The sequence below is a fragment of the Strigops habroptila genome, chromosome 4 (assembly GCF_004027225.2).
Source record: "Strigops habroptila isolate Jane chromosome 4, bStrHab1.2.pri, whole genome shotgun sequence".
Taxonomy (NCBI): domain Eukaryota; kingdom Metazoa; phylum Chordata; class Aves; order Psittaciformes; family Psittacidae; genus Strigops; species Strigops habroptila.
The window spans coordinates 18833308-19121665 of record NC_046358.1 but is presented as its reverse complement, the minus strand read 5'-3'; the positions used below and the strand labels follow the sequence as shown (position 1 = coordinate 19121665).

The following is a 288358-nucleotide window of genomic DNA, read 5'->3' as shown; positions in this document are numbered from 1 at the left end:
TGTCTCTAAATTGGAGAGACATCAATTTGATAGATGGACCACTCGGTGGATAAAAATCTGGCTCGATGGCCGCACGCAAAGAGTTGTGGTAAATGGCTCGATGTCCAGTTGGAAACCTGTAACAAGTGGCGTCCCTCAGGGATCGGTGTTGGGACCGGTCCTGTTCAACATCTTTGTCGGTGACATGGACAGTGGGATTGAGTGCGCCCTCAGCAAGTTTGCCGACGACACCAAGCTGTGTGGTTCGGTTGATACGCTGGAGGGAAGGGATGCCATCCAGAGGGACCTTGACACGCTTGTGAGGTGGGCCAATGCCAACCTTATGAAGTTTAACCAAGCCAAGTGTAAGGTCCTACACCTGGGTTGGGGCAATCCCAGGCACTGCTACACGTTGGGCAGAGAAGAGATTCAGAGCAGCCGTGCAGAGAAGGACTTGGGGGTGTTGGTTGACGAGAAGCTTAACATGAGCCGGCAGTGTGCGCTTGCAGCCCAGAAAGCCAACCGTATCCTGGGCTGCATCAAAAGAAGCGTGACCAGCAGGTCAAAGGAGGTGATCCTGCCTCTCTACTCTACTCTCGTGAGACCTCACTTGGAGTACTGTGTACAGTTCTGGTGTCCTCAACATAAAAAGAACATGGAGCTGTTGGAGCAAGTCCAGAGGGGGCCATCAGGATGATGGGGGGGGCTGGAGCACCTCCCGTATGAAGACAGGCTGAGAGAGTTGGGGCTGTTCAGCCTGGAGAAGAGAAGGCTGCGTGGAGACCTCATAGCAGCCTTCCAATATCTGAAGGGGGTCTACAAGGATGCTGGGGAAGGACTCTTCCTTAGGGACTGTAGTGGTAGGACAAGGGGTAATGGCTTCAAACTTCAAGAGGGGAAGTTTAGATTAGATATAAGGAAGAAGTTCTTTACAGTGAGGGTGGTGAAGCACTGGAATGGGTTGCCCAGGGAGGTTGTGGATGCTCCATCCCTGGCGGTGTTCAAGGCCAGGTTGGACAAAGCCTTGGACCACATGGTTTAGGGCAAGGTGTCCCTGCCCATGTCAGGGGGGTTGGAACTAGATGATCTTAAGGTCCTTTCCAACCCTTACTATTCTGTGATTCTATGATTCTATGATTTGGATGTTTTAAGCTAAAGACAAAACAGGTTCTTTTCCTGTGGAATGTAGAGAGATGAAGACTGACCAAAGGTTCAGTAAATGGGTACACCCTAGGAGTAGGATTATTAGAATGTTTTTATAGTTATGTTTGTTTATCTAGCAGCCTTCCACTATCTGAAGGGGGCCTACAAGGATCCTGGGGAGGGACTCTTCATTAGGGACTGTAGTGACAGGACAAGAGGTAATCGGTCCAAACTTGAACAGGGGAAGTTTAGGTTAGATAAAAGGAAGAAGTTCTTTACAGTGAGGGTGGTGAGGCACTGGAACATGTTGCCCAAGGAAGGAAGTTGCGAATGCTCCATCTGTGGTGGTGTTCAAGGCCAGGTTGGACGGAGTCTTTGGTGACATGGTTTAGTGTGAGGTGTCCCTGCCCATGGCAGGGGGGTTGGAACTAGATGATCTTAAGGTCCTTTCCAACCTTAACTATTCTATGATTCTATGATTCTGTGATCCTATTCTATGAGAGAAACCTAGGGATTACAAACTATGTGGAATATTTTAGGATCACTTGTAAGGCGTCAAGCAAACACTCACAGTTTAGGAAGTAATTTAAACAACTTGTATCTAGATTAAATGTCTCATATTCCAGAACTTGGAAAGCATTTACAGTGTGCTTCTCCAATTACGATTTTATAAATTGTATAGTAGCCTAATCCACTTTTCACAATATGGGAAATTGGAAGAAACTAAAATGAGGTAAAAATCAAAATAAGTGCAAGTTGGAGTCAGGAGATACTTACCTATTACATGTAGGGCTAATACATGTATTTTTTTTTCTTCCCAAAAATTCAACTCAGGAAATAATAGGCAAGTCCAGTCTTACTGCATGCTCTCTCGTGGTAAAATAGTCTGTTTCCCCAAAGCTATGAATTGTGACCTCTGGGGAAAATTATTTTTGCTACCTTTGGATCACCTTCAAGCTGATATATTTTTGATTATATATATTAGTAGTGTATCCCAGCTCTGGAAGACGTTTAATCAAGGCAGTTTCACTAATGAGAGAGGAGTTTGGCATGACATTGCTCTGCTTTTGAGGTACTCACCCTGTGACATGACTGACCCTTAGCAAGTGTGTGCGTTCAAGGCAAAGAAGATGGTTGGGGCTGCTGGGGCTGCTCTTAGCATCCCTCTAGCATCCCAGGGGTGGGTTTAGTTTCCCTGAGGCATAGAAGTAGTCTACAAGCAGCCTTCAAATCAAAACCTATAATGGTGATACAAAACCTCAATTTTTTTGGCAAGCTCAGCTAACTGGCTTCAGACATTTACATGCTGGGAACCTAATATGCCATTTGTGCTTGCTCTTCTTTGGTTATTTTTGGCACAGAATGCAAGTAATGCCTAGTCAATGAACTCTTGGGATTATTCTGGATTTTGAATGTTAATTTTGCTGCAGTTTAATCCCATATGGAAGTAGAGATCCTGGCCCTGGTGAATTTAATAGCAAAACTTCCACTGACTTCAGCAAGGACGGAACTTGTAGAAGAGACCATGCCCTTCCACCAGAAATGGTTTCACAGAGCTAAGAATTTGAAGCCAGATAATAAAAATATCTAGAAAGGAGATTCAGAAAAAAAATCGCCGAAATAGTTTTGAAAATGATTTTCTAACACTAATAAAGAAAATGTAATAGACCATTTTATGTTCCTGTCCTTAGGCTATGCCTTATACCATGATCAATATAAAAGAAAATTATATTTCCTTGATTACTCATTCAAGCAGAAAATGAGTTCTGTTACCTGAAAATTTAGAAGTTTCCTGAGTAATTGGATAGCCTTTGTACATCTTCAATTTTTTGATGTTATTGGGTAGTTTATGTTATTTACTAAGATGTTTTAGCCTAATCATTTTTTGACAGGATAAAATATCACCATTACAGCGGGAACATTCTCCTGACAGAGGAAACAATTTAACAAATTAGATGCTGAATGCAATTTGCTGGTCAGCGATGCAGAATATACAATGTGCAAGAAATAGTTTAAATATCAACCAGAAATAACTATGTAAATTACACAAAAGCATCCTTCATTGTGCTGTCTTTCTCTTTCTTCCAAGACTGCCAAAGACAGAATTAATTTGAATGTCTCAAATACGTTGTATAGAAATCTGTCTGCTTCAGAATTACAGGCTCTTTTTTCAGTGCTGAACACACTTAAAAAAATCTGGTTTAAAATTTGGAGAAGAGTGGATTGACCATCAGTATTTACTCAATTTCTCCTGGTGCTTCTACCATAGTCATCAGCTTTTAGGGGTGGCTACCAAAGATAGGGTCATATCTTTCAAAGCATTCAGAGGAAAGGTCTGTGAGAGTCTCCTTGAGGCATACTAGCCCTGTTTGGTTTTGTAACTAGTGCATTACTCAGCAACAATAGCAATTCAGCAAGTGACAGAGAGAGACCTCCTGGCCCTTGCACCTGCTGAAGTTTCAGTAGTGAGCACAGAGGCAAAACAGAGATGGAATAGAGCACTCTTGTGTTTGCATCTAGCAACTGGCTGAATGCCATGATCTTCCAACAGATACTGTTTGCTTGAAGCAGAAAGTAGCATGGTAAAGATGCAACAGGACACAGACTACTGTTATTTCTAGATTTTATTTGTAGTCCCAGGAGATGGGACTGTCACTTAGTCAAAGACATACAGGTAGCTGCAGCTGCCCTTCAGTTCTATAATGAAACATGTACTGCAGGGTATAAGAGAGAAAAGTTTCCCTCCAGCCTCCTTCTTCTCTATAAAATTGCTTCAGTTGTCCTAAATGCTGTCACTGTTAAAACTTTAGAGCTCCTAGGATCTCTGTTTAGCCATTTTGAGCATATGTACTTTGAATAGTTAAAGGACCTAGTGTGTTCAAGTATAACTTGTCAAAAAAACCTAAGGAGAGCTTGTAAATATTGATCCTAGGTCAGCTTCGCTAATAGAGAATGCCCCTCTACTGTCATCCTACAAGAGATGTGATGAGATACTGAGGTGAGAGATAATGAAATGCAGATCCTTGAGTGCCTTTTGCTTTTTGCTGGGAAGATAAAATTTTTCCTTTGCTCTCATCCTGCATGGACCACTCTCGTGAGAACTGGTGGAAGCTTTCTTCTACTTGGTAGTGGGCTCTGCATTTGCATGGAATCATTCTTTGTCAGTGGAATAAGGAAGTGGGCTGGACTGTGCAGAAGCCAAAAGGTCTTTTCTAATATAAAACAAGCTCAGACTATATGGTAAATTCTAAATATGTGTGGACAATTAACGGTTGGGGGGGCTCTTCTAAGTGTGCTCAATGCTCATTAGATTGTAATGTTGCCAGAAACAGTTTTAAATCCATATACATAACTGGAGACTTTGGAATAAATCTGAGGATGCTGCAGGTATGGAAGGGGGAGACAGGAGAAGTAAAGACAGTTTTGTTCTCTAGTTCATACACAGAATCACCAAAAAAAAAAAAAGTAACCTGGTCGAGATCTGTGCCATTTATCCCTATATTTTTACCCCTAATCCATTTCTGATCTTTTACTTTTTTCTTTAGGCAGTGGACTCTGGTATTGTCTTCTGTGTAATTTCACTGTTAGCCCTAGACTGGATGCATTTTTATCTTGTTTCTTTTGACTGTGCCTTCATATATACACACTTCTGACTTTTTTCTCTAAATCTCTCAAAACAGACATACTAGCCAGATGTCTTTAGTTTGCATGTATGGTTTGATCTGTGTGGAATAATTGAATAGAGTCTTTATTTTATATGTTAAATTCGTTCAGGCATGGGCTTCTAATTCCTATCGTTACCTATTACTACATCTCTTCACAATGCTGCCCAGACAGAGACTGACAAAATAAAAGATTAATTGGTGAAATGTCTCTAACGTTCATGAATTTTTTGGCTATTCAAGATAAAATAGCTTTGAGAGATAAGTATGAATGCTGATTTTGCTCAACTACAGCCACTGTTGTTAGTCTCTAACACCCTATTTATTATTCATAACTGGTGCAGCAGAAGTAAATAAGTGCTGTCTGTGCTGTTTTCAGTGTTCACAATCCTGTGGATTCTGTGAATGTCTTTTGCTATCTTTCTTCCTGCCTCCTGGTTTCATGTGAGGATCTCTCAGAGCTCTGTCCTTCATCTTATAGAATGAGGAAACTGACAGAAAGAAATTAAGGTTAAAATGTCAGGTTTCTCTCAATTTTTGGTGCTGATTTTATGTGTCCAGGCCCTGATCCTTTCAAGTGCACTCTGCATTATTGGACTTTTAGATGGAAGCTGCCCTTTGAAAACTAACCATTGTTGCTTCTTGCTTTTCACATCCTTCAAGGCTGGGTAAAAATCTCCTGTAAGATGATGGGTGTGCTAGTCGCTTTCCATTCTGGCTGAAAGTGGGAACAATGACGTGCCTCTTTGTTTAGCAGTAATTGGAACATGGGAAGCTACTTCTGAGACCACTTTGAGTGCCAAGCACAAGCTGGAAAGTTTTGATCTGCTTGTGGGTGTGTGTTTAAAAGTAAGCAACGAAAGAGGCAACTAAAAAGAGAAGTGCTTCTAGTATGGGCTTGGGAAAAAAAAAATTGCTTGGAGCTTTTTGTGCAGAATGTTTCTGGAGAAGCAGAAAGAGCTTCTGATTGATTGCTGCCCTGATTAGAGAAGCAGTGGTTTATATGTGTTCTGCAAATAAATGGTCAAAGACAAAAGATTGAAGACCCCACATAGTACAAAAGCATCAGCTTAAGAACAGTAAACACTTAAAATTGTTTAATGAACACTTAGATTAAAAATGTTAGGGGTGTGGTAATGTGGAAGTCCTGGAACTGAGTTTACCAGGACAGTCGTCATTTAGGTGCTGTATATCTTCTGTATTTAACTTCCTAATGCTGCTCCAAGCCACATAGCCCTCTCCCTAAACTGTGCTCCAGGAGTGAATACAGGAGGAGTACTGGAAGATGCAGTTCCCTTGACTGTCTGGCCTCATAGCTTATAGAGTTAGCATGTTAATGTGTAAGAAACAGGTTCCTTCTAGAAAAAGGGATAAAACAGTTAAGACAAATGACTCCAAATACTGGATTTTATTCTGCCAATGTTTTATGTAGCACTAGGTGATTTTTTAAAAACTGAGTGGTCTGTTAGCTTATCTGCTGCTACTCTTTTTTCCCATGGCTATCCCCCTCTAGTAGAGAATGTAAGTCTGGTCCTTTCAGCTTTGAGAAACCAGGCAACAGACAGGAAAGAATTCAAGAGAGCAAGTGCGAAACCGCAGCCAGTCATCCATCTGATTATCCCTGTTGATCCCCTCGACTGGATAGCCAGACATCTTTGAGATTATAGATTGTTTGTTATGGGTTTTTTTCCTTAAGGTTTATTTTTTCAACAGTTCAAGCAAATAAGACTCTGCTACTTCCCTTTCCCCCAGTTGTGTTTTCTTTAGCAATGTGATAGGTGTAAAGAACATGTTCTATGCTAATACACTGGAAGCAGGTTTTCTTTAAACTTCTATTACATTTAAAGCCTATTTGTATTTACAATGTTGCCTAAATTCCTAGTGATTCTGAATGAAAAGCAAAACTGCTTAGTCTTGAAATATACTAGATCCTCTGTCCCTCAGGAGCTATCCTGGTTGAAAATCTAGAGCTGCTCTCCTGGGAAAATGCAGAAGTCATGTCCCCCCTGCAGGAATTTAACTCCTGTCAAAATGTTCTGTCTCTGTATCAGAGCACTTCGGCTCTCAAGTTTCCCAGTAAAGCAGTAGTGTACATAAAATGCTGTTGTTTCATGACTCCACTGAATATGATGTTTACGTTTTATTATAGCATTTATTATGGAGAGTTGTTTTTTGTTAGAATTCTTGTATTTCTTTGTTTCCTTGAGAAAGTTATGTTTGGTTTTGTGGTTTGATTTTTTTTTTAAATTTTGGTTTTGATTTTTTCCCACCACATAAGTTTGAATCTGGACCCCTTCTCTGTGCTATGAAGCAATGGGAATAGAAGGAGGAAGGAACTTCGTCTGGGAGGGTGGATGTTGGTCATGGATCAGCTATTTAGAAAGGAAAGGGTTGTGGTTTAAGAAGTGGGAGGAGGCTGGTGTAGAGTGAAACTGAAGTGAAGGGAGTGCAGGAATGTGCTGTGGAAGAACAACACACCAGCACAGTGTGTTCCAAGGGTCTTCCAAGCTCCAGAGAATAGAATTATAGAATCACAGAATCATAGAATGGTTTGGGTTGGAAGGGACCTTTAAATGTCACCTAAATGGATATCCTAATGTTGGTTTTGTGACACCTCGTGTTGGCTCCTGCTGGCCATTGTCCAGCTTTCTTGCTGGATTTTCTTTGTAGCTTTACTTCCCTGGGTGGCAGAGGAGTGTTTGCTTGGGGAGCAAGGGGAAGAGGGATACCTGATGGTTCCTAATGGGTTTGGGAAGGGGGCTGACTCCTCCACAGTTTGGGATGGTGAGGGAAGAGGGGTGCATACAGAATGTGTGGCCTGACTTCAGTCTATTTTGTCTAGTCAGTGCCTCAGCTGTAGCTAGAAGTCCTCCTTGCAGGAAGAAAAGCACTGATCTGATCTAATGGTTTGCAGTCAGGTGAAGGAGCAGTCTTTCCTCCTCCACTCCTGCTTGTGCAGCCCTGCCTTTCTCTTGGTTTGCCATTTGTCTGACCTCTTGAGGAGTAGATTCATCTTACTAGCCCAGCAGTGAGATGAAAAAAAAACCCAAAAAAAGGAGAAACTCCACTTCTCCCTCCTTCTCCTTCCCTCTCCTTTTGCTGGGATAGCTTTTCTGTAAAGTTCCCCAGCTGAAGTGACTTCTCCTGGGTCAGGTGAGCTGCAGAGCCAGTACAAGGCACAGGGAGGGAACACATGGACCTGAGAAGGCAAAGGAGAGACACTGCTGCTGGTGATGGCATTGAGGAGATGACCCAATCTGACCTCATCTGCTGCCATTGAAGACTGATTATTTTTTGAAGGGGAAGTTGAACTAAACTTGTTGCAAAATGAGGTCTGATCCACAGAACTGTGAATTAAAAAGATGTGTGAGATGAGTCACCTTTTTTTATATCTACTTCTTTGGGGTGACATTGAAAAGAGAAACAGGACTTTTCACCACTGTGATGTTTATGGTAGTTTGATTACTTTTTAAAGAGACTCCTTAAAGGGCAAGTTATTTTTAAGTGTCTGCATTGATCAAAGAATAAAGCTCAGTTGCTTCAGTTGTAAATACTTTGGGAATCTTTCAGCCACTTCAGATGGCTTTGTAACTCTCTTTTCTCTTGTTCTTCCACTGGCATTATCTTCTGCATCTTGAACTTTGCTTTGCTAGTTAGATTCAGGTTGTCTGCTGAGGAAAGAAATAATATTTCAGTTTGCTTGAGTGTTTTAGTTGTATTGTAAGAGACTCTGAAGTAAGGACAGCTGTTCTTGATGTCTGTTGAAAAGCTGTTGAAGAGCAGTGGGTGTGACCAATTACATTTCATCCCCATACCAAAGCCACTTCTTTAGTGATTGCTTTGAGCTAGCAGGCCTTCTCTGTCTTGCCCAACTATTCTTCCTCCTCCCATTGCCTACTTTCTCATAAAATCCTAGCAAAAAAAAAGAGTCAGCAATTATTTGCAAGCTTAGGTTGAGTAGATCTAATAAACAGGTGTATGACATGAGTCATGTCCTTCATAGCAGTACGTAATTGCATGGTTCATGTTTCATATCACCTGCCCGGTATATGTAAAGTAGTTAGCTCTCTCTGCTGATTTTGTTGTGGCTTTATGGAAAGTAGCCTTTTTAAAGGCTCCTACACTATAATGATTATATATATATAATTTTTTTCCTAAACTTGTCTAGTAGACTAAGTGTAACTAGACTAAATGAAAAGGAATTGCGAAGACCCTTCTCAAAAGATAGTTTTGGCTAGTGTTACTGCAGGGTGGGGGGTATATTCAAGGCAAAGAGGACCAAGGGAAGATACAGGAATAGGCTGCAAGACCATGAGCCATGGCTGGGAGCTGTATCCGGAATGACTTAAATGGGGGCAGAAAGGAGTTTGAGCTGTGGCAGTAGGGGAAATTGTTTGAACCCAGCAGACCAAATCTCCTTTTTAGTAAATATCCTATTTTGTATGTGTGATAGAGAGACTTGGTTTTTCATGTGTGATTTATATAAGTTTTGAATCCCTGTTGAGTATTTAGAAACCCAGCTTTCCTACATTTAAAAGCCAACCTATGTTGAACCAGTCTTGGATGAGGTAAATTGGAGGAAGAGAGAATTCTCTTTTGCGCGTAATCAAGAAACACAAATTCAACATGCTCAGCCAGTGACTTGCAGCCTTTGACCTCAGTTTGCTGCCAAAACTGCAACTAATTGAAAAGAGAATAAAATACTACAGCAATCTTGAATCCTAGTGTATGTTGCAATAATTTAATATTGAACGTTTAAAACTTCAGATCTTGGTTTTTTATTTCTCTCTCTGAAGGATGAACTTACAAGAAATTGTTTTCTTGTATTCCATCCTACTAGATGAGAGTCCTGGTTAAAAACGGAAAGATAGGGATTCCTTGAAATGCAAGCAAGAATGAATCCTTAGCAGTATAAACACCATATGTTTGTTGGTCTCTCCCTAGTGCAATGGCAGAACTGCTTATCACTGCAGCTGAGCTTCAAAAGAGTGGACCTTCAGAACCTGCAGGTGGCGTTGGGTAAGATCTAAATGTATCATAGCATCCAGACATGTCTGTACTCAGCTTTAAGCTAGGAGCCTCAAGGAGAAGGCTTAGTATGGTAGCAAAAAATTTTCCTTAAAGTTTAGTTCTTTTTATGGGTGTCTGAGATAGTGTGATCAAATTGTGTAGCTTTTTTTTTCCAGCTATCAGCAGGTGTCCTTAAGGAGATTGCCAGAGGAGTTTAATAATAGGCATGCAAGAACATGTAACCACTGATGAACACTGCCCAAAAAGATTCTCTCTGCAGTCCTGTTCTGGCCCTTTTTCTTCACTCCTCCTTCAGTATAACCCTTTTTCTATAACAACTTCAAAACTTGTGGGAGGTGGTGAAAAGGTTCTTTGTTAGATAAATCCTCAAGTTAAACTATTCTTCAGATCGCTTGTATGGCATGAGTTTGCTAGAAAGCCAAGTCGTGACTGTGAGACCTGGGGTGCTATATATATATAGCGGGAATGCTGAGAAGAAAACTTGGTGCTTTACTTGTGGAGTATACAGATGGTATGTACCATATAATTGGCATGGTGAATCTTTTGGTTCAAGGAACTGCTCAGCCTTGAATAATCTCAGGTGATAATTATAGAAGTAACTCTTTGTGTTAGGGACAAGATAAAATCTATCCATTCATCAATGATGGGCCTGGGTTGCCAAGTATTTGCCCATTTTAGTCACTACAACACCTTTGTCTAAAGGAATTGCTTTTTGAATATATTGGCACAAATGTATTCTCCTTCATGCACTTGTACATGCAGGGGAACATACTATCTTGAGCTACATCTAATTTGGACTTTTTTTGTCTTCCATCTTGTCTCAAGGCTCCTTGTAGCTGTTTCACATGTCTGCTGGGCAGGTGCTGCTGCGGTTACAAACTGCTGTAGTTCAGAGTCTAATCATCCCTTTCTATGCATGGAAACCGTTGTCTTGATGCTCACCCCCCAAAAAAATTTAGCATGAAAATACATTAATTAGAGGCCTTTTCATTTTAGATTGTTTTAGGAAATAATAATATGCATTATGTATATAAAAGAGAGAGAACTTGACTTTTTTTTCTTTGTCTACTGACAACCTATTCCTGATTGTTTATCTAGTTGCTTTTTATTCCATCTGGTTATCTAACACAAAATCCTTAATACAATCTTAATTTCCCTTGATTGAAGGCTTTTGCTTATATTACCCAAAGTAGCTGTGATTCCTAACTGAGAGAAGATCTGAATGAAGAGGAAAGGTACAATTCACAGGTAACTGCTTAATGCTGCTCCTAATGCTTATTTCATATCCGTAGTCCTTGTTCCCTTTTTCCCCTCTATATCTGCATTTTGTGGACACTTCTGCAGAGCTGCACATGTATTATTCTAATCTTAGTCAGGCCTGTCTGCCAGGTGGAGCATGTACATTAGTTCTTAGATATGCCTGTGGCAACACATCTTGAAGTTATTGAAGGCAGTCAAATACAGAACAGATTTTTTTCTGCAGAACCTGGTGTGCTGTAACGTGACTGATGGCAGGGACTGCTGTGGTTTCTGGTAGGTTTACCTAAAAAAAGGCAGGAGTCTATTTTACTAGTTGATTTCCTCTGGATTTCGTGGAGAGAAAACAGGCGTAAGGACCCCACTGATGTCCTCACAAATCCAACTTCTGCTCACGGCTATGGGTAGCGTCCCCTCTGTTCTTCCTGGTTCTGGAAGTTTTTGTCCATCCGTTTGTGGAAAATGAGGGGCCCTTTAGCATTAGAGTCTCTACTGTTGTCTTAAGAAAGGATCAGGAAGACAGTTGCTAAAAATAGAGGGAGCTTTGGCAAGGGTCAGGTATTTAGAGTAAAAGGACTTGCAGGACCAGGGCCTGGTACAGGTAGTTTCAGATCTATGCCAGGATGTGAGGGGAAAGCGGCTCTTATGTGTGTGAACAACTAAGATGCACTTCTGTAGTGTTTAGCAGTAAACCTTTACATCACTATCCTATTAGTACTGAGGATGGTAGGGAACATGACTTTGCCCTTAAACAGTGACTGAGGGTTAGCACAGGCATAAATAGGGTTGGATAGAGACAGATTCAACTCTGTATAAGAATTAATCATTAGACAGTGCTGGCACTAGGGATTTAAATCCTCTGTAGCTTGCAAAAGGCTTTATCTGTTAAACAAAAAGATTTTCAGATTAAAAGCAGCTGTGTTTGGACCTGCAAAATAGTAATGAGAGAAGGTGGAGAGGCTCAAGAAAGGTGAAGACACAAGGTAGAAAGGCAAATCTGATGCTGAGGAAAAATTGCATCAGTGTAAGGTAATTATGGGAATGGCTGACTTAGTGGATAGTAATACTACCTTGGTTTGGTCCTGGCTGCAGTTGCAGAGAAGCTGAAGACAGCGAAGGGGGCAGGACTGTTTCAGCTGCATGGGTTGATAACAGTCAAATCTCCTAATTCAGATGAGATTTCAGAACATTGCATAGACTTTGAGGTATTATGGGGTCTAAAATGTAGCAATGAATAACATGAGGCTTTATCCAAGAAAAATTTGCAAGCACGTCAGCTTCTCTAGAGTAAATTACCTTAATGCTGTGCAACTAATCAAGAATTTTGAAAGCAATCCCAATGTATAATTGAGAACTGAACCTTGCTGCAAGACTTCAATTTTATTTGTAATAAATGTTAGCTTGGTGTGCTTGTTTCGTCTGGGGTAGAGTTAATTTTCTTCACAGTAGCTAGTATTGGGCTCTGTTTTGGATTTGTGCTGGAAACAGTGGTGATAATACAGAAATGTTTTAGTTATCGCTGAGCAGAGTCAAGGCCTTTTCTGCTCCTCACCCCACCCCACCCCACCAGTGGGAAGGCTGAGGATTCACAAGAAGTAGGGAGGGGAAACAGCCAGGAGAGCTGACCGCAACTGTCCAAAGGGATATTCTGTACCATATGGTGTCATGCTCAGCATATAAAGCTGGAAGAAGAAGAAGGAAGGAGGAGATGTTCAGAGAGATGGCGTTTTGTCTTCCCAAGTAACGGTTATATGTGATGGAGCCCTGCTGTCTTGGAGATGGCTGAACACCCGCCTGCCAATGGGAAGTGTTGAATGAATTCCTTGTTTTGCTTTGCTTGCATGCACAGCTTTTGCTTACTTATGAAACTGTCTTTATCTCAACCCTTGAGTTTTCTCAATTCACTCTTCTGTTTCTCTCCCCAGTCCCACTGCAGGGGGATGTGAGCAAGCGGTCATGTGGGGCTTAGTTGCCAGCTGGGGTTAAACCAGAAGAGTCCTTTTTGGCACCCAATGTTGGGCTTGAAGGAGTCAAGATAATGATAGATTTGACTCGAATGTGCTAGATCAAATAAATAGCTGTTATTGGTGTTTAGCTATTATCCAGGGGCTTCTGTGCTTGCCATAGGGCTTGCTTGTCTAACTGTATATTAGAGTCTAGTGCTTGTTAGTGGCTGCTTTTTGCTTTGCTGCTTGCTGTCCTGCTTATCGTCTTACTCTGCAGTGCCTGGGAACGTTTTATTAACAGCAATGGCCATGCGCCTGGATGGGCAGATATCCAGGACATTGCTGCTGTTTCTGTGCTGCTCTACTGGTCAGGCTGGAACTCCAGTGTGAACTAGAATTGGAGGGACTGTGACCTGTGGATGAGTCCACTTGGCAGTAGGACAATCTGAAGCATCTGTGGCTGTGGAAAAGCCCATGTCAGAGCAGGTAGGTCTCAAAGCACTGTGGCTGTGATTATGTCTGTGCTGCAGCAGGTATACCTCTGCAGGGATTGTAGTCTAAGGATCAGTCCACGCTAGAGAAGGTACACCTTGAAACATTTAGGGCTGTGGATGAGTCCGTGCTGCAGCAGGTACATCTTGAAGCATCAGTAGCTATGCATGAAGTCATGCTGGAGTAGCTCAAAGCATGTAGCTGTGGATTAGCCCATGACAGAGCAGGTTCACCCCTGGAGGGGCTGCAGCCATAGGTAAGGCCATGTTGGAGCAGGTTTACTTTGAAGGGACTGTGGCTGTGGGTAAGGCCGTGCTGGCGCAGGTGTATCTCTGAAGGCGTTGTGGACAATGGATGAGGCCACACTGGAACAGGTGCGCTTCAAAGCAACTGTCACTATGGGTAAGTCTATGCTGCAGCAGGTACTGCAGGGACTTTGGCTTATAGGTAAGGTTTCACTTGGAGCAGGTACAACCTGAAGGGGCTGCAGTTTGCGGATAAGTGGAAACCTATGGTGTGGTCCAAAGGGACCAGGCATGGAGATTGCAATGGATATACTTTTAAATTGCTGTAACCTATGATTTGAGTTGCATGGTATAGGAATTACTATAGCAAAACCACCTGAACCAATGGCAGACAAGCCTTGCGAGAAGCAATGTAAGTGCAACAGTAACCCGATCTGAGCTGTCTTTGGTGCACAGTAGCTCCATGCAGCACGTCCTCTCTCCTGTCCTGAGTGACCACCATAAGAGATGGAGCCTGAAATCATGAACTAAATAAACTCAATGGACATTCTGTAGACATTGATGGACATTTTACAGACATTTCATAAGGGTGGTCCATAGACTAAAGGAATGATATCTGTATATCAAAGGATGGGCAGGGTGGTGGTGAGTAATGAGGATGTATTGGATAGTGTGGGACCCGAGTATTGCGTAAATGGTATGCAGTAAGGGGTGGACTATATGCTGGTTTTGGCAGGGGTAGAGTTAATTTTCTTCACAGTAGCTAGTATGGGGCTATGTTTTGGATTTGCACTGGAAATAGTATTGATAACACAGGTATATTTTAGTGATCGCTGAGCAGAGTCAAGGCCTTTTCTGCTCCTCACCCCACCCCACCCCACCAGTGGGAAGGCTGAGGATTCACAAGAAGTAGGGAGGGGAAACAGCCAGGAGAGCTGACCGCAACTGACCAAAGGGGTATTCCATACCATATGGTGTCATGCTCAGCATATAAAGCTGGAAGAAGAAGAAGATGGGGAGATGTTCAGAGAGATGGCATTTCGTCTTCCCAAGTAACGGTTATATGTGATGGAGCCCTGCTGTCTTGGAGATGGCTGAACACCCGCCTGCCAATGGGAAGTGTTGAATGAATTCCTCGTTTTGCTTTGCTTGCATGCACAGCTTTTGCTTACTTATGAAACTGTCTTTATCTCAACCCTTGAGTTTTCTCACTTTTACTCTTCTGTTTCTCTCCCCAGTCCCACTGCAGGGGGATGTGAGCAAGCGGTCGTGTGGGGCTTAGTTGCCAGCTGGGATTAAACCATGACACTTGGTAAAATAAAGACATTAACTTAATGGCTTGCAGTTAATTTGCTTTGTTTCAAGAAGAATGTAGTTACATTAAAAAAAAAAAAAAATCCCTACTGATTTGTGTTTATGCATCTGGTGTTTAAAAACAGTGCCAAAATAGTTTATTCATTGTGCTACCCAAAATGTCTAAAATGAGTACATTGCTGGTTCAGAGAAAATGCTAATTATGTTTCAGCTTTTTCTGTGACAAAGATATGAAAAGTTTGATTTAGCTTTTAAAATCTCAGTATTTGCTTCTAGTATTGCTGGTTAGTTAATCATTCATATTTCTGTTCTAAATATGAAAATGCTTGGCTTATAAAATGATTCAGTCATGTAAGAGCTTTAACTGCAGTGAACAACAAATTCAGAAGCATGTTATGTCAGAAAGGAGGAGGAGGAACTTCTGTTTAGGTCTTGCCTTCACAGGGAAAGGAAACACTGATAGTATCTGTGTAACCTTGCACTGATGAGCGGGCATCACGTTGCTCTGAAAAGATTCATATTTGAGATCTGATGACTAAGTGGTGGTGGGCACAGCTGCTTTAGAATCAGAGATGAAGGAAAGAAGGAAAACAAATCCAGAATTGCTATGTGAAAACCTTGCTGACATGTAATGCTGTCAGAACATTTATAAAGAGCAGAAACCCTATTCAGTGTCAATCAGGTACGTGCTCTGTTGAATGAAATCTTTGTTATTTTAAATGTTGCCAAAGCTCTGCAATTGATAGCCTCTGGATTTATGAACAATAACCTCTATAAGTAAAATGCCATAGTTAAATTTCAGAGAGTTATTGTTTTGGTTCCAGTGCAAATTTGTTCTTAGAGTCTGACAGTTTATGCAGATTAAATGGTATTTCAGCAGGCTTATGTTCTAAAAATTCTCTGAGGATTCAGAGAAAATTGTGGAAGTTTGCTATATTCTAGGACTTGTCTTAAGAATCTAATTAGAATAGGATTGCTGAATTAAATACAGGAAGAGTATTTTGTACGTACATTTAGGGGTTGGATTTTTTGAGGTTTTTGGAAAATTGCACAAATGAAAATGCTAATTAAAGATAAAAGCCACTGCTTAGCATCATAGTATTTTTTAGGACCTGATCCAAAACAAATTGGAATTATTGGAAGTCTCCTCATTGACTCGAGTGGACTTTGGATCAGGCTTTTACAATTCCAGGTCCCACACTGATAAATGTCTCAGGTTTTGGTCTTACAGTTGCTGTGTCTACCTAAGTGGTTTTGCACATTCAGGTTTACATTCTTTTAATGAGAACTTGAGTTTTGAAAAGTCTCTTCCTAATTAGACAAGAAGATACAAGCTGATTTCTTAAGTTTGCTTTTGGCAGTGCTGAAAGATATATTTAATGATAGGTAAAGATTGGACAGCATGTGTGTAAATCCTTATCAAACCCATCAGAACCTCTGTCTGAATGCTAGTTAAGACTTTTGGCTAGCAATGACAAGAATGATCCGGTATTTTTGTCTTGGCGGTATTATAAGTGAGGTTTTATTACAGAAAATAAATTTCAATCTGGAGAGAGGATGGGATAAGCAGCAAATTATGCAATTTAGACCTTGGAATGGCTGGTAAATGTGCTATTTCTTTTGTGGAAAGGGTTCAGCCTTGTCATATGGAGAATGATGCCCAGTTAACATTTATGTACAAAGAAAGTTTTGATACGGTTGTGAGCTGCATTAGAAACTGCCTTTGAACATTTAGTCATTTAGCATTTGATTCTGATATGCTGAGTATTACCAGCAATCTGTTTCCTCATCTGTATGTTTGAAATTCCTTGCTCATCTGTTGTCCCCCCAAGACGGGGAGAAATCTAAGACCAAAGTATGATGCCTTTACTGAAGCAACAAATGCATTTTGTATTCCTAATTTAAAGCTTTAGAACTTGTATTTGCTATTTCAGAACTATATCAAAATTCCTCTTTATGTTTGTGAATGAAGTTTAAACATAGAATCACCCCTCTATCACTGTCCTCCTTTTTGCATTTCTTTCTTAAATTCCCTATATCTTTTCAAACAAGGTGTAACTTCTATTTTGCAGACACAGTGACTGTAACACAGTGCTAGAGGAAGACAGCTGTAGTGTCTCCATTCTCAGACTGATAGCTTTGTGTGTGTGTGTGTGTGTGTGTGTGTGTGTGTGTGTGTGAACAGCTCAGCTTCCTTGGACTTTCACAGGAGAAATAACAATAAAAATCTAAGACCTGGAGGGATAGATTAAATCTGATACTTCATTACAGTTGATCTGTTAAGAGGTATGGTTTATGAGAATCAGTTACCAGAGCTTCAGGTATTGCTGGCAAAAGTTGAAATACAAAAATTTGTTTGTTGGTAACCTGATAAACTTAAAATATCACAGGAAGAAAACACCCATAGTTTCCATAGTTTTAGAGATGTTCTTAAAATGCTGCAATTGCAGAACTGCTTTCAATAACTCAGCCACTGAGAGTATCTATGATGATATTCTGGTAAAGAACAGATTAAAATATATTTTTTAAAACCACTATAAATCTGTGTTAGTATATGATATCTTTAAATACTCTTAATTTTAGTTCTGGTTCTTGAATATTGACTTAAAGGTATGAGTGGTAAAGAACTTACAGGGAAAAGGAATAGGGGCTGATCCAGGGGGCTGAATAGATTTTATATCCACTATGTTATTGTGCTCTTCTTCAGTTATCTGCAACATGCTTTTGCTGGCAGCAAGAAATATTCACATAGAAGAGTTTGCTGGTCCGTTCCTCCAAGGACAGGAAATACCAAGCTCAGAGAACAGAAATCCCGGAATAATTTCAGCATTTCATTTGCGTAAGACTAGGAGAACATTAAAGTTTAGTCTTAATTTATATATAAGATAAATGTCCACCTGTGTGAATCAACAACAGAATTCTGATTAACTCAGTTGAGACAGGATTTTACTCACAGTGAAAGGCATGTTTTCATGCCCAGGTTAATTATGAGATAAATCTAGAACAGCTTTCATTGTTTAAGGGACTAAAATGTATACTCAAACTTTTGTTACCTGTGAATGATGTTAAACATATCTGATCCGGGATTTCATGCAGTACTGTAACAATGTTTCATAGCTTGAAAAGCAAGATTAAGCAGTACTTTGGTTTCTGTGTTATTTCAGTGAATTAGTGGTGATGGGGGAAAAGTTATGGCATAATTACTAATTTTTTAAAGAAGCTAGAATAAAATAGCAGGGACAAAAATATGTAGTCTTGAATTTTCTATTAATGTGAAGATCCATTGCAAAATGAATACAAGTGAAATAGTATTTTACATAAATTCCAATAAGGAAACAAACTGACTTATAGCTAAAACCAGAAAAGCAGCTAAATCTGTACTGCATCTCATACATATTCATACATAGATTTCATTTCTAACTGATTGTAGAAAAAGTTGTTTATTCAGGCTTTATGACTAAAAGACAAAAGTTTGCTTTATGCAGTAAAAGGCATGGCAACCATGTATTAGGTAAGGCAGCTTCATATTTATGAAGTGTGTTGTTTGGATACTTAGTAGAGCAAGATGTGAACTGGACATTCCTTGCTGTCATAGTCAGACAAACGAAGCAAGTCTCTTGGTATCTCCCAAAGTGCAGTTCAACTCAACAGCTTCAGTGGCTGCCTCAGTGGCAATGATGGAAAAGGCATCTTGCATGTGGCATGTTTTTCTTGGACAGACACAATAGGTTGTCTTGAAAACAATGCTGACAAGTGCTGTTAGTTGAAGAGGCTTTGGGCTTGTTGCTTAGTAAGACCACTAGTGAAACAGACTCTTTTGCTATGTAAATTAATCCTACAACATAATAAATTGCATAGTAAAGAGGCTGTCTGGGGAGAAAAACAGTAATTTTATTTGGGGGGGAGATAATGGAGTATGGGATATGGCACATTGGTCTGACAGGAAAAAGTCTGCTGCTTTTTCTCCACTCTTCAGGACACCTAGATCTTACAAAAAAAAAAAAAAAAGATTCCCTGGCAGCATGTTTACAGGGAAGGTTTTCTTATGCCAAAGATAACTGTGGTTATCACTGTTGCTTCTCAACCTCATAAAGCAAGAGGTCATTTGAGGAGCCTGAGGCATGGCATGCTCAAAGGAACAGCCAATGCATCATGTCTGCTTAGCCAGGAGAAATTAAATCCTGCGTATGCTGACATACATGACAAACAGAAACTCCCACCCTGTGTTTTGAAGATATAGCAGGTCAGATCCTCGGGTGGTATGGCTTTTGCTGCAGAAATAAAAGAGTTCATGTTATTTTGGGTATATGTCCTGTTTGTCTACCCACCTATATAATCTTGTTGCCTATAGATTGCCATGGGGTCTAGGTTTTAGGGGCAGTTATGAGCTTACTTTATTGTCCACTGGCCAAAGGGCTCTTAATCTCATCACAGGTTTTTATACCTAGTGATGGACAGCTGCTGCCAGGAAAAATCTCTCAACTTTGCTTTCCTCAGAAAGCAAGACAAACGGTCTCTCTGCCTGAGACAATAGGAAATTTCAATTCCTGCTCTATTCCTATTACCCGATTTACTTGTTTTTCTTCACATATTGACCTTTTTCCTCCCTCTCTTTTCTCTCAGATTTCTGTCTGGCATGAGTGCATTGCTGCTGGCACTGCTCTGTATGTGCCTGCTGTATATCCTCACAGGCATGCATGGGGGAACTGCTGTGGGAACAGGGAATAAATGCAGTGGTATTTCCAGACTTCAATTTATTCATTTATAATACAGGAGATGCTGAATTGTTGTAAGAGTAAACAAAAAGAACTTGACTTGAGTCAAAGAATCTCAGCTCCTGTGCCAGCTCAAGTCTACACCATGCCAATAACTAAGAGACAGTTATTCAGTAACCCTCCAAACTGTGTGGAAGTCCACCTGGGCAAAATGAGGCTATTTGTCTATATACGTTTGTCCTTTTTGATGGTTGATGATTGAGTGGGGTACTCTGTTTCTCAGCAGAGTTATACAAATTAAAGGTGACCCTCAATGTGATTGGCAAATGGTATTCTTCAGGGATTGATATTGGGATCAGTGCTGTTTCATGTCTTTGTCAGTGGCATGGACAGTGGGACTGGGTGCAACCTCAGCAAGTCTGTGGATGACACCAAGCTGTGTGGTGTGGTTGATACTCTAGAGAGAAGGGATGTCATCCAGAGGAAGCATGACAGGCTTGAGAGGTGGGCCCACGTGAACCTCATGAGGTTCCAGAAGCACAAGTGCAAGGTTCTGCGCCTGGGCCGGGCCAATCCCAAGCACAGATAGAGGCTGGGTGGAGAATGGATTGAGAGGAGCCCTGACGAGGACGACTTGGGGCTGTTGGTTGACCAGGAGCTCAACATGACCTGTCAATGTGCACTAGTAGCCCAGAAAGCCAACTGTTGGCATCAAAAGGAGAATGGCCAGGAGGTTGAGAGAGGTGATTCTCCCCCCTACTCCACTCTCATGAGACCCCGTCTGGAGTTTTGTGTTCAGCTCTGGGGCCCTCAACGTAAGAGGGACATGGACCTGTTGGAGCGAGTCCAGAGGAGGGTCACAAAGATGATCAGAGGGCTGAAGAACCTCTCATATGAAGACAGGCTGAGAGAGCTGGAGTTGTTCAAGCTGGAGAAGGCTTCAGGGAGACCTTAGAGCAGCTTCCAGTACCTAAAGGGAGCCTATAAGAAATCCAGAGAGGGACATTTTACAACGGCCTGTAGAGATAAGACAAAGGGTAATGGCTTTAAACTGGAAAAGGATAGATTTAGGTTAGGTATTAGGAAGAATTTCTTCACTATAAGGGTGGTGAGACACTGGAACAGGTTGCCACGAGAAGCTGTGGCTGCCCCATCCCTGGAAGTGTTCAAGGCCTTGTTGGATAGGGCTTTGAGCAACCTGCTCTAGTGGGTAGAACTAGAGGATCTTTAAGGTCCCTTCCAACTCAAACCATTCTATGATGATTCTATGAATACAATCTTTGCTAATGACTAGAAAGTAATGGTGTGGAGGAAGGCTGGAAGGCTCCTATATGCATATTCTAGGGTACAGTCAGTAAGGGAGAAATAGTGGCTGAAGGTGATAATTCCTCCTGGATCCCTGCCCTTCCTTGCATCAGAGGGAGATGCTTTCTTTACTATTAAAAGTTTTTGTTGGAAAAGAAGGAATTCTATATACTGGCTTATTCCATGATACTTCTGTGGATTGAAGCATGATTGCAGAATCCTCAGATCCTTGTAATTGTTACTTGTGTAATAGTTGTAATAAATATTTATTTTCTAATGAAACATGCTAAGATTTTCACACTGAAATTCAAATATTCTTTTCGATCAAATACATATTGCATGTCCATGCTGTACTTTGAAATAATGACATGGAGAGTAAAGGAGCTGAAGTTTCTCAGCTTGTATTTGTATGCTTTATCTGGACAGTGACTTGCCATTTGTGGTATCTGAATCCCTAGTCTACGAAACGTAGCTAAAAATGCAAATCATAGGTTAAATCCATTCTCAGGTCTGATAGGTCTACAAATTGAAATGCTAAAAACCACTGCAATCTTAACTCTAGTTTGAACTCAGATCTAAAAATCTTTTCCAGTGCTATGCTTACCTTCTAGTGAACTAATCCCATTACAGTATATGCAAGACAGCTATTGTCATGTACCATGAAGTGTTAAATGCTGGTTGTCTTTCGACAGGACCCATGGCTCTTACCTTGTTGAACAAAGATGACAAGGTGGCCAGTGTTCAGGATCCTTTGATACGCTTCACTTTTTCCAGTACAGGTAAAATGGAATTTCCTCTGTTATGATTGTTTCCAGTAGTGAGAAGTCGGAAAGGGACATTTGGAGAGCAAGTATTCCAGTATCCTGCTCAAAGTGAGGTCAGGTTGCTCAGGGCCTTTTTCAGTCTAGTTGGGTTTTTTTAATATCTCCAAAGATGGAGTTTTCACAGCCTTTCTGAGTATCCTGTTCCTGTACTTAACTTTCACTGCGGAGAATTTTTTCATATATCCAACTGGAATTTCCCTTATGCTGACTTGTGACTGTAAGCTCTTGTCCTGGCTTGTGCACTTTTTCTGAAGAGTCTGGCTTTGTTGTCTTTCTATCTCCACTTGCAGTTAGACCCTCCTGCAGTTTGTACTCTGGTGGTACAAGCCAAGTTCCCTTGGTGCCTCTGCGTATGTCATGTATTGAGCCCTGATATATATTTATAAATATTTAAAATAACCAAGAAGTTGCCAGTGTCCTCAATAGGACTAAGAAAGGCCAATGAGAGTGCTCATTTTGCTTAAGTGTTTCGAAGTATTCTTGCCTGTGTGCTTTTAATCTGCAATATTTCATAGAATCATAGAATGGCTTGAAAGGGACCTTAAAGATCATCTAGTTCCACCCCCCTGCCACGGACAGGGACACCTTCCACTAAAGCAGGTTGCTCAAAGCCCCATCCAGCCTGGTCTTGAACACTACCAGGGATGGGGAATCCACAGCTTCTCTTGGCAACCTGTTCCAGTGTCTCACCACCCTCACAGTAAAGAATTTCTTCCTAATATCTGATCTACATCTACCCTCTTCCAATTTAAAGTCATTCCCCCTCATACCATGGCAGTCGCTCTTGTAAAAAGTCCCTCTCTGGATTTCTTGTAGGCTGCTTTAGATACTGGAATGTGGCTCCAAGGTCTCCCCAGAGCCTTCTCTTGATGCATTTTCTTCAGAGGAGGTCTTTTGACCTTTGGCCATTGAGAACAGGCTATTCATTTTGCTGGAATGAGTACAATATCTGAGGTCTGGACACATAGCTTTATTTTCGTTTTGCTTCCTTATCTGTCACCTATTTGTTGCATCTAGTCCTTCTTAGGTAATAATAAACTTGTTTAGTTATATGCCTTCTGTTGGCAGTATGTGGCACTGCTGTGTTTAATAAGTTTTTCACAGAATTTGAAGCACATGTGCCATGTTATGCATCAGGAATGACTTTCCTTTAATGATCAAATGAGAAAATGATTCAGTTCATTGTTGCAAAGAGTTGTGTAAAATGTAACTTAGCAGAATATTAATAGAATGCTCTGCAAGATGACTGAGGGGCTTAAGCTATAGGGCATTAGAGTGCATGGTAAAATGAAAGAAAGAATGATTGCACTTTAATCTAAGCCTAAGAGAGGAAAAGGTCATTTTAATTCTCTGTCGCAAAAAAGTCTTTACTCAAAATACAGGACTTGCCTAGAAAATTCAAAGCATGTTGTAGTGTACGTTGATGGAAGGGTGCCTGAGAACATCCATCATTCTCTTGCTTTTTTTTCAGTGTTGCATTTTTCTAGGAAAAGTTATCATATTTATATATTTCCAAGCAGGCTCTAAAACATGACAGCCTGTCCTCTCTACCTATTTTTTTCCCCTTTCCAAAATTAAAAAACCTAAATTAGTTATTTAATTCAAGGCTTTTAAAAAGATACTTGGTGTAGCTAATGTGCAATAACTAGCTTTTGAGTTTGTTCAAATAGGTCAGACAGCTTAATTATTTACCCATGTATCTGTTTGACTATGACATCTAAACCAGTTCTTGTGCCTGATCTGGTGTGTCTTGCATGGTGACTCTCAAGATGCATTGAGTTCAGTATGTAGAGCTAAAGACAAGAAAGTTTTTTGGTTTGTTTTGTTTTTGTAGAGAACGTTGGTAACATCACTGGGTTTTTTTTTTTTGATAGCGGTGTCAGCCTCTGGATACTAGAGCCAATGGAACTGTTTTTAACTATGCCAGATGTGAACCCTGCCCATGGTGTCTTAGATTTGTGAATGGTAAGTGTTACTCAAGGAAATGGACAGAATGGCTATTTACTTAATAATGGCATTTTGGTTGTTGAGTGTCCTGCTAAGCTAAACTGACTTAAGTGGGTTGAAACATTTGCAGACTCCCAGAAGACTGTAGTATAAAAATAACAGATACCTGTTTTGTTTCTATGTCTGTTACAGATCTAGTGCAGTGCTGATAGAGTAGATCTAAATAGTGTACTTTATAGTTGAATCTTGCTTTTAAAAAATCTTTCTTCAGAGAAGAAGAGGGTGTTGTGACAGGAGTTCACTTTGTGAAGAAGTTAATTTCTGTTTAATGAATGGTGCTTAAAATATGAGGACAGTATACCAGGATGGAACACATTTATTAGCCTGTTGCACTGCTTACTGTAATCCTTGGCTTAAATGTGGTCATGCTTTCTTCCGAGGTATTGGTGTTGGCGGAGTTTGTTTTCTCCAGCCTTAAATATTAAGATCTGGTTACCTCAATCTGCAGTCCTTCTTAAGGCGTAGAACTTCACAGTCCATCAGTCAATTTTTAGGACCTTCTGAGTAATAGTGGATAAATTCAGCCGTCTCACTTTATTTGTGAGGCTCTGGGTTTCCCATTCTAAATTGTCTGGGTATAAGGAAATGTGAACAACATGATCTCATGTAGATCCATGGTTTACTGTGGCTAAACTATTTCTTCTACCCAAGTTAATTATCTTAAGCTAATGCTGTTATTTTTTCACTATATTGCAGTCTGCTGAAGACCATGAGAACAGTTTTCTTTAATCTCCTGTAACCCAGAGTCCATTCTTTTGTAGATAACTCATGCATGATCAGCCTGATCAGCCTGTTTTTGAGGAAGGCTGTACTGACTTTTCATGCTCACCTGGTCTCCTCCCTCCAATACAAGCTCCACTCTTGCTTCTCGTAACTTCTGTGTATGTTTCTAAATACTTTGTGTCGTGTGTTGGAGACTAAATACGCAGTCCTGCTAAATGCGCAGTTATTCTGCATACCACACTAGTGGATTACCTCTGCAGAAAAATATGACTTCAATCTCAGCTGATTTCAGTTCATAGAATTGTGCAGTGCCAGCTCTGTGTTCTCTCTGCTTCTACAGCTTACATGCATGTATTTTGCAAATGTCTGAGAGGAAAATACACAACCAGTTGCCTGCCGCAAGAATTTTTGTAGTATCACAGGAATATCTCTAGCCAACTAGAACAGAGATGTTGTAATTCCCCTCAGGTCCTTCCCTCTGAAGGGCTTGGGGTTACCCTGCACCGTATGCCCTTTCAAGGGGGGCAGAGGGATGCAGTTCACACAGTCAGCTCTTGCTGGACACTCCAGATGCTCCTGCAGAGTGTCCACACACACTTGAATATGCACAGCCTCTGAGATTGCAAATGGTATACAGCTTTACCCATGCAGAAGCTTTAAATGCATTTTAAACTCGGTGTGCTCACTGGGCCCATTCATAGTAACCACTGAAAATAGTCTTAAGATCATTTCTTAGTTCCGTCATTTGCTGCTTAAAAATTACTTGGGCTACCCCACCATTATGGTGGAGTGAAAGCACCTTTGAGATTTTCAGTGCTTTTTGCAGTGAAAATTGAATGATGCATGGTTTCTTTTAGAGGAGATTGTGAAGCATCCGGCTGGAGCAAATGAAGCATGCAAATTGTATGAGGAGTGAGGTCAAATTCTCCTCCTTTGCATCGGAGTTCCAGTCCAACAACTGCTGGACATAAACAGCTGCTGAGATATCTCATTTTCCTGTTTCCCACATAGGAAAAAACAGCAGCTGGGTCTGAAGTGCCTCATATGATTTAAATGAGTTCCTGGTTATTTCTACAGATATGTTCAGTTTCATCAACAGAGTGCAAAGTAAGAAGGAAGGATGGACTGTAAACTATACATTTGATTCAAAAATACTATTTCTTATATTTTTTGTTAATGCTTCTACCCTCAGTCCTGGCCTTAGAGGAGAAAAATGTATCAATACCCCAAGATGGCATACTAGAAATGCCATCTAGCTGAAAAATTTTGGGACAGGGAGATTGCTGGTACTTTCAGCAAACCTGTGGTTTAATCTTCCTCATCTTGCTTTATGGTCATGTGAGGTGGAAAAAGGTAAGAGTATTTAGCACCAATACATTGGCCACTTCTGGAACAGAAAAGCTGTGGGTGACTTTTAAATTATCCTGTGACTTTTCTTGTTAAGATCTTACTACCATCTGTAAAAGTACACTACAATATCGGTTCTGGGGGCTGGAATTTGCTGTTTTGGAAACAGAATTATTTTGGATTGCAAGCTCTAGGAGGGCTGCATGTCTGTCTTCAAAGCTGAAATGAACTGCAGATGAAACCCTTACTGAAAAATAAAAAAATATTTTTAAATGCTACTGTAAAACTAACGCTTCCAGGACAGGGATTATGTATTAGGACGATGCTTTTTGTTGGCTTTTTTCTTTTCTTTCTTTTATTTTTTTTTTCTCCCTTAAATGATTTGGGTATACCTAAATCTGGCAAATCTTATTTGCTGTGGGCAAATTAAGGTGTCTGTTTTGATAGTTGATTCAGATGGGAGGAAGGATGGAGAGTAGTTGAGATGGAGATGGAGAGTGGCAGGAAATTATAAAACTTTCAGACCTCATGAAATCGCTCAAGTTCTGTTTTGTCAGCTTTGGAAATCTGCATTTTGTGATTTCTACATTTATAATGGCTCTGTTCAGAGGTGCCGTATCCAGGGACCCCTCAGTGATGAAGTTGCATTGCTTACTGATATCCATTACATGTCTTCCTCCTTTGTGGTGAGGAATGTGCAGTGGAGTTCTGGGTTTCGAAGGTAAAGAAGATATGTGTGTGTGTTTGTGTGTTTTCAAAATATCTGCTGTTGCATGTTTGTGTTAATAAAGGGAAGGCTGAAGTAGTACACTTATAGTGAGAGCAGGAGGTAGTGAGCTTTTATAAAGAGAATTGATTTCTTGGGGTACTCACCCCATAGTTGTGGACCACAGGGTAATTTTGCCTCTGACGTAGAGCAGTTTTACTCTGGTTGTAACGAGCTACTTGTGTTAAGATCCAAGTTGTCACCTGCATCTTTGTTTCACACTTCAAGTGATTAATTTTGTTTTGTTTTCATTTTAGAAGGGAGTCTGAACTCAACATGCATCTTAGCCTTTATTTTTAGGGAAGCTCTAGAAAACTTTCTTTTTCTTAAAGATAGTGAATTTGTACACATTGACTGTTTAAGCGCATTTGGTATGTAATCTGTTTTAACAGGATATTTTTATATTTTCTCATTTAATGATTCCTTTTTTTTTCCTTTTATAGAAAAGACTTAATAATACAGAATTTTCTTACTTTTTAATTCAAATCTTTATACCTTCCCACCTTAGGATGAATATTTAAACAACAGTCTTCAGTCTTGCTTCAAAATGTCCCTGTGTGCGTCTTCTCACAAGGATTTTTCTCAATTGCTGCCACTTCAGGATATTGGATGCAATAAAACAGAAATTAAAAACTCACCTACTAGTATCGTATCTCCAGTTCCCTACAGCTGTAATCAGTCCACGCTGACAGCAGAACACAGTCCAGTCTATATTCCCTCATCTTACACGGAAACCAGACATGAATATTCTGCAATGGCATTCTGCAGTCCTGCTGTGATGAATTACAACATTACCAGCAATTTTGGCGATTCAGAGACTGCATCTGTGAGGCAAACATCAAGCCCCAATGTGTTATGGTCTGCTCCCAGCCATCTCTCCCCTCTGACACTGCACTGTCAGTCATCACTTCTGTACGCAGAGCAGCCAAAGAGTCCATGGTGTGAAGCAAGACCGATGGAGCCTGTTCTACCTGTGACCAGGTCAGTACTACTCACTTCCTTAAAACTTTGCTGAAAAGTATTTACTATTTCTTTAGTTCTTTTAAGTCTTTTCTTTTTACATTTGACTTCTCTGTGCCAGTCTCTCTGAAAAACAAAACAAAATAAACCCTCCACCAAACACCAAATCAGACCTGGGTTTTTTGGGGTTTTTTATATGTAACTTCTGAAATTGGATTTTTTTTTTTCAATAGCTCCTTAGATAACTGCACACCAGACAAAAGTTCAAGACTGCTAGGTACTGATTTGTGTTATAAAAATGACTTTTGCTCTGGCAAATTAAGTCCTTTGAGTGAAAGAAGTAAAGATTCATTCTTTTTTCCTTTCCATACAATGTTGTTTGTATTCCATTTTATCTGGATTTTTTTACTGAATCTAATAGTTATGAAAGCTTTTCATGAGCTTAGAATTCAAGGGATATGTTTTCTTGATATTTTTTTTTTTTTTTTTTTTTTTTTTTTTTTTGTTTTAGTATTAACAGTCCACAGCAGCATGCACTGTGTTCAAAGTGGTGCTGCTACTGAAAAATTCTGACACTTTCTTGTTGCTCTTCTTAACTGGCTTTATAAAGGCATTGCGAACAGCAGATTCACAGCCTAAATTTTAAGCTGTAAAGAAATTGTATTTGCAAAAACATGTTCCCATTCTGCACATTTACTCATATTGCAAACCATAAGCAGTGTGTAGATCATCAGTAGATGAACTCTATGCATGGGCACAACAGCTATTGAATGGATAAAAAAGCTCAGGGTGTTGCAGGTGCTGTTCCTGTTTTAACAGCTGTGTGTTTATTCATAGGGCTCCTATTTAACTTCAGCAGTCATTGTCAGTATGAAAAATAGTGTGTTCTGGCAACAGTTTTAGTGCAATTGATAATAAAAGATTGGTGCTATTTATGAGACTACCCACGTTCCTTCTGCAGTGGGTGGGCCTTATGTTGTCTGCACAGGGCTAAGGCATGAGATGTACATCTACTTCTGACTTGTAGGCTGCACATATCTTAAGCCTGGTCACCTGACTATTCTCTGTTTGGAGTCAGCAGAGAGTAGCAGGTGGTTCTATAGTGCAACAATACTTTAAATGTAGGTATGTGGATTGGCAGAGGCCGTTATGGTAGCACTTCCATAAGAATTCCCCAAGCAGGTCTAATGTGAACAGGGCAAACATTCACGCTTTTCCTGTTTGGGTTAATATTTCAAAACTTTGACAGCCCTGGGAAGGCTGTGGTGGGTTAATGTTTGAAGCAGTCCAGATGATGGGACAGCAGCTGGAAAAACCCAGGATCAAGAGCACATCATCTGTTGCTCTACACTGTGCTCTCTGAATAGGCAGAAGGGAAGCCAAACCTGCCACACTGGAGCTTAAGTAAATAAGTTTTCTGCCAATTGTATAGATCCATATGGACTACTGCTCTTGTAGCTGATGATGACCTAACTAAGAGGAGAAATCAATGAAATCGAGAGTCTAAATTTATGGATGATCTATGGATGATCTTTCTTGTTTAGCAGCAAGTAACTACTGTGTTTCTTGGTAGCTGAACCTTCTCGGGGGTTCATTCGTCTCAGCATGATGCATTTTCATTTCCCACGTGTGTACAGAAGTTTTAAAAAAGAAAAAAAAAAAATAATTTGACATGGAAACACAAAAAGCAAGAGCTGTAATTCCCTTATTGTGAGTAACTGTTCAGAAATAAGGCTGTAAAGAAAAAAAAAAAAAGCTCTGTGTTTCCTTTTGCTTTATCCCTTGGTGAGATCTTAAATTAATGTCAAGAACACTATATTTATTACCATGGGAACAATGACTGTGACACTACAGATTCGTAGATTATACCTTAAAGGAAGAGTTCTTGGGATTGAAACTTAAAGGAATAGATCTGTGGAAAGGGAGAGACTAAGGCTGTAAAGTGTCATTTTAAAGAGTGTTGTAGTTTAAGAGAAGGGATTTTGTTTAAAAAATGAGTAAGAAAGCATTGCTACATATTTAGCTTTGTTACACAGTTCATTTTACATTTCAAAATAAAGCAAGAGTCTCACAGTGAGCGGAGAGTATTTTCCCTGGGTGTAAAATTCTGTTAACATTAGTTAAACTGATGTGATCTACTTTGCTAAAGCTGATCACTGTACATAATCCTTTGGATCTCCTTGTACATAAGCTTAAAATAAGGGAATGCTGAGAATTCAGGTTCCGTTTCTCACAAATAGGTGCATCATATGAATTCAAAAGGAATGTATTTAACTTTGTTAAATGCAAATGTTGTACAGTGTAGTGTTACTTTACACCAATAATTCAGCAAAAATGAATTGTATTCCTTATAAAAATAGACATGAAGAGAAAAGGAATGTGACAGTGTAATTATATTTTAGAGTAGTCTGAAATTTATTTCTGCCTTCATCCTCTAAACAAAAGGATTTTAATTAAAGAAATCAAAGGTTTATTTTCAAAGTGAAAAGATATATTACTTTCTAAAAAGCATTAGGAAACTTTAATGAATTTGCTGGAGTAATGTTTCTGGGACTTATTTTGTTCTTTTTTCCTATTATTTTTCTTGTCCTTCTGACTAATTGCATCTAGAGTGTGTAAGTAGAGGGTTTTGGGTACATAGGCTGGTAATACTTGCTTAATTATAATTATTTAGTAACTTTGTCTTGTTACCTATATTATATTTATATATTGCTTAAAATTTTGTCTGAAGCCGTAATTATTTGCATTATTCTCTTATGCTTTTTAAATTGTGTTCATTCTGTAGAACAGTTGAATGTATCTTGAGGTGTCTTTGAGGTGATGGATTGGTATCTCTTTTATGATGGAATACTTACAGAGATTAAGGAAAAATGTCTCTTAATTCTGAGATATCTATGTCCTGTTTTTCAGCATAATAATCAATGTTTGGACGTAGCAGAACTTGTGCTTTGGAGAGATAAATACTGACAATTGTGTGGTATTAACAATTCTAGAAGTTATAGTGGGGAGAGTCTCTAGAAAATGAGGAAGATAAATAATGAAAAGTATTCTTCAGCTGATTTTTACCTATCGTCTCACACACATTCTGGGAGAAGGGAAAAGCCTTCTTCAATCCTACAGCTTTGGCTTGTGTGAGATTGAATTATCTTCAGGCACTGAATGAGAAATTTATAATTTAGAAATTTTTTTTCTCAGTGGTTTTTTTTTTTCTTTCTCTCTTTCTTTTTGTAATATACAATAGTTTAAGTTTTTTAAAAAAACTGACAGACAACAAATGCCGTGAGCAAATCTAGCTACCTTCTGGGTCAAATCCTTGTCACCCTTTTCCATTTTTAATAAAATGTTGGATTTATGTTCCAGTTTGCCAGGTGTAGCACACACATCAAACACTTGCTGTGGCAAAGCTAGAGGTAATTAGGAAACATGATAGATACTGAATAACGTAAATGGTCTTGCTAATTCCTTCTCCTTTAGGGTAATGATCTTGCCACTGTTGATGACTAGTAGGAAATCACTAATCTGTTACTTTCAAAAAAATCTTAATTGTTTTTATGGAAACATAGCATCTCTACATAGAAACCATGATCATAAAATAGAGAGGAGTATTAGGAGGTGTAAAGTGATAAATCTTCAGCCATGTGGTTTTTCAGAAGCAGCCAGTGAACATCCCCCACTGCCCTGCATCCTTTGGTGCAGGAGATTTGTGGGCATCCAGGCAGCAATGGCCAGTTCTGAAGGACCTGGCAGCTTAGTCATCTCCAGAGCATACTGGAGTGCTCCAGTCCCAAGAGCACCTCCCAAGGAGGTGGTCTCTAACCATGTGTGGGGCTACCTGCTCCAGTTCGCTGTCGTGTGGATACACTGTCTGATTAGGGAGATTCTTAGGGTGAAGAACGTGTACCTTAAAGCTCTCATCTGTTTCCTAGTTCTATTGCCCCTAAAGACAACAGTAAGAAAATGATTGTGTTTGAACCTCCTGCTGTGCTGCTACAACTATCACAGATGAGCGGATTTGATGCCCATTTGGCCTGCAGGAGGAATTCACTCCAGATTGTTGCTCTGTGTGCAAGCTGTATGCCACAGCCTGTGGAAGCCCTCAACATAAAAAGGACATAGAGCTGTTGGAGCAAGTCCAGAGGAGGGCCACGAGGATGATAAGGGGGCTGGAGCACCTCCTATGTGAAGACAAGCTCAGAAAGTTGGGGCTGTTCAGCCTGGAGAAGAGAAGCTGCATGGTGACCTCATAGCAGCCTTCCAGAGTCTGAAGGGGGCCTACGAGGATGCTGGGGAGGGACTCTTCATTAAGGACTGTAGTGATAGGACAAGGGGTAACAGGTTCAAACTTAAACAGGGGAAGTTCAGGTTAGATATAAGGAAGAAGCTCTTTACTGTGAGGGTAGTGTGGCACCGGAATGGGTTGCCCAAGGAAGTTGTGAATGCTCCATCCCTGGCAGTGTTCAAGGCCAGGTTGGACGGAGTCTTGGGTGACATGGTTTAGTGCGAGGTGTCCCTGCCCATGGCAGGGGGGTTGGAACTAGATGATCTTAAGGTCCTTTCCAACCCTAACTATTCTATGATTCTACGAAGTCACGCAGCTTGCAGATGTGCCGGGTGACTGTAGTTAAACTTTTAGGCAGGGAAAGAAAAAGTGTTTTTAAAACACTTGTCATGACTGGAAGGTAAAAAGTTACACTCCTCAGTGAGATGTTGCAGTGTATGCTTTTTCTTTATTTTCATCCATTACATCTTGATGCTTTAACAATGGCAATAATCATTGCTCTCTACAGCATATCAATCAGTCACTGAGGTGCTCTCTAGATAATTTTGATTATTTTCTGACTCTTATGGTTGGATCATGATTTCCAAGTAGAGCTTAAAAACATACTTCGTTTACTAATGTGAAATGCCAAATTACTTTTCCTTCCAAATACAGGGAAACAGAAAGGAATAACAATGCTTTTTCCCACTTGCATTAGCAGCATATTAGGTGTGTGTGATACAGTCCCTTTATTCTAAGAGGAGTTCCCCCACACTGGTCTTCCCGGCATGGCAGAAGGGGAAATAACTTAGTGATTCAACAATCCATTAACAGGGGTCTGTGTGTAGTCAAAAACCAGGCTTGCTAAACATCTAAACACCTTTATGCCTTGCAATATCTGAATGAAGGAACATTTTTTTAAAAGCTTGCAGTAACTTAATGGAACAACAAATATCGTAACTTTTTTGTTTGGAATTTGCTCAGAGAACCACCTTTCTTCTTTTCCAAACTTTCTGCTAGGAAATTGAGCATATTCTTCTCAAATACTTGTAAACTTGGTGATATTTATTTGGCACGTGGGTGTGTTTGTCCTTATCTTCTGTCGTGAAACCAGCACAAAGTCTATGTTAGTTAAAGTCTCTTTGGTAGCATTTTCAGCATGTTTCTACTGTTCTGTTTAAACTTGCTCTTGTTAGTGAATAGGTTTCTTCTGCGTTGGCAATGTTCTTCAGAAGTCATAAACTGTGCTACCTGCTGTCTTATCCAAACTTATATTTCTTCTCCTCCCTAATTCTTCTGGAAGTTAGGATGAGGAAAATTCTAGAGTTTCTAACTTCTGCCTCTGTGTTTAAGTTCATACCTATAAATTGATTCTCAGCTTTTCTTTTGTCAAACTGCTGCTGAGCTTTTGCACATGACACTGTTTTCTCTGTCTTGGAATTGCCTAGACCATTTGCTGTTGGTTTTGATGATCCTTTTCCTTAAGGTCTTTTCCAACCTTAATAATTCTAGGATTCTGCAAAGGTAAGACTGCTAAAACCACCAAGAAAATGAGGCCCAGAGAAAAAGTGCAATGCATGTGCTTCCTATATAGAAAAACCTCTCCACTGATAATCTAAGTTCCTTTCTTCCGTTGTTTGTTGACAGGATCTTGTTGTCAGGAATTGGCTGTTATTTCATGTGTCTATCCTGTTCTAATTTTAATCCCCTTGCTAAGAATATTTCTATTAAGTTGTAACCATTTGCAGCACTTTAGGAATGCATATATATTACTAATTTGTGTGGAGCATTTTTTCTTTTAATGTATGAAAGTATTTTATTAATTGTGTTTCTCCATTCTTCTTGTATTCAGACTTCCTTTTACTTAGCATTAGGGTGATCAGTGTGGGTTGTCACCTTGAACAGAAAGCTTTATCTAACATTGTGAGTTCATCTTATAGACTGAGATTCACATCTCAAGATATTTGTCTCCAGCATCATTGAATGAACAAAGCCTCATTTAAAGGATGACATACTTGAAACTAGATGTGTGTGTATTGCTCCATCTATAATTTTGCCTTGCTAACAGTACAAAGCAATTGCTCCTCTGCTTGTGGTAGCATTTATCATGTCAGTCTGAGCTGCCTGATTTCACATTTTCCATGCAAAGCTTCCCAAAGGCAAAGTCCACTTGGTTTGCAAATTCATTTTTTCCCAGAGCTCATGTGAATAACACATCAGCAATCCAGTTTTATGCCTGTAGGTATTTTAAAACTTCGTAGTTTCTCAACATTGAAAGCTCTGAGAATCAGACTCTATGCTTCAAATAACTATAGCAGAAAAAGGCTTAGGCTGTGAAACACTGTCCTGTGTTCAGTAATAAGAAGACTCTATAGAGGGAGAACAGAAGACAGTGGAAAATAATTAAACTCTTTGCAATGTAGATTAATTCTTTCCTCTTTTGTAACAGATATTTTTCTTTTCTATCAGAGAAACATTAAAAAGAAAAACTAACGGCAATGACTGTACAAGCCCGATTGCAAATACTCCTGGCTCAAAAAGGGATGCCCACTTTTGTGCAGTCTGCAGTGATTATGCTTCAGGATACCACTATGGGGTTTGGTCATGTGAAGGCTGCAAAGCATTCTTTAAAAGAAGTATTCAAGGTAGGGCTATCAGCTTTTGATAACTTTGCTCAAATGTGTTGTTTCAGGGGCTGCAGTGGTTGATCTAGTAACGAATTGACCAAAAATCCTGGCGTATGGTGCTGCATGCTGAAAATAGAACAACACATGATTTAACTAACTTATCTTTTGGCTCTCATGTTATCAAGATCTGGAAACACTGTAAAGTGAGCGGTTGATTTCTTTAGAGAAGAGGTGGAATACACAGCATGGGAAGGTCCTGCAGCAAAGGCCTCAGTGGGATGGCTCCACCGACCTGTGAATCTGATTGCAGTTTGTGTCCCAAAGTAGATATAGTAATTGTGAATTTTTTATAATAGACACAGTTAGAGTAGGTAAATATCTGGAGTCTTTGCTAGACAGCAGCTATTCTTGACAAGAGTGTATTGCCTGGAGCTGTTGAGTCATAGCACATAATATCTACATGATATGTAGAATATAAAAATATGTGAAGCAAGTATTAGGTACTTGCTAAAAGTACCAAAAAAAAAAGATTTTTGTTATTTCTCAGCCCTCCATCCTGCAGAGCCTACACTGCAGTATTTCTCCACTGCCAGATCTCTCCAAGATTTCCACTTCAGTGTTTCAATCCTTAAATATTTGGTATTTAGTTCAAATTTGCTGAGTGACTGCAATATGAAGTAAATGTAGGACTCCATGTTTGTTATCACAGCCTATGGGCAGTGATTTATGCACTGTATTGCAGCTTTGGACCTCTTCATTTCTTGAACCATAGCTGTAGTTATCATGTTCTCTGGCCTCACTTGGGTTCTCTTGGTGGACACTTACTTGGATTGACACTGGAGACTACCTGCAGATACTGACAGAAAATCCTGTCATTTTTCAGTTTATTATGTTCCTTTCCTCTTCTGCACACAAAGCCTTTAGCAATCTTGAGATTTTTTATTTTTATTTTTTTTTTTGCTCAATATGGCAGAGTTGGCGTCACCATTAGAATCAGTTTTAATACAAAACTTGTTTGGCTTTTCAATTTATTGTGCAAGTTCTGCATGGATGAATAACAATTTCTATACACTAGGGCAAGTACTTTTGATTTCTAAAATAATTGAAGAGAACTTTGTCTCCCGTTTGTCACAAATGGAGACTGAATTTGATCTCAAAGTGTTTTCTGTCAGGAAAATTATTTGCTTGCTCTGGGTTGCTCACATGTGCTTTGGCCATGAACTACTTACCCATTGTGGCCTTTTGTACATCTTAATGTACCCTGTCAGGTAACATTTGCTTGTAATTCAAGTAAATGAAAGTAAGTTCTTGGCATAAAACACTAGCAAGCACTCAGTCGCAACTGTTGTTATGAAGGGTACTGCTTATAAAAACAAAAATCTTCTGGGCCTACTATAGACCAAAACATTGGGCCAATGTCTAATTAAAATTAAATGGTATGACTGAGCAATGGTGTGTGGTCTCCTCTGCTTGCCCAAGTTTGTACTGTAGTGTATTCATCCCACATCCCTGAACATTTGCCTGCAGGCTAAATTATCCCAAGGTCACAGGAGTTTTAGACCACTTTATACTCCTGTGTGCTTGGGTTATAGTGCAACAGAGAGCTTCCTCGTCCTTTCCCTGCATGTTGTGTGAAGAGTGATAAACAGTAATTTGGTTTTCAGTCATATCTGCCAGTAGGAAATGGGACAAACTGTAACCTGATCTCTTCTTTTTAAAATTGCTAATTCAAAAATTCGAGGTTAAAATTATTTTAATTTTGTAAGGAAATAGTCACAATGGTTCAGTTAAACAGTTACTCTTGGGGACATGAACTCTTGGACTTCCATCAAGTAAAAAAAAGCCTCTAGTAAACTATCTTTGCCTAATCTAGTCTTAAAGTTTGAAAAAATAACCACAAATTGAAGAGAAGTAAGAAATGTAAATGAGTGAATATTTTTTTCATCCTTTGCAGTATTTGGCAGGAAACTATTCAATTGTATTTACACCAAGAACATACTCAAGTCCAGTTTACAGTAATAAAGCTTTTGGACCAGGTTACTAATTAATGAAACACAATAATGTAAAGGAATTTGGGTAGGGGTGACGTGAGGTGGGGGAAAAGGAGAAAAGAACAGAAGAGGCTGTAGTGGAAACTGGTAAAAATAACAGAAACACTTGTCCAGATTATCTGTAAGTTATACCTTCTGCTTGTGCTTTTCTTTGTACTGTACAGTATAAGTCATTTTAAACTAGTCTTCTTTCTATCTTGAGCTGCTTTTTAAATTAACTTTGGTCCAGGGTCAATCCTCCAAAGGCTTCTTCATTCCTGGAACTCACCACGTCAGAGAGTTCAGTAAATAGAGCTGTAGTTTACCTAAATCTTTGCAGGACTAAAGCTGTGTGCACAGACTGCTGTTTTCAACTCTGCTGAGGAAAAAAAAATTTACTATCTACCACCTGTAAGAGTCCCAGTAAGAAGTTGGAGATTGGGAGCAAATTTCCACAAGAGTGTATGTCTCATTTTCATAAATGAGTTGGTATTAGAAGTTGCTTGGTTGTCTAACAGTCATCACTAAAAGCTGGTGTATGTGCCTTGTTACTTTTTGAGGCCACAGATTGTTGTTTTCAGTAAAAGATAAATATGTGTTTGTTCATCAGGTAAATTAGTAGAGCTTAGATAGGTGCGTATGAAGAAGTTGCGATGCTTAAAATCAAGAAGGTCCTGGTTTGCGAAGACAGAGAGACTGTTGGAGATGTTAATTTTTCTCCTTTTCCTCTTCTGCAGGACACAATGATTACATCTGCCCAGCCACCAATCAGTGCACGATAGATAAAAACAGGCGCAAAAGCTGCCAGGCGTGCCGGCTACGGAAATGTTATGAAGTGGGAATGATGAAATGTGGTGAGTTTTGCATGTCTGTGTGGATTGCTTGGTTTTGTTGGCTTTTTTTTTTTCCCTTTAGTCAATTCTGTATAGTGCTTTTCTTTCTTTCCTGTGCTCAATCCTCTGTGATTTGCAGGCGTGCATCTCATTCATCCCATTTAATGTAGATACCTATTTCTATTTCAAGGCTAAGCACTGTTTTAATCCTCCCACTGCTTTGATCTGAAGGCTGTTTGCAGAATATTATTTCTTTGATAAGGATAATTCTTTAGAATTCTAGCCTCCATTTATTGCTGGGCAATTAATGCCCATTTGTTCTTGTGGCAACATTGTCTTGTAGCTCGTCTTCTCTTTACTGTTAACACTCTGGTTGTGTTTATGATCTACATCACATCCCCTCATAACCTTTGATTTGTTATGCTACATAAACCAAGAAATCTCCTCCTCTTGCAAAATAGGAAAGTATCTGAAAGTCATCAGGGTAGCTTGTCCCTCAATCTGTTCCAGAAATAATCCATTTTTCACTTGGATGATCAGAATCATGGACAGTATTCCTGTGAACTCTCTTCACAGTAGTAGCATCAATATCTCTTACCATGGGAGCTGTTCCCTGCGTACAACCCAGGATCCTATTTGCCTTGTTCATGGTTGATTTCAGCTTCCCTATTAATTTCTAGTTGATAACTCCCAGCATAGAGGTACAATTTCAATTGTTCCTTGTATTATTTTTGTACTTATGAAGTACATTTAGTTTCTGTTGTTCAAGTCGTCTAGTTCTTGCTATATGAAGCTCCTTTCTTCTGCACTGATGATGCATCTCAAAATTATGGATGTTTTTCATTAATATGGTCTTAGTTATCTTTGCTGTCTGGCCTCCAGAAAGAAAAGCTTTACACTTGCAAATGAGACTCCTTTTGAAACCTTACTTTTTGAATGGTGTTACTGTCTTTTTTTGATCTCTGATATTTTATTCAAAGTTTTTTGAACAGGGCTTTCTATCAAGCCTCAGTTCTAGAGTAGGAGAGTTTTTGTAAAGATTGATTCCAATATGATATTATAAGGTGGTCCTCCCCAGTGCTTTCCTTAAACTAATACTTCCATTCTAATCATCCAGGAAGTCCTGGTTTGTGATTAGATCTCATAAGCACTATGGTATTACAAGTAATAAATAACAGTATGTACTTATGTCTTAGCCTGTGTTCATTTTAATCTTGTCACATGTTCATAAACATATTTTCTTACAATAATGAATATTGTAGGACATTAATGACTGTGCCAGACCAAAAATGACACTTTGAAACTATTAACAGGAATTATATTTTTAAAAAATTAGTTTTCTAAATAGTAGCACTGAAATTTGAGACTCTCGAGAATTTTATTTGAAAGTCTTAACAGTTCAATTTCAGAAAAATGAATAGGAAAAAAAGTCAGAATTTTCTGAGTTGTCTGATCAGTTAAGTGGCATCTCTGAGTAATGCTGATGCATGGACACATCGTGACAGCCATTTAAACTAGACAGATTTTAAGACTGTATTTCTTGCATAAAATGTAAATGCCATTTCCTGCAGACCAGAGTGATTATCTTTCAAATTTTCTCTTGTTAGAGCCATGTTTTAATGCCAATTTTTCATTGTAGAAAGCCATAAAAGAGTATGTTTTCTTTTTAATGGAGGTTTTTCCCCCATCTCTGCTCCTTTTCCAGGTCACTTAGTGAATGCATTGGTTCACATCTGCTAAAACCGTGAATAAGATAGAGTGGTTTGTAAGTGCGTTTTTGCTCAGTGAAGACTTGTTCTCCAGCAGAAGTGACAAAAGAACCTCAATTACTACTTTGTAATTTATGAAAGCTCTCCATAAAAATTCTGTACTATTTGCACCAAATCTTTAAATCCTTATTTTGCATCTTATCAATAGACACCTGGAGGAAAAAATGCATGTGAATAGCATACATTTCTGTGTGTAAATGTGATTAGGCAGTACATGCCATCTTTAAAAAAGGAGGAGACAGTAGGCAAGTATGGCTTTGGAGGTTCCTGGTCTGAAGTTCTCTTGGTTGTCATCACATTCATAAATGTTGAGAATCAACCCAACAAGCCACACATATTTCAGTGGAAGCTAGCTGGGGGTGCTTTGTATTAATGTGAATTTTCTTACAAAATATACCATCATTGCCAAAAGCACAATGAGGGGCTTGGACATTACAGCTGCAAATTTCACTGTAGGAAGTCTGTGTTGCCTGCTGTTCCAATCAAGAACGCTACTGCTAGGTTTTGGCACTAGGACTACCAGCAATGGTAGAAAAACAATTGGAAGGCACTGTCAGCAGGAACAAGGAAAACAGAAATACTGCAGTAAACTCTTCCCAGCAAACTCAAATAAACCAGATTGGGATAAAATTGATCTTCTCTTGGAGTTTTCTGGTGTTTACTTGAGCAGTTGAAATGGTCTATAGGCTGTTTGCCAAAGGCAGTAAAGAAGAAGGGAGTTACTTCATCATTTAGCTATAGCCACTCTGGGAGCAGGTGTACTTGTGCTTTTCTTTTTTGGTTCTTGAGGCTCAAATAGACCTTCTTCCACAAGGAGTTTTCAGTTTCCCTGTTGACATAGGCTTACCTTTTATTCCCCCACTCCACCCCACTCCTTTTCCCCCAAGTGCCAGCTCTCAACATATTGAAGATGTTCCAAAGGTAAAACTCCTTTCTGCCGCCTCGCTGCCCCAGGTGAGGAGGCTGAGGGGCCATATTAAGAAGTGATGGAGAGATACTGCCCTTGAATACTGGCATTATTCAACAAGTTTGCAGAAGGAAAAACAGAACTCTCTATGGGCTGATACGGTTCAGGAGTTGGCTCTTTTTTTGTCTTGTGTGTGGCTACTGTGTGCAGTTTCTGGAGAGCACTTTGAAATGCTGTAAATTACTTTTCACACAGAAAGTAAGTGGGGAAAAATATTTCATGGCATTCTCTGGACATAAGATGTATTAATTATATTTTAGCTATTATAGAAATTACTGTAATTTCAGCTCATATTCTCATGTGCATATGGCAGATGGCAGCTTCTTTGTCAGTAGGTCTGCTCTGTGAACACAGGCATATTCACCAGAAGATTTGCATTTGCTTTCAAGGGTGACCGGAGTGATAATGATTTACTAATGTATACTTGAGTGAGTTTTAAGCTCAAACACTTACAAAACTGATTATAATATATTCAATGGTTGAACCTGCAGTTGCTGCAGAACTGGTTAGTTACATTAGTAGTTACCAGGGACCAAAATCAATATTGAGAGCAATGTGCCATGCAACTGCCCACCATAACAGACAGCATTTGCCATTTTCAAAGAAATTGTAAAGGAGGAGTTGCTTTAAAAATAGCATGTTTCACTGCCAGTAATACGTGTTGTGGCTTGTTCATGAGTAAATGAACAAGCTCATTTTAATGACTTGTTTTCAGTGTGTCCTATTTCTTATATTCCTGTGATCTATACCCATGCGGTCTATGATGCTGTAGTTCGAGGTCTTGCCCTTGGCCCAGCACTCTCAGCTGAATATGGCTATTTTCTTGTGCAAATAATAGCTCTAAATAAGGAGAGTGCTGTAGGAAGGAGGAGGAATTTTATCATCTTGTGCACTTCTGCAATTGCCTGAATTACCTTTATATGAATGAATATTAGCTATTAAGTATAGTTAGAGAATTTGTGGTAAAGTCAGAAATAGTCCCTAATCTAGGAAGCTCTAAGTATTTTATTGCCATGACGTTAGACAGTTTGATCCACATCTCTGTGTCTAGTTAAGCCAAACATGAAGCTGGTCTATTATGATTTATAATATAAATATATAGTTTTATAAGCACTTAAACATACCTGTTGGATGCTAACAAACATACACGTAAGATTTCTGGGTCCTGCCTGAATTTTGGAAAGTACTGAAGTTCCTTTCTGTTGTTGAAATGTGTGTTAGTTGGACAGGCTGCTACTTTCTGATGTGTTAATTGAAAAGCAATTAGCAACCTTAAATATTGTTTTCATAGTTGTGTAATCTTACAATGTACTTTTTTTTTAGTACAAGCAGAATGAATTTTACTGTAAAAATAAGAATAAGTGGTATCTCTTAATTACTGACAAACTGTGGTTTATGCACTGCTCAGTGAATCAGCCTTCGCCTGCTTTAGCAATATACGGTGATTAAAAATTGCAAATAATAATTCAGAATCTGGTTTGGTTGGGTTTTCTTTCCCCTCCTTTTTTTCATCACCAACTATATTTTTTTACTAACAAGTTTTTTATGCAGAAATGTCATAACACTCCTGGTTTGGCTTTTCTGCACTGGAGATGTGATTAGAAAAACTTTTTACATTTTAAACAGAGCATTTTTTCTTTTTTTTTTGCTATTGGGATTGCTATTTCCCAGTAAAAACCTTCCACAAGTATTGAGACTTTTAATACTGTCAGTAAGTATCACAACTTGACTGAATTGTATTAAGATAGAGCATGGAGTGCAGCTGAGCAGATGAAAATTGTACAAGATTGTATTAGAACAGGATGCTGGACTACTATTTTTTACTAAAATTAAGAAAAAAAAAAAATTCTTTTTCTTTCTTTGATCTTTGTTAAAGTACCTGGTCACCTACCTGTGTTTTTATATTTTAGATAAGCTACAAAATGTTATTTAACAATCTTTACAACAGTGAATTAGAAAGGATAATTTGGGTCTTGCCACCAAAGGCCTGATATTTTCCATGCCACAGAGAAGTCAGGGTGACAGTATAGCAGAGCTAAGGACAGCTGATCAGAGGATGCGGAGCCCACAAGAGTGCACGTGGTTCATTTCAGTGCAAGGAACTGAAATAGGGTCAATTAGCTGGTCGCAAGTGCTTGCTTGACCACACATTGCTTCTGGCAGGTGTGTCCAAACTGCTGGAATTTCTTCCCTGTTGTGTCATCAGGCATTTCCTCCTCTCCCCAATTCCCTCTTAAACCAGTATTTTTTCTGACTTTATAATTTTAGATATGGTCCCTAGATAATTTTAGATTTTTCAGTTAGGGAGAGTTCTCCATGAAAACTACGCCTGTTGTGGAGCAGTTGGTATTTTTTGATAGCCCTAGAAAATTTCTCTTCTGCCCTGCCCTACGGCTTTTAGTTCCTCTGTGCTATTTTTCGTGTTCTGTCCTTCAAGATGCCCATTTTCAATGTTCTTTTGTTTTCTAAATAGTAGAAACAATGTGCAGGGGTTTTTCTTGGTTTAGTTCGATCTCTCCTGGTGGTTACTGTCTCTACAATACACATTCATATGGAAATCAGAGCTATGGATCTCTCTGTAGAGAGAGCAGCCTGATACCTAGGTATTTCCTTGTCTGTCTGGAGTTGTACTTTTGTTCCAGTTGCTTAGCTCACTGTCGACCTTTCCTTTTTGTTTTCCCTGATAAGGAAAATATTTACATACTTTCTGTGCATGACATGACTTCAGAACAGTCTGCAGCCCACTGTGCCATTTTAATGTTTTTGTGAAGCTGACAAAGAACTTTAAGATTTTCCTCTTGACCTTTCTGCATTAGTCCAAAATGAGGCTTAACACAGAGTTCTCTGAGGCTTAGCAAAATGTTCACTACATCATCCAAGCATCTTTGTAGAAATTAGTCTATGCCTTGCTGTCCTTTGACTCTCTCAGGAAGAAAAGTGCCCAGACAGATGGTTGAAGAAATTGCTCTGTGACTTGTGTAGTTCTCCAGGTAACCTTTTTTTGGTGTATCATCATGAAGTCTGATTTCATGAATATACCATATTGAGTTCTGATTGTCTTTGCTGATATGTTATCTTTCCATAACTACTGTTCACCTGCTCTGGCAACTTCTAGCTAGATGTCATTTGGCTAAGCATTTGGTTCTGCAAATCACTGATTGTTTCCCTTCAATCCATTATTTCTGCAAATATCCTGTCAGTACTCAACCCATTTTATCCTATCCATATTCCTTTTAAGGATGCAAAACCATCCTTGCCCCAAATTGTGCAGACTTCAAGCTGGACTTCCAGCTGATAATGCTTCCAGTTCCAAATGCCTTCTTCCGCTTGGATTCCTCCATGCCTGAGGACTGTTTTTTGAACCAGTATTGCCTACTTGTCTTCTTCAGTCTCTTGGATTTCCAGGTAGAGGGTGTTCTCTGATATTGAGAACTTCTGTAATGGTCATCCTGTTCTCTTTTACATCATAAGTGGTTTACTAAACAGGCAGCCAGGGAGGAGATACCAATGTGCAGCTGAGAGTTCCACATCCTTAAAGTCCATCCTTTTCCAGTCTTTGCAATGCCTTCAGGTTGTATCCAACTGGCCTTTGCATCTCACCCTTCTCATGGGTTGACTCAAATGGTGCTTGACAGCTGAAGACAAGCCAGGATTATGACCTGAAAAGCCTCTTCATCTAAGGAACTTCCACCACTGAGAGGCTGCATTCACCCAACATCTTATTTAGCAAGAAAAAGCCTTGCCAACAGCATCTGAAATTATTTTTTTTGTGCCCCCACTGCCTGTATTTTTAATTTGGCTTATGTTTAAACCTTTTTGCTAATTGAAACCCAGGGCCAGAATTGCATTGCCTGGATGAAATTTAGACAATACATGGCGGCTATGGATGAAGAAATTTAGGAGTCACTGAATCCAGTAGCTTGACAAGGGAAACTGCCACATACTCATGTCCCCAGGTAGCAAATCTGAAGGTGTACTGTTATTAGGCACATATACACACAATACCTGTATCCACAATCAGCTACACGGACCAGCAGAGACAGAAAATACAGCACTCATGCAAACAAGCAGTGGAAAATATATGCATTTACACAATATGAATCCTTTCAGTAGCTAGGTTTAGACACTCTGTCAAATAGTTGGCCAGCGGATCCTGGTATCTCCTCAGCTGATGGCTTCTGGGTCTAGAGCCTCACCCCAGTTGCTGGTATTCGGGCCATCCCTCCTACAAATGGCCACAGAAACACACATGTGCTATGGATCCCTCCAGTAACTGGCTTTAGAAAGTCAGTGTTATCCAGTAGCTGGCCCCTGGACCCTCTGTTCTTCCAGGTACAAACTCTCCTGTGTGCATGAGCACACTCACGCATGCAAAAACAGGTCTATGGCAGCTGGTCCAAACCTATCTCCCTACCAGAAGCTGATACCCAGATCCTCTGGTCTTTCTAGTAGGTGGCTTGGAGTACCTGGTCTCTCCAGGTAAACTGAAAAGCCTTTGCTGTTGACTTGTCTGCAGGGTGTTGTGCCCAGACTATAGGCTGATCATTCTTCTTTGATAGCCCTGAAAGTAGCCTAGGCAGTGTGTTTTTTGTCACTGATTATAGGCTCTTAGGATTCTTCCATCTTCATCATTCCTTTACTTCGTCTTCAAACACTTTATGAAGCCTTTAGTTACACACCCTGATGAAAAATGACCAGGGCATGAAGTCTTTAGGCAATACACCTATGAAAAGACTTCATAAATATAGTAATGTTAAGACAGTAGCAGTAGCAAAAAGTATGCTTTTGTCAAATATTTATTGTGGAACTGAAACCAAATGAAAGAACTTATTATGCTTTAAGACTCCATTAGTTCTATGCATGCAATAATAAATGCTGGACTAGTATAGATTTATGTTAGCACAGGCATTTTCATATCTATGAAAATTCAACTTTTGAGTATCATATGTCAGTGAAAGTGTTGATGAGCAGAACAAAAAATTAACTTCTGAAAGATTTAGGGGACAATTAAGCTGCAATATTAGACATGTTAAGTGCTGGAGGATTCCAGTCAAAGGATCTCTTCAGTAACTTAATATTGTTAAATATCATGGGTTTTAATATGGTACAATCTACGGTGCATTAGTTACTGCCAAGGATTATTTGTAGATCAGTAAACATAGTCCTTGTTATAGAATATACTGAAGGGGTGAGTGAAACAGAAACCATGGCTGAATGGTTTAGCAAATACCCATACCATGTTTTTGGAGACGCTTTTAGACTCTTTCCATGACATCTATGCAAGAACGGATAACAGTGGTCTTACCGATAACACTGACTAAGAATTGGAGAATGTCTGGTGTTGTCAGAATGAACAACAAATTAAGCCCAAGAGTTTAAAGGACTGCTCCTTGCAATAGAAATAGCATTCTGCATGTAGAACCCTCCAAACAGGGGGCTTGCTCTTTCTAGTTGTAGATATCTGAATTCGCTTTGGGGAAACTCTTGCTGGCTTAATGGGGTGTAGGGAAAAAACGGGTTGCATCTCAGTGAGTCTCTAGCTCAACAGCCAGCTAGCAGTGAAGCCCAGCTGTGCTTCTGGGTAACATATTTACTCTGTATCATGGCCCAGACTTTCAGAAGTCTTCTCCTCCTCCATTATACATCAAAACCAGAATTTAAAAACAGATTTTACAAACAGCTGTCTTTATTTGCATTTAAAGACATGATTTATCTCTCTTTTCATGTCAATGGGAATTTTCCCATGGATGTTTAAAGTAAGTTAACCGAAGATCAAAAGTAAATATTTTTAGAAGTTATTTTTTGTTCAGTAGAAGAAACAAAAGCCTCAGCTGAAGACAAAGGAAACGGTTAAGTCAATGCTGAATGCTCTAGAAATTCTGGAGCTTGATGCTCAGTATTAGAATATCCAGTATTAAAGGGTTTTCCCGCTTCTCCCCAAGCATTTGGATTTACATAATGCAACGCTAAGAGAAAAATACTGCAATGTAATCACGTGCCTCTCATGTCAGGCTCAAGAAGAGAACGTTGTGGATATCGGATCCTGCGTAGCCATCGTAATTCAGAAGATCATGTGCATTGCATTGGCAAAGCTAAGAAATACGGTGAGACGGCAACCCGCGTAAAAGAGATCCTGCTCAGCTCAGTCAGTCCAGAGCAATTTGTTTTGACACTACTTGAAGCGGAGCCTCCCAATGTGCTGGTGAGTCGTCCCAGCAAACCATTCACGGAGGCCTCCATGATGATGTCGCTGACAAAACTGGCAGATAAAGAGCTGGTTCACATGATTGGTTGGGCCAAAAAAATTCCTGGTAAGTATTTCAGTCCCATTTTTGTTTACTTAAGTCAATGCTTTTACCATCAATGTATCATTCTCTACCCTGAAATAACAGCACAGCACAGTAAATGTGAGTATGAAAGTCTTAAGATTTTTATCCTGTAAAATAATGAACAATTTATTGCTCTCAGTAATTCACTTGGATGTATTTTGATTTAGACAATGACCTAGCTCATAATTTGCTATCTGTTGTTAGTCAAATACTTGTTCATTTTGCTAAAAAGTGTAGTTGGCATTGCATGCGATTTCTAGCTCATCAACTATAAATACCTGATTAATCTGATTTAAAAGGTTCATTAAAAGAGGTATTAACTAGTTTGTTATAAAAAAGAATTTAAGGCCAATTTTTTCCTTGAATCCTGATAAAAGGTTTCTAATATAGTTGAAAACAAAAGTGTGTCCAAACAGTGAGTGTCTACAATCGCTTCATTTGACATAGTTACTACACAAGAATGTCAGATGGCAAAGTGGTGTGGAGTATCGATCTCAGAATTATCATGCGCTCTCCTTCAAAGCAAAAATCAGTAAGGATGCGTTTGGTTGTTGGCAACATAGAAAACGTACACTGAAGTTCAACTACATGCATTATTGCCTTGAGTGTCTCAAATGCCACTCCAGCATCATGGTAATGTACCGTTTCACTTCTTACAACCTAGAAGTGGTGAGCATTTGCAATTCCTTCTCCATTAAGCATCCATGATTGAAACAGAATAAAGAATAAAAGCCAAAATAAAAGCAGCCAGTACACCGAGATGGCAGTTCGCAAAGGTGTGCAGAAAAACTTGCTGGCTGGCATAGACTAAACCACAGACTGTAGCCCTTTAGCAAGAGCTAAGGTGACCAACTAACAATAGTGAGCTGAAAGAAGCACTGAATAATTGATAGATATATAGCAGCTTGGGGCTTAATCCTCGACTAAGGTAGAGTGCTCTGCTAGAAGTGGCTAATATATTCTGCAGTGTGTCTGGTAGTCCTAACCCCACGTCCATCAGGACTGAGGAGCCAACACACATCACGGCTCCTCACTTGGATTTTATGCTGACGGTAGTCAGAGCATGCCGGTGCTTGCCCTGGTCTTGTCATGCTTGTGCATTATAAACAGTACTTGCTACTGCTTAAATACACATACATAGGAAGACATGGCAGTAGCTGTTACATCTAGAGGTAAACTGAGTGTGTATATGTTACAGGAAACAAGGAATATTTCATATAATACTTTAACTAAGAATTTAGAATAAGGAAAGCCAATCCTATTTCAGATCTAGGAGTGGCTGAAGGTGCTACCAGCTCCAGCTGCTGAACCACATCTCCTAGGTGCAGATTAGTCTTCATTGCTTAGCCACTGTGTTGGAGTGTTCAGGTGTGATAGTTTTGGTTGTGCAAATTCCAGGTCAGCTGCTAAGCTTCTGGGGAGCTGATATTTGCACAGCATGAACATCTTAAGCCATGCTAGCCATTTGCAGAGCAATAGTGGTTTTGCCGTTAATGTGGAATGTTTTACACTGAAAGCCCAAATCCTTAAGTAATGTCTACTGCTATAATTTCTTGTCTAATCAGAAAAACTTGATTGAAAAGTACCATTTCAGTGGACTCTGTACAGTGATGTTAATCTGGTAGGAAGTGAATTGTGAAGGAAAACCAGGAAAATTCTTTGAAAATGACCTCGTTTTAAGGAATATTTGAATGGGGAAAAGAACCCAAACACCCTTTTCAATTTTCTGATTATTCTTAGTTTCTTTTTTTTAGACTATGTCAGCTTTTTTACAAAAAACAACCACAAACCAAAGCTTCAGCCAGTTGAGATTGATTTTTTGATTTGTTTTTAAAAAGTTCAGTTTCCAAACGAACCCAAATTTTGACATTGATCACTTTCAGTTTACTTTCAACATATGTCAGAAAATAAAAACTTTTCTTGGCAATAAGAGAGCTATATGAAGAAAGCCCATTGAAGCAATCAAAGCCCTTCAAAACAGTTCCAGGGAATGTTGGCGCTTCATCCTGTGTGTTTGGTTTGGGTTTATTTTTTTCTGATCACTCCTCTAACACAGAACAGAAACACCATTTTAGAACAATGCCAAAAATAGATGTGATTGTTTAATATGTTCCTAATTATAAGTAGTTCGCATAGTACATGGCAGTTAGAACATTTACTTCAATGGGGATTTATTTATTTTTTTACATTAAAATAACTGTGATGTCTAAAGCTCAGGACATAGAATTTCAGGTTTTGAAACTTCTTGCCTGAAGCTAATCATCTAGATCCATGCCTGGTTCCTGGAGGTAAGTTCTTAGGAAAAAAAATACAGATTCTTATCTAATGGCCCAGTGAGCAGTAATTTTAATTTCTATAAAGCTGAATGTTTGGTGTTGTGTGCTTGTGTTAGAAGCCCATTTTTACCTCTAAGTTATTAATGATATTATTTTGAGACTCACTGAAAGTAAAAGAAAATCTTTTTCCTTACAGATGCTTATGTTAACAGTAACCCTAAATAGGAAAGATAAATGTTGAGGGGTTGGGGTTTTTTTCATATTTAATATTTAATGAAATTCTTTTATCAAGTTTTACTCTGTGCCTGTATTTTTGTCTGTACTTTCAGTTTAATGGATTGTATTTTTGTTGTTGCTCAGTAAAACAAAATTTCATACATGGATTTTTTTTCCTTCTCAATTACACGTATTTTAATCCTAAATTGTCAGATGGCAGAACTTCTATAACTGCCTTTTACTTTGTTTCCCTTGTCTAAGATAGTTCAATGTGGTTCAAAGCCATACCTGTGTTGCAAATTGGTAGAATGTTGCCATAATATTGAAATTTGGATTCATTATGCAACCTAGTGTGCTGCTGGCCAGAGCAGTGTGCCTGTTGTTAGTCACTGTACATCCAGCACAAGAGTTTTCTAGTTTGTCCTCGTAATTTATAATGAAATGATTAGGTGTAGAGCACACAATTTAAAGGACATGTAGTACAGCCATAGAAAAGTAAGTAGTTTAATGATTTCTGCAGCAAGTGAACTATGACTTCTGACACTTGAATAGAAGCTGTGGTGGTTGTGTGCTGTCCTCTATCTTTAAAGCACAAGATTGTTAGGAAAAGGAAAGATATAGTCCTTCTAATAGTTGTGCTCAGTGGTCATAAACCATACTGCTAGTGCTGATAATGTGAGTTTAGCAGATGACATCCAGGATAAATCTGGATGTAAGTTTAAGTAAGTATCTGTAGATTGAACAGTAGGACTTGGTCTGACATCTCACTCAACTGAGATGATAGTTTTTAAACCAAATAACTGTTTGTTTGAGCTGGAGAAATCAGGGCACTCTTGTGTAAATGTTTATTTAAATAAACTTCTGAAATGTCTTGTGGCTGCTGTTTCCCAGGAAACTGCCACTTTTAGTTTATACAATTCACACATCCATGATTATTTTTCTAAAAGCACTTTTAAAATTTTGAGTGTGTGTCTGGCAGATAATCTGTTGTTGACTGTGGATTCTGTAGTAAATTATGTGACAGCGAAATCCAGGAGGGAAGGTACTGCTCACAGGCTCCTGTTTACCCTTCTTACACAATGAGGAGCAAGCCATTTTGAAAGGCAGCACTTTTTTTAATAAGAGTGTGTGCACATTACCCAGTTTATATCAACCCAAAGCTGTCACCAACTGTCTTCCAGCCTGGTAGTTTAATAAAATTAAAATACATGGAGCATTTGTATAAATTACTGACAGCAGATTCTTTGACAGTGCAAACGTACTGAGTATATTTTAAGACCTCAGATGTCTGGCAAGAACTACGGGGAACCTGTCTCCCATGGCCAGGCTGTAATGATTTTTCTGCATGCAGAGTAGTAGATGCCAGCTCATCTGAAAATGAAGCACCTTTGGATAGGATAGAGACCTATCTAAAGCAGCTCTGCTTTAAAAACTGGCCTCATCTTGGTTTTGACCACTGAACTGGTCTTCATCATATCTGTGTTTTACTCTTTGACTGAGCAGTCTGCATTCCCACTTGCATTTTGATAGTGTACACTTCTCACCTTTTGGTTCAGGGTGTGTAAATTTTATTTCTCTCTATATGGCTTCTATACATCTTTTTTCCCCAGTGGTTTTTGCAGGGGGAGGGAAAAGAAGAGCAATGACTGTCTCTCCCTTCTGGATCTACTGCAGCACAATCCAGTGCCTTGCTGTAAATTCTGGGGAGAAAAAAATGCTGGAACTGTTTTATGCACAATTGCGTTAATTCTGTTCTTACTGCTGGGATGCTATGTATGAAGGCAATGGGGACACTACTACCTTCACCAACCACCCTGACTCTTTTTATTCGGGTTTGTTTGTTGTTTTTTTCTTCTGGTTTATTGCAGTTTTGGAGAAGGAGACAGCAGGAAAGGGATCAGAAAGGGAGGGGGCCAACTTATGGCATTTGCAGAGGGGATGACAACACAGAGGCACCAAGGTCTGGGTTCTTTAACAGTTACCCAAGAAACCCAGAAACATGTCTGTCTTATGAGAGAAAAAAAACAAACCTGCAAAGAGCAACCATATGCATTCGGGGGAAAGAACAGATTAATTTCTTAGGAGTCTTCTGCAGTGCAATGCAGTAACCTCCGGCAAGTGTGAGTTTCCCAAGTGATTCTCTGAGGCCTTTCTGGATGCTGTGGGACTGTCATCTAAAGAACTGGCCCAGCATAAGGCTGGTCCTCTGCAGCCACTTGAGTTTCACCAGCTGTATGTGAGTAATTGCGCTGGAACATCACTCTGCGTTATTTCAAATGTTTTGTGGAAGATTTGAGAATGATATTAACAAATATTTATGTTCCTATTTGAGATGGCAGCATGGCGCTTCTGGTGTCAGTGCTCCTTTTTCTGGCTTTTTTCACAACCCATAATGCTTTCAATTTCTTTTTGTTTCTCATATACTGAGACTTCTTTATCAAAACAGAGAAATAAAGAGGTTGGTTTATGTTATTTTCATAATTTTAGGCTTCATTGATCTCAGCCTCTATGACCAAGTAAGACTTTTGGAGAGTTGCTGGATGGAAGTTTTAATGGTTGGTTTGATGTGGAGATCAATTGACCATCCTGGGAAACTGATTTTTGCACCAGACCTTGTATTAGACAGGTAAAAGCAATAAATTTCTTGAGAAGATGCTATTAATATTTTATCTAACAACATAATTTACTTGTATTTGTAACAACGTCTTGAGGTTCCACATCCTTACAGGGGCTTAAGGAATGCTGAGCATAAACAGTGTTGTTGAACTTGCAAATTCCTGAATTCCTGTAGCACATGACAGTGTGAAGCTCTTCCGTATTTTTCACACCTTTTGTTGGCTTTGTTCCTTATGGTCCAGGTCTCTAGATGCTGAAACTGTTGACACAGCAACACAACACACTATGTTGGCAACTTTTCCTCGCTTCCATCAAAAAATGTAGACTTAATGTCACGCCATATTTTAATTGAAGTAGCTTTTCTACCTATTTTTCTTCCTGCCACTGCTGCTGTTCTCAATAACACCACGTACCAGCAGGGAAGAATACAGATAAGTAAGGAGGTTTTTCTACAAGACCTTAGAAGGTTTTGAAGTTCTATAGTACTCCTGCATTGCTGTGCTTAAGTCTTCCTTGTATTAAGAACATTACGGAGAAAAAAAATATGCGTATTACATAGAGCATGAGAAGCATCCATTTGAATACTGTGTTGTAGAGCTTAATTGCTTTTTTAGTCCAGTACATGTAAAAAAAACCTAACCAAAAAACTGGAACAGTAAATACAGTGGCTCGAAATTTGCTGCTAATTAATTTTAAACCTATTGGAGTGGCTTAAGGTTGTTTGTTTGTTTCTTTCTTTTCTGAAAATGGGACCATTTCTAATATCCAAAATGGAGAAAGTTGCATTCAGTAAACACTTGCAAGCATAACAATAAACAATCACAAACCCACCAACACCGCCCGCCCCCCCCCCAATCTATTTATACTTAAACACCTTCGAGGAAAAAGGTGCTGGCGGATGGGGGTAGAGGTTGTTTTATTCTTTAAAAGTGTCCTATTATTCCAAGAAACTTCTTTTAGGGAGTCTTTTTTATTCAGCAAGTCCTCAGACCTCCCTCAGGTACAAATAGGTATTAACTCCTTGTGAAAGAAATCTGGAAAATGATTCAAGGTGGTACTGTGCCCTGCACTACAGTGTTTCAAACTGATTATCAGAATTATATCAGAATTATACTGGCTGTGAGGATAAAGCTTCTTACAGAAATATGGTCATACTTACCTGTGGTCCATCCTGCATGTGCTTTAAAGAGAAAATCAGTTTCTTAGAGGTGCTGACCTTTTATACTACTATAATTTTCAATTTAGATTTCATGATAGAACCTTTCAATTCTCCCAAAGATGAGATGGGTAGGCCTTTTTTATCTGGCTGAGTTGGAGTTTCTTCATTCTACTTTTTCAATAACATTTTGAATGTGTTTCCATAGGGACGAGGGGAAATGCGTAGAGGGAATTTTGGAGATCTTTGATATGCTTCTGGCCATGACCTCAAGGTTACGAGAGCTGAAACTGCAGCACAAGGAGTATCTGTGTGTCAAGGCAATGATTCTCCTCAATTCCAGTGAGTATATGGCTGGCTCTGACACTCACCAAACTACATTCTATTTCAAAGGTGGCTGTGCAATCAGCCTCTAAAAATGGCAGAATTATCAAATGAGATAAAGCTGCTGAAAGAGGACAATAGGAAAGGACGTTTGGATCAGTAAGGATGTTTGCTCAAGAAAATGCTGAGCTGTATCGTTTCCTGGGTTTATGGTCTATGTCCTGTTGTAAGAACAGCATGAAAGACCCAAAGTCTGAAAGATTCTTACAAGGTGGGGCTCAGGACTCAGAATGCAGGTATGTCCTTTTCAGCAAGAACCTTTACTCATATCTCTGTGGATCCTGGTGATATGTAAAGTTGCTGTGCAGCTTTATAAACCTGTCCTTAATTCTTAATTCTAGTAAAACTAGCTACTCAATTGAGTGATGATTAATTAGGCTTACGTGTTCCTATTTAATGGTAATTAATTGGTATAAATGATTGAAAGTACTCAACTGCGAGATTAATTTCAGGCTATGAGCTTTGCTTTGCAAAAGACTTGCTTTGCAGTGTTTTACCCAAGGCAAATGGGAGCGTGTTTGCCATTTTAAGGTAGTCTGCAGTAAAATAATTTTATTTCCCAGAATGTTTTGTGATCCATGTTGTCCAAAAAATCCAACAAGAAAATAACAGCTGTTACATGGACTGTTTTCAGCAAGAAGCTGCTGTGTAATTCTCAGTCCAGCTCCGAAGGGGAATGGTCCAGCAGTTATCCCACTTGTTTATAGATGGATACCGTTATTTTAACAGACAACAAAAGCTGTTCTTTTTTTCTTGAAGAAAAATCCTCACACCAACCAACCAAAAAACCCAACAAAAAGCTATGTTCATCAGCCACATTTCCTTCAAAGCCTCACCTCTCAAAAAGATCTCCCCTTTCACCTCTCCCTGCTTGCCTTTCTTGTCAAAATTAACCTTTTACTGCTAATTTTCAAGGTGTTCTGGAGCTCTGTCTTTCCATAAGTATCTCTGGGAGGACTGCTGCCCCCTGCCCCCCAAATCTCTTCTGCTCCATCGATGATGTTATTGTCTGTTTCCAGACCTCCTTAGTGGTGATTTCTTCTCTTCCCTCTACCCCCAATTCCCTTCTTTTTGATGACTTTTAAGGTTTCCCACTGTAGGCAAATGGTGTATTATGGCACCCTCAGTGAGCTGTAGGGGACCATGGCAGGCCCTCCCTAGGATATACTCAGACAAAAAAGGGTTTTTTTCAACAAGAAGAGATTAGAGCAAGCATAATGCTGTAACTAATAATAGTTACTAAACTACAAGGTACAGAGTGATTCAAAGGAAAAAAAATCTGGAGAATGGAGAGCATGTCCATTCTCTGGACTGAAGGGACATGAGAACATGTCAACATGTTGTCATGGGAGGATTTGGGAGAATTGCTCAGCTTGCAAAGGATGTGGCCCTCAAATTTTGGCAAAGGAATGTAAGTTGAAGCTTGATGTGGCACATGGAGCATCATTTGTATAGTCTTGAGGGAGGGTGTCGGGAAATGTATCTTCTCTAATCCTGGTGAAATAGCATATCAGAAAAAAGTCCACAGTCATAGCTTCTTTTTCTTCCTCATGTGTTTATTTCTCTCTCTGTTTAGGCATGTTTCCCTTGTCAGGAGAAGAACCTGAAAGCAACAGGAAACTGCATCACCTGCTTAATGTGGTCACAGATGCTTTGGTGTGGGTTATTGCAAAGAGCGGAATCCCCTCGCAGCAGCAGACCACTCGCCTGGCCAACCTGCTGATGCTCCTCTCTCACGTCAGACACGCAAGGTACATTTTACAGAATGTGTGCAGCATGTACGGTGTTGGTGCTTGTTTATTACAGCCACAAAGCGAGGCTCGAGCTCCAGAGCACTCCTGAGGGAATCCTGGTACTGCTCTTCATCTCTGTCCATTGTAAAGCTTTCCTTCCTAGCACAACTAAACAGCCACTATACTCAAGTGCTTGCTGGCACTCAGAAATGTTGTGTTGATATTAAAATGCCACTTTAACTGTATTACATTAAATTATTCATTATGGAGCTGCCTGAAATGTTTAACAATAATTACACAAATTCAGCTTTTCTAAAAGACCCACCCAGCCATCAGAACTCTTCTGTCCAAAATAAAGTCTTTTTCCAAACTGAGCTGCACGTTGGGCTTTGGTGGAGCAAAGTGTACCGTGAGTGCCATGTTTGCCCCAAGCCAAAGTTGTTGTCTTTTACTGAGAACCACAGCATTTTTGCCAAGTTACTTGTGCTACAGCAACGCCACGCTCCTGCTTTCTCCATCAGAAGCAGTTCCTCTGCTCCCTGCCAGTTCCGAGACCTCTAGAGCTGCTCATCTTTGCTTGCAGTACAGCAGACTCAAACACAAGGTCCTACAAACAAATGCTTTAATTTTCAGGCTGTTTGCAATTTTACATTATTACCCAAAGCCCAGCTATTCACAAAGCTGTCTTATGTCTTCACTTTGGACTGTGTGTCCAGGGAAGGCACCTGTTCTAGGACCAGGCTGGACTATGTAGAGGAGAGACGAGTGTGTCTGACTTTGTGTAGAGACACTGAAGAGGGACAGCCACCTCTGCAACAGGCTTCCTGGGAGAGTGGGTGGCAGCAGCAAGCACCTGACTGTGCGAAAGGCTAGTTTGTGAACTGGGGTGAGGTTGAGAGCTGGCCCTGCAGGAGCTACAGCATCAGCCAGAGCAAACCAGACTCAGGGCTCTGATGCTCTGCTATCACCTGGGTTGCCCACTGTGGAGTAACACCACATTACAGCATTGCAGGAGCTCTTGTTCTGACATGATGTGAATAAACATTCGGAATCTTTGCAAATTTTCTATATTTTCTTATTAAAACAAGAGGTTTTATGCTGTGCCTGCCTCAGCCAAAGTCTGGAGGCTACTTGTGACCTGTCTCCTTTACATTGCTTAGCAGTGATCAGTCAATTATACTTTGTTCTGGAAATAATTGATGCTCTCAGCCTTGATTACCAAATGATGCAGGCCTCAAGATCTGGGTATAGGAAGGCGGCTGCAATTTCTTCTTTACCATTAATGTATTTATAACTCTCGAATTGTAGCAGAACCTCATTTTTCTGGAAGCCTCATCCCCCCCCCCCCCAAGCCAATCTACTAGGTCAGCTATGTGCTGGCTGCCTGCTACTATTTCCACTGTGATAAAGTTGGTGTTGAGCAAGCTCACTTAGATTTCAACCCCAAAACTTTGAGTGCATCTGAAGTATATCCATGTGCAACTGCAGTGGCAATAGCCATCTCCTCTTAGTCCAAATCATGATGCAGCCACAGAGCATTCAAGCTAATAAGGTGTCATTATATCTTACTGCGTAACAAAAAAAAAAGATTATTTTAAAAGCCTGTAGCCATCTGCAAGATCTGACACTGGACATGCAGTGGGGAAACAAACTGCTTGAAGTTAGACAGGGTAATTCGGTCTTCCTACTCAGCCAGGCAGGAGCCAGGTAGTCATTAGAGCTGCACATTGTAAATTCTCCTTTTGTATAAAGCTGCAGTGTGTGGACCTCCCACATTCACAGCATCAAAGAGGTTTTCTGTTTGATTTTAATAGGGTGGGTACATCCAATCATTTTCTGAAGTCAGTTTGTGTGGTGTAAAACGAATCTTGGTTCTCTAAATAGTAAAGCACTCGGCCTTAAAGTATTGGGATGCTGTTACTGTTGATAGTGGTGAGTGGTCTCAGGGACTACAGCAGCTAAATCCTCTTAACCCCTAATTAAAAAAGGACTCTCTTGAAGCCACAGGCGTGTTTCCTTCTCTGCATTGTTGGACCCAGACCACTGACTTTCTGAACTCACTGAACTTTCTGTTCTCCTGCACAGTAACAAGGGAATGGAGCATCTCCTGAGCATGAAGTGTAAAAATGTGGTCCCAGTGTATGACTTGCTGCTGGAGATGTTGAATGCGCACACTCTCCGAGGGCAAAGGAAGTCCCCGGCCACGCATCCTGAATTTGGCCCGTTAGAACAAATGGAGACTGGAGACAGTCTGCGGAATGGGGCAGCCCAGTAATTCTGCTGAGACCTGGAGATGTGACGCTTTTTCAAAGCTATGGGAGAAAACAAAACTGCTGTGGTGGGACTACTGAAGTGCGACCTAGTGCGAGTCCTCATCTCTTCTAGATTTGCACATTGATATCTCGGGAAAGGCTTGTGGGATGCACACTTCTGTCCATATTTCTGACATTTTAATAGCTGCACTTTAACAGTGCCTTTTCGGAGACTCTTCAAAAGCACCTTATGAAATTAAGCCTCAGAACACTGCTGTGAGACAGGGAATTACTGCCTCTCCTTTTCAGAGGCAGGCAAACTGTGACAGAGAGATAAAGGGACTGGTTTAAGATGACAGAAGTCATCTGAGTCAGGGCTAGGAGTGAGCACCTAAGTTTCTGTCTCCCAGACCAAGGCTTTTATGTGATGACTAGATGATCTCCTCTTTCAGCATGAGACTGTATGAAATGTAGAGCAGCATTTTGGGATAGATCCGCTTACCTATGTGTGCTGGTCCCTGGGGAATTCTGCTTTGCAGCTGATCGAGATAAAGTGCCGAGATATGTACAGTGTAAAGGAGTTTCTTCTATTCTTAAATATGCAATGGCTGCAAGGGACTTCATTTGAAGGCCATTCAGAATAGTTTCTAAGGCCAGTTCAGAGCCTCTTCAGAAACGTTAAACCAAGCTTAAGTTTATATTTTGTGTGCCTGTTCTTAACACTCACATTATTATCTGCATATAATTCTTCAGTGCTTTAAAGAATGACCAAACTGCCTGGATATTTCAGTTAATGCTGACCTTTGAAATGTGCTTTGTCTGTGAGATTAACATGTTGTTTTATATATTTATTAATGATGTTAAATCTATTATAATAATTAGGTACGAGAGGTTGCTCTGTGAATATTAACTGTTCGCATTTGTATATGATCTGCTAATCAGGGCTTGTGAAATTGGCTAGAAACGAGCCATCTTCCTTCCCCTTTGGACTTGCTTGTGGATTTATGTCCTCTTGCAGCCATCTTGCAAGGGGGAGGCAGTGGACTAGAGCATGAGCTGGGACCTGGTTTTGCCTGCTGCCCTCAGGTTTGCTGCTTGCTTGTTCAGAAAGCACGAGGCACCTTATGCTGTGGGTTTCATATCTTGCATCGGACCCTTCAAAGAGCAGGGGCGGGACAGTTCTGGCACTTCCTTCGCTGTGCAAGTGTGAGGCCTTGTTTGAATTTCATTGAAGATGTGGGTTTAACCCCCTCTGTCTTGCTGATTTCTGCATGTGTTTAAGCTGAGAAAAAACCCAACAACATAGGAAATAGCCTGGCTGGCGGCCTCAGTGTAGAGCAGGATGGCATCATTCAGTCTCGCAACTGCCAACATTGCATTTTGATGTGAGCTAGGATCATGCTAAATGGATATTTTTAAATGTAATGCATGCATTTTCTGGGCATTTCAGGTATGGAGGAAATAAACTGGGGTTGGACCAAATGCCTATTTTGAGCCAATAAGTCTTTTGCGTTAGGGACTTTATCAGTATGCCATTTGCATACTTGGAATATTAATCGAACTTTTGATCTTGGTGTTTTTTTAAAGCCAAGGAGAGTATTTTTTATAGGAGGCACAAAAAGAGTTTTCAGTGAGTTGCACAAATCTGTTGTCTTGTTTTGATCTTGTACTATACCAGATGCTGCTGATGGTCTAAATTTTTACTGGCTACCTTTTTAGTGTTTTTAAGAAACTGTAATATAGCAGTGCCCTTTGAAATAAGTGTAATATTTACTACAAAAAAAAGGGAAAAAATGTGAGTAGAGGCTGGAATTTAGTGGTACTTTCATTTTGAGCGAGGCTTTGCTGTGAAACAGATGTGTTTTGGTGTTTCTTGGGCTTGATCACGTTCTGGCCTCTCTGCCTGATGTACTGTTTTTTCCTCTGAGCTTCATACCCTGCGCAATCTTTTTGTTTAATGCAGTTTTTCAAAGAAATGTTTAAGTAAGTGATTATATTTGTCTGGTTTTGCATTAGAAGTGCTGAATCTGTGTGCAATCCTGAAACAAACCTCTTAAAAAGAAAATGGGAAAGAGTGGGTGTAAATTGTAAAATTAACTTCTAAATGGAAATTTGCTCTGGATTGCCTCTATGAAAGGGCGATGCTGCAGATTTGTGCCTCGTCTTGTGATTAATATATGCCATTACTAGCACAGTGCAAATAGGAAACCGATGTTATTTTAACACATTCTTGTTGTCTCGGTGAATATAATTTTATTAAAAGTTGTTACTAGTGTTTTAAAATGGGCAAAAGCCAGTAGCTGTTGACTCTCTGGATTAAAGTAGCTGTGGTCATATTTGGACAAGGAGGAGGCGCATGTCTCTAAAACAGCACAGTTTATAATCAGGGAGCTGTGTGACAAAAGGACGGAACAAGAGTGCCTTTGGCTCTTGCGAGAGATGCTGGGTTGATCATGGGTCTGTATCCCACATGCCCACTCAGATGCTGTGTTCCTGCTGTGGAGCACATCCATGTCCCTGCCAAGCTTGAGCAGAGCTGCCACACTGTGTTTCAATTCAGATTTTGGGGAGGCTTTTCCAGTTTCAGCATGAATGAATTGAGGGCTGTGAGCAGGGGGGGAGGGCAGGGCTGGTTTATTGCTTTCCTGCACTGCGCTGCTGTACACCAGCCTCTGCTGGGAGCTGGCCGGAGGTGGCTGTTTCTACTTGAAGAAATGATGCTGCGGTTCTGGGATGTTCGTGAGCAAATGTGGTTCATGCAGGAGTGCCGGTTGCCATGGCTTTAAAGAAAAAAATTGAATAGGGAAACAAAACCAGCCCCAACTTTTCCTTACACTGTAAAAAGCTTGCTCAAGTTCCGCTCAAGTCTGGAGCTAGAACTGAAGAGTAAAACAAACCTGATCTTTTATAATAATAATTCATTCCTTATTGACTGAATGATAAATCTGTACAAGGGTCATTGTGATGAAAGGAGAGCATCCTTTTAAGTGCTGGAACTTTTTCTGTTCTTCCTGATGGCCTGTGAAGTATGGAAGACATTTTTCTGTATTTGCATTATTAGAGTGGTTTAAAAGAGCCTAAAAATGCTGTGAGGTCCCAGAAAGTTGCTTCTTGGCCCTATTCAAGCTGTCACCAGTGACCTGCTTCTTCTGAGGTAAGAATTTTTGTCTTGTTTGGACTTCATCGTAGAATCAAAAAATCATAGAATCTTAGAATGGTTGGGATGGGGCACCCAAAACTGCTGGGCAGCCTGTTCCAATGTCTCACCACCCTTGCAGTAAAGAACTTCTTCCTAATATCTCTCCCTTCCTTGCCCTTCCCTACCAAGGTAAGTGCCCATGGGAGACAAGATGCTCTTACCTGGAGAGCTAAGTTAAAAACAAAGTATGGATTTGCATGACTTCGTCTGAGGGGCTTTACGGTGAGCACAGCCCAAGGGCCTGTCACAGGAATTACTGCTTTATAAGGCTGAATAGTGAACGTACATAGATTCAGTAGATCTATCAGTATATTCTGTTCAGTTCTTTGCATGGTAGAGAAGCTTATAAACCCCCAATCAAGGAGAGTTACCACCATGGCAGCTGCTTTTAGTCTTAGCCCAGCTGTAGACCGCACCACTTCTTTCCATGGTGCATGGTCCTGTGATCCTTCCACACACTCAGAGTCAGAAGTCATGGGAACGCCTTTGTTATCACCACCACTTGTCTTGGAAGAAAGCGTTTGATATTATTTATGTATGTATGTCCTGCAAAATAGTTGTTCAGCAAAGCAGTTAAGGACATGGTCATCTGCTGTGCTGAGCCAGTGCCTAAACGAGAGCGCTCTGAATGGGAATATGAAAAGCAAATGAATTGCTAAAATCTGGAAAATAAGTATTATTAATTTTTCACAGTGTTTTACTACTGAAGTGTGGTAAGTTAAATGGCACACTGTTTCCTAGCTAAAGACTTCATTTTACTTATGATCTGGGTATTTTAAACTCTTTACATCTTTACACATAGGAGTCACCTCCACTCACGCATTGAGTGTCAGTGATTTCAATTTAACTGCATAACAAGATTGCTGTGCTATAGAAATGCCAACTTCTGCTGCTACTGCCTCAACTGACAAAACCTTCGCTCATCAATAACCATGTACTAAGGAGCTGGCATGGCCACGAACAGTGCTACTGCACGTTTCCTATGTCCATTTTCCTCAGAATTTTCTGTTCCGAGTCCTATTTTATATGTGATTTTAGTTTAAATGTTTCACCTTCACTGCACGTTTGTAATGGAAACAGGTTTATGACGGAAGCTGGTGCCTTTTCAAGTACTTTATGTATGTAATTCTAATGTGAAAAAACCCCACGATCCCATCCTTTCAGCTGTTCTTCAGTTCTGTGGACTTACTTATCGTACTTGTTTAGTGATGTGTGTTTCATTCAGTTGTAAATTATTGTGGCTGAATAAACAGGTATCATGAAACCTAAATACATGGCTTTTTGTTCACTTCTTTCCTGTAGCTGAGCTCAGCCTGGTTCCGTGGGTGGTGGGGGGATAGGGAGTAGGTATAGCTGACAACAGATTGAGGTCTCATCTCCCTGCCAAAGAAAGACGACTTAAATTAGTTTTGGCCTGGTTCCGCTCCTTCATAAAATGCATGTGCAAAAGCATGGACATGCGTGCTTGCTCTCACTATTGCTCTTGCCCTCTGTTTTTAATCTTTTTTTTTCCTTCCTTTCACTGAACACTAACAACCCAGTCCTGAAAGAGAGGACGTCACTAAGAAATTGGTGGGTATATATAGTGGCTTGTTTGAAGCAGACTTCAGCGTCAGCCTACAGTGCAGTGGTTATTATCAACTAGAAGTAAAACTATTTAAAACAGGTTTGGGGAAAAAATAAAAGGTTACTTTCCCAGAATTATTTTTTTTGGGTGACATTTCAAGATAATCTCATGAAATCTCCTCTTTTTATATATATTACATCAGCTCACAGATTTGCTGTAACTGTACATAATGAAAGGAAATTGCAGACTATGGAATTTTCTTTAGACCTTTTAACATTGTTCAGATTTTTTTCCCTGCATAGATTCTTTAATGGCAGAAGAACTGAATATCATGTCAGCAACTGACTTATTAGTTCTTGGTGGAAAGGTTTGCATGGGCATTTTGTGACAACCTCGCAATGAAATAATGGTTAGAGTTGGCTGACTTCTAGAGAGGCAGAAACTTAAATGAGCTTAAATGTCTCTGTGTGGTGAGGGGCGGAGAGGATCCATCATTTATCTCTGGATACAGCACTTCGTGAGTTGTAGCTGTCAGAGTTGTAGCTGGAGCACAAGTCTGGCTCCACATATACAGCTACATGGAGCAGCGTGCTAGCTTACAGACTGCGAAAACTGCAAGCTCTGGAAGCACTGCTGATCCGTGTGTCTTTAGCAAGATGGAGCCTGGGCACTGCTACTTGGAATCATAGGGTGGTTTGGGTTGGAAGGGAACTTCAAAGACCATCTGGCTCCCACCCCCCTGCCATGGGCAGGGACACCTTCCACTAACCAGGTTGCTCCAAGCCCCGTCCAACCTGGCCTTGAACACTGCCAGGGATGGGGCAGCCACAACAGGCTGGGCAACCTGTGCCAGTGCCTCACCACTCTCATAAGTGAAGAACCTCTTCCTAGTATCTAATCTTAACCTCCCCTCTGTCAGTTTAAAGCCATTCCCCTTGTCCTATGACTACATACCCTTGTAAAATGTCCCCCTACAGCTTGATTGTTGGCCCATTTAGGTCTCCTCAGAGCCTTCTGTTCTCCAGGCTGAACAAACCCAGTCTTCACAGGAGAGGTGCTTCAGTGCTGCGCTTGGGATTGAGGTTGAGACATAATCAGCATGGAGCTGGCATACCTTGACCCATACCTGAGCACACAAGGTTGATGTAAACTACTGTATGGTACTACTATAAGATGTGCCAAATTGTAAGCTTTGACTTTGCATGTTGCTAACTTTGCAAGCTTAACTATATCAGTTAAAAATATTAGTATAGTATCCTGGAAATAAGCCATGCTTTTTTGCAACCATAGGCAGGGAAGAAGCCATTAGTTTGCTACAGGGACTGTCTTTCTCTGAACATAAGAATGCAAAGCAACTTGCTTCATACATCCCCCTTCCAGAAGATGAGGAATAAGCAATCGCCAGTAGGGACAAGTGCAGAAAGGGTGGGAGAATTCTTACAGGCTAATGATAAATCCTTTTTTCTATAGGTAACCATTACAGAAATTGGCTAATTCCTGGGTAATTTTACTGTAACCAAAACTCTTACAATCAACTGAGCTCTCCTTGGCGTGCTCTCCTTACCTCTCTCCAGCACTGCCCTAATTCCTGGATTAGAAAATCAGTTCAGGACAGGGGCAAATAGTTCAGCATTTTGAACTACTAATAAGCATTAGCTGGTTCAACTTTGTATTCTTCCTTCAGGAAATGAGTCAGTTGCAAAGGAAAGGATCTGTGCCACTGAACACAGGCTCCACTCGCAATTTTTAATCTCTTGCTCTGACAAACGAGTGGTTATGCTGCTTCTGACACTTGCATTAGGATGCAGACTGAGTTGGCATACACAGAAGTGGACGAGTCAGCACTATTGGAACAGACGGCTGGTTGCCCCCCCACTAGACACACCAAGAGTCCCTCCAGACATTGGCAAAATTTTAATGACAGTACTCAAACTGTACAACCAAGAAGCAATGGCAATGCTGACTGTACACAGTGATTTCCTAGCCATTGCCAAGTGTCAGTTTCATTTTAAAGATGAAGCTTATAAAAATGCACAATTCTCTCCAAAGATACTGTACACTATTCAGCAGGTTAAAAACTGAAAAAATCTTTCATTAAAAAAGTCATTACATGATTTGTATACATCAGGGATAGTCTACATAATCATATTCATCTAGAAAATATGTGCATTATAAACCACTTCCATGCAATGCAACAATTTCTTATTTCAAAGGTAGTATAAAAAGACAACACAGCAGTCCTAGCGCCTAGAACACAATATGTAATACAAAACAAATGTGCATCCATTTATTGTTTTAGACAAATAAAATACGATAACAAAGATTCAAAACTATATTTTTGAATATTTTTTTGTGTTTCCAACAAGTGACTACAGTGCTAAAAGATACAGGTAACAAGAAGTGTGTGTAGTAATCATTTTAGCCAAAGTGCCTCTTCTACAGTTTTGATGATACTAAACCCCAAAGTTTGCTATGCTAACCTGAGACAGAGTGCTATCTTTAAGATTACTGTGATGTAGTTTCTGCATCTACTCAGTATTTTATCACCTTGCAAGTTTAAGACAATCTATCAAATAATCTTGCAAGTTTAAGACAACCTATAAAACAATCTTGCAAGTTTAAGACAACTTAACCTCTAAAATAATCTATCTATTGCGTTAAAGTATAAAGTGTGTTGCTTATAGTTTAAAAGTCCAAAAGAGTGTGTTTTGGTATAACTGAAGAGGCATGGGCTGCTTCCTAAATTGGTGGAGGCCCGTTAAGATACTGCAGCATCAGATGCAAAGAACGGGCAAAATTGTTTGCCCTTGTGCAGCTGTAGTCTTCCTCAGAAGATGGAATTATACAAACCACTAGTAAAAGCAGTAGAAGGAACAACTGAAGTGGAAACGCTGCTCGTAATACACGGTAAAAGAAGTAGGGAGTCTGAGGAGTTGCTTGAATAGGTTGTGGATGGCTTTCACCTCTGAAAAGGAGATAAAAAGTGGGGCAGTGGGGGGAAAAGGAAGAGAAAAAAGGGAAAAAAAAAAGGCACTTTAGAGTTTGGATTAAACAAGTTGTTTAACTTGGTCTCTAGGGTTCGCCCTACCCTTCTAAGATGTAGGGCTGCCCATCTACAGGAAAATACACTAACTGTATGTTGAAAGTGTGCAAGGCTGCTCAACAGGAAGCCAGCTGCTGGTTTGGGTTTATTGTCCTTACTGCTGAAGAAGAAACATTTATTTGCAATAGTTTAAATCATTGCATTTTTATCCTATTTTCAGATGCAAACTTAACTTTCCCTGGAGGCAAACCACTCTAAATACGTATTAAAGTATAAAGGAAAGCCATCATTCAGACTGGTTAGCCTCTTCTCTGTCTTGGCATTACTGAGATCTGTCCTTTGAATAGGCCCTTATGTACTGGGGGCGAAGTTCTACCTTTGTCCTTCATGGTCTGTTTGTAAGTGTTGTTGCTAAGTGGCTCTAAGCTGTGAGTTTCTTTTTCCAGCAATGCTGGTGAAATTAAAGGAGGTTTTACAACTGGAATAGTCCCCCATTCGGCACAAGAAGTATTTTCTCAAGAGTAAAGACAAGCCAAGGTTGCACATTGGTGCAGAGGTCTAGGAGCAGGAGTGCTAAAGGAAACCATTCACCAAGACGCAACCCAGAGCTGGTCAGTTAAGGAGACACTACAGGCAGGCAGAAATCACCTCTACCTGTACGTATGTCAACCTATGAGCAATACGTGCCCAGGCTTCTGCTGGCACTCAGCTCATCTCTTTCTCACTGTCCTTCAAGAGATCATAGAATCATAGGATGGTTTGGGTTGGAAGAGACCTTAAAGATCATGGGCAGGGTCACCTTCCACTGGAGCAAGTTGCTCAAAGCCCTGTCCAGCCTGACCTCGAACACTTCCAGGGATGGGGCAGGTGAATATAAAATAATACCTTCTGCTGCTGCTTCTTCTGTCATCTGAAGCTCTCCTTACGGTGATCTGTTGAAACAAATAGCTTTTAGTATCCAGGTTTCAGAAACTACAAAGAATTTCTCGAAGACAGTTACAAAATTTAAAGTCCTGTTGTAAATTCTGTAACAAGGTACATGCATCTAAAAGGTAAAATGATTACATTTCAGGAACTTTCAGGCTAAATGTCAAAATATGCAGTATGCTGACAGGGAAATATTAGAAAAAATACTTGCCTGTTTCACAGCAGGGTTGGATTTCTCTGTGACTTGATTATAGACCCCTGAGTCCAAGTCACCTGGAACTAGCAGCAATGCTCTGGCATCCTAAAAGGTAACCACGCATTCCTCTTTAAAATGCATGTTCAAAACTCATAACACGAGAAGTGCAAAGAGCCATCTTTCGTTGCCTCTCTGTGGGTGCACAGACTATTGCCTTTTTACATGTGCATAATCAGTGGTAAACGGATATTCCAGTTCTCCAGCATAAAGAAATGTTTTACTATACACAACCCAAAGGAATTGTAATGGAACAGATGCATATGGGTATTAACTTGAAAATATCTTTTATCTGACAGCTCTCAGGATAAGCAGCGTATTGCTATGAACTACAACTCCTATGTGTTTGTTACACACTCCTAGCTTGATACTTGGTATGGATCATAGGATAATTCAGGTTGGAAGGGACAACAGGAAGTTCATCCAGTCCAACCTCCTGCTCAAAGCTAGGTCACCTATAAGACCACACCAAAACCCTTATTCAAAGCTTTATCCTGTCTGCTCTTCAAATCCTTCAAGGATAGAGACTGCAAAACATCTCTGGGCAGTCTGCTTCTATACTGTACTAGCCTTGTGGTGCTGAAGCTTTTCCTATAGCCAGACTTCACTGTTCTTTTTTCAGCTTATGAAGGTGTAACTACTTTAGTTTAAAGTCAAGCTTTTATAAATACCTTTACTCTCAGTATGTTATTACTTTTCAGTAACAAAGATCTATGAACAAGTATTTAAACTTTGACTCACCAGATCTCCTTGTATGGTTTTTAAGTCACATGAAACTTGTTCAATAAGGTGTTTCAGTTTCCTTCCAATTACATGGACCTTCTCATCAGTTTCAACATCATCAACATTTGATTTAAGCAGCAGATAAGCAGTGAGTTCTTGACGTAAGTTTACTTTAAGCTGTTGTTCCAGCAGCTCTTTCTGCAGTTGCTTAGAACAAACAACAAACAGTACAACAGACTTTTACTCTCAACTTTAAGGATGTTCTCATGGAGAAACTCTAGAAGCCTTTAAAGAACAACTCAACCTGCCTGAGAATCCACAATACACAAGAATGACTATTACACCTACATATGAAATGAAGTTCTCTTGAAGAGACTGGTTGTAGCTGCTTGAACTAACAGAAATAATTCTAGTAGAAATAATTAATCCATAGGGAAGACATTAAATCCTTGAAATTGGAAGTCTTACACCAGAATAAAGACTGTCCACAAGGAACTTGATGCATATTATTATTATGATGCATAATTATGGAAAAAATGCCTCATATAGGCAATCTCTATGAAGAATTTTCCTAATATCCAGTCTAAACTTCTCAGCATTCATGCTGCCGACTGATCCCAAGAGCACAAAGACAATGATACAAAGCATGAGCATCTTGAAATCTCACTTCTCAGTATGCCATAACTTACCTTCAGTTTCTTGACCCTTTGTTCCAACACCTGCACGCTGACCTGAGTTGTTGCTTTTTGCAGCTTCTCCAGCTCCTCCTCCGTTTTATCAAGCCAAGAAGAGATGTTGCTAAGATCCGAGTTCAGCTGCTGCCACTGCTGCAATTTCTGTTTTATTTCAAGGTCACTTCTGAGGTCTTGAGCTTGGATGAGCTCCTGCCTATCAATAATGCCTACAAATGATAGAACGACAAACGTTTAAATCTTCAGTAAGGTGAAGAGTACATAAACCCAATGCAAGGATGCTAATGACTAAATTATTCTCCAATCTACTCAAGGCCAAATAATTGCTACCATGTACTACTGTTATCCAGACACAATTTTCTTGACATTCTGCAAGTCTGTAAGTTTCATATTACTGGTCAAGTTATACATGTAGTAATGCTACACATGATTTTAATCACATTAATTGAAGACGTTTTAATTCAAATCTAAGGAGACAGAATTCAATGAGCCAAGCCATGATTTGGTAGACACCAAAATTCATCATGGGACAAAGTATGATCCTTTAGGAGGATCCTAACAGCAGTTAGGACTTGGGTTTATGATTCATCAGTCCCATGCTAAAGGAGCTGCAGACGCCACCTGTGTGTTCACTAACACTATTTCTGGAAGCACATCTAAGCTCTTCTCAGCAGTTTTCCTGTTCATCCCATGTATGGGACTCTGGTCCATTTGTGACATAACCTAAGTAAGCTGGTGCATACAGCTGCAGTCTTCTTTGTATCACTTGATTCACTTTTGTGATTGCAGTACAGATGTGTTATTACAATCTCAAGAACCTGAAACCAGGAATGAGGTCCTGAAAGGTTAAGAGAACGAGGTTGTTGGCCTATTTGGAAGAAAGGACTGCAGTGAAGAAAGTGAAGAACAGAATACATTACCAGCATTGACAAAACATTTCTGTAAATGAGAGCTGTAGCATCTTGTCATATGGAGTACCAATAACTGAGAAAATTAACTACAGCAATCTCAATTTAGACAAAGACATGCACTACTTTGGTTTGAAATATGATTAAAAGTCTGTGAAGTATTCCGGATCACACAGAAGTGAAATTGTTCCCATTCATTTCAACCAACAAAGAGACAGAAGTATACTGTGAGTGATAAAAATCTCAAATCTGGCAGAAAATTTAAAAGCTTAGAACAGTAAACACAAGTTGGATGGCACCAGGTGAGAAGGCAGCTCAGCAAATTTTAGCAAAATACATCAATTCAGAGGATATTGGTTTACTTCTATTTTGTTCCCAAGGCAAATATGCTGCCTTTGTGCCATCTCTGCTTTGTCTTCCACAGTCACAGGACAAATACGCCAGCACCAAAGCCACTCCTAATGCTCTGTACCTGACTGCTTCTCTGCAGCTGCTATATTCACAAGCTCTTGGTCAAATTGGGGTTCTTCATCATTCATGTCAGGAGTCGTAATTTTCTCGTTGATGCTGCTGCTGCTTGCAGAGCTGAGCTGATTCACCTGGAATGACATTTTGGTGGGTGAGCCCTGCAGGTTAACAAGCTGTCAAAGGTCAAACTTAATTTCTGTTACTTTGGGGTGGCTGGGTGGTGCTGTCAGTTTTAGTACTGGGCTTCTGCATCTTTGCTAACAGTTTATACTGGCTCTCTGTGCCTTCTCAGTAAACAAACACATACCATAGTTATAGTAATTATTACAAGACTGAGCATGGCAAATTAATTGTTTTTGCACTATATGTACCAGACAGTGTACATTTGCTGACTGTCTTTGTTGGATACTGGGTCTTGGCATTATTGACTAAGACTGGATTACTGACGATAAAAGCAACCAGATACCAGTACCATCTTGTGCTTGGAAGAGTGCTTACAACTGGTCCAGATCCACTGAGCCCGGCAGCTGCTGGCAAAGCCACAGCAGGCATCCAGCCACCAAGGCGAAGGTACCAATGAACAATAGCCATTTTGGCATATTTTCTAGTGCCCAGGAGCAGATTAAATGGTGAGCTGCATTTTAGAAAAGTACCCTTGAAATCAGTCTGCCTAGAAAAGGGAGATAGATATGTCAGTAAGTATAAAGGGAAGGTATTCACTCAACACCCTCTCCTTGGGGGTGTGTGTGTTAGATTCTCCTAGATTTGTCTTATGACAATAGGGAAATAAGTTCCTCCAGACACTGACTTTTACGAGGAGCCTAGCATGATTATTCTGAATTGCTTTAAAGAAGCTTCCCTAGCGAGTAGATAGAGACTCTCACTGGTTACCTGAGCCACCAGAAATAATCTGCATAAAGTGAACATTCCCCCTATGACTAATCTTTTCCTTGGTGCCGGAGGAGGGAAGACGATTGAGTTACACAGGAACAACAGACTGTGTAGTATATGGTTAGTGCCCATAGAGCTTCCAACTCACATAGTCTGGCTTATAGCGAGTACTTGTCTCTGGATCAGACAACACATTTCCAACCACTTCCGCCTGTTTGTATTGGCGTTTCCTGTGGACTGGACTGTCTGGAGAACGCCAAGGATGAGCTTCTGAAACAGACTTTCCTGAAACAAATAAAACCAAACCCATACACCATGAGCACAAAATTCCATCTCCACAAGTAAGCTGTTGCTTTGTGTTGTTAGAAAGCGCTTTGAATAAAATGGCATCAACTTATGGCATAAAAATGACAGTTTTGCAGCTTTCCTTGCAAAGCATGCACATCTGCAAAACATGAACAGTGTTTTAAAAGTAATGAGATGAGAGCCATGCAGTTACGGGACATTCTGTTTCTTCTGGAAAATGCTTGAACACAGGTACGAGCATTCAAAAAAATAAAAGAAAAAGGCTGCACTGTGATTTTGGAAAGTTTGCATCCCAATAACACTATCACACATCTGCAACATGTGTCACTAGAGACAACTATAGACATGTCCTGATTTGGGGAATGTTTGGTCTGGATTTAAAAGACAGGACACACGCAGTTCTGTCATGCACAAACCACAAAAAAATACTTGCAGAGTCGGAACTATCGCCTTCAGTAATTATGCAATCAAAATTAGAAACAACCAAAAAAGTGATACTACCCAGAGCAAACCACCAAGAAAGTACCAAAAGACTTTGGATCAATACAAAGAAATGCACATTAACCACTTTGGCATTTACCAGGCAAAATCTAAATGGTATGTTCTTGACTGCTTTGTAATGTACATGTGAATACTGCAGCGTAAGAACACCATGAAAGGATGAGACATGGTGTCCACACAAGGCAGGAAGTCAGACATTATGTATGAGAGAGGTTGAGGAATATAGCGTGCAGCACAGGGAGATTGCCATGTTCAGACACATGCATTAGCAGGTGCCTACCAGAAGATGCTTTCAAAGTTTTTGTGGTCATTTTAAGATATGCCTCAGGATTTTCAGTGATTTCTACATCTGAAAAAAGAATAATGTCATTTTCCTCACTATTTAATATTTTCCAACTGTTAAGAACAACTGAAACAATGAAGGACAGAAAGGACAAAGAACAAAATAAGTTGGTACTATTTTCATCAAACAATCTTAAAAAATAAGGTTTCTAAAACCCTTGTGTTTCTGAAAAGATAAGCTTGGTTTAGACAATACCATTCCCTTCATCAAGACATCTAAGAGATAAGACTGCTCACATCTATTAACGGTACCTAAAAATGAACCAACAATGTGGGAGGAAGACCTCAATCCCCCTCCCTTCCCACACAGGGACATCCTGCAATCGTCCATGTCAAAACAAACAGCTGGCAATTGGTTCTTACCTGACAGAGCACTGTAGTATGTCGCTTCTTCTTCGTCTTCATGAGAGGAAGAACCTCCCACATCACCTGTATGATCCCACTCGAGTGGGATGGAGTCAACACTGACAGGGGTTTCACAGCCTGATCTTTCATGACCTTGAGTAGGGGGCATAAGGTGGCAAAGCGACTGTGTTGAATTGGGCCCTTCGCTGATGGCCTTCTTACACCAGGGATCATTCTGGATTTCTCTGGAATCTTCTGGATCTGTCTCATTTTCAGAGGTGTCTCTGTCATCATCCAATCCCTAAAAATAAATAACAATTATTGCATATTAATAAGATTTACAATAGATCTACATTGCTTAATGAGCTAACGATTGAGCCATACGCTACTAGTGGGGACTATTTCGTGGTCAGCTGCAGTAATCGAAGACCATGTGCCTAAAATTGAAGAGAAGCATCAGTTCTGCCTCCTTTCTTTTTTGCCAAAAAATCCTCACATCAGCAGCTACCTCCCCTCTTTCACGACGCTCAACCACCACCATAACATCTTTCTCTAGTTTGCAGAGAGAGGTACCCAGTTCTAAATAGGCAGCAATGAAATGATGCTCATGTGGGGATGAACAGCTGCTCATAGATGTTCATGTTACTTCCTCTACCTGGCTTTCCAATAGATGTTCTTTTTTTGCGAGCCAAAGCAAACTGAGAATGATCTAAATGTTCCCAGTGATAAGTAAAGAGCATGCTGTTCCCCATTCAAGGTTCTCCCAAGAAAGTGGGCAAATTCTGCCTCTGTCCTGGGTTCAGCTATAGCAGTCATTTTTCTCCTGCTTAGTAGCTGGTGCAGTGCTGTGTTTTTTTAACTTTCAGCCTGGGAACAACGCTGATAACACTGATGTTTTTAGTTGTTGCTAAGTAATGTTTATTCCAACCAAGGACTTTCTCAGTCTCATGCTTTGCCAGGGAGGAGGGGAAGCCGGGAGGAAGCAGAGACAGGACACCTGACCCAAACTAGCCAAAGGGGTATTCCATACCACAGCACGTCATGCCCAGTATATAAACCGGGGGGAGTTACCCGGAAGGCCCAGATCACTGCTCGGGTCGGGCTGGGTATCGGTCGGCGGGTGGTGAGCAATTGTATCCTCTCCCCTTGTTATTTCACTAATCGTTATTATCATTGGTGGTAGCAGTAGTGGTTTTGTGTTATACCTTAGTTGCGGGACTGCTCTTATCTCAACCCGTGGGAGTTGCATTCTTCCCATTCTCCTCCCCATCCCTCCGGGAGCGGGGGGAGGAAGAAGGGGGGGGGGGGGGGTGAGCGAGCGGCTGTGTGGTTCTGAGTTACCGGCTGGGCTCAAACCACGACAGCCTCACAAAGAAATCCACTGAGCTATTCTAAGCATACTGTTGAAATTAAAGAAAAAAACCGATACTAAAACCACCAAAAAAGCCCTCAAACCCCTACTATAAAAATGTTAACCCTGTAAACTACTTCCATGCAATTATCCAGATTCTGCAGATGGAGTTCCAACAGGAGAGATGTGAGGAGAAAAGACTGGTGACAAACATTTAACAAAGCTGGCACAACTACTGAAGAGGTCCTGACACCTTTGAACTCAAACCGCTTGGTTAAGCTGCTAGGGATAAGCAATGAGCATTGCAGTTTAAACATCAAAATCTTGCCCAAGCATCAAAACAACTGTTGCTTCTTACAGGATGCCTTGAAGTCAGTCTTTGATGGAACCGGGCAACTCGCCCAAACACTTCCTGACAGTATCGATGAAGTTCTTCCAATTCATTCTCAATCACGGTAGCATCCAAAGGCTCACTCTTCTGAATCAGCTGCTCCCCAAAAACGATTAGCTGATCAATCTTATTGGTGTTTAGTGTTATTTCCTGCTGGAAACCCTATTTGGAACACACAAGAAAAAGAATTATTTCTGCAACACACCTTTCTAGCCTAAGGTTTGTGTCCCCTTCTTGCTCATTGCAGTGAAAGAAAAGCAGCAATTGACATTGTTGTCTAATTTCATTTGGCGAATATACTTTTACTCAAGAGGTCCAGAGGTTTGTTTTATTAGCAGGATTACAGTTCCAAATGAAGTGGCATTTTCCACCCATGTGTACATCAATATAATTGCAGTGTCCTGGGCCTGCAGGGGATCACGATAGAGGAGCTCAGCTAATCAGTTTATTTTCCTCTGTTCTCTTTTTCTCAGTAACAAAGAAGTTAGTTTGCCTGGTTGGGCCTCCAGCCTACACAACAGTAAATCTACGTCCCAAAACGATTAACAGTGCAGGGAGAAAGAAGAAATGAGCACATGAACAGGTAGCAAAGAACTAGTATATTCTTTAGAATCACTGCACACGCCTGCTGTCTTATTTCTGTTGGAAGTCCCAGCTCCAAACAACGCACCCAGAGGAGAGATCCTACCTTAATGCCAATTCAAAAAAATTCTCACCAGAAAAAAACGCCTGAATTTAGGAATGTAGCTTTTACTGTTAACCTGCATGTGGTCCTTTCCCGGCCAGATATCACTGTCATTGACACTCCATGTTAGGAAAAAATGGCAGGATAGAACTGAGCTTGAACACTGAGTCTGAATTTAAATACTGTTTAATCTTGATTCACAGGGAAAGCCTTACAATTTAGTGGTGTCTTAATACAAATATAGTCCTACAGAGAACTGTCGGCTATTGTGAATTTCCAGAAAATAAGATGATTCTGTCAAGAGAGGGCAGCCCAATAGGATCAGATGGGCTGCTGATATTAAACAACTACTTTACAAGGATACGTACATTTAACTGGCGCATTTTGTCATCAAAATTACTTTCTGAGAAGTGCTCCACATTTGTCAGCTGGAGGTCCATTTCTGTGAGCCAAACAAGGATGCTTTCTCTCGTCCCCTCAAATTCATCTCTCCGATTGGTAAAGTGCTGAATAGGAAGAAGCAAGCCAGGGTTATAAGACTTCAGTTACTAAAAAAGGTAGTCATAGAAGCACTCTGAAAACAGTGTTTTGTTTCAAAATTGCTGTTCACTTTAAAGGCCTTCAGGGCACAAATGGCACCATGTATAAAAACTGTCCCTTTCCTGTAGTGATGCTGGAACAGTGTGTTATGTTAGTGCACTATTCGTATGAGAGAGACAGTAAAACTTTGGCCGTGCAAGATGTGTTTATAAAATTATATTCCTGCTTCCACACTATACCTTTTCCTACATTATTATACCAGTGTAACAGTTATTTAGACTCAGGTTTAACATCTAATTTGTTCTAAATTTAGAAGAAAGACAGACAAAGGAAGCAAGCCCCATCTTTAATTAAAGTGCTTAAAACTATGACATTAAAATTAGTAAAACAATGGAGAAGCTAGGTCACAGATGACCATGCCAGTGTAATCAATGCATCACTTGGCATGGAAGCCAGGAGGAGCTCTCCCTGCTGCCATCTGCCACAGAAGCTAATAGACATGCAGCTTGTGGTGCCTCATTTCTCCTCAGTGGATTTATTGTTCAGGAAAGGGATCATAGAACATCCCAAACTCTGACTGTACAGAGCAAACCTGTCAGCACTCTCACAGCCTCATTCACCGACTTTTAGGATCTAACAGTTTTCCCTGACAATTGCTTGCAGCACTGCTGTAATTACAAATCAGGGAGTGATAAGTTTTCCTCAGGGCACAGCATAGAATATATGCTCAGAGATCAGTTTAATTGGACAAGCAGGACACTTCACTGACGTGTCACAAGTACATTCTTATGTGTAATACAACATTCCTCTGTCAGGCAGAAAGCACAGCAGGACAGTGTGTTATAGTCTTCAACTACCAAGAACCCATCTACCAAGGACATGTTTATGCCATATACTTAGTGAGAGCTGCTTTTTTACACTGGTAATTCAAGACAAAAACCAATACAAGATAGTTGCTCCAGTATTTGTTTTGCCCTTGGGTAATTCCTACAGAAACTTGTAAGTGCTCCTCACTCTCTCACCCCACCATGCGATTACCTTGAGTCTCCTCAGAATAGCAGCAACTCGTTTCTGGAGATAATCCCAGCGCTGGTTGCCCTCGTGTACCATCTGCTTCAACTTGCTGGCTGAGTCTGTTCGGTTCTCACGGGCAAGGCGCCTGTACTGCTTATTGATCAGCTCCAACTGAGTGAGTCGTTCGTGAACTTGCCTCTGGAACGCCTGCAAGGTGAATCAAGGAAGTCAGTTCCCTTGCCAATAAGGGAAAGGATTGGATGATACTATTTATCATGAGAGATGATGATGCTCTCCCCTTAAAAACAGACTTTCTAACTGCAAAATTAAATCCAGAGAAGGACCTCTATGTTCAATAATCTGCTCAGACTCAGCTCATTAGGAAAAGAAAAGAAGAAAAAAGAAAAATCAACCCACAAACGTCTCCTGCCTACAAAAAGCAAATATTTAACTCAGAGCAGGATCTTGTCTGTTTATAGTATTTGATTCTCCACAATAAAGAAAAATAATCTGGAAACAAATAAATCAGCCAGACACCTAGCAGCCACACAGTGGCCAAATTATTTACGTTCTCTATGCCACCACTGGCCAACTGGTGTTTTTTCAGTGATTGAGACATTTCAAACAGACACTAAGCATTCAGCAGTCTGGACATTCAGCCTGCTGCTGACCATAAAGAAATTAAGTTAAAAAATTCACCTCAAATTTCTTCAGCTCCTCCTTTGCATGTGTGTACAAAACCTCTGAAGAATTAGGCCTAGCTGCTATCCATTCTGATGATACTAGCCAATCTTCAAAGCGAGAATAGTCATCCAGAAATCTCTGCCATAGGCGCCAGGTCTCCTCGATTCTAACAGGGAGATGCAAAAATTGAAAGGTTTTATCACAAGCCAACTATTAATTTAGGATTTTTTTATTTTTCAAAATTCAGCTTTTGGCAAAAGCTACAGTGTTTCTTAAAAACACTGCCACAGGCTTCTTCAGGAGGGGTAAGAAAAAGACTTACTTCATTCGCCTTTCCATAGACATGGCACATATGTTTCTCCACCGTCTGTCCAAACTCCTGGTAGTCTGCTGGATGGAGTCACACTCTGTCTCGTTAGCACACGCATCTGAATCATGTAGTAGGACTTCACAAATATTAAACACAGATTCCACCCCTGCGGTGTGTTGCTCTATGTCTCGTTGCAGATCCTGCCATTGGCAAAAGAATAGCTTGAGTAGAAGGAAATATGTATGGCTAGACTTCACATACACCCTTTCAAAATGCTGCAGAAGATGGGGAAAGAGCAATTTGTGTGTCATGAAAAGCTTATTTAGCTTTAGAAAACAGACTTGCAGGATGAGCTGCGCAGATGACAGGCTGACAGGTCAGAACAGAACTGCCATGCAAAAAGGAATTGTTCAGCTTTCATTTTTCAGTGAAAGTTTAATCTTCTCATTAACAGTCTGGACAACTTTAATGTGCATACAAAATCCAAACCTTACACATACCATAAACACAAAAAAGTAAACACATACTTACTAAATTTGACAGTGTAAGATGACAGTGTCTCCTATCAGCTTACTGCCCTGTAAGATTTGACAGAGAACTCGCAAAACGGTTGATGTACTTTAGTGACTATTTGATCACAGGCTGGTATCAATGAACATAGCACACGAGTAGCTGGTGTTATACCACTTTTCTTATTCCCTCTTGTAGAGCTCCTGTTTTGACAGACTGTTTTAAAGGGTCTGGCAAAGATCTTTTGCCCAACCTACACTACAGATTTCTTCTCCAGAGCCTGCATCTCCATCACAGTCTCCATCACAGTCTGATTCTGAACCTGTATCTACTCCTACCTATTCAATGTAATTCAATAACAGGAAAAGAAAGCCTTATCTAAGTATTTCTTATTGAAAAGACAGCTCTGTACAATGCTAACAACTGTAAATATTAATGAAATTACAATGTTCACTACACTTCCATTTTTTCAACCCTTTTCAGGGTTTCCTAATGAAGGATATGGAGACTGTTGCTTGGATAACACTTACTCAAGCCAACAGTCTCTGCTGCTTGAATAACACTAGAACAAAAATACAAAGGAACATTTTTTTCTGACAACAGTGAACAGGAACTCTCATTAAATGGTATTACCAATTTCAGTGGGCAGTTGAAGCCGAACTGGTGTTACTTTAGACTTACAAAACCAAAACAAAATAAAACAAACAAAAAAGCCCCAACACAGACACAGAAGGCCTTCCCAGAAGTCACCAAGCTGCAAGGAGCTGAGCATCACCCAGTAGCAGTCTTCAGTGGTCTTACGTGGGTACCTGAAAGAAGGGCTGAGCCATAAATGGTCAAAATTTGGCTTGTGGGATTTTGTGGTAATGTACAGCTTTAAGGAATGTGGAAGCCAAAATCTTTATACAGATGAGAGACTGCCAGAAGCAGACCCAACATAATTTTTTACAGCTTCCTAAGGATTTACAGCCATTTTTTGAGCAAGAGGTAGCAGTGTCTTTCTAACACAGGCTCCACCCTACTACTGGTACCAGAGAGACTCTACTGAATTCATCAAATTACACTGGATTTACAGCTGTATTAGTGAAAATGATAATTTGGACCACAGATTACAAATCCACTCTACTTGCACCACGATAATGTTGCTGACGCAATCTCACTACTTTTGGTCATGCCTGTGTTCATGGAATAACCCTAGGCAGAATCCTTGCCATTTTCCAAATGTTATTCGGAACACCAAAGGTGTTACTCCAAATGACCCGACTGTATTATGATGAGACAAACACAACAAACTAAGTAATGGGGCCAGGAACATACATTGCGCCCAAAAAGGTGCTTTTCCTTCAACTCTGCACAGCATTGCCCAGAGAGCTTAAACAGACTACATGCTACTGCTAGACATCTGCATTACCAGAACAGCTTTGAAATCTTAAAATTAATACTATTCACATTTTAATCTTCATCCTTTAATCGAACAAACATGCTATAAAACATCTCTGTGAATGCACAATGCTTTCGAATGTCATTATTCAAGACTGAACAGGTAAAGCTTTTCCAGTCATAGATGTCAAATAAAAGAAGCCTGTAGGGCATATTTCTCACCATCATTCCGCTCTTGCTGAAATAATTGTTCGGCTAAAACTGGGAAAGATCGTTTTACTTGTTGCATTCAGATAAAGCTTTCTCTATTGCAGAGCAAAATAGGCTTTTTTTTTGGTGGTTTTTTTTTTAGCTGTGGTCTTTTTAATCAGCATAGTCTTCTCATACTCAGTCTGCTAAAAGTTTACAGCAGGAGTCCAGGGGTGCTCAGAGGTGTGTTTGAAACAATCCAAACAACAAAGCAGTAAGTAGCTCTGAGCAGCAAATGATGGCTCTTAACTGAAGCTGAAGCTTGAATGCTCATAATGAAAACAGTTCAGACACAATTCCTTTGCGCCTAACATTCTTCTTAACCTGGCAGTTTATCACAGCCTTTGAGAATGCAAAAGGTTTGGATGCGGAGACAATATTTTCTTGTTCTTTATATGACCATTCACAACGTAGATGAAACCATTAGAGGCACTAGACCAAGGCTTCTGGTATGTGACCAACTCCTGCAGCAGAGCTGGTGGGAGTCATCTTGACTCCTGTTGCAGAGGAGCTGGCCCTTCCCATGATGTTTGGGACATGAATACATGAAGAACCATAACAACCACGGAACACAGCCCTCAGGTCTGGGTCACTCAGGGGTCTTTCCTTAGACACGAGAGCAGCAGCCAGAGAGAGAAGATGGGAATGATGGGAAGAACAGCCATAGGTGTTCTTAAAGGCAGACACCATAAAGCTTCCATACTTGACAGCTCTGATCTTGATCCTCAGTTTTAGGGCAAATATTCTTGTTTAACAGAAGGGCAAGATTATAGCTGTGGCCATTCTCAGCCTTCCCACAGAGGCACTTTGAACCAGAGCAGACTTACAGCACAGCCCTGAGAAAAGGCTGGCTCCACCAGCAAGTCTGTGCTTTGGAGAAGTTTCTTTTCTTTTCTTCCTGGCTGCTGAAGACAGACATTTACTCCAGGACTATCCAAAACATCTCACACTACCACTTGGCTGGATACCTGACACGTTCAGCTGTGCCCAACCGTTGCCATCTCCAGCACTTAAAACTAGGACAGATCCTGAAGATCTCCCTGGTAAGCCACTGTCTTGGACAAATACCTACGCACACTCAACCAACATCCAATGGTGCCAGGTTGCTTCACTCTTATGCCTCTGCAGGATTCATGCACCATCTCACCCAACCCTGAGGGGATCATCAGAGCCTGCCTACTGGATCAGGCCTCAGTCAAAGGTGTGTTTGCACAAGTCCACCCTCCAAACCTCAAACATCCTTCTCTGCCAAGCTTGCTTTGCTGTCTGCAAGTAGTGGAAGAGAACTGAGCTAGTGAGGGCAATATATCAATATCAAAACACAGCACTTAAATCTGTCACAGCTAGTTTGCAGGAGACCTGGCATTCACACCTTGTCAGGCTAAATAATCGTCATGTATTTTGTCCGCTGCCTGTGCCCTGCCTAGCCCTTATGAAACCTGCTATATTTAACTGAGCAAATGTAAAAATGCTTTTGTTTGTATTTTCCCTGTTTTCCTTGGGTGGAGACGGGGAGAAGTGGGGATAAGTCAACAAAATACTGAAATTACAGTTAGCAAATGAAAGTTTTCCATGTAACGCATATTGGCAGGAACATGCCGTAAAAAGCAAACAGTTAGAAGGCCTTGCTGAAGAAAAGAAACAGGTGATTTTAAACTGGGACCAATGTAATCAGCAGCATTTTGGCTCATTTACTCCGGCTGCTGCTATTTCCTACCTGCTGTTCTGCCAGTCTCTTCTGGATTTCTTGGTCATCACAGATGTCATAAATCACAGGCTTGGAAAGCTCAGACTCAATCTGGGCCAACCAGGTGCGAAGGTTACTCATGTTTTTGTCCAACAGCTGCATAAATTCAAATGTCTCCTTCAGTTTCTTCACCCTAAGCAGACCAGTAAGAACATTTTATTACAAAGATCTGCAGCAAGTGGAAATGATGTTAGCAGAAGGTGATGACAGGCATGGCTTTATGAAGCACTTACTGTTGCACCAATCTGTTGCCTGTAAATCAGGAGCCATGTTTTAGTCAAAACCTACCTAAATTGGCTCAGCAGGTCCCTGCTCTACAGCTGCAGGAAGCCCTTGTGTGAATTCTTTAATGAAACTATATGAGCAGAGTGAGTTTTCATATGCTAGTTAGCTCTTCAGTCAGTTCCTGGACATTTGTTTAAGTGGGAGTTTGTACCACAACATGCAGTTAAACTAAAATGGGTATCTGTGGTCTGATTTTCCGGCTGTGAGTTACGTTCAGTGTCTTCTTCAGCAACCAACAGACCCACCCTAATCAGCAAGGTACCACTCTGTCAATGAAGGCAGAATTTGCCCAAACCACAGGTCCAACACCTTGGCCAGTCCCTTAAGTTATCCAAGTAGCATGCTTGTACGTTTTGTACAACCCCATGTGTTGGAGGAGTATCTGTTAAACTACCTCACTGCTCTCAAATCTTTCCTTGAAATTCTCATTTATTGCAATTCCAAACAAAAATCACTAAAAAGCACAACACTGGGATGACACTTATCTCTTCTGACTTCAGACTGATATCAGAGCTTGCCATGTAGACTTTGGTAGTTAATGAAGAAAAAAAAAAAATCATAACCTAGATCATGCTTTCCATCAGACCAGTCTTAAACACCCAAATCACCAGATGAGATGAATGGTACCAAAAAGCATATACTTCTCTCCGTGAACTGCAATGGTCTACCCTGCAGTACTATAAACATGAACACTGCAGATGCTAAGTCAGGTGAAATCATTCCATGCCTGCCATAGGGAGAACCCACTTCTAAGCCAGCATTGCTTCACTGCGCTGTCCTCCTGGCTGCTTGCATCCTTCTGATGTGTAGCTCTGTCCCCGTGCCTTGAGAGGGATTTTTGGACCTTGCATGCCATATTTAAAATGCAGATTCCTGAATTAAACCCCCAGTTACTGCCTAGTCTAGCATCTACCCAGATGAGCCTCATTACCCAAGTGCAGTACAAAAAGTTAAAGTATACACTATGAAAAGGCCAAAACATTCTCCACTAATTAACCTCCTTGGCTGGGAACTATAATCTACCAATTGTGGACATACAGTATCAGTTGGCTCTGCCTCACACCCTTCCCCCTGACTGGAGGGGTTGAGGATGGCCCCTACCTGGGTCCCATACCCTTGGGTAGGGAGTATTCTAGAGGGTAGATTTTGTCTAGTTAAGCCCACCAGCACTTTTGGATCACTGACTAATACTGCGCTTGAGGTTTCTGGCCGTCTTCCCACTGCTCCAGTCCTGCCAGCCCATCTGTGCTAAGCACTTACAATCAAATGAGGGAAGCAGAGTAACGAGCACATATTTAATAAACTTAAAATGCTCAGTAATACTAAGGCCATAAATGATAGAATCAGAGAATATCTCCCTACTGAACACAAGTGCACATGTTCCTGCCTTTCACACTGCTACCTTCTGTGCTCTTCAAGATGCCTTCCTGAGCTTATCTGGTTTACCTTTAAAGCTTATTTCTATTCAAGTTAGTTTGAATCCTACTAACCCTAAAAGCTGTCATCATGTAATTAGAGAAACCCAAGCTGGATCAAACTATTTCTCATGAAGTCATCTGTTAGAAAAATGCATGCCAGGAGGTAAATTGCTGTTTTGTTAGATTTATTCCCAATTACCTTTACACAGATGTTGGTTTGGGGCGATGAACCCTAACATACTTGGCAACACCAGTGTTGTGCAGGCTAGGTCTGGAGCATCATAGGGGGATCTAATCCCGTCTAGTGCAGTGAGGGATTACACCAAGACAGCAGTGCCCTGACAGGATACGTGGATGCTGGTCCTGCCTTTCCTTGCAAAAAAAATTCATTTTCTGGCCCACCATCCTGTCTGAGGCCAAACTATTCTAGCAAGTTTTGGAGGAGAAGGGTCCAAACTGCCTGTAACCGAGTGGCTTTTGCAGTTGCCTGTTGCAGCATATGATACAATGACAGAAGAAATGCAGGACAGCTAAGCCATAACAAATACGTCACTTGCTAAGCTACAACTGATCTTATTAGCAACCTTAAGGTAATCAAAGAGGATACATACATCAGCTAGACACTTGATTTAAGGTAAAGCACTTAGGGAGGAGATGTGGGAATGATCCTGCTGGATTTCTTCAGTCCTATTGGTTACTGTGAAGTAAGGCCAGCAAATTTGGAGTCTCATATGGATTAGCAGCATGGGAAGCACCTTCCCCTACCTCTTGTCCTAAAAGGACGAGTAAGTACTTTCAGTTGTTTTACAAGTAGGGTGAGAAGAGCACAGTGCTACAGTAGGATTCCTGGCAAGTATTTAGCAACTCTGCACACTCCAAAACATAAAATTAGTCTTGTCTGGTTGATGCAACCCTGCAAGCCAGCCTGAAGAACTTGGCTGAAGTCCATGGTCCACCTTGTTCCTTGCAACCACAAAGCCATTGATACCAGCGTAAAGTGCAAAGCAGCTGCTTGTGCCCCTGTACACTTATAGTGCTTTCTACTGCTGCGGCTGACAGAGAGGAAGCCAGCAGAAAAGAAAAGCATTTAGCTACTCTTGCTTTCCTTAACAAGCTCTTTTCAGAGCTCTGCTCCCAAGTTCAACCCTGCATGCAGAATGCATCTGGCTCCCAAGCAAACAGCTACTACATAAATCTTCCTGCTCCTGGGTCTGCTTCTATTAAGTGGTACTCAATGAACATGTCATACTCTGGTAACTGTAACTGCATTTTCTTGTGCTATCATGGGCTGTCAGTAATTTACCCAGGAGAACAAATTCTTTCTCCACCCTATCTCTTGCTTCTGCCCCACCAGTCATTTTAGATCCAGATGGTTATGACGCTCAACAGGGCCTGTGACTCCCCAGGGTATGTGGCCCACCAAAGACAGGTGAGTCAGGAACCGTTCTCCCTGGAGAGATGGCATGATACAGGCTCTGTATTGAGCACTGAAGGGAAGAATCACTAGAAGAGCCAGGCCTGAGGAAGTGTCTGAGCCAAACATCTATGCTGTTGCATTGATAACTTTGCATGGCTTCAGGTCAGTCAGGAGGAAAGCTCCATCGCTACACTGTCCCTGGCTGTATCCAGTAGCAATGTATTCACTGCATATTCTATGACATTCCCGACTAGTGCTTTGGAAATCTCTCTGTTGTGACCTGCAAGAGATACACATGTTGGGACCATCTGATGCCACAGCTGACCTGCTGAGACAACAGCTTACTGTGCTTAGTATCTTCTCTGCTTCCCTGTACTCCCTTCCTCTGCCTGTATCCACCTCTTTGCCATCATGAAGTTGCATTACAGAAAAATTCAGGGGTTGCAAGACATCTTTCTTCAGTCTGCATATTGGATAACAGGTAGGTGAATGTAGCAAAGGAAGTCCAAAGGAAAACTAAGCAATATTAGATTATAAATAAATGTCTCTATGACTGACAGCACATTGAATAAATTAAAAAGCCACAGTTTTAGAACCCAAGTGGGAGTTTTGCACCAAAAGAATCCCCAAGAATATTATTTTGGCTTAGACATCCAAGTTACTGATATTACCACAACACCTCAGGCTTTATCTACTAGTGTTACTACAAAAAACAGTATCAAAGACAGCAACAATTGTGGTACTGCGAGCTTGTGTTTACTTTCTAGCAATTGCCATTACAGACACACTATTGTAATTTAGTAATTTCATCTGTTGCGTATTCTGGACAGAATATGCCATTTGTCAGTCATTTAACCATCCTTAATGTTCTAAATCACTAATCTCAAACTTAAGCTAAGCAGCCAGAGAAGAATAAAAACCTAACAGAAGTTCACACTAGTGCAGTATGTTGACAGGAAGGCAGCCATGTCTAGATGCTCACACTGGCTGATCTGCTGTTGCTGCAGTCAGCAGACAAAGAGCCCAAGGTAAAGGGTAGGGTTCTATACTGAAGCAACAGAAGTCACAGGGAACTGCAATTTGTCTGGCTACAGCTCAAAGAAAAACGTAAAATACACTAATTACGATCACAAAAGTCCCAACAACCACTCTCAGCTGCATTTCTGCGCACTGTAAGTATTCTTGCAAATTATCTGCTCTTTGCATGAAAGAAACCTCACGAACTCTTTTGAGATGCATCCTGAAAGATCATTTGTCCAGAAAGACAGGCCTCCTAGGAGCTCTGGGGGGGATGTGAACACTGCAAGCCTCCAAGCCTGGAGGAAAAAGCTCCCCCCCACATCCAGGTAACAAATCACCCAACACACACTGAATTAAGAGCAATAAAAGTTCAAGTGCAGCAGTTCAAGGAAACAGCTCCCCCCAGTTACCCAGAAGTGGAAGAGGCTGCCACCACTGTTGACTGAATTCTTCCTCTACAAAGTCTAATTCTCAAGTTACTTGGGCAAACAGACAAAATTGACTTTTTATCGAATAAAAGCCTACCCATCCACAGTTCACTTCCCAGTGAGAACTTACCACTCAACATGCCCTCAGAAGCAAAAAAAAAAAAAAAAAACCAAACAAAAAACCAACTGAAAAACTTCTACAAATATCACCACTAATCTAAAAAGTCCCAATGAACTCAAACATCTCTTGCACTTTGCAATGGGCCCAGCTTAAAAGATATTTTAATTCAAAACAGTGCTTGGATGCATGCATAAGATGCCTGGCATAAGCCAAAAAAACCTCAGTTTCTAAATGTCTTAATCTTTACACCAAAATAGAAATGGCAGAAAAAGAACAAAAATAGTAGATTATAACTAAAAGCTGGCTGCAAAAGTGAACAGAAGGACTAACTGACCTGCCTCGAGATTGGATTTGGGTCTTAATACCCTCGATGAAGTTGCCAGCATTGGGTTACAAGAGAAACACACTAAGCTGCTTCAGGCTGAATCACTGCACAGCCCCACAAATACACAGAATATTTTGTAGTAACTACTCAGGAAGTATCTAGGAGTAGAAGGCACTTCCAGGTTGACTGAAATGTATTCACATAAACATAAAGAATTGCAAAATGCCTGGCAATTGCATTGCATTAGTTGTCAAAATGCTGCATTAAAAGGTCCAAGGAAGCTCAAATAAGGTAAAAAGTAACATTCAAATTTTAGTGTCTGATAAAAAACATCCTGACATATATTCCAAACCCCTCTTCACAAGCACAAACGTCTTCAGAAGATACTACATACATTTCTTTTTAACTGAAGACAAGCTGAAATTGCCCTGCCAGCTGATAGGATTGTTTACAATCCTGTGAAGCAAATGAGATGCACAGACCAGGAAACCTTTGTTCAGTAAGCTGCCGGGTGAGCTTAACCATGTAAGGGACGAAAGACCCTATCTGGAGAGGTGATGTCAAAGGCAAATTTTAGGCCTTCGTATAAAATGCAAGGCTGCTTCTCTGTACGGCACGGGGCCCCAGTACAATGACAGGAAGCGCCGGTGTTTGTGGGCTGTGTTAGCACAGTGAACAGAGCAAACAGCGGGTGTGCCGGAGGAGGCTTTTCTCATGTTACCCTGCCAGGGAGCCCAAAAGGTTGTCGCAGCTCTCCACCGCCTTGGGTGCAAAGCCCCCAAACGCAGCAGATTTTAAGTGAGAGGCCCCTGAGCACTATTCCTCCTGCTAACGTGCCGCATCTCCCACTCATCCACTTGTCCAAGGCGAATCGCAGGGAGCCACTGGCGCGTCGGTGCCCTCCCCCCCGCCGCCAAGGCCGGACCCGCTGCGCCAGCGATGCCTGCTCCAAGTAACCCCACCGCGACCGCACCCGCAGCCGCCTACCAACATGGCACTTACGGTTCGCAAGAAAAAACCATTCCTCAGCTTGCAAATCCCAAGCTGCAAGGGGGACCGACCGTCTGTGCGACCACGGCAGGCATGGAAGAGGAAACCCCTCCTCCACAGATGCCCTATTTATTCATCGCTTTAGCATCGCGCATGGGGTGGGGGAAGCTCGCCCGTCATCCTCCTCCCCGACCCCCGAGCTGGGGAGACACTGGAGCTCTCCCCAGTTTTAACCCCTGCATTTTGGGTTGGTATTTTACCTGGCAAATGGCCGCATCCCTTCTCAGAACAAAACCACGAGAGCTTTATTCTGACACAAGAGAATTAGCACGGGAAGAAACGCAGCTAAGCGGCTGCCTGCAGCTGGCGACAAAAAGGTTGCACGCTGGAGGCTTCGGCACTGAAAAAGGTAGATGTGGTGCTCATTTCTTGTGCGAGAGAGGGACTGGAGCCTCAGACCCGGATGATTTGCAGCAGAGTCAATTTGAAGCAAACCCAAAAAACCACGAGAAAATGTACGTCCACGCACAGGCACCACGCACATAGATATATCCTTACTTCCCCTGCGCTCTGCTCTCATGCCTTTACAATTATATCCCAGGTATTTAAGTATGAATTAAATCTCCCACACACTAACCTGTCCTCTCTTTAACCTTCCAGTGTAGGCAAAGGCCTGCAGTGCAAGTAGCTTGTTATGTTGGAAGACAAAATAACCCCTAATCTTCATTTATGGCATCATTCGTGAAAAACACACTGTCATGATTTCTCTGCGTTATGACTGCCAGAGATCACGGGGTGGGAAACAAAGGCGGAAGTTGGAGAACCTTGGATTAAAAGTCACTCCCCACCCAGGCAGTATCAGGAAAAAAATAAAGAAGCTATGATAATCCCACCAAAAATGCAAAGATTTTTCAGTATTCAGGTAATTTTCCACAGACCTGTATTGGCTTGCCAATCGCTCACAATCAATACATGGCAGGATAAAAAGTGCTTGGGAAGACCCTGCACACCGTTGAGAGAGCTTCAGCCATTTGCACAGGTAAATCATGCCCAGTCACCTCGACAGTTTAATCTGATTATGGCTCTGGGAGGTTCAAAAACACATTCAAAATGGTACATCTCAGAAAAGGGAGAAATAACGCTTGCAGCTTGACAGGCAGACATTGGGAATGGTGACAGCACACAGGAGACAAGGACTGCCCTTGCACCACCAGCTCCCCCTGCTCCCGGCACACCTCAGCACACATTGCATAACCAAAATAAGTCCAACCATCCTGCCTAATAAGATAATGAATTCTGTCACAGGTTTTGCACCAAAGAGAAGCATAATCCCTACAGGACAGGGAGCCTGGAGAACACGGAAAGAAATCAAGCACTTTGCAAGTAAGACTTCAACTGTCTGGATAATTAATTTTTTTCTTCACCAAAATAAATACAAGAATGAGATTTTTACAGTGGTACTGACACAAACCAGCACAACTCTGCTGAGCACGGCTGTTAACGTTTACCTGGGGGTCTCCCTGCAGCATAGTCTGCTTCCCTTGTCATGCAATACTGATCTGCAGCAATTTAAAAAGACCTTTGAACTGACTGTGAGCTGCAACCGTGTAGGACAACACACCAACACGTGGTGCCTGGGGGTTTGCCCTGCCAAAGGGTAATAAGCAATGGGGTTGAAAATAAATAGAAAGACCAGCCAAGAGGTGCTGAGAACTTGCTTGCTCCCTGTGCCTACCAAGCCAGGGCTCACTGCCGCTGGAGTGGCAGCCCAGCCGCACTGCAGTGCAGGGAGGAAGGGTAGGCACAGAGCAGTGGCTGTATAAATAAAATCTCCATGGTGCCCCTGCACAGCTCAAAGTGGTGTCACTGGAGAGAACCTCAAGTCTGTACCATTCTACTGCAACCTGAAAAGTTTCAGGCTGTTTGGGAATTTTATCTGGGGTATGCAGGAAAACAGCTGAAAACACCATGAATCTCCCAAGTGGGAAGGAAGGGGCTGACTTTGGTTGTGGCAGTTTAAGATTCCTGGACACTGCAATGATGGCTGGCAGCTTCTGAACACTAGTTGCTGAGGAAGAATGTTTAAAAGAATGAGAAGGCACATCTGGCCTTGCTAGGTTCCCTGTATTTTCATGCTCACATTCATGGGTCATTTGAACCCATTCCTGCTACGTACACAAAAAATGTGCCTTTCTGTACAAGGCTGAAAACATGGACCAGACCCACCAAGTAAAGAAAACACACCACACAGTGCCCCAGCCAGAACAGCTGCAAAATGGCATCCCCCATCCACAGCTTAGCAGCAGTGAGAAAAGCTGCCGAATACCCTGAGGTACAGAAATGCAACATCTGTTACTGTAGAGATCATTCTGCAGACCCAGATCGGCTGGAGGAAGCCCCTGATGAAGCTTGTGGCTTTAATGAAGGCTCAAGCAAAATCCCAACACATTGCACTACCCCAGGCAGAGCACACGTCCTCCCGTTATCACGTGGGTGCTCCTCCAGCCTGCCAGCAGGCACTGTAAAACATCAGCAAACACTTCCCTGTGGGGCTGGGAAGCTGGTATCAGTGGAGAATGGGCCAGGGAAGTACACTGAGGAACACAGCCATGCACACCACAGTTCCTTGGCAATTCGTGGCTGGGGATGTAAATCCCACTCAAAGGGGTTTTGGCTGTCTACCACCCACGTGCAGCACGTACACTCCTTCTCCTACTGTTTCAGGCCTTCACCCAAGTCCAAAGCAAGCATGCAGTGGTTTCTTCTGACAGAGTGCTGCTATGAGGTTGGTGACAAGAGAACAAAAGAGGCTTGCTGTGTCCATTTTTACATGCAGCACAATGCTCCCTTTCTGCCTGTTAATATGTTTGTATTCCTGCTCTACCAACAGAGACTTCATAAGAACTTCCCCTGGTAAGAGTATCTTGCAAGCTGAACAGAAATTCATTTGTTCTCCTTCCCAGGCATGCTAATGTCTCTGATGGTTACTTTATCCCAATGAGAATTAACATTTTGAGACTTCCAAGTTTGCACCAAGCCACCCTCTGGCTGCAGCACATGCATCAAAGCTTCTGTCACCACACAAGCCAAGCATAGGCATATAATGGAAGTGTTAAGTCCTGCAAGTGCCACCATATGGGCAATTTGAACTTGTCACCATGAACTATGAGAATCACTTCAGGGACTAAATGGAGAGCTCACCTAATCTGTCCATCTGTCCCAGGACATTTATTGGTTTAAAAAGGTGAAATAAACTGTCAGGAGGAATGCTCTGTATTGATACATTGGCTCAAGAATGGTTTGGTTTCATGTTTGTTAATCACACAGCCATACGCTGCACTATAGAGAAGATAAAATGTTACTCAAGGTTTCAGGGTCAGTCATGGAGACATCAGAAACCACAGAACTGATATTGGCTATAAATCTCATTTAGACTCCATTATGGATACAGATTATTTTATACTCCTCCCACCTCCTCATTTCACAGCACATGGAGATGCTGTGAAAATAAGTTTCTGCAAGTAGCTTTTTCAGGAGCAAGACAAGATTGTCTCCCTGACACAGTCAAAATCAACCATTTCTCTCCAGGCAGCATTCTCCTACCTCAGTTGCCTTAGTTTCCTCAGCCCTCTGTCGGTCCTGCCCTGAAGCGTCTCCTCCATCCCTTTTATCTTCCCCAATAAACGAAGCAGTGCCCGGTATGCCGCTACAGCAGCAGTTGTACAGTGCTGAAATTTCTCTTCTGCCGGAGAGCAGTGGATGCACAGCCCCTGTACCATGTCCCACAGGCTCTGAGCTCCCTGGAGCCAACCCATTCTATCCACTGTATGAAACTGGTGACTGTGGATTTTTGAGATGGTGTGAGGATGTCTTGGACCATGACGGCTTCATGCAATGGGACCAACATGATATTCTGCCACCATCCCATTTTCATGTGCTTTTTCAACACAACTTAAATACAATATTTTAAGTTTTTGCAAAAGCAAACTATAAAAGAAGGAGACAGTTTGTCAGCATGGGACATTATAATCCATGCTCACAGCTCATCTTGCCTCCAGCCCAAGGCTTCTTTGCTCTGCCCTGCTCCCACAAGAGGCCCAACTAGTGGTACATCAGTGATCGGTAGAACTGCTGCCTCCTTCCCCACACCTGAACTTAAGAAAGGCTACCCAAAAGCACAGGAGGATCCTCCTCCTGAGTACCCCAAAGCATATCTGTGACTGAGGTGTAAATTTCAGTTAACTGAAGCCTAATTTAATTCCTTCAAGCTACCACTACAGCAGCGATCCCGAAACAAAAGGTTGGAAGGTTGTAAACAGGGCAAAATAAACTCTTAGTACCATACTCAGATTCTATTGTGAGTGTCCAGCCTTATGGTTAGTCATGACTGAGCGGCTGAGAACAGCTGATCTGCGAGCCAAGCCCAACCAAGATGGATTAGGTGAAGATGTGCTACACCCGTGCTGCAAAATGCTGAACCTCCATTAGCATTAAATCCAAAAGGACCAGCAGAGCCCAATGGGCTGCCTGATAACCTGGGACCACTGAGGGAGCTGCTTCAAACCACAATTTGTCAGGTCCTTTCAAGTTCATTACTCTCATCCTGAGCACAAAGTTGGTGGAAGTCACAAGTAGAAGCTGGCATGTTCCAGACCTTTTTGGGATTAAGAACACAGGAACAAGCATAAAGCATCACACCAACTCCCCAAGAGCTGCAATATGCATTTAGATATCCAATACTGGGAGCTATGCTGATGCTCTAGGCAAATCTGCATTAATGTACCTCAAAAGACCATCATACACTTGTCTGAAGGAAAGATTTAAGACATCCCAGGTAGACAAACAAGTGCTCTGTTGTCACAGGCTACTTGAGTAAGACTGACAGATCTCTCTTTAAATAGCCTATCAGTTCCTTAGCACATTTTCCTAAAGATTACTAGAAATATGCCATGTTTACCTCAGTTTTAAAATGGTGCATTTTAATCTGCATTTTAAAATCGCTACAATTCAAAACTAACACACAGCAGAACATAAATGATCATAAAAGTGCTTTAAAAGTGACATGCTACCCTACTATCAGAACAGAAAAAGTGCTGTTATAGAAGAGAAGCTTTCTTTCCTACACCATATCAAATATAGACACCTAGAGACAACTGTTGCAAGACTATCTGCAAAGTGTTAGATCTTAAGAAGGGAGCTTCAGTGCTTAATTATTCACAGCTCATGTGTCACTCTTAATTCAGATCTCATTTTTGATTAAGATCCAGCACATTCAGCAGTACATTGACACGGCACAACCACCCGCCTTATCTGTCCCAAATGTTAACTGAGGAAGAGAGCGTCTGAGGATTCAGAGAGGGTGGTTACAGGCAAAGCAAAACTTTGGGAGAGAAGTTTAGACCAATACTAACTTGATGTTAACTTTACTATTTCTGTTTTACTAATAAACCCAGGCAGGCCATGAGACCCAGAATCCTCCTCCCAAGCTGTGGTAAAACCCTAGACATAATAGTGAAATGGCATCGTCTCAGTAAAGCTACTACTAAAATCATGATGATGTTCTTAGCTCTGTCAATTATAATAATGATGTTAAATCCTTTAAAAAGATGTTATTGCCTAGACTATGCTGGTTTTTGTTTTAATTTCAACTGATAGCATTTTCCATTTCACAATCATGCAGAAAATCCTGAATTTAAAAAATAAACTCATGGCATGGTCTTCCAGTTGTTTTTAGGAAAGAGACTGAGTAAAGGAATAGCACTAATACTAAATGAAATTTCATGCACTTTTGAATGTAAAAAAGGAACATTATCATTATATAAATATGACTGACTACAGAGACAGGCCAGGAATCTATCTCAAATTTCTCTGTATTCAGACACAGGGTAAAATACAGGCTTGTCTTAAAACAGGAGATTCTCCTAAGTGCCAAAATGAACTCCTACCATACTGCCTTAAAATTAAGCTGCAATTCAACACATGCAACAATCACTTTGACTCTTCTTTTTACATAGTTACCATTAAAATTATATTACGTATGAGTTCTTACACTCTGCCCTCTAACCATTAGATAAATTAAGACATTTGGTGTCATAACACAGCAACAAGTTGTAACAAAAAAACATTAACTTCAGTGTAATTTGACTCTCAATAATAAATTTCAACAGAACTGAGAAGTCACGTCAGTCTGTTTCTGATGGTCAAGGGCACTGGCCTCTGACTGATATAAAACACTGAAAATAATTTTCTTACCGTGCTCCGATGACATCGAAAAGATGCTGCCAGCGATCATTGATTTTGTTGAGTTTATCGTTTATTTCCGCAATTCGGGTCTTGTTGCTAGCCTTTATTAGCTCATCGCCCATTTGTTTCAAATGAAGCTTATTTTCACTGAACAGGTTTATTTCTTCCATGTAATCCTGATAAAATACACATAAACATTGATTAATTCCTGGGCAAAACAAAGCGACAAAACCAAAACTATCAGTTTCTTTTCCCATGTGTGTGATTTGAGGTCAGGTTCGGCTTGGCATGGCTGAGGTTTCTACATTAGCATGTAGAACTCTTTCACTTAAAACAAACTAAAACAAAATCAAACCTCAATGGAAAAGCACTCTAGCAATGAAGCCACTATGAAAAAAATAAGCAGCTTAAAGACTTGCAAGTGCCAGGAGTAAGTACTCCAAAAAATAGCAGTTTAATGTTCTAATTTTGTCTCTGCTTTCTAATTTAACGTAATTTTTCAATCAAGCTACCTCAAAAGAACCCAAATTCAAGTCAAGGATGGCTTTATTTTGCTGGTATTCTTATCCAGAGGAGATCTGGGATTAGATATCGAGACATTTAAGCCATGGGTAGGAACACCACAACAAAATAATAGTCCTGCTTAAAATCAAGCTAATACAAAAATATTAGAAAGCAGTAACTGCACTGCCTACCAATGAGAAGGGGGAGGATTTAGGTTTTCTTTTTGGTTGTAGTAACTTCTTGTTCACCTGGCATAACACCTACCCCATCCTTCCATCTTTTCTTTGCTCTCTGACTACTAGTTTTGTAACTGCTGATAAGGGTGGAGGTGCTGAGAACAGTGAGAGGCTCCCAGGACACTGCTGATCCCCAGCAGGGAAAGCTCTGAGCAGTGCTGTATGTACATCTGGCACCCAACAACCCAGACCCCCACCACTGCACTCACATACATCACGCTCCATGCCTAAATGCAGTGAGGCGGCATTGCTGTTTTGCATTATGGTCTGATGCTCAGATGCTTCTGAACATCAAGGAGAAAGGAAGAGCTGATCCTAGAAAAGCTCATCTTCTCATAAAAGCCTGTACGTGCTGGTTTTATACCATTTATTGCTTTTGAGAGGCAAGGAAGAAATGAGAAATGGTGTCTCTATAACGAGCTATCAGACTGCAATTGAAGTGGCATTACTACTTACCTTCTGCAATTTGTCTATCATGTCTTCAATGCTAACATCCGCAGTCTGCAACACTTTGCTTTCCATTTGTACCAGCCAGGAGCACAGCTCCTTATTCTTTTCATTGAACACAATCCAGGCATTGAGCTTGTCCTCGATCTCCTGCTTACGCAGAGACACCTATGGATAAACACACACATCAACTGCTGGCAACATCTTTCTCAGGAAGGAAACTAGCAATTATGAGCCTTCTAATTTCTAGTCTGCATTTGATAATATTCCATTTCGCAAGAGCAGTTATCAGATATCTCTAGATTTCTTTTCAAAGCCAGCAAGCTGATTGTTAATACGCCTTATTTTGGATAGCAGGGCAAAAAGTTGACTAGCCAGATTCTCTCCCTCAAAAGAATTAAACTGAGTGACAGCTTTATAAATAATGAGCTGCTTATATAACAATTTAAATTTTACTCAGTGAAAACCTGAAAATGCCAAACAAAGAACTACTACACACTGTTTAGTACGGTCTTATATATAACACGAGAGAAATAACAGCTAGGTAAGTTCTTATTTTTCTGCAAGTGTAAGAGAAACTTTGCAATTACTGACTGCAATTATTTTGTCTCTATAAAACCTCCCTCTTTTCTTTCCATTTGCTCACCAGTTCTTGGAGAGCTTCCAAAAAAATCAGCATCAAAAATCTATCCTTTTTATTGAGAACTATGGATTTTTTTCCCCTCAAAATTACATTTGCCATGACGGATAAACAAATTGTCCAGAGAGAGAAATTAAGGTCTGATGCTGCCTGAACCACCAAAGCTAGTATCACTGCTCCAACATCTCAGAAAGAAGCAGGGTCACTCTTCTACTAGCTAATAGTACTTATTTCTAGCCTAGGGGTCTTAAATAATACATGTTTATTCATTTATCTGCTTTGATGGATTCCTGTACTAAGATACATGGGACAAAGAAAGTGACAAATGGTCTAAGTTCTACTAAAATAAAACAAGACAAACAACTAACCCTTCACCCTTGACAATAAATTCTGTTAAAGATTGAGGATAACATTTTGCTTGTCTTGGCCATAAATGGCCACTCTAAGCATCATCCAATGGCAGGAAACACTCCCTCTTCACATCTCATGTGCACCATATACAACCTGACTCCTCAAAATTCCATTAGTGATTCTGCTAGGCTTACCTCTAACACTATTTTGTACCTTAGAGTCAAGTTTAAGTGTGGAAGCAAGAACAGCTCCACGTAACACCAGGAGCAAAACAGGAGGCATCAAGTGATCTCCCAATATATTGCTTTTGTCCTTTAAATTTTGACTTTTTTTTTTTTTTTTTTAATGAGGGAATGGAGGATAAAAGTGATTTCTGAATCTTTAATGCTGATCTAAGCAAAGAGATGAGCCGAAAGCACTGCCTTGGGACACAGGGAAACCACCTCTAATGTTCTCAATGGGAAGAAGTCTCCTGGAGACCCCAGGGACCTCAGAAAGTCTCCCTAAGAAGGCCTCTGCTCTGGGATGCTCTCTCATTCCTTCAGCCTCAGAGGTATGAAGGGTAAATCCTTCATCCTTCCTCTACCATTTGCAGCATCTCATAGATTCAAAGAATAGTTAGGGTTGGAAAAGAACCTTAAGATCATCTAGTTCCAACCCCCAATCTCCCATGTGCAGAGACAAGTTAACTTGGTCAGTGGAATAAGACACTATGCATGTCAGCAAAACCATTGTTACAATCCTGAAACGATCCTGACTCCATTGCCTGATAAACATGGGCAAGGAAGGATTTTAAGAGCAAGAAGCACCTTTTAGCTGGCTAAGAAATACAGATTGAGAGTAAACCAGGAAAAATCCCCTAGACAAGCTTCTAGGAACATGACCCCTTCAAGCCAGTGCTTTGAGCACTTCTCCTTGGACCAGGTGCCCTGGTACCAGCTCCATTTTGTACCCATAGCATGATGCAGGAGCAATCTGAACATTCCCAAGGGAGGCTAAAATACTATCGAGGTCAGGTCCAACCTATACCCTTGTGTTCCTTAGGACAGAGTACTTGCTGATACAAATAGTTTAATCTTTGACCCACATGTACCTTGCAAGGGCAGCTATGTAAAAGCTTATCGCTTGAGTGCATCCGCCGCTCACTAAGTGTGCGTGTGTCCCTGCCCAGTCCGGCACAGGCATGTGGCTGCCCTGCTCCCGTGGCTGTGACAGATGCAGAGTGGCTCACTCTAAACGGCTTTCACCTCTCTGCATCTATACTGCAGATTTTTCTTCACACAGTACATCCTGACTCCTCTATTTTGTTAGCCAAAACAAAGCAGTCATGCTAGCAGCAGAACCCATTCAGTCTGCTTTCATACCCTCGTGTTTAGCACTGAGCATCGATGCAGGCTGAGCGGGGAGGCCCACCAGGGCTATGTAAACATTTCAGCATGTCCCCCCACTGCAGCATAGAAAAGATTCCTCCCATTACAGATTTCTGTGTGCCTAACACAGTCACATTAATGTCACCCTTTTCTTGTCTCCAAATCAGATGGAGTTCCCTCAGGATGTTGTTCCCTCAGGAAATTAAAATGGAAATTTTAAATAAAATCAGAACTCTAAATTACTACAGGAAATTACTACTTGGGTAGACTGTAGTGGGGTACATGCAAAAGATAAGGTTAATTTTCAGAGCTGCTCACCACAGTTGAAACAGCATCAGCAGTTGACCAAAAACCCAGTAAAGTTCTCTTACTTACAGGCTCAACCACAGTCTTCCATTAGGAAAATGGTTCAGGCATTTGGATTTTAAAAAAATGGCCTATATGTCTCAGGAGGGAGGAAGGTGTCTTTGGAATTATTTTCAGAGTTCAGAAACAGTTAACACAGAAAAAGCTGGTTATAGATAAAAGCAAAGCCCAGTTTAAGCTAAAGATATTAATTTCTTCTTTCTTATTGCAACACAAAACAAAAAACTAAACACTTAACCCAAATGACTATTTTCATCACACCAAAGTTTTTTAAATAAGCACAGCTGTTCATTACTCTGGCAATATTCCCACCAAGACTGCTCTACCTTTGGCCGATTAAGGGTTAGGCACAAAATGCTAACTCACGTCAATACTTCTTTACAAAGTGTAAAATCAAAGCGATTGACTTGTGAGTAAAAGAGGCAAGAGTTTGGCTTGCTGGCATGTAGAGCCATCCTGTGTAACTTAAGACCCCGAAGTATTTTACTTCTTCCAATCCTGTTAACAGGGCAAAGTAAACACGCATTCAAACTGCATAATAACCTAATGAATCAAGTTCATGTGATTTTGCTGGTAAATGTTCCCCAGCAATTTTACACGCAGCACTTAATTAAGTGTAATATAGCAACAAGCCACAAAGAATGCAAATGTTTCGCAGTATTGTACTGCTACAGAAAAGACAAGTCAGCTGTTAATGTGTTTAAACCCAAGGAGCCAGTATTTAAACACACTGAAGTTTCCTTTATCAGCTTTCCTGGCATTTTTTCTTTTAAACATCAGATTGCATGACCTACTCCTTCCTTTTCCTGCTACATGCCCTCAGGCAATTCCTGTCTTTCTCCCTCTCCCCTCCTCTCCCTCCCTCCCTTCGGCAGCCCAGAACAAAGCCACCTATTTCGGTAAAGAGCTGCATCAGAGCTCTCTGCAATCCAGGCACTCACTAGTCTACAGAGGGTTTGAAAAAAAAAAAAACCAACCCCAAAAAACCACAAAAAAAAAAAAAAAAAAAAAAAAAACACGACGAAATCTCAGCAGTCTAGGTCCTGGAAATAAGGGCAAACTTCAGCCCTGGCCAGCAGCACCAGGAGAAACCGCGTTCTCACCCGAGACTGCAGAAGTGAGCCCGCCCAAGAGAAATCCCGCCTGCGAAGCCGCTCCCCGTTTGCTGCCAGGCCCCGTGAACGTCCCGCTACAAGACCCCAGAGGAGGCGGAAGCCTTACCCGCAAGCAGAGCTCTCCCCACTGCCTGTGCAGATGTTCAACGTGCTCCTTGAGCACCGACACATCTTCGGTGAGGACACAGTCCGCCAGCTGCACCGTCCGGGCTTGCACCTCCTTCATGCTGTGGGCCCAGTCTGCCAGCGACTGCTCCAGCTCCTGCATGGACACGCACCCAGAACAAGCCTTGGCACTAAGCTCCTCTGGTTTCCAAACCTGCTCGTTAATCCTCTGCCTGGCCCGTGGGGGAGGAGAGGATGGGAATGTGCACAGCCCATGCAGGCTGTCCGGTGGGCTGAGGGCCGGGCTCCGAGCCCCCCGGAGCCCCGGGCAGAGCCGCTGCGATGTGCGGCAGCCTCCGCTGCATGATCCCTGCAGGTCCCCCTGCTCCAGGGCAGCGTTTGGGGTTTCACATCCCGGAAGGAATGTGCCCACTTCTTTGTTTTTATTATTTAGGCCAAGTTGCTTTTCGCCTGCGTTTTTTTTCCCCAATTTCAGCTTATTCATTTAAATAAAGTAAAATTGGTTCCCTTCTCTAATGAATGATTTAACAGGCACTTCTATCAGATTGTGGAGATTTTGAACTGCTCATTCACAGAAACACGCTCTCTTTTCTCGTTTATTCGCCGCCTCTCCTTTCCCTTTATAACAAGGTTATGCCCTTTCCTTCTCAGTGTTAAAAATTGTCACCTAAAAAGCAGAGACACCACTGCACATAGCTGGGAAACGCGATTCTCTACAAACCAGGTACTAGGTCCTATTTTGCAAGGCAGTTGCTGGGAAGTGTCACTGGCTCCTCTAACAAAAACCAGCTCTTACAGAAGATCCAATTTGTCTCATTTTAGAGGGCAAAAATGGCGAGTGTTTGTATCATGAGAAGTGTGCAGGGTCTAAGCCCTGTGAGCATTTTCAGAGGTTTTTTGAGCCTGTCACTTATCTAAATAATAAAAGAAATCTGATCTGCTTCCAACACCGGAGGGAAAAAAAAACCCAAACATGAGACTAAAATTTACCGGAGCTCACAACAAATTACTCCCTACGGATGTGCAAACATTCATTTATATATCTTGACAAGGGTTGAATCCTTGCATTAATCGAACTAACAATGGAATTCCATGGGACTTTGTATAAGCCTTGTATAAGGTCCAGGCTTATAGAGGAAAACAGCTTTATTCCACAGAAGAGTGAAATGCAGGGAGAGGAAAGAAGGTCTCCCCATGCTATTTTGGTCCTTTTTTTTCATTATACTGTGACACCCAAGAAGAGTAACTGCAGTGGCACTGTCTGACCCTGACGCCTCTGCAGCTGAAATTCTCTTACTAGAGTTAGAGGCAGGAGCTGTGTGCTGCCATCTCACAAATAATTCAGGGATACAGCAAGACTGCTGCTGTGGGAAAGGCTGCCAGAACTCACAAAGAAGATTTCAAACAGCTGATAATGAGTTCAAAGCCTTGGCTTGTTAATAAGCTTATTTGTTCCCACTACAGAGGTCAACAATTCACTTCATAAAAGGATGATGAAAGATTGACCAGTCCAGACAAAATGCCTCCTACCTCTTGGAAATACTTTCCTTGCCATTTAATTTTCATGGTGCACTATGGGCTGCCAGGGTTTCTGCCACTCCCTTACTTTTAATTTTCCTTCTCTTTAATTATTGTCAGATCCCACAGGTGTGCATGGTGTTCTCCAGACATACAAAGTCTCTGGCTTGAGGAGCTCCCTGTCCAAAATGGGCTGAAAACAAAAAGGGAGTTTCAGCCACTAGGACAGCAGCCAATTGAGCTGAGACCAGGAGGTTTTTTCCTTTTGTTTAAGGAACTGCTTATTTTATGAATTAAGACTGTGGAAAGGGAGCAGAAGCAGGAAAAATAAAATCCAAACACTACTATTCTTCTTGTAACATTCTTGGTCAGCTGTACTTTGCAAATTAGCAGCAATCAGGACAGTATAAAGGAGAGAAATGCAGTGTCACTGAAGAGGTGTAAGAGGGAAAACTGATTTTACAGGGATCGGGCGTCCTGCAAAGACTACATCTATTTAAATACAATAAGGCAGTTTGATACCTTCATGTGTTCCTTGGCTTTGTAGAGCTCTTCATGTTCAATAGGAAGTGGATCTTTTACTTTCTCCTTCAGCTCTTGCAGCCTGCTTTCTAATTCCTTGGTTTGCTTTTCACAGCAGTCCCAAATCTGCTCAAGGAGACCCAAGGAAGTTATAAAGGTGAAGATACTTCAGCATGACATACTGAACCACATGGATATGTTGCAAAATAGCCTCTTCAACCCACTTAAATGAACAGTCATGTGCTCTGGTTATTTGTATTTTCTTTTCAATACATACCACCCACAAGAATTTGACTCCTGGATTTACAGACCTTGAACCCTCTCTTGTATTTAAGGTTTGCATTACAGAGCATTTTTGCTTATCTTGTTTTGTCCAACCCAACAGGTGTTAAGCATGGTTTTTAATTTGGGGATTGTATCGATGACAGAATGTGTGTTGTTAGCAATGGAGGAAAATTCATTGCTCTAAGGAAATGGCTACCCTTCCTTTTAAAGGTGCAACAACAGGAGAATCAACTCCTTCTAAGCTGAATTTTAGCTCAGGCTTCACATCCCAAAGCAGGAGAGCGCTCCAGGCCACAGGGATCATGAGAATAATCAGAGCAGGTACATCCATTGTTGCAACAAATGGATGCCAACCTGTTTCCGTTGGAGAATCGGGGGACCAGCTTTAGCTTGCCGCAAGCCCTAATGGCATATGACAGGCAATTCCCTCAGAGCCCCTCTGCTGTAAGCAGCAGTTCAGCATTTGCCTTGTTGCTAGAGAGCTCAGCCCTGAGGACAGTGGGGCAGGGCAGCTCTTGAGACCCAACGCCAGAGGAGCAGGTGCAGTTCCTCCCTGGGGAGGGCATCATGTACCTGTATGGTGCTGCTGAGCTGCATTATCTTCTCCTGCAGCAAGGTTTGGGTGTTCCCCCAACTCTGCTGTAACTGGCTGAGCTCCTCCTGGAGAAGAGTGCTGGTCTCTGGATCGGAGACAGCGCGCAACTTCTCCCCGACATCGACGGTTAAGGAGTACATGGCTTGCCACCTCTGAAGAATCACTGCCTTAGCCTTTAAAAGAAAAAAACCCCAAACTTTCTAAGCACACTCCTGGCATTTCACTTGGGAACAAGGGAAGACTCACAAAGGGAGATTCAAGGCACTATTTGTTCACGTTCGTGAAACAGTAATAAATAGATCATTTCCTGTCTGCTTTTTTAATTTCAGAAAAAATAAGATTCTTTTTGATCTTCTGATTTATAAAACTCTACAATAGCTTTTCACAGACTGAATCTATAGAGTAAAATTGCAGCAATTACAAAAAGATGGACATTCAGTTGTATGAGTTATTCAGAATAAGAAACCAGTTCAAGTTCTGTTATTACTTCTAGCATCAACAACTAACACGATTTTTTCAGAGATAACAGGTCTGTTAATCATCACATATTCCAAATGAAGTAAGCCATCAATAATACTTTGCCTGAAACACAAATTGGTCTATAACACAAGCAGATATGATAATTGTTTCTTTCTGTAAAACAACAGCAGGAGGGAAGGGCAATTTGGAGTAGGAGGGAGAAGACTTCCTGGCTTTTCTCATGAAGGAAAAGCATGAACGCTAACTTGTAAAATCTACTGAAAATAATCTTCACACAGCAGGTAAAAATACAGATGAAATAAATATGGCAAGCACCAACTGGAATGCTGGTAATGTGCTAACCCATCAACATTAGGTGTGTGGGAATACAGTAAATCTCAGACTGTGCCAATAGCATTCAGTAATATATTTTTGAAGGGTTTTAGATTGCTTTAAGCAACCTTCAAGTTCACTGCTTGTTTTTACTTTCCTATAAAACAAAAAGGTGCATAATTAAATGGAAACCCAAAATATACAAAATTAACAAAGGAAAATGGGGGGGGGGGGGGGGTGTTTTGTTTTTTCACTGCATGTAAAATGCAGAACTCAAATGCGCTGAAGAACTGCTGCCCGTGTCTGTGATCCTGGAGTGGTGGCTCCAAGGACAGACCCCCTTCCAAGTGCTTTATTCTCTGCTCTTGGCTCCACCTGCCCATCCCTGCACACACAGGACCCATATAGGCTGTCTTGGCACGTGTGTGTCTGCTTCCTTCAGGCGAACTGCAAGGCCTGCATTCAGCAGCCACGTCAATAAGATCCACACAGACCTAGAGGGTACCTGCTTACCAGGGTTTCTGCCTTATTTTCTTGGCACCCTGCATTTCCATGTTCATATCAGTAATATTTTTAAAGCATACAAAGGTTACTAAATGACCAGGAAGTTTCCTAGTATAATGAGCCTTTCACAATGTCACTGTTTTCTCATCTATGCTCAGCTTCAAGACAAAGTGTCAGCAATTGTTTTTCCCCATAAAGCATGCAATTTTTTTTTTTACCTTACTGGGCAGAAGTTGTTTCAGTCTGAGAAAACCCCACAGGTTTTAGATTTATGAGAAATAAATACAGTACCTTGCAATCATAAATTAGAATTCTAAGCTGGTAAAGGCTATAGCAGTCCTGGCTCTTCACAGCTACAAGGAAGCCATTTGTATCATCAAGAAGTCTGCTGAGACTCTGCAGGGAGCTCTTGAAGAGCTGCCACTGGCTCATGCGTCCATCAATATCTATCTTCCTCTGCTGAACCATCCGGATGACATTCTGCCACTGTTCTTTCAGCAATGTGAGCTTGGAAATAAACTCTGTTCTGTAAATGACAAATGTTGAGTGTTAACATATTTTGATCTCAAGGCTGCATTTTACAATAATTGTGATGGATTTCCATTTGCAACATTGTATTCCAGTCATGATGCCCAACTATGCAAAAAGCTCTATGCAGCCCTAAGTTCACCCCTGCTCTCTGTATTTTGTCTTTTATGCAATCCAAAAAACTTTTTATATGATACAAGAAAGGATAATGCAAGTCATTCCTGCTGTTGTGGTATAGCAACATACATAGTACAGCAATCACAGAAACAATAAGCACTAAATGCTTCTCTGAAGAACAAGAAGGTCAATGCAAGTAAGACAAGGTCTCTGTGATTATACTGCAAAATTGTTCTCTGCTTTTACCAGGCTGTAAGTGGGAGTTCAACCATCACTGTATCCTACAGCAGCGGGACCTGACTGCAAAATGAAAAAGCTCTGTGATGTTACTGAACCCATTCAAGCAGTTTTTTGGCTTCTTCTACAAGACAGTTAGATCATAGAATCATAGAATGGTTTGGACTGGAAAGGACCTTAAGATCATCTAGTGCCAACCCCCCTGCCATGGGCAGGGATGCCTTGCATTAGACCATGTCGCCCAAGGCTCTGTCCAGCCTGGCCTTGAACACCACCAGGGATGGAGCATTTACCACTTTTTTGGGCAACCCATTCCAGTGCCTCACCACCCTCACTGTAAAGAACTTCTTCCTTATATCTAATCTAAACTTCCCCTGTTCAAGTTTGAACCCATCACCTCATGTCCTGTTGCTACAGTCCCTAATGAAGAGTCCCTCCCCAGCATCCTTGTAGGCCCCCTTCAGATACTGGAAGGCTGCTATGAGGTTTCCATGCAGCTTCTCTTCTCCAGGCTGAACAGCCCCAACTTTCTCAGCCTGTCTTTGTACGGGAGGTGCTCAAGGCCCCTTATCATCCTCGTGGCCCTCCTCTGGACTTGCTCCAACTGCTCCATGTCCTTCTCATTTTGAGGACACCAGAACTGTACACAATACTCCAAGTGGGGTCCCACGAGAGCAGAGGGGTCCCACGGGAGCAGAGGGGCAGGATCACCTCCTTCGACCTGCTGGTCACGCTTCTTTTGATGCAGCCCAGGATACAGATCCAGCAGGTCTAGCTGGAGTGATTAAGACAACCCCCATCTGTCAACTCTGCTTCTCTGCAGGAGGCCCTGACCCCCAGGTTAGCTCTTACACAAACACCTATGTTTGTGGGGCTAGCTTCCATGCAAAAATCCAGCAGCTTTGCTTAGTTTAGTCCTACTTCCCTAGCAGCTTTAAGCTAAACTACAGTTTTTGTACTGAAGAGGCCAAGGGGAGCACACACAATGTCCTGCCACATCTCTGGAAGCAGCAAGCTCTGACAGAGAGAGGTAATGTGTTCACAGCAGAAACGCCTAAGGCAGTTGAACCTCTGCTCACAATTATTACTTGCTGCTTCTCTACACTCTACACTGATTGAGAGAAAAGTATAAGATCATACTGATAAAAAACAGGTTTAGCTACCATATGTTTTGGATTGTGTGCTGGTGAGTCAATGCCCTATCATGTGTGCCAGGGGTAACATGGATGGTCTCAGACCTCTGCACTTTAAAAAGTAGAGGTCTAGAAAGAGAGAAAGGATCCTTCATATGCAGCATTCTCATTATGCTCTGTAAGAAGGCAGCTTCTCAACCACTGTAGTTTCAACTGCAGGGTAGCAGTAGACAAGGAAGCCTCCTGTTCAGGAGTAATTATTTTTGTTAGGCAGAACATCCAGTTACTATCCAAAATGCAGTCTGGCCAGGGCACCAGTATTTCTTTGTCTTTGCACCTCTTCACACTTCTGCAAAATGTGCCATGAAGTTATTTAAAGAGTGAACCCACTCAAGAATTTGGGTTTATGTCCTCATGAGAGCAAATATTCAATACCTCCAAGGAAGAGAGCATATTTACTAAATTACTGAGATCTTAGGGAGAAAAACTGATAGATTACCTTTTTGCTGCTTCTCCAGATTCCAAGGAGAGTAGAGCTTTTGCTATGATAGAATTAAATGTCTGCTGACTTATGGAAATCTCAGTTTGCAGCATCTGAAAATACCATAAAAACAAATTTTATCTATTCATTGAACAACTTTTGCTGTGAAAGCTGGTTCTGCTCCTCTAGAGTGACAGCTTTAATTTGATTTTAAATGCTGAAAGCTCTATTATTTTCAAGAGCTAGCATCAAATGCATCCTAAAAGATTCCACACTTTCTGGATAGCAGGAGGAATTTGCACATATGCAATAGCAGAACCCACCAGGAGCTGTATAAGTAATCTGGTGCCTAAAGTTTGCAGGACTCATTCAGGAGAAATGCAGTCTAGACAGAAATCCATAGAAAAGGCATAAAAAAAGCTATCTATAAGGGTGAATTTACTCTTTACCACAACAAGCATAAGTTTATTCTAGAAATCAATGACTGAATTGATTTGGAAAGTCTATGTAAAAGAGAAAATAACTTTCTGTAGACCCTAATGAGTATCACTAACATCACTTAACACCCCATAGAATTAGCCAGCGCACTTTGGGCAGTGTCAAGCTGTGGTCCACTGCGGCAGCACAAAGCTCACCCTAACTGTTCATGATGTTTACCATTTACCACTTTTTTTCCTGTGTTTTGGTTGTTTTCCCACCCTCCCACCACTACGACAAAGTCTATAGACAGACACTTTGCTTAGAATTGCATCCACATGCTACCGCTAGCATGCAGTGTACTTTCTCCTCTGAATGGATAGTGTCATGCACGTGTGAAACACTCTCTCTAACAACTAGCAAGTGTTTGAGAAAATGCCAGTGAAACAGATTTCCACCAAAATCTGACAACTGGTCAAAATGGAAATACGCTGTGAAAACATTTTGTTTTAAATGTGGTTCTTCCAGAACTGTTAAGGTTCCTGCCAGATTGCCAACAAACTGCCTAACTAGTTGCCACAGGCTTCAGTGCCCTGGGACAGGCAGACAGGCAACCAACCTCAGGATTGGAGAAACCTAGGACTTTCATGACACAACACTTGAGGATGCACTCCTAAAGGTCTAATTGCTGCAAAAAAAGGAGCCATCCATTTTGGAAAATGATTTTCACGTTTCAAAGTTTTCCTCTGAATAAGTACAAGGCCACATTTCAAGAATGAAATGCTCTGTAAAACTCTGCCCAGGTCTAATTTCAAAAGGTGTAGCATTTTTAGTGATTTCCCACCAAGAAGATGCTTCCATTTTTAGAGTTAGCTTTACCTCATACACTCTCTGTTGCTCTTGCAGTTCTTCAAACCGTACTGGAATATTTGTTTTTAAGGCCTCTTTCATTTTTTCTAGGAATTTCATCCAGTTTTCACATTTCTTAAAGAACTTCTTTTCATCATTTTGAGTTTCCATACTGTAAAACAAAAGAAATAATCAGAAACTGTTGTGTTGGTGGTTGTTTTTCTGGCTATGTTTGCATATGGGCTAACATGGCAGTTGGTAATAATAACATAGTAGGGTTTTGCTTGGCAGTTTGCTACCTTCTTCACCTATGAATATCCAGATTTTTGCTTCAAGTGACTTGGAATACAAATAGCTACTGAAAGGGCAAGAGTTCAGCTTGGAAAGCCACTGAGAAAGCTGAGAACGGATTGCAAGACTTCCCATGCTTTAATTTGGTTTTAATTATCCTCACAGAAATGGTCAGTGATTTTATGTTTGTGTTTCAGACCTGCAGTATTCCAGAGCAGCTGCTGTTTTCTGACTCCACTGCCGAATCAGGCTCTGCATTTTCTTTAGGGTGAAGTCACTGAGTGGCAACCTAATGCTTGCTTCATTCAAACTCTCTATGCTTGGAGAAAGTGCAGCAAGCTTCAGTGTGTGATTCTGGAAGTAAAAAAAGCCAAATTAATTGCGAAAAGTACTGCCTTTCGTGCATTTCAAAGAAATACAGAAGCCTAGTCTCTTCTGTAGGAAGCATCTGAATGTTATGTATCCAAAATGCTGACTCAACCCCCAAACCATTTCTGTCTAACTTCAGATACAGAAAACAAAAAAGTCGCAATTCCCTTATACAGGGTCCACTTTTCCAACAGTACTGAACAGATACTCAAGTGCTGGTACTCATATCTTGGGGCTCCCAACATAAGAAGGAATTGGACCTGTAAGAATGAGACCAGAAGAGGCCACAAAGATGATCAGAGGGCTGGAGCACCTCTCCCATGGAGACAGGCTGACAGAGTTGGGATTGTGCAGCCTGGAGAAGAAAAGGCTCTGAGGAGACCTTATAGCAGCCTTCCAGTAATTAAAGGGGCCTACAAGAAAGCTGGAGAGGTCTTTTTTACAAGGGCATGTAGCGACAGGACAAGGGGGAATGGCTTTAAATGGAAAGAGGAAAGACTTAGAGGAGATATTAGGAAGAAATTCTTTACTGTGAGGGTGGTGAGGCACTGCAACAGGTTGCTCAGAGAAGGTGTGGATTCCCCATCCCTGGAAGTGTCAAGGCCAGGTTGGAAGGGGCTTTAAGCAACCCGGTTTAGTGGAAGGTGTCCCTTGCCCATGGCAGGGGCATGGAACTAGATGAGCTTTAAGGTCCCTTCCAACCCAAATCAGTCTATGATTCTATGATTGATTCTATGATTTACTTTGACCCTACATTCAGGGCAACAGGTTAGCTCCACACCAAATCTAGGGAAAAGGATCTTCCATCAACCTCAAATCTATGTGATTTTCCTCCCCTCCATGCAGGCATTTGGCTTGCAATGCATATCTAGAGTTTTTATTAACTTAAATCATTGCTTTTTGTGTTTTGGATGAGATTACAGTTACTCTGATGGAAATGCTATAACTACAATACTTGGGACACTAAGAGTTTCTAGAAGTAGGCAAGAGCTGGTATCTGATGGACTCTAAAATCCCAAGTAGTATCTTTTTGTACGTGGCAATCCAAACATACCAGAAGCATCTCTGAGTTGTCTGTTTCTCCTGCTAGACAGAGACTATCAAAGGCATCTATGCAATTATTGACATTACTCTCCAGTGTTTCAAGGCGGTTGTTGAAATCCTCCAGTTGTAGAAGATTGAACTAGGGTAAATATTGCATATTTATATTAATTATTATTTAATACACATATTCAGTATACAAAAAGGTGCAATAAGCAGTACGGTCAGGAAACCAAAAAGATGTTAAATCCAAATTCCAATGTATTTATAACTCACTCACTGAACTTTTTCCTTTTTGCACTGGATAAGAGGAAAATTTAAGCCAAAGCAGAGCACAAGAAACCAAATCTCTAATCCTGAGAGATTCACATCTATCTGGAAGGAATAAGGGCAACTGCAATACCTTTTTGTAGCTGTGGGCTGTTTGATTTTTTATGAAATTGGAAAGCCAAAACTTAGCTTATCAGAGGGAAGAAACTTGTGAAAATGAGTTTCCTTTGAGCTACACACAGGGCCTGCTCCCATATGCCTACAGCCAAGGTTGTGTAGCTTACATGCACTCTGTCAGGGGAAATAACTAGGGTGGGAATTCAACTTTTTTATTCCCTAGGTTGGTTTCTTCGGATCAGGGAGAAAAGCACTGGGAAAGTTTTTTCTTTCTTGCAAAAATTAAGTAAGTTCCACATCTCTTAGAACACCAAAACAGCACATTTTTATAAGGAATGAATGGCAGCTGATTTAATATTCAAAAAAATACCTCAAATTCATTTAACTTTCTCTGCACCGTCTTTTCCAAATAGAATGGTCTCTGGAGTGGTTCCATCTTCTCCAACAGAATGGCTTGTACAGCTACTCCAGCCTGCTGTTTTATCCTACCAGCCATCAAAGAAATCTGGTCACGCCACACTGCTATGTTTAGAAGGTCCTGCTGTAAATTCTGATGAGAGAAGGGGAAAGAAAAAAAAGTCAGCAAATGAATCAGATCATCAGTCATGTGCCAATTTCATTTAGTATCTTTTGTTTCTGTAACTAAGCTCTTTTTGTTGATCTCCTTTGGGAGCCATATTTTGGCTATGGTGAAAGCTTCAGTCTTTTACTTGGAGGATAATTGGAATTGCATCCATTGACTCTAGTGTTGGAAAAGGTGCAGTTAAAGTTCAGTGGAACACCAATGACTTCAGGCAGTGGGATTCTATTGCTACAGAGGAGATCAGGGAGAGAAATCAGAATATTCTTCTCTAGAGAATGAATATACACTAGCAGATGGAGAAACTGGCCCATGCTGCAGATGGGAAATGCTATTATGTTACAAACATACCAGTACTTTGGATCCCTTAGTGATGGAGGACTATGGATTTGGTTTTATTTGTTCCCTTTACTACAGAAATGACGCTATAAATTTAAACCCTAAAGGCAGCACAAGAACAAAGACAGTCAAGTTATACTCGTTCAATGTACTCTAGTATTTTTGATTTTTTTAACCTGGACAACTGCAGTTTACTTTTAGCCATGAAACCCCCTGGAATTTGCCTCTGTATATTGTCTTTTCTGTGAGTATTGAACAAAGACTTGTGATTGATAGCAAAGAACAGACATGTTTCCCTAAAAAGCAAAATGGCTCTTGGTTCCCAACCCTTGTCTTTGGAATGGATCATGCTGTAAACTGTCACTTCAGTCATTTAGTACATAACCCATTTTGATTTCTTACTCTCTCTCTCTGCATTTATTTTTATTTATTGAGGTGACAGAGTTCCATAAACCCAGAATTTTTTCTTATATATTCTAGAGGAAAAGATTAGAGATATTAAAATACAGTTTTGTAATGCATATGCATTTTCAAATACTTGTAATCATATGCCATATCACCGATCTCTATTCTTCTAATTTGCCACTTAAAAAAACCCCCCACAATGAATTCTATGTATCTTACTCACACACACCAGGACAGGATCTACAGTGTTAATGGCACTCTAGTGGTTATGCCTTGCTTAGTAGGTGCAAAACTCTTCCCAAAAATTTCCAGAATATGTGATGCCTTTTTGCTGACATACTGATAAATCTATGTCACAGCCATTAATAGATCAGAAGAAAGTGAAAATGTTTTGGTCTAAACTTTGCTGCTGTCAGTCGTTTCTGACATAGGAAGAAACATATGAATTCTCTTTCTCATAATGTGAAGTTTCTTAATTGGCCACAAGCACAATGGGGTACTTTGGACTTCTTCCAGTGTGTGGCTAGAGGTGCATAAAGCATGATTAATCATTGCTCTGCCCTGAAATAGGATTATTATATTTCTTTATTGCAGTGTGAAGAAACAAAAAATGTCAGAACCTAATGACAGCTTTGCTGCCTGAGAGAGTGAACTGTACCCTCTGGTCTCAGCATGAGATCTCATTTGCCTGAAGTCAGAAGCATTTAGGATAATCTAATAAGCTTAGAAATCTGTGAATTTATCAGACCAGGCTAAAAAAAAAAAAGTACCAAACCCAAATAAAACCAATCTGGAGACTGTAGAAGACCTCAAAATGGTCCAATGTTCTGGAAAGTTTTTTTTCCCCAGTTCTAGTAGATATTATCTCTCCTTCCAACCAGTGCCCCATAAAGTAAGTAATTTTTGTTTAATGATTCCTTCCAACACAGGCCTGATTCTTTGTATAGAACAGAAAGGGGCAAAGATGGAAGACAACTGCTCCCTTCTCTCTCTTCTCATCCTGTGCTAACTCTCGTTTGGTTTAGTCTCAGGATCTGGTCAAAGTATTTAAAGGAGATACAAAGGTGCCTGTTACTGGAAAAGTCCCACAGATTTTTTTTTCCACTGCCTGGATTTGGGTGAGGAGAGGGAAGAAGGTATTCTTGCTCAAAAAAAAAATAATCCTGGTTTGTACCAGGCAGCAGAAACATATTCATCTACCCTTAAATCCTGTATCCTCTTCGTCAGGGTTTCTATCATGTTATCCTCAGGCATGTGAGCATCCAAGAGCTGAGTGCACTGCTCTCTGTGCTGTTGTAACTTGGCTGCTGCCTCCATGCATGAAGTATTGAAGGGTTCCAAAAGCTGCAGGGTCGCTTGTGCCGCCCGCAGTTGATCTGTGATGTCTTCATTTACTGAGTTCCACCTGCCAACATATCAAAGGATAAGAGCATTTCCGTAGTAGATTCTCCTCCAGAGTATGATTTGGTGTAGGATTCCTGTGGGAGTTCTTTTGCATTCATACCCATGTTATTGAAAGCCCACTAACACAGCACCATTTTGTGCTCTGTGATCCATCACAAAAAAGGTATCATTACACAGGTACCCTTACACAGGTGAGTTGTATTAATATAGATTTACAAATCAGACAGATGTTCAAGTTCAGCTTCAGCAACTTTTTTTTTTTAAATACTAAAAACTGAGAGTCTTTTTTGCATGCTTACCTAGTGTGTGCCTCTGTGTACTTCTGTTCAATAATCTCTGCAAAGGAGGGAGAGCACTTCTTCTTCAGGTTACTGGCAGCAGACTGGAGCTTGGCCAAACATTCTTCATTGTTCTCCGATTCATCTTGAAGCGACTGCAAAATGGATTAGGGTAACTAGTTGTGGAGATGAACGACCTAAGTATAGCTTCCCTTACAGATTCGTAGGGATAGGGTAGCAATAATGCCACATGGTTGCAGCACAGATCAAAATGTTTGTGAAAAATGTAATACTTGATCCTAAAAAGAGAGGTGAAATGGTCCAACTTAAAAAAAAAAAAATCATTCAGGAGGCCTATTTTAAACTGAGATAATTTATTTGCTCTTACAGAAACAGTTCATTAAACTCACAGCCTTGAACTAGTTAAATGAATCCACTAGAAACCAAAAATGTTTTTATTTTAAGCCACTCTTTCAGGGAAATTTCTACTGGCAATAAAGTTGGTTTGACGACCCCTGTCCATGGCTGCATGTTCTCCCTCCTGATACAGGCTATTACAGAACCCTGCCATGAATCGTATCTGTGAACTGATCCATATCAAAAATAAAGAGGGTGATGGAAGGAAGCATTTATATATCCTTTCAATACTTGTTAAAGGCAGTTAAGGAGATTTTAGCCATATCTGTAAAATGTTCAAACCTGGGCCCAGCCCACCTGTCTACTGTAAATGTCGCACTTAGGCTATGTAATAGCCAAGCAGAGCAGCAGGATGATCCAGAGCACTAATGCCTGGCATTTATGCCCAGCCTCACTCAGAGGCTGTCAGGAAACTCCAGCTCTTTGGAGTGCAACTGAACAGCTGACATTGCACTGGAGCAATCAGAAGTGCTAGGCTCAGGGACTGCCCTGCTCCAGGGCTGCTGCACCCACCCAACCCAAGCCACAGCTTTTGGGAAGGGGAATCCTGCATCCTGGACCTTGACTCCAGTGCTGTTTATACCTGGAAAGATGCTTTGATGCAAATAAAGCTTTAATGCAAAATGTGTCAGAGGTCACTGGCACAGTGGCTGGGACATAATACCCAAGGGTGATGTTCAAATCACGGATCTAGACACAGTCCCTTCACCAATTTTCTCCCAGGTCCCCTTCATTTCTGCACTAAGTCCCAGAGTTGATGCACAGGCATCTTCTTCCAGGTTATGCTACAGCCTTGTGGCAGGGCATTTCCCAGGGAAGCCGAAGTGAAGGAGTGCATTTCCTTTCAATGAGCAGAGAACCAACGTCTTTCACCTGAATGGTGAGTAACCTTTAGGCAAATGCGTACAAGCAAGAGCACATTAGGTTTTCCTTTGCCAGCTGTATTTTCAGCCAAACTTTCTGCTGTCCATGTGGATTAGAAATGGACTGAGTAGACATTAGTATGAGGGATGAAGCTGGAGTGCACATGTCCACATGGACTCTGTAGTGCAAAAGCACATGAGGAGCTGGTGCTTCACATGGGATACCTTCTAGCACACACAGAAGACTAAAAACTTCAAGGGATCTTTGCAATCCAGAATGGAGGCTCTGCTAGCAGACAGTCTAGCAGCTGACCTGTGTTCATTTCTTGAACCTCAGTACCTAACTTTCACTGAAGTTGAATTTATGCACTAAATAAAGTAAGAAGTCTAAAAATACTCCTCACTGTCTCTGGAGGTAAAAAAAAAAAAACCAACAAAATTCCACTGACTCTGATGGCACTATAATAAAAAAGAATTTGCTCAGATAAATTTTTTTATCTTTTTTTCAGTGGTCTTTGGGGTTTTTTTGCCTGTTTGTTTAAAGGCACAGGAAGAAAGTTATTTTTGGAAGTAAGACAACTTCAGTAGATTTACCTGAAGAGTTTTGACCTGGTTTTTCAAAGCTTCCAATGACACCTCAGAAGGTTTACACTGGTCTACACAGTACAAATATCTTGTCGTCATCAGGCTGACTTCTTCATAAGCTTCTTCATATACTCTCCACTGCTCCAGTATTGACTGCATTGAGGTCTTTAACTGTGCAACCTGCAAATGAGTCACTTTTGTTACTATTTCTTGGGTAGTCTTGACATATAAATTATCTTAAATTGACGCAAAATCTAAGATCAGTGCTCACTCCATGACAATCCAAAGAACTGGAGTATTTTCCTACTTGGTAAGGAATTGTGCAGGCTTCAAACCATGCATATTTGATGGAAATATAAATTTAACCAGGGTTCAAGGTAGCACTATTCTGTCAGCCAAAACTCCAGAACAACCCAAAAAGTAAAAGATACTGAAATAGTGAATTGCTTATTCCTTCCTGCCAAAATCAGCCTGACATGGGAAGAAGTTGAGAGCCTTAATATTCTTAGGAAGCAGATAGCTTGATCCAGAGATCAAGTTTCCTTTTAAAGAAAATTTGAACAGAAATTGCTTTGTATGGAAGAAGACAGTACTACAATACTCTGGAGAGGTATCATCTCTCTTATCCCATTGTGCTTTAATAATGCAGGCCCCTCTGAATAACAGTCTAGGAACTTCAGGATTCTCATATAAACCCATAGATATCATGTTTCTTTTCTATGTCTCTTCAATTACTGCAGTTGTTTATATGGGGGCAAGCATGGTTTCCATTTGCCACATAGTCCTAGACATTGCAAACACAAAACCACAGTTTCCTTTTTATCCTTCTCTATCTGGTAAGTATATAAGGTATATCATACGATCATAGGGTGGTTTGGGTTGGAAGGAACCTTAAAGATCACCTAGTTCCAACCCCCCTGCCATGGGCAGGGACACCTTCCACTAGGCCAGGTTGCTGAAAGTCCCGTTCAACCTGGCCTTCAACACTCCCAGGAATGGGGCAGCCACAGCTTCTCTGGGCAACCTGTTCCAGTACCTCACCACCCTCACAGTGAAGAAATTTTTCCTAATATCTCATTTAAATCTCCCCTCTGTCAGTTTAAAGCCATTCCCCCTTGTCCTGTCACTACATGACCTTGTAAAAAAGACCTCTCCAGCTTTCTTGTAGCCTCCCCTTTAGGTACTGGAAGGCTGCTATAAGGTCTTCCCTGAGTCTTCTCCAGGCTGAACAATCCCAACTCTCTCAGCCTGTCTTAGCCAGAGAGGTGCTCCAGCCCTCTGATCATCTTCATGGCCCTCCTCTGCGCTCATTCTTACAGGTCCATGTCCCTCTTGTGTTGGGGGCCCCAGAGCTGAACGCAGTACTCCAGGTGAGGTCTCATGAGGGCAGAGTAGATGGGGACAATCACCTCCCTTGACCTGCTGGCCCCGCTTCTTTTGATGCAGCCCAGCATACGGTTGGCTTTCTGGGCTGCAAGTGTACATTGCTGCATCATGTTGAGCTTCTGGTCAACCAACAGCCCCAAGTCCTTCTCCTCAGGGCTTCTCTCAATGCATTCTCCTCCCAGCCTCTTATTTGTGCTTGGGATTGGCCCGACCCAGGTGCAGGACCTTGCACTTGGCCTTGCTGAAGCTTTTCCTGGCTTAGATTAAATATTCATCTAGTTCAACATCTATTATCAGTCATGCCAGTACAGGATGCTTTTAAGAGCAAGAAAACCAGGCAAATGAACAAGCATAGGAAGTGGCAAAGCCAGATGCCATATTTCAGTTCTGACTATGCATCCACACAATGGAAGATGAAAACTTTTCTACACCATAGTTCACCCTAAATAGACTGCATAGATTGTTGTATCCTCGTATCCTAGTTCCAGGCACACACGTGTTGATGGATTAATCATCCCTTTTCTCATTTGAATCATGGTACAGGTGGGAGGAATCTTTACTTGTTTTTTGTAGCCTGCAGCTAATTACTGCCCACACAAGGAAGATGGGAAGACATTATGCTCATGAAATGTCTGGGCCACAGACTTACAGTCTTGAGATCAACCCATGGACAATACAATCAAGGTATTGCATCTCCTTAGACCTGTATTTGAAATCACAGCCTGGCTCTGCTGAGAGCAGTCATCCATGGGAAGAAAGCGGTATTCAGTGTTGCCCTGCACGTGCAGACATTCTCTACAGCAGATGGTTATTTATTATCACAAATTTGCATCTAAATAAATGTACTCATCATTATATCTTCTGTGCCTATCAAATCTAGATTAAAAAGATCAGTTCCAAGTATAAAGAGAATATAACTATAAATACAAACTGCTGGAGAGTCAATTTGCATGGGAAACCAATCTGCCAGGCTCTCCTTGAAACAACTGGAAACTACATAGGATTTGAAGATAGCAAAATCCACCCAGGTGTGTGGATGAGAGAGTAGCTGAGGGATGGAAAAGCTGCAGTGAGAACAGAGCTGGAGTAGGTACCTTCCACCAGTGTACTACAGGGGAGAAAGACCAGGGTATGAAAGAGAAGCAGATCAAGTAAGAGAAAACAGGTTTCTGTTTTCAACTTGACAGAAAAATAGCAGTGCTATTTTTTTTCTATTTTTTTTTTTTTTTAATTTTCTTAAACTGCAGATTATCTACTACTACTACTACTACTTTAAGATCAGACTTTCTCAACATTGGAAATACATTAATTTACATTACTGTAAAGACTTTAAGGGAAAATCTTAGGGAGGTTAAGAATAAGGAATACTTTGCATCTTTTTTGTACCAGCTCCTGCCATCCTATGAAGATGATTGATACCACTGGTGGCAAGAATATGTACTGGAGGAAAACTAAACTCAGACAAAGCTTTTACCTGGTTTACAAGTCTGTCCATTTCACACAGCTCAACTATCCTGAGAGACTAAGCTTCTGGGGGTTGTTCTGCACTACTAACTAAAGCCAAATACTGCCTGAGCTCATCAAGAATTAAGGGTTTAACTGTGAGTTGATTTCCTAGCTTCTAAATGAAAAAAGGAAAAAAAAAGGAAGAGTGGTACTTAGTTACTGGCTGGGTTTAAACCACAACAGTCCTTTTTTGCACCCAACGTGGGGCTCAGAGGGTTGAGATAATGATGGATTTGACCAGGGTGTGTCAAACCAAATCTGCTATAAGCATTCATTGCATTGGATTAATAGCCACTGTTCACAATGTTGATTTATTTGCTCTTGGAGTTGTTGCACTTGGTCTCAGAGTTGTGTTCTGTAACACCGTAATTGCAGCCTGTGTTCCCTGTTTCGGTGTTTATTGGCTTTGGTGCCTGGGCTAACATTCTTGTTTTGTTGTGCTTTATAATAGTGGCTTGTGATACAGTAAAATTGCTGGTCATGAAACTTACCTGGTATGTGTTCTCACCATTTCATCACCTCTATGTTTTGGGAGCCATCTAATGGGAACTATTAATAATTATACCTTTTGCCATTTCTCCTCGGAAAGCCAACCAATGGAGGATATCTCCCCATATCTCCCCCACCAGGCTATTTATAGCAGCATTTGAGAATTTTGAAAATTTTGACCATTCTTTCAGCATCTTGGGGTGCTGAAACCAGCCCGGCCCTATTGCTAGGAATCAGTATGTTGTCAAATACGGTTCATATCTTACTTAGGATTAAACAGCTACATGTGGCTATTCCAACCTGCATGAGAAGCACTGCGGCTTGAAGAAGAAGAAGGACTCAGGCTCCAGTGACAGTCACTGTGGCTATTCAAACTCCAGTGACAAGGATTTTGGCTACTTTAATCCTTACGATGCACATTACAGAGCTACTCAAACCCCAGTGACAAGCATTGGAGCCACTTCAACGTCCACAACAAGCACTGTAGCTACTCAAACTCTGATGACCAGTACCCCAGCTGCTCAAATTCCGGCAACAGCAATCACAGTTATTTATATCCACTTGACAAGCACTGCAGCCACTCAAACCCCAGCAGCAAGTATGGTGGCTATTCAATCTTCAGTGACAAGCACTGCAGCTGTTTTAGTTCCTGTGACCATACCTGTGACTACTCAAACCGCGACAACAAACATGACAATGACCCAGACCTCAGCAATGAGTAATACAACTGAACCAGAGAACCAACCCGGGTTTACTGGACTGTTTGGATCAGATGGCCTGGCACATCAGTCAGAAGGTGGCGAGAACATGTAGTGGAGGAAATCTGAATGCAAACAAATCTTTTACCTGGTTTACAAGCCTGTCCAGCATTTCACTCAGCTCAGCTAATGTGACAGGCTGAGCTGCTGTGGTTTGTTCTGCACTACTATTCAGACCCAAACACTGTTTGAGCTCAGCAAGAGTTTTGGATTTAGTTGTGAGTTGATCTTCTAGTTCCTAAATGAAAGGAGAAAAAAAAAAAGGGGGGGGGAAGAGAAATAAGATTGTTTGATGAGACCACAGAAAAACCTTCTGTGTGAAGAGCTTAGATAAACATTCCTTCTTTAAAACCCATTTTGTGTAATTCTTCAGCCACGCAACAAAACCACCATTTCAACTCTCATACAGAACAACTGCTGTACAGGAATTCAAAACGACAATGGCTGCTTTAGACAGTGTCCTGCAAGTAAAGCTAGAATCAGTCCATTTAGTATCAGCATGAGCACTGTACATCATACTCGGGAAGGAAATAATCAGGAGGCAATTCCTCAGCCACCATGCGCGCCTCTGTACCTCTCCTACATGATGCTAAAGTTTTTCTCTTGATGCAGCTGAGCTTTTTCTTGGGCAGGGTAGCATTCAGGTCTCCTCTGTTCCACCAGCTAGATGTAAGACAGGAACCGATTTTCAGTATGAGAGTCCCTGACATCCTAACTACTTCTAGACAGTTATCTTCAGCTTGTCCTCCCATGAGAGAAACCCCACTGAAATCAATGGAAATGCCTGGGAGAATAACTCCCCCCTCAGTACAATCAACAAGATTATAAACTAGTCTTGACATGCCAGGGAAAGCTCAGCAGTAAGTTCTTCACAATGTGAGTAAATATCTATACACACAATGGGCTGTAACATTTTCCTATAACACTATACTTAAAGCCATGATCATTCCCCTCTCCCCACCCTACTTACTATCCCCAAAACATTTTCAAATTTGGACCTCATTTTTATTGAGAAAATGAGTTTTAATGAAACATTTTAGCCACCTGCATCCTAGCAGTGTACCTTGCTGGAAGCAGGTTAGTATTTTAGTCCGGGATACCTTGTGCCTTTCTTCCATTCTGGCCCCTCAATACATTTCAGAGTACTTCAGAGACACAACTAACTCAGTGTGTAACAGAGCACTCTAGGCAATAAAAGCAGCCTACTACAAGAGAGAGACATGTAACCATGGCAATGAAAGAACAAATATTCCATGTTAAAAAATAGAGAGGGAACACTGTAGTCAATGAAGAGAGCAGACTGTCAGAGAAATAGGAGCCAATTATTAGCTGGCTGCACCTATGCTAATTTTGAGGGAGCTGATGCCTAGTAAAACACAACAAAACCAAAGGACAACCAGATTCCTGAGGCTGGTGCAGACAGACTACATTCTAGGGCAGGAGTAGAGGAAGTTGCTATTTTTCCCAAACGGGACTGCATAGTTTCCAAGATACTTCCACCAGAGAGTTCTTCAAACTAATGGGATGGGTAGCTTTTGCCATTGCTGTGCTGAACTGAGAACAACTTATTTTGGAGGCATCTCAGAATAAGATCTACAATATACCACAGAACTCCAAATACCATGGAAAACAGCAGATGCATCTTCAATTGGAAGAAAAAACCATAAAATAGCAATTCACATTAAAAGTGGATCTGGCTCTTTATCACCTGAACCTAACATGCTTTAATTAGAATTACACTGTAGTATTCTTCTAGAAAACACCAACTTCCTTTATATTTTTTCTGTTAAAATCTTTGCAGTTCTTAGTCTTGATTCAACAAAGTGCTAAATGTTTTTACAATATCACACATACAAGGCTTTACCTTGCAATCATCTAATGTGTTCTGTGCAGAGATCAGACTTGCTGGGGTTTGTAAAGACCTCAGTCGCTCACTCTGAGCTTCCAGCCAGTTGTGTAGATTCTGTGCTTTGTTCTCATTTTCAGTAATATCCTCCAAAACATCTTCCAGGTCTTGTACCTGAAAGTTATGGAACTATTTTAACTTACTTAAACCTAGAGGTGGGCAGAAACAGGGTTTCCCCTTCCAGAACAAAATTTGAGATGACAATATCTACATTGAAAGTACTATTTATAGAAAATATTTTGAAAGGGAAAGCTGAAAAGTTTTACTGGCTTTTTAGGATCTGACGTTTTCCCTAGGAAGAAAACAAGGCAGTGTGGGTTTTAGAACTGGCAGCCTGTGGACCTGACAAGGTGGGGGACCCTGGGCTATGTGGACACATTCATATGGAGTCTGAAAACCTCATTCTCCCTAAAACCCACCACCAAAGTTTACTAACAAGCAAGGGACCTCAAGTCTCCCATTTTCAATCTTAGCCCTGAGGATCTATTAAATCCTAGAATGCAGTTTCTTGAAAATGGTTAGAGAGGATAACTTCCCACTCCAACTGAAATTTCAAAATGGAAATTTTCAGTTGTGCAGGAACCAGTTTTTCCACTTGAGCATGTTTCTGAAAGGCTTTCCGAGTCACAAAAATTTGGGAATTTTCTGTTCGTTCAGCAGTCTTTGTATCTGGACTTAGGGAAGGCAGCTTCTCCCAAAGCCCTGTACATTCAGGAGAGAAAAAGAGATGAAAAAACAATGTGCTAGTAAAAGGATTCATTCCAGCAGCCTCATGGTTGCATTTTGGGATGCTAACCTTGCCCATGTCTTTTCCATATCACGAGTCACATTAGCTTTTCTGGGCACTGGGGCACACAGGCAGTTGCATCTAATTCTGGATGCATGGATTATTTGTAGCCTCACTACAATAAAATAATTCCGAGGCACTGCCTGAAACAGATTTTCTACAGAGAAAGAAGATGTACTGGTATAGTTAGTCTACATGTAGAATTTGTCTATAGCTGCTGTTCTTCAAAGCACTCCATTGGGAAAACATTAGTTACTTCAGAAGGAGGACACAGAGAGCAACCCATTTCCAGTGACCTAGCAGGGCTGGGAATCAATCCCTGCTGTGCCTTTTCCAGCACATACATCCCTATCTGAATATGGCTGTCAACACTTATTACTTAATAATTACTTTTTTGGCAAATCCAACTGCTACAACAGGAAAATGGGTGGTAGCTTATATATATCCCTATTTCTTATTTGCATCATATGGCATGTAGGGGGCTTGTTTGCTTTTCTGGTGCTGTGTTTGCTGGGTAGGGCCTGGCAGTTTGTACCAAGCAGTGTAGCACCTCTCCTTTCCACAAACCATCCAGTATTTTCTCCCTTTAAGTTTTAAATGCCCCAATTTTCACAGCTTTCCAAACTTTCAACAGATTTCACTAACAGGTTCCCCTGCAGACACTACCCTGAATTCTCCTTTTACATAGTTTTCTCAGCATAGATCTTCTTTGTTCACATGTCACTGACTTTATTGTCTTCATAGGAGGAATCTTTTTTTTTTCCACCTAATACTGTCAACTAGGGTAAACCCCAGGCTGTTATGAAGAGCAGGTTTTGTCTATTTTCCCTCCATTCAAGTTACAGGAGAGTTTACCCTCCCAGACTTTGTTGATATTTGAATGCCTGCCCACCACCTGATAGCTGATATGCTACAAGGCTACTCCATAGGCTGCCCATCGGACAGCAGCATGGACAGGCAGCAGAGATCACAGGGAGCCTTATTGTGTTCAACAGTGTTTTCAGACTCAGGGAGAAAGGCTGCTTGCAAAATACAGAGCACTGGCAGAGGCAAGATCAGAGCTGTGAGAAAGAGAGCAGGAAGAACTCAGTCAAACCTTTCTGTTCAGAGATGCCTGCACCCTGTGCCACTGCAAGTTCATTTCTCCAAGATACTCAGCAAATTCTGTCCTTTCATATCGCTTGCTTTCCACATCACAAGTGCTCATCTGCAAGAGCGACTGGTTAACAAAATCTACTGTCCACTGTTTAACGTTCATTTCCATCATGTATTCCTGGAGGGGGCAGGGGAGAGGAGGGTAAGAACAAAAACATAAAACAATTAGTTTGCCAGTTTTGTTCCGATCAGTTCCAAAGATGCTTCAAGGTATAGTTATGGGACATTCATGGCTTATTCTGAACCATGGCCTAAAATATTTTTCTGAAAGAGACTTGGCTGTAGGAATAACTCTTAATTTTTACCATTCTATATTTGTGTAGCTATTTCCATTCACTGAAACTTTTGCAGAAAATCTCTATCATTATGGGGTTAGCTCGCAATGTAAGAATTAGTGCTGAAGCAGGGGTACCAGACCAAGTACTTTATCCATTGGACAATACCATCACACTGCCATGGGCTCAGATTAGGCTAAGACCGAGGCCTTCCCACACTCCTGCGATTCACAGACAAGTGCAGACAAGGGCTTATGCTCCTTTATCAAAATATCTGGTATCAGAATATCTGGGAGGAGAGTGTCCTCCGCTATGAGTGTCCTTGCCCACAGAGATGAGTGAGAAACTACGTGCAAAGAGACAACATCATAAGGGAATGCCTTTTTATTTCAGAAGGTCTTACAAGAGGGGAGGAAAGGGCTCCTTACTGTATCTAGTAGTACCGAGAAAAAAAGCCACCAAGGAATACCACAGTAGAGGTACTGAAGCCATAGCTGCTTCCCTGTAGGAATTTGTGACCCTCATCCCAGCTTGCTTCTCAGCATATGCATGCCCACATTTCTGACAAATGCAGAAGACACACCTACAAACTGATCTCTAAATATCCAAGGGGTTAAAAACAGCACCTCACCTACATGTTCTAACTACCAAATCCAACTGATATAGACCAAAATGTTATATAATGCTATACTAATGCACTTTGAAAGAAATGCTTACACTGAGACTCGCCTTAGGTGCAGTACCAAAGTGCATGTGAGCTGCAGCTGATGAAACACAGTATTCAAAAACCCTGTTCTCTAGTTAAATGGATCATGGGTATGGAGCTCCATTACAAGGTATTCCTTGTTGAAAAGACAGACTAAAACACAGCACAAACACAGAGTCTATCGTCCTAAGGAAGCAAAGCTTTCCTAGTGAACACGTTTTATAATCTAAATGTCAGAGAAAACAAGTGAGACAGATGGGACAGCATGAGATTATAGCACAGCAGGCAGTAGCTGTACTGCAGGGCCGGCAGTGTTTTGTGTGCCATGGAAGCAAAAGGTTTTTATAAAGGAAGATGTTAAGGCACCTTTGAGACTGTTTAAGGAACCCTCCCAAGAGCAAGGTGAAGGATATGACTGTGCCTGTAGGCTGTTTTCATCCTTTCTACAGCTAAACACCTTGCAGATGGCCTGGACTTACAGCTTCCCATTTACCTTGTACTTCTGAAGGAGGCTTCTGACTTGGGCAGCACTCCATTGTGCATTTATTGGCTCCTTGTATTTCTGCTCAAATTCCACATCGTACAGCCAGCTCATTAGGTCAACAACAGCTTCCAGCGATGAACGTTTTTCCATCTGAAGCTAGGGTAGAGCATATAATGAATCCTCTACACTCTGCTTGTTAGAAAAATCAAGGAAGATGACACCCGTATTTTTAGAAAGGTTCAGGCACTATAATTGCAATTACTGAGATATGAACTTGAAAGTGAGCCCTGTGCTACAGAGGGATATATGACGTAAGAAAAGGTTGAGAATTCAGAAACTTGAAGTAAAATTCTTTCTAATTGTAACAGACTTCCACATCAAACTGTAAAGATGATAGATATGTACAGCCCAAGAAGAACACAGCAATAATTAAACTGCAGTACAATATTGGGGATATTCTGAAAGCAAGAAGACAGCTAATTAGGAAAGAAGTGCCTTATGGAGCAGCCAACTGAATCCCACAGCAACATTTTAGAATAATTATTTAGCTTGAACTGAGAGATGTCAGCAGTTCCTCCTCACCTGGTGAAGCTTTTCTTGGATGGCTGGGAGCTGTGTAATCAGTTCTCCCCATTCTTGCTCAATCTTTGCCAAAGATGACTTAATTGCTGCAGTATCACCTTGCTTCATGTGAAAGAGCTGGTTGGCAGTGCTCACCACAGATGACTTCAGGGAAGATTTTTCATCAATCTCCTTAGATAACGTCTGAGGTGCACAGGAGAATTTTAAGAGAGGGTAAATTTTTCTATATCTTCTTAAATAAAGAAGACAAACCAGTTTTTCAGTCACAGGATGAACTGCCTTAACAACCAGATTTTAGCAGGTATTTAAAGTTCAAAACCTAAACTCAACATGTTCTGTCAGCAGGCAAGGCCTTTTTCTGCCCACCTTGATATAATGTTGAATTCCACCTTTTGCTCCACAGGGACTGGGAATATCTTGATCCCCACTTCACACAGAGGTCCACGGAGCAACCCCAGTCCTCAAGTCTCTGTCCAGCTCACACCTACCAGTCCACCTTCATGAAGTTTGCACTCCCACTGCGCAAGCCTCTTTCTGTCAGGCTTCACACTGAGGCTGAACCTCCTGGCTAGTCATACAAGGGGAGCACAGCACCGGGGGGCAGGCAAAGACATGAAATGTAATTCAGCATGTTTCTCTTCTCTGATTTTGTCAGACCATCTTCACAGCCCTGCTGCCTAGTGAAGAACAGCCTTCAGTGTTCGCTAAGCCCACACTCCAGATTTGGTTGGTAAGTGGCCCATCAGCTTGGCTGAATTGCTGTATTTGGCATCAGGAGCAAGACAGAAATCATACGTTCCAGGTGCTTAAGGGATCCTGGCTGGGCTGTGATGTCTGTCTTGCAGTTGAGCTCATTACAAGGATTCTGTTCCAATTTATGCACTCTACCTGGCCTCCCAATCTGAAGGAAGGTCTTTGGTGGCTTCCCATCCTCATGGTTTCACACACAGATAATGGGGTGGCTTTGGGGCACAAAGCCATTCAATGCTATATTATGCGGGCAGCTTCTGGGTCATGGCAAATACAAAAACTGCTCAAAAGGTCATTTCCACTGGAAGACACAACGTCTTATCTAAACCTGACAAGAGAAATTACTTACAAACAAGCTCTTGATGTTATTCCTGATGGTGACAGGATATTGTGACACATTGAGAGACTCCTCCTTCAAAAAAATCATTCTCTGTTGAGCAGAATCCAGCCATTTCATCAATTCCTCTGAGTCTCTGTTGTAGCTACATGGAGAAAACAAAGCACACAAACATACATCTCTAAGCTGAGTCTAGGATACATTTCTCGCCCTCCAAGTTGTCGTCTCTGTTAGGAGGCATGTGCTATCTGGCACCTATGCTGCTACATAACCCTGCAGAAGCATGGCTACAGCATGGATCGATGTGCACAGGAGGTACATGGACTGTTCCTATCAGCTTTTTTCAGCTGGTCTGCTCTCCCTGAAAACATCTGCTTTCTGTATTCACCCAGCAGTTGCCAGGATAAGCTCACACGAGTGAAGAGAGCTTTGCTGGAAGTCAAAACCACCAGAGAAGATTGTGCACACTGTAAGATACCATACAGAATATGCAGGAGGGGTAAATACCAACAAACACTGCTATGCTCTGTCCACACTACAGATCCAGCTATCCTGAGCTCAGAGCACACAGACAGGGTGCAGGGTGAGCTGAGCTTGGTACATCAGTTGGTGGGCTGTAATGTACAGCCCCAAACTTTCTCCACCTGACTGCCAGGACTGCACTGCCAGTTGGCTTGGGGCATGTGAAAACATTGAGCACACTTGGGTCTTTGAAGAGCTTCAAAAGAAAAGTGTATCAGCCAGGTATTGAATGTTTGTAAGGTAGGATAGTGTATGTGCACAGACTGGTGCATTATGCCTTTCCATGAGAATCAAGGCTAGGTTGCATTTGTAGCAGGCCAAAATGCTTAGGGCAGCATGATCAGAGCTTCTGTTAACACTTCCAATGTAAAAACTGCAGCACGATGCAACTAACTCTTACCATTGCACTGACTTTGCAATGGCAGCAATTAAAACATTGATCCTACAAAGTAAGCAGGAAGTGAATGACTTGTCTACACCGTGAGACATCAGCTGTGTAATAAAGAGCCACTCTTCTGATCACCACTGCTTTCGTGTTTGGTTTTTTTTTGTCTTTTTTTCATTTTTAGGTCAAAAGAGCTATTATATTTATTAATTCACTGCCATATTTCAGAAAATTAATCAATAGAAGATCAGAAAGTAATTTCTAGCTGATACCTCTAACTGCTTTCTTATACCCACCTGACCAAGAGTTTGAGTAACGTTTGCAGTCGGTGTAGTTCATGGCCAACTTTTTTGGTTAAAGATAACCATTGCTCTTCCAGCTTCCTAATCTGGTAGCTTATTTCTGGACAGCTCACAGCAGTCAGCAATTTCTTCCCTTCTTTCACCATCTGGTACAGCCTGGCATGCTTTTCATTAACATTGTTTTTGATTTGCTATGAGAATATGGGAAGTTTACAAAAGAATAATATTTTAAAAACTGAAAACACAACTAGCAAAACACATAATTTGTTCTAACTTCTTAATCTCACATTTCCTCTATCATGAATTTTGTTTTCCAAACAGAAGGAACCTGTAGTTCATTACATGCAAAAGGGACACAGTTGGTTTTGTTTCCTCTGAATAGATCAAGACAGATCTCAGCACAATTTCATACATTAGCAGAATGACTGTCTTATGATTTGATGGGCTTTTTTGATACATGTAAACCTCAGGCAATGGACAAACACTCTCTATCAGATCTGGTTGCACTGTCCAAACATATGACTGTCCTCGGCAGAAAGTTATTGCCCTCCTGTTCTTAGAGGGCCTTCAGACTCTATCCTATTTTAAAAATGTTACCAGTCTTTTGAAGGAAGCTCTTGATGTAATTATTGAATAATGGTGGCAGGAAGGAATGAAGAATGAACAGTGAAGACATTAAGTAAAGAAGTGGTCTGGTTTGCTTAGACAGGTGAAAAAAAGCAAAGCATCATTTTAGCATCACTATGCTTCACTGCAAGGTCAAAATGAAAAAAGGAAAAAAGGAAGAAAAAACAGCCTAGGAAGCAGATCAGTCCCCAGAGAAAAGGCAGAAAGTAGCAATTGTGTGATATGCCTCCAGGCATAAGGGGCTTGTACAATCTTATTACTAGGGGTATTTCTCTCACAGGAACTTTATTCTGCTCTGTTGTTGAAACCGTGAAGTGCTGGCACTCCCTCCTATAAGCATCTTCTAAAGCTTTACTACTTTGTTTCTGATGTCTTTAAAGACAAATAAAGACTTGAGAGTGAAGACTTAGTTAAAAACTTAAGAAAACAAAGGAAACCAGGCAACTTCATGTCTCCTGCCTCAGTGTGACAGGCATCAAAAGCACCAGAGGACTACTAAGATTGTAAATATCTACTGTTTATTTATTTCAAAAGCTTTACTGTAGCTCAGAATTTTCTGGGAATGTCCAATGATCTCTTTCATGCAGTCAACTAGATTAAATCACAGTAGTCTTTTGCCTTTATAGTCTATGAATCTCAATATCAAACTGGACTTAATATAATCCAAAGGCTCATTAATTGAAAAGTTTCTAATAGAGTGGGTCATCTGAAGACTGAAGAAGGTCAAACCTGTGAGGTTTACAGTCTCTTCAGAGCACACTCTCAAGATATATCACGAAGTTTATTGAACACTATTTCTTCTTAATTTTATAGAACAACCATAAAGGCTGCTTTCATATCCTTATATGTTTAAAACATAGATAAAATGTTTCCAACTGTAATTGAAGTTCTAAATAAAGGTGTAGCTCTGCCATCAGAGATGCAGCTGGGAACAAAACTGGAATGGCAGGAGCCTATCTGCCATGCTATACAAATGGAATTTTATTCTCCTTTGTCAGACAGAAATCAAGACATTTCATTTTGAATTCTGGGGATTTTAGAAGGAGCTGATAAACCTGTAGACCTTCTGTTGTAACCAGCAGTTCAGATATTTGAAGCCACTAGGTTGATCCTCCTCTTCCATAGGTTTTACATCATGGCATGAAAACCCTTCCTGAATTACAGAGAAGTAGCATTGTGTTCACTCCAAGGCTCCCTGCTGTCCTTGGGATGCATGTAGCCAGCACACCGTGCTCTCCCAAATATTTGTATTTGAAGACCAAGTTCTAAAGTAGCTATAGTCACTGTTCCCACTTAAATGAACTTGTAGCCCCCAGCTGAAATTAGCAGCCTGATCCCCTGCTATATTTGAATGTAAGTTTTCAGCTTGCACCCACACACAGACAAGTACACAAAGGAAATGGTGCCCTGCAAACAGTCGTCTCCTCATATTCTAGCTAATCTTTTTGCCAGCTCTACAGATCCATGAAGAAAACAAGTCAGAGAGACAGACGCATAAATACCTCCAGAAGTGCAATCCTTTCCATCAATCTTTCTTCTGTTTCGTCAACCAAATTCACAGAAGGCAACGTAGAGGTAATTGCCTCCATCTCCTTATTCAAAACTAGGTATTCATCATTGAATTCTATCCATTCCTAAAAAAATACATTGTATCATGAACATAGCACATATCTATCTGCATTTTTGCTACACCAGACTGCTTTTTCTAGCATGAGCAGCTCTTGCTTTAATGAAACAGAACACAAAAAAAGGTGAAGAAAATGATTTTACCAGAGATGAATTAATTATTTAATTTTCCAATATTTTTAACATTTCTTATTTTAAAGTGATATAGTTACTTTTTTATTCTCTAGGGGTGTTTTAAGATCTATTTTAAGTTTTATTTTAAAGTGGTGCTGGTATTTTTGTGCCTTAAAGCACTCTTCTGTCAGTCCAGGCACTCAAAAATGACCGTAAGAAGTCATGAAGTCACACCCATGTCAGAGTAATGGGTTGAAATGTCCACTTTCAGAGGTTTTCAAGGAAAAAAGCGAGACACTCACAGAACAAGTAACAGACTTCTGCTGTCCAGTGGAGACAGGAAAGGACAACTACTAGACAAAGAAATCACTGGTGCAGAAAGGGTTTCCCTAGATGCAACTCTTTTTCTTCCCTCCAGCCTTTACTCTGGGTTTCTTTTGACTCATTACCTTTAACAGGCTCTCTAAGTGTATACCATACTGGCAGGCCGCCTGCTCCAGCAATGTGACTTCATTCACCATCTCTTTCCAAAATTCCTCTCTGTTTTGTAGGATGGGAGGACTCACTTTCTTTGAAAATGCTTGTATGAAAGCCATGTGGGTCATGAGGCTGTGGAAAAAGTCCTGAAAAAAACAAACAAGTTGAAACTTGCTTTTTAAGAGAGATCACACACCCACAGCGGGAGTATGAAGAAGACAGAGAAGACTCATTGAGAAGACCAGCCAGTTTTAGGGTCCCTCCTAGCTGGAGTCAAGAGCCTTCTACCCAAATTCTGCATCACCCCAAGATGTGCAGTTACTGATAATTTTACATATAGTCAGGAACTAGTGATGAGTTGCATACACTAATTTCACGTATACATTTCTAAAGGAAAAGATCTACATTTATACCTTCAGTTCATACGAAATACATAGATGTTGTAGGAAGATGATGGTAGGAAGAATTTAACTATAAGTAAATTCATAATTTAGCATGAGGTAGTTATCACTGGACAGCCATTATTCAGTTTGTTTCACCTGGATGCAAGATGACTCCAAGCACCAGGGATATTAGCAGTTCAAAGGCTTATGTAGTAGGAAGGCACAGTAATCCTTTGGGATAACTATAAGGTAACAGTTTGATTTTATATGGTTCAGCTGAGCTCCTGAGAAATGTCTGAACAAAATGCACAAAAAAGTTTTGAGGGTTTAAGATCACGCTCTTCAATTAAAATCATGTTCACTAAGGACTAATGACTAGTACAAGAATTTCACTTAAGGACCAGACCTCAGGCATAGGTTACGTGAACATCCTGCTAAGTCTTGATTACCAGGGGAAGGAAAATGGCTTTTGCAGTTTTGTTTTGCTTTTGTAAATCAGAGTATGTATATTTGTTCTGCAGATACATTCTTTGTTTTACTTTGTAAATAAATTCCTAACATTTTATTTTGGACAATTAAGGGTAATTTGTGAGTGACAAACACCATCCCTACCACTCTGGAGTAGTGATTTGCAGCACTTAGCATCCTGAAGCAATTCTTAAGGAAGTTTGAGCTACGTGGAGCAGTTAAATCATGTCACTGACATGACAGAGACATCTTCGAGTGACTAGCATTGGCTGGGGCTTCTTGCCGAGAAGCAGGATAGTGAGGATCCAGGTGCATTCTCAGCCATCTCCCATCAAACATGTAGCAGCTGGGTAGAGGGGACGCTGGGTTGCCAAGGGGAGGAGCTGAACTATCCTCCATTCAGGAAAGGAGCTGTTATGAGTAAGTTTCCTCCATCCAGTCATGGTGGCACAGAATGCTGAAAGCAAAAGAGCCCTCCCAATTGCTAGACAGCAACTTCAGGAACCTCACTATTTATTTATTACCAGTAATTAGGAAGACATATGTTTTCCTCACACACCAATATGTTCTGAAGTAAGCCATAGTAGTATTAAACTGACAAAACTGAAGTCCTGACCTTGATTTATCACTGAAACTGCAGTTGTAATAACAACCTCTCTTTCATATTTTAGTGTGTCCTATTTTAATCTATGGAAAAACTTTGCTTTGCTTTTGCATGTACTCCAGTCCCTCCCCTATGCTATAGGCTAGTTATTTTTCTCCATAACACTGGAGAGAAATGAGTCACAGAAAATAGCGCTCCTGCTATGCTGATCTCACCAGTGTTGTGATAAACATCTTATACCTTATGATCTTCCAAGTGAGACTGTAGAGCTGCTCTGCTTTTGATTAGCTGCTTTGGATCTTGTGCAATCTTCTCCTGTCCGACAGCTACCAGCTCTGCAAATCCATGCAATAAGTCCTCATACTGGCTTCTACTGATGGAAGTAGAGTTCAGCTCCTCATACTTTCTTTTTAGGATCCCCCACATGTCGTCCAAAACATCCTACAATGTAAATACAGTTTAGTGATTCATGAAGGACAAAAGTGAATTTTACAAACCTGCACATACATTCCCAGAATGCAAAATAATCATCAGCCTTTTGGTGCTAAAAATATATTGCTTAGAAGAATTAAACCTTGTTGAGTAAGCAGAAACTGTACTGTGCTCTTACCTCTAATTTATGAACTTCCTGGATTAAGGTGACAGGTAACTGAAGTCTTTCTCCATGTCCTCTCAGTTTTGCTACTTGGTTTTCAAAGTCTTGCAGCTCCAAAGCACAGGCATCAGTTTTCTGAATTAAGGAAAAAATAAGCTATTAGGAAGAGTTCTGGTTCCATTAAACTCTCCATTATCACTAGTAGCGCAGCAGATCCCGGGGCTGGATCTCTGCTGTGCTAAGCACTTCATAAGTTCACATGGAGACACTGAGATCCAATGAGCTTACAAGCCAAATAGGTAAGATTGTTCATGACTCAGCTTACTGGGTTCTCATGGCACAGCCAGGAAGAGAATTCAGGTCTCGTGTCTCAGTCCAACATTCAACATGCACTTCAGTTTACTGATTCAAGAGCAGCCACTAAAAGGAATCATGGACTCAGAAAATACCATTTTGTCTTATGAAGTAGAATAACTCAAGGGTGGATTGAGTTAGGCTCTTTCTGAAGGAAGGGAAGCTATATACTTCTGGCATTCCTTTTCCAAGAGTGGTTACTTGACAGAATACATGTAAGGCAGCAGTCCCTGCTAGGGGATTCAGCAGTTCTGAATGTGGCTTTCAGCCTGGCAGAAAAATTGTTCCTATAAACCAGGTTATGGGCCTGTAGCAAAAAAGTTGCTTCACCAACAAGCAGATAGATAGCAGATGGCCATTCTGGGGAGGATATGTAGTCGGCATAGGGGTTCTCTGCTAATCCATATGAAGGTTGAAGAAAATAGCTTAACTGGTCAAATGCCATATGATAAAGTGCTCAGAAATGCTGAATGAGTAGATATAAATACTGTAGTCCTATTACCACAAAGGAAAACTAGTTTTGCACATAAAAAACCCCATAACATGTCAAGTGCTGTAACTTGTGTAGCTCTTTTCATCCCTGCCGGAAGGTGGAGTGTATTTGCTGTGAGAGGTTGTGGAGAGACTGGTTCCTCCACTCCAACTGCTACAAGGCCTGGAATTATGTCTGAGTACAGATTAGAGTGTAGTAACAGAAAACCAACCAAGCAAACAAACAAACAAAAGGGTGGCATTTCCCTTCCCCATTCTTAAAACCTAAGTGAGACTCTAGAAAACATGAAACTTAACAGATTGCAAAAAACGGGAAATAATAGCTAGTGCTGAGAGTTTTTCCTCTCCTTTACTTCGAATGACATTACCTGAAGCTGTTCAGAAATATTATGTCCATGTATTGCATTTAAGCACTGTTGCAAAGCAGCTTTTTTCTCAGTTAACTGATCATAAAGCAGCCTGGTTTCATTCTGCAAAAGGAATAAGTATCAGAGGTATATCACCTAACAGGAATATAGTAACCACCAGACAAAATTACACAACAAACAAGATTACTACCTCTTATAGCAAAAGCACTTTTTTCCTCTTAAAAAAAACCAACCCACAACAAAATAAAGCATGTGCATTATAATCTTAAAGCAGTATTTTAGAGAAGCAAATTCTGTAGTCTGTGTTATGTAAGAAAGCTGATTAGTCCATCAGTGATCCTCTATGACTGTAAAAATCTGTGAAGCTTATAAAGAAACAAATTCTTTTCTTCTGAAAATGTGCTCATAACTGGCGACTGATGGAGCTCCATGGATCTGCATAAGCAAACATTGCAAGACTAGTCCTGCTACTGTGTGGAAACAACATCCCATTGTTCATAGGAACTGTTTTAATATTCAGCAGTAAAGAGCTGGGCTGACTTGCAGATGATGAGCACACTGGAATTTTGCTGGACATTGGAAACTGTATTTCAAAGACTAGGCTTTTCTTTCCTTACTTCAGCCTAAATACCTGATCTGAATATTTCCCAGCAACAGCTAGTAGATTTAGCCCACCATGAGAATCTACAGAAAAGTTTCTTATTATCTGCTTTTCCAAAAATGGAAAAAAAAAAAAAAAAAAAAGGCAGATTTGCAGAACTATGGCTTCTGCTACTGTGGTGCAAAATCTAAAGGAACAGTAAATACAAAGGGTCAAATCACCCTCCAATATATAGCTGCCCAGTGCCAGACATGGCAGCAAAGGGGAAGAAGCCTGCCTCTCCTGAGTCCACGAAGCAGCAGACGGAATATACAAAATCCTTCTTGGTCTGATCCCTACACACAGAAACTTGCTTTAGCCTGTAGCTCAGTGTGCATGGGATCCCACATTACCTCCATCCTTTCTGCATGCAAATTTTCTACTGTGATCAAGGCCTCTGTGGTAGTCAGCATTGCAAACAGCACTGTATAAACAGCAAAATTAATTTGCTTCTTGAGAGGCCAAGACAAGTTTGTTTAGTACCAAAAAAAAAAAAGGAAAGCTCATTATAGGTTGCTCATCTGTAACCCAAATGCATTAACACTGACAAGTCTAACACATGGTGTGAAATAAGATGTGCATTTGGCAGTGGAGTACCTGGTAATTGCTATTATGATCCAGCCCAGCTTTCATTGAGTTGCTCCTTAGAGCAGTGGCAGCTTGAGTTTGTTCCAGCCGTGCCTGCAAGTTGTTAAAGCACTCAGAGAACACATCTGTGCTCCCACCAGCGTGGCTAACAGACTTTAGATCATCCTTTTTATCACTCAGATCAGCGTGAAGTTTTTGCAGCTCCACGGAAAGAGTCTAAAGGGTTGAAAGAAAAATAACAAGAGTGAAAAGGGTCTCTCTGTCCAAGGACTCTTGACTGTAAAAAGAAGCAGGTTTCAAGTTGATAATTGTTGTTAAAAGCAACAGGCCCAAATCTGTGCAACACCAAGTTTGATGGTGTTATTCCTGAACGACAGAGGGAAAATATCATGCCACATATATTCTGTTCTAAAAGAAATCTACTGGGGGTTCTCTTTCCCTGGATGCTTTAGGACAGTTACCTCGTAAAGAGCCTGCTGCACAGGTGCTTCTTCAGTGGAGAGAACTGAGGTGTTTAACATTTCCTCCATGTTATTCAAACACTGGCTGATTGCCAGAAGCAGTTCAAACAATTTTCTGTCCAAATAAGAAGAGACTTCCTCTGCAACATTATCCTGCGTAAAGGCAAGTCAGAAGTTTTCAGTACTTTCATCCAAGTCATGGCTAAGATTTATTCACTCATGTAAGGTTAGAGGTTCAGTCAGCTAATAACAAAATGGAATTAATGAAATACTGAGGAACAAACTTGGACAAGACAGTAATATGCATGTAATATTCAGAACTGTCAAGGCCAAAGCTGAGACAATGACCATTTATGTATTGGGAATGGCTGTGGTCTAACAAGTCTCTAATCTCATGAATGTCCTATCAGCACCAATATTGCAGATTTACTGAAATCATTCACAGGCTCCTTGCTTTATACAGTTCAAGGCATTCTACCTACACTAGCAAATCTTGGATTCAGGCAGCAGAAGTATCATAGCAGAAACTTGAAATGTTTCCTCTCAAAATCCTAAGCTGATTTCTGTATTAGAGTCCACACCTGGTGCAAAAGCTACACTACAGTGAGTGCCATTTGAAATAATACGGTTATTGGCTGTTTCCTAGTGCCTTGTGTCTAGAACCCCTTGTATTTTTTTCAGTGCTAGGACATGCCATTTTTACCTGTGTATGAACCACATTTGCTTCTTGGCTTAGGTCCCCCAGCTGGACAGTGTAAGTTTTCAGCTCTTCCACAGTGGGAGTTCCTGCACTAGTGAATATGCCTCGAGGTAACATGTTCATCTTTGCTGTAATCTAACATTTGGAAAAAGAATATTGCAATTAGGTGAAAAGCTCAAATGAAGACAGGGCTACAGGCAACTAGACAATACACCTCTCAGAAAGCATTAAAATGAAAGTTTCAAGGCATTATATAAAGCACCTAGATAGCAGGACTCCCTTCTTACTGGCGAAAATCGAGTGGGTAGGCTATGCCCTGGTGAGAGACTGATTGAAAAAGCAGCCTCTCATTCCCAGCTCTAAGGGCTACAAGTTGTAGTTTGTGCTAAGGCAGGCCTACTGCCTTCTGCAGTGGAAGTCTTGCCTGAAAAAGCTGACATTCATTCTTTTACATGACTGATATTCTTCCACATAATGCAGCAATTTTAGAGAACAGGAAATGCAGTCATCCTAATTTAACATGAACAAAACTGTTAATAACAGAAATTACAGCTTTGTCCAAGCAGTAAAATTCTGCAGTCTGTTCAGAATATATATACATGGTGCGTGCTCTTGTTGCAGTCCAAACTCTGCTTGTGGTGTGTGAGAAAGAGAGAACACAATGGTGAATGGCAAATAAATTTAAGCCAGAGATTTGTTTTGACCAAAATGTTTTCAACTTGCAAGAACTGAGACTTAACCCACATCCATGAAAATCATCTGGGAGCTTGTTGGATAACTCTTTTAGTTCTCTTGAAAGAATTAAGCAGATAACATCTTGTCTGAATGTTAACTACAGGGATTCACCAATGTGCTCCCACCCTATGCTTAGCAGTCACTACTTTAGAGACATTATTTACATTACTGTACAGTAAAATCAAAAGACAATCATGAAAACAGTATGCAGTAACAATTTTGTCTGGAGAATGTTTGCACAGATTTCAGTTATCTGATGAAGAGGCATGGTATGATGATGCAGGAAGATAGACTAATTGCTATCTTTATCACAACCAACTGCCTGCAGAAAGAGTGTTTTACTGAACTTAAACAGACCTGAGGTTCCACAAGCTGGCAGAGAGGAGATTTCATCTTTGATGACAGCTCTTGTTGTAAATACTGCCATTTATTACCAGTTTGGTCCTTTGGAGCTAAAATGGAATCAGCCAGTTTGCTCTCTGGATCATATTCTCCATTGCTGTATTGAGAAAACATTATTAGCATGGCAAATACTGAAACAGAATAAGCAAAATTAGATTTGTAAGACTTCTTATTGCTCCTGCCTCAAAACCAAAGTGAAACTAAGTGCATGGATGATCTTTAATCCAAACTTTGATACATTTCTTCTGGCTTTTCCCTTCCCTTGAAACACCTGACGGGCCTGCTGACAGCCTCCATCTCTCAGTTTCACATCACTGAATCTGGTAACTGGTTTTGGTATTTTGTACCTTGATTCTAATTTTGGAGTCATGCTGTCCTCAAACCGTGGCTGCATTTTTTCCACACACAACTCAATGAAGTCAAAGAGGCTTTTCTGTGCAGCTGCTTTTATTTCTGGATCCTGTGGACAGAAAATAGTGTGAACAATAAAATCATTTATGTGCACTGTATTAATATGAAATTCTGATTGTGCTTTTCCAATCGCATTTTATGTGAATTCATTTAGCAAAGAAAATAAGAATGTATCTATCAAAATAAAATGCAGTTTATATGTAAACATGAGATGACCAAACAAACCTCTTTCTGAAGATGTGTATTTTTATGCAGTATATTTCTGCCTGAGCTGAAGTTTTAAAAGCAAAACCCATCAGTCAGAAAAAAATTACACACATATGGAAATTTAAAGGCCATCAACTGCCATCTTTCTACAGAGAAAAAGGCAAGGGAAAATGGAGATTTGCTCAAATATGAGGCCGAGTTCTATTAGTAAAAAAAGAGTGTCAAGTGAAGAGTGAGAAATTTTAGCAGCTCATGCTGGATCATTTTCTCTAACTCTTTTCTAATAGCAAATTAGAAAAGGGCAAAAGCAAATTTTCAGTGAGCAAAACAGAAGTAGTTTACAGAGCACAGAATATGGTAGGATTTTTTTATTGTGTTAACAACCTTAAAGTCATCGTGACTTAGCCCATAGGAAAACATTCGCAAAGCTTTAGCTTTAGCAATGTCAGTATAATCGTTCAGACTTCATAATACATCAGTGCTTCAAAGATAGGAGATTAGAAGGATGGATGATGCCATCTGAATGCCTACAAGGCAAGTGTCAGGGTACCATCCAGCTTCACAGTATTACTAAACCTTCTGGACACAGGATTTTAGGAGTGAGGCCTTCCTCCATCCTGACAAACTCATCCAAACAAATCCTGGAGGTGACGGGTGGCTGAAACCAACCCTTGATAGATTTGATCCCACACTGAAAATTGCAGCAGGTAATAAATGCAGCTTTATTTATTTATCATAAATAAATGATAGCAATCCCCCCTCAGCCTCAGGGGATGTGGAACAGCCTGGCTTCTGGGTGGTAGAACTACCCGTCAAATGAGCGGCTGTTCAGCAAAGGCAAGCTATTTGAGTGTCAGATCTCAAGGGGCTCGTGGTCTATCCTCTCCCTTTTGTGAATATGTAAAGGGAGGTCTGTTGTGGGAAGGCTTCCGGACTTGACAAGGGAGCAGAACCTATAGATGCAGCTTGGGGAAATGGCAAGAGTGGAGCTGTCTCAGACTTAAACATACATAGAACCAGCAGTGCATGAAACACAGTTACTACTCTTGGAAGTTTTCAGTTCCATTTACTGAAAGTTTGATCTATTCTAACTTGCTGCTGAAGTCCTCACACTTCTCTCCCTGACAGTTACAAGGCTTGTTTTGCTTTTCCTGTTAGCAGATGAATTGATACTAACCCTTTATTCCTATTGTTTGGCCAAATTAAATGGATGTGCAATTTATGCTTATAAATCTGCTCACGCACCTGCATTTTCTATCTGTCTGTGCTCACAGAGATATTTCAACAGGAGCCTTTACCAGCACTAATTCTCTCCTGGGCCATGCAAGCTTCCATTTAGGCTGTGCTCCTCCAGCACTGGAGAGACTGTAGCTGCTTTTACACAAGCACATCAAGTGAGCTTCTCCAGCTCCCTGCACAACAGAGTGGGAACTACTTCTGAGCTGAGAGCTACTGTCTTATCCACTGGAAAACTCCGCAAAGAGTGCACAGCTGTGGCCCAGGAGAGCTGGCAGTCACTATTATTGCCATTTACAGATTCTTCAAAGAGAAAATTACTGGTTAAAGGCCTCTCTGCTGTGATGATGTTGTAGATAAATATCATAGCATTTTAAATGCATTTAAAAAAACAAACCAAAACAAAACAAAACCCAACCCCTTTCCTGTACTCCTTGCAAAATCTTGACTTGTCACTGAGAACTTAAAGCAGAAGAATGTTGTTCAGAGACTCATTAAAAATCCACTGCTTGCTGCAAACTACAAGTAATTATACAGCACCGTAAAGCAGAACAATAGCAAGTCTGATGTTTCTGATTGACTTTTCGCCCTTCCTTACTTCTAACTGTTCTTCAGCAACTACCACACACTCTTTGCTCTGCATAACATTCATATGCTTTACCTGTTCTTCATTGCATTTTTCTTGAAGCATCATCTGGAATTCTTCCAAACTGCACTTCACTTCCTTCAGCTTCAGGGAGAGAGCTTCCACCTCTTGTTCGTAGTCTGCACTAGCCCCAGAATCTTCCATTAAATTAAGGATCTTTAGTTCAATGTCTGCTATCACCACCTAGAAGGGACAGCAGTCAATTACTCATTCTTAGAAGTACAACACTCCTTTCCTGACAACATTCTGAAGTCAATGCTAACACTTCTGCAAAAAGAAACATGGTGGAAAAAAAAAAGACGTAGCTGCAAACCCCCTAGATTTTCTCTGAACAACTAAATAAATAAATTTTATACAGTTAGTCTTAAAACTGTTTCAACAACAGCCTCTGCAGGAATTTACATTAACTCAGATACAGAGTGATAGAAGAGGAGAGCAGAAATGATAGGCTCCATTTGGATGCAACCAAGAAGACAACACACCTCAGTGGGGAAGGAGGCAGTGCACAGACTGATCACATCACCCTTTGGGAGGAATGATGCTGAATTACCAAAAAATAGTAACGTTACTGTATGTCAGCCAGGCCATTGTAAACTATTGGGATCTAGTTTTTGATTCAAGCTGCTGTGAATCAAAGTGCATCTCTGCATTACTTTAAACTCACATTTTTCAGGTGAGTGTGGAGACAAGGTACTATGGCTCAACTGCAAAGTAATCAACTGCAGTAAATTAACTGCTTTACATCATACGTCCATATCTAGAGACTGTTTCTGCTTCATGCTATTTGTGTTTTTCTGGGTAGATCTTGACTAAGTTAGAAAAACCTCCCACTACTACCAAGTTCTTGTCTTAACACTGAGGCAAATTGTTAAAAGCTGACAGGAATTCAGCAGCACTTACAGCTGCTTCAAGCCTCTATGTTTTTACCAGCTGGAACTGCCCTGCCTATGTTGACATGAACCCTGAATGGGATCCAGACAAAGACAGTTACTGAGGTGCATTCAGGATCCTAGTTCCCGCAGAGTTCAGCACCTGAGCGCTTGGCTGAATAACAGCCTAAACCTAGAGGCACTTCTTGGCATGGTCTCAACTCCTTTTAAGAAAACGTACCACGTAACAACAACAACAAAACAGCTGGAAATGTCTCCTAGGAATTTAAAATGAGGACATTTTAGTATTGGCTTCTTTATAGTGAGTGAAGTTTGTTACTTTAGGTAGAGTCAGCGCTTGAAGCAAACTGGTACACCAGACTGGCACCACAGGGAACTTCAAAGTGGCATGCCTGCCACTTTCTTACAATCCGCATGCCAGAGAAAAAAGCTGCATGGCAGGACTCCCACCCAGCCCAGCCCCTCACGTCAGTCCTGCTTGCATCCACCTGTTTCCACCAGCGGGTACCATCTACTCCTATTCTTCTGCTGCCATCTGGGCCTGGCAAGAGGATGCCCTGGCGGTAGGTCCAAATACTGCCACAGCTCACAGAAGGCAGGGGACAAGCCCCTATTTTTCTACCTATGCTGGCAGCTGTTCTGCAATAAGCTCAAAAGGAGATTTTACCAGCTGGGAAGCATTCTTATACCAGTCTTTTAAATCAGTCTGAAAAACCAGAAAGTGCCACAGAAAAAAAACACCTTTTTTTTTCCTAGCTGATTTATCATGATTGAGACCAATGAAAAACTGCCTTTTAACAGAGGATTCAACTATACTAAGCCATATTTCTGAAAATAATCCAAAGACAAAAAAAAAAAGCTTTAAAAATACTCAAGAATTCTACCTAAATCCCCAGATGCATAAAGATCCCAAATCTAAAGATAGATATTTTAACGAAGCCCTTGGAAAGCTGCACCTGAAACTGAAGCCAAGCGGTTACATGTTTCCCGCACAGTGTAATGAAGGCGATTAAGTGGGGAAAGAAGCAACGAGCATTGCTTTTCTGCAGACACACACCCCAGGGAAGTGCAACTTGTATGGATAGCAGCAGTAAACTGTCTGCTCTGTCTTACCTGGTAATAGGCAAGCTGCATTTCCACGGCATGCTGCATTTTGGGAGTCTGGGGGTCTGACTTCAGGGACACTTTAGTTTTGTCTAGCCACTGCTCCACCTCGGCAACCTGGGCCTGGCACACCTGGAGGATCTTTTCTGGCTCCAACCTGCCGGGACCCACAGTTTTCCCTTGAGAGCCCCAGGTGGTGTCAGGGACAGGAGGCGGCTTGTCACTCTGAAGGAAAGCACATGGAAGAAACGTGGTTATCTATCTGCTTTATCCTTTCTTTCCCTTCCCCTTACCAGTGGGAAATGTTTAACTTTTGCAACCACAGAGCTCCGAAACAACTCTGCCACCATGTTCCCAGATTAAAAAAGAAAGAAAGAAAAAAAAAAAAAAAAGGAGGAAAAATTAAAAAAGAAAGAGGAACTCAGCAGCCAGACTATCCAGGATCTGGTGTAACAGGTTTCCAGGCAGCAATTTGCATTTGCACAGGTATACCTGAACAAGAGGAAGAGGGATGACTCACCATTAACCAACTCTCCCCTGAGGAGAGATGTTTTTCTGTAGGAGTTAGATGTAAAACCAGTGCAGTTTAAAAGCTGCAAAGCAAGCTGTCGGGCAATGCTTACAAGCTACTTGCACATGTTCTGTTCCAAGAGTCAACCAGTGCTTTATTTGGGCTTTAGGTCACGCAGAAAAATAATATGTATTAAGTATGTCTCGTGTAATTCTTTCTAACTTGCACTCCTTTAAAAAGCAATATTGCACACTCTGTAATAAGGAGAAATCTAGAGTGTGCGGAGACATCTGCAGTTGCTTGGAAGGCTGTACAGGTGTGTATATACCTCCACACATGCAAATACTGCTACTTGATAAGTAAATCAAGCAAAACACTGCAAGAATAAAATTACCTATACACTACCGTGGCCCTAAAGCACACATTCAGGCAACTGAGACAGTCATCGGTAGCGTACAAGCTTGATGCTAAAATGAGATGTGGCAGAAAAAGAGAGCGCAAAAAGGCATAGTTTCACTTATCAGTGTCTTAATCACTACTGTTCTTTGCCTCTGAGACAGCATGGGACAGTGCCATTAAACACAAAAAGGGTATTTGAGCTTACAGATCCCAGAACAGTCTAACTATGTCTCCTGAGGTATATGTGACTGAAGAAATAAAAAGGTACCAGCTTACTTCAACCTCCACCAGAAACTGCCAACTCTAGTTCTAGGCCTGTTTGTTCCAGTTCATTCATCTAAATAACAAAACAGTACACATGTATAATACTGTGCTGACATCCTTTCATCACACACATATGCGTACCTAAGCATTTAGTTTACACTTACGGCATGCTCTGCCCCTCCCCAGCTAGACAGTGTTACTGCAGTAAATTTGGTCCTCCCCCCTCCACAGAAATAGAAATTGAGATCTACAGTCAAATTAGTATGATGAAACGCGCTGGCATGGTCTGCATAGTTGTCTGTGCACACTTCATGGAGGCATCAGTGAACGGTTACCATGGCTCAACTGACAACAGAATCAGAATCTTCTCATCACCCTCTGACCGCGTGTCGTGGCTTTAAAACCACTCATATGGAAGAACATGTTTGGGTAATAATATTCCAAGGCCATACTAGGCAACCAAACTTCCTAGCAATGTCCTTAACCCAGGCCCCAGGGAAGCAGCAGACTTCCCTCAGGGTAGGATCTGTCCAGCGTACTGGACCCTCTGTTACCCTCAAGGGAGTCACCTACAACTACAACCCATCTTTTCTTCCTCGTCCAGTAATTCAAATGCTTTTCTGAATCCTAAATCATGTTTTAGGCTGCTATAACTGAATTTGGAAGCACATACATTTCCATGGAAGGGACAACATGCCAGAGGGAGGACATGGTATCATTTAGCTATCACTAAGATAGTAGGAATTACTTAATCTTAGCACACAGTTAAGCTCTAAATGGAGAACATAAATATAATCAACTTCATAAATCTCTACACATACATATATTTCTAGAGAAAACAAATAGATTTACCATTCATGAAAATGAATGCCTTCCTGACTCCAAATAGTAACTGATCTTGTAAGTAAATCATTAAAAAAAAAAAAAAAAGGAAAAAAAGAAAAAAAAAAAAAATCACCCTCTACAGGGATTTGCATAACATATGGAATTGTCACAGTATAGCAAAACACTGAAGTGGAAAAGTGGGATCTCACTAGAGCAGAGTAGACGGTTAGAGAACCACCCCCCTCAACCTGCTGGCCACCATCCTTTTGATGCAGCTCAGGATATGGTTGGCTTTCTGGGCTGTGAGCTGCCAGCCCATATCTATCTTTTCATCCACCAAGTCCTCCTCTGCAGGGCTACTCAATCCATTCATTCCCCAGCCTGTGTTGATACTGGGGGTTACTCTGACCCAGGTTCAGGACCTCGTGCCTGGCTTTGCTGAACCTTATCAGGTTCACATGGGCCCATTTTGCAAGCTTGTCCAGGTCCCTCTGCATAGTATCCCGTCCCTCAGACATGGGAACTGCACCACACAGCTTGGTGTCATCTGTAAACTTGCTGAGCGTACACTCAATCCCACTGTCTATGTCACTGACGAAGACATTAAACAGTACTGGTCGTAGTACAGACCCCTGAGGGACATCACTCGTCATGCTCTCCATCTGGACACTGAGCCTTCAAACTCACCATAGCATGACTGCCATCACCTGTGCCAGGGTCTTCAGTACTCTGCAAAGTTTGCATAGATGTTTCCTCACCATGTTTACTGTGCAATTCCATCATGTCATCAGCATCCTGTAGAAAGAGAGGCAACACTGGAAGTATTTGTATCATCAGCAGTGTGATGTGTAGTAGTGTAGATGTGGCACTTAGGCACATGGTTTAGTGGTGAACTTGGTAGTGTTAAGTTTACAGTTGGAGTCAAAGATCTTAAAAGTTTTTCCAACCTAAATGATTCTAAGATTATTGCTTTGTTGTGCAGAAACAAACAATTGCAGCTATCACAACATTATTGAGACACCATGAAAAACACCACCAAAATGACCAGATGCTGGTCTTCTCATGTACGAAGAGAACCTCTTCCACAAATCACCCCCCAGTAAAATGCACATTTTACAGCCTTTCCAGTAATTAGTGAAACAAATTGCTGCTACCAAATGTGCATTTCTGTCTTTGGAGGTTTTGACAGGCTAGAAGAAATTACTACACAATCACAGAATCACTTAAGTTGGAAAACTCAAGGTCATTGAGTCCAACCAATATGTGCAACAGGAGAAGAGATTTTAAATGGCAAGATTTAGCATGATATGGAAGATGAAGGATCTGAACAAGGCCATCATGTCCTGCATTTCTACAGTTCTCTTGCTTCGCAGACTTCAGCAATACCTAGGACTTATGCAGATCTTTTCTACAAAGATGAGACCTCGTCCCCATGGAGATAAACCTGAGTGCATTACCTGAACAAGGCCATCTGACAAGGTACCAGAAGACCAGGAGGTTGCACTGTCTTCCTTGTGCCTTTCATCATCCCTTTCTGAAGGCCAAAGGTTTGCATCTTTCTCTGTGGCTGTACTTCCCTTTGAAAGCAGAAACAGCTCAGCATTAGGAAGCTCAGATATTCCTTCAAGCAATGTAAATTACTGCAAACCTTTAGTAACACACTGGTCTATTTCTGCTTTGTTTATCTATCTTTATTGTGTTTCCCAAATCCCACCCCTTCCCTTGCTCTGTAGCTCTGCTGCAAAATGAATGGCAATTGGATGACACTGATAGTTTTCCCTAGAGACCATAGAATATCCGCATTTTTTTCACACTATCTAAAAAAGTAAAAAAACCCAAGAAACAATCTTTCTTGTGTCCCCTAAAACATCCTGTATGTAAAGAAAACTGCAGCTATAAAGGGGCAGAAACCTTGCAACTGGAGTGCTTGGATCAGAGTATTAAGACACCACCTCTATCCAAGCTGTTCAGACTTCTTCACACTGTCGAGCTGTGGATTTTCATCCTTGCCTAGCCTAAAGCAACCCCTCCAATACTCTATCACCTCTTGGACACATTTCCTTTTGATTCTTGTTGCAAGGGTGTAGCAAAAAGTCTAATTAATATCCATAGCAAGGACTTCAGAGAAATGGAGATTCTTCAAAACTTGATTGAGGCCACAGTCCCTTCCAGGAGATGTATATGAGAGTAGCTGGAAGTTACCAGCCTAGGCAGGCTGTGAACTGCTATGCGAGTGGGTATCGAGGCTACAAGCTCACCAGCACTTCTGCACATTCCTGATTTCATTCAAGTACATCTCGGTTTAGTCCCTAGGATGCAGGAAAAGCGTGCAGAAAGTTTCATGGATTGTTTGGTTTTTTTTTTTCCAAAAGCTATTAACTATATTATGGAACTTTACTCCCAGCTTTGCTCCTCTGCAGTTCCCATGGGCATTCAGACTTCCCAGATTCAGAGCGATCTGCTGAGCAGTGTCTACCATTCTCCCAGAAATCTCTCCTTCGCTTCTTTCCAATAGTCTGATCATGCCTTTTTCACTTCAGCTCAAAAATATAAATAGTTTTGGTTAAGTTTTAGCACTTCAGAGGCTGTCTAATTCTCTCTAAACCCCATTCCACATATAAACATTGGCATTTAGGCCCATATTTTGCCATGAACACTTCCATAAAAGGGGTATTACTGTATAAGCAATGCCACCAAAAGCAGGATCACACATCACACAATGAGGTGCTATGTAATATTGGTATTGTAATACTGGTAGGCTGGCTTGAGTGCAATTTCTTAGTATCTTAGAGTGATCAAAGGTATTTCAATTTGTTTTAAAGTGTTTTGGATTGACATATTTTTCATAATTCATCCTGTACCAAAATCTTGTGTCTTACATACACAGCTGTATGTGTAAGATACATACCAAACTCACCTTGCTGTGGAAAGAACAGTCTTCTGATTCTTCATCCAAGGAAGGTAGAAGAGACATCATTCCTCTTTTTTTCAACTACAAAAATACACACAAAGAGACAGACCAATTATTCATTACAAGAACAGTAAAAGCCTCTTCTGCCTGTAAACCAAAAGAAAGTTACCACTTGAGGTCCATTTCTAAAGAAGCACTGAACATCTGCCACCCTACATTAAAGTAATTGAAAACTGCAGGTACTAAGCACCTCTGGAAATTGGGACTTTTCTCTGTGCTATACTGTTTCAACATCACTGTTATAATATGAGCAAATTTCATTTTGCTCCATAAAAAGCAATTTACTGAAAATCCCAGAACAACTGATTATCAACAAAACTGCACATCGAGGATTTTGCTGTTGATTGCCTGATGCAAATCTCATGTTGGATCTGCTCATGCTAAAGAAATAATCAGAGGCACACTTCTCCCACCTCCTCCTATACACACATCATACTCAGTCCTTCTGGGACCATTCAGAAGCACAAAGGGGAGGAGAAGTAGTATTGTTTCACAGCTGCAGCGGTGCTCCTCTCTCACATGCCACTCCTCCTGGAGGAAGAAAGGTTATTTACCTGCCGCCTCAGCTCTCGGGTAAGTGATCACAACGTGGTGCTCCACTTACCCGCTGACCAGAAACATCAGTCCCGATCAAGTCACTTTGTGCTAATACAGAAGCTGTAGGTTCATCTTTTGATTCAGGCACTTCTTGCTGTAAGCGCTGGTGAAGCTCAGACATTGAATTCTTCATTCCGGTAAGGATATCTTCCTTTCTTTGGCACAGCTTTATGATTTCTTCTTTTACAGCTTCCATTTCTCCCTAAGGAGCAACAACATCCATAAGCATCCATTTTTCTTACTTAACCAAACAATAACGTAACAGATGATAACAGTGATTCATCTTACTGAAACTGGGGCTCTGTCCCTTTTTTCCTTTTTCAGGGCATTGGGACAGTTCCCCATTGTCACTACAGAAGATGTCTAGATACATGCAAAACAGCAGCAACAGACTGAACTCAGAACAGCACTTGCTGTCTGTAATGCAGAAGTTGGAAGTCTGGAAGTAAATATGAAAGACAGGATAACTAATTCTAACTAGGTCCTGCATAGCCATGGGGATATGAGTTTCCTTCAGGACAGAGGGAATGCAGCTGGGTTACATTACTCTGTGTGTCAGAGCAGGTGATGAACTACCTTCTTTGGAAACCTGACACAGAACACTTAGGATAGCCTTGATGAGGTCAAAGACAACAATAAAGCTAGCTCAATTAGCTGAGTTTTCTTTGTTGAAGCTGGCCTAAAAGAAGGAAACAAACTGGCTTTTAGTGACATGTTTCAGGCCAAAACTATCCCATGTCTTTCAATGTGATATTGAAAGCAATTATCCCCAGCAAAGTACAAGGGAAATATTTAATGTTCTGCAGGGATTGAACAATAATCCAAGTAACTGCACTTACAAAAGGGGAAACATCTACCTCTGTCTCCTCCCTGGAGAGCTAGACCTGCTCTAGCTGGTGTTCTGCCCTGGTGGTTTCTGCTAGGATCTTTCCTTATCACCCAGTCTCCAGGTGAGCAACAAATTGCAGAGTAAGACAGGGCAAGGAATAAAATGCCCTACTCCATTACTGAAAGTGCTAAAGCTCTTTGAAGCATTGTTAGTTGCTCAAAAAAACTGAAATGTGGCTAAATATCCCATTGCACACTGGGCTCAGTCCATCAGAGCAAGTTTTGATGCTATGCAAGTAATAATCTGTGACAGATGAAAGCAGTAAGACTACTGGTTCCATCTCAACTACAGCTTCTCCTGTTAATAATGCTAGTGTGGCTGCAGGACAGGGTAAGTAGAGGCAGAAACCCCAGCAAATTTTCAAAGGACATGGGAACTCTGCTCAGGCAAGGGTGTTTTTTCCTTTTGTATACTGAAACCCACAAGATAAAATCTTCCATAGGTAGAGGCAAGAAAAAGCCACTGGAATGAAGAAACAGCCATCCATGACAATTTGGCATATTTTTATAAATGAACAGTATTTCTATTTGATTCATTGCAGGAGAAGACTTTACAGCACACATTTACCAGATACTGTTTTGCAAACTTTACTAGCCAAAAACTTCCTCAGAAACAAACTCTTTATTAACACCACTTCTTTATCTGAAGCCCATCAATAAGATGGGCAATTCCATTGCCCACATCTATTCATGAAATTATTCAATTGTGAAAAGATTTTCCTCTAAAACAGGAGCTATTGAACAGAAAGTCCTACACTGAAAGACAAAAACAGGAACAGGGAAATGAGTCATGCCTCGTACTACCATCAAGCCTCCAACATCCAACCACCTAAAAGCAGAGCAGCTATGTACTTAGGAGCCTACCAAGTGATTATAGTTATTATGCAAGTTCAATGTATGTGTATTAACTTTATTGTGACTGACTGTGAAAAGCTGAATTTCAGAGGCACTTTATAAGCAGCTATTACACTTAATTAGTCATTTCCTGACTTTTGCAGTGCTGTCCTTAAAACACATCTTATTTTTGATTAAATAATCAATTCATCCAGTACAGGAAGCAGCTGACTGCAGGGAGACAAGCAACACGTTTATGAGTTAATGAAAACAGTGTGGCAGTGAGGACGAGGAGAAGAGTCTAAAGAACCGCCAAAAGTTCTGCTGCATGGCCAGTGATCAGAAATGGACTCAGTTCTCTGCTTATGCACTATCCCAAGCTGCTACCACAGCAACATTAGCTGGATGCTGAGCACAGGCAGGCTATGAGTGCTGCATATTGTTTAACAAAACAGCCGTCAGCTGTCATGAAAGCAGCATTCTAAGTTTTCGTTAGAAGTTGATATAGGTACAAATGACACATCAAAATTGATAAGTAGTAAATTATGAAAGATATACCCAACTAATATTAATTGTAATATCTCTTGGTATACGTCAACTTATATATGCATAGTCACACTATGGCATTCAATTGACTGCTTGACCATGCATGGTGGGAAGGGGAAGCACACTGATAGTGCTCTGCATCATCATGATAAGTGTTAGTCAGGACAAGTAACAGACATGCGAGAGTAAACAGTAAAACTCACTTCTGGACAATGAGTCTTCTGAGCCAGTGGTTGATCTTCTTGTGATATTTCAACTAAGTGGTTCTTTAGCAACTGTTTCAACTGTTCCATTTCTTGCTCACATTCTTCTGTTTTCTTTACAGCCTCCTGTGAAATTGTAATCCTCATAAATAATTGTGAATTCAGTAATAGAGAAACAAACTAGTCAGTAATGCAAGGACCTTGTACTGAAGAGTACTGAAGCCTCCTTTGCATCTGTAGTTACATGTAAAAGTATTTGTTCTGCTAATTTTGAACCACCCTATCTTCACTAAGTTTATTATTCACTTGCTAAACACAAACAAACTGCTCTATCCGTAAGTCGAAGTACAGTGGAGTATTCTACCTAGAACCACATCTTTGCTTAGAGAAGAGCTATGAATTTGGCTATAAAATGCAAATGAAGCATATTTAATCATATTCACTATAATTTAGAACAGGTTGAAAAAAAGGGGGAAATTACAGGGTGTCATATCAAGTTAGAAAGCCTACTTGGTTTTTATTGGTGCTCAGGTCTTTACTGCCAGCTAGTTCTGCACTGACCACAAATGAACTGTGCTGCACACCAAGCAGACACTGCGGCTTACAGGATAAGCCAACCACAGCATCTGACAATTTGAATACTTCCTATAAAAAGGATAAGTATTTCCACTTGGTGTGAGCTTCTGCTGCTTATATTCCTTACTGGAAAACATATACATTATAAACAGCCAAATTCACTTTTACTCATTTGAGAGTGACCGCAAAATCTCATTAACCCCCATGCTTTACTGCTTGTGCAGAAATGGGCTGTTTCCCCACACACACTGCTCATGTTTGTCAGCCACAGCCTGTTACAAATGTCTCAGGTAATTAAGAAATCGTTACATCTACAACTGGAATATTTTCTGAAAACATTTAACTTGCACAACACATCTGGCGTCTCTCTGTTTTTCTGACCTGTGAGCTGAGAACCGAAGAATATTTAAGGGCTGTTCCTCAGGTGTCTGCAAAAGGTAATGAAGAAAATGCAGCCTACTTGAACTTACTCTGCTGATAGAAGCATTTTTTTGAGCCTGACAGGTCAAAAAAACCTCTTTGCAAAGTGTGCACAGACTCTGCCTTTCAGAGCAGAGAGTCTCTCCTGCTATGAACAGTAACAGAAAAAAAGCCAAATTGGAGAGAAAGATATTTAATTGAGGCCTGTAGTCTTAATGCAATAGCATTAAGAATCAGAGGAGGAAAACACAGAATAGGTCTTTTCCTGCTCAGTTCTAATGAGAAACTAAAAGTCCTTCTAAAAGGGTGATTCTCTTACCATACTTTCACTTCCACACGAATAGGACTGTTTAGTAATAGGTAAAATGTGTACTACATCAAAATTTCCTTGATTAAAGAATATTCATATTTTGTATACAGACTCCAATGTCTCCTGTCATGGGCCAATATGCGAACATAGCCATTTGCCTGAAGATAGCTCATCTGTTCTCTGCCTTCCACTGAGGCAAAAAAAAAAACCAACTTATTTTATCCTTCTCTTAATATAACATAAATTATGCCATATATGTGGGACTGAATCTCTTCTTAGAAGTGTTGCCTCTCTTTTAAGTTATTTCCTGCTTAACATTTGCTCTTTACTTTTCATGTTGGGTAATACTAGAAGACGTACCCATGGCAAAGGTCCACCTGCCCACAGTGTATGAGCAGGCAGGCATTATTTTTGTCATGAAAGAGCTTTCTAAAAAGGAACTCAGTAAATCAGCATTTATGCAAATAGAGCCACTCTCTTGCACAGAAAACCAGTAGAAGCAGCTGCGGCTTCCAACTCCTCCTCCTGATGATGTTATGTGGGTACTTGACAGGCCATAATAAAAAACAGAGGGCAACATTCAATTCAGATCTAAGTCACCTAAAATCCTACCCCAAAGCTTTTACATTTTGTTACTGTTATACTTTTTCAGGTGCCACTTAATTATGCAAAAGTTAATAGTGCAATATCCTGTTGCATCACCAATAGCAAAACACGGGCAAATGCACCCAAGCACTAAAAGTTCAAAACTAATCCTCAGGAAAAAAAATTAGTATGTATGTATATTCGTACAGGAAGCTTGCCTCCCATTTGTTTTCCTCTCTATCAGGATACTTACTACCTTCTTATGCAGCATTCAAAATGCCATCCTTTAATAGCTTTATCCTTTGTTACGTCTTCACTGGTGCTAGACTTCTATTGTAGTACTGCTGCTTTCAACCCATTCAACAGGACTGGAAAATCTTTTTTGCACAGTTTGATATCCTAGCTGCCAAGAATTGCAATTTTTCCAATCTGTTCTCTCACAAAGAAATTTCACTCAGCTACAGATTGTTGGGTGCCTACAAGATAAAGGCAAATGCTGAGCAAAAAAGGTTACAGCTGTTTCAAAAAGGACATAGATCTAAGGCTTGACCTAATGCTTCACATAAACCAGTTAGAAATCTCATGGTAACTTTATAATTGCAAAGCACCCTGTTTCTGATAGTTCTGAAGTGTTTTGAAAATTCTTGAGTATTTAATCTGGTAACTCGCTGAAAAAGGTACAGTTTACCACATCCATTTTTCAGACGTAAGAAACTGTATGGACTAAAAAAACCCAAGACTGTAGGAATCATACGGATCTCACATAGTCATTGTTATTTTCTTTCCAAATTCCAAGCATGTATTAGTCATGTAGCATGTTTGAGTTTTTCTCTTGGTGTGCTGCTCTTCAATTCAGAAACTGAAAATCAAAGATAGACATTGATGTCTTAGCTGTCACTTGTGTGTGCCTGACCTCTGAAACAGCCAGTAAGAAGTTGGATGTTCTAAAGCACACTGCTTTATTGTAATAGGGTTGGAAAACCAAATCAGCAAAGATACTGTATTATTTTTCTAAGTGCTGTTATAATCCTGCTGAGAAATGGATGGGTCACATGAGAATTTTCATACCTCTGCTCACTTGGGAACATGCATAACTGAACTCCAGGTTGCCTCCAAGTATATCTACCCTGGGCAGTGGAATGTGATGCAGATATCCCTGAATTAAAACCTTCCTGAGCTGGTACAACCACATCACTCAGTGAAGTGCTGCAGAGATACTACTTCAGTTTTGGAGCCAGTATTGTTGTTTCGTAACCCCTACTGCCCATGAATTAACACTCACTGACCCATCAGCACTGCCTTCTCTTACAGGCATGTGTCACACCAATGCTGTTACATCACTTCTGTTTCCAAACCTGCCAACAGCATCTCCAACCCCCTTGTCACATGTTCACTTATGTAGACACATCCTTGCACGGGACCTTCTGAGGGCAGGAGTTGGCCGGCCTCAAACCCAAGCGACAGTGGTAGAAAACAGTCGCTTTCCTGGCTCACTGATTTGGGAAGATCATCTTTAGTAAAAGAGTTTCTGCTGTCATCAGTTTCTGTTCAATGCCTATCAACAAAAATTTTCGTGTTCGGGTAGGTCTAAGGACTTGAACGTTGCAGGTGTGAGCACCTGCATGTAACGCTGGACTTCAATCATCAGTTGTGCAAACCAGGATCATAAGACACTTGCGCCTTCATTTTCTTCTACAATGTGCTAAACCACATGCTGTCAGTTGTGACTGAATTGGAAAACTGAATTTCAGCACTATTCAGAGTGTCTTGTCGTAGTATCAAATTACAAAAAGACCCCAAACCATTACAGAGTCATGGAAGATGTACTATATATAGCTGTGTCATGGTTTGAGCCCAGCCAGTAACTCAGAACCATGCAGCCACTCGCTCACTCCCCATCTTTTCCCCCCCTGCTCCCGGAGGGATGGGGAGGAGAATCAAGAGAATGTAACTCCCACAGGTTGAGATAAGAGCAGTCCCGTAACTAAGGTATAACACAAAACCACTACTGCTACCACCAATGATAATAATGATTAGTGAAATAACAAGGGGAGAGGATACCATTGCTCACCACCTGCTGACCGATACCCAGCCCGACCCGAGCAGCGATCTGGGCCTTCCGGGTAACTCCCCCCAGTTTATATACAGGGCATGATGTGCTGTCTAGTGATTAAAATTACTACAAAATAAAGGTGGTTTAGGTGACAGTAAAGAAAAAAAAAAAAAAAAAATCAGTTACCTCCAGAAGAACATTTTGTTCCTTAGTAATTTTTTCTAATTTCTTCAATTCTCTCAAGAGCTGTCTTGCTCTCTGAAAGACTGAGAAAGGTTGCATTTTCACCCCTGGTAGCCGTAGTGCTTCTTCATAGGACTGTATATGTACAATGGTCTTCTGCATGGGACCAACATGGTCAAGTATAACCTATCAGGATACAGGATAGATGATGGACATGATACTGAGTTGGAAAAATCAGCACTGAAAATTCATACCACTGTCATGGTGTGCAAAAGTTCTCTCTGGTGAGTTTCCCTTTTAAGAAGGAAGAATATTTTGGTCTTGGAACAAACAAGTGAAAATCTATAGTGAGATTGTCTAAAGCAAGACAAAGATATAACTAGCATTTACAATTTTGCCTTTTCCGCATATACATTCATACAGTTTGCATAGTGACAAATAAAGGGTCACATTCAGATTAATTACTACTTACTAAGCATGTCATTTCAATGTAAAATGAGGAAGTAGATGAACATTATTTCATTATTTTCCAGAAGAAATATTAGTTTATTTTTTCCATATGATGTAGCCATTACAAAATCATTCTCTGGATAACAAAGCTAAGAGCGGTATGATGACATTTTTATCTCTACCCTGATATTGAATCCATGCTTTTTGCATTTCAGTTACCTAACAATGTGGACTGCATGTGGTATAAAAGAAAAGACACTGTAATGCTTTGCTTTGCTTCACTCTAGCAGAGAAAGGAAAACCATCTGGCCAAGGTATCTTTGCAGTGAAGTCTCTGCTTGATGAAATGGTTATGACATAAGTCACTCCAGCCTGCACTTCCAGAAATGTCTACTAAATTTTGCCTCAAGTTTTTGAAAAATAGGGTCTGATTTAGAGTGATATGAGTGTCCCTGAAAGTCAGGCCATAAACTTTCTGAAAATGGAGACACTCAAATATGGCAGGTATGTCTGACAACGTGTGCTGAAGTTACATTCTCGAGTTCATTACAGGCATGTTCTCAATAGCACTTTAATTTAAAATGTTTTCGTTCAAACCATGACTTAGCTTCTTGAAGGGATCTCCCAACAGTCTCACCTTGGGGTTTACACTGAGCAGTTGTCTTGGACCATGCAAACTGTATTCCTTTCAAATGAAGCTAAAGCAGAAGAGCACGCTACAGGATCAGTCCAAAGTAAGCCCCCAAGACATACACAGCACAGATATCAGGTCCTCTGCACCAACTGTTTTGCCCTACCAATGTGCTCCTCTTGGACTGCACTACTTGCTGCTGTAGAAATATGTAGCTGAAATCATGACTGTAAAAACACATTCAATCTTTGACCAAAGAGTTAGAATTTGTGTGATACTAACATTTCGAAGTCATATACTAAAAACTGGTAAACTGCAGTCACAAAACAGCCTTATGCTTATGAAAGCATATTTATGCTAATTTACGCATAAATTTATAGGGGAAAAAGTCCATATAAGAGTTTTCACAGACCTGTCCATGTTTAAGTTGGTCTTTAGGAGAAAATTCTAACAGATCTTCAGATGACAGGCTTGTCTTCATTTTGACAATGTCCTTCTCGAACACTTTTATGTGAGATTCGATGGCATCCAATTCCTAGATTTTGGGAAAAAAGAGAGTATTTGTAGATAATACAAGTACCAAGCCAGCTTGCATTTCTGCCTTTCACTTACATTTAAAAAGAAATACTGAAAAACAAGTGCAGCATATACAGGATATGTTAACGGATGCTATCAAACAAAAGGCTAGTTATTATAAATTACGTATCATCATTAACTTCTGCAGGAATTAAGTATCTAAAGTCACCTGGTCTGTTTTAAACCCTGAACACAGAGTTGAAATATCCTTGAAAAGTCGCATTACAAATTACCAGTAGTGACAAGGTACTTTTGCAGTGGTGACAGTTATCAGCACAGGAAATGTCTAAATACACGCTTGCAGCTTCCTATTGGAAGAGTCTTATGTCACATGGAAAATGGATCCACATAAAGTCCAGCTGCTGTGAACTCTCATGGAGTCAGAGTCACAGAATAGATTAGGTTGGAAGGGACCTCAGGAGGTCTCTGGTGCCCATCAGAGCACCTTGTTTGGGGCCTGATCCTTTTGATAGTTGTGTATCTCCTGGGCTGGGGACTTGACCCTCCCCTTTGGGCCCCTGATCTAGTTTTTGACCAATCTCACTGAAACAAAACCAAAAACAATTAAAAAAAAAAAAAAAAAAGATTCCTTTTTAATACATGGATGGAATTTTCTCTGTTATCATTTGGGTCTGTTACTGCTCATCTTTACTCTGCAGACCCTAAGAAAAGTCTGGCTCAATCCTGTCTATAGTTTCCCATTATGTAGCAGTAGACAGCAGCCATACCCACCCCCTAGCTGTCTCTTCTCCAGACTGAACTGACCAAGGTTTCCCAGCCTTTCCTCCTACACGCCGTGCTACAGCCCCCCAACCACCTTGAGAGCCTTCCTGGACTCACTTCAGGTATGTCTGTGTCTTTCACTGGGAAACCTAAAACTGGGCACAGTACCCACATATGATCTCTCAGGCAGCCCAGGACACTGTTGGTCTTGTTGCAAGGCCATGCTGCTATGCCACGATCAGTTTGCTGTCCATCAGGACCACCAACCCTTTGGCAAAGCTGCTTTCCAGCTGGTTGGCCCCCAGCCTGTGTTTGAATATGTCCCTTCCTGGGTGCAGGACTTGGCATTAGTCTCTGTTGAACTTCACCAACTTCTCTAGCCATGGTATGAGTCCAGGTGCCTCTGAACAGGAGCCCTGCCCCATGGCAAAATAAGTCCTTCTAATTTGACAGTCAACAAGCCCTGCATTTCTTGTCCTAAACAAGGAGTTTCATTAATATTTCTGAACTTTGCAGCTTAATTAGATACCAAACACCTTCTGATGGTTTGTTTCCAAACAATTAAATTTCCTCACTTGTACTAAAACCAGCACACCTTTTTACCTGTGCAGGTAATATAACCTGTATTTCATAACATATGAAGCACTGATAAAAGGCACTTCTAGAACACTTAAACTTACGTCAGCCACATGCTGGATCTGTGGAAGAATCTCTACTATCTCGTGCTGCAAAGTTGCTACTTGCTCATCTATTTCATTTAGCTGTTGCATTATACTGTCTGTTTCAAAGATTGGTGTTAGCTCTTCCAGCTCCAAGTAAACACTGTGTAGAAGATTTTGCTTTTGCTCCGAGTCTTCCAAAGCCATCTGGAGACAAAATAAGAGCTTAGTTTGATTCATCGATGGTGAACATGAAAGTTTCTCAGAGGTTAGGACCAGAATGAATCAGTTTTCATTTCCTATATGTCATTGACCACCGCATATATTCCCAAAAGCTTAGTTCAGACCGAAACACTTCACTCCTAAGGGAACTGAACTGCTGCATCCTGCAGGCAGAAAACTGAGAGACTGATGCCATGATTTTAAGGGAATTAGTTAGATAAAATAAGTCTACATGAGCATGACAAAAGGTAAAAAGAGGAAGATTAACTCAGAGAGATGACCCACTACAAAAAAAAGTATGACATCCTGGAGAAGACTCCTCTCCAGCTCCTTTGCAATGGTCAGGCTGATCCCAAGTACAAGACCAAGACATGTCAGCCAGACACCTGAAAAGGGTTTTCTGCACACCAGCCTGCAGACAGCAGATGTAACAAAATGCTCCAGAAAGTATCTGGCCAGTTGTGCATGATGGGAAGATTCTTCCCATCTGCAGCTAACTGGATGAGCTTTTGGATTAATTACAGTGAACGTCTTCCAGAAGAACAAGTGAGGGTTGCAAGAAACACATGTGATCCACTTGTCTCTGTGGCATATGAAGGAAAAGACTGAATGCATATCTCCATTCTAATGCAAGCCTTGGGTGCATTTTCAAATCCACTAGTTTCCCAGCTCAGAACACAAAATACTCCGATTCACAAACGCAGGGGACAATAAGCTTTTGTCACAACGCTCACAGATTTTAGAAATCACAATCTCCTGATTGTGGCTACATGCTCTGTAACATATCAATCCAGAGCAGTCAGCTACTTCTTGTAAGGAATTCTTACTAGCTTTAATACAAAAATCTGTGTTCAGAGCACCAACATCTCCTGGTATAAGCCAAGGAGTGGTTGTATAAAAATTAAATTTCAAATGCGGAATTTCCAGAAATCCACTTGGCACTTGCCTAGCCCTGATCTTCCCTGTAATATCACAAACATTTGATTCATGAAATTACCAGTCAGAACTCCAAGATACAGAGAAAACAGCCTTCCAAACCACAGTTTACTTCAGTTTCCATCTAACACACAGACACTAAAACACCACTTTACCCTTTTTGGATTACATACACACTATACAGAAAGAACCGTATATATTCAGGCAGTCAAAACCAATTATAGTCACACAGTAGGGTAACAGAAGACAATCACACATTTCAGCACTTTCACAAGTTAGATACGTCCAACACCAAAAAGTATCAATCTATATTTCATGAGTGTCAACTATTTTTCACCTAAAGGCTTTACTGAAAATGGTAAATTATTTATGTCACTAAGACTTAAAAATGCAAAATTGTGTCTCTGCAGAGCAACCCGTTCTAACAAGACCATGTTTCTGCATTAACACTTACCTGAAGGTCATCAGTATGTTTGCGTAAGCTTTTTGCAGAGTCATTTTGAGCATCTGCTCTTAGCAAGCAGTTGATGTTTTCTATCCAAACTTTCACATTCTTCAGGAGTTCATAGTATTCTTCCATCTTGTTGGTAGCCTAGAAAATGACAAAATTTTACACAGAAGCATAAGTGCACTTTTATTTGCGGTATAGGATAAATGCATCTATGGATGCAAGACTAAAAGAAAACAGGATGTGTTTTCATCAAGCTCGGTTTAATTAGTATGGTGAAATAAAGATCATAATTTTTCTGAAACAGTTTCATGATTTCAGGCTATTTCCTCTAATCAAAGCTCATTCTTGGAGGCATTGTTGCAATTTATATGGCAATGTTAATTTAATAGATAGCCCATTAGCAGAGTTATAGAGAACCATCTTATCACCCGCCCAGGGTCACGAATTCCCCATGTTAACCCCCATCAGCTCCGGTGCGTATCTGGTCTTTTGGGGTTGCAGCTGTAGGCGATGTTTGCGAGTCCAGAGACTGAGCTACAATAAGACAACGCACCTACAGCAAGCTTTTGATTCTTTTCATAGCCTTTGATGATATTTTATGAAAAGACGTTATTTGGGGTTTTTTTAAGATGCAGTTTTTTTCTTATACTTTTACATTTGCATCTACCTTGTTTAAAATGGCAGTTCTGCGCTCGGCAAGTTGCGAGACCTGTTGGTACTGCTGAAGGGGGGTCACTAAGATATCCATCAACTCCTGTGCATGGCAGGAATTCTGCTCTACTATATCATGCACTTCTGCATCCAGTTCATTGAGTTTGTAATGCCAAAGGTCCAGCATATCCCAGATTTGCTGCATGGGGAGAGAGGGGAAATGAAATATAAGGTTAGGCTCAAAGATAACAGCAGAGTTATTTGTTCTTCATGTGGGGCATGTAGAATTGTAAAGATTTCAGAACTGATATGATGAGAACAGAACATGCTGCATCTACTGGTGTGATTCACAGTTCAAAAAACCCATGTATTTTACTGTGAGAAAGAATTGGTAAATATTCACCAGCTAAATGCTTGCTTGTACCTCTCCTTTTACAGACATAAAATGAATGTAGGGCCATTTTATGCTCGTGCTAAATCAGGCTCTGATTTTGTCAACCAAAAATCTTTTAACACTCACAAATACTTTTTTCTTTTTTTTTCTTTTTTTTTTTTTTTTTTTTTGCAAGATTACCTTCTGAACTTCTTTGGCTTTTGCAATGTTTTCACTCTTCTGTTGTAACATCTTTTCAATAGCTTGAAGGCCATTGTTAATAGTTTCTGCTTTTCTCTTCAGCACATTCTGAGGAGAGCTCTGCAAGATTTCAAAGCTAACCTGTAAAGAAAACATGATAGGGGAGATTACAAAGATCTGCTTGTTTCTGTGCACCTCCTCACCAAAATTATTCAAATTCTTTTTCTGTTTCTCTCGACAAGCCACTTAAAACCTCAGGAATGGAATTACATTTGCAGGAAGAAGCGTTAATGTGAGCAGGTTCAACATTTACATGTTTTTCAGTAATTTCCTCTCACTTAAAAATAACTGTTCAAGAAATGCAATCCCTGAAGAAACAAACAATAAGACACTGCAACTCCTTGGGTGCTTCACATTAGCTGCCCCTGTTAAACTAATCTGTAACAGAGGCTAATCATGCTGCATTGTGGAAAGGGTCACATTTAGATTCATACTGTAAGAAACCTAGAATGACACCTTTATGTCTCATCTGACAGCTATTTCTTCCATGTAACAAATAAGGGAATATAGAAGTGCATCAAGGTATTATGAATTTCTGAATATAGAGATTTAGTAACAAAACAAAAGGCCCTCAGCCCCATAAAGTATGTGGAAATTAATTTTACTCTGCAGAACTCCACAGAAATGAAAAATCAGTCACTGGAGGGCCTAATTTTTTATGTAAAGAGAAAGACTTTCAAGTAAGCTGGAGTAATTGCCTGAGCGCAGAACTGACCGACAGAGTTACTAGGCAACAGGTTACTATGGACTAGGTGAAGAGCAGGGAGTGAGAAAGTTCTTGCTCTTGGCCCAGAGTTACATCTTTTCCTACTAAACCCCGCTAGCTGTTAGGGTCAGCCAAGCACCAGGAAATTGTTAAACTGCAGTAAATTTTTTGTGTGCTGCAGCCCTAGGATTTATGGGGCATACACACATAGAACAGCTTTATGCTGCGCTGATGCAAAGATGTCTAGTTTAGTAGTTATTCTGGTCTGACGCTCCCTATACATTATCCTTTTTCTGGTAAGAGGAATTAAGATCATTAATTAGTTGATAAATTATTTATCCATTTTATTTCTTAATTTTATTAAAATTACACCTTATTTGTAGATTCCAACATGTAGTGTCAGACCAATATAATAATACCCATAGTAAGGTATTGTATTGATGAAATTGAATTATCAGAATGAATATATTGCAAAAAGAACTACAGTGTTCCTCTCAAATACTCATGCTTATACAAAAAAAGCTGTGATGTCCAGGCTGTACTTAGTGTCTAAGACTCTTTAGAAGAAGGAACTCACCACTGTAATCACTAAACACTTGACCATTACTACTACCCTGGAGCATACGAAACATGAAAAAATACTGATGTTTGTAGTGCTAGTTTCCAAAATAGAAGAGAACCATGTAGGAGTGATACAACAGCTGGAAATGAGAAAGCAGACCAAGCACTGACTTCATATCTTTCCTCAGAAAAAATGCTGCATCTGTCAACACTCTGGTCATCAGCAGAGTAGAATTTTCATTTCAAGACTTCATACTGGGATAAATCTGGGATAAATTTATTATATTTTTTTTACACAAAATTCATGGCATCAATACTACAATTTATTTTCATCTTTAGGCTAGCAGGTTTAGAGGGAGGCAGAATACCATCAGAATATGAGAAGTTAATTCAATTTAACACATGCTGGTATTTCCTAGTATGTAACTAAACTGACCTCCAGTTCCACCAGGATTTATTTTGTTTCCTAAATGCATTTTGAAAATTTCCAAGACAGTTTGTATTGTTTTCTACTACCTAAACGTGAAAATAAAATGTTATCTAGTTTCCAGGATCAGTTCTTTCACTCTGACGTGTAATGTGTACATTGGGATAATCTTTTTCTCAGTAAATGAAACAGCAAATAACAAAAAAACCCAAACAAACAAACCCAAAGCATAAATACTGTTTTACTTCCCTTCCCCTTCTCTCTCCTACCCAGTTGTTGGTTCTGAAAAGTCTGGTTTCATTTTGAAATAGATACTACAAAGTTAACCAAATTAAAACTAATAAGCTGTAATGAATAAATCTCTAAATATTTAATGCAATATAAAATGAATGAATAATCTCATAGATACTAACAAGTAACTGGACTTCAAAACTGTTTTATTAAACTTTCAGATTTCATCAAATTAACTGAGATTTAGTCTTTAAAATAAGCATTAAACTTATTATTTCTGAAATAAGAGAACTAAAAGGTTTTTTTTCTGTTTAAAAGTAACACAAACAAATAACTAAAAATTATCATAATTATACCAGGCTAAAATTTGACCCCAAACTTATACTATGACCCCATTTACCTTTAATTTTGCTTCCAGTTAACTGCTTATACTCCCCATAAATAGAAAACACTTCCAAAAGCCAATGCAATGTTAGTTAGTTATTTAAATTCCCTGCCTGCTTTTAAAGGAATGCAACCATGTCCCGAGGGGTGGTATAAAGACCCACGCTGTGATACCCTACCACGTGTGCAGATTAGATAAAAAAAATAAAAAAAATCCATTTCCAAAGTCCTCTTTTAACTCAGGTTAGACAATATCTTCTCAGTTAAGCTATACGAGCTTCCCAATCAACTCTGACTACTAGTTCAGTTTAACAATCAGACTGGATAGAAGACAGCATCCATATCGTATCCAAGACGTTATTGCTAGTGGTTCTGCAATGCCCTTTTTTAATGGAAAAGAAAAATATTATACTCGCACTGCTTGCTGTAAGGTTATTCTGCAAAGGAGACAGTTAACATGAGGAATCTCTCTTCATGTATACACTTCCACAGAGAGGAAAATGCAAACGGAAATAATCAATGTTTCAAGTTGAAATTTATAGTTACAACTTTCATCAAACACTGCTGTACTTGTTTATACATTACAAAAACATAAATATGAAAATTACATCAACAATTACCTTCTCTTCTAGGTCTTGCAATACTTTCTTGCAGTCCTCCAACTGTGTTTCGATCTCTGCAGGAACTATTGTATGCAATTCAGAATATTTGATCCGGAGTTTCTCCATGAGGTCCTTTAGAGTTTGACCTTCTTTACCAATCACACTCTGAACCTCCTACAAAATTAAGAATAATTCAGCAGTTTTACCCAGTTTATACTGAGTGTGTATGCATGTGTATATATGTATGTATGTATATACATATACACACATACATATTGCATTTTATATTTCCTACCATGATTATGGTTTGGAAAAGTTGGAGGTTTTATATTCAAGCCTAATTTGACTACCTCTACAAGCAGATTAACTTTGAGAAATACTCACTCATTTAACCAAATGATGCTTTTCAATCTGTAAGAATTAATTAAACTTGATAGTACTCCAGGTCAAGCAACTGACGCACTGATGTTTATTGAGAAGTATAGTAATGTAATATTTGAAGTGCTCCTATGATTAAATGTTAACCTCTGTGCTCTCCCTTTTGCCAAAAGTGCATTTTCTCTTTGAAAGACGTTTAATAGCCAACGTTCATTCCTTCATTATTATAAACAACACAAAGGCCACAAAAAGCAACAGGTTTCAAGTTGAAGTGTCTGCTTTCAGGCAATTATGCAGAGCAGCACAGCAGGCTTCTTTCAAAACAGTAGTTTCCAGTTCTGCACAAAGAATGTAGGTTTTATGAGATAAAAGAAACTTGAACAACTGTTTCTAGGCCTGTGGCCTAGAAATAAAATCCGATCTAAGTCCTCTTGCAGAAAGAATGAAGAAAACTCATTTGTTTCGAAGGTTTTCTAGAATTTCAAGTTGAAAAGTTCTGTTTGTTTGTTTTGTGGTTCCTTTTCCCAGTGCTCAGCTGTTTGAGAAACTCAAATTTTAAGTCAAGTTATCAGGGAAAATGATCCAAAGCTCCTACCAGGCAATGAAAGACATTAAAATTAAATCCTTTGCTTTTTCAATCAGGGGTAACAGTAATCCATTAACTCCTAGTCTTCACTTGGGAATCTTTTCCCTAGCACAAATACAACGCACAGAAGAAATATGTAAGAGTCTGAGACTGATTTATTTCCTGTCATCCCAAGACAACTAGGTCTGATATTAGAAAACTCAAAACCATGAAACAGCCATGTGTCTCATTCTACCAAAGAGAAGGCTGCTGTTGTCAAATGACCCAATTAAGATTGTGCCGACATTTACGGGGGTTTATAGATTCCCTGACTTGATTTTGAAAGAATCAGTTATAACATTAGTTTCCAAAACAAAACATGTCTCTGCAAACTGGTTTCTGTATATAAATGCATGCTCACATTTCACAGACTATTTAGCTGGAAAGCAGATGCTTCTCAAAACTGTCCCAATCTTTCTCCTAGGGGACTAGGTGATATCACCTCCAATTTGCATATTCATCTATGTTGGTGAGTTAAAACTTCACCATCCGAATAACCTAGATTTGTCATCTGCAAGGGAAATATAGGCATTTCCATTCAAAAAATGCAATGGAGCCCCAAATAATGCTACAAATTTTATAGAAACTAGGTTTTCTTTGGAAAGAGGGATGAAATTGCAGTGCAGATTTTGGCTTACTAGTGTTTGCATTAGGAAAAATTAAGGAAATTTTCAATCCTTTCAGCTGAATCTTCTACTGCTACAAAGATATCATTTAACAGGATTGCTGCTAACATTTGCTTGTGCCAAATGACGTAAGGAACAGGAAAAAGGTCTAAACTCACTTTTGGGTGAGGTTTAGGTGCTCAGAGTAGCACAGTTTGGATGCGAGGGAAAAGACCAGCCATCAAGCACTCGCAGTGGTAACATTTCCTCTTGGATACAAAGAATTCAGTAAAAGAGTAAACCCAATTCTAAATTCTAATTCTAGATAATTTTAAATAGAAAATCAGCTTTTTCAGACAAATCAACAAGGCCTTACCACAGTGACGCTGGCTCATGGGTTTTCAGATGTAGTTAACATTTCTCTCTCATCCTAACCCCTATAATAATGCTCATATCTGCCACCACAGTCTTTGGCCTTTGCCAGCTTCAAGCATCCACCTTCTAAAGAAAATACATGGTGGGAACCTCCAACTAGTTTTTATACAAAACTCAGCAGAGAGCCCAAATTTGTAGTAGACCTTAGCAGGTTAGAATAAATAAATTATAAAGTTCTATTGTTGAAAGATAACTCAAATATAATTAAAAATATTTTTAATCAAGATTAAAAAATTGAGACAGTAATATAAACACAGTAAAACTAGTTTGAAATAAATATAATTAAAATAATAAATAAATAAACCCATATTCAGGAAGTATTAGGAATAATAGGATTTCATAAAGTCAAGAATTCAAAGAAGGATAACAAAAAAAATAGTTAAATGACAGACATGTATAGACTGGGTTGCTGCAGAGTGCTGGTTGCTGCTGGTGGAGACTGTAGTCTTGATCACAATTTGATTTCTAAGAAGCATTTACCAGGTTAACTCCTGATATGGGACATAAATCCAGAGCATCTGAAGTGGCCCTGGCTAGGTACGAGATGGGGAAGAGGTATAGGACATACACTAAGCAGTCCTTCCTAAAAGGCATGCATCTGGCTGTGGATCAATCTGCAATCTGTAAAGAGTTCTGTGCCTGCCAATTGGACCACATAGTTGGAGAGAGATGGAAACCAAGGACGCAGCAGGGACAGTCATGGTCTGCTGAGCCAGATTCATTCTCTTTAAGTCAAGGCCAGGTTGGACAGAGCCTTGGGCGACATGGTCTAGTGTGAGGTTCCCTGTCCATGGCAGGGGGGTTGGATTTCAAGGTCCTTTCCAACCCAAACCATTCTACGATTCTATGATAATGTGCATGCGCCTATGTATATACTTTGCCACTAATTTTATTTGGAGCAAATTCAAGCCCCAGCATAGAAGAGAACATATTCTGAATGTCCCCACACAGTAACAGAGCCTTCACCAACCTCCAATTGTCCTGACTTTCCAGAAGCACCTTGTAGTAACACAGCAGCATTCTGTAATGCATTTGTCACAGTACTTATTTCTTCAGTGAACTTGTTCCTCTGTTGAATCTCAGCTTGTACAGAATCCTTATGGTCCTGGGTCTTTTCATACAAACTATGAAAGATTTCCAGCAAGAATACATTGTTAGACTCTACACTAAGGAGGAGTAATAGGAGTAATCAAAGCGCATACTTAACAGATATTTTAAAAATATATATCCAGAACCATATTTCACTGTATTTTAGAATTATTTTCTGTAACAAATCTCTGAGTTTCTCTCCTTCATTATCTCATTTTCTTCAAAAATGAGACTCCAGATATTGCTAAGCAAAGCATGTTTGGTAGACCGAATCAAATAGCCTGCATATTTAAACTGCAAACAGCTCAGGTTCTCAGAGTCTGAAGATGCTGGAAGAGCAGAAGACATTCACAAACAGGCACAGAGAGGGCAAGTACAATCAAAGAAAACCTGAGGCAAATTTCAAACAGTAGTACTCAGTAAGGCAAAAGTTGCAGTGTTGCAAAAAGCAGGTGGTCTCATGTTCATAGGACTGGAAGACCTACAAATCTAATTCAAGTTCACAAGAGCTTGGAGCCTCCAAAATTGATAATCATCCCTTCTGATTCCTACTACATTTAAAGATAAATTGCAGCTCACGCACGGTATGGTCAGGCTCAGCTCTAACTAATACCTCCCAATGCCCATGCGGGAGACAGCAGATAGGTTAGATGGAGCATTAGTCTGACCCAGGAGGGAATTCACTATCTTTTTAAGTGCATTACAAATTTCATATATTCTTTAATACCCAATAAAACACTGTGCTTATAAGTAGTCCTATGTCATATCTTCAACAGAAATTTCACACTACTTACTTTTTACAGCGATCCTGCATTGCCTTTATCTCACATAAAGCAGGAAGGGCAGCTTCTGCCTCAGTATTTTCAGATGTATTCAGGATATTTCTTATTCGGTGAAGAAGTAATAGTAAGAGGAGCTGTTGCTGGTTGATGTTTTCCTCAAATGAGTTCACAAAATCGAGTAATTCTACCAGTTCCTCTCTGGTGGCCTTTTCTTTCTCTTTAAGACCTTCTGGCTGTTCTTCCTGGAGCTTATCGAGAATTATTGTTTCTCGTTCCAGCTAAGTAAACAGCATGTCAAAGCATGAGATAAAGTGCTTTTATTCTATCACCTGAAGTTACATTATTCACTTACTCATACGCATGACTAACTACTGGGAATTACATAGCCAGAGAGCTTAACTCTCTTAAGTGTGCCAAAACATTTGAGTTTGCTCTAACAAAGCACATAATCCCACACAGAGTAGTTCTGGGTCTAGAGAATTCGTGCTACAAATATGCCCATCATTTCTGTATCTAAGTTCAAGAAAGGCTGGGGATAAGTGGCTGATCAGTGGGAGAGAAATCATGTTCTACACTGGCCTCAGCCCCATCCCTACCACATTCTCCCAAATTTACAGTTTGTTGAGCAACTCACCTCTTCATTGATGAATTTCCATTCCTGCTTTAGTTCTTCACAGTTAATTTCCAGCCCTTTCGCCATCTCGAGCAAACCCAGCCAATTTTCCCACAGCACTGTCACGATCCTGCCCAGGGCCCTGTCACTTCTGCATAATCTCATCAGCTCTCCAGAGACCTGCCTCAGCTTCACAAGATCATCTTCAGCCGACTCAATGTTGGAGACTAAAATCTTATAGGAAAAATAAACCAGTAAATAAATAAAACGATGCAGTCAGAAGTGTTAATGAAGCATTCAGTAACATGATTAGGATCCTCCAATAAAATGGCAATCACTCCACTGAGCTGGTTAAATATGGTTGTAATAAGAAAATTCTGTTTGCTAACAATGTGGAGAAAGATGGGATAAATAAAACAAACAAAGCAAACAGAAGAACAGTCTGCCCAGGCAATTACGTTGTTCTTACTTCTTTGTCATTATTTGGAAGGGAAGAGAAATGAGCAGGAGTTACAGATATGTAAAATGACAAGCTTGTAATAAGATGAGTAGTAAAAGAGAAGACAGCGAAGAGGTTGCTTATTGCAGAGGCTTGGTGGGGAGGTAGCAAGTAAAATTTTCCAGGAAACTGGAAATTGTCCAGTTTCCATTTCTGAGGGAAAACAACAGCAGTGTTAGAAAACTGGTCAGTCCAGGTCCTGCAAAGAAGCAGTGAGGAATCAGAAGTGCAGCGCTACCATAGGCACCAATAACGTTTGATTTCTACAGCAGTAAGATGTACTCATTTGACATGGCCTATTATAATCCAGCCTTTTTATAGGTATATAAACGTATCATACGGATTTATATATACAGAAATACAGGACAAAGAACTTCACTTCTTTCTACTAGGATGGAACACTATCATATGGTGTTCATAACTGCATAACAGTTTTGCATGAGCTGTTCCAGTTCTTCAGAGCCTTTTTTACCTTGCTTTCTTCTAAGTGGTCCAAAGCTTCTTTATAAGACATCGGTGATTGAGACAAAGACTGTCCAAGCATCTTTTCCAGTTTGTCAAGATTATCACACACTTTATCTTTGGTTTTTGTGTAGCTTTCATATTTTTCTAAGTACCTGCAGGAAACAATTAATAGACCAATTAAAATTTCTTGTGGTTGCTCCCCTCTCCAAGCATAATGCCCACTCGAATTAAAAAGAAAATCTTCTGAGCTAGTAGTCCTTACTATTTTAGAAATTATCTTCAATTAGTATTTGTTCTTAGGGCACTGTGGCATTGTTATTAGGTCCAAGAGGCCTAAGTGCCCCAGAGGTAAAGAAAAGCAGGTATGTATATCCATATATCAGCCATGGAGCTACTCAAAAGAATTATCTAAGTCCCCATCCTCCTCAGGCATTCCCAAAAGTTAGTTCCCACACATCCACATATTCCACACAATCTATTTGTCCCTACAATGTGTGGGGACTGTACAATTCCAGTTTCTTATTTCTGTATCTTGCCATCTCTTTGCTATTAATAAAGCCTCTAAAGTCATTTAAATGACTTTGATTATAAATTCTTTGATTATAAAAGCAGATTTGAAGGTTATGCTCAAGAGAGCCAGAAGCACTGGATCATAAGCAAGCAATTTAAAAACCATAGAATGATTGAATGGTTTGGGTTGGAAGGGACCTTAAAGATCATCTAGTTCCAACCCGCCTGCCATGGGCAGGGACAGCTTCCGCTAAAGCAGGTTGCTCAAAGCCCTGTCCAACCTGACCTTGAACACTGGCAGGGATGGGGCAGCCACAGCTTCTCTGGACAACCTGTTCCAGGGGGGACAGAATCACCTCCATCAACCTTCTGGTCACATTCCTTTTGATGTAGCCCAGCATGCAGTTGGCTTTCTGGGCTGCACGTGCACATTGCTGGGTCGTGCTGAACTGCTTGTCAACCAACACCCCCAAGTCTTTCTTTTCAGGGCTGCTCTCAAACCATACTCTGCCCAGCCTGTATTTGCGCTTGGGATTGCCCTGACCCAGGTGCAGGACCTTTTACACTATCTCCCAGACTTTTTCAGTGTACATACCTGGAGGTACATCTGAAGGTATACACCTTCAGATCTCTTCCATACCTATATTTGAAGGAAGGAAACTATGGCCTGCATCTTGTTTGGTCTTTACTTTCTTAAGCCATCAGAATAGTCTATGGAAGACATGCATTAGGGCCCTTGGGCCCCCCTGAAGATTGTTTTAACCTGCACCAGCACTGAATTAGAGACTGTGGAAATATGCTTTCTTCTGACTGTGGTACCCTATGACCCTCAGTCATACCCCATAGACACTTTTTTGAATATGCTAAAAATGATTGCATTGTAAATTAGTAGCAATGTACTTATTGTCTAGTAATTTTCCTTCCAATACAATCACACCTTGGAACAAAAGAAATGCTTAAAGTTCTGCTAAATTACCTGTTCGTATCAGCGCAAAACCAACACTGCATTTATTATCGGTCAAATTTCTCATAATAAGAAACATTAAGGTCTCTAAAACCTACCTCTGCTCATCAGCTTCCTTTCTTTGAGCCTTCTTCCTTAATGCCGAACTCTTATTGATTAATTCTGTTAAAGCATTTTCCAGACATGTTTTGTCTTCTGGTTTCACTAGGTTTTTCAGCTTGGAGTACAGGTTTTCTATGTCAGCCTTTGCAGCGTTGAACTCTTCTGGTTCCCATTGTGGGGTCTGACAGATCGCCTCTGAGCCTCTGAGCTCTGGTGTGGCAGACTGGACTTGAGCTTCGTAGTCCTCAAGCAACCTGGCAGCCCTCTGTACAGCCTTGGTATAAAGCTCACCAGTCTTACATGCCTCCTCCAGAGCACTCTGAAAGCATTAAAAAGACACAGGAACAATCAAGAAAGACTACTGTGCTCCTCTGGATACCAGATGGTCTTCTCAGATTTTCATACCTAGCTGTCTTTGAGACCAATATTCCCCCTATTGGCCTGAGGAGGTGACTCTACTCCCTAGGCAGACATAGAGCAGTGCTGTAACTATGGGCTGATTGCCCTCAAACATAGGAACAGGTCAATACTAGAAAAGTCAAGAGAAGGATGGCAGAACACAAAAGCCACAAGATCCCTTATGGACATGGCAGTATACAATCTTACGGTCTGTTCAGACAAGGAAAGCTCACACATTGATGCTGTGTTTATTTACGGAGGGGATATCTCTGCTATGACATGCCGAACTGCTTCCTGCTAAAGCCTCTTCTGATATGTATTTATACACAGAATGATGTGTGACATGTGACTTTGCCAGCTCCTGGATTCCCACAGGGCAGAGAAATTTTGGCGCATTGTGCTTCCCGCACAATACCCAAGCAGCGAAGATGTAACACAGCAAAACAGGAAATCTGGCAGCGGGACCGTAAGTCCATCAGGGATGCTGAGTCCCCCACCCTGTTATTAGCTACTACCTTATATTTCCTTATTCGTATCCATTAATCTCTTGGGCAGCCAAGGCACAGGTCTTCTTGACCACGACATAATTCCAGAACCTCTATGCCACTCTTTTGGTTTCCAACATAAATTTATTCACTAACTCTTTCTCTTTGTATTAACACTTCTCTTCAGCTTAAGCAGTCCTTTTCAATCCATTAAGTCTACCTCCATCTTAATTATATCTCAGCTAGTTTTCTCATTTGCCCTCAGTTTACCAGCTTGAGCAAATTTAGTTTTATTAACTGCCCTCAACACTCCTCATCCCTCTAACAGCATCTGCTCTTGTTTGAGTGGACCTTTCCTGACAAAGGCATCAAGAATCAGGTCAACCCTCCAACAATCCTTTATCAATGCCTTATATACTTGTGTTGAAGCCTTGGATCCTGGTTGCCATTCCTTTACTCACTCTTCCCGAGGCCTGATCCCATCGGTTTTACCTGTGTTTTACTCTCCTTGATCATTCCCAACTTATAAGCTTTTTCTTTATAGTAGAAACAAGGAACTTCTGGGGTTTTTTTATCATTGTCACCACAAAATCAGTCCCAAGGATAATCCCAGGAAAATTGCACCCAGTCTCTCTTCAGCTCAATATTTCAACACAACCTTTTCCTTCCTCCCTTTTACTTTTCTTTTCTTATGCTAATCCCCACTGCTTGATTATAACCAAATTGAATAAAACTAATTTTTCTGTATCCTTAGTTTTTATCATGATTCCCATCATAGCTCCCAATGCAAAGAAGACCATGAACCAATTCAGTTATTAGAATGAAAGGAGGATATAAAACATAAAAAAGGAGGATATGAAAATATAAATGCTACAGTCACGAACGCATCATCTAATTATTGGGAAAAGACATATAGCCATATCTTACTTTTATTAAATATACTTACAACATGGGCAGCAATGTCTGTCTTCAGTTGTATTTCATGATCTTGCAGTGTCTCTAATTTTGTATCTATACCAGCAGCAAGAGATTTTTCTTCTTGTTTTTCCCTCTCTTTTTCCATTATACATTTAATAGCAGAAAACTTTGCTTGGATCATATCCTGAATTGCTTCCCATCTTATCTTTTCATACTGCATTGTTTTTATATCTACCAGAAGTGGCTGCTGGAGCTCTAATTGAATATGCTTTACGATGTGGAATAGATGTTCTGCTTCATTTTGGCTGTCTTCCTTGTTTACACACTGGAGACCAGAGACCAAGTTTTGAAGAAACTGATTCAATTCCTCAACATCTTTCTCCAGGCTCTTTATTTCTTTCCTCTTGGATTCTTTGAATGGTGTATCAAAGACCTCATTTTTGTTTATTTGATTTGCTGCCTCCTGGATTAAGCACAAGATTTGCTGAACTGTCTGAAACAGAATCTGGGCAGATATAAGATTCTCAGCAGGAGAAGAGCTAGAGCTATCATTTAGGATGTTAGCTTCTTTTCTTACAGTGGATATCACAGTCTGGATTTCATTTAGCAATGCTTGAATCTTATCATATTCCCTAACAACATTATCAAAATGTATTATCTTCCCTTTAATTTTGTTTTTAATTTTTAAAAAATTAGTTTGCAATTCATCCAGCTGCAGTGAGTCCCATTTTAAACCTACGCATTCAAAGATTTCTTTGTACTTCATTATTTGTGACAAATTGGATTGAAAAGCTATTACTTTTTCTTGAAGTGCTTTGCATTTATCCTTCACTTCCAGCTGGGCACCTAATAATTTATCTTCTTCCACGTTCATTTCCCCAGAATGTAGATCATTAAGATCTCGCTGCAGTAAAGTTACTCCTTCAGCAAACTCTTTGTAGACAACTATCTTTTTTTCTACTTCATGAAGTTTACTCTGAATTTGCCTCTGTGTCTTCCTTGCTCTGTTCTTCAGACTTCTTAACTGATCAATCAAAAACAGTTGTTCAGACAGGCTCAGTTCCCCAGCTGTGACCTGGCTCTCTTTACAGTGGGATGAGATAAGCCCTTCTATTTCCTGTACGTCCTTTAAAATCTCCTTTAAAATGGCTTGTTGATTGATTAATTCTGACCATGTGCTGCTTTGGTTCATGTCAGGCCTGGCAAGTATCTCAGCATTTCGAAGCTGACAGTGAACTTTTTCTACTTCTTCAATAAGTTTTTGCCTCTCCTCCAGCTGGAGCTCTAGGTGCTGTAATCTTTGAGCTGATTTTAAAACAAGAGCCTTGTACGAATTCTGCAATGTTTGTAAAAGGAAGGTCATATCAGAGCTCTCCTCTGGCTTTAAGCTGGGAATGATGTGCTGGAGCCCATAATCCAGTGATAAAATCACAGGCTCTCTGTTTAGAACTTCTGTGATCATAAGCTGACAACTTCTGATTTGTGATTTAACATCACTGGGAAAAAGTGCTGCTTTTTGATCAAGAGAGGACAGTGAATCTTTGACCCATGAAATATTTTCTTTCAGCTTCTTCATAATTTCATTTTTCATGAGAGCAGGACCAGTGATCTGAACATCCTCTTGAAGAGTTTGCTGCGCTGATAATGCTTCCAATTTGCTCTGCAGATCATGTATAGAGTTCTCCAAAGCTACCTTCTCTTGATCACTCCAAATTCTTTTCATCTGCAGTTCAATCCTTCTTTTCAATAGAGAAAGACCATGTTTAATGTCCTGTACCTCTGTAGTCCAAAGTACAGGGTAATTGGCTTTTCCTGCAGCCGAGGAATATAACTCTGCTTGTACATACTGTTCTTGTATCAGTCTCTGAATATCCCGTGCTTTATCCATAAGTAGGTTAAATTCATCGATTTCTGCTACAACTTGATCATGTTTCTTTTGCACTGTTTGTTCCATGTGTTGCCACCATTGCTCCAGTTGCCTCATTTGGCTTTCAGTTAACACTTTATCCATGCATGTTAAATGTTCAGACAAACTTTCTTGCTGAGTTTTCAACTGGTTTAAGACATCTCTTTCTTTTTTTAAGGACTCTATGCATGCCTTAATTTTCTCCAGAAGAACTGTGTTGTTCATAGGGCCCCTGCCAAAAATATGAGTAGTGTTTAAAAAAAAAAACAAACCACAAAATCAAACTCTTAAAACATGGAATAGACACATTTTTAAAGAAGAATTTCAGTGTTTAGAAAATTATTCACTCACTTTATTCACTTAATCATATGTATCTCTCAATGTTCTCTCACAAATTGCCTAACCACCGTTTCAGTATCATTATTTCTTGCTTATCTGTACAGCATTAGTTATTTCTAGATAACTCTGCAGGAAAGGTATATTCTAATTTATATTCTCTAAAATTCAGTATTTGTTAATACAGAATGTGTGATTTCCTAAAGGAATGTAGCCTTCCTTTAAAGTTACAATAAATAAGATTTTAAATATCAACAATAGTGTTTGTTCATCTCTAAGTGAATTAACATTTTATGGTAATTTCTGATTTATGATGAAGATAAAGCTTAGTTATAAGAAAAACTTCAAAACTTCCAATTCATTCAAGATTAATTTGGAGGAGTTTATCTACTCATCTTTTATTTCCAAGAGTATTTTGAAATTTCCACCTAAACTACATTTAGCAGCTAGATTTTTATTTTTGTCAATCTCTTTGCTGCAAATTAACAATTTTATAAGATTATTTTAAAGATTTTAAAATTACTGTGATACATTATTGTGAATGATAGGCTAATTCATGTTTTGAAGGCTAATTCATAAAAGATGCTAATTATTTTGTGTTCATTGGTTATCTCTGAACTGGTACCGTAGACTGACTTACTGCCACAGAATTCTTTCTATCAAATAAGGTTAATTTTCAGAGTAACGAGATATTTCACTCAGGAAAAATTAGAACTGACGAGTCCTTAAAGAAAAATTAATATTCCACATCTGCCATATTTTTTAAAAATTATTTTAATATGGCTTTTATACAGGTTTTTAGCACAGCAGCCATTTCTTTGTTTTGCCTAAAAAATAAAAAAAAGTAGATGTTGCTAAAGAATAGCAGAGAACCACCAAAAATGCTTCTGTTTAAGGTTCTTAAAATTTACAAACCAATGAGACTTCTCTTGCTACGTAACATTAATGAGATGGATAAAACACTGTGCTCTTGCTGAGCATTATTCAAGTACGGCACAAAGTTCAGTCTAGGACCACATTTGTTCTGCAACCTATCATCAGAAACCCTCAACTATACTTACAGTTTTATGTTGTCTTTTTCTGTTGACAGATTTTTCATCGAGGACTGTGCAGCAGAAAGATTTTTCTGGTATTCATTAATTAAACAGCACTGTTGTTGCTTCACTGCCTTAACAGCATCAAGTTCTTGAAGCAGCCTGTCCCAGCAGGGCACCGTAGAATCTGTGGTTTGCAGCCCTGCTCTGTTTGATCCTGTTGCATTGGGAAAAGCTTCTTGACTATGACACAAAGATTTTGCCTTCCATGTTTCCAGTTCAGTTTGCAAATTCTACAATCAAGCCCACCACAGAGAGGGGATTAAAAGAGGATCTTAAAACACTTCCAGCTTTCAACACAAAATACAGTTAAATACTGATATATCTACAAATATATGCTTGTTCATTCACATGCAAATGAACATGCATGCCTGTGCACATCATGGAAGCACATGTGCAATCATAAGTGTATCTACTACTGCACTCTAGAATAGCGGCACAAAATATGGTATTTACATGGACATACTTGCATTAAGGCACAGTGTTTGTAGATTACCTGGTGGACAAACTGACTAGTCATGCAGTCAAACTTCAGATAGGACAATATGAAACAATTTCATTTTGCCCAAGTGAATCATAATTCTGTAAGTGTATGGCTACATTAACAATGAGGAATGGCTTTGCAATTTCCATACCTCCAGCTCTTTTAGTTGTTCGTTTATAAGCACGATATCCAGTTCAGCCACTTCATTTTTCAGCTCATTGACCTTTTGTTCCTCTTCAAAATATTCAGTGTTTACTTGCACTTCAGGAAGTAGCTCCTTCTGGACAACCACTTCTGCATCTGTGTCCTACAACACAAAACAGGATTCTTATTTCTGAAGGTCCTAAACCAGAAAGTTTTCTGATTGCAACACTTGGCTTCACATGTTTAAGTCATGCCTAATTCCTGCGGTGGCTTCCCCCACAGCCTCCGTGGGTCAGCCAGGACCCAGAGGCTGGAACCTCCACCACAGCTCCCCACCTTTGTGGTCACCCCAGCTTACCAGCACTGCTCAGATAGCTATGTATGTAATTTCTGCCCATCATTTTAAATTTGAAACTCTGGTATCCCCACTTTCAAATAACATTCTCCCTGCACCCACCTTTGCTACTGATATATTCACACATCTATCCTGTCTTTTTCCCCTCTTCCTTATACATTCATAGGCCTTTAGCCTCTCCTCACACCTACATTCCTTCTGCTCAGCACCTGCCTTGACACACTGCTGCAGCCTTCACCAGGACCCTTTCTTCAACTATTCTTCACGGGGCAACTCATGCATGAAGCAGCTTAACTGCGACACGAAGCCATGGCTGCTACTACCACAAGTGCTATCTGACATCAGGGGTAAGACAAGAGTGTTAGGGAGCCATGTCTCAATTGGGGTGGGGAGGAAGGGAATGGGGGGCTCCTGAACCACATCCTGGCACATCAATACCCACAATGACAGAAGGACAAGTCACTTGGGATGTGCCAGGTTTAACAGCCCATCAGCTGAGCTGAGGTTGCCCAAGTGGATACTCTCAGCCAGCCCCAGTTCAGACGCAAAATGTAATCCTCTAAATCAGCTTCAGCTATGGCAGACAACAATACAAATGAAATGTCACAGGCTTATTGTCACATGGCAATACCTTAAAAATCTTTCTGTGCTTACCTTCTGCCTATACCTGGTGAAAACTGTGATGTGTTTCATGTACAGACTTAATGTGAGTGAATGCATACAAATATACAGATATGACTACAGTGTGAGCTTGTCCATAGTACCAACATATAAAACGAGCAACAATGACATATTCTTGTTTGATAAATTTACTGTATTGATACTCTAGATTATTTTACTAGGAAGCAGCCAGCTATCCCAGCAGCTGTATCCCTTGTAAGCTATTGCTACCTCTGTCTCCCTGTGGGTCATGAGCTATCCAAAATATACCTGCTTCCAATTGTGGGAAACAGGTAGCACATTGTAGACATTATCAGAAAAGAATAACTTTATTCATTTGAACTCTTTTGGTTATTTTCAGTCAAAACTGAAGTGGGCCACTCATAAAATGGTCCATCAGAGAACTTTTCCATTTCTCTGTGTAAACATCTGTAACAGCTGTATGAATTCACACATAAGATTTCATCTTAGGAGACTTTGGAGTGCCATTGAACTGAAGTAAGCTGAAAAACTCAGGTAAGCTATCACAGAGTGAGGAGTAAATCCACTTTACTAGACTGAAATATAAACACATCAAAACACACAGTAAAGTAAGTGTCCTGACACTAAGAAAAATCTCAGGACTGCTATGTAGACATTTTGCTTGTTTCATGATGTTCTCAACATATACTATGGCGCTGCCTCCCCACATACACATGATAGTGTCAATCTCCCCAAACACTAGTTTTAATGTTTCCCATAGGTTTTCAGTCCATCAGATGGTTGGAGAGGGATGAAAATATGAGAAGGTAAGAGCATGGGAGTTGTTAACCAGCTACTGTCCTTCAGGCACAAAGCCAGGGCTCCTCTGCTGACTCTTCGCAGTGCAGGCCCACGGGAAACTGCCAAAACATGACTGCCTTCAGGCTAGGGCATAGCCCTCAGTCTAAATCCTTTTTTTATCTAACATCTTCCTCAGGAAATCAGCAAAACCTACTTCTCCTTCTCTTTGCAAGCCCCAAGTTGATTCAATACACACACTTAAAGATCACATTTAGAAGTGAAAAATCAGTCAATTTAGAATAGAATACAATATTTTCAGTTGGAAGGTACCTATAGCCATCACCTAGTCCAACTGCCTGACCACTTCAGGGCTGACCAAAAGTTAAAGCGTGTTAATAAGGGCACTGTCCAAATGACTCTTAAAAACTGACAGGCATCAACCACCTCTCTAGGAAGCCAGTTCAGTTTTTGACCACCCTCTTGGTAAAGAAATGCTTCCTAATGTCCAGTCTAAACCTCTCCTGGTGCAGCTCTGAACCATTCCCATGCATGCCATCACGGATACCAGAGATCAGCACCGCCCTCTGCACTTCGCCTCCTCAGGAAGCTGTACAGAGTAATGAGGTCACCCCTCAGCCTCCTTTTCTCCAAACTAGACAAGCCCAAAGTCCATAGCTGCTCCTAATAGGACATTTCTTCCAGCCCTTTCACAAGCTTTGTTGGTCTCCTCTGGATGCATTCAAGGACCTTCACATCCTTCTCAAATCTGGGGCCCAGGACTGCACACAGTATTCAAGGTCAGGCCACACCAATGCTAAATACAGCAGGATAATCACCTCTTTTGACTGGCTGTGTTTAATTCATCCCACGATGCAGTTTGCCCTGGCACTGCAGGGCACACTACATATTCATATTTAGCTTGGTGTCAAACAGCATCCCCAGATCCCATTCAACAGCCAGCTGAACATAAGCCAGCAGTGTGCACAGGTGGCCAATGAGGCCAACAGCATCCTGGCTTGTATCATTAATAGCGTGGTCAGCAGGACTAAGGAAGTGACTTTCTCCCTGTACTCAGCACTGGTGAGGCCATGCCTGGAATACTATGTTCAGTTTTGGGACCCTGGCTACAAGAAAGACATTGAGGTGCTGGAGTGTGTCCAAAGAAGGGCAATGAAGCTGATGAAGGGTCTAGAGCACAAGTCTTACGAGGAGTGGCTGAGGGAACTGAGGCTGTTTATCCTGGAAGAAAGGAGACTCAAGGGAGACCTTCTTGCTCTCTACAACTACATGAAAGGAGGTTGTAGCAAGGTGAGTGTTAGTTTCTTCTCCCAAGTAACAAGCAATAAGAATGGCCTCAAGCTGTGCCAGGGGGGTTTAGATTGGATATTTGGAAAAATGTCTCAATCAAATGGATTGTCAAATATTGGAACAGACTGCCCAGGGAAGTGGTGGAGTGACCATCCCTAGAGGTGCTTAAAAGACGTGTAGATGCAGCACTTAGAACATGGTTTAATGGTGGGCTTGGCAGTGTTAGGTTAACAGTTGGACTCGATGGACTTAAAGGTCTTTCCCAACCTAAATGATTCAATGATGATTCCATTGTTCTTTAAATGCTTTTCAATAGTACCCATTATGATGATCTCCACAATTTTTCCAGGAACTGAGGGTTAGACTAACAGGTCTGTAGTTTCCTGGGTCTTCCCTCACCCTGTTCTTGTAAATCCGAATAACACTGGCTAGCTTCCAGTCAGCGGGGCTCCCCAGACTCCCAAGACCTTTGGGAGATTTTGTTGGGGTTTCCAGTTAGAGGAGATGTGCAAGTCCCAGGCAAGACCAAACAATGGACAGGCCAGCAGTGGACCTGCCTATAGATTTAACTGTGAAGATTACATCTGGCCTTATTTTCAATTTAAGAATGTGGTGACCATGGATCAGAAGTCATGTGACACTTCGGATGCAACACCCTTACTCTTCAAGAATAACAGACTTAATAATGTCATTTAGTAATGTACCTTGTTATCCATTCAGCTTGAATTCATTCTCCTTTCTCTCTTTATTTCATTTATTTTCTTATGCTGGATCACACTTGGATTTCATTTTTCTGATCTACCCTCCTTATGATGGCAAAACTATCACAGCTAACTACAATAACATGGAAATAAGTTGCATTGACTAATAGTTTAAGTAAAAACTCTAAATATCATAAAGATTGTTTATGATGGCTCTGAAAACCAGTATTTCTCTTTTTGAACAGATCCACTGAAAAATATGATGTGGCTAAAGTTTGCAAAGTACCATGGACATAAAGCAGAACTACACACAATGGTCTCGATTTTGATGTGACAATAATTCCTCTTCTTTTATAACAGAACTTCAGCTGAAGCTCATGTGGAAACAAAAAAGGCAATGACTGACAAATTTAGCTTGAAATAACAGAATGTGGGTTACCTCATGTGCAAAAACTGAGGGGTTAGGTTCCAGACCATCTTTCTCAGCCGCAGGAGATTCTGAGACTCGACTTTTCTGGCACACCCTTTGTTGAACCTGCTCCATGTCTTCTGTATATGATTGATTCTTGACATCACTACGTTTCTCCTTTTTTGTGAGAAATGAAAAAAAACCCAAACAACTAAATATTCAAGCAGTGCTCGAGATGACAAAGTTACAAAGCCCATAATTGCAGGTAGATGAGGAAAACCACAGTTACATCTCAATTTATAGCGGGCAGGGTTATGGAAAAGGAAACCATTTAGAAGAAGCAGTGCTATAATTTTGCTACAAATTTTTAGAAAAGTTGCAGATGTAACTCCTCTGACCTATGTAACTGCTCTGACCTATGCAGATTATTCCCAGCATAGACCTTGAACTGTGTACTCCTGGTTGCAGTCTTGAATGCATTTTTTAGAAGGTTTAGCTTTTTCCTGAAGCTCCAATCTCGTACCGTAGACAGTCTGTGGTTAAGACACCCAGCTGATTACCAGGCAGGATATTCCCATGGGCAGCCTGGGGATTTGCTGTATGTACATGCTAAGGTATTTGCTGACTGTAAGTTCTGCCTGAGTTTGTTTATCATCTGGAGACAGATAAAATAAAACAGCCACCCACACAAAATAAAGAATGGCAAATCCTTACAGTATGAGCATGGGGGAGAGCACAGCATCAGAGGCCTGTCCGTGCTGCACAGATATTTGAGCTAGTGGCTACAATTCAGATGTACTGAAAGTAGCCCAGAACAACCAGAATAAATAAATTTACCCTAACTCTCAGCCAGCTCATGAGTGCATACTGCGCTCCATCTCATCACAACTACACTGCTTATACCCCTCTTAGGCTTTTTATCTCCAGCATGAACTTAGCCTCTTCCCACTCATTATGGTTCCAACTCCTAAACGCTGCTCTAGTCTATCAAAATTCCCCTTGTATCAGCATGCATAGAACAGGACACAGCAAATGCAGCCTCATACATGCAGAATACGTAAATGAGAAATCTACATAAATGAGACTCAAGCAAAATAACAGTATTCAAGCAAAATGGTAAGATGACTTCACAATACATCCAGGTGGCTCAGAATGCAATATCCTCAGCAAGCCACTAATGAAAAAAAAAAATAAATCCCTCCATCCTAATTTTAAATGTACAGGAAAGGGTTCAGAGAGTTATTGCATTCTAAGTAAACAGCACAACAGACAAAAATAGCCTGATGTAACTTGAAGTTTTTACTATTTATTAGAGATATCATCCCCACTACATATACCCTCAGATTCAGTCACTGTTGTGTAATCTCCTGCCCAGTTACCTCTGCTGCATGGGTTGCCTTTCTTGTTTCATCACCTTCAATATCAACATCATCCTGATGTCTTTCCAGTTCTGCTTCACCACCCTGAACTGCATTGTCCAGAACTTCCTCTTGGACCCTATCATGTTTGTCCATTCTTGGGCTCTCTTTATCAGCATCCCCCTGATTTGAAAAATACAAAATGTTCACAACTAGTAAAAGTCAAAGTCCAAAAATCCAAGTTTACGAAGGAATGACACACTCCACAAGCTGTCTATCTTCAGTTAACTCAATGAATGAAGGAAAAAGCTGAGGTAACCCAAACCCAGAGTCTCTTAGCAACACCTGCTCAGATCAGTTAGCCATATCAGGACCTTAATCACTATGAAGAGTTTCAGGAGAAACTGAACTGGAGTAAGTGCTCACATAATTTTTAATACTGTCATAGAAGTTTCTATTTAGACACATTTGGCAACTTTTAACTATTGATCTTGCTCTTTCTCCAGAAATGCCAGTACAGATGGTTTCCACTCTCATATTTTGATGGTCATCTCTCCCTACTGCTGTTACCACTCAATTGCCAGGTCAAGGAGAGAGTTCTCCAAATTGTTCCCTCAGCTTTGTGCATGTGAAGTTATTTACAGTCTGAATGTCTTTATGTCCCCTAAAGATCAGCAGTTCCAGGTTAGTGACCTCTCACTACCTCTCATTTGTCACCACGCAGTTGACAAAACCTGTTGAAATCACAGGTATGTTGCAGGTTTTGCATCATGAAGAAAGTGGGTCCAAGCCCTGGGGGCTTATAGAGATCATCACATTGATCACTCGCACGCTTCTTATGTGCAAGGCTGAAGGGATAATTTGGAGAAGATAATTTATTATTCCTTTCATCAGATAAATAAATTAAGTCTCTGTAAGACTACAAATTTTAAGGAATTACATATGCATTTCTAGTGAACAGACAGACACACACGGATATATATACACTGACATGTATTGGAACATATTGGTCAGGCACCTGAATAGTCTGCCCCAATTTATCGTTGCTTTGATGAACGCCCTGCAAAAGGCTGTCTGACAATACGCTGTTTTCCTCCAAAAGTGGATCATTTTGCTTCTCTTTCCCAGGCATATTTCCATTTACATCTTGACCCTAAGAGAAATGATATCAAGGAAAACCTGCTTGTGTGATTGTAAATATTGTATTTTACCATTAAATCTCTGAATGGCAAAAAATATCTAGGAAAACAAACAGGACAAATATTGTGCTGCAGTTGTAAACAAGCCTTACTGGTTTAAAAGAAGTTCTCAGAGTTCTTCAGCAGAAGTGTATCTGCAATTTTCTCACCTATACACCTTCTCCCTCTGTGTCCTGACCAAGGATACCTGCTCTAACTAAGTGCAAGAGAAAGCTGTACTACACTTTTGAATAGACATTACTGGCTTGTTACAGACTTCTTATGACAAGTTAAGGGAGTTCTTCTCCACATCTTTGATTTTTATACACATGTATTTACAGAAGGCTTAATTTCAATGAAATAAAGGGTGCATCTAAGAGACAGATGCCTCTTTAACCCGTCTTCTACTGTCATTACTGTCAACAAATACACTCACATCATGCATTTCCAAAGGCTCCTTTAACTCCAGTGCTGTGGGGGTCTCTTCTGCAGCAACAGGAGTATCAGAAGTGATCTGTATCTCCCTCTTCAACATTGTATCTGCTGTATCTTTCATTTGTATTTCAGCACCAAACTCATCTTTTAACTCAAGGGCTCCACTGAAAATATTTTCTTTCTTTTGCTTGACATTTTCAAGTCTCTCTTCCAGACTTCTGTGTTCACTCTGAAGTATTTCAATCTCATCCTTAATAAACTTCTGTCCTGGTGAAGAGGTGTTTTGTTTAATGGTTTCTGCTAAAACCAGAATCTTCTTTAACGTGTCTTCGCATTGACTAAGAGGTCCTTGTTGTTCCTTTAAACACAAAGAAACATTTTATTGGAAAGTATCCTCACTCAATATACTTAATGTTAAGATCTAAAGTCAATCATTAAAATCATAAACATTTGTTGTGAACAACAAACTGTGCTGAAAAGTACATCTAGACTTAGCCATTTTTATGAGCAGAGAACACCTGAAGCTATAAGCATCAAGACAATGATAAAATAATCAGACAGTATGCTGTGAGGTGCACGGTGATCTTTCCAAGTTCTGAGCAAATAATCCCCACCCTCTCTTACTCCTTTTTCCTTGTTAGAGGTACAGCAAATACTAGACAATGAGGAATTGCAGTGATCCATATCTGAGCTATTGTTTCAGCTTTCAGTAGCTCTCTATGCTCACAGCTACAAGACCATTATCCAATCTGCCAAAGCGCAAACAAAGCGCAAGCAAACGCTCATGTGTGAAGGACACTTAAAATGTTCACCAACATCTTCCTAAGCTTTCTGCTTTGGCTAATTTAAAAACACCTACTAACACCAAATTTAATCTCTTTCCTAGTTATGCCCAGAGAGAAAAGAAAAAAACCCCATAAAAATCAAAAAACAACAACAAAAAACCCCAAACCAAACAACCAAACTGAAGAAGTCTGTGTGCTTGAGCTAGGACAATTCTACCTTCAGTTCAGCTGACAATAAAAGTCCACTCAGTCCATTAAGACTGGGTTTAGGCCTACGATTATCTTGATAAAATGAATATAACATATACTTTATATTTTGGAAAGATTTCTTACTTCTTTTTGGTTTGACACATTAGCAGTTCATGTTAATAAATGTGATCGTCTGTACGAGCCCCTAGGACACGGACTCACTTTCTCCATGATGCATAATGTGCAGCATACCTGTGATTTCAACTGGGTTTGCTCAGCTGATGGTTGCTCTATTGCTGGACCTTCACAATCAGCAAGCTTCTCAGAGAGAGTTTTCAGCTCAGTGCTCAGGCCTGATACCATATCCTGAAACTGCTGGTGCTCTTGAACATGACTTTCCAATGTCTGCACTATGGTCTAGAAACCAAGGAATTTCTAGGATTAGTCCACCATTAGCTTGAACAAATATAATTCATCCACAGACTATTACAGCTTTCCCAGGAGCTCTGCAGCACAAAAAACTTGCTTCCCACAAAATACCTAGCTAACTACAGGTGCACAAAAAAATACCTGGCCCTCTTCCCAGCACATCATGGCCTCCCCCAAGAACAAAATGTTCATTAGTACCAGGAAGCAGAAGAGTTTGCACTCCATAAGAACATACCTCTAAAAGTGATGTCTGCTATTCAAAACCTGATGAAAGATTAGATGCAGAGTGCCACACAGGGTGCAAATGCAATTTGCACTAAACTGGATGGAACCAATAACAAGCAAGATGCAGGAAAAGCCATTCATCCTTCCAAAAGGAAAAAAACCCAACCAACCTACTGTGGCTTGAAGTTTATAGGAACAAATGCTTCACATTACAGCTATCTGAATTTGTTTATACAGGTACAAAATGTTCTTCATACTTACCATGGTTTCATTTGTTTAAATTTATGTCTCTGCGAAGCACAAGTAGTGAAAAATATGAGCTTCTGGTGCTCTTTTCCCCACTGTGGGAGAGGTGGGGGAATTCCCTGTCCTACAGAGGAACTTCCAATTCCCAGTTTTACCTATAAACTTGCTACCTGAATGGCACTACAGGCAAACAGTGGGAACTGCAATCAACAGGCATACCAATAATCCTGTAAGGAAAGAGAGTGAGGTTCCAACCTGTAGCTGGCTAAGCAGATTTTCATGTTGTTGCTTTAATTCCAACCATTCCAACTCTGTGAAGCAGGGATCCCCAGCGTGACCCTGTAGGTGATCTTCTTGGCTTTTTAATTCATTAAATAGGGAAGTCAAGTCTTCTGCTTTCTGCAGGAGGCTGGCATAGTTTGCCAGCTGAACTTGCTTCTCCTGCAAACCAGGCTGAAGGTCAAAACCTATCTCTTGTTGCTGTTTCTCCAGTTTGGTTAAAGCCAGTCTCAGATCTTTTTTGTTTTGCTCATATTGTTCCCTGTTGAACTGAAGCTGATCTGGAGGGCTAAGAAAAAATACTGTGTTTAATAGTATTAAAAAATTTGTATTAATTTCCTAGAAAATGTCAAACTGTGAACAAGTCAACCATTAGAATGAACTTAAGCATAATGAACACTTTTTTTTTCAGGTTTTAAATTACTAAAGTTACTGAACTGGACTTAAATGCAGGTGAAGTGACCAACCTGCTTAAAGCTTAACCTAGCACCTAATTTGTAGCATCTGAGACACGATGCTCATGCTTTGTATTTTTCCACTTTTCCTTACAGCAGCAGTTCTGTTTAAAAGCTACAATATGGCTATGAATCCATTTTCTCTGACACCTTCTTGTGACAGTCTCCTGAAAGGGAATGTTCTGTAGAAGATACACATTGCATTAGTTGAGAACCAGGGTGGAAGAGTGTTTTAGAGATACAGATAACAAAACCAGCATACGGAATATGGGTCATGTTAACACAATCCAGTGCCTACTTTCCTGATCTTGACATTGGATTGCAGACTGTGTGCTTTATAAGCATGCATGCTGGCCTGCTGCAGGTGAACAAGTTGCATTTGTCCACAGGAAATATGCAACTATGAGCAGTGAGACAAAAGTAACATTTGTATGTTCACATTTAGTGATGAAGCTCAGATATTTTCCAGATGGAACTTAAATGCCAACATTTGAAAATACAATCCCACACAAACAAATCCAAATAAATAGTGTCTGGTTACAATTCCGTAAAGTACATGAGCATAAGTGAGGACAAAAGCAAAGCTTAAGTGTGTCATTTTTTGCCACTTTTGTATTTTTTTTTGCAAATGAGAAATAAAGTGTTAGCCTCACATATGTTAAGTACTCTTGCTTCAGGTTCCCTATTCCAGCTTCACACTGCTGCCATTACCATGTCACACCTGTTATTCACAGATCTGATCCTGCAAGGCCCTGAACATCTCTTCAGACGTACTGAACACCCCATCTCCTGCCTCCAACATTTTGCGAAGAGGGTGCTCTGCATTCTGCTGTATTGGATCCAATACAGCCAATGCTCTACCTTTCTGAATGCCGCTTGTATTGCTTGTCCTGAGCGCTCAGTAATAAGAGAAGGCAACTGAATATTCTCAAAAATACTTGGTTCAGTAATTCATTCCCTGGACATTTTTTAAAAAGTATATAGCAGTTCCCAGTGATTTTAGTTAAAGCTGGTTCAAGGAGGTTACAGCAAACAAATACCTTGAAAGTGTCTGTATGTGCAAGTTTATGTTTATACAACACACCTGAAATCATCTGGTATGTTTTAAAGGATCAGTCTGGCTCTCAAACACAGTTGCCATAGTGCCAGCAACACTAAAGTGCCTTTGCTAACTTAATACCAGCTGCTACAGCCAAGAAAGCCTCTCAGAGAGCCAGAATAAAACAGGCTTTAAAAACAATTTAGAAATCCCAGCCTCTTGGATTTACCCCAAACTCTCTTCCGAAACAGTAAAAATCTGTGGAAAAGTAGATCCCATGTCTGCTGGGGACCACGCTGGGGGTACAGAGCAGGCAAGGGCCACCGCAGTGGTTAAATCAGTGCACCCTCACTGCACACTCTAATGAAACAATGAGCATTGGGTGCAAATTTGAGTTTTTTAAAATTTTCCTACAGGAGTGGCTGAGCTACTTCAGTATCGAAAGGGAATGTGATGATAGATCCCATCAGCTGTCCTGCCACATCCCTTACACCTCCTGGCTACACCCCCCACTCGACCTTTCAATCCAAACTGCCCCTCCACAACACTGCAGAAAGACAAGTATTTCTGTAGGTATCTTGTTCTGCCCCCAAAGAACACAAATTCAATGTAATTGGTACGGGAAGACAAGAAGAAAGTCCGTACAGAATTGCCTCTTGGCAAATTCCACATTACCTTCTATATTCAGTGGCTAGCTGACAGGTGCTTTCCCACTTGTTCTGGAGCTCAGAAACAGTCTGCTGAACCATTGGCTTCTTATTTTTTTCATTTCTTATTAAAGTTTCTCCTAGAGCTACCATGGTCTGTATTTTGGCCTCTCCTGCATCTTTGAGAGCTGTGATTTCCTGTATTAAACAAGAAGCAGAAGCAGTACATCCACAACTATTTTTGGTTACAAAAGAGAAGGTACTACCAAGGATTTGTTCATACTTTGTACACTGCTGTTCAAGACAAAAGAATTCTCCTTCCAATATATTACATAATTGATACATAAATGGACAGATCACCTAGTTTTAGAATGTCTGGGATAATAGAGCTGATTTATTAATTATTCTCTACATAAAAAAAAAACCCAAAACCAACCCACAGTTTTATGCTGACAAATAAAAAACAAATGCTCCAAATCTTAGAGAAAGAAAGAGATTTGTCACAATACCACCGATTCCACAGAATGAAACATGTAAAACGCAGCATCCTTATCCTAAGTAGTCAGAGAGGGGAGACACCAAAGGGGCCTGAGAAACCCACCCAGGCAGTGGAGCAGCACAGCACAATGGCACTGAAGCACACCTGAGAAGCCACGATAGATGTCCCAGCCACATTACTGACCTCCCTCTCCACCTCTGGAGTAGGCTATGATGGGAAGGCACACAACCTTGATGCTGCTCCACCCAGACATGCAACAGAGAATCTCATCTTATATAAGTAATAAACTACACAAAACCAAATCAATCAACTCACCAAACACACTTTTCTGCCCTCACACAAGTCGCAAACCCACAGGCAACCAGCAGAGACAGTATCTTTGACGAAGTATTGACTCATAAAACATTCCCCTGATACTAGCATGAACTATGAAGTGGAAAAGGAATACATTTTACCAGATACCTTTATCTGATTAATCCTTTCGTCTGATGGCAACTCGCTTTCCTGTGAACTCAGCTTATTAACAGCCTCCTCGAGCTTTTTGATCCAGCAAGAAACATCCTGGGCAAGTTCTTCAAAGTTTTGTCCTTCCACATGAAGTCTCTCAGAATTCCCTGCCATTTCACTTACATGTGTTATCAGTGTCTGGTATCTACTAATAAGATCACTGGCTTCTGAAACAGTTTCATATGCTGTTAGCCCAGCCTCCCTCAAGGAATTTACAAGCTGAGCCATGGAGTCAAATGGTTTTCTGAAAAAAACCAAAAAATTAATAAACATCTATTTGTTTTAACAATTTCTTCTTTAGAAGACAGTTCTTAGATAGAGACCAAAGAAAACAATACCTCTGCATTAACAGTGTTTTATAAAAGTTTTCGAATTTTGTCTCATCGTTTTTGACCTCTTTCAGTTTTTCTTCCTGAGCAGTGAGCCATCCTTCCAAGACTTTACTACTTTCTTCAAGGCTAAAGAGAATATAAATACAGACATAGGTCAAAACGAGAGGCATTACATGACTAAACCCTGCTGACAGCAGTGTTTTCCTGATAAAGTAACCTAATGTGCCTCATCACGCAAAGTTTTAAGCACAAGCTTAATTTGAAGTATTTCAGTTCATGTCGCCGAGACTATCCGTAAGCACAGAGTCCCATATAACACTGAGTCTACTATGAAGAGAAAAAACACATGAAGCGTACAACAAAACACTCCTTACCCTTTATTAAAATCCATCTTTAATAAAAAGCAGGGTTATTTGCCATTCACTATGGCTGTTTAATAATGCATCATTTTACATCCCTTGTGATTAAAATGTCAGAAACTACATTAGTTCCCTACCTACTGAGCTGCTGGAGAGAAGCACCAAGTTCCTTTGCCCGTTTCTGACACTTGGAGATCAGTCTTTGTAGTTCTGCTTCTTGATCTCTCACACGGCTGTTAAGGTGGTTAATGCTTGCTTTGGGCAAGTAATGCTTCACTTTATTCAATAAAGTTTTAACCTCTTGGATATCTCTGTCTTTACCTTCAGATGTTAGGAAGTGCTGAATAAGAGCACAAACACAAGATGCATTTGTCAAATTTTCTGTTATATAATAGATATTTATGTTACAAGAGTTCTTCAATTCCTGTTATCTCCACAATATTTTCTACAGCAATTCCAGTTCCTGAAAAGGAATATATGTTAATTCACAGTTTGCTGATGATTCCACTTGTAAATGGAAAAGTTGCTGTTCGCAAAACAAAGAGAAAGCAAGGCAAATGACTTGGGTTTTCCTCTCTACAGCACAAATATACACAGAAGAAATAGGCGAGCAGCATTCAAATCTAGCACTGACATCACTATGTCATCTTCTGTTGCTTAACTGTGACTGCTGCTCACAGATGTTGTGACTTTCCCACCTCTTTTCTGTTGATTCTGTCTCACTTAGAGTGAAAATCTGGCTACAACAAAGTGAATACAAATTTTTCACATTTGAGTTTAATAGGGGTTAGAATTTAATTTTACACTCCACCTATTTGTTTGCACACTGAAGTACTTGGTCCATTGACTTTCACTAACTACTGTCCTGTCTCTCACTTGCCCAGCTATGTCTGAACATGAACACTGATACTCCGTTTGAAAGTTCATTTTCATTCTACTTACTGATGTAATGCTTTAAGTTACAAGAAATATGATTTCAGCCTCAAGTTACAAAAGTACTGTAGATGAACTCACTCCTGTGAGATGAACTCAGTCTCCTGTGTAAAAAAGTAAAACTTAGAGTACAGTCAGCTTTAGAAATTTGAACATTTTAATACTTTACCTTTAGCCTCTGCAGTCTTTCTTCCAGTTTGGGTTTTGTTTCTGAGGGGTCAAAGCAGTCCTTCAAAGACAGCTGAGTGCTGCTGAACCAGTCATTAAAATTCTTGCACTGACCTGAAAAAAAGATACATTCCAATTTTCTTCATTAACTGTATTGTGTAAAAGAAAATCCCATTTAACATGAAGATTTCAGACAATATGTAATTGCATTTGTCAGTGCTACTGTCAAAGGTTGCTTTTCACACCAGGAAACGTGATAGAAAATGCTGTAGTTCATACTTTTTTTTTACCCAACATTAATTGACAATAAACATACCTGTTCATTTGGGAAGGACAGTCTGCTTCCCCGGGTTTGCCTACTGGCAACTCTTATCATTTCCATACAAATAAATATCACTCAAAAACTATCTGAAGATGAGACTACCTTTGGGTCTAATTCTATACCTGCACAACCCTGTGTCTGTATAAAACAAAAAGCAACTAATAATGCTATTCATTCTCATAACTGAGATTAAATAAAAAATTACTGGAAAAATGAAAACATTTTGATTTTTGTATTTTTTAATGTAATGTTCTGACATTTTTTCCTGAATTATGATTTATATTTCCTCTATCTACTCTTTTACATGTAAAAACAAGAAACAAAACACTTTGATTCAGATTGAGTGGTTTTTTGGAATCAAAAGCCATTTTTATCCAAACCTTTATCTTGTTCAGAACCCTGAAGCTGCTTGAGATATTGAAACAGTTTCAGACACTGAACCAAAAATAAATTAATTGTATAACCTTTACGAGATTATGATGGTCAATATAAACCTATAAACCTATGTTAATGTGAAATGTGTTTGCTTACGGTTCAGAACACCAATAAAGTGATCTTGAAACACATGTTTCTTCTTATTAAATAAATCAGTGACACATTTAAGCTGCTTATTTAATTCATCCACATCAGGACAATCTGTCTCTTCTTGGAGTAATGTCACATAGTGTTCCTGTTGCAGAATTTTCTGGTGTATCTCCTGAATTTAAAAAAAAAAAAAGGATAACTGTTACAAAGAAAATGTTGAAGTGCAAGCAGAAGTTCCCTGTACAGAGCTGCTGTTGTACAAACTATAGAGTTCTGCAAAAGGGTTTATTAGTCCTGCCTATGTGCCAAAATAATTTCTTAAAGCATATTGAATTAATAAGGCAATCAAATAGGTAGACACAAGCACTAAACTCTCCTTGAGCAGTGCGTATGCATCTGTATGCATACATAATCGCACATATATTCACTCTTGCATATTTTGGCATCACACAAAATAAGTATGTGAAGTTCACAGTACTATAGTGTGTTCCAGAGAATGTAATACCTAGACGCTATAATGCCTTAGCTGCCATAGTTATTATTCCCCCTAAATGCCTTACTCTGTATGTCAAGTCCCCGTGGGTTGAAAAACAACTTAGAGGGAGCTGAGAGAATTAATTTAAAAAATATCTTTCTTCCAATGCCTGCAGTTTCACTGCCCCAAACACTAGCAGTCTGACACCCAGAATGTGCATAATCCACTCCTCAACAGGAGGCTTAAATCTTGCCAGCCTTCAACCTCCAAGCAGGAAGCAGCTTTATTCCTCTCTTCCAATGAAAAGTTGGCTCAAATTGCCCACTGGGAGCTTCCCTTGCACAAAGGCAACCTCTGTGTGTTACCCAGTCTTGGAAAAAATATAACCTAGTATCCCCACTCCTGCTTCAACATGTATATATAGTGAAGTGGATGGTACACTGTTGTCGTGCCCGTCACTAACTATTTGCAGTAGCTGCAAGGGTTAACTAACTACATCTCATAACACCCAGTGAAAACAGTCTTTCTTTCGCGCTTCTCGCAGCTTAAGGAAAGCTTAAGGAAATATTCAAGCCAGGCTCTTCACTTGAGTTATTCTAGCACTTTGCAACATACATAGGAGAAATACTTATGAAGTCTCGCCCAGGAGAGAAATTATGAAAAGAATTATAAAAGATGCATAATTTGTGGCACGCTACCTCTAACTTAGTAAAGATCTCTAAGGTGTCAGAAGGAGATAAAGCTTTTAAAAGTGATTCAGTCATTCCTATCTGTGTCTTGGCCAAATCAAGGTCTCCTTTTAGTTCTGCTGTATTCACGCTGAGTTCGCTGGTCCCCCGCTTCGTTGACAAGAGCTCTTTTATTAGCTCCATTTTTTGCACAACAGATGATCTGATAACCTTGAAATTGGAAATAAAACATAGTTAAACTATAGCTGATTGATTTCCTAGAATATCACTGAACTCCATGATAGAAATAAAAAGCAATGAAATTATCTTAAATACAGATGTTTCAATCACAGTTTGTTCCAGTTTTTTTCCCTCCGACTCCACAAATTCAAAAATAATAGTATTTAAGCCCTGCTTTTCTGAGCATGGCTGATTTCATCTTTATTAGTGATGCATTTACTGGTGCTGCTTTACTAACAAATTTATTTGTCAGTCTACTCTCAGCTGGTTGAAGGCCTGACCTGCACTTTGGCTACCATGAAAAAGAGGGTGCCAGCTCGCTCTGTAACACACCTCCCTGCAGTGATCCCACCAGGGCAAATTCCCCATGCCAATCCAAAAAACCAGGCAAGGAGAGCAGAAAGGTAAGGAGCTCTGGCTCAGATCAGTCACAAGGAACAATAGGTCCTTAACCTTGTCCTTAAGGCTTGTGCAGATTTGCGAGACAGCAACTCAAGGGCATCTGGTGCTCTCAAGGAGCAGTGTGCACAGTATAATGCTGCTGAGTCCTTTCCTAAGCTCCTCAGATCACTTTACCCAGTGAATTTCCTCTGAGTTCACTGCCTGCTGAGGATAAACACACAAATAGGCAAATCGGGTCAAGCTCAAGGTGCATCTGACAGACATGGGGATCAGATGTTTAGGCAACTGGTACAGGGTCAAGGTAGGCTAACATGGTCTCAAGCAGTGGAGGATAATTTATTCTTTGCTGTGTGAAGTTAACACAAAAAGATGTTGATTTCCCTGTGATATCCCAAAGGAAAACATCACAGGAAAAACACCACTCTATGCAAATAGCTACACGCTACTAAGCTATCTTAAGCCATATCCAGGTAAAGGTACAGTTTAGAACAGGCAGTCAGCATGCTGAGTCGCTGGGATCCCCAAAGGGTGATGAGGCCCACTGTTCCTGGCCAATAGCTAAAAGCCAGATATCACTCATATTGGCCTCTTTCAGCAGGTCTGCAAAACAGTTGGGTCAGGTCTAAGTCTCTAAAAGGCACAAGACTGAAAGAGGCCTTTGTGTTTAAAACTACAGGTTTGGTTCTAACAGCTGTAGAAAGACAACAAATGAAAAGTCGCTGCTAATAGCCGACAAAATGCTTCCAATTCTCTTTGGCTTGATTTAAGTCAAACCAAGAAATGACTGTGGCAAAGATGATACTAGAAGCAGGGCTTTAGTAATGAGTACTGGTGTATTAGCTGTAAAAGTTTCTCCATACCTGTAGCTCCAGTGGAGGTTCATTACTATTCAAAAGTTCCTCTATTTCAGCCACTGTGTTGTCAAATTTCTGCAGTTTCTCCTCTTGGGCTTGTAAGCATGCCTAAAGGTGGAAAAACACATCGGTAACTGTGTTTCCCCCAAATTAAATTTCCATCTTTCTCTTAGAAAATTACATTGCTGATATTCTGATTCTGCACTGTGGCATATAGAGCTCCCACAACCGGTGCATATCCTGATTTTCATTTTAACAATTCAGACTTTTTCTTGTATTAGAGTCAGAAAAACTCTTTCTCAGGCAAAGCAGTTGCTAATGCAAATCTAGCATAAACTTAACAATCTTTATTTTATAATTATATTTATTATTATTTATTTATTATAGAATAACTTACTCTATATTAACCAAAATACATTTGCGAGAAAATAATCTTTAATTTCATGTTTATTTCTTGCTGCTACTATTAAAGAGGGATATTCTCAGATGTTATAGTCAAGAATTGGCATCCTGATGATACACTTTGGTAAGGACTTGATAAAATACAAGCCATGCTGTAAGCACTTTTTTAACATAGATCCTTTGTATATGAAAAGACCTCTACTCATTTGATCTTGGATCTTGGAACAAGCCAGTAATGTGGAAGTAAAATACCAGGTTCAACTTATGAAACAGGATAGCCACATTGTCTCATATTCCCAAACTGATATTTCAGAGTCTCTCAGGACAAAGTACTCCTTCGCAGTTTCTCTTCAAGCAATCGTCAAATCTGTTCATGTGCTGCAGCCCTTAAAAGAGTTCCCATTTGCATACTTGCTACAGGAGAAAGCAGGACTTATCTCACATTATTTATACTTAAATTATCTTTAAGTATACAGTCAAATAATTCATTACTCTTTTCTTTGGTGGCAGGCTTCTTGAAAGCCCATGCACCAGTGCTCTGGTGGGTCGTCACAAGGGACCCTGGGTTTCAACCCTACATAACATGATACCTACTGCAACAGTTGTTTTTTTTAATTAACATTAATGTAGACATGGTTCAGGATCAACAACAGAAGAAATAATAGTAAATGGACAAGCGAACCCGAGGCCCTCCGCACTTCAAATCATTCTACAAAAAACCCAGTGCAGAGTTCGGTTTTCTCTCCTCCATTCTGCTTTTATAGTAGCTCATAGGAAACACGGTTTCTCTCTCCCTTGCCCTCTTGTCTCCTCTCTTTTGAGAACTATCCTCTCGCAGATGAGCAGCGGAGGAACCTTAGCGCAGCCACCTCTAGCACAGCCCTTCCTAAGCACCAGCAGAGGCACGCCGGGGGCATGGTCACATCATGCCGGGCTTAAGCAGTTTCCAGGTAACAAAATGGCTCTTAGGTGCAGTTGCCAGCTGGTGTGTTTTTATTGGAGCCATCAAGGTCCTGAACTACCCCAGGTAAATTCCAACAATACAGTGGTAAAGGCAATAACAATGTGACAAAATATCAACCTCTGCACAGTATTTATACTACTGGTTCATTGCGAAGATCTCTATATACAAAGAACATCTTGGCTTTTTACTGCTCTGCAAATTAAAACAAATGAGCTGTGCTCTGTGCTAACAGTAGCAGTAATGCCACAAATAAGTGTAATTAAAACCAGGGCATTTGTAGTGTGTAAACACTGAGAAAAAAACACATGCATATTTTCACACAAGCATATATGGGATATATTTATGTCTCAACCCTATGCAAGCAGGAAAATATTTTTGTTTAGTAGATACTGGCATATAGCTAGTATATGCCAACAAAGTGGCATAGCTGGTCAGTTATTGATCTAAAGTCAGAAATATAACTATTTACCCCTGTATGTGAGGCTTTTCAATGGCACAGAGCTTGTGCATATGTTTTCACACCCAACTGCACCCTGATACCAAGAGTTAAAGCTACTATCTGTGCAAAAGGGGCATGGACAGCCCAGGCTCTGCTGGTGCAGCCCCTGGAGACCTTTATCGGTCAGCCACTACTAAGGCTGCACTATGTTTGCTGGGGAGCGCACCGGAACAAAGATTGCAGGAGCAAATAAGCCACCTCTGCAACCTCTTCCTGATCCACGCATTGCCCGATCATTTCTGAGGCTCCAGTATCTTCACTAATAGGCAATTTCTCGCTAGAAAACTAATCACTAGCCTATACACAAGTTCTTCTCTTTTCTCTCTAGGCACTAGGAAAATTTGCACCATTGTACTCTAGACTACAAGCTTCCCAGGCCGCCTTTGCTGTATGTACAGCACAAAGGAATGAGGGGCTTTTGTAGTCTAAAGCAGCATTTGCAGTGTTGCATTAATTTCAAACTATTTAGTATACATATACTCTGTTTATTAGTTTCCAAGACTTGTAGCCCAATATATTATACAGTGTCTTGAGCGAAACTACCCATGCATATACAATTGCAAATGTTACAACTTCCTCTGCTTTTGCAGTGCTGATATTTCTATGTGATGTGCATGTTTACAGTCCGAAGTCCATATCAATGCAGTGTTAAGAGTAAAAAATTTCCATTCAACTTACCTTCAGCTGCGTAAGGTTCTCTTCAGTCAGACATCGGCCTTCTGCGTTCTTAAGTTCTGCATGTGCCCAAGCGTCGATTGTGCCAGATAAACTAAGAAGTTTGTCCCACAAAGCCTGTGCTCTTCCCAAATTATCACAGTAGTTTTCAGTTTTTTCATTGATCTACCATGAGATTTATATACAGAAAACACACGCGGATTTCAAAATGAGAGTTCTATTCTAAAAGCAAAATCAGCATAATAAAATCAGAGCGAAATGAAACCACCCACAAAAACAACAAGTGCAGCAAGGGAAAAAAATCTCGTGCCTTCACAGTGAACTGGTCATGGAGAAGATATTTAAATCCCTGCCACACATGTCACCAAACATACCAATCACAACAGCAGCTTGCCAGTTTTAGGGCAGGTTTAGGAAGGAGCCTTGCTTATTAATGTTTATCTACTCTCAGTAAATACCATCTAATCTCAGTATTGATGCACTGCTTAGATTGACAGTGGCAGATATTTCTCACCAAAAGCACCGCCACTGTAATTCTCCAGATTGTCTCCAAAGTCTAAATCCACAGAAGTTGTTATGGAAGCTTACAGATTCATGCAGAAACCACAAATTTTGCCTTTCTGCATTTCCTAGAATTATTTATTGTCAAGGAGCACCCATGATATAAACTACCTGAAAAACGAGAAACATTACGCCAATAGCCGCTCTACAAGGTTTGCTCTGGTAAACACTTGGATTTATCTCTTAAGAATCTTTGCCCTTAATTTATTACAAATATTACACACGCGTCAGAATCAATTACTATAATGCATAACAGATAAGACCACCCTGATAATTTACTTTTTACATACATCCAGCCATCTGTCCACAATAACGTTAGCCTCATTCTCGAACGGAGGCTCCTCAAAGCTTCTCATTTTATTGAGCTGGAATTGAAGATTTTTGCAGATCTGATTTATTTTGTCTACATCTTCAGCGTGATCATTAAATTCCTCTTTTGCCTCTTCAGTCTGTGAAAAATGCCAAATGGATACTTATGAGCGCGTTTACTTATGGCTGTTTATTCAGCAAAACATTTTTAAATGATGTGCTGTTCTTTTTAGTTTAGAGAAACAACAGCCTTACACAAAATAATCTATTTTATATATCAGGAATTTCATATATGATGAGACTAAGAGTGTACCCCGTGTTCTTATATCCCTGTCATGCTGATAGGAACATTTCTCTGTTAGAAATCCGTATTATTCTGTTATTGGTTACAAAACAGCAAAGTGGGAACTGTGGATAATATATTTCTAAGACAGCCAAAACCATGATTTGCTTTAAAATTTGCAATTGCAAGATCCAATGGGACTGTACATCCATACACAGAACCTCAGTTACAGAAATAAACGATGCACAATGTAATAATCATCTGAGACACTATTACAACTAATAAAAAATATGACCTGGCATTCTGATCCCTAGGTTTTTAACTGCTTTTTTAAAAAAGCTTAAATCCTACTTAAATATAGCACTGTCAAATATGCCATTGCCAGAAACTGAAATGTCCCTTTTTCCTACTTTCTATTTAAACACTAGAATGCTTCTTTGTGCTTAATTGTAATGTCAGTGTTTACAAACAACATGGAAGCTCGTTGGAAAAGAAACACTGACCTCTAGTGTTCGGCAATTTGATATTCAAAGCTCTCCTTATTTCCCGGAGACAAGCATTATAGCCACTGTGACAAGCGGAGCAGCACTCACAAATCAGAACAAGATACAGGACCTTCTCTGCTGCTATTTTATGTAATTATAAATAACAAATGATCAGTCCTCAAGGACATGCCTGTACTGTGCCACAGCTATTGCAGACCACAGTTCTGAGAGTGGCAATTGCAAAACTGAGGGTGAGGATGAAGGACTACCAGAGAGAGGGGTCTCCATACAAGCAGGGACGAGGGTATGCAGGCAGTGAGCAAGCAATATGCAGGCAATATTCCCTGCAGCAGGAGCCTGAGTGATACAAGATGCCAGAAGTCTCACTGGTGAAACCAAGAAAAGACTCTGTCTCAGCTAAACAGAGGGTGGCACACACAGACACCACCCCATAGCTTGAAGGAAGAATCCTCTTACATTCCTTCTTAAATTTAACCATCCCAGGTACTGCCTGAGAGCAAAAGTTCATATGGGTGATGCTTCATCAGAAAGCCTAAAAATGGGATCTGAACAGCCATTTATATAACCCAGCCAGGAAATGTGAAACCTGTGTAGTAAAATGGACACAATGGACATGCTGCTGTTCACTAATCCATTAGCCATGGACAACTATGTCCAGTGATTGTATTAATTTAGCTAAGAAGAACGTAGCTGGCTGCCCAATTTTTGCCTGAAAAAGTGGTAAACTTTAAATTGAGGGGGTGTCCAGCAACACCTGCTCATTCAGTCGCCTCAACTAACGTAAAAGTTACTGCAAATGTTTAACTGCTATCAAAGACAGCATGGAGCAAATGCTGATTACAGAGGCCAAGGCTCTTATACAGAAGGTCTGCCTTCCAAGTACGTTTTGTGACATAGGACAAGTGAGAGGAGAAATACCGAGCTATGTTGTTATGGCTTCTAACCACAACACGGTTTAGCCACCAAAGTTTGGGTGATGGCAGAGAAGCATGCTACAAATGTAAGCAGCTCAAGGAAACACTGTAAAATCACTCAAAGCCATTTTGGCCTCCAGAAGTCCACATCCTAAGGCAGCACCATGCTAGCAAGCTCCAGGCTGTCTCTGGTGGCAATGACACACAGTGAGGCACACAAGCTCCAGCCTGGGAAGCAAGATAGATCCGTCATGGCCCAGTCTCTGAGCAGATGTGCCATGCTGACAGTCTTACAGCTCCTGTTCCTGATCCAGCTTGCTTGAAGACTTTTGCACAGCACTGGATGGTGCAGACAAACCCCACTGCCCTGCCTGTGACCCAGCAACATGAGCAAGGAGACGATACAGATCTAAATTCTTGCTTTTAAGCTACAGTGATGGCAGAGAAACAAACAGCCCCAAGGAGTTGCATTACCTATTATTTTTGCTTTCAGTGGTACAACATTTTAAAATATCTTCTTAGTAACAAATCAATTCACTCTTTTTGTATAGTTACAAACTGCCCACTTTGAGGTGTTTAACTTGGTAGAAAATAAATATTCTAAAGGGTATGGGTGAACATGGCTGATTTCAACATGTAGTTTTGGTAGGACAGGATTTCATCTTATTTCATACTAGATCATAGTTTTCCCATGTTGCTGAGGTTTTGTGTTTGTTTTGGGTTCTTGGTTTGTATGTTTGTTTGGTTTTTTAATCCCTCCCCTTTAACAAGACCTTGATTCACTAAGCGAAACATCGACTAAGACATCAACTTAAAACAAAACCAGGGTATGGGCTCTAAATCTATTTTGGAAGCCGAAGTGGAAGAAAGGTCTTAACATACCCCCTGAAGGCTGAGTGTACAAGGGCAACCCTACATATCAAGGCTCCCAGGAAAGGCTTTTCTTTCCTTTTCAGTAAGTTCTTGTAACTCACCTTTGTTATTAGTCTGTTCAAATTCTCCCTCCCCATGTAAGAAGTTTGCTGGGAAAGCAGAGTCTCCTGTTTCTGGATGATGCTGGTCAGACTAGTTTTACAGCTTTGATATTGCTTCAGGAGCTCCAGAGCCCTTGCACACTGCTCCTGGCTATTAAAAAGAGATGTATTATTTAAAGCCTAAGCATAAAACAGCAGCCTCAACCTCTTGTCGGTTTCCTTCTATATTCAAACATGCGGGGAGTTTGACTACTATACTTGGAAAAGAGAAAAGGGGGATAAATTGTACCAGTCATAAACCCTGCAATACTGTGTGATACCTGGTGTGGTATTTGGACAGGTTTTGCAATCAGAAATTCCCTTCACCATTGGATGCTTCTGATTTACATTTAATTGTGATGTGAACTGAGCAGTTGTTTGAATGATACTCTCCACCTGAAAGGTGAGCTCAGTCACCAGTAAACTGGAACACAACGTGCAGCATATACCACAACAGCTTGGGTGTTGGACAGTGGGAAATGCCACCTCAGCCCAGCCTTCAGTGGGATATGAAAACAGATTATTCCCACTGACACCTGTGCAAGCCATGAGGATTAGCAGAACTGTGCCAGTCCATGCAAAGCCTCCAGGCACCTTTAAAAACCATAAAAGAAGGACAGATGCCCTGGGTGATCAATCATAGCCTTTCCTAGTCCTCACTCTCACAGACATACCAAACCAAGCTCCTTTAGTCTTTTCCTGCATAAGAGACTGTTTTTCCAGCTGTCTTCTTTCATTTGCTTCAGTTTGACTTTTTTTTTTTTAATGTGCTGGCATGAAATTCACAGCAAATACAGAAGACACATCATTCCCTGCAGCAGCCAGGTTTTTATTTTGGGTACCAATTAAGTCCAACATATCACTGCATACCTGCTAAATGATGGGACTGTGATGTCTTAAAAATATGTAAATTCAGGAGCACTGGCTGCAAACTTCTATGTACAATTCTTTGCTTTACGACAGTTTATAGCATCTTAACAGTAACACTTGCTACTGTATCAGTATTTCATTTACTTTATGGTCTAAGGCTTTTTTGTTGTTTCATTTTACAAGCAAACTTCTTATTTATACCATACTACTTTAAAATGTAGCCTTTCTCCTTACCATTCAGCAAGCAAGAGTTTTGTATCCTCCCATAATCTCTCTGTAACTCTGCACTTTTCATTTGCTTCCTCTGCTTTTTCCTCTTTGATCTGTAGGAGCTTATTAGCAATTTCTTGTATAGGTTTCATTTCAACAGCAGCACAATCCAATTCTTTTTCCAATTCTGTTAATGATTTTACCCTACATTAGGAAAAAAATGAAATATAGCTTTATATTAAAGTAAGTCTCTGATTTTTCCCCAATGTAATTATTGAGTTCCTAAGAAATCACCCTGAGCTGCACACACTATATTAAATGATATCATAGAAAGTCTAATTTGATCTTCAGTTTCTGTAATTTGACATGGTCCTTCAGATGAGTTATGCTGACCCAAGCCCTTTGAGAAAGTAATCAAAAATCCTAGAGGCCAATAGGGTCTGTACGAACGTAGTGAATTCTTTTGTATTAAAAGGTAAGTGCATTCTGGCTATCTTAAAATATGCTCTAAGAAAGGAAGCTATGCCATAGTGTGGGATTTCACAACTTAAAAATGGTCACATCTTATAAGCTCCTCTCCCCTCCCTTTTTTCCTTTCCAGTAAGTTGTTTATTCATCCTCTGCAAGGCTGCACAAAGCTCCTCTGAAAACAGATAACATGATCTGAGACATACATATCATGTTATTGGCTTTCTCAGGTTGTGATAAAGTAACAGAAGGCTTCTACACTGCGGAGTTTTGGACCACATGCATTAGTGCTCAGCAAGAAGACCCATCTCCCTGTTTGACAGTTTTCTCACTGAAAATTAAGATCGTAACAATCAACCTTCTCCTATTTTTTCTTCATTAATGCTGCTTCAAACAAACACATACATAGGAGTTTGAAAGAAAAGAAAACATGAAGAAGGCTTCCTTATTTAGACTGTGGCAGAACAAATAAAACCTAAGTTCACTGCTTCTTTCAATGCTCCACAGATGCTTCACAGCACATTCAGATTTCAGTGAAGGTGCCACAGGCCCTCTGACTTCACTGAAATTATGAAAGTGAAAGAGCTTTAAAAACAAATTCACCTTTGTTGAATAGCTGGAACTGTTGGATCCTTCAAGCCTATTTTGTTAATTCTGTCACGTAGATCCTGAATGCTTTTAAGGAGTTCACTGCTTTTTGCGGAAAAAATCTTGTATAAGTCTTTTTCGTCTGTAAGCTTCTGCTCACTTGAGGGATCATAAGTCACATTTAGCTCTTCAGATAAAATCAGAACAAGGTTTTCACAGCAAGTCTTTCTCCCACATTCAGAATCTTCCAAACAGATATCAACTGTTTTCAAGCGTTCATCCAAACATTTAGCTTCTTCTGCCATACAAGAAACTTCTTGTGCAGCCTCTCTCAATGCTTTTCCATGTATTTCAGGCTGACCTGGGGGATCTGTGAGGCATTTGATGGAAGACTTAATCTTCCTCAATGAGGCCATGAAAGCTTCCAGATCTTTCAAGACTGTCTCACGGATCTGCATTTTATGGCTCATTTCTTCAAGCTGGTTTTGATAGTAAATCATAATTTTACTTGCAGCTTGCAGATCTATTGGATTAAATTCATCTCTTGCTGAACTATCAAGGTGTTCCAATTGTTTGCACACTTCAATCTGATTTAATATGGATCTCTGTAGCTCCTAAAATTGAGAGAATGACCAACAGTGTTAGCAAGTGAAGGAAAACCTGTATCCTGCATTCAAGCTGAACTTACGACTGAAAACCAAATTATACCAGCAATAAAAGAAGCACTAAACTTATATTATTAGGGCAGTTATTATTTTATTTATTATTTATTCATATTATTCTATTCAGGGTGGTTAAGGAAGAAAACCCCTTTTTTCCTAATCTGCACTTTGGTGGATGGAAGGAAGAAACAGCAAAATCACCACACACAGGGAATTTGGTCAGCATGAGAGAAACCCCAAGCCTCTTTCCAGCAATCAGACAAAAAGGAAAGAAAGATGATGAGAGTCCTGGGTCTGAAACCAGCAGGCTCTTGCAGTGGGAGATCACTCAGAGCACAGGCAGGCACATAGATGTTTGTTACTCTGCCATCTTTTAAGTTCTTTGTGCTATACTTTTGGAGGAGACTTACATGCAGTTAAAAATCTCTTGGTGAAGTCTGTATTCTACCTGGTTACAGCCCTCAGGTGAACAGCAGTGTGTCAGTGTTACGAAACTCCAAAAGTGCCAAGAGCTGGGAAAAGATTCAGGGTCCTTCCAGCCAAAAAGAGTAATCTCAGACAGAGAGTGCACATGCTCTCTGCCCTACAGCTTGAGACATCTAAACAATACTTTGCTTGAGAGCCAAAGGCAGACAAATGCAAACTTCCAGTCCTGCACAGCTAGAGCACCTCACATATGAAGTAAGGCTGAGAAAATTGGAAACAGACAGCTGGAAAAACAGTCTCTTATGCAGAAAAAGACTAAAGGAGTTTGGTTTGATAAGTCTGAGAGTGAGGACTGTGAAAACAAAGACAAAGGCTGTTCAGCCAGGAAAAGAGACAGCTGTGTGGAGACCCCATAGCAGCATTCCAGTATCTGAAGGGGGCCTACAAGGATGCCGGACAGGGATTCTTCATCAGGGACTGTAGTGATAGGACAAGAGGTAATGGGTTTAGACTGAAACAGAGGAAGTTCAGGTCAGATACAAGGAAGAAGTTCTTACTGTGAGGGTGGTGAGGCACTGGAACAGCTTGCCCAAAGAAGTGGTAAATGCTCCACCCCGGCAGCGTTCAAGACCAGGCTGGACAGAGCCTTGGGCAACATGCTCTAGTGTGAGGTGTCCCTGCCCATGGAAGGGGGTTTATAACTAGATGATCTTAAGGTCCTTTCTAACCCTAACCATTCTATGATTCTATGAATATTAACCCTGCCTAATAGACAAAGCAGAACCTAAGTGTAAGATATTGATAGCAGGTGAACAAGACACTGCATACATGCAGAGCTTCCAAAATCATCCTGAGGTGTGCTCAGGCACCTCAGCAGATATGACACTGGCAGCTTAGCTTGGCTCACAGATTAACACCACATTATGTAAATAACTCAAATAAGTGATACAAAAGCCAGGAGGGAAGACTGTAAATCTGGATCAAAGGAAAGTCCTAACCTAAGATGAAATGTTCATGACCATGCTTTTTACAGTAGAGCCTACTGAGGGTCCCTGTCTGGCTCTACAGGAACAATGACATTTAAAGCGAAGAGAGTAAAATGCTGTTACAGTCTTTAGAAGATTTGGGAAGCTTTGTGAGTGGTCCCAAACTCCTGAGTGAAAATCCCATGAAGTCTTCTAGTTACTAGATGCATTAAAAAAATATTCTGGCTAAGGTGTGGTGTCTGCATTTTCTCTTACCTTTAATTCCCTATAAGCAAGATCACTATTCATCAGACTAAACTGCTGGATGTCCTTTTTTTTCAGCCGCTGATCTAATTCACATAGAAGAATGGATTCATTTTCTATTGGCAAAACAATTTCCAGTGCAGTCCTTAATGAGTTTGTTCTACAAGAAAGGTAACAAAACATGAACTGTGAAAACAAGCAAGAAAAGACACTCCACATTTTACAGAACAAAAAGCCATGAAGATAATGTAATTGACTAACAGATCTGATCCTCCTCCTCCTGAGGTCAAAGGAGTTTTTCTATTGATTTATAAGAAAAGCAGCATGAATCCCAGTGAATTTAACCAAAAGGTTGAAGGAACTAACAGCAAACATGGGACTACTGCACAGTCATGTTACGAAGATCTGGCGCTGTGCTTCTTGGCGAGATTCGCACTATCTGCAGCGTGTGTATGAAGCAAGGATAATCAAGAAAAGCTTAATCTTATGAATTACTTTTTTTAAAGGTTAAAAATGTGCAGGCGTTATCTGTAATGCACACTATTCCCCTCACAATACACACATTAGTTACAATGAAGTGTTCCTTAGCTCATATCATGAAATGTTATTCTATACCTGGTACTTATAATATCCTGAAGCTCTTTCCATTCTCCTTTCAGTTTGCCTCTTCTCTCAGAGATAGCAGCCTGCTGTGCTTCAACCACAAGATTTTCCAAGGTAGATGAGATGTTTTCCAATTGTGTCCAACCAGAATTGGTTTCATTCTCTATCACCTGGAAGATATGCAGTGCTAACTGCGTTAATATGATATCGTATTTCTCAATGGACTGGACAGTTCATAAAATTACAGTCACAAGAGTCTACAGAAAAAGTGAAAACATCACCCAAAAGTAATATCTATTGCTTTCTTTTTCTTCAAGACTCCATTCTTAGCTACATGCAAATCTCCATCAACTTTTTATGATGAAAATTCCCAGGTCAGATATATATCTTAGCTACATTTTAGAGAAGGTTCAAGAAATATGGCTCAACCATTTTTACTACAAGAATGAATGGAAAATAGCTCAACTTAGCTCTGTTCAAAAGAATGAAAAACCAACGTAGAACTGAACCAAGTTCTCAGATGCTAGATAAGCTTTGTATTATTTTCAAACAAAGACTTGAAAAAATGCAGTAATAAATTCTTCAATATCAATTATGGGCCTTTTATCATCCTCTTAAGCTTCTCACAAACCTCATCAAGTTGTAAGTCCTGGAACAGTTTCATTCTGCACATAAACCACTGCCTTTGGATGGTTCAACTATGACTGCTCCAGCCCTGACCATGGTCCATCACTTACCACTCCTGCTGACAAAAAAGCTGCTTTCCATAGATATTTTTAACACTAGACCTATTTCAGCCTGCAGATCACGAACCAAGAGACACCAATTTCTTCTTCCAGCAACACTTGCAAAACTCCAGTGCTAAGCAGGAATGAAGTTCTCCTGAAAGCTAAACCTTTGATTTCCCCTCTACTTCTAATAAACCTGGTTGTAAAGATGCTCCTTTTCCCTTGGCAATACACATAGCAGAGAGGTGAGAAAACAGCAATTTAGGCACCAAGTATATTTGTGAAATATGAATACTTACCTGTAGTTCCATCAGCTTATTCTGAAGACATGTAGTGCCTTTTATTTCATCAGTAAAGCCAGATGCTACTTTATCTCTGCTGATTCGTAAAAGTTCCTCCATGTTCCTTATCTGTGTATTATAGCTAAAGAAAGAAGCAATCACTTGCAGAAACAATATTACTTGTAATTTAATGGAACATGGCAGGGTATGGGACTTGCTGACCAACAGATTATCATATAAAATAAGCACAGTCTATTGCAAACGCATATTTTTACCTAAGTCCCAAATGAATGGGCATAAATGAGAAGCGTATAAAACAGCTGAGAAATCACTCATCTGGCTAATTTTCAAGTATGAATGCCTGCCTGCACACTCTACATTCAGTTTTATGAATGTAAAAATGAGAGTTCTTTAAAATTTTGCAATATTTGAAGTTACTAGTAAGGCAGGTACAGATTTTTCTGGCCCAAGAAAAGAGCGGAAGAAGTTTTATAATTTTAAGTGTTCTTGCTAGAAAATCCTAATGTTTGAAACATTTAGCTACTACAGTGCTTTCTTATCAATTACAGAGCAATATTAAGTAAACTATAGTAGAACAAGAACAGAGTTCTGCATAGCAAAAGCGTACCCTATGTTCAGTACGTTCATTTAATTTATGAATGTCTAGCATAGTATCATCTTTTAATATACATGCATTTTATCCTTTAAAAATTACCTCTCTAATAAAGCTGGTATGGGCAAATCACCGTCTTCCTCAAATTTCTTTACACAGCTTTCTCCATTGTGATGTTTCACATCTGGTTCCAAAACTGTATCTGCAACAGGTCCTGAGGACTAAGTAAAAATAAAAAGCTGACAGTGACCTCTGCGTCATGTGTCAATAGTGAAGACCAACAAACATAAAAGACTAATTACTCATGTGTCCCACAGGAGATGAGAGATACCATTCATGAATACTAGTTGTTTTTAAATTCTATCATGAACCAAAAGAGCAAATTTTTGAAGACTTGCAGCCAGGTCATTCATTCCTTCCACAGATAGTGGGTCCCTGGCAAGCACAATTCACTTGTGCAAGTTTTTGCTGCAGTTCCATGGACATCCTTGGGCAACCACAATGCACTGTCTTCTGCAGCTTTTGTCAGGCTGCTTATACCAAATGCTTTTGCATGTCTCTTGCCTGTATTCCAGCATATTCTCTACTACTCAGTTTGAAGCTGGCTGATGTTATACAATTCATACTTTTGATTATTCAGAACAGATTTCATCATTTTATCAGGGACAATATTAGCAGCCTTACAAGAGACGTTCCTTCTTAACAGCCAATTCCTACATATCTTCAAACTTCATGTAAATGCAGTGGGTCCCTTCCTATAAATGACCATTCAGGAGGCTGTCTGATGAGCTGCCTTCAGCCTTACTTGCATTAATGTTTACCCTAAATGAGACATCTTCTGTGGCATCCAAATGGCAACGTGCAGCATATTCTCTCTCTGAAGTTATTTCTAAGAATATACATGTGTTCTGTTTCTCCCTATATTTTTCTAAAGCAAATATCTCCAATTCCTCACTATTTTTTCTTTCTCTGTGCTCTGAAACTCAGTCAGATTACTGGGACACTAGGCGGGATTTGCACTTGAACATAGCTTCACACATGATTCTTGCACCTGAAAACCACTCTTTAGAAAAATAAAATGCAAAGTTGGAGAAATCTCCTCGGATGCCTAGTGCTGTTCCTTGCATGTTATTTTTCAGTATTTACTAGTCTGCATTCCTGAGCACAATGGGTTTTTGACATCACACCAGAGGCCTGAAGTCCTACCACAATAACAATAGGAAGAGAAATAATCGGTTTTTCCTTTTGGCAATGATCTCCCCTAGACAGAGCACCGTTTTCTACAGTAACCACAGACTTCTTACCTCCTGTACTGAAACGATATCTATTTGTTGGGAAGAACCGGGCTTTTCTCCATTCTCAGAAGCAATAATGGAGCTCCTATGGTTTAAAAGAAATTTCAGCTGAAGAGCAAAACATGAAATACAAAGGGAAAAAGAAATGCTGGCTAATGATTAAAAAACAGTGCCTCTGTGATGAAAGGTAATCAAACATCGTACTTCCTAGTTTATGAAGCTTAATACTAAATGTTTAAATGTACAGTTGCCCACAGCAATGTACTTGGCCGTACATTTACAGTATCATAAAATCTATCCATACATCTGACTTCCATGAAGCTACAACACATTAGGCACTGAGTCACCCACCCCTTCTTAGATGAGTGTCCTTGTCCAGCTCGAGACAGCAGAGCTGTGTGAGTATCTGCCACAAGTTGTTCAATCTTTTCTAGCTTTTGTTCACAGTCTGCAGTCAGCATCCGTATCCCTGGGACAGTTTCTTCTGATAGTCTTCCCAATATTTTAAGGTCTTCTAATGACTTGCTAAGTTCCCTTAGGCTGCCTTCGTGTGAAAAAAAGGCCTAAACAAAGAAAAACAATAGAACAACCTCATGTTAAATCATGCAGATATGTTATTATTCTCATACATTTTTTTCTACTTCCATTGTCTTCTCGGATGAGTGCACTGAAAATGTAAGCTGTCAAACCAGGAAAGAAACATTTGTTTTCCCTCGATTCTTTTTCAAATAGAGCCAGGAAAGACATTAGGATTTCTGGCAACATGTTCCCCACCTGCATTCACAAGACTATACTGACTCTTGCTGGATTTTGAAATTCATTATGTTACTACAATTTTAGCTACTTTAGAGGTCCCAAATCCTCTTCACGCTGACATGTCCCATTAACAACAGAAGAAGTAGAATTGGAAAACCTATTTTAAATATTTCCCATCAATATTTATACTTCCCATGGTGAAATCAAGATATACTAAAAATCTAATAAAATATGAGCAGAAGAAGGCACCTGAAAACACCTACTTCTCTTTACTCTTGCATACATAATATTTGCTGATCATGAACCCATGAGAAGCAAAGACTAAAACTCCACCAAAATCAGTAAAGACCAGAATTTCATCAACAGAGCAATTTCTTACCATTATAAGTGGTAAGCTGGCCAGATCAATGCATCTCAAAAAGCGAGATGAAGGAAAATACTAGAAGCAACGAAGTGTGAAACCCATTGCTTATGCAATATGTAAGATTCACCGTAACTCACTCTGGCAAGAGAAACATGAACTTCTTATGTCTAATTCTGTGGTTCATTTATATACAGCACAAACACAGTAGTAAAGGGCAGCTATTGCACTGTGAGAAGATACTCTCACCTGAAGGCACCTAACACCATCTATGCAACTGTAACAAATCAAGGGAGTGGCAGAACACGTAATCATTCTTATCTTTATACTCTGCACAGGTAAATCTGTTTCAATGTTTCAAGGCTGTCACGAAAATAAAGAATGGAAAAAAGATACCATCCATGCAACAATTCTGAAAGTGTGCAAGGAGGCTAACATCTGCAGTCAAAATAGGTAAAGCAATAATTTGGGTGACCTCATTGTTATGTGTTTACATAACAGGCAGCACAAAGGCCATGTTCTACAAACACATGCTGCAATAACGTACCTAAAAAGGAGCAATGGCAGACAAAGCATTCACAAAGAAAGGTAGGTGAGCAGAAAGGCAGTGTGTCAGGTACCTCATGTTCCCTGATGAGCCCTTTGGTTTTATCCATGCTGAGGAGTTTCTTCTCTTTGCCCAATTGCTTATTGATTTTTTTTAAAGTTGCATTAAATTTCTTTTTTTCCCTTTCTACTATGAGCTGGAGACAGGATGTCATTTCATGATGAACTGCCTGCAAGATTGAAACACATTGTCCTTGTGAGGTGGTGAGACACTATTACTAAGTAAATAAAAACCACAGAACACATTGTGACAAAAGAATTGTTTTTCAAAGGTGCCAGGCCTAATGAGAACAGACAGTGGATCCTCCTTCCTATATTACCTCACCTCCCATCTCTCACGAACATCTTTACTCTTTTCTTCCACCGCCAGCTTTTCATGATCAGATGAAAGATTTTTCAGTTGTTCAGCTGCTTCCAAAAATTTGTCAAGAACTTCATTGTCCAGAGCATTAAAAAACTCCTGCAAGAAAACAAACAAAACTGAATGTAGCTTATCTACCTAATAAAAGTACACCAGTAGTATACAAAAAAAAAGCATGTATACATTGCGTGGATGGGCTGTGGTGGCCCTTGCATGGGTGGGTACAAGAGCATTCTGCAGACAGTATCAGTGTATGCTTTTTGGAGGAAAGCACGTGTTTGTCTTGTAACTCCTCTCTTAAAGGAAAATTTGGTACCAAAAAAAGATTAAGTTCCCTGAACTCTGCCTCATTTCTAGGGAATATATGTGGCCACGTCCTTGGCCTGTCAGAGAGAGGGTGAGAGGCCTGCATCAGTGCGATAGGGCCCTAGAGACAGTTGGGAGCGAGGCTCTGCGCTGCTCCCGCCACATGACTGCCCAGGCCTCACTGAGCAAGATGAGGCAACACAAATTTGGGGACTTCCATTTTTGATATCTCACTAAGGACCTCCCTTTAAGAGATCCAGATTTTGAGACTGGACACTTTCTTTACTAGTTTGACACTGGGATAAGGAGGAGATTCAGTATTTATAATAACACTTTAAAAACCTGTCCAGGAATTCAAGCATGGTATTCTTGATGGGAATCATTAATCAAGCAATAAAAACAGCTGTAGTTCAGAAAATAAGGAGTTCTGATGAGGTGATGGAGTAATTTAAGACAAGGTCCTGAATAAACTGCCGTACACACTTACATTTCTATATTCATAGAATCACAGAATCATTGGGGTTTGGGTTGGAAGGGACCTTAAGATCATCTTGTTCCAACCCCCCTGCCATGGGCAGGGACATCTTTCTCTAGTCCAGGTTGCTCCAAGCCCCGTCCAACCGGCCTTGAACACTGCCAGGGATGGGGCAGCCCAAGTTTCTCTGGGCAACCTGTTCCAATGTCTCACCACCCTCACAGTAAAGAATTTCTTCCTTATATCTAATCTCTATCTACCCTCTTTCAGCTTAAAGCCATTACCCCTTGTCTTATCACTATGTGCTCTTGTGTAAAGTCCCTCTCCAAACTGTCTGCTAAGATAATACATGCTAATAGTGTTAAATCAAAAAGCTGAGAAAAGCATTAATAACTATAAAAAAAAAGCGAATATTTTTCTCACTGTGGTACCTTAGACTTTTAGAGACTAGACAGCACTAAGAAATACTCAAATCCAGCTATCTAGAAAAACAAACCCACCTCATATCTTGAAATAGATTCTTCAGGACTGGACTTTTGACTGACAAGCTGCACAGCCTTTGAAATGGAGGCCTCTAGTTCTTTCTGGGATTCTTCAAAATTGAGCAAAGCCTCCTTCTCTGCAGCTCTCTTCTCAGATTTGGACAAGATGTTGTTCATGTCACCCATGACAGCCTTGGAAGAAAGAGAGTTTTCAGAACATGCCTGAGTGTCAGTAATTACATAAAGTTATTGCTTCATAACATCACTCAAGTTTTTCTGGTTGAGATACTGATCTTTGAGATGTTCTTGGTTTTGCCCCAGCAAGAGTCTGGAGACTGATTCCAACAGTATAAAGCCTTTTCTATTTTACATGACTGACAAGGAGTCTTCATAATCACATAATGCTAAAATTAGAGACAAGATGTCTGTGTGTATAAAGTACAGTAACAATAAAAAAAGTAGTACGTCTATTTTGTCTTTGGCTTCTTTAATTCGTGCCTGCAGTCCAGCGGCGTAAGAATGCTGTTGGAACAACTGACTTGAAACATTTTGCGTCAGGGATTGCAGTATCTCTTCTGCTGCCACAACTTGTTCTTGGCATGAGGTTTCCCTTGCAGCCAAGCTCTGGTTGAATGAAAAACATTAGAAGTCTCTACGGCATTTATGTCTTTTTGTTTAAAGGAACTGAATGAAAAAGCCAATCTTGATCATGGATGATCAATACCTGTTCTAAGAAAAATCTTACATTCCAGCTGTGGTCAGTGTATAGCACTGCAAACTCTGTGTAGAGAAAGACATTTGCTGCCATCCACAGGGGATTCTGTTTGCTGAAACAGTCTGTCAATGTGATACCTCTCATGTCTTTGCCTCAGAGCCAATTACAAGTATTTTTTAAACATGCGCTCCCATCCAAATAGCTTTCCAAATGAACGTACAAACCACACATTTGGATATGCATTGTCTGATCCTGAAGTCATCCAAAAGTAAGCACCTATTAAGGCTGTGATTTTCTTGTGGTATTTAGTACTAAAAAGCAGGAAGCAGCTGAGCATTTTGCATGCAAAAGTCGTGTGCAGTATTTGAATATTTATCATGAAATGTCGTTTGGAGAGCTGTTTTGATCTATGAATATTCAACACGTTTTCCTGTTTGAAGTTGTCAGTTAGCATTCTTCTAATGATAATCAGTGCTTTATTCTAGATTCCGACCTATTGTACTGCAGGTAATAAGCGACATGATCTCTTCTGCTCGCAGACATGGAGATACACCACCAGTCATGTTTTTGGAGGCTGTATTTAGTTACTTCATTGTTATTTAACAAACTAGTGTCACACTGCAAAATGAGGCTTATTTTATAAACATATGCCCATAATTATAAAAATATTAATAGATTCTTTTTGTAGGCTCGCACTCATAATTCTGCCAACTAAATACAGTGCAAGAAGGCACAAACCAAAAGTAAACTAACAGTAATTCCAGTTCACAGTTACTGTAAGTGGATTTAATGTACTAAAGAAGATTTCTGCTTAATTTTAGCACTTAGAGCAGCTCCAGCGAAACCTCCCTTCTGGCGGTCATCTTCCTACCGTTAGATTATACTGGCCCTGCTGCAGAAATAACAAAAGGCAACATAAGAGAGTGCTCCAGCTTCTCTAGTGCAAAGCTTGGCATCCTTCTTCAGTCTCACCTTCACTGGCAGGTGAAGAAAACAAATCTGACGTTGTACTGAAGCTAACGAGTTACATGTACATATTGCCACCTGCCATCTGCTGGGGGTGGGGTTGGGTAGTAATCTCTGGCAGACAAATATAGGTAATAATAGAGACTAGTGGAAGTAATAAGAAATTCATCAGTGCTCATTGTGGACGTGTAGAGCAACTGTCTATATGCTGAGATACACAAATTACCCTGCATGCTCCTGAAAAATGAAACTTCAAGTATTCCAGTTTTTGACAGGAAAGCCTTCAACACAGCCAAAGTTGCCCCAGACGCCCTCCCTGCACTGGAAGGTAGGTGCTAGAAAGGACCGTATGACGAGGGGAAATTCTCAGTTTGGCACCTTGCAACGTTTTAGACTGCTGCAAATGTTGTACTGGGCAGGGAGTAATTAATATCACTCAAGAGCAAGCTGCTGATCAGTAGCACCAATGGCACTTCATTGGCACCTGCTTGTCATCTGGACACACTGATGTTGGAAGACTCATTTATAGCTCAACTGGGAGTGATCCTGGGAAATAATATCAAAGCACTAGCATTGCCTTGACTTTTTACCAGTGTTACAGCACAAAATCCACATTCATTTCTGCTTCGCTGGTGATGGCTCATTTTACCCCAGCCACGAATTCCATGCTGAAAGATGAGAATTTGATGAACAAGTATTGTAAGCAGTATTTTTCCATTTTCACCTGCAAATGTTGCTCCGTTTCAGGTTCCACAGGTCCTTCATGACTGATCTCGCTAAGCAGGTGCCCACTCTCTGCTGTCCAGCTGTCCAGCCCACCGGGGAGCTCTTCAATTTTCTCCAAGCTCTCTGGAAGTTCTCTGGTCTTTTCAGCAGCATCTGTGCTCTCTTCACCAAGCTATAAACAAAGAGCAGGGTAAGATGTTCAATCCCATCACCAGTTCATGTGTCTCTCCACTACCTTCCTGCAACACGCAGTCACCACTTAGGTTACTTCCCAGCTTTTGCACCCAACAGTGATCAAAGGAGAAATAAATGCATAAGGCATGCGAGGCTCAGTTTTTCAACCCAGAGGGCAGGTGGAACAGCACAACCTGTTCCCCTCCCCTACAAGCAAGCAGCCACAGCCACACTAGCATGGAGAATGACTCCTGGGCTGCAGCATCCCCCAGCTGGTGCTGGTCTAATCAAGACCAGGGAGTGTGCTAACAGTTTAATGGTACCAGCAGTCACAGGCCAGAGCTCAAGCATTTGCCCTTGCCTTTTTGTATTAAAAAAAAAAAAAAAGTAGTATATATATCATAGTCATAATGTCTAAAGCAATGCCAGAAAAATAACTCCTGACGTCCTCAAGGCCTTGTAAGGGTGCAAGAGGCCTCTTTATCTCTGCTTCATGAATGTATTTCCTAAAAGCATCTCTTACTAAGGGTTTTTCTAGGAAACGTTGGATTTCCCCCGCCCTAGGGAATATGTTTCCTTTGATCTTCTTGCATTCTCACTAAGCTCATCTACAAAGATATTGTAATCATTTGCCACCGTTTAATGTCACAGCAGTTCCTTTAATAAATGTCAGTGAAAGGCTCAGCTTAGAAAATTAAGAGCTTCAGTATTCCCAGGCAGAATGAAAATGTCATTCTTGTGAAAGCATTCTAGGAAATGTAATATATGTAACATGAAGCATGTTGTATAGGAATTTACAGCAGCCTAAAAACCTGTCAAGTGAGCTAGTGTAAAGTGGCACAACCCTAGAAACATCTATGCAGCAATAATTTCTTCTACTAGCTGAGGCACAGATTATAAAATTTAGCAAAGGCTCACAAGCTCTTAACAAATTGATTACTTCCATCTCTAAAACTGAATAAAGAGCTTTATTCTACAATAAGATTTCCTTTTATAAGTGGTTTAAAATTTTCTATTTAAAAAGTAGAACATTTTCCAATGTGTTATAAAGAGCATTCAACTGAGTCACAAAGACTTAAGAAGGGAATGCCCTTGTGTATTCTCTGTTCCTCCTGTTTTAAACCTGGCAATACTGAGTTGACTGAAAGATTTATTCATCTCTGATTAGCAAGCTGATAAGTCCAGAAAACAGGACTTTGAAGGCTACATGGCAAAAGAGTCATATGAAACTAGTAACTTACAAACTGTGTTCTCTTGATGAACTTAGCCCATCTCCTGTTCAATTTCTTCAACTCTTTGGCAATATTCGATCCAACTTGGTCTTTGCTGACTTCAATGAGATAGTTACCAGCTTCATTTAAGGAACCATGTACCAAATTCCACTTTGCCAGGATCTCAGCAGGGATCTAGACAGAGGCATTGAAATAATTTAAAGCAGAACCCTGTCAAAAGCTTTTTTCCAACATGAGGAACAGAAAAGCAATAACAACCACCACTGTCATACATAATGCTTTCCTTCCACGAGGCTTCCAAGTATCTCTGTCACTACATTACCTCTTTTGGATGCTCATTTCGTTTTTCTTCCAGCCACGTCTTTAGTAAATGGATGTTTTCTGTATAATTACTCCAGGAAGACAGGACTTTCTGTAGGGTGGTATTTACATTGGAAATATAGTCTCTGCACACAGAAATCTTTGACTCCACTGTCTTAAACAGTTTGTTAATTTCTTGAGGATTTCCAGCTAGGACATCAAACAGGGAATAGCGTTACACGTTTGGAAACAGAGAGGTTAATTACATAGAAGCAGTATTTTACACAAAACATAAGAGGGAAGTAAAACTGGTGACAGCATATCAGGTCAAAATAAGAGGTCTTCATATCAGTTTATGTGCACAAACTTACCTAAGTCAGGACCGGTTATGTTTTTGTTTTTCAAATCTTCACAGATGTGAGTAGCAGTTTCTAGTTGTGTTTCAAGTCTCTTTTCTTCAATGAAATTCTGCCCAAAGTGAAAAGTAATTGGCATGGGTAACACTAACCTACATAAAACTAGGTACAAAATGCAGCTTGGGATATATATTTTTTTAAATATAAGCCTAAAACCTGCTCTTAAAAGTGAATTGAGCAAAGCCCATTCAGCAACTCATTTGCACCCTGTAGTCTGAAACAGACCTAGCGTTTTTTTCTGCACATGCAGAGAGTAACTTAAATGAGAATATCAATTCCTCAATGCCATTGTCTGAGTCACAGCTTTGCATGAGTCAGGGTTGCTTATTTCAAAAAGTTACAGCCCTAGGGCAATACTGAGAAATGGCATCTAGAAGAAGCCAGGCAGAATTTAGTCACCTACGTCAGAAAAGTGATGAAAGGTGGGTTTCCCTGCATGCACAGAAATATTGACATGCCTAGTTCCTGCCACAGATCAAGTCAGGTCCAAACTGGGGATGGAAAGAGTGAAAGAGGAAGAAATGGGAGCAGAGGAGGAGATTTCTGCTTTGAACATTCAACCCACGGAAGGAGGGTTGATCCTCAGCCCCACTCTGAGCGGCATCTCACCCCAGAGCTCCTCACTTCTACAAACACCCTATCTAGCAGGCTACAGAACAACCTCTGCTGTGACTGTGACAAACCTGGGCCACCACACCACCACTCAGCCAGGACTGCACATCATGGGACCAGAAGCAGAGCAGCAACAAGCCTTAAAATCTTTGGGAAAGCTCTATATTCTATCATCTCAAGAAAGACCACAACCGTAGAAATAATATGAACCATGAACCAGAACCATAGAAGTAACATGATTAAGTATTTATGAAACCAACTGAAATAAGAAACTCAACACAGATTTAACTCTGTACTCCCATCCCACCACAGGGAAGGTTAATACTGCTCAGAAAAACTGATATTTATACAACCTCTTGCTGTATCCTTCCACAGTTCTAAGGCTGGTGAAATTCCCACTAATTTAACTAGTGATGTGCCACTCTGAAAAGTCTCTGAGAAACTCTTAAAATGGAATTCACAAGGAGTCCCATTAACTAGAAATGGAGCAAAATTGATGGCTTTAGCATTTTCACATCTCTGCCTCTATTCTTTATGCAGTACGCTCTGTCGGTATTTGGGGAAGGGTAATCCACCACATCCTATAAGCTTACACGTGGCATCATTTTAATAACTTGCGCCCTGAAGCTGAGCTAAGCACAAAATGAAACAAGACAATTCATATTCACTATGAAGCATAAGGAGGTAAGGAAGCTGGAAAAAGGAAAAGGCAACAGCAAAAGGCAGTATTAGCCAGCATCGTGAGTGATAGTTGGCTTTGAAGATAGAAACTACAGAACTACCCCAGAGAGGTTTGTATTGATTTGAGCTAGGGAAGGGCTGCTACTGCTGGTTCTATAGTCTAGAAAGAAAGAAATCTTCACAATAAAGAATAAAAAAGGGACAGAGAGAAAAGTACAGTCACAGCTTGCTCTATTTCTCCAAACTGAAGAAAGAACTCTTATGTAGAGTAAAAAGGGAAGATGCTGAGGGTGGGAAGAAAACTTCTGTGGAAGTCTACCTGTCCTTCTTTACATAAATCCCAGATTTCACAAGTTTGCCATTCTTCTATCAACTACTGTAGTATCTTCAGATGAGGACAGACACAATATTGACTCAAAGAGAGGTGGGGAAGAATTATTGTCAGGGTGTGATATATATATTTTAAACTTACATTCCAACTTTCCAGCAGTGATTCCACAGACTCTTTTGTCCCATATTTCATGTCCCAGATATTTAGCTTTAACATAATCTCATTGGCAATAGCTGAGCACAGTCTATAGTGGTATTCAAGAAAGGTGTTGAAGTTTGTGAAACGAATATTGCTGAATCTGCAAACAGTGAAATGTTCTAAACGTTGATTCAAAATCATTTGATATAGAAAGCATTAATGGATAAGGTTTTTAGCTTAAAAACTGAGAATTACATATATGTAAACACTATTTTGATATGGCAGGAGCAAAATTTTAAGATAACAACAGTTCATTTTTTTTAAGTAGCAACAATTTTGAGTCAATATTGACTGCTTAAGTTATGAACAACCTTAAATATCCAGAAAAGGAGCATCTGCCATCTGTATGTCAAAGTGTCTCAGATTACGGACACAGATTCACCGGCCATTTTGTAAAACATCCTCCAACAGATACATGGGGTTGCACAACCTCAGTGATTTTAAAAGGTGGAAACTAGAAATTTCAAAATCTCTGCCCCCAGAGAAATTTTTACATTCAAAATATTCATGTTTTCTACCCCTAGTGGATGTTTCCTATCCACACTAGAAAAAGGCACTTGAAAAGGTCCCATTGATGAGCTCCACTCTGTACACATAATTAGACATTCATTGGACCAATAAGTGAATAAGTGAGTAAGTGCCTGCTCCACTTAACAGTCAATCTGTGCTTAGGGGGAAAATGCTCTTTTTCTGCAAGGCATGGATAAATTAATTATATGCTTTTTTCAGAATAGCAGAGCAAGTCAATAGCAAAGCTAGAATATGACATAGTCAAAGTAGAGGGAATTTGAAGATCACAACCTTCTTTTCATTTCCTCTAACTTTTCAGGCAGGACTAGTGGGGTATTCTTCTCATCTTCATTCTTAAATGATTGAAGGGCGTCCCAGTGAGAATCAAAACAATCCATTAAGCCCTGGGGAGAAAAAGACATGGTAAGCCATTCATGTTAATTCTAGAGTATTTTATCTGGGAATCAGCAAGTCACCTGCCATTAGGGTGAGAGCTATTAAGAACTAGCCAGCACAAGACAATATTCCAGTGTCTTTACTCATAAAAGTACAACGCAAGTATTTATCTCATCACCTCGTCAAGTGCACATTTGGTGCAGTACTGCCTGATTTCTCTTAGCACTGTGCATCTAGTTAAGGAACGTGAATCAACACTACCCATCCTCTCAGTTTTTCTGCACTTTCATAAGGGCAGGCAGTGATAGGACAAAGGGGGATGGCTTTAAGCTGATAGAGGGTAAATTTAGGTTAAAGGAAGAAATCCTTTACTGTGAGGTTGCTGAGATACTGGAAGAGGTTGCCGAGAGAAGCTGTGGATGCCCAAATAAACCTATTATGTCATCCCTATTGCTTAATACTTTATCTGACTGCTCAATAAATGTCCATCTAACACCATGCTGATGGCATATCACATTAATCTTCTGATGGCCGGTTTCACATGGTTGGGAAATATTTCACAGGCATGTGTCTGAGCACCAAATTCCCTATGTAAAAATCAAACATAAAATGCATTGCACAGAATATAAGCATATTCGTAAGTGGTATACAAAGAAGTATGCTACAAGTTCATTTCTATGTAATACAACCTGCCACAAAACACGTTAATGGAAATGGCTACATCCTGGGGCAGCCCTCAACCCCAAAAGTAGTGCACAGGTTTTAAATCCTTGATTTTGTAACCTTAATACTATTACAGTCAGACAGTTATGAATATTGGTAGGTAATTTCATTGATCTTCAGAGAAAGTAAAGTTTCCATTATAAGGAACCACCTTGGCAACAAGATCTCTACATGAGACATACTAAAACACCGGGGGGGGCAGAATTCTCAGCAGAATGTCTTCCCATCAGGAAAAGTGGGTTTGACAGGAATTAAGTATCTTGGGTTTCTTCTTAAGGAACTTAATGATTTTATCTACATGTTCAATGGGAAAGAAGAAACCCCTAAAACAATGATATCTCTATCTCATTCTTAGAAATGCCAGAACTACTTAGGCTGAACAACAAAAATCATAGATAAAATGGCTAAAGTCTGGCGAACCTGTTACCAGTTGAAAAGCATCAGGAACTCACTGGCAATAGTACAAAGAAGAGATGTTATCAAGCCACTCACAAGAACCTCTATTTCCCATTCTTTCAAATTCTCTTTAAAGACATGTCACAAAAGCATCCAACTTCCCCCCGCTCATAAGAAAACCAAGTACAGCACTGTGATGATCAACAAGGCATCAACGCATCTACTCTCTCCTCATTTTTCAAACTCAAAAGGACATTTAAACTATTATCAGTGTAATGATTTCAAGATCAGAATAAATCACCTGCATGGTTATCAAAATACCTCCTATTGCTTTGAGTGGAATTACAGAGTGATTCAGCAAATACTTAACTTTCAACACACAAACTTCGTGAATTCGCTGGAATGTAACCCTGAGCCCAAGTGCTTTCCTGAACAGGTATGCATTAAGCATAGATTTAAAGATAAGGATGCAATTACCCTGCGTTACTACCTAACAAACAAATGAGTTGCAGGAACCACATAAAAAAGAATACCATAGTTTACTCATTCAGACAGTAGTAAAATTTAATTTCACCCCAGTGAAGTCAAAAACCTTCCTTATAGACTTATGCAGTTATTTCATTACATTCATCATTGTTCAAAGGTATGCTCAGAAGAGCTTTTAATCTTCAGAAGATAAACATATACACACCACTTCCTAAAATGTCAAACAGCAATTCCATAACAAGTGCTTTGCTAGGTCAGACTCCAGCAGAATGTTCCGTTGTGATCAGCATACCTTAAATATTATGATGATTTCTCTGAAGACAAACATTGCTTTAAATGGGTCCTGTAAATCAGGCAAATCTTCTGCCTCCAGATGTTCTACTTCCTGAAGCCAAGCCTCAATGCTATCCAGAGGGGAGGGCAACATCTGGTCTAGCTTCACTTTCCATTCATTAATCTTAAAAAGAAAACCAAATGATTAAATTTCTCACTATTATTGTCTTTCCCATCCCTAAGATACTGATATAAACTCCATAAGCTGATGCTCAAAACATTCCAGGGAAAAAAAACCCCAGCAAAACAAACCAAATAAACACCTGTCACCATTGAGAAAAGGGAACTTCCAATGAAGTCAGCTGCTAACCCGCTATGTTCACCTGAGACCCAGGTTTGCTCTCCAGCCTGTATTCTCTGTAAATACTACAGTAAATTTGGCAGTTGCTGTCCTTGGCTGGTGACCATCTCAAGGCCTAGCAACAGGGAAATATACAGTAAACTACAGAACAGAGGCAAAACAGGGGTGCACTGGACAGCCTTCATCATGGGCCTGACAGGGGAACATCATTTCATAAAGAGCAATTACCAGCAAGGCCCACTACATCCCCACTCATGGCAGAGGAAGATGACACAGTCAAACTCACTGCAAAGCACTGACCAACCAGGTTTCACTGTATCACTATCCATGCCATGGGAAAGAATATATGAACACAATTGTGCCAGCTGCATCATTATTTGAGCCATAATTTTGTCCCAAAAGAACCTTTAAAGCATAAATAGGCCAAAAACTTTGATCAGAAGAGTGCTCAAAGATAATCAGGTGCATGCCATTTTTTGCAGAGGTTTCACAGTCCTGAGGCTCAGGACTCAGAAGGGTAATACAAAGTCACCTTCTGCCTCCTCTCAGGCACTGTACACCACTCAGTTTGTCTGGACTTCAGGTTCAGGGTCAAAACCTCTTTTACCAATCCAAATAAAGAATCATCTTCCCATTTCTCCCTGTGCAAGTTTCCTGGGGTAGACTTAGGCTTCTTAATCAAACACGCTCATGCTGGTAACAAGGGAGCTAAAAATGCCTCTGACCTGAGAGATCAGTTTATCCCACTCTTTTATTATCTGCTGTTGGCCTTCACTCAGCTCAGCTTCACTTCTTTTTGATGACAACACAGGCAGAAAGGGTTTTTTTCCTTGGTTAAATGCTTCGATAAATGATATCATTTCCTAGGGATAAAAAGAAAGATTAATTCGTGGAAGAAGACTTCAGATAGAAGCTCATGGAGCCAAGTACTGCCTTTGAACAGGTTGGTATGACTTCCATTAACTTCAAAGAGTGTGAAGCATGGGAAGGCAAGATGGAAGGAAGAGGTATACTTGTCTCCAGGCAGTATTTGTGTCTGAAATTATAGGTGCCATTCACCAGCAAAATCTGTATTTAATATAATGTCAGTGCAGCCAAGACATGGTTCTCCCCTCCCACCAAGAGAAGGGGAAAATTCCTCCCCTCACTGTCCCCCATGGGCCATTTTATTATGAACTCTGGCTACAATATAAACTAAAGGAAATTTTACTTCAGCACAATCTACAGCAAACATTTCAACTACTACCCTACAACTACTACTACTGTCAGCTGGGTAAAATCTACTGTTATTATTATCACAGAAATTGTGAGGGTAACCCTATAAAGGGCCTATGTGTTGAATTTTGTCCAAGTCCTCAACTATGTCAATTAATTAAAACACACTAATTTACTCTCTCAAAAAAAACCCCTTTCTCTGTTCAGAAACCAAGCAGCATATATCTTTTTCCTAACCATAAGAATTTTATCCTACCCTTCCCTCAATCGTATGAGGGCACTTATCAAATGCGTTGTCAGATTTCCAGCTCTTGTTTCAAAGGTTATTTTATGCTTCAGTTTAGGCAATGAAGATGAAAAAACACTAAAAATGTTCCCAGAAACATACCTTCTTTGCACAGAAGCAGTTAAATATGAAATGAAACTTACTTTGTACTTCTGATAATATGTTTCATTCTCTGTGTCGATCAGCAACTTTGCTAACTTCTTCTCCTGTGCATCCAACCAGCTCATGGCCTCTCTTACTATTTCCTGATAATTAGAGCAGAAAATTTCATTTTCCCGTTTTGAAAGCCTTGTTTTTAATTTACATTGCGCCATAAAACAGCACATATTGAGCATACGATAAACTCTCTTCAAAGCTATTTAAAAACAAACAGTAATTCCTAGGACTCTAATGAATTTGGGGTCAGCCATTATTATAGAGCAAGGCCAAAGTTTTAAACCTGGCACCTTGACATATAAAGGCATCTGAAAAGAGACTGATTGCAGTCCTGCTGAAAGGAGGTTATCGGTGTGGAGATATGTGAATAACTAATTGATACATAAACTCTTACAGGAGAATATAGAGAACAGAAAACTTGTTTTTTTACCAGTGTGATCTGTGAGTGACAACTTCTGTCCACTTTACATGCCAGCTGTTAAATTTGAAGCTGGTTGTTTTGCACATTTGCAAATCTGCCTGCCTCTACTCTAGAGGTAGACAGACTAGACTTCAGAGCACACATGAAAACAACCAGGCTTGAAAATGTCCTTTGTAACAGCTAAACGAAAAAACAAGACAACCTGCACAGCAATTCCACCTGTATCATCAAAAATCTATCACAGTGAGTCTTGACTACCACAAAGGAGCATCAGAAGATTCAAGCCAATTCAGCCCTGTCAATAGCTGAATCAGAGGATGTACTACCAAACTATTACTCAGCTAGGTTAGAAACTGGGCAAAGAAAGTACTGATATTCTTGACATCCATGATGCACGTTCATTTAAAAACGCCTCAGTGACAAACTACACGACATACCTGCATGTCTTCTTCAGACTCAGGCAAATTCCTGAAGTATTGCAAAAACTGAGCCACATAAGTCATGATGGATTTTTCATCTGGATTCATAATGTCAACATCTACAAGAGCCAATACACCATTTACATAATCATGCAGCCTTCTAGGCCTGATCACATAATTACATGCTATACTGCAGTTATAAAAACACATTACCATAAATATGTTTATTTTGCAGCATCTCAGTTAACATACCATTGACAGAAATTAATATGTAATGAACATTTTTTTCCTTGGGAATATTTTAATATAGCATGATTAACAATTGAAAAAGTTTCTCCCACGAACAAGAAAGTTTCATATCCTTTCTTATGCATAATGTTCCTGCATTTACTGCCAATTCAAAAATCCTACAAACCTTAAGTGCAGTTCGTGTTGCAATATAAAGAACCTCAGGTTTGAACACTACAGTAAAGATCAATGTTCCATTTCAAACAAAGCCGTCGGGTTTTTTTTCCTGTATTATAAGTCAACACATATAGGATTATATTTATCTCACTCTTGATTACAATGATTAAAAAAAGGCAAACCATTTACCTTCAGGTTCAAGAAGCCGTGGAATATTCAGCTCCAGTTCTGCAATTCTGAAAGCCTCTTTCAGGTTTTCTTTATTGCTTCTAGCTTTTGCCTTCTCCAAATCAACTAGACCTGGTCGTAAGGTTTGGATAATGGCTAAAAAAGGGAGCCCGCTTCGCCAGCTTGACTTGAAATTGGTCACATTGATAGAGCCGTGCCTATTCCCAGAATGATTAGAAACAAAATGTTATAGCCTGTTTCCTCAGACATGCTACATACAAATATAGAAATAGAACATAAATTCAATAAAATGGAATATGAACCAAATCCAAGGAGTTATTGAGAACTGCTGCAGATGCTTCATCAGACAACAATAGAGCCAGTACTACCAATTGCTATAATTCTATATTTTTATACTGTTTTTGCAAAGTGACTCAATTTTTTTATCTTATATTGCATTCTGAAGATGAACTCTTGCTGATCCAATATCCTTTCTGAACACCACGTTGGAGTATCTATGTATTCTATGGGATGGAAAAACAACTAGAAAAGCACTGAGGAACATGTAGGTATTTGTCTGTGAAGGCACTGAGAACTGGAATCACCTCTGGCATTTTAGAAAATACAGACCTTAAAATTGATCTACTACTGCAAAAAAAGTATTTTTTCCCTTATTTAGCTTAGTGTGTTTAAAACGTCTTTTATTAAGTGGTGCCTGGACAGTGCTCTGAGGTGTCCAGCTCTGCAAACCACAGTGAATTCTGGGACAACTTTCCAGAAACAGCCTGCGTATTACGAGTATGTTATGGAATGGAAAAGATGTGGGGTTTCAGGTGATCAAATTTAGTTACAAAACAACGGGCCAGGACTTACAATATTTTTTCCTTTACCAAAAACTACAGGATTCACTGATAACAAAATCATTCAATGTAATTGCAGTTCAGAAAGGATGCTACAAGATAGACAGCAATATTGCTGAAAAACAAGCAAAAGAAAGAGGAAGATTAAATTGACAGAGAGATGTTTTTTACTTGTCAATCAATCTTGTCCTGATAAAAAACCAGCTAAAAGGGAAACTTCAGTGCCTGAAAACATTCAACCAGCAGAAAGGGGTAGATATGCTGAAGAACGCCTTTATTTACCACTAAGAACATGAAATATTAGTAGGATATTACTAGAACATAAAGCAACCAAAAAGCTGAAGGGCTGACATTGTTGTAAAACATGTTTGAAATGTCCTGGAGTGACACAGGAGCCCTTGAAGAAAATGTAAAGCCTACCCTTGTAAGAAATACCTGCAACTGCTCCAGATTGAGTGCTGTGAATATTCCCACTGAAATCAATAGAGCTTTATGCTACCTGTACATCAAGCCTAAGGAAATACCTTGTTAGAATCGAGGACTAGGACCTCTAGGACTAAGGTCCTTCTTGGGGATCATGCAGTGTTTTGACAAAGAAACACAAGATGTAGGAAACCCAGAGATCCTATATTTTCCATTAAAAAAGAATAAAAGGAATTGAAACTCTGTGAACCAGTGCCAACCATGAGGATTAAAACTAGTAAACATTCCACTAGACTTACTACATAGAAGCTCCTAAAAGGGAAAAGCCAAACAACTCAATTTACATTGTGGTATTTTATTAGTAGGATTAGCTTCACATTATGATATTTAAAGGGCTCATGTCAAAACATTTAGGGCCTGATTGATGTTAAAAGTACTGGCAACAACATCTGAAATCTAAAAGATTTCCTGCTAAGCTGTCACAAATATGTTTAAAAAATGGGGAAATATCACCACATTTAGAGAAAAACAGTAACTACAACGTGTAACATAGTATTTATAAGTCTTGGATGAAACTTACAGTGAACACTGTTCTTTTGCCCATGACAAAAGAGTCTCTGTAGCAGACACCTTCCCCTGTTCCTTAATTTTAGCACTTTTAGCTGATCGGCTTGCATTTGGAGAGGAGTCAACAGCACTTGAACAACCAAGTGAAGGCTGATTGTAAGTACGAGCAAGTGTCCTGGCAAGTTCTTCAATCTATCAGAGATGATGGGAGAGTTAATCAGGCTTCAGTGAAAAATTACCACGACAACTATGGCAGAAAATCACAGAGACTTAGAAAGGACTCCATCGCAGCTGTAAAAGTAGCACTCTGCCCTCAAAGATCAGATCGGGTTTTTTTATCTGTTCGACCTAAATTAATTCACGCTGTATTACCATCTTCATGTGATTGTTTGGCAGGAAATATTCATCCAAAGACTTCCATGTGGGTACCAGCAATGGACCTCTCAACTCAATGCGCTTTTCTACTCCTCCTAGCAGTGAAAGCAGCCTGTGGCAGCTGTGTTTTGTGCTGTCAACAGTATCACATATTAGGCAGGCTCAGAGTTCGCCTGCTCACTTCGAGTGCAGGAAAGATCTCAACAGACCTCAGAGATCTGCATTTGCTTAGAGAAGCTTGGTTTCAGTAATAAGATAATGCACAGTCTATGTGCAGTACGACAATCTTCAACACCGAAGTACCATTACCAAGAAAAATGTGGGCTACAATAATGTTAAAATAACTTTGTTTCTTAGTGCTCTCCTGAGCCCGTCACCAGTTCACACCCAGCACACCCATGTTAATTCACTGCTGTGCTCCTGCTAGAAGATAGTTTGGCTCCATCATTCTCTACAGTCCTACAATATGATTAAAGCAAGGCCATGTGCTTTCAGACATCACCATAAACTCATGCTATGCAAGATGCAAGCTCAGTATCTTATATAAGAAACATCACCGTGACAGCCTCCGTGTTATTTCAGGCACTGGCACTTGCACTGTGCCTGCCAAAACAATCCTGCATGTAAACATTCAGCCTCCAGCTGGTACATCTTTGACCTGGATGTGGAAGAGTGACCACAATGTGAAACTCATCAATCCACATAAAATAAAAGACATCTATATTTGCATTATCTGGTTCCTCTAGTCTCTGTTTCTTGCAATTCCCCCCAGCAAAGTTCCTATGAGGAAGGGTTTGAATGCAGGGTGATATTCAGCCTACAGACCATTATAGGCCTTAGACAGGCAAAGTTTGGCCTATTTTTAATCTGGTTACTTTAAAAAAAAAAACCTCAGTATCTTTTCTCCTTATCATTTGCAGCTAGATACGATTCATCAATCAGGCTGTAATGCCATCATTGCATTGGTGAAGCAGCTAACAGACACACGAAAGACATACTGCTGCATCTCCTCACTGAGCCGTCACTTCCAGATGTCAGAATATAATCTTCTGCTTTGTACTAATCCATCTCTCAACCACGTTAAGTCAATAAATTTTTGTGTTTCTCCCCTCTACTAAAACTCTCTTACATCGCTGAAATACTTACATGAAAATGAAATATAATTGTCCAAATTAGGCCAAGCACAATGGAAGGTTTTCCTTCAATAATGTCAGCAACATGAATATTTATGAGCTTAAGCTACAGGAAAAAAAAGGGTCATTGTTAATAACGAAAATGTTCTACCAGCTAAACTGGCTTTAGTTGTGAATTTGGAAGTTAATACTCACTGATCTGCTCTTTAAAAATGTCAAAGCATTTTCTATGTTACTTCTGCATTGGAAGATATTAAATCCTTTTTCCCGTGGCTGTAAAGCAAACAGAACAGGTTACATCCTTAGTTGTAAGAACTCATTTTATTTTATATTTTGATACAGGAAGTCCTGCAAAGATTCACAAATTACTTTGGATCAACTTATTTCAGTGTGTTTCAGTGTCAGCTGTATAAGTTACTCGCAAAAAGCATTATGATTCCAGAGGGATCATTCATATGGTTACAATTAAGCATATCCAGAAATCTTTGCTGGATTCGATGAAGGATTGAGGTAATAGTTTTATTACTGTGTCTTACCAGATGTTGACCTGAAAGCACTTCCAACAGATCCAAAAGCAAATGTCCTTGCTGTATGTCTGTGTAGAGGTCTGAGATAACATAAGGAGGTGTATGCTGCAAAATAAATTTCCACGCTTGTCACACCATCTTTTGTCATTTTGAATTCAACATGCTACAGAACATCACAGATTACTCTGCCGTAAAAGAAATGTTTACCATCCTTTATTTTTTCAATACACTGAAATATAAATCCTGCATCTAATCAGCCATATCCTGCTTCTAATAACCCATTATTATGTTTGTCTCTTATTCTCCCTTGCCTTGCCTCTGTATTTTATAAAGGTTATTTTAGGCCTCATTTTCAAGTATTTATACTTTTCTAGGAGGTATGTGGCAAAAGACCCCAAAACTCTGACAAAGGGAAAGGTGCAAGGTCCCGCACCTGGGTCAGGACAATCCCAAGCACAAATACAGAATCTCATTAAACCCTGAAACATATGCCACAATCCATCACAAGTATGTTTTACCACAGCAGCAAGAAAAATACTGTTCTCTTCTTACAAAACACCTTACAAATGCCCTTGGACAATCACCAAAACAATGCTGTTGCACCTATAAAACAAATGCTTTCCAGGGGCTAATTTTTCCAGGCAGTACCTAAAAATCTTATATTAATTTTGTTTATTCCTAAAAGTTTTAATCTCCAAGCAGCACACCTGAAGCAAAAAGGCAAAAGGCATGTCTTTCCTAAAGAATCCCTTTATTACCTTTGCCAGTATTGAATTTATCCAGCTGGTGAAGGTTTTCTTCTGTGTAAACTCTCGCTGCACTGAGGAGGGGGGGGGAAGAAAAAAAATGGTTAACGGAAAAAATTACCTGTTTTTATTTCTCTTTCTCAAAAAGATACATGGCATCCATCTCAAATCTAAGATCCATTCTTCCAGATATTAAGTGATATTTAATATCAGTTTTTTTCAACTCTTATTTTTGAGCTGATATTTTCTTGCTTGCAGAGATGCTACTGCAAGCACCTCTACAACCAGCAAGCATACTTCTACTGAATGCAGCAAAGAGCAACTAACGAAGGTTTTCTCAAAAGCTCAGGAAATGCAAACAGTGGTGTAAACACGTCATTCTACAGATCAATACATCTAGAATAACTCTGTCTATTCCTAAGTGTTTCTCGAAAGACGCAAGGGTATCATCAGTACAAGATCCATCTTAAAATTTGGGAAAAGCCATTAATGGGGTTGGGTGAAGAGACCAATATATAGGCTGGGGTTAGGTGATAAATGCAGATCGGTAGGTGAAGCCACAGAATGGGATGTCTTGGCTAACCACAGGGCTGGAGAGAGTTATTAGGCTGTCATCAGAGAATATACCCTCTATATCCTTTTCAGTGCTGGGCCCTCCCTAGGGTATACAGACCATTAATCTGACCAGAAAGGGGCACACAGGGTCTTAGAATAGAAGGGAAGAAGAAGGAAGCTCTTGAACTCATGCCCCAATTAAAAAAAAAAAGTGAAATGGGACTCAAAGTGTGATCTGGTCATGCAGAGATCCAGCTCTTCACCCAGGTCCTTCAGGCTGGAACGCAGGGATGAACTACCAGCAGTTGTGAAGGAAGATAGGAAGTTGGTTAAGCCCATGTTTCAAAAATCAGAATATTTAAACTGCTTCTTGCACCAGAGTAGAGTTAAAGAGAGGAAAAAGCCTTTCTCCATGGTCTGTGGGTAGCAGAGATGAAGAAAAGTCTGGTTCCCCCAAAAGATGAAGCAGAGTGTGAGCAGCAGAAGCAGACGAGACCAGCTCTCCATTCCCGTCCATGGTCATGGCCTGTGGAACACAGCCCATGTTCCCTCCCTAAAAACCCACCCCATTCCCAAGACACACCACCACCAAAACCACACATTCCTGCTGAACGCCTGTAAACAGGCCTGAGGTAACAGCAGGAGGTGTCAGCCCTGAGGTTACACCCCTCCATGCAAGGCTACAGGCAGCTGCCCCAGGGGTCAGCCTGCGATGCTCCTGTCTCTCACTGCAGGCAGTGAAGAAGCAAACCCTGAGAGACAGGAGAGGTAAAAAGCAGAGAGCAAGAGCAAGCTCCTCTCCCCTCTGTGCCAGGCAGCAAGAGGGGCGGCATGAGGCAGCCTGCAGTGCAGGATGAGGCTCTGGGTAATGGCAGACACAGAGGCTCTGAGCTCCTGCATACAAGGAGGCAGATGGGCCATGGGATGCCAGCCCTGCCAGCAGGATACAGGAGGACGGTGCGCGTCCTGCACCATGGCCCCAGTGCAGCTCCCTGAGGAGCTGCAGGTGGTCGGGCAGTGTGCATGGCCCAGGCCTGGAGAAAGGTGGTGGGCAAGGCAGCTGCGGCAGTACTCACTGCCCACCTCCCAGCTGAGGTTGATCCTCCCACTGCAGGGGAGGCGCAGCTGGAGACTGACAAGGCCATCAGTTTGCAAGAAGAAACAAATCTGGGAGATAGAATGGGAGCAACCATCTCTTCTGCCTCTGAAAGCATGCTCTTGCACAAAAGATTAATTTGAAGGCAAGTTTGACATCATAACGCAAGTGCAATGCCACTCAGCAATAGACATGGATGTTTTTGTAGGCCGGCCATGATGAAAGATACCAAAAATAGCAAGCCCTTGGGGAAAAAACAAAAATCCTGACTGCTCTGCCCATGAAAGTGAAAATGCCACTCAGAGGAAAATGGGCCACGGTTTATAACTCTGGGAATTTGGCAACCACAAACCCCAGTTCTGGGTGGCTTTTCACCATCCAAGATGGCCTGAAGGACCTGCGACACAGAGCTTCATTAGCTCGTCAAGCACCGCAAGCTGTGTAAGGATAACACAAACTCCTGCTCCCAAACCCACCATCCAACTCACAGACCTCCTGCTTCACCAGGCAGGTGAGCGGCAGGAAAAACATTCACGCATTACACTGCATGAAGGGCTGGTTTGCATCCTATAGCTAACACATCTTTCAACAGTCCTCCTCTAATCTCCACTACTGTGATCCTATCGGAGCTGAAACAGTCAATTTCCCCGACTTGCTGAATTGTTTTGTGCTTGTTTTTAAGTATCACAGAGACTGTGATGAATTGAAAGATAAGGGCAGTGCTGAAGCCATGAACAAAAATGCAACCTCAAAATTCTGTTTTGTTTGGAAAACAGAAAATAAGTGCAACATGACACACAGACCAACCAGCATTTCAGTGCTCACAAGGAGGACATAAATAGCACGGAGATAGTGGCTTCATGTTAGCACAGGGCCCAACCACACCCTTTGGTTGAATACGCATGCGGGAGCCATTCCAATTACCTAATGGGTGATTATTGAGTAGCTGTGCTCAATTTTATCAGGCAGGCAAGGCTGGTATTGCTGGCACTTGAAAGGGATGGAAAACAAATATTGACTGCTTTGCCTGAAGCCAGTGATTCTTCCAGCTGTAGCTCTTGCTAAACACACACTACTGCTACTGATTTAGAGAACTTGTTCTTTGGGTCAGCTACAGAAAGAGGGTTAGGATAAGGATGTTCAGTCTTGTTTTGGTGAAATCTCTCCCTACTAACTTGCTACATTATGCAATATGGACCAGATACTCAAGTGTTGATTCACATTGGCAGCTCTCGGGCAAATGTCTCACCTGGTGAAAGTACAAGGTGGTTATTTCACTGCACGCACCTAAGCACACCTTAAACCCTCCCCAAGCTACAACCGCTGCCTAGTGCAACCCACCAGGCTGCTTTCCAAGCATCTGCTGCCTCAGCTGCAGTGTGGCTTATTTTCCTACCCAAATAAATAATAGTAATAAAATCTCCTCCTGAATTAATAACAAAACTCCATGCTTGCCAATATTTCCCCAGACTGTAGAGCAGCACTCGCTGTTTCTACCCAGACCACACAACCCACAGCTTGGTACAGAGGTGCTTCTGTCACCATGGTAGGCAGTCGTATTGCAATTTTCAGGCTGAGTGTGTTTTCCCTTCCAGCTCCCATCTGACTCTACTGCTCAGAGGCGCTAATGATTTAATCAAGCTCTCAAATTCTTATCTCTACCACGTGGTTAATTAATACAGATTTTTATTTTTATGAGGATGAATGGATTCTTTGTTACGCCTTTTTACAGGACTCTAAGTGACCTTGGTTTTCTCTTGCCCTAGTTTTCAAAATGTCACTGACCCAGAATAAAAAAAAAACCACTATCAAAAAACCTCTGACAATTTCATTCACTTTGGGCCAGAAGTCACCAAGTCAAAAAGTGGACCTAGAGAACAAGGCAAGAACCCGCTAAACCACCCAAAATCTATCACATTTCACCCTGTGTTTTAAAGCTAATCTTCAGAACAACTCTTTAGAGAGGAATAACACATAGAAGAAGTATGTTACATAGGCTAGCCAAAAATCAACACACACTGCTGGACACTGACTGTTTTATCCAGTAATGAGCTATCAGCAAGTGCTACAAACCACACTAATCATTAAGGCCTGCAGCATGGAGGGTCGGCAGGAACCACGGCAGTGCTGAGCTCTCCCAGGAGGAGGGCAGCAGCACTGCCAATCACGGTTTTACTCTCAGCCTTCCTTTAACCACGATACAGAAAAGCCAGACTTAAAAATTAATCTCCTCTTCTCTGTTGCTTTTCATGCCTCCCTTTCTGAGGTGGGAGGTGGCAGCCCCAGGGAAAGCACCATCTCCTCCCTCAGCAGGGAGTTGGGGGAATCAAACTACAGCAGAACAGATGTGGCTTGTCTGTCCACACTCATCAAGCAACGTCACCAAATGGCAAAGAAGTTTTCTTCTATTGCAAGGACTGGTGCATCACTGCCAGTGAACCATTTACAACTGCGAGGCTTTTTTCTTTCAAACAAATTTTAAAAAATTAAATCGTTATTTGAAATTAATGAGCACAAGTCTATCTGTCATCTTCTCATCTCTGTGTCGCCAGAAGGAATAACCTCTTGTGTATGATATTTTTGTATCTTCCTTTCACCATTCAGGTCAGCTCAGGCTACATCTACAGTAGCAAGCAGTGGAGCTCAACAGGAACAGATCAGCAGATCAAAAGAGCTGGTGTTCAGGACGTAGAGCACTCACCCACATGTGCGGGGAAGAAAGGTTGTGCTGGACTAGCTCTAGCCTGAATGTCCACAGATAGCCATGGAGTGCTCCATCCTTGGAGCATTTATTTCAGTTTCATCCCAAATTACCATTTCCACACCCCCTGACGGCTCAACAAAATGAAGCAAAGCATGGTCAGGAGGGATAACTGGGAGAACTCCTTCAAGACAGTACTGCTGATATGAGCTAAACCACCGAGCAGCTCCATGTCGTGATAGGAACTATCAGAAGAACTGTTAAGTACTTGCCAACCCAGGGAGACAGAGAGTGAGCAGTTCACCCCTGAGCCCTTTATATAATCCATTCCATTCCACCCAGTAATAGAGTTTCATTCTCTGCAGACAGGAAAGCAGGAAAAACGGTTACTTCCAGCATTTCTGTTCAGCAAAATGGTGTTAAGCAATTAAAAAAAAAAAAACCCACAGTATTTTTTTTTTTTTTAAGATTAAGAAGGTTGTCCAAAGGAAGGTTATGAAAATACTTCTACAGGAATGGGCCTTTGCAAATCCAAATATTGGATAAATATTAACTAATTAACTGCTACCATGTCTGTGCGGCAAGTGGGAACTTTCCTTTCTACACTATTCCTTTCAAACTCCTTTTCCTTTTGAAAGCAAATTATCTAATTTACCACAAGTGCTGCTAGCTCAGGAAGTGTGTTCACACTGAGTTTTGCCCTCCAGCTTTCTTAAACACTTTTGCTCTTCTCATTGCTGGGATCCTGGAGCAGCTCTGCCCAGAATCACCACTGTCTTTACTGCCACAACAGCCCATGAAGTAGTACTGCAGTACTTGGGGGCACAGACAGGTTGCAGGTTAAATTCTTCAAGGTACTAAGTCACACCATTTAGATATCAACAAACTTTTAAAGATAAGGGCTTAAGTGGCTTTTCTAACATTTTCAAGAAAATCCACAAGTGAAGCATGGGTTTGAATATAAGTGGCCTTCAGTGCTCTATATAGGTGTCTCTGAAGCCATCCACTCTTAGGCATTCTAATGCCAGTTTGTAACCAGTTATGCACCTGGTACTGCTTTTAACAAATTGAAATTTATCTAGTAGGGAACACATTTATACAACTATACAATCTATTTATTCTTTAGGCATGTGAAATAGACAAAAATATCCACGACTGATTCTTTTTTAAGCAGCATCATGTGTCAGTTGCTTCTCCAGTGCCATCAGAGCCACGAAGCTATGCAGTTACGGGAACTGCAGACCAGCTCCTCACTCGGACAGCAAGCAGCACAGATAGGGCATACATTTCTGTGCGGCTCCTATAGGAGCTTTTCTATTTGCAAAAGTTACCTTGAAAAACCATGATAAACACAATCAGAGGGCTGGAACACCTCTCCTATGGAGACAGGCTGAGAGAGTTGGGGTTGCTTACCCTGGAGAAGACTCTTGGGGAGAACTTAGAGCAGCTTCCAGTACCTAAAGAGGCCTACAAGGAAGCTGGAGAGGGACTTTTTAAAAGAGCATGTAGTTATAGAAAAAAGGGTAATGGCTTTAAGCTGAAAGAGGAGAGATTCAGATTAGACATTAGGAAAATGTCTAATGTGGGTGGTGAGGCACTGCACAGGTTGCCCAGAGAAGCTGTAGTTGCCCCATCCCTGGCAGTGCCCAAGGCCAGGTGGGTGAGGCTTTGAGCAACCTGGTCTAGCAAAGGTATCCCTGCCTATGGTAGGGGGGGTGGAACTAGATGATCTTTAGGGTCCCTTCCAACCCAAACTGTCCTATGATTCTATTATTCTGGTTGAAGAAAAAACAAAGTGTAGCTGTAATAACATTCTGGCTGTAATGGATGAGGCATGCAGCTAGAAACAAACAAAAAAGCTGGGTAAGAATTAGTTGTCTACCTGACCTTTGGATGAAATAAATGGATCTCTTGGAGATAAGTGCAATCTACTACAGGCTGCACAACAAAACCTATCCATGCATATCACCATATTTTCAGTCTCACTTGAAAAGAAATCATTCATAAAGGATTAGACATAACTGCATGAAAATAGCATGAATCATTTATACCATTAAAGACTTTTAAACAGTTTTAGCAGCCACATTCTTACATGATCATCCTTTGGGTTACAGTAATAACAGTCATAGGTACATGGATTAACAAGCAGAGCCAAAAAGTAGGACCCCTGCAGTTAATTAAACAGTGAAAGAGTAAGTACATGCCCCAAACTCCGAGAGCTAAAATACACTTTCCTGTGTCTGAATTAGTCCAGCAAGATAGAAAGAAAAAGGAAAATGGAGTTCTGCACAGGCTTGGTGGGAAGCACAACACATAGGGTCTGTTTGCTGTCCTAGGAAAGAAAGGGGAAGGATTTGTGCATGGGAGGAATAGTGGAGGTAGGATCCTCCCATAGCTATAGAGATTTACATCCCAAAAGCAAAAACTATTCCCACATTCTCCTTGCTGTAATCCTGCATTCCTGCTCATCAGCAAAGAGTAGTCAATCTCCAGCAGTTCTCAAAACACTGCCATGAAGCCCTTCTCTTACCAAAGGAGCTGACGTGCCTGCTTATTTCAGGTATCTGAAAACAATGCTGCATTTTGTTTGACCCAGGGTGGATGCTGCAATGTCACAGCTCCACACATAGAACACATCTGTACCATTTGTTGCATCTCTAATCATTACAAACATTGCTCATGTCACTTCTAAGGGATGTCTCCAAATGTTTTACAACAGTCAGATACATACAGCTTGGCCCCTGATTTGCAGTGTGTTCATTTCAGCATCATCTAGGAGCTGAAATTATTACAGCAGAGAAATATAATTTAGTCATTTCAATTTTAATAAGCAGGGCTCCTTTACTGAGGTATTGACTAAAACCCCCTACTGTTATTTGACACATAAACACCAATATGACTTTTCAGAAAATAGCATGAATATCATTTCAAAATAAAACCTTATTCTAAAATCACATGTAACTAATTCAGCACCTTACAGCAAGATAGTGTTTTCCAAACCCAATTCATGACAACAGCCACCTCAGTCTTTCTACTGAAAGCTGAGTTTGACTAGCACAACAAATGTTTGACAATATGTGCTTGGTGCAACAGGCAGACTAGCTTGTGTCTGCTAGGAGGTTTTGCTTGCTCTCCTGAAATGTAATACTGAAGCAAAATGGAAGAAAATTCACCATTAAAGACATTTGGCTGTAGACCACTGTTAACACTCACTCATCAAAACACTCTGCTTTGACAACAACATCAGTGCAAAGACGGATCGTAAAAGTGACTTGGCAGAATATTCTTTTGCACCATCTGTTTTAAACATATTTTTTCTCAACTAAGCACCATAGCAATTTCATTGCAAGTGAGCTAAAAGGAAATAGCTCTGTGGAAAAATGACTTAGTCCATCCGTCCTAGAATAACCAGGCTCTAAACACATCAAAGACAGGCTTACCAGCAGTGCTAGTCCTGCTGCCTGGACTAGCCTCCTTGATAGCCTCCATTAATGTTTTCATGTATACATTCAGAGGAAAGTCAGTCTTCCCAGGAAATTCTTATAGAAGGAAATTCAGCACGTGATTAGGGAAAACCCATCAAGCCTATCCAAGAGGCCAGCTCTGATGCAGTCACTATCACCTAACTAGTCCAGGTAGCTGTCATTAAATTGGAAGAATTAAAAATCACCCAGTGAATGGTTCCTTAACAAGTTATAACTCATTGCAAGCAAGGATGAAAGACTCTGACCTGCAAGAAATTTGTTTATAAGCCACAAAACTTTTCTACCTGTTTTGGCCACAAGCTATCTTTCTACACTTGCAGAGGATACAGCAGTAAGAACAGAAAACCAAATAAAATTGTACTGTAATTAATAGCCTCATTAAGACTACTTAATGCAACCAACTAATTGCCAGCAAATTGAAAGCAAGGAAACTAATGAAATGACACAACTGTTTCATGCTGGCAGTTCCTTCGAAAATAGTTTACAGTAACATGTATTCTGAGTAACAAAACATAAGAAGGATGACTGCATCTGTACCAAAAAAGGAACCAGATCTGAAAATACCCCAAGAAAGGACTACAAGAGCTGATATCTTTCATTTCACTGCTGAAGGATCTGTCATGAAACACAGAAACATCTGCAAAGAAGCACAGACAAACTACAATGATTGTATGCTAGTTTTTACAGGTTTCTCAAAATTCTCTTCAACTTATACACAGTCAGAGATTTTTGCCAAAAATCTACATTAAAAAGGCACAGAAAAATACAGCAACTTACCTTGCAGCGATTGATAGAGATCGTCTATTTCAGAGGAAGCCTGCTCCTCTGTTGAGGGAGATGACTGCTTTGATGCCATATCAAATTCTATGGAGAATCTTTAATCAATTTCCAAACTAAAATCATAGAAGGAAAAAAAAAAAGGAAAAAAGAAAATCAGTAAAGTTTTACATAAAAACTGATGATGCTCAAGTTTATAGTGCTGAGACATGCATTTTGCTTTGGGTTTTCTTCCCTTGGTAGGCTGTTTCCTTAGCTTATACAGAATAAAGCAACTGTTCCTACTGCATGAATCCAAGCTTTGGTCCTTGACTTTTCTAACAGTGGCCAGCAGTACTCCACAATGTAAACCATGGGCCCCAGTGTGTCTTGCCATGAAAACAAAAGCACTGGAATAGGAAAAATACAACACTGTTGCTTTCTTTGAGAAAGCCAGGGTGCCTTCTGCAGATTGGTTGCTGCCAAACCTCATTTTTCAAAATCTTTGTACTTTTCATGCCTTTGTTCCTGTCCAGATAATTACTGCGAAATGGAAACAATTTAGGCAGAATCTGCAAAGATGAAGGTGAAATGAAAAAGCAGCGGTTATCGTATGAGAATAATCAGAACTGCTTTCTCTGTCTGATACCTTTGTTACTCCTCAACCCCATGAAGAAGTTTCTTTTTCCAACTCCTCCATTTCTCAATCCCTGGATACCTCCCAAACTCTAATGCAGATTTAGTGAACAATATCTTTCTTCAAATACTAACACTGTTTCTGGTACTGCAGTAGGTATAATGTTCAATTTGCCACTGTAGTAAAACATGTATACTTAAATACAGACACGTTTTACTGAAGAATTATAAATTTAAACAAATTCAAAAAGAAATAAAACTGAAAATTAAATAAGGGCTAACCTTAAGCTTTGTAACCCAACTAACTGTAACCTTTTCATCAGAAGTACCAGGATTTACACATTATATATTAATAATTCATTCGCCAATTATATGTCAAAATAAAGGGCATGAATGGATGAGTAAGGAAACAGAACATTAAAGAACACCAAAGAAATTTTACATTCATTCCCTTGTTCATATGAATCATGAGTCAGCCTTTGTTTACCCCACTATATGCTATATTTCCTCACTCCCTTTCTCCCCCACTGCACAGAAAGGACAACATGCATTTAATGAGGACCTATTCAATATTTTGTTTTCCTCACCCTGAACCATGTGTGTCCTTGTGCTTTATCCAAGAACTGCTCTGATGACAGGATTATTAAGTTCCTTACATGATTTTCTATGGCATTTAGCACCCCAGCATCTGAACACTTCACAAACATCAATCAATTCATGTTTACAGCATCTACGTGAGATCAGGGGTTATTGCCCACATTTAGAACCACAGAACAGTTTGGGTTGGAAAGGACCTTTAAAGATTATGTACAAATGCCCTACCATGGGACATTGTTAAACCAACAACAAGCAAAGGCACAGAGAGAATAAAGGGAAAAAACAGTTGCTAATTTGACTCTAGTCTTCCAGAGAAATGGATATTAGTTCATTTTACTGAAGCACTGGTTCAGCTGCTGTGGTGAGTATGCAGCATTTCTGCAAGTCACCAACTTAAACAAGATTCAAGAAAGGGGAATTCTAGCTGGGACCTAGCAGAAAAAGGAGAACAAGGACTAATTCAATCTTTGGCAGGCACAAGAACAAGATGATATAAATAAGCCATGCCTTGAGTTTAGAATGAAAATCAGAAGATTTCTAAATAGCCAAAAAAGCCAACAGGATGCTGGATTGCATTAACAAGGACGTCACCAGCAGAGATAAAGAAGTCATTGTCTCACTTCACATTTGTCAGGTCACACCTAGAATACTGGGTTCAGTTTTGGTCCCTACTATACAGAAAAGATGTGGACAGGCTGGAGAGGGTTCAGAGAAGGACCACAAAGATGATAAAGGACTGGGAAGCCATGTGAGGAAAGGCTAGGAGAGCTGGGCTTGTGTAGCCTTGAGAAAAGAAGGCTCAGGGGAGACCTTATCACCATGTTCCAGTATTTAAAGGGTGGCTACAAAGAAGATGGTGACTCCCTTTTTACAAAGAGTCGCATGGAAAAGACAAGGGGTAATGGGCACAGGTTACTCCCAGGAAGATTCTGACTGGACACAAGATGAAAATTTTTCATAATGAGAACAATCATGAGAACAATCAGCCACTGGAATAATCTCCCCAGGGAAGTGGTGGATTCCCCAACATTGGACATTTTTAAGATTCAACTGGACAGGGTGCTGGGATATCTTGGTAGATTGCGCTTTTGCCAAGAAAGGTTGGACCAGATGATCCTTGAGGTCCCTTCCAACCTGCTGTTCTATGATAAATATTGGGTTCTAACAAAACCTTCCCATACAGGCAAGCTGCACAAAGGCTTTATGTGATTTTAAGATTGGAATTGTTCAGAAATAAACAACAAAGTGGTTGCGTGTATTAAAGGGACTCTTGGACTTCCAACCCTGGAGAACTTCCAGAAGTCCTCTATTCTCAAGTTAGAAGTACAGTTCACAAGTCAGACAACCAGATAACACCACACAGATGCCACTGATAAAAACTAGGGTTTAAGTGCCATGGCTAACATCTTGCAGGAACTGAGCAAGGGCAAGGGCTGACAAAGAATCCAGTTCTGCCAGCAGCACTGCCTATGCCCAAGGCGATGAAATCTTTCCTGGGAAACTCCTTCCCTTTCTCTCAAGAATAAGCAATACAAAACCAAAATCTAAATATGCAAAATGACAGATGGCCTTAAGACCTTTTTGGTATCACTGTATGTCTTTAATTTGATTTTGTGATTGCCACCTTGAAGGCTACTAAGTTAGCAGCAAGACCCAAATGGGAAGTATGTAAGCAAAATCCAAACCACATCATCAGATATGTTGCTTTTTGCTCCCAGGACACACGGAGTTGCCTTCATTCCACCTTGAATTTTCCAGTGGCCAACTTTAGGCCTTCAGAAATATTTAAGTAATAGTAAATCCTGGTGAACAGTGAATCCAAGGGTAACATCAATGAGCCTGCCTGAATTTGAACCTGAGGTTATAACTCAAATTGGGTGTCCATGTAAAACAAGAGGGTAGGACTACAAGCACACGCATAGACACCCACCATGGCCACATCAGCATAACCTGCAAGCAAGACATCCCCAAAACTATGTACATATGTATGTTCCTGTGGTTCTGGGGCATGCACTCAACATCAGTGACAACATATGCTCTTTTTAACACAAGTTTATTCTCTTTTTTTTTTTCATTTTATTTGAAACTAATCACTAATTAAGGATTTTCTTTTAAAGGCACAAAAGCAACACAAAATCCCCAGTGAACTGTTCAGCTTTAACACATCCAAATTTGAGATGGTCATCTTCACCTAACCTTCCCAATGCTAAAGTCATTGGGAGCACAGTCCAGAGAAAGGGAGCAGGATTTGGCATTAAAATTCCTCAATAATAACAGGAAAATATGCAAGAGGCGTGAACAGCACTGATGGAAGTTTCATAAACAAACAAAACGCATTTTTAACCTTTCTGTGGCTGTTCCTCCTCTGTCCCCATCCTTTGCCAGCTACACAACCACACAGTACATAGTGTCTGCTTTTATGTGCTCGTACTGCACTTCATGCGATGGGACCTCAACCTCAGTTCAGATCTCCATGCATGAAAGTAGCTTAAGTTAATAAAACTTTCAGGATTTTAAAGCAGAAAGTATGTTAAGCTTTAAATCATAATTAACTTTCATTAAGTTACTTAATTTAGTAATTAATTAACTTAAATTATGGCACATGATCATAGAACATGTATAAATGGAAAAAAAAAAAAAAAAAAAAAAAAACCCCATATGTTCCTATTTTCTTCTAAGGTCAAACTAAGGCCTCCTTCCCAACAGGATGTGGGGTTTTTAAATTACTTTTTTATTTACGTGCAGAAATCCACTCAAGGAATCCACAGTGCAGGTTATAAAAATGCATAGCTAGTACAAGGCAAGTTTATGATAAAGCTTTCATGTCCCTGAAACCCTCCTTTCACCACCCAACACAGCACATCCCCAACACTTTGTCCTGCCTCTAATTCCTGCCCTGTCCCAGCAGAAGACTCCACAGCTGCTTTGAAAGAGAGAGACACACACTTGGAGGACATATCATAAGGATTAGTATTCTTTAAAAAGTACAAGGTACAGATTGTCTGAGAAGGGATTATACAGGAACAATATGCTAGTCCCTTTGCTCTCCCTGCCCCTGAATTTCATTCAAATAAAGCATATGAAGTGTAACTATATCATAGAAATCTCTGAAGAGTCTAAAACAGTCAAGCTATTGGTAAGATTGCTTAGCAATGCTTTTCATAGGCAGTAGGAACAATCACTTTTTCTACTACATATTTAAGTTGATTATTTTGTTTCACAACAACTAAACGAACTGCACAGCTAAACCAGATCCTTCATTCCCATGAAATGCTGGACAAACAGGAAATATATACCCAAAGGGCTGAAAGTAAATCAAATGTTTTCGAATAACACCATGCCTTTTCAGCAGGATTAAAACAAAAAGTGAAGAGAATGATGTCCTTCCCTCTTTCTGGAGAATCTAGCATTAATGCAGGAAAGCATTAATTGCTTACACCCTAGGATAACCTGTGAAGTATCACAGAGCCAAAGAGAGAGTTCCAGGAACACAAGGACCTTCTTTCCAATGGATTTGCCTCCTGTTGACTAACTTATATGAACTGCACCAGAATTGTTGTCCAAGCTCATGTTTTCTTCAGCATGGGAGAAGTCACACAAGAAAGATGCAATATGAATGCCCTCATCAGGAGAAAAGCTTTCCATAGTATTCTCCAAAGGAGTAACTTCTTGACCACCTGGGCTGAACCTGCAGCTCAAATGGTTCAACCATCAACAAAAGCTTTTCTCTAGTGGGTATTGAGAGAATATTTCTCCCTTACCTCTCCAGCTGAAAATATAGGTAGGAATTAGATCAGTACAGCCATATAATGTAATATCAACTTCACTCTCTTGGAATCTCTCTTCCTTTCCCAAGTTCAGCTGAAATTAGCCAGCAGAGTGAAAATAATCTCCTGGGAATTGACATACAAACAGAAGCACATAGACAGAGAGAAACCTAAGAACAAGTAGCAGACTGCGAATCTCAAGGAACTAACTGGATAATATACCAAAGCTTTACATTCTATTATCATAAGAACAGATAACACTGACTTAAATACCATGTCTCCAGTGGGGTTTAAGTCCCAGTGAGACCTAAGAGATGCTCTTCTTAAGCAGGGTTTTTGTAAGGACATTCTTGTCTCACAAGAAAGGGAGAAAAAAGTTTCAGATGGATTTGGAGGATTCATTAGGAAGGATTGCATAGCCTTAACATTACAGTTTGGATTGAGGTGGTTTGCAAACCTTGTCTTTACGCCTAAGTATTGTCTTTACGTCCAAGTATTTAGCATAGTAACATTTCATCGTATGAAAAAATCAACATATGTAGCCATAGTAAAAATATAATATGTGCATTTCTCTAATTATTTAAGGTTACTTCTACAAAACAGCTGTGCAATCTAATTAGGAAGCAAGGTAAACTAGTTAGTGTGATTTCAACACTGTCCCAGGTAAGACCATCTTCAGCCTCTGACTTTTACCACTAACTGCTGTGTACCCCTACACTGTGCTGCAGCCTGCTGCACAAATGTACCCTCAGACCCCTTCCCGGGAGCCAATCCTGGAAAACCATATGGCATGAAATTAGCTCAGATATACGCTCCTTAAAGCTGAAAGCAGCAGATACCTTGTAAACAAGCCCAGCTAGAGGTAGCTGAGTATTATAACCCACTGATAGTAAACCCTTGCTTTGTTGGTTTTGCCTTTGTAGACACATGCCCCATATTTTCCCAATTATGTTGCTTTCCACTGGTGTTGCAATAGGGATTACAGACATCTTTGCATGGCATCTCCAACCACTTGCTTTTACTATTCCTCCTTTGAAGTGCCACTGATTATTTATGACCCACTCAGGGACTCAAAAGACTTTCCCTCCATAGAGGCCTCTACATGTAAAGTGAAGTCTGTTTCTAGCAACAGACTATTACTCACGTATTCAGTCAAGCCAAACTCATGAACAGAAATGGCAGATTTTTATCTTTGGTGAACTAGTCCAAAGGAAGTAGCTCCACAATGCAGACTGACTGAAGACCCTTTTCCTTTTTGGTTATTAACAAAGATCTCAGTTTGTTTTACATTCAGAAAGCAGTAATGTTCAGAAGTGCAGGTCTTGAATCCTACAAAGTGCTGCTGAGCTGCCTTCTTTTAGCAAACTGTTTTTCTCTAAGTCTGTCACAGTCTCCTTAAAGGCAAATCGTTGGGAACTAAATCACATCCCTTATATAAAGTTGGTTTGGGTTTTTGACTTTTTATAGTATTTTCTTTTCCCCTCACTTCTAATGTCTCACACCTCTCAAGTCAGAGAAGTTCACACAGCACTTATGTTTAATGGTTATGCTTTCTCCTCAACACTTCATTTAAAAGGGTTTCACCATTTTTTTACCAGTGTCGGGGTGGGGAGGAAGGAAAGCATGCATTTTCCAAGATCTCTGTACTAAAATGCTCTCTTTTCTTAAGGTGCTACTCCAGACTGAAGTTCATTCCTTACGCATTTAAAATGCTTGTCAACATTGCTTTTGTGGGTGACCTCAGACTGTATACATATCCACAGCTGTGATGGGATCACACTACAAACATACTGATCCCCTTCCCTTTAAAGCCAGATCCTCAGGTAGCAAAAATCAGGCCAGCACCATTGACAGATTTACCCCGACTTCCTGACTTGAGGAGCTGACAACTTCCCTCTGTCTGGCAGGAGAAAAGTATTTTTCATCATTCAGTAAACAATAATGGCACATTCTCTGCACTTTCCTGGAGGAAGAAAAGGGCTTCCATTAGGTTTCCATTGCTTTGAAGGTGATAGGGAAAAGAAGCTATAGCCTTCTGATCCTACATAATACCCTACAGTCAGATGGGTATCAGCCAATCTTTTAATGAGTATTAGAGCATGTGGTATTAGAGAGACTCTGCACTACCTGGGATAATATTGAAACAAGACTGGCCTTGGGTCTTCCTCAGCTATCAGTAGCTGGAGATGAAGGAATCGAAAAGGGAAAAGCTTGGAAAAGGCTGAACAGCTCTGCTCAGGAAGAATTAAGCCCCAAGAGCATTAGATCTGCCAGAGAACCAGAGATGGACACAAAGCTACACTTCATTGCCACAGAAATAGTCTTGCCTTGTATGAACTGACATACTGAAACTATATGCACAAGTAAGGACTCCTCCAAAGAATAATAGCTGCAAGACCAAGACATCTCTTATTAGTTTATTTATGACAACCAGCAGCAGTACACTTTTGTTATCCAGGGACTTCCCAGTGATCTATTTATAGTCTTTGAAAGCATGCCAGGACAAACATATGAGTATACAAAAGCCACAACACTTTTTAAGGCCAGCAAACGTTGCTGGTTTGTCTTTGATTTACACATCAGTAATACTTTCTGTTATAGAAGCACAATGGATCTTCTCATTGCATTAATCAATTTAAAAACATGATTAGGAAAGTGTCTTTCTCGACTTTTTTTGGGGGGGTGGTAACATATATGTCATCCTGGTACAATTACACAGTTTGAAAACTGCATTAAGCGCATGCTGTTGTTAACACACACACATATGAATGCTTTTATTAATAGAGCTAAGCCTTGTTCACACATCCACAAAAGCTGACCTGTGGAGATGCATGATGCATTTGCTTGCCCCCAGAATAAGAGCCTATCTCACATTTATCTATCCCCAAGTAGAAATACAGGGTCAAAGCATACTTACTAAAGTTGGAGAAAACATTCAGTTTTCAATTGGTTTCCAAGTTTTCCCACATCGTTAATAAAACCAAGAACTGCTCAGAATTCAGAATCACAGTCGTTAATGTAAAAAGGGGAGTGATGAGCCGGGAAGCTCAGAAAGCTGGTGCCATGCCTCTCAATCACCCCTGGGTACACTGCTATGCAGGAAGCAAAAAATACTATGGTGACTCAATGGCTCCATCAAAGTCAAGGGGTTGGATGACAATTAAGTCTCCAAAACACTCAGCCCGTAAGCACATCCCCACCCAAACCTACCTGTGCAATGCCCAGAAGCTTCCAGTGCTGTGCAAAAGCCATGTTGTTTATACGGCGTGTTGCTGCAAGGCCAGAAAGGAAAAGCTTTTCCAAAGCAGGGTGATTCACACGCCTCCCTGCCACCCAGCACACCAGCCACGCCGCAGCCCCAAGGCCGCTTCCCGCAGATAACGGGGCTGTGGGGAAGGGTTATCGTAAAAACAACATGAGAAACACAAGCTGGCTCAAGAGCTGTGCTGTACCTGGGAAACGCACCCAGAGCATAAACACAACCTCTTCCTACCCACTTGGTTAACGAGGAAAGCAGGCAACAGGATAACAATTGCTGTCGTTTCACTCCTATAAGCTCTTCTGCATTTTACATGGAAGACACCTCTACCTGAACCCCTTGCCTCGGCTACACGAGCTCAGGCGAGGCCAGCGGCCAGGCACAGCACTGAGCAGCCACACTCTGCCTGGCTTCCTTTCAGCAAGGGGAAAGGGTACAGTGTGGCCATAGCAGCCCTAGCGCTGCAGGGCGCAGACAGACCTCTGATCTTCAGGCGTGCAGTTCCCATCACAAAAGTGAAGGGCTCCCACAGCTCATCATTCCCCATCCTTGGCGCTTCCTGGCTCAGGGTCAGTTTTTACAATAAAGAAGGGAAGGGGGAGGGAACTGCCTGCAATCAGAGCAAGTTTAACCTTCACGCAGGGGACTGCCTGATCAAAATAAGCTGGACAACCCTGCCAGCTTTGAGCAAGCAAAAAGTATTGCCGGAAGTTCTTTCTTCTATTTACAAGTGTTTCTTTCTTTCCCCTGGATTGCAACTGAGATTCTTTGGTTCATGTTTTAATAGAGACTCACGGCCAGCTTCCCATTAACACTGGCGCCACTTTACATGGTGCAAAAGGTATTTAAAGTAGCAGTATGTAATAACTATACCTGCTTTGTATTAATGACATGATATTAATGAGAATCAGGCTCCCAGGAATATTCTTCCTTTGAAGGAGTTCAAATGTTTCCTTTCCACTGTCTTCCTAATTCCATTTTTCCCCAAATAAAGGAAACAGTCAGATGGTTAACAAACAGATTATTCTGTTGAGTGAAGCTCACCTAAGCAATAAAAGGCCTGGAGTTTCTCAATTAAATTGTAAGGCTGTTCTTGTTCACGAAGATCTTCCTGAAGAGCAGTACTCTGCTCTTCCGGGAAATTAAGAAAAGGGAAAGGTCGGAATAGTGGCAATCTAAATGTAAGAGTTCTCACTGACGCAAGGACTTGTTCTTACCAAGCAAAATCACTGGAAGCAGCAGTGCAGTGTTTGCACAACAGACCTCTGCACAGACCCATTGATGGTGCCAGGAAAGGGAAGGAAAGTGAAATGCAATGTGTATTTGGGAGCCAAAAGAGAAAAGGCATGTCTCATGCTAAACCTATCTGCTTTGGCAGTATTCCTGTAAAGATCACGAACTTGTTTTGATCACTAAATATAGCAGAGAAAAGGAATCTACTGCAAGTAGCTCTCTCCAGCAGTGCTTGCTGGTTTACACAGTCAGAAGAACACAAAAGAGAGATTTGTCAAGCAAATGGCAAATGAAGCTTGCCAAATTTGAAGGACAAATTCCAATTTAAATAATAGGTCCTAGCCTGGCAGCTGTGAATTCATCAACTTCTCTCTCAAGCATGTCCAACAGAGGCTACAGCAATGCAAACTACCACTCTTCCCCTAGGACACCTCCAGTCTGACATGGAGGGGCTGCCTCTCCAAAGTGCGAGTTTTTTATGCGCATGTAATTCTTCCAGCTGAAAATTCTCCCCAAAGTGCTAGCCAGGGTCTTATTTATTTGGTTTTATACCTTCTGTCCCATGTACTGTCAAGGTTTGTGGGCAAAGGAGCAAGTGCAGCCTGCACGTTCACATGCCTGTGCTGGTTCCACCCACATGAAGAGGGCCCTTCAGTGGTGGTGTCTCCCACTCTGACTGTGCAGGAACCTCTCCAGCAGAAGAAAGCTAGTGCTTCACTCAGGCAACTCAGCAAAGCCTCTGCACCGCTTGGCCAAGTAAAACACTTGTGTTTATTTCTTAAGACAAATACAGTGTGTTTCTCTCTGCTTTCAAAGAATTGCTGCCCCACACAAACTTAAATCTCTGATTTATAGCATAGCTTCAAGCCTGTAGAATAACTTTTTGTGTGCAGTGAAAAACAGGCCAAACACTGTTATTCTTACCAGCACTGTTGCCAGAGAGGACCTAACAGCCAGACTGCACATAGACAACCCAAGAGAAAGAGCTTGGTGCTACGCAATAACCTGCTAGAATAAATAATTTGCATGTTCTCACTATGCAAAATAATAGTAATAAAAAAAACCAAAAAACATTGGCAATTGCAAAGCCAAGGACTCCAAATCAGAAATAGCGCAGACTAAAGGATGCCTTACTTATTTCATACATTTCCCTTCTGCACATGCAGGACGACAGTCTCCCCATCAGTGTCTGAATCGCAGAGCTGTCCAGGCTGCTTTCTTTGAGAATCAGGATTTCTTACAGTGTAGACAAAAGAGGACGAATGCCTGTGAGCCCCATGCATCTCCCTTGCTGAAAGGCAGCAATATTACTAACACAGAAATTACTTATACACAAGTTCAGTCAAGCAACAGAGAATGTATGTTGCATAAGCAGAGCTGCTGTACCATTCTCTCCTGGGCCAGGCAGCGCAGCAATGCCACAGCCAAGCAGGTGAGTAAGCTGCAAGCCATGGCTGGCTGCCCGAGCCAACTCCAGCCCACCAAAGCATGGTTCTGTACTGTTTGCAGAGACACACCTCTCCAAGTTGCCATCCTGCACGAAACTCCAGCAAGGAGATGGCATGTGACTGCCAGCGCAAGTCCCTGGAACAGGATGTGCTTTGATTTCCTTACAATCACGCACTGGCTTTCGGTACAGTAAACTCCTGCACTGGCTTTTCAGAGAATCTTTGGAAGAAGAAACACATTCAGGGTCACCTCCAGGCTTTTCAAAGGTGAAGCCTTTACCTGCAAACGTTATCTGTAAAGCCATTCCAAGTCTACCTACAGAGTTAGTAAGGCACAACTGCTCTGCAGGAACAATGTTTGCTCATACCTACATTACAGAGGTATCTGCTTCCTCCCCCTTAGGAACTGCTGAGGTGCCCTGGGCATGTGACTGGGAAGAAAATTCAGATTCAGACTTTTCACTCCTCCAAAAGGAAGCTGGCTCTTCTCTTGCTTCCTTCTTACAACAAGCTCTGCTTTCTCCATCCCGGGGGTATTTCATCACCAACATCCCACCCAGTTCCGCATAAGAAACAACACTGCAAACAATCTATCAGACACCTTTTTTTCTCTCTAAAAAAAACCAAAGACCCCAAACCCCAAAACCAAAACAACCCTAAACCTGCCAGTCTGCAAACAGACTGTAACCGCTTGTTACAGTCCAAGTGGTTGATGAAGCAGGATGACAATACCAGGAAATACCTGGAATTGATCTTCAATGTTTATTTTTGGAGACTGGCTTTTCTCCCAGCTCTTATTTAATAGTTTGCTCTTTCCCTCCTCTCCCCAGCTGTTCTCCCTGGGATCAAATTGCAGTTTGTTTCACCTCTCAGAGTTCACCCACAGACCCCCTAAGCAGAACTTTAGGAATCGAATCCTGGCTCAGGTAACACATTCTTTCTATTTCACAGTTACCATGTTCTTTCTCAAGTATCAAAAAAGATAGGAGAATGCCCTGGTATTTGTCTGAAATCAGAAGTGCACAGGATGCATTTAACACTCAGTACCCGCCTGTACTTCGTAGCACTGCTGTACAAGCAAATTCCTTCAACAAATTCTCCCCCTAGACAGCTCATTTAGCAAAAGCAGTCTTTCTGCTGTAAACCAGTTCTCCACACAGGAGGAATTTCATCCTTACCCTGCTCGGTTTACCTGTGCAGATAAGTTAGGCTTTTTCCAGAAAAGCTAGTGATTTTTTTTCCAGGCCACTAAGTAACACAGCGGTGCCAGTAACGGTTCAGAGCAGACCAGGTCACAGCTCCCTGTGTGGCTCCAGAACTCCCGGAGTTTGCATTTAGATACGCATTGCAAGGTTTAGATATGTCTGTTTAAAGAGTTTCCACGTATCATCTGAACACCACTGAACAATCACACATGCTGTCTTAGGCTACTACAAGCCTATATATAGGCTATATATATGGGCTTGCATATATGTTCCTGAACTATGGATTTTTGGAAGGGAAAGGAGAATGAGTAACAAGCTATGTAATTTTGCAAAAAGTTTCGCAGAAAGGAAAAGAATACCTCCTGGGTTCTGTCCACCAGCAAGAGCCAGGCAGCCGGTCTCACCCCTGGGAGAGCAGCAGATTGCAAGGCAGCTGCGAGGAGCACGGGCAGAGGAAGGAACAGACCTCTGGGAGCCTGCAGTCATCCTCATGGCTTCCATCTCTGCCACTAACCTGATGTGCGACCTTGAAAAAGCCACTCCGCAAATCCCCTTCAGCCTCTTATTTATAGCAGAAGATTGTCTGGTGCTGTGGGTCCAGCCTGAAGCTTTTCCGAATCCAGTGACTGACCAGGGGAGGAAGAGGACAGCTTTGAACTGGACATTGCGGTCTGCAGTCCAGGCACACCACCTTACACTGTGCAACCTACAAGGACTCAGAGCCTGATAGAAATGAGGACTCTGGGAGCCCTCCTAGAATCTCTGCTGGGATATGAGACACTTTGGCTGAGATTCAGCTCTCCTGACGCTAAACAGCTACACAAGAGATGCCTCCGTGTGCATTCATTGTTTGAACTCTGCAGAAACAATGGAGAGAAACAGATACTTTTAGGGCAGTTCACCCAATGATTTTTAGATATCCAATTCAGGATGGATGAATCATGGCCCAAAAGTGTTTGCTCCTCTTTAGTGACTATGAAAGGAGTCTGGAGAACTGTCTCTCATGCAGATAATTATGATGTAGTTGGGCAAGACTAACTTCACCCTTTTAAGTTGGGGGAAAAGAAGTAAGCAAGGAAGCATCCCCCTCAGTTTACACTTAAGTGAGAAAGAATGTCTCCACTAGGGATACATTGTGCAAGCGCTCTGTGCTTCCCTCCCTCATAAACATCTTGTAACCACACAACATGAAACCACCTTCACTGAGAGGGCTCGGCTTTGCTAGAAGAGTTTCATTTAGCCATTGAACTTGAAGCTTTCACCAACTACTCCTGCAAGCAAAGCTCCATGTTGCTCACTACACAGGAGCCTCCAAGAAGCAGGACATGCTGCTTATAGAGCAGTTTCATTTCCCTCCCTGCATCGTTTTGGTGGTTATTATCAACACAAACCAACACAACACAAAACAGGTGTCACTAATGCAAATTGCACTGAACCCATTCCTGAAGTATCTTTACAACCGCTTCACGGCCAGTTGTACATAGGCTGTTTGCCACAGACTGAGAAGGCATGTTCAGCAGCGTATTCATTCTCCTCCCTGCCACACCCTTTCACTCCATCCTTCACCAGCTCCTTGTCATTCTCCCGGCAACCAACAGGCCAAAAGATTCAGAAAGCCAAACTTTTTCCTGTAAAACCCACATTTCTGTCTCCTCCCTATACTTACATGAAAGTAATTACAAGTGCTTTGTTTTCTGTCCTAATTGTCATTTCCTTTGATAGAACTAGCAGCCTGACTCTTAAAGCTCCAATAACTAATACCATTCTTTTCTCTTCTTCCCCATCCCTGGCCACAAACAGTATTGCTTGTATGAAAGTCAGCAATTCCTTAAAAACCTCTTGAGCCAATCTGTGCTGCTGTATCGTGTAGGGAGTTATCAGCGAGCTGCAGGAAAATTAGAAAGCAAACATGCCTCCCTACAAGAGACCAGAGTTAAGCCCAGAGTCAAAGCTCTGCCCCATTTCCCCTTCTGTGGGGAGATAACAGCCTGTTCTGCACCAGCCCTTTCCCCAGCACAGATTTCTGCTCCCTTCCTGTGTATGCAGCTGAGCTGAACAGCTTTTTCCCCACTCCCTCTTCTGTCCCCATCCTGGCCCTTTCGCATCTCCATAGAAGCAGCTTGCTTTGTCTCCTGTTACAAACATTGTGATTCAGGTGATCTGCAGAGGCTGTCTTCTTCGTATCCTCACAAACACTGGGACATGTGTGTGATCCATAAAGGTAGCAGGAAGCTGGCCAGTATTCAGAAACACTGTTAGCCTTCCCATTTCCACTCTGCAACCCCTTTGCAGACAAAATCTCCTGACATCAGGGGTCTCTCCCCTCTCAGCATTATCACAAGCCAAAATACATTCCTCCTTCACAGTGGCCGCTTGCTGCTGACACCCTTCATGCTTCACAGGACGCAAGTCAGTCCAGGCGGGATAAGGCAGTCAAACCCATGTCCTCTGGGGTAACATACACTGTATTTTTGATTCATAGTCCAGTAGTTGTAGGTGCTGCTGCAGGTATAATCTCCTGCTCCTCCTGGGGAAGCTGCATGTTGGCAGAGGAAGAAGCAGGGTGAACATAGCCTGTCCATTAGCATGGACATACCACTTCTACTCCCAGACATATATTTACACTCCAGACCAATTCATCCACATCAGCTGAAGTACAAAACTCTCCCAAACCAAATCCAAGTCTGGATCCCCTCCACAGAGCACAGCTGGGAAAAATCAGATCAACCTGATCTCCCAGTGGCTATATGGCCACCTGTGTCTCAATTACAGGAGTCTTCCACCCACACCAGCCAAGGATGAAATTCAGGCAAAGAAAGATTAGGTGAGAGGTGTATGGAATGTCACCTTGCCTTTAATCACATCTTATGGATCCAGCCCTGAAGCATTACTCATACAGCACTCCACACGTATAATCCCACCACCTAATCCGACTACTTGTTCAAACAGGCACGTTGCTAGGAGTGGGTCCTTGCCACCACTGTCTACATTTCCAGCATTCCTCCAAGACCACGTCCTCTCCCACATCTATAAGTCTCATGGCAGTTCAAAATAAACTGCACGAAAACTGGAGCAAGTGTGGTGGCACACGGGGCTCATTCCTTCAACATGAGAAACAACACAGCCCGCTGCAACCTGATGGGTGCTCTCCCACGCTGCCAGATCTTGTTGGGGAAACACTTCAGTTGTGGTAAGCAACAGATAAGCATCTCTGCACATACACAGAAACAGCATCTCAGCTGGTAGACTTTTAAAACCGGTATTTACTGTGCCCCAGGGAAGAAAAGGAATTGGGTAAATGGCCTGAAAGGCACAGCTTCGCGAGGAGGAGTTTGGATGTCTCTTCGCATCTCTCCATACAAACCCAGCTATTGAGAGTCCAGATCTAAAACAGAGCCACAGTTGCTAAGAAAACAGCACTGCAAACAGATGTCAGGAGATGATTCATAGAGTAAGGGCATATCCCTGTACTACAGATAAACCAACATGAATGAAGCTCTTTATATCTGATCTTCCAAGCTGTGCTTCTTCACGCCTTCCTTGGGCTTTTTGCTTCAGTTCATTTCTATATTCAGACAGCAAGGAAAGCGAGCAGAGCTGAACTCGTTGTTTAGAGAATTAATTACTGGTAAAGGGGGTTTACAAGGAGTACAAAGAACTCAGTAAAAGGCCTAAACTGTGGCCCATTTTTCCCCAAAACAAAGCGGTTTTCTCCTGAAACATGGAGCAACTTTGCCCAAAAACTTATCAGAAGAAATAAGCTAAACACCACAGTTAAAACTGCAAAGGAACAAACTGTAACAAATTTTTTCTTTTGTTACTTTCCGTTATACCATAAAACTTCAAATTAACAGCTAGGGAGATAAAGCATTTTCAACCTATTAGATCATTAGCCAGTAATGCATGCCGCTTCTTGAATTACTTCATTGTGTCTATGCTCAAAATCTGTGCCTGACGAATAAATAAAAAATAGCTAGCACACTGCAGGACTAGCTGAGTGCTACTGACACCAACAAAGTTCTTGTTTACTTTAATGAACTTTTAGTCATATTTAATTGGAGAAAAATAAACTCCTTTGCCCCTCTTAAACCATCATGCTCAATTCTTTGCATAGTATGATATCAACAGCACTTAAAATACAGTTTCCTGAAGTTGTTTGTAAAGAACTGTTTAAATAAAGGAACTTTGATATATGTTTTTATAGATAACTAGGGTAAAAAGGCATTCATTACCTTGCACTATGAAGAAAGGAAGAACAAACACCATTTATACTCTTCTGAACACGTTTGTACAGCACCCTGCACAAGGGGGGCCCAAACATCACCACAGCAGTACAAGGCGATACACTGACTGGGGTCACCACCGATGTTTCATCACCCCTCCAAGCTCCCATGTGTCACTGCCCATCCCTCTCGGCTTCAGCTTGTCCTCGCTGCCATCGCTTGCAGATGCCAGGGCACCTGCTCCCCTGCTGCCTCACACTCACTCCACACCACCTCGTTCCCTCCTGCTACGCTGTGCCTTCCTCTGCATCAGAAATCAATTATTTAGGCTGCCCTGATTTCACTGTGAAGTGGCTGCGTGTGTGTCTATGGGGCGAGGGATACCGCTATTGTGGGCAGCGCTAACAGCCGCCACCGTGCTCCTTCTCAGAGCTGTAAAGCCACCCCAGAAGCGGCTGAAGGCCATGACTCAGCTCACCAAGCGCCAGAGGCCACGTGTGTCCCTCCTGCGGGAACTGCGTTTTGAACAGAGGTGTAAACAAACGCGCCCGCCAAGCTACGGTTTTGTCAGCTTGGCCAACAGTCACCATGACTAGCCAAGATCCTGCACATGGCACTCACATCTTTGTCTGTCCTGTGGTGAGAGATCACCCTGAAAGCTGAGAGGGAGGAAAACATGGGAATGATGGAAAGAGGGGAAGAGAACGACATGAGGCACCCCGAAAGAGGGAAGCAGAGGTGTGAGGGGGACACAGTCGCTGACCTGACAAAGGCTGTGAGAAACTCAAACAAACTTGCTCCAAGTTTTTTCTCTGTACATTTTGAGTAACTTGAGCATGCACCTGCTCTACCTCCCAACTCCTCCAGCAGCTCTCAGGCAAAACAGAGAACAACCCTGTTTTGGGGGGACAGGCAGAGGAGTGAGCCTCGCTTTAGTCATGGAGGTGAAAAGAGGACAGCGAGCCTTCTCTTAAATCCTTGCACACATAGCACCTGACACAAAGTGAGCACCAAGTTACAGACCGAGAGCCTCACATGCAACATCCCATGGGCTGCAGTAACACAGATCCGTAATAACTGCTCTGAGAGGAAACAGGAGGCTGCCAGGAGCCCTTGGGAGATGGAAGGGAGGGAAGGCAGGAGGGAGGCAGGCTCATAAGGCGGGGAGGAGAAAGAAGCCCACATGCAGTGAGAACAGAGAGCATGAGCCCTCAGCAGGACATGTTTTATCCAGGGCAGAAGCAGCAGCAGTGATTTAGGACTCATAATACAGCGGCTGAAGAAACGCTTGTACCTCCTGTGGTTTTCGCAGGAAAGTAGTTACTCGTTTTACCGAAAACTTTGCCCGAACAAGTACCCACCATCAGTTTTCAAAAGCGTAACCCAAGAGACAGCGACTTTATAAGCGACGACCCACGGCACCTGCACAGGACGGGAGTTGCAGGGCAGTTCCGTTTACCCGTGCGCTCCCCGCCGCCCCGCAACGAGCCCACTCCGGCTTGCAGTGGGGGAAACTCTCCCGCAGGGCCGGACACCGCTCCGGGAGGCAGGGCCCGGCGGAGGCGGGAGTTCCCACAACACCCGCTCCCGCCGCCGGCCGAGCCAGCCGCGCTCCCCCTGCTCCGCCAAGAGAACTCGCGCCGCTGCCCCGCCGTTCTGTTTTCCCCTTTCCCCGGCAAAACGGCTGCGGGGGGAGTCGGGCCGGGGGGACAATACGGACCCGCTCTGAGAGCGAGGTCCCTCCGCGCCCCCCGTGCAGCGGCGTCCCGCGGGGCGCGGGCGGTGCCGAAGGTGAAGCCGGCACCGAGGGAACAAAGGCGGCGGCGGGGAACAAAGAGCGGCAGGTACCGGCGCGGCGGAGCAGCGGCGGGGAGCGGGGCCGGGCGGGCGGCGGCACCGGCGGGGCCGGGGCTGGGGCAGGCAGAGCCGCCGCTCCCCGCACAAAGGCGCGGGCGGGCCGCACCGCAACTTCCCGCGGGCGGGTCCGGGCGGGCAGACTCACCGCGGGCGCAGTCCCGGCATCGGCGGCGGGCGCGGGTGGCGGCGGCGAGGGCGGGCGGGCGGTTGGGAGGCGGAGGAGGAGGGACCGGCCGCTCCCCGCCCCGGCCGCTGCCAGCGAGCGATCGAGCACGCTCCCCGCCCGCGGGCGGGAAGGCGGCGCGGCCCAGCCCGGCCCGGCCGCGCTCCGCCTCCCCCCGCCGCCGCGGGAGGGCCCGGCCTGCCGGGGGGGGGGGGCTCCGCGGGGCGGGCTCCGACCCGCGCACCCGGATCCGCCCGGGGCAGGCGGGAGCTGCCGCGGCTTTGCCCCCTGCCCCGGGGCGGCAGTTCCCTGCCCGAACGCCCCAGTAACCCGCTGCCATGCGTGTTCCGTGGGATGCCCCAGCGAGAGGAAGAGGACAGTCCCCTGCTCCCCAGACACGCATGTCCTCGCTTGGATTTCATGCTGGGGGTTTCCCGGTGTTTTCCCTCCCAGCGCTAACCGGGACAGTGCTGCTGCTCCCACCCGCTGGGAACAGCCAGGCAGGGCCACACGGCTGTGTGTCCCCTCTGCTCTGGAGTAAGAAAACCCGTGTGTTGATAAGAACCGGTTTATGGGCTGGGAAGATCTGGGGTTACCGGTGATACAAAGGAATAAAATACTTTTGGGTTGTCACAGATCTGCAGCACCCCTAAATTAAATTTAGAAGATGTGGAATATAAGTGGGTAAAAATTGGAGACCTCTCTGGTTCTTGCACGCCGTTCATAGCTCTCCCCAGGCTCAGCTCCCCCTGGCTTACACACGGATCCCAGGCGTGAGCCACCTTCCCCTCTCTTCCAGATTCAGACTTCCCTCAGCTTTAGGGACAGCATCACCTGGACTTGCCCAGCCAGAACTCTGAATGGGTAAATGAGGACCAGGTATGTGAACATGGAGCAAACTGGGGGTTCTTTAGAACTTCAGAGGAAGGAATTCATTAGATTTGTTCCATTTGATACTGGATACCTTTTGGCTGTAAACTTAACAAAGTGAGAGGACATAAATACTGAGATTGAGATTTGCTTTACATACCCTGAGGTCGGCTGACTATACAAAGAAAATTGGAACTTTCCAAAAGCCACTTCCTGCCAGTGCTGATACATTGGATTTCTTCTCCACCTGTGCTGATAAAACATCAACCAACTTAAAAAAGTGGAAGTGAGGTCCTGTATTTGAAGGCTGCAAAGCCAAATATACCTACTTGCTCAAGCTTCTTTATACCCACAGATGTGTCTGAAGAAACTCTGCAGATTTGGAGCCCAGATTTTCTGTAAGGAAATTTTTCTTCTCCAGGCAAAAGTGACCCCTGCACCTTTTTGAGTGTTATTTCAGCTGGAGGCCGAGAATGTGAGGACTCAAAGAAGCATCTGTCAAAGCTGGTCACAACTGCCCTGAGCTGGAAAACACCTGCAGCAATTCATGCTGTCCTTGCAGCAAATTGACCTGTGAGTACTGTTTGTCTACTTTGTTTGTTTGTTTTATTGAGGATTAGTTAGTGTTTGTATAGTGACACAGTTGTTTTTGATACTCCATGGACACGGTTGAAGGCAAAGGGCTGCGTTCAAGCTGTGCTGTAGTTTCCTAACTTCTGTGTTATAGCTGCTTTAACACATGTCCTTGAAGTGGAACAAGCGTTTCTGACTGGTACACTACTTTTGACTGCCAGATTTGAGTCTTGTGTTTAAGAAAGGAAAGAAGAAGATGCAGTATCAAAACCAAGCTCTATTACTTTAAGAATTATTTCAACCCGCCTCTTGATCATATGAAACTCTTCCACATGCCATTAAATTCAGCAGAAGAAGTCTCATGGAGTCTTGACCTTTTCTGCCTTGAAGAACACCACCACACTATCACTCCATGCTCTTCTCACTGGCTTACCCCTGCCGTGAATCAGAGAGCTACACAGCACTGCAGGCACCTGCCAGGCTTTGTCAAACACAAGCACGGGTCCCAGCCCAAGGTGCTTATTTTCACTTAAATTTGGCATTTCATAACTAGCTTGTTAAGCACTTTGAAGATACGGCACTAAGTATTACTAACACTAAATGGTATTATTGGACAGGCATAATGTGAGCAATTAAATAGTAATGCTATTTAAAACAGGTGTGTGACATGAAAGTAGAATTAAGTCACATATGCCTACTTTATATCCAAATCTCCTGGCTCTTGATTACTCAGAACAGCCTGACACTCTGAAAATACGCTTTCATCTCTCTTTTTATACACAGCCTTCCAGCTAGGAGCTGCTAAAGCCCTGAGTGCAGACTAATGCTTTGACAGGTATATGGGTGCTGCCAGTGAAGCTAGCGACTGCCATGAGTCAGCCCTTGTGGAAGGTGAATAGCTGGAAGCTGTGTGAGCAGGGCTCTCGCCTACTGCCCACGAGTGTCCAGAACAAGCTGCCTGGATGGATGCACAGGGCACTGGGGAAAAGACCTGCAGAGCAGCACTGCAGGCTATAACCAGCAATGGTGAAGGTAACTGTGGTGGGGATGAGAAACTCTCACAATTCCCATGTGACTCCTCAACATTGTATGGTCAGTTAAGCAGTGTGTCTTGCCCCAACCTTCCCGCACCACCCTCAGCAGCAAACTCACAGACCTGGGTGTGTCTTGTACAAGGCATCCAAGTAGCTCACACTTGCAGGTCCCACGTGGGTGAACGGCATGAGTTTCACCGTAGGATATTCCTTCTATAATGCAGAGTTTGCACTATTAGATTCCAGAACTGGAGGGAGATCAAATGCCCCAAGCCCACTGGATAGCATTAACTCTGAAAGACAGGGATGGCTGTGTAAGCCAAGTTTGTTTGGATACTTCAAGTCATGTTTGTTCTCTAGTCTGCCAGAACAAACCTTTGGCCTAGTGACTCTCCTCTTTCCCCTGTGTGCAACGCCCTGTGCCATGCTGGCACAGGGGAGCTGGGAGCCAGACGAAAAATTAGCCCGGAAGAAGAATACTTGTTTTCAGCTTGGATTGCTCCCAGGATTTGATTGCGGTATGGACACACAAAGAGGTATGTCAGCATGACTGAGGGGCAGCAGGATCCAGCACAGGGACAGGAACGCACAGCACAAGTTGGAGCTGGGAACAGGACGATACAGCAAGAGAACAAGGCATCAGTACTGTGCCAGAAACATCAGCCTCCATGTCCAGCTGCTCTCTGCTCACCCCATCTCTCGCAGGAGAGAGAAAAATTGGGAAAGAGGAGGGAGGGATGAGAGTAGGAACTCACCTTTGGACTCTCCTGCCTTCCACCCTGCTGGCACAGCAACACCAGGGAAATAAGGCTGTGGTTTTGCAGACATCATTTTTGGTAGTAGCGCTTTGATGGAGCTGTTGGGTTATGCTCCTTCCAATGTGCTGGGGCAGCTCTTTGTGCCATTGTGTCATGAAACAGACCAGGAGACTTCTTTAAAAAAGCAGCACGCTCCCCATCTCAGTTATTTTCATTCTGGCTCAGTTCCCAGGCACAATTCACCTCATCGCCACTGTGCAACTGGAGGAAGAGTGTTGGAGTAGGAAAGTGTAGCCAGCACCAGGTGAACAGAGGTCTGCCTAAATCCGCAGTGCCCCTCAAAAAATGCCCATGGCCCAAAGCCTCAGGGAGAGTTTCTCTTCAGCAATCACAGGCAACTTGTTTATCAGAATTGGAGACATCAAAAAAGAATAAAGAAAGGTTGAATCCATGTAGGCATATGCAGCATTTGCATACTATTTTCCTCTGCAAAACATAAAAGGAAATCTGACTGTAATCATGTTAGAAATGCTCCCTCTTCCCCTCCCATTTAACCTAAACATTATGTATGACACTGTCCCCGCGCATAAGATGGCAATCCAGAAGATCACTTAGGCATAGATGCTGCTTTTTACACCTGATTGTTCCTGCTGAAGTCAGTGGAAAAATGTAGATGGTTAAAGCTGTATGTGCTTAAATGCTTTTCTCAGGTCACAGGCTAATTTAAGGACAGAAGCACAGCTCCGAAAGAGAAAAACAGGTTAATAACACTGAAGTCACAGCAAATCTGTAGTAAATCTCCTGGAATACATTCATAATTAGTAAATCTACGCTTCTCAAAATAAATATCCTCACCTTTTCTTCAGTTCCCTTTTCTCCCTGAAGACTTTTACACTAACAAATCAGTGCCTGAATCTTACAGCAGCATCCAGGAGCCTGTACCATACACTTACATCTTCCTATACAGCATTGCAAGAGTGAGGTGTTTCAAGGGGGTAGCTGTCTTAATGTTGAACTGACAGTTTGATGTGAACTCCGAAATTTTTCAGAGCAGAGGCACTGCCTCTGGTTAGTCTCCTGAAGATAGGCACCTGCAATCTGAATTGATCAGGGCTCATTTTGCTCCATTTATAATGCTGGCACTGTGCATGAAAAAAGGTTTCCAGTCTATGTTTTCCCACCTTCCAAAGTGCACCAGTTTCTTAGTTAGAGGCAAGGTGGGTTTGTTACACGAAGAGTTTCCACCCTGAAAATCAAAATTCACAGCTTAGCTCCCCCAGCCCTTAAAATCAACTGAGTGGAGTCTCTTGGATCATAGGTTTTTACTGAGGAACCTCTGACCTGTTCAAGTCCTGTGTCAGGTACTTAAGTGCGTTTTTGGATCCCACTTGAAGCCTTACAGTCCTGATGGGCTTACTGGGCTTAGCAGACTGTTTTAGGAGTCTGTTAGGCTTTTGATAAGATTGGGTCACAGCCTTATGGACCTTTACACCTTAGCCAGATCTCAACACCAAACTCAGGCAAAGGTTTTGGGCTCAGAATCCTCTTGTCTTAAACCCAGAAGTTTAACCACTTTTTTCACTTACATTAGTCAGTCTAATAAAAAATATTACCTCTTCTATCCTTAGACCGTCGCTGCTGCAGCACTTGTACTGCACTGTATTCATAAGAGCACTGTGACGAGACTGCAGTCAAGACCACACAGGTCCTATCCGCTTATCTCCATGCTCCAAGGTTGACTGGTACCTTCCAAGCAGTTTATCCCACTGTATCCCACCATCAGTTTAACATCTCAGTTTTGCCTTTATTTTTCAGAAGCTGAGTGAGAGAAACCTGCCAAGAAACACTGTATTCAGGTGACCATAGCAGAAGCTGGAAAAACAGGGCGTTGTGGTCAAATGCCAGGTCTGGTTTCAGGAACGTGCCATACATACAAGGAAATAACAGCCACTGGCAAGCCGATTCTTTGCAAAATAGCTCCAATGGGCCATCTGCAAGCTCTGGGTGCTTGTAAAGCAAAACTGGGCACCAGAAGGCACCCAAGGTCTTATGCATTGTTTTATTTGATGGCCTCCTATCACTCCTGAAGCCCTTTTTTTGAGGCTCAGCCAAGACCTGCAGTAGTTTCACTTTGAGTAGAGGCTATTTGAATCTCTTGCCAAGCTTTTTCCCTTCCTTGCCACCTCCAGGAAAAGGCCCTTTCTCCATAGTTGGAGGTCTTGATAGTCCTAGGACAGACGTGGGCTGAGGACTACAGAAACAACATCAGCATGTGCCTCCTGCTCATACTATGCAGGGCACTCTTCTCACACCTCCATCAGGGTAAGGCACTCTTCAGCAGCTCTCAGGCAGCAGGAGTTTGATTTGCCTCTGCTTCCGCTGCAATACATACGTGTCTTGGGTGGCTACAGCCCATTTTTAACGATGATTAAATGGAGAACAAAAAAGCTCTTGAGGGTAGGAAGTGGGGCTAAGGCTTCTTTGGAAGTGGGATTTACTAATCCCAATCACCACCTTTAAAAATTAGTGCCCTTGGACCCCAGCCAGCCCTCAGCTCTGTCAACATCTTTGCTGCCAACTTTACTAACAGTCACACAAATGTAAATCTAGTGTGAGAAGAGGATTAAGCCCATTCTGGTTTTGTGGCCTATGAAATGTCTACTGCTCTGCTGCCACTGGGCAGTGATTCATAACACAGAAAGGGGAATTCAGGCTGCATCTTCAAAATTGTAAAGGAAAAAGGTAATTCCAGAAACTTTACCAGCCGATGAAGTGTATGCATACAACATTTCTTCTAAGTCAGAAGCTAGAAGCCTGTATCTTGCCAGATGCTGATTGAAGTACATGATTTTTTTCCTGCAAAATAAGATTAGCAACAGCAATTTTCCATGCATTCAAGTTCAGGATTTTGTCCGCAAGGCTCAGGAGAACATGAGCCTGCCTGGATACTGCCCTACTCTGTTCTGCTCTTACTTGGGATGAGACCTGTGCAGGGGCCTATGTAAGAATCCCACTAAACTGATTATTTCTTCCCTGCTGACTCAGTTGGCCAGGCTTTGCAAGAAGGACCGAGGGAATCAGGTTTATGGTTTCTAAAAATCTCAGTTTGATGTAGGTTCCTGACTCCCTTAGGCTGATATTTTCATACAAAAGGCTAGAAAAGGGTTTTTTACTATATAATTTATGATTGGATTTCAGCTCTTGGGCTGGGAATACATTTTGATTCCAGGTTTCTATATTCTTAGAGCAGGACTCAGCTCTCACAGCAGGACTGCAATACCACTGTATAATTGTTACGATTACTAACAGTGTAACTCCACTGAGCTGTCAGCAGAAAGACAGCCAAGCTGAATACATATTTCAATTAAAGATGCAGAATTATGCATATTTATGCACAAGCCTGGAAAGCAGACAGGATTTGAAATGTACTTCAGGGCAAGAGATACAATTAACTTTTCATTACCTTTATTATTTTCCAATTTATAATGGTCTCTAGCTCCAAAGTCTCAGTCCTTGCTTGTGTGATGTTGTTGTTGTCTTCAGTGTAAGATTTTCTGGGCAACTGTGACTTTTTTGGTCACAGGGATAGCTAGGGACTATGATGAGATATTGCACTGACCCTAGAAGGCACAACTGATAGCGTTTGCCAACGTGGGAATCCATTTCCCTAGCAGACACTTGCATACTCTCTATAACAGAAAATACCTTGCAGATCAGAAAGAAAAGTGGTGGCGCATGGAAGACAGACTGCAGTGACCTCTTGTTTTGGTGTTTACTGCTGTTTGTTTTGGCATTGCAGATATATTTGGTAGACTGTCATCTGTTATAATTTGTGTGGGGACAGCTCCCATATTGTTCGCTGTCCTGCAACGCCCGGAGTCCTAAAATTGCTCTTTCATTTACACACTGGTCTATTTTAAAAGCAGCATTAGGTGACACGTCTTCTCCCTTAAAAACAGCATGAGGATCCTGAGCTACCAAACACTTGTGCAGCTGCACAGCAGGATTTTAGCCAAGTCTTCTTATCCTGAGCAAACGATTTGGTATTTATTTGTGAATAGTTTTCCTGAAACCAAGGGAAATGCATGCTAAATAAGATGCTGTTGTGTTTTCTGACTGTGTGACAGACTGCCCCTTGAAGTGTGGCCCCAGCTCCCTGGCAGTATCCCTCTTCCTGCAACAGGCCCAGCTATTTTTGGCCATCAAGGCACCAGTGCCAGGCACTGGGGGACCTTCTGCTCTGCAGCAGTGTATGTACCACCATGCCATCACATGCAGGCAGCTACCAGCCACTTGTTAGTACCAGTCACAGGTTTGCTTGCTCATCCACTGCCTGGGGCTGACTGCAGAGCACCTTGCTTGCAATTGGCAGGGGAAAAAACAAACACTATTTTGCACTTAGCCCAAACATGGAGCTGTGGGCTGTCAGCAGTCACCACACACCTCAAAGAAAAGGAAGGAAAACGACCACAAAAAGAGCCTGTGCCAGCACAAAGCTGGGGTTAAATCACTGAGATCAGCACAGCGCTGCTGTCGTCCCAGTCCTGCAAGGCCCCACAGGTTGGACCCCACGGCTCCCATTCTCCCCACACCTCTCCGCAGCCTTGCAACCTGCCATCCCACCCTAGGGATGCTGCTCCCCACAGCCAACCTGTCAGGGTAAGCTCACCCATCGGGCTGGGGACAAGCCCAGCTCAGAGGCAGATCACACCTCCTGCAGCCAGCTTTGGGCTCCCTCGTCCTCGGAGGGCAGTGATAACCCCTTGTCTCTGTCATTCAGGGTTACTCCTCTCATTATCACTCCTAAATTGCGCCTGACATGGGCTTGTCCTGCAGCAAGTCCCAGATCTCTTACTCAGATACAAACTACCAAGACTGGGTGTTGGTGTGCAGCGGGGAGCTGAGCTGCCCCCTCCAGCTTTGGGCTGCTGGACATCTGCTGTACAGTGAATGCCTGGCCCTTATTCTGCAGAAATAAAATAAATACTCTTTCCAAATTTTAATTTCTGAATAATATCCACGGATATATAGGCCAGTGCAATATATTATCATGTATGATATACTGCTTGCACTGGAAAAAGCAAGGTCAAAGGAGCACACCTTGCAGGCATGTCAGAAATTTTGTGATGATTGCAGTTCTTCTGGGAGTTGTTATTATTAGGGTTTGCAGTGCATAAAATTCAAGACTCTCCTGTGGCAAAGTGGCGTATCACTGCCACTGGTAGAAAAAGGGTAAAAGGAGCCTGTGCGCAGCCCTGGAGGTGTCAGAGCCAATAGACTCATTATGGGTGCCCATGCAGGAGCTTGTTCCTAATGGAGGCAGACAGAGGTTGGACCTGTTCCAGCCTAAGCTGGTCAAACTGATGCTTAAGCCTCCTCAGGGTTTGGTGGACACGGAGCAAGATGGTCCCAGTGAGCATCCAGAGGAAGACAGGAGCAGAGGAGTCCCTGGCAGAGCAGAAGCTCACGCAGATGAGAAGGAGCAGGTTAAAGAGGGAGGAAACCAGGGTGTGAAGAGTGACGAAGTCCTGGCAGGGCCAGAGCTCGGGTGAAGGGCGGCTGACAGAAGACCTCGCTGCTGCTCCAAGTGGCATTTCTGTCCTTCCCTACCACCTCTAGCCGGATGGTTTTCACATCTCCTCCGCATTGGGACTGGTGCATGTGGAAGCCATAAAAAAAATCCCAGCTTAAATGAGCTGATGCAGTTGCAGAACAGTCTGGAAAAAAGGCATGTAGTTGGTTTTCAGTTGGCTGGTTGGAGCCAGTGCAAGGCTGACAGATCAGAGAAGTGGGGAGCAGGTAGGGCACGGTCTGCAGCTTCTGGCAGCTCTGCCCACATGGGTGAGCATTTTGTTTCATCTGATCTAAGTGGGGCAGTCACAGTAGGGTGATCCCATCCTGTGCTGCCCCAGCTGTGACCTCTCCTTCCATCCTACACCAGATTTAGTGATGAGAGACTGCCAAGGTGAGTCAGCTCAACTAGCAGATCCAACAGAAAACTACCAGGAAGCCTTTCTTTACTGAGAGAAACACTGAACAGGCTTCCTAGAGAGGCAGCCAATGCCCCAAGCCTGTCAGTGTTTAAGAGGGCATTTGGACAATGCCCTTAATAACATGCTTTAACTTTTGGCCAGCAGTCAGGCAGTTGGACTAGGTGATGGCTGTAGGTGTCTTTCAGCTGAAATATTCTATTCTACCCTTTCATGGAGGTACTTTTTGGGATGCTTCTGATCAATCAGAAGAGCATACTGAACAAGTTCATCCCATGGTCATGTCATCACTAGCTGCAATGCAAAGGTAGTAATCTTAAGCATGGGGTTTTGTGTTGTGGCTGAGCCCATTTACTTACTCACAGCCCCATTGTGGATAGTTGGGTCCCTATTCCCATCCCCATGGCACTTGTGGCTGGGCAGGACTGCAGCATTGGCACTGGAACCCACTGACCACACAGCAATCTTACCCTTCAGGGAGCTGAAGCAACCAACAGCTCATTGCAGAAATTAAAAATAGCTTCTGTCTGGGCTGGTTGCACACTGTGACTCACTGTGCCAGTAAGCACCAGAGCGAGGGATCAGGGGAACTGGATTTGACAGCAGTTTGATGCACTGAGCCGTACCCTAAAGCCACCCCTCCAGTGTGATCTTGAAGCAGACTTAGACTACAGCAAGACCTGCAGTGCGAGCCGACAGGCAGACACTGATGCTCACACACAGATGTGCAATGAACTGTCCTCCCACGTGGCAGCACTCACTTCTGTAGCAAGGTGCAGTGCAGGGCTCCAGATATTTCATCAACCTGGAGCAAAAGCCAGGTGAAGGTCATTCCAGGCAATACAAAACAAGCTGCAGGTAGATGTGCACAAGCAGACTATTTCTGTAAAAGAACACATGTTTTAGGACAAAGCTCAACTCTTGGTAGTGCAAGCAAAGGTAGGCTGGATGTGGGAGAGCATGTACTTGCTGGAGCAATGGAACAACTCATCCGCAAGTGCCAGACGGGCCCCCAAGAAAGCCGTGTGTGACAGAGAGATTCTGTTATTCCATTGCCACCATGGTCTAAACCAAAATGTAAATCTCTCTCAAGTCCAAAGTATTACCCCATGCTGTTTTAATAACAAAGTTCACTGCAAAATTTGGCTCCGTGCTCCTTATTCACTTCAGGCAAGTCCAGAAGTGAAATGGGAATGGGGTAAGAGGCCAGAGCTGAAATACAAACAGAAGTTGCTCATAGCTCATATTTGGTTCATGCCATCAAACTTTCATTTTCAGTGCTACTGATCCTTCATTTTCATGACAACTTCAAAGATCCATAATAATGATAATTTAATGAAAAAACTGAATCTAGAGATGTAGCTGCAAAAGGGTAATTGCCTACTGTGCATTGTATTTAGAAGAGACAATTAACAGTATATTCCAGGGACGGATTGAAAAGATGAATTTTAACAATGACAGAGTTCAACAATCAGGAAATCTTAATTTTAAGAATCTATCTGGTATTTTTATTTTCTTTTCACATTGGGTCTCCATGATTATTTCAATTTTTAAAGAAAGCTTGGTTTCCACAACTGTTAGAATTAATTAGATGTGACTAACCAGGAGGGTACCTGAAGGTTTTACTTATTCAAGTGAGTACGTATTTGATATGTATTTATTCAGATTCCTAATTATCTTTTTAATAAAAGTATTAGAAATGGTGAGTGATGCTTTTTGTTAACAAGATTAGGTTAGACTGGATAGAGGTCAGATTGCAATTAAAAATGAGTAAACAAATGCTTAAAAATGTATTTTTACTATACAAGATATCCTACCTGTCCTGAATATATACAAGACACAGAACTTACACTTTTTAAAAAATTAAAACTGATTTATTAAATAACGGATATTTTTTGTAATTGGATTTGGATTCTTTTTTTTCTGGATTTCAAGGTTCCAGAAGTGCTAGCTCTCATCCTCAGCTGTCTTCTTATGTAAAAGGAAGAAAACAAGTTTTCCTGCTTTTTCAGTTGTCAATTTCTTGAGCTATCCTTAACCAGGTAACTGAATACATTTAAAATTATAAATACTCTTTCTGCTCCTGCAGAGCAGGCTCTTGCTGAAGCCAGGACCCTGCCCCGTGCCAGCGCTGGCTGCTGGACCCTCAGACCAGAGCAACTTGTCAGGAGATGGGCACTGCAATCTACAGGGGCTTTACGGCTGTGTGGAACTGGGGCTGCTGCGGGTCATATTTAATTACAAACAGCCTTATTTCCAAAAGGGTAAAGAAAATTAAACTCCAATGATCTCAGAGGGTTTTTGGAGAGCGGCACCAGGCACAGGGGAAGCAGGGGGGCTCCGGGTGAAACGTATTGATATGACAAATCTTGCTAATGGAGTCAAAAGCATTTTGGTACGAAACTCCCACAGAAAGTATTTCATCCCAGTGCCAGCTGGGAGGGGATTCTCTCCTCAGTGTGGTGAAGGCCTGTCTAAATGAGGGACCTTTATTAAACGCTTTTAATCAAACCCCATGTGATTTGCAGAAGCAACGATGACACCTAGCGGGGAAGCGCATTATTTACGCTAAGGGGAAAATCGAGTTAATGCTGCGAGCAGCAGGTAATGAGTATTTGGGAGGGATTTTTCCAAGGAGGACTTAGCACCACTGTGCTAAGTGGTTGGAAAGACATTAACAACAAACATTGAAAGCCTGTCCCAATTATATGTAAATGCTACGTGACCCCGAGTTTCTGGGGGAGAGCTGATACCCAGCACTGAGAGCAGCCCTGTTGTTTTTTTCTCTATTTTAAGCACCATGGAATCAAATCTTCTTGTTTGAGCCTTAAAACTGACGGGTTAAAGCAGCAGAAGGAAGGGATCTCACTGTCGAGCTTAACTCTATGTTTTGCCTATTTTATACTACAGAGATTAATGTTGCATGTTTAAGTAAACACCAAATAGAGACACACACAACGTATTGCTCCTCTGCAATCATATCTGACATTAGCTGCGAAAAACTGAGAAATGAGAATTTTTATGCCTGTAGTCCATGCCTCTCTGTGCTTTTAAAGGGCAGTTTGCCAACAAGTTGGATCAGAAGAGAAGTTAAAGGAGGAAGCGTTTCCCTAGAAACTTGAAAAGGCAAAAGCCCGTTTTATAGTCCTGATAAGAAGAAAGATATCAAAGAGAATGATAAGCCTCCCATGGCTTAGAAACAAACGTGAGACTAAGATGGTAAAGCCCATGGCAGGCTACCAGGAAAACCTGCCACCACCAGAGCCAGCAAGGAGAGGCTGAAAAACCAGGAGAGAACTGTGCATTTAAGGTTTATTTTGCTTTGTCAACTCAAAGTGCATGAGGTCTACCCATAAATATCCTGTTTGAAAAAGCTATTGCATGTCAGGGCATAGTCTTCAGACTGTGTGGGTTAAACTTCCTGCAAGATCCAGCCTGCCTACAGGACAACACTGAGGCAGACGCAGCTTCCACAGACTTCCCCAAGAGAGGGGCAGTGAAGCAGTGTTGGCAGGGCTGCCTGGTCCCACAGACTGTGCAAAGAGCATGGTTTTTGACAAAGAGAAAAATTAATCAAGACCTTAAACAATGAGTTCAGTTACACACAGAACTAAAGCATTCCTCAGTTTAGGCTTGTTCCTTAAAACCTAACTCTAATAGAGAACTCTGGGATTGTTCAGGATTACTGTAGCGTTCAGCCTAAATCTCAAGGTAAATACTTGACTCATGTTCTCTGTTCTGGGAGTGTATTAAATAGGCAGTAAAACTTCCCCCTGAATAAAGGGTCTTGTGTCTCATGATGTCCCTTTCAGCTCCTGCAAGGCTCCCTGCCTGACTCAGCAAGAATGGCAGGACTTAGATATGGAGGGATGCTGACTCCTCCTCATCCACACACCACAGATGTGCACAGAAACGCTGGAAAGCAGGAATGATTTCCACTGTGATAGCTTCTTTTAAAGCAAATTGTCTTCACGAGCAGATACCAGTGTCCTATGTTCTTGCAGTCATACAACAGAATTTTACTCATTACATGTTGGTGTCTTTTTTCCTCTCTTTTGTTTGCCTTTGCAGTTTGGTGCTTTGCTAAGGCTTTATTGGGACCCTAACTTGAAACTTGGCAAAGCCACTCTAAGATGAAGCAAAGGTGCAGCTGCTGGAAAAGGACAAAAAGTAATCCCTGCCAGCACTGAGGTGTGTTTGCTCAGAGCAAAGTGGACTGTATGGACTGAAACAGGGTAGATTTAGATTATTATTGGAAAGAAGTTCTTCCCTGTGAGGCTGGTGAGGCACTGGAACAGGTTGCCCAGAAAAGCTGTGGCTGCCCCATCCCTGGCAGTGTTCAAGGCCAGGTTGGATAGAGCTTGGAGCAACCTGGTCTAGTGGAAGGTGTCCTGCCCATGGCAGGGGGTTGGAACAAGATGAGCTTTAAGGTCCTTTCCAACCCAAACCATTCTGTGATTCTATCATATCAAACACGCAATCACATCTGCATTTGACTGCCTTGTACTATTCTCTTCCCACGTCCAATGTCAGATCTAGAGACTGAAAACCAACTCCCAGCATTGCTTCTTTGGCCAGAACAGTGTCAGTATTTCAGACTCACCATATATATGTATTTATTTTCTCTTTTTGAACACCGAGACAAGGCACACCAGCACCCATAGGGCTTATGCACAACAGATAACACACACAGCAGCACCACACTCTGCCTAGCTTGAGTACGGAGGGTGCTAAAGCTGCTGCCATACTGTGTGTACCCACTCATACCTTACAGCTCCCAGCAGCTTGCAGGCAACCTTGAACGTTACTGCTCAAACACCATCCAGTCCTGACCCTCTTTTCCATTAACGTTATCATTCAGTGTGCAAACTCGGGGCTCCCCTTTCCTGCACACAACAGGAGTTACCCACACAGATAACTGAACTCGTTGCCAAGACTCAGGAAATCTCCTCTACTCTCCACTCCAGGTGACTAAGCAGCAGAGCTTCTTTTTTACTTATTTACTGATTTTCGTCCCCGCTGTGTGCCCATAAAGCACAAACCAGTGCACAAGCAAGAAAGCAATGAAAGCAGCAGGGTTTATTTCCCAGTTGTGTATTCAGGGCTGTACAGAAAAAAGCAGATATGCAGCTCCCAAAATGCAGCTCCCTTTAATCTATCCTTACTCAAGGCATGCAGTAGTTTATTATGGATCAGTAACTTCTTATAGGCTATGCCTGTATTCTTGCTGTCCTTGTCAAGCAGCACTTTACTCCAGGATTAGCCCAACTGATTTGAACAGGCTCATTTGTGACCTTTTAAAACTTCCCACAAAAATGAGGAATGCGATGCAGGAGTACCATGTGAAATTCGCTGGCCTGTGTTACGCAGGTTGACAAAGCAGATAATCAGGAGAGGGTTTGAAAGCTCTGAGTCCTCATTGTCAGTGAAGGGATTTATGGATGAGAACTTGCTCTGTGGAAGGGCAGCAAAGAAATTTCACTGAAAAACAAACAGTGAGATGGTAACAGCTTAGTGTAAGAGGTTTTAGTTTCTTTTTTCCCCATTGAAGTAAATAGGAGGCTGTTAGATTTCTACTGATTACATTTCTTGGTGATACAATGCAGGAAATTCATCTAAAGGGTGGGTCTGCACTGGGGGAGGTTTGGGAATCTGGGCATACCGGGAAGAGCTATTGCAGGAATTTCATCAGAGCGTTTGCTCGTGAGATTTCTGCATTTCTCTTTACCGTCACCAAAGTGAACATAGTGCAAACCACAGTCACTTCCCAAAGTCTTTCAAAAGCCTTTATTAAAGCTTGGAAATGAAGGACAGATGAGGCTGCTCTGCCTATAACCAGCCTTACTTCAGGATACTAGCATCATGTGAGATTTTTCATGGTGGTGGTGCCCCTATGCGTGACGCTCATAAATCCATTTGGGAAACACATCAAGCAGTTGGACTGAATATGCTCCAGTGGCTGAGGTTTTCTGGAAAGCAGAAGACAGGCTGCACATGCGTGTGCAGCAAAGCATGCAGGTTCTACGGTCGTGCAGGATGTCTTGACCTGCCGGAAGTGCTCATGAAGATAGTCCACTGAGATTCTGGCTGCCGCACGTCTGGAAATCTTTAGCAAACAGAAAGAACCAGAGAAAAGCAGGGGATGTACGGGAACCTTGAGTCCATATGTAATTGCTAGCACTTTCAGGCACTCTGACACACATCCCCATACCCATCCCCCAAATTAGCCTCCTATTCTAATTACCTTTAATAAGCATGAAGAACCAAATTTGAGTTTCCTGGGAGGCTTATATGTGCTTTCTCACACTCACACAGGTTTCTACTCCTTCATCTGGAAAGCTGACTAATTTACTCCATGCTATGTGTAATGTCTGCGCACACAAGCTGGGAATGCTGCTCCTCACAACCTGACAAATGGCGCATGTTTCCAGAATTTCTTTCTCAGGTCCTTTTTATTTTCTGCCACAGATTTCAATCCCCCTGGTTTAGGTTTCTCTTTGCTCACAACATACCTGCCTTAAGGATGCCTAAAAGGTGATGGTAGCCAGGCACCACAGAAAGAAATTAGTGTCTTCAGAGCAACACCCCATGACTTGAAGTAGGTCTCACTGTGCACAAACCAGTTGTTGGGTTAGTTGTCCTCGCTCCCTGCTCCTGCAGCCTGACGTCCCCAGCTACCAGCTAGGAGAGATGTCAGCTGGGGCAATGCCAGTCCTTTCCTACATGTCTTCACTCCTCCTTTAGCTCAACAGATGCAGTTCTGTCAGTGCACATTCATAAATGCTGTAATTTATTGGATGCACAGATTGGCACATTTATGCACTTACTATATGTAGTAAACCTCAGGCCTAGTGTGTATGTACAGATGAATTTATGTAATTAAACATTTAGGGGTAATTATTCTAATTGCCTAGCTTGATTTGTTAAGCCTCCGATTCTGAAGATAATATTCATTTACCTAAAGAAACTCCATCTTCATAGCCCCCTCTTTCATATTGGTCCTTTATAGGGCTTTGCCATCCCCTCTTTCTCACATCGTAACTCCTTAAATTAGAGGTAGGCAGTGACTAGGGCTGCTTAATCCTCAGAGCTGGATGCACATGCCACAGGCAGTCTGCAGTAAGGTGTGTTTGCTTGCACAGTCCCACGATTCCTAGCCATCAATAACCCAGCTCTAGCTTGGCATGGTGTCCCTTTCTCCATCCCTCTGTCCCCCCTCAACAAAGAGCACAGGCTGAAGAACCCTGTAAGGTCTGGTTAAGCAATGTGTATATCTGCATATGTGTATGAACTAATCCCTCCGTGTTTGCAAAACTCCCTGATCTGTGCGTTCACAGATGAATCTGCAAATGAGAAAACACTACAGTATGAGCACAAAGCCGCAAAGATCTTGACGTTGTAAAAACCAAGCCTCCAGCATATGAGTCGTAACTTTGCATCTTGACTATTTAGATAAGAACACCCCGCCTATTCTATTACTTTTTACAAAGGCTCTGGCTTAATCATTGATGTGCTGAGAGAAGGTACACCTTCATTCTTGCAATAACTCCCCACTGCTTGAGCTGAGGTGAAGGGTCCTGAAGGAATGGAGCTGTTGTAATCATTTGCCAGCTCCTCTCAGCCTTTCTTAAGAGGCAGACTTTCACATGTTGATCATATGCTGTCCTGATCTGCCTCACCCACAGCCTTTTGCTTGAATTTTTGTTTTCCCAAATTGTATGGCTTTCCCAATTCTTTTCAACAGATGCAGAAATTACCCTCAAAAAAGCAACCAGTGGAACCCAGAAAAGACCTACAGCTAACCAATGCTCTTTCTCAGCTCTACAAATGCATTGAGTTGTGCTTTAAAGCCATGACATAATGAAGATTAAAATAAATAATGCAGATGCTTTATAGGCTTTCTTCTCTTTCTGGGTTCTGGACAGAAGTAACTCCTCCCTTTATTTGGACAGGTGGAAAGCAAAATGGGGCAACCTCATTCATCATCATTTGATTCTCTGAAATAGCTCTAAATGATATTTTATTGTTTACACAGCATATATAGAACAGACAATGATCCAACATAGAGTTTTGTGGTGCTGTCCTTTGGAAAATGTATTTAATATGTTTGTGGATTTCCTGCTTGTGTGTAATGCACATTCCAAGCTCCCATGAGTAATAACAAACACCCTTCATATCGTGCCACAGCACAGTGGCCTAGTGTGCGAACAAATCTTTCCTTGGAATTCAGAGCTTCCTGCTCCTGCTTGGCAGCATTTCTCTGTACCACTAGGTGGCTTTTCCACCCGGTAGTTTTATTCTCCTTCTTCAAAGTCACTGCAAGTACAATGAATCTGCTCCTAAGTGCAACAAACTGGTGGAGAAGAGAGAAGAAAGCTAATCCTTCAGTAGCTGAACTCTTACATTCCCCACACTTTTACAGTTAAATCTTTTATCAATTCCATCTGATGTTTTGTTTCAAGTTAGTTACAGCTGGCTAGCTTACTTCTAGATTTTGAGTAGCTTATTTGCTCAGATTATTTCTGTGTAGCTACGAAACTTTGCAAAGTACTGTGTGTGTCTGATTTTATGATAGATATTTTTGTAATTCATCAGAATAAACCAATTAGTAACCCAGAAACAGGATGTGTACTATTTAATGAAGTGCATTGTCTCACTCATCATGGTCTCAGGAAGAGTAAATCCACATTTGCCTTTTCAGATATTTTACTCTGGTTTTTAACTTAACTTAAACCTTTTAACTACAGATCTTTACTCACACCTAAACACTGCAAACATCTGGCTACTGATAGTAATTTTTTCAAGGAGCACTCAATGTCTCAAAAAAGAAAAGACCTGAGGTGCTTTGACTAGAGGACAGAGCAGTATGGGAAGAAGGATGAGGGTAATAAATCCACACCTGTGTTAAAAAAGATCAACCACCCCTCTAGTTTTTCTTTAAGTTTGGCCATGTTCAGTAGCAAGTATTTTATTGGAAGCGAAACACAGCTGGGTTGAGTAGAGACAGACCTGAGAGATATTAAAAGTTTGGCAGGTGAGCTCAGGATTTGCCTTTTTCATTCATTTCAGACATTTTTTCCTTCCATATAGTTAACTCTTGTTTTCTATTACAAACACGGCTGAAGAGAAACGATAAAGCTCTCTCCTGACAAGTACCCTTCAGTGGTATGAAAAGCTGCACCAACAGCTCTTTCAAGCAGAACACAGTAACACACATGGCATACACACACAAATTTCAGGAGGGTAATCCTGCAACTGATGTTACACACGTCAGGTACGATTTCAAAGAGGAAAGCCAGCTGCTGATGAAAAGGCTGGGGAAACTTCCTGCTTTAGAAAACAGCAGAGAGCGGCATTTGAACTTGATTACCTCTGTAAAAGCTGGTTCCCACCTCCAGATAATCAGCAAAGATGGACGCAGGCTGGCAAGAGGCTGAGAAAAATGCACTGGGAGCTGCTGTGCGTTGATGCAGCACTACTTGCTCTTGGTTGCCATGTGCTGATGTACACTGTTTTGATTCAAGTCTTTGCCCTGATTGTAGCAGCCAGCTTTTTACACCAACTGGTTTTCAATATGCAGCTTTCCCAGAGGCTCTGGACTAACAGCAGATTTCTGAGGGAAGAGGAGGATAGTAGTTAAATTTATTAGAGCAAACTGGCGCTCAGTAAAACAGGGCAGTAATATAGCTCAATAAATGAAGCAATGAGGAATACTTCTTTTTCATTATACAAGTACCTTTCAAGCAGCCTTTACATAGCGTAACCATCCATGGTGTAACCCACTCAGACTTAAGTGAGCTCTGCCTGAACAGCGAACTTAAAAGCCATGTTACCACATTAGGCTAGTGCTGATTTAAAGCCAATATACTTGGCTCCCGGGGGCTTTTCTACTGGGGCTTGGCACCGCACGAATGCAGGCATACAGCTTTTGGTGAGCACGGAGCACAGGTAAGAACCACCTGTGGTATCTCAGTGCATGCCACACCGACATACCCTGACCTACCTGCAGTACACCACGTAGGTGCATGTCCAGGCTGATCTTTATGTTATAATAATCCTAACAAAAAAATGTTCTGATTTGTCATGCTCGAGTCCTTTCACCATAACCTGTGTCTTTGCTTTGGCCCGGCATGGTTTAAAGCACCTGCATAGCATGAACGTAAAATCTTGCCAGTCAGTGCTGGCAGTATTTCGCTCCCAGTGAGTGCTGCAGTATGTGACTGAAAGGCACTGGACAACTGGGAAAGCTCAGGACAACCTCTGATCTCTTGGCTGTCCCTCAAGCCGTATTATCTCTGCAAACATGCTCTTCCCTTAATCTCTATACAATCTTTTCCCAGACAGAGTAATTAAAAAACAGTTCCATGTCTCTCTCTCTGGCTAAGCATTTTGCAGCCTCTCCTCCTCATGGCCTGTGATCTTTTTTTTAAATCAATCTTTGTACTCTTCTCCCAGCTCTGCTTTTTATACAAAACTTTTTTTCAGGTGAAATGCTCTCTTTCCCCTCTCCACCTCGTGGAGCTTTATTTACATGCCCCAAGAGTCCTTGTGGAAGCAAACTCTGATCCCAGTGCTGCATGTTTTTTAAACACTTCCCTCCACGAATTCCTATCATCTCTTTTTATGTCACTGTGCCCACAAGCTGGAGCAGACAGCTATGGCACAGGAGCAACGAGAGCCTGATCTTTGTGCCAGGGCTGCTTCCTGACCTGCTGCAGGTCTGGGTGCACAGAGCGATCTCTGTGTGATAGCTGTCAGAGAGTACAAGCCCTGGCAGAGGTATCACCCAGATGGGAATATCAAAGCAATAGCCTGAGGATGCTGCGGGAGGCAGCTGGACACTTCTCCCAGCCTTGCCAGCCGGTGGGGCCAGGGCCACCTCCTGCCAGCGAGGGCCTTGACCTTCTCCCAGCCCTCGGAGATACCCACTACAGAGGCTGTGGCTCTTGGTCATAGGAAGATTTCATCCGCTTTCTGCAGGGTCAGTACTTCTATTAGACACACCTCTTGAAGGCTTCTCCTCTCTTGTCATCTTCAGAATTATGTTATTCTATGTTTTTATGCCTTTGTGAAACAGTTTTATGCTAAACATGGGATATACGGGTGCTGTGGTGTGATGTTTTTTACTGTTTTGGTATAGTTAGAGGACATGTAAAGGACTTTGAAATTGATTTTCCAGCACAACAAATGAATGTTATTATAATCCTATATTCTCAACAAGTTTCTTTTGAGTATAGGTAAACCGTATGGGGAAGAGTGTGAAAACACCTTTTGCAAAGAAGAAATTTTTTTTATCAAGGACTGTGCTGGCAGTTTATACCTCATATTTTAATTTTTAATGATAAGGAAAAAACAGTGGATTCAATGTAATAATATTTTTCTACATGGGTGCCAAGGTTCCTCCATCTGAAAGGCTACATAGAAATTATTCACAAATGCAGGTATTCATTGATAACAGCTTTTCTGGCACTTTTCATCAGATGATCTGCAAAGAAAAACAGTGTCCTTATTTCCCTCTTACTGGTACAGAAGCACAGAGAGGAAAAAGGACTTGCTACGGTTTATGCCTGCTAACAACATAATGTCTTGCAGAGGTGTTAAAGATTTTTGGCTCCTTTTGACTTTATTTGGCGCTAAGAGAGCCCTGGAGGCCCATTCAGCAATTATCAACCTTGACCTAAAAAAATTCTTTACATTTCAATCTATTTATTGTCTTTACAAAGAGTATTTCAACACTAAGAGAGGAAGTTACATCTTAATTCTATTAGCAATAGTCCCACAGGTTTCTCAAAACTCATTTGAAAGATCTTATGACCTTGCCAAGACTCAGCTATGTCCAATTTTCAGCACTGAGTGCAACCCACATGACTCCAAAGAGACGTGTGAACATGATGCATAAAGATAAATCCTTGCAGAATCACAGCACTCGTCAGTATCTTCAGTGGAAACTAAACATTTCATAGAATCACAGAATGGTTTGGGTTGGAAGGGACATTAAAGCTCATCTTGTTCCAGCCCCCTGCCATGGGCAGGGACACCTTTCACTGGACCAGGTTGCTCCACGCTCCATCCAACCTGGCCTTGAGCACTGCCAGGGATGGGGCAGCCACAGCTTCTCTGGGCAACCTGTGGCAGTGCTTCACCACCCTCATAGTAAAGAACTGCTTTCCAATATCTAATCTAAATCTACCCTTTTTCTACTTAAAACCATTCCCCCTTGTCTGGTCACTGCACGCCCTTGTAAAAAGATCCTCTCCAGATGGTGAGGTATTACAAAGAGGTATTTTTTTATAATTACGCATTCGGGAGCACAGTGTGGCTGCTTTAATTCAGAGCTCCCTTCATGCTGAAAGCCTACAAACACTGCCTTGTAAGAAATAAGAAATAACCCTTACAAGTAAAAGGTGGCATTTTCCAAGTTTTTCTTTTTTTTTTTTTTTAATGCCACCCAGGTTCATGCATACAGGCTTCTCCCAGCTCTGCATGAAAAGAGTAGTTATATTAGTAACTGTATGTGGCAAAAAGGCAGCTGAAACCAGAAGGCTGTAAATGCCTATTTATACAAACTTTTTAAACTTCAGTTTTTAAACCATTTGAGCCAAATAGATAAATTAAGCCAGATTTGTTGAACACATGGCTCAGTGATATAGATCATAAAACTTAGCCAGGCTTACACAGAAATCTGATCTGAGCTTCACATTTGTGTTTTATGGTGGTTTCAGGTTTTCTTGCAAGTATTTTGCATGCTCTAACAAATACAACTGCATTTTAGATTTCACACTGTCAGGATCCTTCATACATCAACACACTCTGCAACCTCTTTATGCACTCCGAGGGGTTTGGTGACCATCTTCAGGGCCAGCTCTATAACGTGGGACAAGACTACAGGGAAAAGAGCTGTGAGAAGTCTCTTCCAGGCTGGGCTACACCTGACCTCGTGTCATATCCTGCCTTTGCTTCCTTGGCTTGCCTTCCTGGCTTGAATGTGGCCATACCTCCTTGTCGTGGCTTTGCCCAGCCATCGTTGGGCTGCAGCCAATCTCAGCTGCCACCACTGGGGCTGCTCTGCTCAGCTTGTTGGGGTGCTGCAAGACTGCACCTCAACAGAGACTGAGCTCATTAAGAGAGCCTGACATGTGGCTTTTCGAAGCACTTGTTTTAAAAATCAAACCAGTTTGTTAAGTTACAGGAAAAAACTACGTCATCTTCATTAAAAATCTTGCAGGCAGTTGTCATTTAGCTAAACAATAGGGTCTGCCACTTTGGCAAAGCCCTGTTTGCCAGGATTCCACTGAACATGATATGCAATAGCAGTACAACAGACAGCCTCTTGCATCATCTAGATGCCATTTCTTTCTGGGTACAGAAGTCCTGGTCCCATTTTAGTCCTGGTTGGAGGGTGGTGATTTTTTTGATCTAAGAAGGTGTTCCTATTAAATCTGCACCTGAAATAGGGCTGTTAGTCATTATTACACTGTGTTTGTCTTATTCTCTCCATTATTCTTTGGACACAATGCAGAGCAAGCCACTACTAGCATGAACGCCAGATCTTGCGGACTCAGAGGCTGGAAATGTCTCTAGGACAGAAGAGTAAGCTCTATTTACATACTGGATAATACACAGAAACCTGCAATTCTATCTATGAAGCTTTACCATTTTAGTCATACTTTGTTTATGATTTGGTTGTATAAATGATATTGGATAATTATAGTCATACTCATCCAAGGACCTATGATATGTCCTCAAGCAACTGTGTCACCGTGTCTCCAGTTTCTTAATGAAGACCAAGCTCACGAGGAAAAATGAGGAAGAGTCCTGTCCTAGGTAGGACTTACAAGCCATATCCCACGAAGAAATGACTACTAAGGGAGTGATTCTGTCTGGACTTTTTTTTTTCCAGAACAAATCCAATTTTGCCCTTGTTACTGTCATTGTCAGGACTCTGTCATTGCTCTCCTTCAGCTGGCACTGAGAAAAACAAGTTGAGATGTAGCAATATGGCCCTGGTACTACCATATAACCAGAAGTATGAGCACTCCACCAGTGCAGGTAGGATTAAAGAGTAGGACAGAAATGGCTGTACAATTTGCGGCTGCAGAAGCTCTGCCCTACACACTATGACACAAAACCAAAGACAGGTTTGAGAGTCTTCCTGACTCTACACATGCGTTAAGTATCAGCCAAAGAAAGAAAGCAGAGAGGCATATAAAATAGGTGTACATGCATACGTATATGTCTCTATCTAGATATACAGAGGTAGACAGCAGGACAGTCATAGGCAAAACCACATTAGAGAAAGTGGGCATTTTTAGCCTACAAGAAATCAGGAGAAAAACACCTGATTAGCCAGAAAAACTGCAAAATTTAAGATGAGGTGATTATGACAACTCCAGCCGCTTCATGAATAGTGTTCTGTCTTCCTTTGTTGTCTGGCCCAGCTGGTTTTAAAAGCCCCTTCATCAGCAGTATGTAGTTTCTAACACAATAAAGGTGCAAAACTAAACAATCCTTAGAACACTCAGGCTCTTAATTGATATAGCTATATTGCAAGTTGCTCCAGTCCTGTTTAGTTCTGAACATTTTTTTTTTCTAAAATACAGTGGTCAAAAAAATATGCAGTCTCCCATTGCCTCCAAATATTAATAACTTCTTCAAAAAAATGTTTCTCTTACTATACATCATATGTTATTGCTTGCTTTTCAGCAGGCACAGCAGATCACAAGGACAGCATCACAAGATATATGGGCAAACTAAAACAGAGCTCCTGCAACTTCAAGTTATGCTTTAAGCATGGTTGCACCATAGCTCTGTGAGTCAGCAGTCTTGTGTTCTTGAAGAACTTCTACCATTTACATATCCTGACTCCAAACCTGCAGCTGCTTAACTTCTGTCGCATGACTAACCCCACTGAACAACAAGGGCAGGACTCAGGGGACCTCCAATACAAGTACTGCAACTCCCAACACCTGGCAATTCAGATCACCTAATCAAGTGCCTCTGCTCCCTTTTCAGCCAAAGCAGCTAAGCTCCACCAAATGTAGATATCCTACATCCCAATCACCAAACTGTAAGTCATGTAAAGTTTTGCTGGATCTCTTTCTAGCCCCCTCCACTTTATAGCCAACAGTGTAAGTTCAGGAGGAGGGATGAAAGACGCAATGCCCTGGATTATGTCATAACCTGGTGGATACAGCAGCCTTCTGAGTCATGAGTGGGTTGCATCCTATTAGGCCAAGGTGAAACTGAATTAAGATTTCCCACTCCCTAGTTGACTACATTTATTAAGCTATTACGGGAAGGATAAGCTCTAGTGCTTCTCTTTCTTCATCCTTTCCACAGAAGCCTGTGCCTTCTCTGTGAACAACGCTGAAGTCAGCTCTACAAGGCTCCGAGCGTGCATAACATAGTAAGCTTCTCCAGGGATTCAGGTGAAATATAAATATGTCTTTGCTGTGCTCCTCAACCATGGCGGGATTCAGACAAGACCCTGGCCCCACCTGTCACTGTGCAGTCATGGGCATTCCAGTTTAGTGACTTGGGGAATTGCCAGGACAAATGAGCAGGTAGTAGGAATTTTTACATACCTCTAGGGTCAGACAGTTGCCACAGCGGGCGATTTATAGGTAGTTTTCTTGAACCTGGCCAAATGAATCCACCTGAGTCCCATTTCTGGTGCCCAAAGTAAGTATTGTAGAACTTATCCATCGTGACAATGCACTCATTTAAGGACTTGGATGACTGAGGGCAAGTCATATAACCCCTATGTATTTTAACTCACCACCCTAAAATTTTAATTATTACCTCATGTTGATATTTTAAGGGTTAATTTACATTTGAGGGAATATCACAGACACTCACATAACTCTGAGCACTTTCTGTGTAATTAAGAAAAGCAGCAATGTTCATGCTGCCCTGAAAGCGAGAGCCTGCAGAACGACTGGTTACATTCAAAATACTTGTCATACAGGTTCTGAATTGCCCTGGGATGCATGGGTTGCATTACCTTGAAAAGGGTGCAGCAGTAAGGCAGGCAAGTTGTTCTGAGTATCATCATGTGTGCTGAACACACCTGGCCTTTTCCAGAGAACCTTCCCAGGACTGGGAGCACTTAATATCCTGAAGATGGAAGACTGAGGAAGGTGGCTCGCTAGCACTTTCAGCAGATTGAACAGAGTAGGCTCTTGGTGTTGTGGATGTTCTCAGTACACCTGCAACAAACAAAACCATAGTGAAAGTGAATTAATATTGGCTATCACATTGTTAAAGGGGCTTAGAAAGGTCCTTTCTCACGCAAGAGCTCTGACCACTTGGTATTTACAACAAAAGTGGGCATCCTATCCTGTTAAAAAGGATATTCATAAAAATTATTCGTAAAAATATTTGTAACTGACTACCATCAGGAGATCCTGTATCACACATAATTCAAGGTATCTGTCTTTTAGTTCTGCCTGAGGTGTGGGATGGAGTTTCAGAGCCATCCTCACATTTGGTTTGTTATCAGCTAACTCCAAACAGCTCTCTCATCAGCCTGTAGACTTCCTGGTTTGTCTGTCAAGGCATCTGCCTTTTCCACTGAATTGCAGGAGGAGTGTAAAGGCCTTCAGATTGTGGTTTGAAGGTTAGGAGTTAAAATACTGCAGTGCTAAACATGCTCACACATATCTTTTTTATTGGCTGCAGATCAGATCTTCAAATATGGATGACCTCATCTATAATAACAGCTATCGTTACAAATGGTGCTGCTGAAATCCAAGAGAATTCATAATTAGTGTAAATTATGAACATATTTCCCAAACGGTGGCTTCTTTTCCACCTTTGAATGGAAAATGAACAAATATTGTCAGAAAGAATCCTAAGGAAGTTTTCACTCTTCCTCCTCTAATGATGAGTAACTTGACACACCCATGAACATGAATTGGCTCCGTTTCATAATCTTGGCAATTTGGGGTTTTTCAAGGAAAAAAGTCCAGAACTGACTAAAACATGCATCTGTGCACGTTAAGGCAAATTCCCATCTGCTGTACATCTTATACTTCACGTTCCGATTTTCTCATTATACTGAATCTGTCTTCCCTAGCGATTCATTTGGTACATACATGCCTTGCCTGGTTTCCTGCACATGAACTTTTGAGCCTGATGATAGGATCTGAACATGTTACCTTTCTCCGCCCTTTCATGTTCCAGGATGCCAGGTGGCAAACTCTCTGTACCTGCTAATCAAGTTGATTCCCATGATATCCTTCCCATTGGTCTAGTGTGGAGTGCACCCCTTTGATGAGTTTAAGTAATCAGAACGGGTTTGGCCTCTTGAAAAGGTGCTTTTTTCTTTTTCTTCATGAAGCTGTAACTGCTAGGATGTGATCGCTTTGTCTCTGATGGGAGTCCTGGGTGTCCCCCAACTCTCCAGTGCCCTATGGAGAGGCTTGTTCTCATCCTTGGACTAGGGATATGCTCTTTAAACTGGCCCATCAGCAAGCAGGTTCTGCCTCTGGGGAACTGGGAGCTGGGATCCCTGCTGCTCTTGGCATGCTCCAACAAGAAGCTTCCTGCTGCCAAGAGTTCTCAGCAGTTGTTTGCCCCAGCAGCACAGTTGGCTTGTAGACACTGATGTAACTCCCACTCTTGCACACAAAATTTGATCCAATATGCAGTAATTGCAGTTGATGCAAGTCAGCAGGAAAGAACTTACTCCCTTGTTAAAGGACAAATATCTTTTAAGGGATCTGCAGAAATTACAGTGATAAAAAGGCTGCAAGTATTGTATAAGCACAAAAGCTCAGATGATGTGGGGAAGAAGGAACCCTCTAATTCTGGGCTTTAGGTTGATGAAGAGCTATGCACAATTTTTGGTTTTTTGTTTTTTAATTCTACCCTTCCTCTGATGTCTTGCTAGTAATAAAATATAGCCATAAAATAATACAGGGATGGTACCCAAAGAGATGCATGCATCCCATTAGTAACTTGTCTCCTCCATAGACAAACCATGTGGATAATCAAGCAGAGCATGGGAATGAAGGTACAGTCAGTTATTCCAAGCAAAAGCAAGCAATTATACAATTTAATTCCTGGTAGCGAGAGCAAACAAACCCTACCCACCCACAAAGCAACCAACCTCTCCCCCCATGTTCCCAAATTCAATTGTTACCAATTCCAAATCCTGGCATGAAGAGGCAAAAAGACAAAGGGTTTGTTATTGCTTTAGGATTTGTTAGTCACTTCGAGATACCATGGGGGAAAAAAACCCTCCATTTTCTCACCATACAGACAGTATATTACAAAATTAAAAAATTAAAATTACAGGAACCTGGAAAATGGAATAAATTGAAGTATACTGAAACTGTTACCAAATCTGTATCTCATTCCCAGGTGAAAAATGACAGGGGTGGTAATTACACATTCCACTCCTTTATAGAGTTGTTCTGAGGAGTTGCCAATTAATGACTGTAAAATACTCTCATGCTATAATTGAGGACATGTAATAATTTAAGATAATGTCAAAAATGGAATAATCTCATTTTTAACACAATAGAAACACTCCTTAAATAATGTCACCCTCTCTGATTTATGTTTGAAATGGCATGTCACATGGTTAAACACATGGATTTAAGTTCACAGAAGAATGATAAGACTGCAACAACTGCATTCCTAGAATGACTTTACAGAGGAGACACTATCACTGCAGTCTCTTTTATTACTTATTTTTAACTTCTTAATTCTTGTCTGTTATAACAAATCACAACATCGTACACCTTGCACCTGCATACAATTACCTAGTCACTAAAATTCAGTGTCTTTCTAAGATTATCTGCCAATATAGTCACATGGAGAAAAAAAGAAATTCTAACCCAAGCAGCTGGGCAGATTCTGTAATGATGAGAATACTCAGGCCTCATCTAAATGAGGTGACAGTATAAGAAGTGTCTTGTGACGTTAGAATATGTGCTGCTGTGCAACTCCACACTAAAATAGCAACACAGCAATGCCACCTGATTCCATTCCCTGGAAAATCCAGGCTTGTAACTCTGAAGGCAAATATCCACCATTTAAATAAAGCCTATACTTTTTGCTTTTGTTGCTCATGGTGTTATTGCTAAGTTAACGTTGTTTAGGCTTTCATGTTCAGTGTATCTGGTCAGCCAATGGATCAGGTTTCTGAGGTACCCAGTGACCTTTCCCTATCATACCCAAGTGCTACAGCGATTTAATAGTGCGTGAACAGTTTAGCAAATTTACAGAAGTAAATAATACAAAGTGTTACAAAAACAAACAAAAAATAAACCACTTACATATGGAACTCTGACATCATCCTGCAGAAATAAATGCATAACCAGGCTAAACTGAGATCAGGGGATTGCAGCAAGTCATTGAACTTACTTTTATTGCAGTTGGTAAAGTTTTTAGTATAGCAATCAGAATACCAAAGAGACAAGAACCAAGCCTCATTCTTTCCAAAGTCCTTAACTTTTTTTTACCCATGGAGACTTAACATACTTGTTAGACCTATCTAAGAGAGGTGATACATTGGTTCATTATTTACATGTTTACTTCCAATAGAACTTAAAAGAATTCTGCTATCACTGGATTTCATGAGCAGTAACTTGTACAGAGAATTATATTTTAGTATCTTAAATTGCTTACTAAAAAAGTACTATGCAGAACTCAGCAAATGACCAAGTACAGCATCCTGGGCTGCATCAAAAGAAGCGTGGCCAGCAGGTCGAAGGAGGTGATCCTGCCCCTCTACTCTGCTCTTGTGAGACCCCACTTGGAGTACTGCGTACAGTTCTGGTGTCCTCAACATAAAAAGGACATGGAGCTGTTGGAGCGAGTCCAGAGGAGGGCCACGAGGATGATAAGAGGGCTGGAGCACCTCCCATATGAAGACAGGCTGAGCAAGTTGGGGCTGTTCAGCCTGGAGAAGAGAAGGCTGCGTGGTGACCTCATAGCAGCCTTCCAGTATCTGAAGGGGGTCTACAAGGATGCTGGGGAGGGACTCTTCCTTAGGGACTGTAGTGGTAGGACAAGGGGTAATGGGTTCAAACTTAAACAGAGGAAGTTTAGATTAGATATAAGGAAGAAGTTCTTTACACTGAGGGTGGTGAAGCACTGGAATGGGTTGCCCAGGGAGGTTGTGGATGCTCCATCCCTGGCGGTGTTCAAGGCCAGGTTGGACAGAGCCTTGAGCCACATGGTTTAGGGCAAGGTGTCCCTGCCCATGGCAGGGGGGTTGGAACTAGATGATCTTAAGGTCCTTTCCAACCCTTACGATTCTATGATTCTATGATGATAAGCAAGCTGAAAACCCTTCAGGATGTTCTTTCTCCCACTGCTGTAATGGAACATTAGCACTTGCCCAGCGCTCCTTCACTAAGCTATTGCAGTAGCTCATGCTCAAGCACAAATTAAAGCACTCTCTGGGTTTTTTGCTTATAGTAAAATGTATTACTTGGAAATAAAACAAATTTTCTTGTTCTCCTGTGCATTTTTGAAGACTAAATGTTATGATAAGTACACTCTCGCCTTCTCAAACCTGAGTACTCATCTTTTTTCTTTTTTTAATAATAATAAAGGTGGTACTATTAGAACATTTTATTCATTTACATTCAAAATAATCTAAAATGAAGCCTTTCTCTAACTCTAGGCACTTTAACATCATTAATAATATAACAAAATCCTAGTAGCATTAAAATAATTATTTCAACAGGAAAATCTACAGATACTCCTTCCATTATCCTTCATCACGCTGGGAAGTAATTTTATTTCTCTTCACAAAATGGTATCAAACACATGTCTTTTGCACAAAAAGATGACCAGATTCAAGCTATTGCAGATGATGACAGAAAACAAGTCCCACAATTCTGGAGAATGTCCTGCCGCCTGCTCCTTCAGTTATATTAGGAGAGGAAAACAACTGACTGCTGATGACTCAGATGATAACTGGTCTCCAATTGTTTAAAGCTTTGCAAGGCAGAACCAGTACCTTAAATACACTCAGTAAACAGTGGTCATCCAAACAGATGTCAAGCAAGATGTTCTGCTGCAAAGATAAACTCCTGGTTCTGCTCCTGTCTTTCAGGCAGGATGGTCACAGCAGCAGCTGCAAGTTTGATGTATTCTGCACCTCATTTGCCATCGATTCCCACAGCTGTCATGTCAAATTCTTACAGCCTGTGGGAATGTGGCTGCGATTAGGCTGGTTTGCCAGGCATTCTTGAAAATGCATGCGTTACGGGTGTCAGGCTCAGATGGCACTTGTGTGGTAACCTGAAATGTATTCAGAACATCTTTGGGGCCGTCTATTGCAGATAGGACAAAGAAACACATTTTCTGGAAAAGTTCCATTATAGGGTGCACTCCACGCTGCTCTTGGAGTGCCCACTGCAATTGTTTCTTACCTTAAATGTACAAAGGTAATTTAAAGCTACTTCAGTATTAAGGTTACATAATTTTCACACTAACAGTTCAAAGACAAAGTAAACAAGTTTCAACCACACACAGAAACACCTTCTGTTTTTTTAAGTCACCAAGTGCATACCAGAAAGACATCTCACTTCATCATTTGTAATCACTGCATTTTTTTCCCCGTACAGTTATTCAGATCTCGTTCCAGAATTCATCATCAAGTTAATTAACAGATTTCAGTAGTTCTGTGTTTACGGGGAGATTGTTTGTGGCTTGACTCTGGGAAAATGCACAAAAGAAGGCAGCAGCTTGTTTTTCAGCTCCTGCCTTTGCATTTTCTGCTCAAGAGCCATGGAAGTATGTAAATTAGGAAGCACATGGATCTCACAGGATTAGCATTGCTCATTTCTCAGAAGGCAGAGAAATGACAACATACCTTCCGTTCTTGAGATAGAAAAATTGATCCCGTACCATTTCCAGGGTGTTTTTTCATGTTTCTTTGCCAAGCTGCTGATCTGAAATCTTATTTATATTTCATTCATCCTGCTTTTAGTAATAGCAGCTCCTCCATTGACAATATAATTGTTTAAATTATTATAATGCCTCAAGGGAGGTTAAGACTGTAGGAGGCAAACATATGCAACATACAAATATATATAATGCAGAATATAGGAAATTTATCAGGATTCATTTGGTACATTGTTACCTGATCACTCTGGACAACATTTCTCCATGAAGCATTTTATAATGTGAACATCAATTATGTAAAATTGCCTCAAGGCCAAAAGAATCAGAATGCACCACATGAATTTTCTTGTAACGACCCATTCCTTCAGAAATGTAAATGAAAATGCAGATAAACTTTTCCAAGTAATCCCCAAAGTGTAAATTTAGGAAGCAAAAGGCCAAAACCTCTAGATACTGTCTTAGTAAGCATATTCTGCAACCAAAAGCTTAATTTAGATTGGCTTTTTTATGGCACGTAAGTATTTCAAGGCAAAATAAAAATTTATTTTAATGATCATGGTTATTAACAAAATGTCTGCTTCTGGCATTTAAAATTTAAACCATGATGGTCCCACTAGATGAACCTGACAGTACGTGTATCATGGACCATCAGATTTCAACCTGCATTCATCCAATAAAATAAAGCATAACTTCTGCTCAGCTAGAAATAATTTTCAGAAATACATCTTATCTTCAACAGAAGACATAAAACGATGGAAAATCCTCAGCTTCTCTTGGGAATGTGTTCTGGTGGTTAACCATGTAAAAATGTGTGTTTTATTTCCTATTTGAATTTGTCTGGCTTTTACCTCTGGCCATTACTTCTTATTACGCCTTTCTTCAATAGATTAAAGAGCCCTTTAATATCCTGGATTTTCCCCCAGGAATATTCCTATACACTACAATTAAGTCACCTCCCAATCCTCTTTGAGATAAATTTTAACAGCCTCAGCTCTTAAAACCTCCCATTTTCTCCAACCATCAGAACATTTTGCTTCACTCTTTCTCTTATTTTCCAGCATGCTGCTTAAAATCTGAAACCCAGAACTGTATGCACTATCCCGTGGATGACATTTTTGAGGCCAAACACAAGAGGTAAAATAAACATTTTTTTTTTTATTCCTTTATTTATACATTGATTAATCCTTTTCTGCTATAGCTGCGCACAGGACAGCCCTTATCTGATTGCTTTCTTACTCTGACCTTTAAATCCTTCTCAAAGTCATTACCTTCCCAGGCTACAGTCTTTTATTCTCCAGTTACAGCCTCCACAGTTGGTTCTGAAGAGACTACTTTATAGTTGGCTGGATTAAAACAGTGAAGTTTGAATGGGCTGCTTGTACCAACCGTTCTGATCAGTGCCCCACCCTCATCATTATTTATGAATCCATTAATCCTGGAGTTGAATTCTTGCAGCAACAGGTTCAGATCTGCTTCCAGATCATTGCTAAAAACATAGTACAACACAGAACCTACTACCGGAACCTCTTCAGACACCATTTCTTTCAACTAAGTTCTTCCTCTTCTTGAGATCTGGCAGCAAATTCCATTTACGTGGTCTACTGGCACTGTATGCACCCAATGTTAATAACAGTATCATGCAGCACTGAGTCAAGTACTTTCTCAAAACAGTATTAACAGCTGCTTTCACGAAAATACTGTGTAGACTTGTATTCTTTAATTGAAACTATTAAGTTGTACATGAGATGCTCTATTTTGGTCAGGACAGCTATTAAGCTAACCAGTCATACTGCTCACTCCTTTAAAAAACGGCAGCATCAGAGAGCACCGGTGACCAAAGCTTGCATTTCTCACGGCATTTCTAGGATGGAAACCCCAGCAACGGGGGACTTCCAAAGCACCTGACTGCAAACGTTCTGGTCCTGCTGAACTTTAAGGCACGCACACCCAGCCAGGGAGGTGTGGAACCTCCTCCCGACCATGCAGAGATGAGACAAGGTCTTGCCTTGTCTAATCTCACGCCCTGCAGAACCCCCGAAGTGCCCGCCTGCTCTGCAGGAGGAAGAGGAGGGCAGGGGCAGCCGGACACGGGCCTCGAGGTGCTGCTGCCAGACGGTGGCTGAGGCGAGGGCAGCAGTGCTCACCGTAAGTGCGAAAGAACGCCAACGAACCCGCCGGGGGCTGGAGACGGGCGCGCACCCGCCTCTGCACCTCCCGCTCGAGGCCGAGGCACGCCGCCCGCTGCCTCCCGCATTGCCGATGTCTGATTGGCTCCCCCTTTCCAAGGGGGCGGGACCGGGAGAGAGCCGCTGCCAATCCGCGCCGCGATGAGGTTTCCCAGGGGGGTCCCCGTCCGCGCGAGCGGCTGCTGTGCGCATGCGCAGCGGGGCGGTGTTAGCGGGGGGTGGTGTCGGGCGCGCGCGCGCGAGGGACAGCGAGTGAGGGAGCGCTCGCGCGGGGGCCGGAGCGGCGGCGGGAGCCGGGCTGAGGCGGCGGCTCGGGCCGGGCGGTGTCCGTGGCTCCGCGGCGCCTCGCCCTCGAGCGGGTTTCTCCTGAGAGAACCGTTCTCTTCCCTGCCGCGCGCACGGGATCCCCCGTCCCTTCCGCCGCCCCGCAAGCGAAGCCCCCCTCAGCCCCGCCGGCCGGGGCAGCGCCTAGCCGCCTTCAGCCCGCCCCTCGCGGGCGGCCTCGTCCTCCCGCCATGGCTCTCTGCCGGCGCCTGGCCCGGCTGGCCGCCCACCTGCAAGACCCGCAGAAAGTGGCCGCCTTCCAGCGGCTCTGCGGGGTGGAGGGGCCTTCGGGCTGGGCCGACGCGGAGCAGCGAGCCGGAGCCCGGGGGCCGGTGGCTAACGGCGGCCCGCCGGCCGCGGAGCGGGCGGGAGGGCAGGGGCATCCCGCCGGGAACGGGACCGTGCCCGGTGGGGATGGTCTCCCGCAGCAGTGGAGGAGGAGGCCGCGGCGCAACTCTCTCACGGAGGAGGACGGCAGCCAGGAGTTCTCCACCCGCAGCCGCTTCCTCTACTATCTCTTCAGCCTGGGCACGGAGCTGGGCAACGAGCTCTTCTACATCCTCTTCTTCCCCTTCTGCATTTGGAACTTGGACGCCTGGCTGGGCCGGAGGCTTATCATCATCTGGGTGTGGGTGATGTACCTGGGGCAGTGCACCAAGGATGTCATCCGCTGGCCGCGGCCTGCCTCCCCGCCTGTGGTGAAGCTGGAAGTGTTCTACAACTCGGAGTACAGCATGCCCTCCACCCACGCCATGTCGGGCACCGCCATCCCCCTGGCGCTCCTGCTGCTCAGCTACGGCCGCTGGCAGGTAATGCTCACCTCCTTGCCCTTCTCCCTGTGTTTCCCAGCCGCGGGGTATAGGGATGTGGCAGAGTCGATTTCTTTTGGGAGGGGAGGCAGCTGAGTGAGTTCGGGAAAACGTGAAATTTGTGCCCTTTTTTTCCTTGCCCCCCCCCCCCCTTTTTTTTTTCCTACTATTTCTATGATCCACGCGAGCGCTCAGGTAACAAGAACTATTGTAACAACTCTCTTCGGAATGGAAGTTCTGCTGACTTTGCGAACGGTTAGCTCAGTGTGCATTAAAAGTCTGCATCAACAATCTGTATTTCGTTCTTGTGATTTTTCTTTTTTAAAGTTCTTGTAGGGTGAGTGCTTTGCACAAAGTCTGATAAGCATCTGATGTTTCTAAAGGCCTTTGGGTTTGCTCACTGAAAACTTGACGGGCTTTTTGCTTCTTTGCTTTTGAGTCACTTTGTAGAGTTAGTCAGACTGTAGCTTTAGACTTAAACGCTTTTAGTTTCATTACCCGTGAAGTGGAAATGATTATTTCTGTTCTGAGGAGTCCATATACCTTCAGGTAGTTTTACTACTATTAATGTGCTAATAATTAGCAGGAACTGATAATCTCTGATCTTTTCAGTACCTTCATTCAGCAAAATTTTAAGATCTGCCTGGTGCTCTTCGGGTCAATAGATTAAATAACACCGTTGTTTATATGAAGCATGTGCTTCAGCGCTTGCTGTTAGCAGTGTGGGCAACGGTAAGAACTCCAAAGAAATCACAACATATATTCTGGTCTCTAAATCCCTGCACCAATTTCAGTAATAAATGAGGGAGAAGGCTTTCCCAGGCAACAAATGTTCAGTGCAGGGTTTTGAGGGCTCTGTGTGTGATGTTTAAGAAGTTATGTAATAAGTCTACTGTTAAGTTGTTAATGTTTACATATTCTTACTATAATACCTGCCTATTTTAAGTCAGATGTTTGTCATCTTGGTAGAGAGAACTCTCTTTTTAAACTTTACTCGGGGGCTGAACTCTTGTCTTCCTAGTTACTGTTAACAGTTACCAATTCTGTGCTGTTACATCATGACACTTGGTGGTTTTATCTCGGAGGTAGTTGAAAGTTACAGATTGTATTTTACCTCTCTTTAATCAAAGTTACTACTGCAGGGTGATACAGTGTGCCCAAAAGAATGCCATTAGGAATTTATATTCTTTGTTAGGAAAATATGAAGTTATCACTCTGCTAGAGTTGTGCAGGCATCAGATACAATGCCATGTTTTGTGGGTGTTTGAAATATGTATTTGTAGTTCTGTCAGTGAGATACTTAATCTTCAAGTTGTTCGGTGTTCGTTTTGTTTTTTTTAAATGGCTAAAATGGGAATGATTTCTTATTACTTGTTAGAGGCGTAGGGCTGATGCCAGTTGGAAGAATGAACTGGGTTTCTATTTCTTTGCATGTGGGAAACCTCATTAAGTAGTATCAGTCGATTGGCTTTGCAGGGACTGTTGTCATGTGTGCAAAGAAGAACCTGGTTTGATTGCTTTTACAGAACCAGCAAACCGACAATGTGTGAAATGGTCTTTTTGCCAGCGAGCCATGTTAGATCTTCAGCTTGCCAACCCTGTAACTGTGGTCTGTGAAATACTGTGCTAATTGACTAAACATGTTTATAATGAATGCATATTAAGAAATCATCAACATTGAATCTTGTTATTATTCATTTAGAACCATGCTTAAGAAATGAGGAAGCAAAATGTTTGAGTCTTAATTTT

General features: G+C 41.2%; 3 protein-coding genes across 6 annotated transcripts in view; 2 read left to right on the top strand and 1 right to left on the bottom strand.

Moving 5' to 3' along the window:
* The first annotated feature begins 23674 nt into the window (after positions 1 to 23674).
* ESR2 (estrogen receptor 2) lies at positions 23675 to 61631 on the top strand. Of its 3 annotated transcripts, none has more exons than XM_030484433.1 (9): positions 23675 to 23878; positions 27265 to 27737; positions 34444 to 34619; positions 37369 to 37485; positions 46212 to 46511; positions 51509 to 51647; positions 53002 to 53135; positions 54754 to 54928; positions 56996 to 61631. In XM_030484433.1, the coding sequence occupies exons 1-9, from the start codon at positions 23876 to 23878 to the stop codon at positions 57183 to 57185; spliced, it is 1707 nt and encodes a 568-aa protein (XP_030340293.1). In that variant the 5' UTR covers positions 23675 to 23875; the 3' UTR covers positions 57186 to 61631. The 3 variants fall into 3 exon arrangements, with proteins under 3 accessions (XP_030340293.1, XP_030340295.1, XP_030340294.1); XM_030484434.1 differs by lacking the exon at positions 23675 to 23878 and adding an exon at positions 25884 to 25996; XM_030484435.1 differs by lacking the exon at positions 56996 to 61631 and having other exon boundaries at positions 54754 to 55084.
* Positions 61632 to 63823: 2192 nt separating this feature from the next.
* SYNE2 (spectrin repeat containing nuclear envelope protein 2) lies at positions 63824 to 252365 on the bottom strand. 2 transcript variants are annotated; one of them, XM_030482846.1, is made up of 115 exons: positions 252178 to 252365; positions 233829 to 233944; positions 225227 to 225288; positions 224478 to 224573; positions 224137 to 224214; positions 223955 to 224047; positions 222447 to 222625; positions 220605 to 220801; positions 220029 to 220129; positions 219158 to 219259; positions 218239 to 218376; positions 217172 to 217336; positions 215170 to 215282; positions 214312 to 214468; positions 212502 to 212598; positions 212153 to 212340; positions 211840 to 212004; positions 210423 to 210596; positions 208483 to 208641; positions 208036 to 208209; positions 206719 to 206853; positions 206408 to 206563; positions 205022 to 205233; positions 204680 to 204755; positions 203478 to 203596; positions 202781 to 202904; positions 201766 to 201923; positions 201163 to 201310; positions 198849 to 199447; positions 197802 to 197981; positions 196659 to 196809; positions 193963 to 194121; positions 193115 to 193276; positions 190578 to 190679; positions 189106 to 189306; positions 187939 to 188104; positions 187087 to 187199; positions 186122 to 186324; positions 185632 to 185751; positions 185249 to 185537; positions 184316 to 184485; positions 182123 to 182435; positions 181220 to 181384; positions 179995 to 180351; positions 179399 to 179533; positions 178402 to 178563; positions 177053 to 177199; positions 172835 to 172990; positions 172167 to 172432; positions 168892 to 171001; positions 167058 to 167380; positions 165493 to 165637; positions 164543 to 164755; positions 163921 to 164186; positions 163008 to 163161; positions 160013 to 160168; positions 157024 to 157164; positions 156466 to 156648; positions 155802 to 155939; positions 154211 to 154396; positions 152644 to 152766; positions 151154 to 151336; positions 147024 to 147149; positions 144560 to 144754; positions 143902 to 143976; positions 142442 to 142561; positions 141672 to 141779; positions 138995 to 139210; positions 137007 to 137174; positions 134839 to 134951; positions 134447 to 134588; positions 133358 to 133489; positions 132655 to 132807; positions 132203 to 132409; positions 130966 to 131067; positions 129767 to 129886; positions 129397 to 129597; positions 127674 to 127847; positions 126987 to 127118; positions 124852 to 125048; positions 123661 to 123793; positions 122562 to 122744; positions 121989 to 122135; positions 120456 to 120632; positions 118531 to 118686; positions 116755 to 116904; positions 112537 to 112707; positions 110684 to 110817; positions 110181 to 110385; positions 108027 to 108206; positions 107283 to 107411; positions 106059 to 106213; positions 105599 to 105740; positions 104321 to 104415; positions 102098 to 102332; positions 100489 to 100683; positions 99631 to 99756; positions 97571 to 97726; positions 93632 to 93790; positions 92445 to 92611; positions 80159 to 80321; positions 76315 to 76502; positions 76008 to 76158; positions 75333 to 75515; positions 74123 to 74260; positions 73037 to 73231; positions 71346 to 71628; positions 70921 to 70989; positions 69982 to 70118; positions 68947 to 69073; positions 67564 to 67775; positions 66893 to 67081; positions 66110 to 66199; positions 65857 to 65903; positions 63824 to 64893 (listed from the first exon to the last, which is right to left on the bottom strand). In XM_030482846.1, exons 2-115 carry the CDS (start codon positions 233905 to 233907, stop codon positions 64668 to 64670), a joined length of 20556 nt encoding a protein of 6851 aa, XP_030338706.1. In that variant the 5' UTR covers positions 233908 to 233944; positions 252178 to 252365; the 3' UTR covers positions 63824 to 64667. The 2 variants fall into 2 exon arrangements, with proteins under 2 accessions (XP_030338706.1, XP_030338707.1); XM_030482847.1 differs by lacking the exon at positions 208483 to 208641 and having other exon boundaries at positions 143893 to 143976.
* Positions 252366 to 285680: 33315 nt separating this feature from the next.
* The window catches only part of SGPP1 (sphingosine-1-phosphate phosphatase 1), a 20650-nt gene continuing 17972 nt past the window's right edge, over positions 285681 to 288358 (top strand). The window contains exon 1 of the mRNA XM_030484288.1: positions 285681 to 286609. Coding sequence (XP_030340148.1) covers positions 285992 to 286609 — 618 coding nt within the window. The 5' untranslated portion in view covers positions 285681 to 285991. The remainder of the gene's footprint in view (positions 286610 to 288358) is intronic.

Bases quoted from the DNA above. Each gene is read 5' to 3' on its own strand.
- ESR2 (XM_030484433.1), top strand. The intron at 34,620-37,368 runs GTAGGGCTATCA...CCTCTTCTGCAG, and splicing joins CTTTAAAAGAAGTATTCAAG to GACACAATGATTACATCTGC. The intron at 51,648-53,001 runs GTAAAAGCAATA...GTGTTTCCATAG, and splicing joins CCAGACCTTGTATTAGACAG to GGACGAGGGGAAATGCGTAG.
- SYNE2 (XM_030482846.1), bottom strand. From the start codon at position 233,907: ATGGCATCAAAGCAGTCATCTCCCTCAACAGAGGAGCAGGCTTCCTCT. The intron at 172,991-177,052 runs GTAACCCACATT...TTTGTGTTGTAG, and splicing joins CCTCAGTTTTTGCACATGAG to GACACAGATGCAGAAGTGGT. The intron at 157,165-160,012 runs GTAATTGTTGAT...TTTTCTTTACAG, and splicing joins TGCAAGACCTAGAAGAGAAG to GTTAGCTTTGAAATCTTGCA.